The sequence below is a fragment of the Struthio camelus genome, chromosome 7, assembly GCF_040807025.1.
Source record: "Struthio camelus isolate bStrCam1 chromosome 7, bStrCam1.hap1, whole genome shotgun sequence".
Lineage (NCBI taxonomy): Eukaryota > Metazoa > Chordata > Aves > Struthioniformes > Struthionidae > Struthio > Struthio camelus.
Window position 1 is genome coordinate 36,980,010 of NC_090948.1, and position 262,313 is coordinate 37,242,322.

Genomic DNA, 262,313 nt, shown 5'->3' on the forward strand with positions numbered 1-262,313 from the left:
GAACTAAGCCGTTACCAAGTAGCAAGTAGCCTATGACTGTTATCAGCTTTAGCCCACCAGACATTACTGAATAAATGGAATCCTCAAATCAGCTAAAGACAAGACATTTTGGGACAAATATATAGACTGGATGCTGATGTACTGCACAGTGCATATACAGATTAACACCACTCAACGATAATCATTAAGCACCCTTACAAAGTGCTGTTTCAGCTTAGAGATTGGTTTACAATTTCCAATCAAACACATTCTACAATCACAAACAACTTCAAAGGTTATGTTAAAAAACATGGCACCTCTGTTCTGAAAATATTTTGAAGTAGTCTTTTTTGAAGTTGCTGTAGTGTAAATATTTGCATATCTACTCTCAATTGTAACAATTATAGTCTTCTGCATTATTCACGGTAACCAATAAATGGAAATGAAATAAGTGAAATTATAACAAAAAGGGAAAGACGATATAAGGCAAATGACAAGCTTAAAATAGCTGCAGAGTCTCAACACAGGACTCCAGAACACTGCACATGTGCTTCATGTCACAATGAGTAACACTTTAGCAACTTAGTGGGCATATTCAGTGTGGTTAAAAGTGAAACACATTCATTCTCATCTGTTTCATGTCTACCTATGAGTGAAAGAATATACACAGCTTAAAGTCTGCATGTGCTTTCCTGCCTCTCCAAACAGATCCACTGATGACCTTACCCACAAAAACGGAATTTCTGAAAGAGATCCAGATTGTAGGATAACGGCCTTAGTTGCTTCTTGCCACAAAACAGGAAAATAATGACACATCTCTCTAAGTTTTCCTGAAGAGCATGTCCTTAACTTGTTTCATGAGCTGCAGCCTAAGGATTTAAATGTTTGTAAACACTTGCAAAGTCTTTATATGTTTAACAAAATACTTAAGTATGACCTCAAATCTTAGCGTCTTCAGTGGGATCTCAGAGCACGTCCTCTGCCAAACTGGGGTATACGCTTTGCGAGATTAGTTCATATGTTACCTTTGCATATTACAAAAGTAGATGGAAATATTGCCTTACATTTATTTTAATACAATTGTTTAATTTGAGGTTTATAAAGCCATGCATAAAGCATTTGTTATTCCACCTATAACAAAACTGATCCATTAACTCTGACAATATTTTTAGTACATATTTTGTTACAAAAGCATTAAGACACGTTATGAATCATTCTGGCATTATGAGAGTTAATAGAATACTATATATTCTTCAGGATTATTAATATTTAGTGTCATTCAGTAAATTAAAAAATCAAGTTTAACTGAGGTTAAAAATATCTGATGATACAGTACATAGATGATTGTAAATGTATATTAATGAAGCTTTACACAATTGACTGGTTATCTTTTCGTTAATCACTCACAAAACCATGCCAAACATATATCAAAGGCTTCAGCTCCTTTTTCATCCAATCTTCCGACATTTCATTATTACGGTTACCTGATTAATGGATGCAATAATATATGTGGCATGATATGATATGTTCACATTAAGTTTTAATCAAATATTACTAAATTCAGAAAACATTAAGTAAATCATGACTGATGAGGCAATATTGCTGTACTGTCATATTGATGGTTAGAAAAACTCACTATGGAGAGTTACAGATTAAGGAAGAGAAGTAAATCTTATGAGGAAATAGAAGTATCTCAAGTTTAACTAGTTGGTTCTTTTAAAATTGCCTTCCAGCCAAAAGCTGAATATTACATCCATCAAAAGTATTCCAGTGCCTGAACTGATATGAATGTTTTCTTCTCTTACAAGTTGTCTCAGTCTTTCAAAAGCACGGATTAACATATGCTCTGCAGCAAGGACCTTCCCCAAAAGATGATGGCATGTGTAGCAAAACAAGCATGATTCCTCACTTCAGTTGGGGAAACTTAGCTGGATTTATTTAAAATCCTGTTACGGCCTGTGAAGCTGGGTACCTGCTGCATTGAATGCTCCTGTTCTGCTCATTTTTACTCAAAGTATGCTATTACCACTTTGCAGAATATAGACAGTGAGGTACATAGGGGTTACTGTTGATAGATTCTTTAGAAGTTAAATGATGAATCCTAAATACCAGAATTGGAAGGAAGACTAGTTAAAAAAAAAAATTGTAACAAACTATTTCAAACAATAACCTGTACTAAATAAAACTTATCACAGAGAATTTAGAGTTCCTAGAAATAAATTCTTTTAGGGAGTAATTCTGAATTTGCATGACTACGTTCTGAATCCATGACTATGTTCATATCAAATCTCAATCCTATGCTACATGCTGCAGACTAAAGAGCTATTCATTTGCTCATATCTTAAAAAGTAGAAATTAAAACATTCTTTTTGTATGACTATCTTTTTTGAGAGATGTGAAGACGTCAGAGGTCATTGGCTCTTCTTTTGAGTACAGGAAGTAGCGTGCAAATCCTGCTTACCTGTTTAATCAGTTGTAGTCAACACAAGGAGGAGGGGAAAAAAAAAAAACCAAAACGTATTGCATTGGGTCTCAGGAATTTTATTCCTGATTTTTTTACTACTGACTTGCTGCAAGACCTTTCCCAAGTCAGTTTGCCTCTTCAAGTCCTGGTTTCATCTTCAGTTCTTTCTCTGTCTTGATAGATCATAACGGGTGCAAGACTGTCGTGTACTATGTGTACATGCTTGCCAGCAGGGGAACTCTCAGTACTAGGGTGCTGCAAATCAATGCTATTCAGCTACACTCTGAATAGTAAGAGTAATAAATATTTAACACGTTTAGTGGGAATGTTTTTTTTGTCTGATTTGTCTTTTGCTATAAGTCATGCAATATAAAGTATTTTAAGAGAAAGCATGCAGACAATAAAGGGAGAGAGAGAGAAGGAAATTAAAATGCTAGAATGGATACAGTGAAATGACTGACTAACTGAGATCAGCTGGGAAGGATCTCTTAGTATTGACGTATTTTGGTACCTCAATTGAGCTACTGATTTCATGCTGGTTACAACTATGGCTCAAGATTTAGTTAGACACCTTCTTGCTGTAAAAAGTGAGTCTGGGATTTTTTATGTGCAACTAGTTCATATTGTATAATGTGAACAGTTATGAGAATAATTAAAGCAAATCACTAAGTTATCTCCCTCCATACTAAGATAAGTTTTGTACAGTTACAAGATTAAAAAGCACAAAATTCCTGTGCATGTAGGACCTAATAACAATGGAAGAATGCATCCAAACCCACAGCTCTTACCTCAGGCAGACTCCCACTGGTGTTGGCACCTCATGCAATGCAGAGAAGAGTGCAGGCACTTCAAACAAAATTGCCTGGAAAGGTTTGATTCACTCTCACTTGATTAATTGAATGAGTATATTATAAGCCAGTCTTGCAGCACTTGCTTTTCTCAGGAATCGAAACACATCAGAAAAAAATACCTTGAGGTAACTCAAGGTCCTTAGCAAAGTGTAGACCGCAAAGCCTAATGTTATGGCTCAGGCCTCCAAAAAATTAGTGGCTTCCTCTTCAATCCTCTTTTAACATTAAGGCCCAGCTTTTAAAGACCCCACATTGCCTCCTACTCTAGAGGGTTGTGTTAAAGATCAGACCTTTTGACAATCGGTTAATTTGCAATGGGCCTATTCCCGTGCATTTAGTCTGAGACATGAAAAACAAAATAGAAAGAGCCAAAGTGAGTACTGAGGAAAGGCGATGTTCAATGGATTTTGAAAAGAGACATTTCGCATGGGCAAGGAAGAGCAGAATTTTCTGTCCAGCTACAGAAACACAGCTGCGGAGTTAGCACAAGAGACTCACTTTAGAAAAAGAGAAAGCAGTCAGGGCTAGCGATGTAAGAACAGACGCTTCATGACCGTTAGCAAAGTAAAGCTATTAAACAAACCTACCTTCCTAGGTATTACCTTTTCTTACCTCCCATCCCTGAAAGACTTTCTAAAATTTCCACTTTTGTCTAACCTTTTTACACCCCCGAAATCAGAGATGAGGGTTTTTTGTTTTGTTTTGTTTTTAATTTTTGTGGATAGAAGCAGCTGAGACAAGCGTTGCTCAGCTGCCCATAGCAGGATATAGGAAGGCAATAACAGAAGCAGCGGGGCAGCACTGGCACTTTCAAAGATGGGCATAAACAGAGCTGGAGATCTGAGCTGGGGAAACAGGAGCAGGATTGTGGGTTATAGGTGAGTGGGGCTTTGTGGCAAGGGTGGGAAAGTGATGAAAGGGAGGGTAGTGGTTTTATAGTAGAGGTGTAGGAAGGGGTTGTGTATTAAGAAACGTTAGGAAGAAAGTTGGGGCAACTGAACAGGATAAGAGAGAAACACGGCCATCCTCACACACCCAAGGCCGATCCCCTAACACCCCACAAGACTTTCAAACTCTTAATCTCTTCCTGGTCCTCTTTTTTGCCGGCAGAAATATGGCAACCTGAGCGAAAGTAAACTGAAAAGTCATTATATCAACTATTCATTATCATGCTCTGACAAAATACTGAAAATAGGAAATTTCTGCTCAGTTTCATATTGAAAGTCTGTGAATACTGAGGGTTTTTCTGATATCTTGCCCCTGGCTGGACAAGTGAAATAAAGGCACACTACTCAGCCCTTCACCATTCCCACCAACTCCTTTCCCTAAATTAGTCATACTAAGCAAAGAAATCACACTAAGCAAAGAAATAGATATAATTAGTTACTTGGAACCTGATCTAAAGCCTAATGAAATCAGCAGAAAACTTACAGAGAGAATGAGCTATAAAGAAAATATTAGTTCGACTGCTGTGGGCAAAACCGTACTTTCAGATCCAAGCAGAGGATTTAGCTATTTTATTCTGCAAGCAATATCTTCTTGATTCTAAAGCTAAAACAAGAGACCTAATTAATTCTAAAGCACCACAGTCATATGCATTCTTAGTATGCAGGAATTCAATAGTTTCTTTTTTAAACAGTAATATTTAAGAAAAGCATTTAATTTAAATGGTTGTGGTTCTTCTTTCCAGTAAACACATGTGAAGGCATACATTGCGTTTAAACATAATAAATTCAGCTAAAATCATGCATCTGGGTCAATCCTCTGCATGTAATCAGGATTATGAAAATTTACTTTTTTTTCCCTCCTTATCTTTCTCAATAAATGGTCTATGTACAGATGACTAGAAATTTATTCAGACATGGTCTTCCTGGTGTTCTTGTGTTTTAACTTACCAATTCTTTCTTCCCTGAAAATCTGACTAGGTGTCTAATTCTGTCAGTTGCTCTTGTAGCTAAGGGAAGTGCCAAATTTCTAAGCTGCACTGACGTTCTGAAAATAAAATTTTCATGCCAATGTGTTTCAGCTGCAAGTTTTCCGCCCATTTTAGTGACTCTCTCTTTCGGTTTTTGGTTCCGGCCGCTCACAGAAGAGCTGGAGAAGCCAAAATCCACATAGGCTCAAAGGAAGGGAAAAGGCTTCAGGAAAAAACTTTCATGTAGTTTACATTTCCTCCAACATTTCACTCTCCTGCATCTTCCCAGCACTTTGAAGCAAGTTTCTTCAATGCCAGTTGTCAAAGCCCTCCCTCACGGAGGGTCTTGCCCACCGCCCCTCTAAGGCATTCCCCAGAGGCAACCTGAAGAGATGTTGCAGATCTAGGGGAGATCCTGAAATCTAGTTTCTCAGAAAATCTGACAAATGAAAGCAGGCCCATCAGCCTGATGGCTTTGGTCATGTGTGGTGGGAAATAAATTGTCAAAGACATAGGGGAATCCCTTTTGTTTCAAAAGTGCTTCTTCAAAGAAACAGACATCCCAATCTCTCTTTCAGGAAGACACTGTGTGGGAGGCTCTGTGGGCCCTCCTACAATGCCACGACTGAGGAGCCTGTCTTTAACTGTAGCTTAACTGAAAATGCACAGTCCAGATAAAATGCAAAGGCACAAAGAGTAAATAAAGAAGTAGTCAACGCTAAGCAAAGTGTGGGCTGAGGAATTCTGCCTCCTAAGGAGGTGACAGTCAAATGAAGCTGGCTCATCATGCGTGTCAAAGGCAGCATCAGACAGGTAAATAGCAATTCTACACTTCCCTCCTACTCTAAAATTCCCCTCTTAAAACACAGGGTATTTTAGGAAGCTTCCTGCTGACAGGCACATCCTGCCTAGAATTACATTTTAGTAGTTCCTCTTTTAGACAAATATTTAATTTATACTTATACTGTCAGCATGATATTCCCATGCAGTCCCTAGGAAGAGCAAAACAGGCAAAATAGAAAGGGTGGTAATTAAAAGAAATAACAATCCTGTTTTCATTGATAAGTTTACAGATAATGCAGTAAGATGTATTTACTATGATGCTGTTTTCTCTGTAGGGCAACTTTAAATCTTTTAGAACAACTCTCTAGACAAGTAGCCATTTTCAGTTCAATGAGGTTAATAGAGATGATCTGGAAGGAACATGTGACATCCGGCACTCCAGGTTCTTGAAATTTTGGGTAACAGTTTATGAAGTGTCTCAAGATGATTCTTTAAACGAAGCAGAACTTCCACATTAATTTAGATTTTGGATTAGCAATAATATCACTATATCACATCATAACTCATGTTACACAGATGACTTGTTGGCCTTACTTGCTTTCCATAGGATCTCCAGGAATCGCTCATGTGATGCTTCTTGAAAAATCAAGGCGCAAAGATAGTTTCATTTTACCAAAGCCAAGAAGTACTACCTACCTATCAGAAAAAAAAAAAAAAGACAACAGAAACAACTAAAGCTGGATACAGCGTCACAAACAGCAACATGGATGGTTCTGAAGTAAACCCTGCGAATCACCAGTGGCATTTAAAACAGGAGATTTTAAAAAGTAATTATGTTAGGATTCTTTTTATTTGCCTTCAGCTTTTTCAGCTGTCTAAAACTGTGATAGCTAAGTAGAAAATAACACACTGATTTAGAAGTTCAAGAAAACCATCCAACTTAAGCATCTGTTAACTGCCCTCGGCTGACAAGGGTCGCGGCCAGTTTTCCAAAGGGGTCTACAGTCACTGCCACTTTGCTGGAAGTACAGTAACGACCACTGCAGGCTGCATGAACAACAGGCATGCCAAAACATGATGGCTTGACACAGCAACATGGCTCCTACAACCTTTATTCTGTTGTTACAATTTTCTTCACTCCTTTAGCTCCCCTTCCTTAAGGGGTAAATTAGCCCAGCATCTTTCTTCCATTTCCATTGATGACAATGTCTCTTGAAGGGGACACTGACTGTATCTAGAAACTCAATACATTTTATTAATTTGTCTTTCCTGAAAGGAAAGCATTTCTCAGAACTATTTTGTTGTTTAGTTTAGTGGATAGAAATGTTAACTGCTAAGTAGCAGCTTGATACTATGCAATTTGGCTGCAAGTGTGTCTAAAATCTCATCCTACAAAATATTTAGAAAGATCATTAAAATTCACTGCTGGACTAATGCAGCATGAAAAAGGACCATCAAAACACGGAGTTAACCAGCTAAAGTGTAAACATGGCACATTACTCAGTATAACTCCATAAACAATTCAACAATTGAACATCTCAGAGATTTGTGCTCAGATGTAAAGATCTTTGGAAGACTTTTTCATATTGTAGCACTACTGGCAAGAGAGAGAAAAAGGCCAGGCTGCAGAAGGATAAGGGTTACTGAAGGACTTGTCATTACCAAGAGGAACAGTGAACAAATGGGATGGTCAAGATGGGCTTTGTATTCCTACAGATAATTGTTATCTCCGCATGAATGCATGTGTGTGCATGAGCTACGAGGAAGAAGGGAAATATGGAGGTTTGGTACAGCAAATGCAATTAAACTGTATCATCTCATAGGTCAGCGTAGTAAGTCCCAGCAGCGAAGCGCCAAGCAGCCTTTCTTCTCTCCATCCTAGCTGACCTAACACTTCAGCGACCGCTGTGGGGCAACTTCACCCATCTACTACCTAATCAGTGGGCTTAACATCAAAACCACTGTGGACTACACAAGGTCTTACTTGGTGATATATAATTAACCCAACTGATAAAGTCTTGCAAATGAAAATAGCAACTAGTAAAGCATTTTCTAGAAGCTCCTGGCCTGAAGATACTATCTTGTCTAACCACATAAGCTGAAGAAAAACTCCCCCTAGCATTCCCGTGTTGCAAAGCCAGTCCCCGCGGCATAGGAGAGGTTGAGAGCTAAAGCATATCAGAGGATTTAGGATCATTCAGAGGCCACAGACACCAGTGATGTCTGAGGCTCACATCTACAAAGCAAACAAAGGGAATCACGGGTTTTCTTTACCTGTTGATAATTTGCTTTTCTGCTTCTTGTTTTCTAAGTGCCTCATTTTCCCCTCTATCCTCTCCTCCTTCCACTGCTTTTTTCTCCTCGTTACCCTTTTATTCTTTTACTGCTGTGCTCCTATGAACTCGTGCCATCCTTAGTCCCATCTAAGCACGTAACACAGAATTCCTTTATGGCAGTTTTCTTCTCTACAGTCTTAATTAAACTCAGTGTTATCAGATGAGGGGGGTCTTGACACTCAGTAACTTAATGAGCAGCTCAGGGCTGTGCCTAGCTTATCTTGTTGCCTCTCTCAAGAGAACTTATTTGGAACAAGACTGCCAACGTGTTAGCAGGTAACTAGTCATATGGCAATTCTGGTATCACTGTCATTGTCACCTGTATTTATATGCTGTGGTAAAGACCCACAAAAAGCTGCGTTATTAGAACAGTACAACTATTCCAGGAGTTTTTCCTTCTCCCTTTCATGGTGGGGCTTAACCACTCATCCTCACAACCACCTTCACATTAGGGGCTGAGGTTACAGTTCAGACCCCGCCGCCTTTAAGCTGTACTTGGTGATACACCTCTAGGGTATTCTGCCTTAGAACAAAGCCAAACTTTTCAAGGCTGATGTTGTTTTCATATTTGTGTCACGCTCTGAAGCCAAAAGAAGCGTTTCCGTATCACTAGCGGTATAACTAGCGTTTGTAGCTTATGGTGTAAGCTCTGAAACACCAGCACCTAGCTTTCCTACAACACTTGACACCAGCGTTACGTGGGGTTTTTTTATCCCCTTCACAGGAACGTCACGCACTTACAAACCACCGGGCTGCGTCACAAAATAAACTACCAAAAAAAAAAAAAGTCACAAGAAGTCACAGCTGTGGACTCCCACCAGAAGTCCTCCTCTCGCTACGGGCGCTTTCCAGGCTGCTTACCAGAGGCGAGGCCGAGCTCCGCGCTCCGCGCACCCCGGCAGCGCCTCGGCCTCACACCGCCCCGGAGGCGGCGCCGGCGCCGGCCGTTAGGGCCTGGGCGGGGCCGGGGCCGCGGCCGTTACCGCGGCGACGCTTCCCCCCTTCCCGCCCTATCCCCTTCTCGCGCGATTTGTGACGCGACGGCGGGGCGGGGCGAGCCGCCTCTCGCGAGGCGCCCGCGCGGCGACGTCACAGCGGGCGTGCGCGGAAGCGGCCGCCGTGTTTACCGGCCGCCGGGGCGGGGCGGGGCCGGGGTGGGGGGAGGGGCGGAGCAGGGCAGGACGAGGGTCGCCGGCGGCCGGACGGGGCGGTGGGGGCCGGCGGCACCGGGAGCGGCGAGCAACCCGCCTCCGCGCCCATGTGCCCGCAGCCCCCGCCGTCCATGGAAGTGATGGAGGGGCCCCTCAACCTGGTGAGCGCGCGCGCGGCCGGGGGGGGGGGGGGCGGAGCGGGATCGGGACCCGGCGCGAGGCGCGACCGTTTTGGGGGGGGGGTTGGGGAGAGGAAGGGGAAAGGAAGACGCGACCGTTAGTGAGGAGGTGCGACCGTTAGGGGAGGGGGAAACGCGGGGTGCCGGGTCCCCGCGGGACCTGCCCGGCGCCCTGGGGCGCAGGAAGGGTCCCGCTCGCCCGGGGAGGGGGAGACGGCGGCCCGGGTGCCGCCGCGGTACTACGGCCTGCCTTGCGCGGCGCATCAGAGGAACCGAACCAGAAAGGAAGGTGGGGGAGGGGAAAAAAGAAAGAGTAAGAATAACTCTTTTCCCTTTGGGTTCCTCGGTGTCTAGTAGCAATTGGGAGAAGCCTAGAGATAACGCATAAGCGTGCGTGATGGTGTATTTAGATAGGGGTTGAGCCTGGTTCTAGATGCAAACACCAAGGGCACGGGGAGTGTTGGAAGGAGACGCTGGAGATCACCCAGGACTTAACCTGGGCAAGTTTAGAGGTTTTTCCTGGTACCGCTGTTGACTAGATACTTTTTTGATTTGAAAGGTAAGATGCTTTAAAACCTTAAATAGGTAGTGACTCTGCTTAAACTAAATCCGTAAGGAGCTCTGACTGAAACACAAACTCCTAAACAATGAATCTTCACAGAGACTAACCAGATTTTAAAACAGACTGAAGCAGCAGGGTCCTGTCACACAGACAAGGTCTAGGCACAAGAACACTTGAACCTGAGCTAGCTGGTGGGTCTGTCAAAGCTGTCTGTTGACAAAGGCCACCGAGGCAGGGATAGACAGAACATTCCCTTGAAGGGCCGTCTTGGGTCCACCAGGAGCCACACAACCAGGTGGCGGCTGCAGTGCTTCCAGGAGCACTTTTGATCCAGAAGTGGGTTAGCCACTGCCACGCAGACCTCAGAGGCTGCTGTCACTTCTGTTTTACCATTTGTAAAATGGTAAACATTTGGTTCTACCATTTGCTCCCGCTTGGTGTCAGCCTTGCCAACCCCTCACCTGCTCCACGTAGAGCCAGTCAGGTATTCCTGAATTGTTCTCTCTAGTTTCCAGAAAGGCTCATAAAAGACCACCCATGGAATTTGTTCTGCCAGTAGAACAGCAAGGCTGCCTAGATCTGAACTGATGGTGCAAAACCACTTCCGGTGCATCTGCAGCATGCTGTCTCAGACTCCCTTCACGTTGTATATTGGGGAGTTGAATGAAGCCAGCAGCAGCAGGAAGTAGATAACCCTTGAAACTTGGTGACCCCATGGGTTTGAAGTTAACCTTGCAGAATGATCATGCAGAAGGAATAAGCTGCAGCTATTTACAGACATTCTAGAAATGTTTTTTTTAAGAAGTAGATCGTTAGAGGAAAGATTTAGTGTAATTGAGGATTCACTGGTAAATGGCGGAAATCTGCACTGCCCCAATGTTGCTAATTATCACCAGTTAGCTGTGTTTCTTACCAAGACCACTTACTAAGGATTGTAGGAGCAACAAGAGTGTGACTAAAGCCTGGCTTCAGTCCTAGGAAGATGAGTCTCTGACCACAATAGGTGTGCAGTTACGATACCTGTCTAGCACCGGGCTAGAAATAAGATTAACACGCTTCTATGCAACAAATGATAGAGGAAAAAGTTACTTTATATAACCCTATACAGAAAAATCATGAAATTGCCTGTGCATATGTTTATATTGCATTTTTCTGGAGTTATATCCTAAAGCACAAAAACATTGTTTCCAGAACTCTTGCACAGTACAGTTATGAATCTTCTCATACTGAGAAATTCACTGTCTTTTCAGTTTGTACCAAGCACCATGAAAGCTATTCCACAGCAAGAGTTTGAATGGGCACAATACCTTGGTTAGAACACTCCTACCTTTTTGCAGATGTAAATAGGAGTAATTTCCAGCAGTTTTCTCAAGGTCTTCTATTCACGTTCCCTCTCTGTAATTGAGTTTGTCAGGTTTGCAACATTCAGGGAAGGTGCCAATCTCTTATAATAGGAGTGTTCATTTAAGTTATTGATGCTATTCAGTATCATTTACTTCTGTTCCTTCTCCTAAAGGGATCTCTTAGCTCAATCTAGTTCATGTGAATTGAAAAAAGCATGAGTTCTACAAATGGTTTGGCACTTCTGGAAAAGTAAAAAACCACCACACACCCCACACCGCCCCAGCACAGAACCACCTATTAGGGGGTGGGGGTGTGTACAATAAGTTAGGGCTCATTTATCTGGTATCTGTGACTAAGTACAAGGTGTTTTCCTTATTTCAGTATATCACTGCTTGCTAATTTTAGTGAAATTGGCTTTTTTAGTTGAGGCTTTTCATTAGCATTTGCTATAGTTCTTGGTTGCTGCTCCTCTTATCCTCTGGAATTTGTTCTTTAGTTGCATATTTCAGCATCTAATCTTACTTACTCAAAGGCATGGATACTTCATTTTTCTGGGGGAGGTGAACTGAAGAAAAATAGAAAACGTTAACAATTCTGCAGTATCCTAATGTCTATGTTCATCTATCTACATGTAGCAGAACCCCTGCAGTTATTTATTTGTATTAGTGGCTTTCAGTTTCAGTTATTGTTTATGTATTTGATTATTTGCTTAGCCTTCCTAATTACAGATGGCCTGCAATACCTGCTATATTCTGCTGACATTTAGTTACACTAGATTTCTATCTTCTGAAAGATGTTTATCTCAAGATAATATTTTATCTTTATGTATCTGGGCGTAAGTTAAGGCCCTGAACTATCAATGATATTTCTTTTCCTTAAGCTAATAATCTTCTAGTATCCCTAATTTACTGCTTTACTTTTATAGATGACAAATACTGATTTGCTTTCCAGTTTTTTTTTGTTATAAAAATCTGGATCTAAACAGTGGGTACAATTTACCTGTAATCTTAATAGTTGACCTCCAGGTCTTACTACTTCAGTGAGAAATTTAACTTTTTTGATTTAGTCCTTCAATCACACTTCCCCCTTTTAAAATTACTCCTGTGCTTATGTATACCTTCTTTGCTGTTGTTGTATACTGAAAGGGTTAGACTCAAAATGATTAATTTCCTTCTTTTAAGCTTTCTTGGGCTTGGTGCTACAGGACTAACTGCTGATTTGATTTTTCCACTGAACTGTCTTCAAGGTATCCATTGCACACAGAAATAATTCATTTAGGAATGAATTAAAACAACTTTTCCAAACTTGCCATCATCTGAATTACTAGAGCCTGGGAAAGCATTTTAGGGAAGCTTTGGTACTCAAGCATTCGTTTTAGCACTTCTTCTTCCTGCATAGTATACTATACACTTTGCAGACAAGAATCATCATCTAACCCCAAAAGAGTGGGTTAAAGCTCTGATCCTTATCCTGTTACTAATAAGGAAACCAGTTCAACACTACAAATGCCATAATTAGGTTATGCCTTGGAACTTAAAACTGGTATGGACCAAGTCCAGGCCCTGTGATTGCAGACAGCCACATAGTGAATATCTAGTCCAGCTGAACACTTGTTTCACACATACTCCAGTGTCATAAACCAAGACAGCTCAATATTCTTCAAATTAATCTTAAGACAGTTAGTGCAAAAGCATGAAGAGAAGTATCACAAGAAGAGATGGTCTATAAAAGATGACATTAAAAGCTTTTCTGTTTTGGCTACTATATAGGTGAGTCTCTGCTTTACTTCTGCCATCTGGTTTAGAGAAAGAATTCTGATCTCTGATTCAACAACTATTTTAACCTTAGGTTTAGAAACTAGAGAGGTCAGCCAGACACTTGTGAAGCTTTTCCATCCTTGTAAAGTACAACCACACACAGATGACCACTAGGAGCTTGGAAATAACACAGTAAAAATAAGGCAAATAGTGCAACAAGCAAGTTCCTTTTTAATCTCTTCTTGAGGTTAATACCGAGTCCAGCACCCAGAACTTCATAGCTTTGGAAGTTCTACACCTTAGCATTCCTTTACTCCATCTATTTCCATAGGGTATTATGTTCTGTGGAAACATACCACCTCTGCCTTGCATTCTGCCTACAAAGTCATAGCAATTAATATGGTTCACAAGATAACAGTCAAAGACTGGTGAATGTGTATTGCCTGTAACTTCTTGAAACGCAAGGTATCCAGCTTGAAGAGCTGTTGTTTTGCTTGATGAAAAATAAAGGACAGACTGGGGCAGGCACAAGAAAAAACACAACAAAATATATATTGCAGGAATCTCATATAATGAATGTTTTCAATATTAATGGTGTGAAACATTGGTAGTAACTATTCCAGTACGAGCTGGCCTACTGTCTGCTTTAAGACAAAGCTTAGAAGTGAGGTAAATACCATAGCTACTTGAGGGGAGAATAATGAGCAGAATAAATATGCAATATGGAAGAGTAGGGGAAAGCAGAAAGCATCTATGAAATACTTCACCAGAGACTGAAATATTTAGATCACTTTCACCAGTAAGTTTGAGACTTAATGCCAGCCTGTACCTCTGCTATTTTGATTGGAAAAGCAGGATTATCACATTAATTTGTGCAACAGAAATATCCACTGAATCCTGTTTTCGTGTTTTCCCCTGATTCTCCCCCCCTCCCCCACCACCACCAATAAAGCTCACTTGAAAGCTGCTATATTTGCTCTTCCTATCTGAAATCAAAAGAAAAAACAGATGCACTCAATTCCAAGCTCAAGCTAGAAGAAACAAGCTTCTTAGGTAGCAGAAGTGGAAGAACTTCATGATATAGAAAGTTGTTCCTAACACAGAGTCTTTTACACCAGGGCGGTAGGAGCCTTGGCTTTCCATATAGCAACGTAATCTGTAATAGGGCCATTCATTTCCGTTAAGGGAAACGCAAGGTATGAATCCATAGTGGCAGCAATGCATCTGCCTGGGTAAAGTTGATGGCAATACTGAGGTGATGCATTGGATATTCAGCTGAACAGCCTGATCAATAGTAGACTCAGAATAGCTCAACAGTGTTGTAGTTAGTCGTGTAACTACTATTTGAGCACAATTCCGAGCTATTTGTGTTGTGTGTATAGCAATTTACAGAAGCTCTGAGTCAAGAGTGTAGTTAAGTAAGCTCTGTGTGGTTGACAGAAGAGTTATTTCATCACTAGTATTTATGCTGTTTGAGTAACTAGCAGCAGTGCCCTTCTGCTGTGTCATGATGGTATTACAGATAGGTACACACATATCGAGACACAAAGTTCAGTTCTGAGTAGGCATATGTAGTACCATTTAAAGAGCAGAATGAAGCAGTCTCACAGAGGCCTGATGAAGCAGCAGAGTGAAATCACAGCTGAAGCTATTCTGATCCACCTCATTGAAATTATTGGCCCCGGGATAGTCTGTTTACTGGACCATTTGTTGTGATAGTTCTATTGTCCCTACGAAGGAGTTGATCACTTGCTACAACAGTTTGAGCCATACAGTTTAGAACTAAGCATACCTATAGGATCCCAGATTGATTTTGTTTATTGTCAGGGCAGTGAGACTGTTCTCATTTAGCCTATAACCTCCAGTTAGCAAGGCTTGTGTAGTACCAGCTGCAGCACTGTATATGAGCAGAGGAAACACGTTACTGAAATGGTTGAGAACTGTAGGTACATGAAACAGCTCTAAAAAGCCATTTGCAACTTTAGTGCTTTTATCATACTAGGTCAATCTCACTCTCTTCATCCACTTGACTATGCATTGAGTAAAAGGATCCCAACACCTTAATGAAACTGCAGGTGAACAGGGGGAGAGCTGCAGCTGTATGAAGTTTGTAGACTCCACCTAGCTTACACAGTGTGAATGTGAGTTGGTTTTGTTTCAGATCTCTTAATTGCATTTGCATGGTGAGGAACTCTGATTAGCAGATTTTGTTTTAAAATTGCAATAGGCTGGAACACAAGTGTAGTCAGAGTTATTCAGTGAAATAATGCTGGTTGGCTAAGTCACAATATTTTGGTTGCTCTTCTACCTATATATTTAGATTCCAGTGCTATTGCTTACAAGAGAGTTGAACTTTAACATCTTTACAGTTCAATACAAAGTGACTAAGAAGTCTGTTGAAATTGAGAATACCTTTTTGTGAGAGCATCATGTGCTTATTTTGCTTTATAGTTACACTAATCTGTAATTTGTAGTTGAATCATTGTTCTGTAACTTAGCTAAGTACAGGCTTTCAAAGACAGAAATTTCAGCTTACCTGTAGCTAGTGGTATTGGTTGAACAGCTGCAATGATTCTCCCGTTTTTGTAATTGTTCATCTGATCAAAATACTTTTCCCCAAGTACAGGGAATATTTTTAGAGGGTCTTGCTTTTGTTAATAAAGCTAGATATTAACTCTTTAAGTTTCATGGCAAATATGCTCCTTTTTTAGGATTTTTTTTTATGTAACTTCATTATTTTTTAATGTAACTACATGTAAATACAAGCATTTTCCATGATCCTTCTGAGTTTTGTTTATTATGATTACACTACAGTTCTAGAGCGGGCCACAGTTTATTCTTGGACTTCTCAGGTCAAGTTTTCCTACTTGTATTCTCTCTTCATTCCATTTTCTGATGCATGTGTATGCATACACATTCAAATCTTTCCAAGTTCACTATTTCCTGATAAGAAGGGATTTGAAAGATACTTCTATATGTGTAGAAGTGATGGGGGAGTGGAAAGAAAGCAATGGTAACACCTCTTTTTCATCCTTTCTTACCTACTGCTGTAAAAATCCATACAGAAGATATTCAGCACTCTTCTATGTAATACTGAAGCTATACAATGCCCTTCACTTTCTGAATCCCTTCCCTTCAAACATGTTCTCGGAGAAAACAACCTTATGTTCACAAACAAAACAGACCCCAAAAATAGATCCCTTACCTCTTAGGAAAAATCCCCTCATCTTTGCTTTCAGTAGTAAGAGAGCCTAGTTATTGAGTCTTTCTGGCAAAAATAACCAGCATCCACAGCCACTAGCGTAAAGTAGCTGATGCTAGCAGCAAACACTGGTTGTACTTGAAACAAGTATGGACTGTTATATTATACAGAACTTCCTTTACAGTCAGCTTTCCTCAGGCCCCTTCATTTTAAATTTTATCAGTAAGCAAACCACTGCAATTTGCTTCATAATCATATTAAAAAAAAAGTTTCTAGAGAGCCCCCTGCAATTTACAAAGGGGACAACAAGCTTAAGATCTTATGCAAGGCTTTGTCCAATAAGGAGCTGTACCAAACATACACAAGAGGACTGTTGTAAATTATTGCTCTTAGGAGAGGGTAGTAGAGTTGCTGTGTTTGAAAATACATAGTTAATACATCTACATCTTAAAAATACTGTGGGATTGAGCAGATTTTCCCCCCCCCCCCCGTTAATCTTCTTTCTATTATAACTAGTAATCAATTGAAGTTATATTAGAGAAGCAGCCTTTTTACAACCTAAGCTAGGATCACATGGTGGTAATCCTTTAAGTTGTAATACTTTGTCTTCTCCAGAAGGAAAACTAGTATGGCTTTTTATAGCTTAAGGGAGCAGTAAGAAGTGTGACAAATGGGCCTTGTAGCTTCCCTTCATATGGCCTGCAGTTCCATGATTATCTTCTTTTTATTGCATGAAAATTAGTTGAGTGTTAGTTTTTGACCTGTTAAAGAAAGCTTTAGGCAAAGAAGATATCTGCATTGCTGCTTTAGATGGTTGTTTGATTAATTTTTGATTCTCTTACTCAAAGATTACACAGGTAAAAAGCTTGGGTTAGTTGGGTAGAGAACCAAGTAGGAGTGTTCCTCTGGAACATCAGCACCAATTTAAAAATAAGAATACCATCTCTTAACATTTTAGCTACAGTTAGAAAGTTTGAGGAAAAACTTTATCTTACCTGCTTCTCTAGTTCATCCAGAGTGAGTCAAGTGATGGAGCAAGACATGCATGAACCCATTGAGAACTAAATATATTAGAGGAACTTCAGGAAGCTTTTTACCTTGGTCATCCTTCACTCACACCTGCTTCCTCTTATGAAAGTCGAGTTGTTACAGCTGTCAGTTTGCCTACTGGGAATTCCTGCTTGTCTGGATTGGGAGGGACATCTGGAAGTAGTTGTCAAACTACTTCCCCCTCCTCTCTATTTCCATAGCTTGTTAATAAATTGTAATTATTCTTACAACATATCCTACAGAGATTTCCAATACTGCAACTGAGAAAGGAAGGAGAAATCAGATATATGGACCAACTGCAGTTATGCAGCAGCTGTTTCTGTAATCATCGCAGTAGCAAGACCAAAATCAGAGCAGTCCTGCTTGAATCTGTTAGGAACCAGCATAGCAGCTCCAGAATTGTTGTAACCATCCTCTTTTAGCATTGCATCAATTCAGGAATAAACTTAAAAGCCACTTTTTCACTCTGTGATAGTACTAATTCTTCTGTTGCCAGGTTTTATAGTGGGATACAGTGTGCTCTGAGTTCAGAATAGATTTTCTAACAATGGTTTGGATGCTGTGTGTGCCTAAATGTAATGGAGCACTAAGAATACACGCACTGACTAGACAGACTGGAGAAGTTTGTCCGTGATACGTGGCATATTAAGCATCCAAGTACTTCTGTTACAGATTCATCACTTGCTGCTAGGAAACCAGCACCATAATTTTCTTCAAACTGCTGGTGATGAATGTGCTACCATTAAAATGGGAGAAATTCCTTGGTCTTTGCACAGTCAACTAATTGGAACAACCACTTGCAGGGTGGAATAAATGAGTAACTATTTCCTTGTCAAGCTGGCAGAAGCATGTACAAAATGAGGAATTTTCCCATTATCATTAACTGCAAAACACCAACTTTCTCAAATGCAGCTGTGCTGAAACGCTGCTGTTTTTCTCTGCTGCTGTTCCTGTTGTTTCCACTGGTGAAGTTTGTTACTCTGCATCAGAATAAGCCTGACATCTATGTATTTTAATGTAATAGCAAGAAAGGAATTTTGTCCTTATAATCAAAGAATCCTAACTTGTCTTTTTGTTAGCATCTCTGGGTTGTTGTTTTCCTATTTGTTTATTTATATTCTAGCCCAGCTGCGTTAGACACCCTTCAACTTCACTGGGAGTTAATTGAGAATGGAAATAATTTAATTGCTCAATCAAATAACAGATTGGCCTCAAATGTTTTGCCTATGCTTCAGTGATTTGAGTAAGACCATGCTGCAACAGTTTAAAACATATGAAAAACAACCTTTGAAAGTAACCAGTTTCAAATTCTTATCTGTAGAAACTAATAAGTGGAACCAAGCCTCTGGCTTGCTGAATTGCTTTATTAGATCATCTGTCTCTAGATACACTGTTTCCTCTTTCAGATTCCCTGGTTTCTTAGACCTGCCTGTGCAGCTTGCAGAAGATACAAATTTATTGAAAAATTGTTTTGCGAGGAACCAGTTCAGGTGTTTTTATGTCTGTGACATAGCTAATTTGTAAATGGATGAGCTGCCATGAATAACTTGACGAATTGGCTCTATATGAGTTGATACTCGTTTGTTCATGCTCATGGGAAATAAATTTATCTTCCTGGCATATGTCATTTGTAGCAGTCCATAGACAGAGGCCATAAAGTAGATGATGTTCCAATAGCAAACCACTTCCTCTGCTGAGATTATTTAACCTCAAGGCAGAAGAAATAGAGAATGTTAACAATGCCATGAGGATAAACACCACTGAAGTATTTGCTCTGAAGAATCAAGGAGATGTCTTTTGGAACACTCAGTATTAACATATTAAAATCAGTTTTTAGCAAAGTCAAATGCCCAAATCCAGTGCTATAACTGCTAGGGGATTGCTTAAGAACAAACGTTGCCCAAAAGAGTGCTTTTGGTAGAAACCGTACTCTTCTCCGTTAAAAATTCTCCACTTGTTCTTATATCAAATCCCAATCTATTCCCCGATTTGTGGTGTCAGAGCTGCTAAAATTCTAGCAGAAAATTGAATTTACTGCAATACTGTAGATATTATGTTGATTTGGAGGCAAATGAAAACAAAGAAACTGATCTGAATTTTGAAACTTTTTTTAATGGATGTTAGTATAAGTATCATATCAGTCCTGATAGAATTGTATTACAGTCTTTTTTCTTTTTCTTTTTTGTCATGCCTTTGATGCTTCTGCCAAGACTGAGGGAGACAGAGAAAAGTGCAATTCCATGAACAAGGCCTGTAGAGATCCAGTTGTTCTGACATCTTAGGACATGGACAAATGCTCTCATTTTTATGTAGATTGTGGAATATGCTTAAGGGAAGTCACAAGGGTGACTCTTGTATTAACCAAACGTCTGAAAGCTGATACATTATGCCTTTTTTTGGGGTGAAGGGAAGGAACAAGAGTATTTTTATGGGTCAGAGCCATACAGAGATACAGAATTCAGGCTTTCACTACCTATTTCCCCTAAAAGTTAAGCCAGTGTAGGTCCAGCATGGGGAAGCAGTAATTTAAAAAAAATAAAGCAGCAAAAACTTTTTCAGTTTCATAAGTGTCTTGTCTTGTTTTGCAGAGCTGGTGCTTGGCTCCTGATATCTGATTACTTGAAATTCAAGATGTAGTAAAGCAATGTTGGATAGCATGTGTTACTGAGAGTCTTGCCACTTAGTAGCTGCAGTCATTCATATTGCATAGCTTGTCTAGGAGGAAGGACCATAAAAAATCATATCTTGTAGTAATGATGAAAAGACTTGCTTTCATGAATGTTGCAGTGGTGGTTATGCACTCTTGTTCCTAACTGAGCATATGCAAACACTGGTTACTTACATCCTTAATCTACCCTAGTGGTTTATATTAGTGGCTTGCAAATGCTAGTATAGCCTGAACTGTTGTACAGCAATAATGTGGCTTTGATACTTTTAACTATGGATTCGCTTATTCCATTAAAATTGATGCATGCTGTGAAGAAAAAAAAAAAGCAAGGTCTTTTCCAATTTGCCTCTTTGCAAGAGGCAAAACCTTCTGGACATGGGGCAGCAGAAATATCAGACTAGCTATAATCTGAAATGTTTCTTTTCGTTTTCCAGCTACATGGTTCAGATATCTTGCATTCTGCCACCTAAATTGTTCCTAAATACTTAAAGCTTCTCTTAGCTTCTGTGGGCTATTAGTCTTTTACACAAATACAGTGAATACCTACAAAGGCAAAGATGTACTTGCTGAGGAAGAGCTTCAAACAGATTTCATGGTGTTGTACACACTATCTTTGCTACATTAGCAAACTTCATTTCTTACCTGTACAATATGGGTTCTTGTAAGATGAATATTAAAGATAGTATTCAAAAAGAAACTACATTAAAACCTCTGAAAGGACTGAGAGATCTGAACCTAAAAGCCTGAGAATGGAAATCAGTGCAGGATACTTAGATGAGTGAGTAACTTTTAAAATGGGAGAAACTATTTGTGGGTTAACCCTCACTGATGTAATGCTCTTTTTATTTTAAGGCTCATCAGCAGAGCAGAAAAGCAGACCGTTTGTTGGCAGCAGGAAAATATGAAGAAGCAATTTCTTGTCACAAAAAAGCTGCTGGTGAGTAGGTATTTCTCACATTCCAGCTTTTCAGATCAGTTTCTAGATTCACCTGCTTCATGTAATTAGAATATCTAGTAACTTACAGAGTATTATTTTTATTCTTCAAATGTGAATTTATTTTTTCAGTCCAGATCAAGGTCTCTTTTGGAAACTTGTTCTCTTAACCTGAGCAGCTGCAGCCAGAAGTTTCCAAAGTTGTTTTTCTGGGGATAGTTATCACGGTTAAGGTAGTTCTTGACTCATGATGAAGCCAACACCTTGTGTCGTACATGGACTGCAGATGGAAACCTGCTGTAAGCTGGTTTAACTTTACACTTCATCTTTTCTTCACTTCTTTCATAGCTGTAGTAACTTGCTTTCTCTGTTGATGAAGAAAATACTTACACACAACCTTTTTTAAAATAAAAACTAAAAGACTAGTTTATTTACTTCCATTTTCTAATGTCTCAATGAAGAAAACAGCTCTTGAAGGGCGGTGAGCTCAGCTCCCCTAGAACTCAAGCAAAACAGCAGATTACACTGGAGGCCTTGGTGCTGCAGTTGACAGATCCCTGTTAAGTGAGATTTTGTTCATCTACGTGTCCATTTAACTAGTCACGCTTAATTATTTGTGTTGGAGTCCATCGGGTGACTGACAAAGAGCAGGAACCCCTTGGCAGAAGAAGAAAGAGGAAGTTTTAATTGGTGCAACAGATAGGACGTTTCCAGTGACAGGGCTTGTGTAGAGACAAAGTAAGCGGTTACTCTGAACATCCTAACCTAGATACCAGGCATTCTTGCTTCCCATTCATAAATACTAGAAAACCCCATAGAGTGAGAAACTGATAATTTCTTTGGTATTTATGAATACTCTGAGCAATGAGGGATGGCACTTAAGTTCTCATATAGAGACTTTTCTTTTTTGTTCCTTCATGTCACATACTAAGACAAAACCTAAAAATATATGGAACGTTTCTTGTTTTTCTTCAGCTGATGATTCTGCACCGTTATCTTACATCCTTCTGAATTTGATTTAGAAGTTCTTATGCCTCATTTGTCATTTTCAGTACTAGCAAGATATGCACAAAGACTTCAGTGCTGCTCTGGGCACCTTTCCTGGTTTGGAGGGGAAGTTGATGAAAAAAGTGGGGAACTGTGGACTGTAGTTCTTCATCAAGAGCATAACTAAAAAGCATTGCTTCAGAATATTGGCATATAATGAGAGGGGATTTTTACTTAATGCATTTTAAGGAAAAACATTGCATCTCGATCCTGACTTGTGTTGCTTCTCATCATGGGGAAGTTGTTCTTCCTGGCATTTTCTGGAAATGGCTGCCATGATACTAGGCTGGTGTCCTCCTCTGAAGGACAAATTGGAACAATCTGAGCTGACAAGATGCCATGGCAAGGGTGTAACCTGTATTAGATAATCTCATGCTAACTTTTTCAGACTCTTGAAAAACAGAATGTGTTTCCAGCCACTGTAATTTGGTGAATACTTTGGCTCTCTACCGCTTCTTTTATGTAGGGGTTCAGAACGTGTAAGGTTTGAAGCTTTTTCTTAGCTTTTAAGGAAATATTCAGGTTTTGTAATCCTACCCTAAGTGTTTTTCAATTTTCTCTTCTGCAGCCTACCTTACAGAAGCCATGAAACTGACCCAGTCGGAGCAGGTGAGAGCTAAGCGCAGCGGATGCCAGAATCAGCCATAGCTCTGTTGTTTGCCTGTGTGTATATTGTGCTCTGACTGATCATAACCCTCCTCTACGGCAACCTCTGCCTTGTTTTCGGAGATCCGCGGCAACTGCACCAGGCGTTTTAGAAGTGCTGAGAGGCTCTTCTTCCGTGAGATTTTTGCCAACTTTACGTGGAGTGGGGATATGAGAAGTAGTAACCCATCCAGAGGTTCCCAAGCAAGAGTTTCTAGTCTGTAAGGCCAGCCTTCAAGTAGGTGATAATTAGGAAACTAGTTCTCACTTTTGCTGTTAGGTACTTGAGCTGTTTTGCTGAGACACAATAGCTGGGCATCTCATCTACAGCGTATGATTTTGGTTACGTTTATCCCGAGCGGGGAATCTCGAGGACAACAGTCCTCTACCGTGCTCCTTCGTTGCACAAATCTGTCTATGGATGCAGTAATGTAGTCTCCTCAGCACTTTTGTAGCAGCAGGCTTTGAGTTCAGCCAATATTAAAACAGTCCCTGGAGATCTGACATCTGTCTTTCCTCCCAAGGGCCATTCTGATAGAAAAATGGTAACCTCTTTCCCAGGTGGTTCCTGTGAGTTATTAATGCCTCCCCCCTCCCCCGCCCCTTTAAATATGGCCAAATCATTTTGGACCATATCAGGCCTTGGAGCACTTTTCTGCTTCGTGTTGGTGTTATTAATATGTTAAAACCCAGAAGTTCTATGCATGCGTCATCATAGAAGCATATAAATATTTTGTAGTATTTGGCTATAGATAAAAGTGTGGTTGTGCATTCCAAGCACATATCTTCCTTGCTAGTGTCGCTCACACATCAGTTAAACTCTTAGTGTCTCTGCTCAAAGGTGTTACCATAGCCTGAGTCAGTGACTTAAAAACAAAAACAGATGTTAACTCAGTCCTTAATAATACCACTAGTTATGTTAAATTTGGGTGACGTCTTTGAATCTGTTGTATTGTACAAGAAGGGAGAACTCCTGATTGGATTTAGTAACTGAATAACAAAAGGCTCCTCCCCTCCCTGTGGCATGTTGTGATGCTGGTTCTGTAAACTTAACTTGCATGAATATTCAGGTAGGATTAGGGACCACCTGTTAATTTGTTTAATTTTGTTCTTACACAGGCTCAGCTATCACTGGAATTACAAAGGGATAGTCACATGAAACAGTTACTGCTCATCCAGGAGAGGTGGAAAAGGGCAAAGAGAGAGGAAAGGCTGAAAGCCCAACAGCATGCTGACAAGGACATAGCTGCACATCTTCAGACTTCTTGTAAGCTATCTGCTGAAGAATCTGATGATCAAAATGTATTAGTTCCTATTACTCAGAAATACAGCCCTTCGGCAGAGAAACATCTACAGGATGTTCAGGGTGTCTTTGACAGGGACCCGGATACACTGTTATTTCTGCTTCAGAAAAAAAAGGAGCCATTGGAAGCATGTATTGGGAGTAAAGCTCCAAAAGATGACAAAACAATAATAGAAGAGCAGGCAACCAAAATTGCAGATTTGAAACGGCATATAGAATTTCTTGTAGCTGAAAATGAGAGATTAAGGAGAGAGAACAAGCAGTTAAAAGCAGAAAGAGCTAGACTCCAAAAATCTCCAGTAGAGAAGGAGTTGGATGTAGATGCTGACTTTGTAGAGAAGTCAGAGTTATGGGGTCTGCAGCAACATTCAGAAACTACTTCAGCTGCAAGTTGGCAGAAGTTTGCAACAACTGCTGGGAAGGCAAAGGACATTCCCATACCCAACCTTCCTCCTCTGGACATCCCGTCCCCCGAACTGCCTCTGCTGGAACTCTCTGAAGATATACTGAAAGGACTGATGAATAGTTAAAAACCATGACAAGTGCTCAATGTAGTTATCCAAACTGAGAAAAGGGAAAACCACCAGGACAATGATGATCTGAGAGCAGAAACATCTAACACAATCCTACTGTTGGAGAACAGGCATTAAAGCAACGTTGTTACTGTGAAATACACATCATATCTGATCTACTTCATAAAATTTAAAGGTACCATAATCGGTATAAGATGACAAGCTCTTTAGTCTTTCTCCCAATGTTTCAAACCAAATGACTGCCTGGAGAATGTTTCAAATAACACAATCCTTCAGGGTTTTAAAGTATGCTATATGTAATAGTTATCTATAATGCCATAAATGATGGTGCAGAACTTAACTGTTATGGTTGCCAGTTGGCTGCCACTTCATATTGAAAAATGCTTTCTAGCATGAATTTAAACTGTGCATTTCATTATGCATAACTCTGTTAATTCAGATACGGTGCAATTTATACACCTCCTAGATGGATTAATGTGCCACACTCTACACTCCTGACCATGCTAACCTCAAGTCAGGAGAGATTTAAGTTTCCATTCTATGAAGGAACCAACTTACTAGTTTTGTTGACAAGGTTTTTTTTGGGGTTCTCTGTTTACATAACTAATCAGGGTGCATTGCATTGAATCTAGCTATTGGTTTCTGTATAAAGTGACATGTTAAAAAAAAAAATCAATACTTAGGGAAAAATACCCTTTTTGTTTTCAGTGATGCATGAATGGAAGTAATTCGAGCTGGCAGTATTTGATTGAAAAAAAAATTGTTTACAGCTTAACCTGATTCAAAAAGGATATGAAAATAAAAACCAAGGTGTTCTGACACTAAACGTGTGTTAAATCTCTATGAATGTTGCAGAGTATAAAAAAATAAATTAAGATTTATACTTGCTGTTTTAGTGCACATATACAGCTGAACTTCGGTGTGTTCATCCTTCAGCAAATACTGGAAAGCTGCGTTGAATTCACAGGACTTTCCTGATACATGAAGTGATTTTGCTAACAGCTTGCTTCTAACACTTACAGAGAGCTGAAGAACAGAGGAGATAGCAAGGTGCATTTACGACAGTCTGCCTTGAGCTGAATGAATCCCACTGGGGGAGGTGCGCGCATGCAATCCATATTTCCTTTTTTGAGGGGGGCGATCAGCCCTCCTGAGCGCTCGGCCTCGTTCAGTGCTGCTCAGCCAGTGCCCTGCCCGAGAGGCACTCCAGTGTTGCCTGAACCAAGCTTTCCTTCGGTCTGCGTGGGGTTGCAACACCCTGTGGAGTCATTAGCTAACTTTAGATGTTACGGTTCGTGAAACTTGTGAATTTCTGCAAGCTTCTCCAGTCTAACTTATTCTTGTATTGTTACAAGGTAAGTTTGCTCTTTTTGGGTGCATTTTTCTTCCCGAATACTCTAGAACAAGAACACCTTACTACTGTGCAGCCTCTCCCCTTACCTTTGTATACCTGGTCTGTCCCCTGTGCTTGCTAGGAAAGGATGAGGGACTGAAGGCAAGAAAAAGTCTATGGAAATGAAACCACGACAAGTATTAGAGGAGCTCCTTCCTACTGAATTGTTGCAGGAAACTAATCTTTCTGGGAGAAAAAAAGGTTATTTTTTTCTGTTGGAGTAGTTTAGCACATGACCACGCAGGACAGCTGTGATGACCTAATCTAGTCCAAGTCAGTCTCAGTTTCTCATATACAGACAAGATATTTTGTCCACTATCATCCGCCTAGCTGGCTTTTACAGCTAGTAAGTCAGTGGAGTGTAGTATTTCTACTCATTCAAGTAAAACAGAGAAAACAGGATGTGCTCATGAGCAGGAAATAAAATTATTTAACCACCTATCTCATTTCACTGCCAGGGATGTTAGCACAGTGCTGTTAGATATAGACAGCCATTTCAGCTGCCTCTACAAACAGCAGCTACAGAAGTTATATTCTCCTGGCCCATTACAGGAAGCAATTTTGAGCCTGGCTATCTCTGCTGAAGAATCAGGATTCTACATAGAGGGTAGGGGGATTACAAGCTGTAGCTTCTGTTTTTTAGCTATAAGCTATTTGTCCCTTAATAGTTGCCGCAGCAAAATACTAGCTCCAAAAGAAGCCACTTCTGTGTAGGAGCATGTCCAAGTAGGGACAAACTCTGTGCTGCTACTTTTGAGAATGTTCTTAAAGCTTTTCGCTCTCCTGCAATTTAAATGTTTGTTTACTCTGTTCTTGCAGTCTATCTACTAAATACAATGCTGCTGCTGAAATCATACTGAAGGGAACATGGCTTAGGACTGAGAGCAGCAGATAGTTCTGTTTCCGTTCCCATGAGTGATGCAGCATAGAAAGTGGATGCAACGTTCTCTTTTATAGGATGGGAGTTCCTAGGCTGAAGTATAAGCACTGCTGTGAGCCAGTTCAAAAAGAGGTGGAAAGCTGAGTATTTCTGTAATACCCAGTTCGTCCTAGGCCTAGGCCTGGTGCTACTAGTAAAAAGTCAGATCTAATCTGTCTGACTGAAGTCACTCATAGCCTAATGAACAACGCGCACGCTCCTGCCGAAGGGAGGGCCCTAGCGCTGCTCATCTCTTCTCCCTTCCCTTGCAGGGCATGGTCAGCCAGCTGCCAAGCCTACAGAGAAAAAGACATTATGGGAGCAGGTGGGGTCATCACCCCTTTTGGCAGCAGCACAGGATATTTATAAAACAACATCTTACCACTGAGAATCTCTGTAACATTGAATAATTATATTTGCTTCTGAAGTGCTTTAAATTCCAGGGGAAATGTTACGTATATGAAGTTAAGATGAAGTATTTTGATTTTATCAAGTAAGAAACTCTTCAATATGTGTTTAGAACTAAGCAATTACAGTCAGTCTACAGAATGACAAAAATTCTCATAGAGAATATTCACCAGTATAAGACAAGTTTTATATATATATATATATATATATATATTTTATACAATGCCATTTTATATATATTTTATATATATATAAAATATATATATATATAATGTTTAAGAAAACACTTTCCCAAAGTCTGTCGGTATTTAGTTTATGCCCTAATAATTTCAAATTGTTTTAAATTACTTTTGCTTTTCAGCTTGAGTTCTTGCATTGTGAAACGATAAAAAGAAGAACCTGATTTATCTTCCCTACACCTCTGGATTGGTTTGCATTACTGTTTACATACCTCCTCCCATGGATAGCTTTACCTTTTTCTTTTTTATTTCCCTTCCTCATTTTCCCTTTTTTTCTACCACTTCCTCCACAAGATGGAGTTAGTGGACTTGTGCTTAGAGGAGCAACCATTAAGCTGCAGAAGGACAGTAAGTATGTTCTCTCTTGCTAATATATACTTGTTTTTTGACGCTGCTCCAGGCTGATTTTTTCCACGCCTGGAACAGCCCAGATCAAGTTGACCACTTTTAAAGTTTTTCTTTGCCACAGACTGCCATCTAGTGGATATCTAGCATCTTGCTTGGTTCGTATCAAAACATAGAGCCCCCGTTTTCTGATACAGAACATGGTCTTCCTTTTCCTTACTATCACCATTTTAGCAGGCTTGTTCTGAAAGTCTTTCAGGAATAAAGAAAAGGTATAGTATGTGAATACTATACATAACGTAAGCAATTTAGTCATTTATCTTTGTGCATGAACTATAGAAGCAACAGCAATGTGATAAGTTATATGTGGTATACAATGTGTAATCCAAAGCCTATTACTGTAAGTGGAAAGATTCCCATAGGCTTTGAGTGTGATCTGTGGTGTTCTATACTGGACATAATTAAAAACTTCTGTGGTTGATTATTTCAAAGTGTCTCACCAAGAACCAATTTTAAACATGTGTCCAGACACTGACTTCTATTCATAGACTTTGCTTTACCACAGAAACCACTGTTGTCTTGGAATACAGAAATATTATCCCTGTTGAATATAGCCAACATATGTTTTGCAAAAAGAAATGTAATTACACAATCTCTGACTATATCCCCACAGAAGGGGAAACCAGAGAAAGGCAGCTGGGAAGCAACGTGGAATCTCTTGAGAATAAAATGTGCAGACTACACCACCAGTTGCTACTTAAAATGACAGCTAAAACCAAAATACAGAAGTGTGGGGTTTTACATTTTGGTTTTACATAAAGGGAAAAGAGGATCTTATGACCTCTTCCTCTGAGAGCATTTCAATTTTCAGGAACTCTTTGGACTTGAATTCCTTCCTACTCTCATGTCAACAGCAGCTCTTTTGCCATCTGCAATCCCCATTGACCTGCTTCCAGCGATGGGGATTACCGTATCAGAAATCCATGTGCAATTTGAATAATATAGAAAATGATGTCTCTGGGGGCAGTCATGCATATACAACAGCTCTTCCACTCACAGCTAAATGCAAGTTTATTCTCACGTTTATCCTCCCTGTTTTAAGAGAACACACATTAAGGAAGGATAGTTCTTTGAAGAAATGAAAGCAAGCTAGCAAAATAGATGGAAAAAGGCAGGAAAATTCACAATAGCTATTAAAATCCCTTACTGAACAGGACTAAAAATATGGAAGAAAACAAAAAGTCCATCTAGTAGAACTATCTAAAAGTAATCAGAATGGTATTGGTGGCTGCTACAAATCAGTCTAAGGCTGGACAATACTTGCCAGACTTTTCTGCCTGAATATGTGGCACGTGAAGTTTAACTGTATACAAAGGAATTCATTGCTCCCTAAAGATGGGGAGCTATGGCCATCTTTTCTCCCACCTCCTATTTCCCCTCATGTTTGTTTTACAGTCTAGAATTAACCTAAACTTACCCAAGCTTTCTGTCCGGTAATCATTTGAAATACTCCCTCAGGCCCATTTGCTGCAGGAGTTAAGGTATTACTGAGATCAAACAATATAAAATCCTTAGAGCTGTAAAAATACAGGATTTCCTGCCTCAGAGCTACTAAAATCTACTCTAATTCCACTGAGGAAGCACAGAGCTACAATAAAACCACATGCCCTGGGACTGGAAAATGAAACAGGCGTCTATGTCAAGAATATATGGTATTAACATGGTTGGAAGGTACCAGGAATGTTCACTTTGTAACATAACAGTAAAAATCTTCCTCTCCATCACTGCAGCTTCAGAAAGGTCCGAGTTTAAAATGCAACTGCCTGCGCACAACACATCAGGTAAAACATGTCTTCAATTAGCCCTGAGACAACATTTTCCTACTAGCTAAATTTAGATTCTAACTTCCTCTTCAAAACCTGCTAAAACAAATGAAAAAAAATACAGAATTAGTTTGTGTGTGCTTCTAACTCTACAAATCATTTATTACCCCTTGCTCAGAGTCTCCTTGGTCGCCCTGCTGAGGTGGAATAAAGGATTCAGCTGTGGACACTGCATCAGAGGAGCCCCCTCGCCACTGCCTGCTCCCCTGCCCTGCCTGGGGCACGTATCATGAGAACAGAAAAGGGAGAAAAGGAAAGGTGGCAGTCCCGCTAACAAAGAGTAAGTCAAGAGGTGGAAAGCAGGAGCGCAGTGGAGAGCTGGTGGTGTTCTTTGAGAGGCAGAATTTAGGGGGGAGCAGGGGGCGTAGGGCAAAGGCTGAGTCTAGGAGTCACAAGGGGAGCGGGCCTGGCGACAGTGAGGTCTGAAGCCTGTAGGGGAAAGCAGCAAAACGTGGCGGCGATGACGAGCCGCGGAAGGGTGGACTGTCTGCAGCAAGAGCGGGAGAGGGTTTGACAGGATGTCAAGGGAGAGAGCATGAACAAAATACCACCTACCAGAAAGGTCAGAGCGTGTGAGAGCGTAGTACTGATCAGACGGAGGACACACACAGATCTGAGCAATTTCCATGGAGCTGGAAAGGTAGAATAAATTGATTTTAAAATCATAACCACATTTCTCTGACATTATAACCACATTTCTCTGACCTATGCAACATGGACCATAGAGTTTCACAGTCAGCAATTCCATCAATCCAGTAATGTCTGTTTTGAGCTAAAACATGTCACAGGCAACCAACTATGCTGAAAGAGTTCAGGCTGTAGCACCCCCACTTTATTCATTAATTACTCACTATTAACAACATCTACGGTTAAAATAGGGAGACTGTGGTCTTGCTCGTTTCACATGCGGCAGTAAAGTGGACAAGGACCGTGAGGCGGCCTTGGAAAGGGGGGAGGGAAGGTGTATGTGGGGGAAAGGAGGGTTTGCAGGTTTGTTGGGTTTCTTGAGCTTTCAAACAGGAGAACAGAGCCAGAGAGGAAGAGTTTTGTGAAGAGCAAAGTAGATCAAGAAAGAGCTTAGTCTGAAGAGGAAGGTGGTAAGAGGACATGATACTTCATGTTCTTGCTCCAGAAGCAGCTGACAGTGCTCCTGCGCTCAAAAAGCTCCAGCTGATGCCAAGAAATGCTTTTTAGCTATCTTAAAATAGTTAAGATCCTAGATCAGAAAAACTCATGAAGAATTTTCAGGAAAAGAGCAGGGCAAGAACATTCCCAGTGCAGCCTGTCAGGCCATGGAAGTGGTCAACAGGGAGAGCAGCCCCTGAAAACAAAACAAAGTGCCCCTTCCCCTGTGCACACTGCCACAGCCTCAGCTTTCGACTTCTGAAATTCCCCTTAAGGCCTCGCTTCCTGCTCCCCTCTGCTGCATCTGAGCAGTGAGCTTGAGCCCAGTGCCAAGGGGCCAGAAATCTTAAGACACTGCATAAACTGCATTTGGTATATTAAGTATTAGACAGAACAGGATTTTGGCCCCCTTTCTTGGTATTTGGAGTTAGCTGTCAACCTAATTTTTTGTGGTCTACTAATCGATGCAGCATGTGACTCAAGAGTCTTCCCAAGCTGATGGCAACAAAAGGCTGACAGCACTCCCCCATCCTGTTTCTGCCACGTTTTCCTTGTTCACTCATTTTTGGCTTCTCAGTTCTCTTCTCCTCCCATTAGTTACTGGGGAAACACTGTCAATGTTGTGGGCAGTTCACTGCAACAGCTGCAAGCTCAGGACAAAGTCAACTTACAAAGTGATTTGCAAAATGCAGCAAGTTATGTTTTTACACACTGCGAATGCATCAGATATACCCATTAACCATGATTTTTTTAAACTATACATCTAGCCTAACTACAATATAAATTTACTACATATAAACTCTACTAAACAAATGGATAGTTAATTATTGACTCTATAGTGAAATCATTATTTCTATACTTCCAACTGATTTTTAAAACTTATCAATTTATTTTTGCTGCTAAGGAAGCAGAGGAGATCTACTTACCCCAATGATTACGCAGCACTTCGTGTAACACTGAAGCTTCATCCTATCAGCTTTGTCTCTCCAAAATGAGATCTTTAAAACCTGTCAAAATATCAGCCTTTTTTTCCCAGAGTGTTCTTGCTGTTTCTCCATCAGTTTCACCCACGTGTGTTTTGGAAGATTATCCTCTTTATCATAAACTTAAGGATTAGTCAGCAAAAAAATTTTGGAACAGGAAAAAAAAAAGTCATAAAGGAAGGAACTTTAATAGTCATACTTTGAAATAAAAATTAGCCTCCTTTCAGTGATTCGCTTGGTTATCATTTGAGGAGTTAAGAACTTATTTCTTCAATCGCGCAGGTAACGTGGGGACCCTTCCCCAAGTCAGTAAGGCCCATGAGGTGAGAAGGCCGTATTTAATTCGCTGCGGGGGCCCCACGGGACATAACAAAGCTCAGCTCTTCAGAGGTACCTGGCTGCTCTCCGCTGTGAAATTAGTGACAGAAAACACCTAGATACCGTTGAGAAGAGGCAGACCACGGAGTCTGAGGCTTTCACCAGGACGGACACAGTAACAAGGTGACACTTTCGGCTATTAAGTTAAGAGAAACCAATTGCTTCAGTTCAACCCAGCTACAAAGACAGTCACAGCAGGAGCGAGCGAGCTCTGGTGACAGCTCATGCCCCAACAACTGCTCTTTGTTTAGAAAGAAGTAAAACGGCAGCGGGGGGAAGGGGATCAGACTCGGCAGCAATAATGCAAATTTGAGTAGCCTCAAAAAATTTCCCCAATGCTAGAACTCAATTCAGGGGAAAAAATATTTAGGCTTATGACTAAAATTAGCCTATTTAGACATCCTGAACTTTAAAAAAGTAACTTCCGCTGAAGTTCACTTGTCATTAAGGAAACATATGTTGTTGGCAGGTTTTGCATTTTGACCTAACAGTCTAGTTCTGTGCTATATACAGAATTAAGGAAGATGTTACATATAACTGGGTATGAACTTGAGAATTGGCTGCAAAGCCCAGCAAAATTCACAGCTTCAACGAATCCCAAGATTTCAAACCAGGTAATGAAAAAAAACCCTAAAAAATAAAAAAGGACTTTTTAGCTAAAAGGAACCAGAAATTGCTTTGGTGTTTCACCTACTTCTTAATATAACTTGCATACAACTTTTTTCAGATTTTGTTACATACCTTGCCTCAGAGCTGGCAAAAGGATACTTACTATCCACTTTTGGACCTACAAGCTAGCCAACAGTTCTATCTAAAATTGAACATTTGAATAGTTTCAATAATTTGAAAAGCCTATGTACGGTTTAACTTTTCAGACCAACTCAATGAGCTGGAATTCTGCTAATTGTCCAACAAACGTTATCATTATTAAATACACATATACATCTTTATAAAAAAAATGCTTACTATTTTGCTGTATTTCTTGAACTGTAGAGCTAAGATGCTATTAAAAAAAAAATCTTGTTCTATGAAAATTCCTTTTCCCCTTCACCCAAAGTAAGTGTTGGATTATTAAAGACAGAACATAAACAATGTTTAAATTGTTTTATTCTTAACGAGAGGCTCTTTTTGGCTCAGCCATTTGAACTGTGCTCCGCACGTCCCTTAGCAGTTTTGTATTAAACCCGGAGAGGGCAGAATGGTGCACATTAACCAAGGCAGAACATTTCAAGCATTACAATAAGCGACACTACAGCAGAGATGCATTCGCAGTTACTGTGAATGAACAACGCAGGCTATCACAAATGTGCCACAAACATAAAAAACGAACACAATGAGACAACATTTGATAAAGTCATTTTAATGGAAAATGTAAAACCCCTTTCAACTTCAATGTACAAAGCATGTGTAACACTTGCACTTTTAACAAATTAAAGCAAGCCAATGTTTTAAAAAAATACATCATTGAATGTATATATGTATATATTTACATAGCATATTAAGTTTAATATTTAGCTTTAAAAGTTCACATAAATTTTACCAAAATGAGACCATTTTTAAATAAATTACACCTTTTGAAAACGTTTAATTGTACACTGAATAGCTTCAATAAAATACTGAAGTGTCTGTATTTAATATCTACTTTATATACTTTATATTGTACAAAGTTTACAGTTATTTGGCAGTAATTTTCAGATTATGACATGACTGCTGTGCGGACTCAGCAAGATCCCAAATGCAGGCAATAGCTGGTGTTTGTGTCCTACTCTCACAGTAACTGTCTCAATGTAGTGAAAAATATCTGAATTATTTTAGCAAACTGTACAAGTCACATTTACATTTGATCAACAATATAGCATAGAATTTTGTGGGTTTTTTTCCAAAAATAAATACATCATCTTAAATCTTTTGACATTTCACAAACTTCATATACATTATAATACAGGACAGCAGAATGCTGCTTAATTGTTTGCAAGTCTAACATGTAATCACAGTGGCTGTGATATGAAGCTCTACCGTTGCAGTGTCATTAACAAGTAAATATGATGACTATTTTCTTGGCACTGATGGTTTGTGAAGCTTAAATTAGTGTGCATACTGCTCATATATTAGAAAAAATAACCTCCATTTGATGTTAACACAAAAAAGCAGAGAGCACTTAGTTTTCTTCCATATCTTCCATTTCGCCTTCATGAATCTTCAAAGCTCTCACCATTTCTTTAACCGCATGATACAAGATATTTTTAACCTGCAAAAATATCAGACACATTTTCAGTAAGGCCTACTATTAAAGAACTGTGAAAGTAACTTTGTTTAAGACTGCACCCTAAGCTTGGCGGATAGAAAAAAAGGCAGACTAAAACAAGTCACTCCAAAAAGAAACACCTTTTTACACGTTTTAAAACGTAATATGAAATAAAAACACCAGGAACTCAGTGGCGAGTCATTTACCCCCTTGGCATTCACGCTGCTGCTCATTGTTATTCTGTGTGAACAGCGGGGAGGAAGTAACTCCACGCACTGCTACGCATCTCAATGAGCTGAGCACGCCGGGCCTTCAGAACAGGTTCTGGAGGAGCGAGAATTCATTTCATACCTGCAGTTTATCATCATAATTGATTTCTTCCTTTGACAGCCTCAGTTCCTGCGTTAAGTGAAATGACTGTACAAGATGTTCTGGAGACACAAAGTCTTCAGTTACTTGAACACAGCTGTGAAAATTTTGCACCTACGCAGAACAAAATTAAGAAAAGACTGATAATTAGTACTTGGGCATTATTCTTTGTCAGAGAAACTTGCGAAGAGTGGACCTCAGCATCTTTTAAACCACACGCTTATCGGACTAAAGGAGACTTTATACATTTTACGGAAAAGCAAAACATGACATACATCGGTTTTTCTTCTGGTGAAAGGCACAGATGTTTGCCTGCGCTCTCACACTTCCTGCACTCAGCTCTGACATTTACTCAGCATGTTCTGATGTGTTACTCAATACTTTTTTCAGGGGTACGGGCATTGCTACCGTGTACTGCTACTGCACAACAGTTTCACCACACAGCGCAGGACCTGGAGGCCGCAGGCAGCTCCCTCGCAAGACGAGTCCTCAGGCTGCGACAGCAAGCGGTAAGCTCCCACCCAGACTCTGCCAGGCAAAACTCGCCACGTTCACTGAAAAGTAATTGCCAGTTCAAACCCTTAAAAGAATAAAGCCTTTCAACAAAGCAGCAGGCTCAGAAGGAAAAAGCGTTTCTATTTCCCAAACACTTCTTCCACTGACTGAAGAGGTAGCTAGTGAGAAAAACGGACACCGTGTTCTGCCAGCCAGGTTGTCGGTGCAGGGCAGGAGAAAGGAGCAAACGCGCTTCTTGGTTGTGACTTTCTGACGGTCAACTCCTGTTTATGGTCATTAGAAACCTACACTACTACGTTTTCACTAAACCTTTACAAATTATAAATTTTCTTCAGCATGGTGCTTAAAACCTTTCCCCAAACTCTAAGAACTGCTTGAAGTTGTGCAGTCCCAATTCTGCAAACTGACCAAAGCTCCTGGGGGGAGGAGGGGGTGCCGTTACCATCTTAACGAACAAAACAGTCCCTCCGCGCTTGGTACTTATGAAGTTCTGCGTATTTAGGCTGGTGCTTAGCAAAAATCTAGAGTGTTTTGATGCATGGTCTAAAATTTCCACTGTGGTACTCGAGGCTCAATAGACTTTTTGTTCTTACACACAGTTGAGGACACAGCACTTGATTTAAAAAGTGATTTTCTCCTCCAAAAACACTGCTTAACCGAGTCTGATGTTATAAGGTAGCTTGCCCCTTTGCAAGTAGAAATCGTCGATATTCATTAAGGTATCAGAAAACAATCATTAAGAAGGGGGACAAAGCAGTACGATTTCCCTCTGTGGATTCACTGAAACAGAGGATAAACTACGGGGAGGGAGATGGCTTGTTGATGCTGCACAGCCTGACCGTGTAGACTGCAGAAAGCCACAAGTGAGGGAACAGCCGCCAAAGTGCCTCCGCGAGGTTCCCACTGGCATGCAGGGCATTTCCTAGAGTTTTAACCTAAGTGTGTCTGCTCTGTGCGAACTGGCTGCTGGCTCCAATCCTCTCTCCTCCCTCGCCCGCTTTTCACCTGTTTCAAGTCTATACCTGCCCGTTTTCGCCCCATGCAAATCCCACACAACTCTTTCAATTTCTCCCCACTCAGACAAGATTCTACTGGCTCCCTTTCCCTGTCTGCTTCCATCGCAGACCTGTCAACGTTGAACGCCGTCAGATCTTTCATTCTGTCATGCCTTCCACTTTTTAGTGTGCAAGTCTTCTGGGGTAGACAGGGGTACCCTGCCTGTCTGATGCTTCACATGGGAATGCCCCACTGACAGCCCTGAGGCAGTTCTCAGATATACGTATTAATAATACAAATTGATAAAATGATATGCAAAAATAAATATGTTTAGCAATAACTTTCCTGAGATTCATGGGGAGAGGACTACAAGGTTCTCACTGCTGTGCCAATTCCAGCTGAACAGAGAGCACGGCCTCTCCCTCAGCCCAGGTCAAGTGGAGATTTTCCAGCACAGTCCATAAGTTGGGCAGCGTGTTGGAAAGCCGCAGACCTCCGGGACGGGGTCAGGGCGGGAAGTGGCACAGAGAGGAGAGGACCTTGCAGCCACCTGGCCCCGCAGCTCCCTCCCTCCTGCCCCTGCACCACAAATCGCTTGTTTCCTGCACGGCTAAGCCCCCAGCCAGCCGGGACACACAGAACCTCACCATAGCTGTGAATATTCAACTCCCAGACATTGATTATATGCACTTATCATAACATATCTAGGAGGACACATTAGCTATAGTAGGTTATTTTATGATACATAATCATGCTGTTCAATCGAGAAAATACATTTATTAAAAAAAAAAAAATTATAATAACCAGTTCTGCTATGAACAAGTCTTGCATTTAGCCTGAGCAGCACATGTCAATCACTGACTCAAGTATTTCAGTCTTTTAACTTATCAATGAAATATTTTTAGAATTTGGATGAGACCTAATCACTGAATTAAAATCACAGAGGGCTCTCTATGCACTTTATAGTGTAGCATAGTAAACTCCAAGATATAACACACACATGGAATAAAAATTTAAAGAGGCTCTATTTTTTATGTTTTGTAATTCCTAATATTTAAACTACTGAAGTAATGGGAACTGCTGAGGACACAGACCAAGACCCAGATGTTAGCTAAGCACAGGACAACTATGAGCTCACCTCACCTAGTGGTACAGCCAAGAAGAAAAGAGATGCAAAGCTACAACGTGTCATTCAAGACACGTTCAGGGAAGCATCTGTACAAGATACTGAACTGAACGCTCTGTATGTGTGTATGTAAGACACACACACACACACACACACACACACACACACACACACACAGACACACGCACATCTGGGTTCCCACACAGAGAGAACAGTTCTCTCTGCACAAGGTGCAGGCAAAGGCTGCTGTGACCACCGCAAGGCAGAGGAGCCTCTCTTACGAGCTTGGCCTGGACAGCTTGACTTATTTAGCCTTGTAAAATGAACACGAGGGGAATGTGATGGCTGTCTATAAATACCTTGGGGAGGAAGAGAAAACCAAGGAAGCAAAAACAATGGTTTATGCTACAGGGAAATATTAACCCAAGAGAAGCTGCTTTAAACTAGACATGAATACATAGAAGCTAGAAAGGAAAAAAAAAGAATATATATATGAAAAACCCAACCTCTCCAGTGTTAGAGCACTAAAATTCTAGACCAGCATGTCAAAAGCAACAGGAGGCAACAAACTACCTGGTTTCAGGAAGAAAGCTGCTCAGGTGCATTACTTAATGATCACCAGCAACCGGACTCCCTAATTCTGCACAGCGGCCTGATTTCCTGTGCTCCAGAACATTATCAATGAGCAAATAAAATTGTTATTTTATCACCAAAATTTAGTATTAATAATCCAGTTTTAATTTTTTAAGATTCATAATGTGCATATAAAACTGAAATGCCTAACCTGCAAACCTAAGCTGGCATGTATTCTTGTTCAGACTTATTTTAAAGTGTTTAAATGTGTTTTGTACATATAAAGGGTTGGTGCTCATCCCTAAGGTCAATACTTATGCATCTCTATATAAAGAGTACTGTACATGTACATGAAAGAACATGATGCTTTCATTTCCTCCTACATGGCAAATTCACAGGAACTTCTTACTAAAGATGAAAAGGTTTTCAGCTTCACCCACTAAGGTTTAAAAGCACTGTTATTAACTCCTTGGTGCCAGAAACTAGAGCATTACCACTTCAAAAGCAATTTGGAGTTTAAAGCCAATGAGATAAAGATAACAGTGGTCTTGTCTTATTTTTGGTCCCCAAACCTATGAATTGCAGAGAGGCCTACAGATCTGGAGCACTCACACTACTTCATGTTTTATAGCCTACAGTTTTATATAACACCTCATGCTACATAAAACCATTTTCCCAGTATGTTTGTAGTTTTTTGTGGGTTCCCTTTTCACTCTTCTATCTTGGATGATCTCCCTTGTTCTAAGAGATCAGAGTGAGGCTAATGGAGAATGCAATACAAATCTGATCCACTCTGGGAATACTAATTGCTTAAGCTTGGCAAGAGCTGAGAATATAATCAATGCAAGATATTCCTTCACCTTTTTATAGGGAAAGGGCCAAACCCCAGAGACACGATATGAGGAAAGGCAACCTACAACAACCCTAGACTTGGTTAGCTGCTTTTTTTTGTTTTCTTTTGCTGAAAACAAACCTGCACAGATCATTCAGGGTTAACATACTATCAAGTGAAACTCGTCTCAAGAAACATGGGAATGACAAAGAGGTCTAGTTTGGGTAAGGTTAGGATAAAGTAGGACAAAGTATTTGTTGCTGTGAGCGTCCAAGCAACTGAAAGAGCCAGACGACACATAAGGGACATTACACTTGTCATCAGAACAACCCAGTCACGTTTATTCCCTACTGCTCCGGTCAGTGTGACATGGTAAGTTATGGCTTCCTCTGCCCAGAAGAGGTGGTGTTTGGAAGCTGATCTGGCAGATCATAGACCAAACAGTGGTCTTATTTGGAAAACTCTTGCCTCACTTGAACCCGAGTAGAGATCGGTGATAAATATTTAATAGCAAGATGGTTTACAATCCCTGCTGCCGGGTGGAGATGCTCCTCATTCCTTGATAGTCAGCTCCCTAATTAGCGGTGCTAGACAGCTGGCAAGACTACAAGAAAGCAGGCTCCATTTCCTGTTTCTACAGGAAAAAATCACCATACCATACAGAACTGTCCAAAAATCTTGTCTAAACAATTATGCTTTCTACCAAGAAAAAGCAATTTGTAGACCGGGAGGTAACAAAACCCAAAACGAAATAACAAAACCTACATGCTAAGAAAGGACTAAAGCTTGCTACACAGTTCATACTCTTTCTCCAGAGCTGCTTTTCCTTACATAACTGTGAACAGAACAAGCCTGGCTGCAGCAGAGGTGCAACCGCTCTCTCTGGGATGGAAAGGAAAGTGGCTGCAGGGACAATGCTGTCTCCTGGTGATTGATGTACTTTCCATGTAAAAAGAAATATAGTTTTTCTTTCCAGGAAAAAAATCTGCAAAATTCTGTTAAAGAAACATCTTGCTAATTAATGCCAAACTTTCTCCACAATTCTCCTATGGCTAAAGGCAAAAAACATGACGATACCTGACATCTAATTATTTCTCTCTTTCGTGCCCTCCCGTCCCTGTAAGTTAAGTCTGCGTTTAGAAGAAAAAGTGCAAGTGCAACTTTGTCCTAACTAATACCAGTTTGTTTAGAAATTTGCTAATATGCAAAGTAAGAAAAAAATGGTTTAGTTGTCTGATTATTTTCCATTTTAAAGGAAAAAAGGAACAGCGTTATTTCAAGTGTTTGAACTGCTGTATGTTAGTACCGGGTAGTCATTTTTACAAGCCAATGTACATCATAATGTATTCCTACACACTAATAGCAACCACTAAGAAAATCAAATCTAATTTGAGCACAGATGTGATACGTCCTTCAAGAAAGTTATTTTACAATATTTATGTTATTTTATCCTGTATAGCTTTGAATAGATGTCTTTTACCTGATGAAGTGCTCCTGCTGGTAGAATAATAGCATCACCAAGAAACTGAATAACCGTACAGGTTTTTACTCCATATTCTTCAAAAAGTCTTTGGCGAAGTTTTTTGTTCACATACCAACTCTGATCACGTATTGGATCATGCTCTGGTAAAACTTCTAGGCCTTGTTCTTTTGCTATCTGTAAGTACAGGAAAGATCCCAAGTTACTTTTAAAAGTAGAAAATCCCTTGCTGGTAAATTAAATGTATACCTGAGTTAAAAAAAACAAAGTACTTCGTTTCTAATACCCAAATTAGAATTTTTGTTAGGAATTCAAAAGGACCTCAAAGGAATCAGGAAGTCCCACTGAACTGAAGAGATGTGCAGGACTTCCACACCAAAAAAGTAGCAACGTCTTTGAAGATTTTAGCACGACAGTCTATTAGGAGGCAACGCGCTCTCTCTACGTGACTTCTCTCAACAGAAAGCAGAATCTCCTCGCAGAGTTCCTATGCAGCCAGTTCCTTGAGCTTACAACTGCCAGCTTTGACACAGACTTAACACTGCAACTCAGGAAAAAAGGCAGTGGATAAAAGTAAACTTTGACGTTATTTTGCTACCCATGTGGCAAGGAATTCAGAAAACATGATGGACAACTAAAAATACTTCCCAAGAGAGCAACTGACTTAACTGCAACAACCATTCTTCATTAAGTTAACCACAAGGGAACAAATACTAGTCCTAATCAATTGCTAATTACTGAATCATAGTGACTAAAGGAGAAAAATCAACATATATCAAACCATCTGTTGTGACTCAGGAGACAATTATCTCATTAAAGACATAGATTTTTCTTCACATCGATGTTAAATATACTTAACTATCTGACGAAGAGCTTGAAACTGTTCTTGTGTATTAATTACTTTTCCAAAACCTTCTGTACTAGAGGAAATACTGGGATTTTATCTATCGGGAGGTAAAGTGGGACCCTGTGTCTACAGAAGCCGTAAGCATGTATTTCAAGTCTAGCCACTGTTTAATCTCCATTTCAGTATTTCAAAAATACCACCACACCAAAAATAAAAGATGGCACATAACTCAGTTTTAGCTAGCGCAGCAAGCTGTGGCAGCAAATGCAAAAACTAATTACAGAGAATCTTAAAGGGCTTATTTTTGTTTTAAACCTGCTGCCCTGAGTCTCACAATGTGTCTTAACTGCTGTGAAAGAAGAAACTCTGAATAATGTCCCTTGCCCGTCTGCTCCCTTGCAGTCTTGATTTCGTCCGTCATAACTCTCCACAGTTGTCTCTTTTCCAAGCTGAAGAGCCCTAATCCACTCTGTGAGCTTCTGCTCTTTAAATAAGCAGAAAAGCCCAGAGGTACACATATTCATAATCTCCTGGAATTAGCTGTCTTTTGTTCACTACCGCTCATATTTCTCAAAGTTTAGCTTGCCAAAGGGCAAATGCTTGAGTCACCAGGCTACATACCTCTTTGGGCTGCTGCCCTGGGACCAAAACCTACAGAGCCGCTGTCCAGGAGAACCCCGACTGCCGCATTTCTTATGCTTTTCCTGCTTGCAGGAGACACTCTGGCCTCCAGCTTGTTTATGGATCATTTTTGTTTCGCCAGTTAAAGCTCATCTAAAATATTCCCGCAGTAGAAGACACTGAAGACATCTTTTGTAGACTTTTCCTCAAACAACTTCAGTGGCATTTTGGGTATTTCTAGGTAATCTGTCAAGACTGCTTTCTAGAACATGAAAAAGTGCTAAACACAGGACACGGAAAACTAAAGCAGAAATGCTATCTCTAAAATTTAATGTCATCGATCACTGTCAATGGCCCAGAGGAGGACATTCCCCCTACTTGACAAGTGGTGAACTGAGAAGTCCTGATGTGACTCTAACTTGTGAATCACAGGCCGTGCAAGAAAGACGCGCACAGTAGCCGATGTTGACTTTTGCCATTGATGCATTATCCCCACTGCTTTCATCTTCACTAAGAGACAAAGCGTGTTCTTCATTTAAGCTAACTGACATGACACAAAGTCTTTATGAAGATTGGTGGTTGCTGGGTTTTTTTGCATGTGACTAAAAAGCCACAAGTATTTCAGCATCTGATAACACAAGCATGGATCTGGAGACCAAAGACTACAGGGACACACAAATCCATGTCTTGAATAAATTGTGTCAGTGAAGCCACTCCTCAACAATGACAGAACAGCATTATCCTTTAAACTCAAATATTAAAAAAATTAAAATAATCCTTTGCATTAGGAAAGGACAAGAGGAGATCTCCATGCCCTCCTGAACCTTTAGAATTTGGAGACTACCTGTAGCTCTTATAGATGAGCACATGAAAGATTTTATTTGTTGATTGACATGCCATGGTCTTCAGAGAGGAAGAAGAAAACCATCTGCCAGAGTATCACACATTACCATACATCCATACTCACCAGTGTCCAGGATTGTAATAATGTGCATTTTCCACAAAAATAGTAAATTCAGTAGCCTTCCATCACTTAGCCTATGCTTAGATAACCAAGAATTAACATCCACTGGCATTTTTAAACAATTCTGGAATAAACCTAATACCTTTTTCAGGATAGATCCTTTATGACCCATCTACAGTGCTAGTTTTCCAAGTTTGTATCTTCTGAGCATAAGGGAACTTCCCTTCAGTATATTTTAGATCAGAACTAAGTATGCAGTGTGGAAGTTCTCTACCCATTCAAAAAAATTCTTCTGACTTAAAGGACTGCAAAGAAAAAAGGCCTCCTGCCTACTTTTTTGGCAACAGTACTGTCCACAAAACATAGAAGTCACAAATTTCATCTCATAAAACATGCCCATTTGCACAGGAAAGGTGGCTGACCCCAACAACTGGCAAGTCTAATTTTTCAATGTCCAGAGAAATCTTAAGATTCTTCCGCCAGCTACAAATTACAAAGACCACCTATTCCACATTAATTACAGCATTTTATAGCAGCTTGCACTTACAGATCACTTTTTTCAAGGACTTTCATAAATAGGATCACGAAAAGCTTTTCCCACAGGAAGAGTCGTCTTTGCTAACCCAAATATATCCATCCCTCAGATTCTGCTCTATCATTTTAATGCCAAGAGAGAAACAAGTTTCTCAGGGAGAATGCAGCGTTTCACATTAATCTTTTACTGGAAAAAGACATGGAAAGAAGTACTGACAGGACTCATCAAGAGAATGAAATCCTGCTAGGTTCTTTTTGAAACTCAGAGATATCTGCTATTCTCTCTAAACATGGGGCAGCGTTATTCCTTAAATATGCAATTAGTGGTCATCTGAGCTCAAGGGTCTAGAGGAATATACTGCAGCTCTAACCTCTCCAGAGCCTCCCCTTGGAGATGCTGTTCTGGAGGAAATCTGTGGAGTATGCAAGGTATTCACCTCGCTACTTAAGTCTTCTTTTACTCTAAAATAAGGCCAAAATTCCGGAGAGGGTAAAAGTTGGTTTCTCTTCATGGAATTTACTAACCATGTTAAGATGTTATGAGTAAGGCTTCCCTCTCAAACTCAACTGTCCTAGCATTTTAGGGTATCAGCACTAAGCTGGATGAACTTGGCAATAACTGAAGACTGATCTTCACACCATGTGTGCATGTGTGTCACAATGAAGTTTGTAGCAGCGACTGGTCCATTATAATTTAATTTATGGGCTACAAAGGAAAGAATTTTGCTTCTCTCATGCCCCAAGCCTAAGCCTTGCAACCAGAACTAGAGTCATGGCCATCAGAACACAATGGTTTATGTAGGGAGAAGGGACTTTTTGGGTTCCCCCGCCCCCCTTTTTAAAGTTACTTAAATTGTATCTACAAAAGATCTATTATAAATCTAACCTTTTGCAGAAACTCCCTTATCTTGTCAGCATCTTTGCCAGCATAAATGTGCCACAAAGCACCAGGTAATTCACTTGAATCTTTCAATCTCTTCCTTAAAAGATCATCCAAATCTTCTTCTTCAAACTTCTTCAATACTCCTAAGATTTGACAAAAATATTTTTAGGAAGCGATATCGAGAAAAAAACCTGTAATAATGCACCTTCTTTTCAAACTTTTTGTGGGACACTAAGCAGATAAATGTTTACTAAATAAAACTAAAGCCCCTCAGATGATCTTTTTGTTCAGTTTTTGTAATTAGAAAGTTAACAGAACACGAATGCTGTAAGTATTTTTAAAACACTGTTCAATTTTTAAACTGTTCTTTACGTTTCTTGAATTTGACAGAATGCATTCTCTTGGCCGAAATAAACAAGTAGGGCTGCCAACAAAAAATTAAGAGAGAAAAAAGGTATTTTTCTGCAGTCAACAAAAGCAACATTCTGCTTGCTGTTCTGCAGCAGCTAGTCAAGACACTTTAGAGCTCTCCTGATACGCTGCAGTTTCGCCGGTATATACTCTGAGCACGCACAAGTGAAAACAAAGCAAATAGAAGGTGGCACTGGAGCTGTATTAGACACACACAAAAATCCATATGTGCTGATTATGGAACCCAAGGAGACACAGATAAGGAAAAAGAAACAAAACAATTTCAGTGATTTAAAGATTTTTTCACATAAGCAATCAACTTTATACTGAGGACTAGCATACACCAGTTTACGCTCTCCAGCACTGAAAAATTACACTGCGGTCCAAATTCAATAGAACAAACACAGCGCGCATCCAGAGGCAGCAGACTAAACAGAGGGTTTGGCAAATACATCATCCTGACATAACTGTTGGACCTAGCACAGCTTCCGGAGAAGATCCTTCATCTTGCACTTTCATTCGCTCTGCCAGCACCAACATAGCAATGGTATATTAATTACAAGTAATAGCAACAAAAGAGTCAAGAGTTTGAAATACAATTGCGTAACTCCTGAACTGCAGTGCATTTTACACAGAATTAATTTGCTGTGTTAAGTTTCTCTAGTGAAACGAGGAATCTTGGAGGTGTAAGCAAGTACTTAAGGACATCTTTCACGCATGCATTTCAAACGAACTGTACCCATTTTAAAAGTGACATGCCATTCAGTATTTATATCCCACACAATGAGCTTCCCTCTACCTGATTTGGAAAGTACTCCATTTCCTTTTGCTATGCCAACATAAACAAGGATGTTCACTACATCGGAAACTTCAATATGGAGATTTGTAGTTCCTATATCATGATCTTTAGTAGCAGCCACACCTATGTTACGAGATAAAAATTTGGAGTAAAATTAAGATTCATGACATCACATATTTGCCTTCCAATAAAAATGCGCTACAGCTGAATTTCTGAAAGTTCACCAAGCATTATAGAGAAGTGTTTTATGTACAGGCATGCTTTAATGTGGAAATACTGATATACACAAAGTAAGATGTGATTTGCTGTACCTGCTAACAAAAGAAAACGTTACTTTTAACAAAGATCTCAAGATATCTCTTTGTCCAGACAACTGTTCCTACATAGCTGTTGTATCAAAATAAAACACATTTCAGCAGAATAACCAAAGACATTTCCTGATAACGGCTTTCCCTCTGAACTTTTCAACCTTTCACGTTGCTTGGGGCAGAATATAAGTAAAATGAATAAATAAGTAAATCAAATCAAATCTGTCATTTTATTCCTGACTACAAACCGAGTTTTTAACTAAAAGAAATCCCCAAGCAAAGAGGAACACATGGTAATTTTAGTTCTAACATGAAAAAAAGCACAAGCTTAAGTCAAAAAGACATTTCAGAACACTAACTCTTACAGCAGCATCACATATAAAGGTCATGAACGATTCAGTTTCTCAGACCCACGACTTACGATTACTATCTTTAATATGTTTATTTCAGAAGACACCTGGAAAACTTTTTAAATCAAAGCCATCACACCACAAATTACAACTCCTTTCTTGTGCTATTAAGACAATTTGTAAAACATAACTGAACAAATTTGTTTGCAAAAGGAGGCGCCGCTGGAAAAGGTCTGAGTCTAAACAAGATTTTGAACATGGACTCCACCAGTGCAGACAAAAATTACAAGAAAAATGCTGAGATTTTATTACCAAAATTATAAACACACTACTACTCATTAAATATTTTGTCAGATATTACTAAGACAGGAACTATGTGTAAAAAAACCTACCATTTACATGCTTCAGAAGAATGTAACAGCACTAGAAAAGATGAAAAGAAACGCAGAAGTAGATAAAGTCTCATGCTTTAGGGACATGTACTGTTAACAGTGAAGTCAGAAAAGGATTTCTCCTACGTTCGGTCACTAATAATCCTCCAAACCAGCTCAGTTTTCTATCAAGCATTAACATATGACACAGTACACCTCCAAGGGAAGAGGTAACTGCTCTACTTCTAAGGCACACTCACCATATGCACTGCATAGTCTGGGTCCCAAATCTGGACGGACAAAAAATCCTGGCAGATGAGAAGCCAAGTTTAATTTTCCTTCTGGACTACAATATTCAGGCAAGGGTAAACTTTTTAATAAGTCTTCATATCTAGAGGACAAAAGGAAGGAGACTAAAACTGAATTTGTGCCATTATGAAGAGAGAAGAAAAAACAGCATGGAGATGACCTTAAGAATAATTAATTTTAAATGCAAATACCTTGCTGGCATCATAGCCTTGAAATCTTCACCAGAAGGCCAATCTTTCAATTTTAGTAGAGCTGTTTCCCCATTTTTTATTTTCTGCCGTTCTGCAAGAAACATACAAATTACTAAAAACTAATACACTCTAGATGTTTTACTTAGGTTCAACTAAAACGTGTAACTGAACTCTAAGCTCTCTATAAAGACTTCATACATAGAAGAAAGATGATTAATTTAAAGAGATTCGATTAGGAGACAAAACAAACTCAACTAGTTAAGGAACAATGACATCCATTTGGTTTATAAGTCTGAGCTAACTTAGAAAAGGGTGTATTAGTGTAGCCTTATTTCTGCAGAGGTACAAAATGCAAGTTTTCGGCACGTTCTCTTGAAACAGATTATACAGAGCTTTCTTTTTAAAATTTCTTCAAAGTCTCAAGATCTATTAAGAATAATTTTAATTGCAGTTTCTGACATTGACTGTGTTTAGAATGAATGGAATAATACATTCAAAGTAACCTACTTGAAACATCTTCAAAACCATCCCAGAATTCCTTGACATTGGTGTTTGAAATAATGCTGTCTTTGCAATTCAAGATATCAGCTTGCTGGTTTCCAAAATCTAGACTAATTGACTCTGCTTTCCACAAGCTGAAGTTCATTTTCTTATGCATACCGGACACTAATACAGGCTTAAAAAAACATAAAAATAAAAATTAATACTCATCCTTTCCGAATGAAAGGCCTGCTTCAATTAAATTGGAGTGTAAGATGTATTTGAAACATGCAGAGAAGGCCTTGGCTCTCCTTAGCTGGTATGAACACTTCCAGTGACAGCAACCATACCCAAGACGCCACATAACTTTTTAGCGGTTTAATCTCTAACAGTCATTTCTTATTCATTATTAGCATTTAACTAAAATTTCATCTCCACAAAGTTCATATGTAGGATATACCCGATACGTTTTTACCCACAGTAATAAAATGCACTAATAATACATTTTCAAACATGAAGTCAGGCAAACTTTGTCCTGTTGCAATAACTCCTCCAGAGTTCATACTGAGGTCACCTTTCAGACAGAACTAGTCTTGGATACCTACCCTCCCTTGTTTCCAGCACTCTTTGAAGAGCTTCCAGTTGTTGTTGTTTTTATGGTCTCTGAGCCACAAAACATGCTTATCACAGATCCAAGAATACTGAATATCATTGTACAATTTACTGCAGTCATCTAGAATACATTTTCTATCGTCCTTTGGCTCATCTTTTATTTCAGATTTTACATTTGTCTTTGGTGTTCTATTTGGTGGAATCTTGTTTTCTACCACTGAAGCAATTATGTCATCGAGAATGTTTGGCATAGTCCTTCCACTTTTGCCACTCTATTAGAAAACAAACAAATTTATGTTTAAATAATGTAAATGCAAATAAAGTTAATGGGATACTTTATTCAACAGAATATCAACAATATTGCATTATCAGTTTTTAGTTATCTACTTCCTTTGTACAAAACTGCATGCAGTCTTAAGCAGAACAAATTAGAAAAATATAGTTAGAATAAAACTCAGGATACTGGAATTTTCCTTTATGTTGCCAAGGGAATGGTTTCTCTAACTTAAGGACATAGTCTTCATAGTATGTATCAATTATCATTAAATATATATAAATATACGTGTGTGTGTGTGTGTGTGTACACACATACACCTCCATATTAATGTATATATGTGTGCACGTGTGTGTGCAAGCATGTATATATATGTTAAATCTTTCAAGGAAGCTGTAGCGAGGTTTTGCTTCTAAATTAGTATTTAATGCAACATATTTATCAGACTACTCTAAAACGTACAAAAACGCATGATACAGATTTTCAAATCCCAATATGAAAATCATGCATCTTGTAAACACTCACTGGTGTTCCTGTGGAGTAAACTGGAGCAAAAGCAATACCCGCATCTGTAGAACCTAGACGCAGTTTGCCTGCTGTTGTAGTTAGTAAATCTCGTAAGGTTGAACCCTGTTCGTTGTTCTGGGATGCAGGAGGGGAGGTTTTACAGTTTTGGGACTCTGAATTATCCTGGTCTTTTTCTTCCTTTGAATGCTTTCCAGAAGGACATTCTTTATTCTCTAAAATAAAAATAATTATTGCAAGTTTACATTGTTGTATCATGATGTAGACATAGGAACAGCACTTGGTATCCTGCATTTTACAGTGGTGGTAATATACTGTAGCACTAGCGCTTTATTCACCTGAAAACACACCAGAGGATGAACTAGATCCTTCAAAATGCAGTCAAACAGTGTGACCATGAAAAGGCCTTCCTCAGCATCTCAGACATGCAGCTGAGTGAGTACCTGTCACAAATGAGAGATGCTCTAGCTGGAAACACTGCCACATTACACATGCATTCTACTAGTGGCTTTTCTGGTAACTGATTTTGATGCCACCAGGAAAAGGCATTGAAGTTTCAAAATTAAAATTGGGGGGGGGGGGGGGGCATTTTATTTTCTTTTTGCTAAACAGAAAATAACATGGATTTTTCCTAAGAATTCATTTACGTATTACTGGTGGCCCCAAAATCACGTATATGGTACGTGAGTATCAAACATATACCTTTCTTTTCTTCTCTGGCTTTCTGCTCTGCAAGATCAGCTAACCAATGCAGTGGCGACTGCGATTCAGGTGGTGTTAACTTGCTGTCTGTGCTTACATCACTCCTTGGACTTGTATTACCATTTGTCTCCGACTTTGGGGGGGTATTCTGCTGTTGAGACTCAGGCATGCACAGAGAAATTTTATTACTGTGATTAAGGACATTCTGTAAAACCTGTAAAGGACAAATTCAGTTTTTAAGTATGTAATTTTGCTTTAACAAAAGACAAAGATAGCACTTAATCACTGTATATGCTAATTAAAATGTGACTGATACTGTTCACATGTAAAAATCTCTAAGTATCAGAAGATTTGAATAAAAATTACAATCTACACACATATTTTAAACTCACCTGAGACACACCATTCATTGCAGGGAGCTTGCCGGATTGCATGCTCTGTTTGGTGGCACACTGACAATGGGATTTAATTTCAAATTTCTCTCTAATATTGTGCATAGCATCTAGAAGATCTGTCAAAACTAGAAGACAATTAAGAAGAAATCGTCAGTGATCCTCTTGTCAATCACTTTTTGGCTTTCTTGACAATATGAATACTGTGGTGCTAAAAAGCTATTTGTAAGCCTTTTTGAAATTTCAACTATTAATAATGCTTAATTTAACATGCAAAAATACCAAAGACTGTCTGCTTTACCTTAAAGCCTGTGCAGAAAGAGATGCTAAGTCCTTAATTAAATAACTGCAGACTAAGCCTCTGAATAATCTAAGCTTTACTCTGCATCCCCATTTTATGGCACACAACAAGCAAGCCAGTTATTCATTATTTACTTTATGCCTCATTGTTTGATGGGTGCATCATTGCCTCATTTAATAACACCATCAAGCTACAGACTGAAGTGAGCCATGGCTTGACAAAAAAAATTAGTACCTGATCATGTAATTTAAGACTCTTTGGCAATGGATATGAACAAAAGAACAAAACGGAGGTTACGCAGGGGCAGTCTTCACTGCACTGTTTCCAGCTGAGTGGTTCATTTCACAGTTTAAAATTAAGAACAGTTTCAGTAGGGAACCTGTTCTGTGGAAATCACAATCTGAATTTACTATGGAATCTAACTAACCTTCATTTCTACCTGAAGTAACATGAAACAAACCATAAAATAGTGACTGTGTCTGTATTTCCAGATTAAAATAACGTGAAAATTCTTTAAATAAAATGAAAGACACATTCAGGTTTTCTTTCTCTGCCCTGCATCAGTGCTATTAGAGACCACAAGTAAGGTTGTGCTAATGGAAAGAACACAACAGCACTTCTTCATGTAACATGTTTGGCTACAAGCAAAATTTTGAATTTTACTGGGTCCAGTTTTTGATGAACTGGAATCTTCTTTACTGCCTTTTGCCTTCAAGTGGTCAATCAGATGTCCAACCAAAACCACACTTGGTGGGGGGGAGGAAGAGGACACAGCACAGAAAATAAACTTCATAGTACTGATCTACATGCGCAGTGAACAACAAACCCCCACAAAACAGCTACCACGTAATGCTCCTCTGCAGAACCATTCCAAAATTTTCTTTTAATTTAATGGTTATGGTCAGCTTTGTTAGTACATTCTGGCTGTTTTATTCTGCTCTGGAACAGTAAAAAACAATCACAACAAATACCCGGAAGTATAAGTCAACTGCTTATTGCTCTCAGCCGCCCTGAGCCCCTGTGGCCATCTACCAGCGTACACCTCTTTCTCCCCTCATCACCTCTACCCCGTGCTGTTCGACTGCCCAGAACCACTTGCCTTCCCGAGATGATTCGACACAATGTGCAGGGCCGTTTTTTAAATTGGAAACTGAAAAGTTGCAAGAAACAACTCTGGTCTCTTCACAGAAAAGATGAATGGGGGTGGGGGGGGGGGCCACAGACACACCACGCGCACATCCTGCTTGTTTGTAGGTGGTCTTACCAGAGCCAGGAATAATTTGAGTTGGCATCAAGTGTTTGTGATCATGAGGCTGTCCCTTCACACACTTCATCCAGGCATACAGCTCCTTATCTGCAAAATGACATTGCCAGTTGTTTTACCTTTCACTAAGGCTTTATTACTTACAATGATACAGAGCTAACTAACATTTTTTGATTATCTTTAGTTGAGAAAGGTCTTCTACACATACCAAAAGCTTTTTGTACTGGTATCCTGTGTAACAAATATTTGCGTTTAACAGCCACTTTTCACAATAGGGAAAGGAATAAAGAGTAGAGTTTCAGTAACACTGGTCTCCAGAACAGCAGCATCCGTAACGCAGACCCTTGCCAGTAACAGTTTCAAAGTATATTCACTTTATTACAGTTAAAGAGCTGCTAATTTAGCATAAACCAAAATCATATCCAGTTGCTATTTAGGCAGTGAGACCTCCTTGACCAATTTAACATGGAAAAGACACAACCAGACTGTGATTGTAAGACCACTTTAATCTGACACAATGCACACTCCTCCCAGAAGCGGCTGTCCTTCAACCCGAGAGGGCCAAATGGGCCAAGGGGACCAGTATTCAGCGCTCGCTTAGGCCTGCCCCACAGCGGCACTGAAGCCATGGTGGCGCAGAGGAGAGGGAAGTTGCATCACGGCGGCCTCACGTCAGATTAAAGCAGCCATGAAACCACAAGCCCGTACGTATGGGTTGAAAATCTGCTGTGGCAGCACACAGAGGGCCTAACTGGTTAAGAGAGAGGCTCTGCACAAAATTGCAAGGCCGTCCCTGGCAGAAGAACGTGCAGCGTAAGGCAGACAGAACAAGACTGCGAAATGCCTGGCCAAGCAACTGGTCACCAACCTGCTGTGGGATTTTGGGCAGAAACAGGAATGCAATTGCGCTCTCGTATCCCAGGCTTACATACTATCCACTGAACTCTAGTGCCACTTTTAAGAGACTCTTCAAATCTTTTTACCGATTTGCTCAGCTCTAGCAACGTAAACTAAAAAAAGTAGACTAACAGCAGCGTTCAGCACATTTAAAGCACTACTTCCTTGCACCGTAACATACACACAACGTACCAAATGTTCCTCTCAAATATTAGATTTGTTAGCCGTTTCCTAGCTTTTGTAATTCATAAGACATTAAACATACAATGGAATGTAAGCATAAATCAAAATAAAAATAACAGTAGGGATGCATATATCTACTTAACGTGTTTTACCACTAAAATGCCATAAAATGGCACTCCACTTGATGGTGCCAAAAGCTGCCTGAAAGTAGCAATGGAGGGAGTAATAAGAAAAATCAATGATAAATATCTGAATATTGTATATTTAAACCTCTAACATTCCTTCTGAACCAGTGGGATACCAATACATTCTCCATTACATTTAGCAACTGTAAAAACAACCACCAGTTCCAGGAAAAATGGTGTAATGTAAAATGTATTATATAGCAACGGGTGGGTGGTTCTGAAATTGTTTTACAGAGTTTCAAAGTAGAAGAGCAGCGCCTAAGAATCCTCCGGCAGCGCTAGAAAGGAAGCTGCAAAGAAGGAAGCTGTCATACTTCTGCCTTCGCATATAATCCTGCAATAAACAGTAAGGAGAAAGTCCTCTCTGCTAGAAGACTGAAAAGAAGCCTGCTTCTGTATACTGCCTTTCTCAACTTTGAAGACATTTTACTAAAATTTTCCTGGCAGGTTAACACACACACTATAAAAAGCCTCTGACTGCATATTCCCACTAGGGTAAATAACGTTCGGAGTATATCCCCAGCCACGTCAGACAGATGCACACACATGCGCGTATGCAGACTCAAGCCGGTTAAGAGCGGCTGAAGCAGCCTCCAGCACTAAAGCATTAATGCCTGTTCTTAGAGTTGGAAAACACCATCGCTTCTTTCCCAGGAACTTGGGCTTGGATGAAAGACTCGGGGAACGTCTCATAACCACAGAGTAGGAGGCCTCTCACTCCAAGCCAAGGGACAAAGTGGGTTAGAGTTTCTCCATTTATTCAAGATCTGCCATCTTCCAGTTACTTTATTTTACTAACACTTCACGTAAGTGACACCGTATGTTGCTATGACAAACATGGAAATGCTTTTCAAACAGCATTAGAGTTGAATGCGTTCCTGGCACAGCATTTCACCGCAGGGCTCTGCCAGGGCACAAAGCCCGCCACCCAGGGGCGGGCAGCCCGAGAGCCACTGTCACAGCGGAGAGCTAATCCATCTTCCAACCATGTCCCGTTTCAGCTGCAACCAGGCTGGCTCACCGAAAAATCACAGGTATGCAAGTTAACCCTGTTATACTTCCTTACAGCCTAAGTTAGACATTTCTATTAAAGTACAGGGATTAGACTAAACTAAGTGTGTGCACAGACTGTGGGATTTTAAAGCCTTCACCAACATGCATTTTAAATACTATGTAAAGTATTTTTCTCTGTCTTATTCTTTTACAATAAAAAAGTCGGCTGTTAGGTCAGTCTCACAAACCACGTATTTCTGAAGGGAGGATTCCAGGAGGTCCTCAGCTCTAGGCAGGCCTGAACAGCAGCGCGCTACCATGAAAGAGGGAGGTGCAGCGGAGCGGCAGGCTCACAGGGGAAGAGCAGCCAGATTTCACCGCGAGGGAGATGGGGCACAAGGAATCTGCGACAACCCACACAGCAAGGCTGAAAAGCGGACAAAGACCTAAAGTAGCCCCTTAACCATAGCAGCTGCTTTCTGAATGACTGATGCTGTGTTTACTGACTGAAAAAAGTCTATGACATTTCAAAACACACCAGTAATAATTTAACACTGGGAGAAAGTCAGTTACACTTGGGGACGAGCAGTTCCACACAAGCTGCAGCAAACCGCATACAGACTAGGCGAGCTCGCACAGAACTGACCTCTAGAGCTTTTTCTTTCCTTTGCCTTGTAACAATCCAGGCAGACCACAAATCCACATTTTTGGCAGACCCAGTGAATGTTAAATAACGTGGCTTCGCATGCATCACACATCTCGCGGACTCCTCTCACTGCTCTTTTCCACGCGATTTTGGCTGAAATACAAAATAAGCAGAATAAAAAGACTGAAATTTCAATGCAAAGCACAGAACGAATGGTCTGTATAGATGAAGCATTCATAATTTTCCCCTCCGAAGCAAACATGGGGAGGCGGAAAGGAAAGTGATCCTTCACAAACAGACCCTCAACATTTACCACCTTAGCTACACCATTCAGCAACCCCACCAAGGTCAATACCAATACACTGTAGAGATTAAAGTGTTCACAAGCCTAGCATAAAGTAATACAGAAGAAACACTCCCACTCAATATTATGTGTTACGAGTGCAGAGAAACCCTCCTGCACCGCACACTGCCCGCTCCGTGCAGTAGGGAGAGCCGGCCTCTCCTGCTGCCTGCCTGGGAGCCGCATTCAGCCTGAGGACCGCTGCGGTGCTGGCCAGGGGCCCAGGACCACAGGCCACTACATGTGAGAGCCCAAGAATAAAACCGCACAACGTTGCAACATTTAAGATCCTCTTACCATCTTTTTTCACCCAGGACATGGCTGTTTTCTCAGATGTTACTAACTGACAGAACTTATCACCTATGATATCTAAAATGTATTTAGAAGTTTCTAGGTCCAGTTCATCATCTTCGTAGTTTTCATGTGTCCATAAACTCAGTGCTTCATCATCATATTGATCAGGAGAGGAGAAACCGTCTATCCTAACCACTCCGTTCTTACTAAAAGATAACCTAAAAATGAAAACAAACAGTTTAACTGCATGTATCACTATATTCTGTGACTTACAGTATACTTAGTAATTAGCCTGTTTAACCTTCTGCCACAAGTAGACTTTCCCTACTTGCTTCAGCATGCTGCCTTGTCTATTTTGTATTTAAAAACAGATTCTATTGCCAAAAATGATTTTTAAACCAACAGTGAAGAAACATGAAAGCTAAAATTAACTTTTTAGGCAGATCACCTTTTGGATTCGGTTTACTCATCACACTCTTTCTGTAATATTTCTTATTTCTTTAAAATGGCAGACGAAACAGCAGGTCTTTCGTTTGTTTGTTTGTTTGTTTGTTTTTGCCAAAGCTTGGGTCCACTTATCCCTCATCTCTCATTTTTGGAGCTGTGGCAGCAGTCACTCAGTCTGCCTCAAACTTGTTAGCTCCTTTGACTCTGCTGCTCTCAGAGAACCGGAGTTAGGACACTATATTTAAATCTCTCTAGGCAGCACAAATCACTAATATAACATAACATTTTCTTAACAGCTATTTTCTCACCTTTAAAATAGCTAAAGGTTTTCCTGCAACCCTACAGGACACCATTCTGTTAACCTCTCCTCCCTACAGTTAGCCTGCTTTTAAGGAGTAGCAATTAATTATTCCATCTTGCAGAATGCACGGATACACTAAAGTTTTAGTATCCTGAATTCAGGACTAGGAAGTACCAAAATGATATACACATGTATCACATATCTCACAAACAAGTAGAAGAAAGAAATTATAAGTCTTCAAAGAAGGACTTACAAGAACGCAAACCTCATTTCCAATTCAAGCCCTATTCTCTAAACACGATGAAAATAATTACAACTCTATAACATTTAGCACAATAACTCTGAAACATTCCCAATTTTAAATTCCATCATTGTGTTTAAAATCTTGGCAGAACTTTATCACTGACGTTATCTCTTTCACACAGGAGAAAAGCCTAAAAATCTAACATTGCTGCACTGCTACTTTAGGAAGCAATTATTTCTACACAGGAAGCGCTCCGAGTCCAGCCTTGAAAGGATTCCTGTAAGACTGCAGAGTTTTATAACTGAAGCTTCGTTTTAAAAAATGAAACTCAATCAGGGGAACAGCAATTTCCTGTCCAAACTGTGTTGAATGTGTACTGGCAACACAGCACATGGAAAAACTAGGGTCATTTTGTTCCGTGTCCACAACTGCGCTGCATGCTCCGCTCAGGCTGTGTTGCATTCTGGGATACTTTTTTTTTTTTTAATCAAAATTTCCTTGATTGGCCGTAATTGTGAAAAAGGAGGTCAGAACTCCTCTGTCCTCAGAAAACTCCCATCGAACCTCGAGCAGCGTTCCCACAACACGCTGGCATCGGAACAACCACGAATTAGCGCAGCTCTGCGGTTGTACAACTTGTCCAGAGTAACGGCAGCTTGCCTTTGGAAAATCCCACTTCGGATGTCAGACACCTGGGTAACGGTGATGCAGGGTGTTTTCTGCTTGCCTAAGGTACACTGCGCAGCCGTTCTGATGCCTTTACTTTTAAGCTTCAAACAGCAATAAAGTCAATCCACAAAAGCATTAAGAAATAAAATTGAAATACTATTAAATTAGGCACTACCTTTTATCAGACTGACTCAGCTAGAAAAATCAGACAAGCTTTGAGGCATGTAAGTCCTTTGTCAGTACTATTTTTAAAAGTTAAAACATTACGTATCAGGAAATAGCTGTACTTACCGCCGAAAGTAATAAAATCTACAAAATACTGGTGAGTGAGTTGGTTCTTCACCTTTCTTACTTCTTATTAACCTACATTCTCTGCATTTTTGCAAATTCGGTCCTATTTCAGAGCAAGAATCATCCTGCAAAAAGGACTCTCCTGTTTGCTTCAGCTTCTTTACTTTGCGCCAATCTTTTAATACTGAGCGAGGTATACCAGCTGCAAAAGTAACAAGAGTTTCAGAGGAGGTACTAGGAGACCCTTATATTTAGCCCCAGTTAGATCAGGAAGCATCCAACACTTCTCAAAGTCATTCTACTCCCATTCGTTCACCTTTCAGCACCAAAGTTTAAAAACTGTAGCTACCCAATAAGAGTCACACAGGCAAGAGCACTTAACTAAACTACCTGCCAAGCTCCAAGAATACTTAGGACACATTATTTTCTCTTACATGAAGAGTACCATTTCACTAGATATCCCACTAAAACCACCTTAAAAGTATCAGTCTTACAAACAAGTAAAGAAATTCAATACTCCAAGAAAGAAATGTCTGAATTTTGTTTCAAGTGAAAACGTATGCAAACGGGCAACGACTGAACGAATGAAAGCAAAGGGAGGGGGGGAATTCACGCTTCTTCAAAATTTATTTTTGCTGAGGGTTACACAGGTACAATTACAGAAGAGCAGTTCTAGTCACACACAACTCATTTGAGCTTAATGTAGAATATGAGCGATAAGAAAGAAGAGAACCCATCTACTCCCCTTCAAGCGTGCCAGCTTTGCAAGACTAAGCAGCAAATTCTATTTTTGATATTAAAGTCAGCAGATCTGGCACTGAGTAACACAAGGAGCAGATCTACTGAGTAATACATGCAATTGTTGCATATGCATTTCAAAACTGAGCCATGCTGTTATTAAGCCAGGCTCTCATTTTAGTGACTTTTATAAGTGGCATCAGTGGCACTGCAGAGAGGTAGGACTATCTGTCATTTAAACTCTCTCTCCTCTGGGAAGTTTGCGTCCTGTACACCCGGCAGGACACGCGTACCTGACGCAGGATGATCCAGAGGGCAGGGTGCTAACTTTGGACTCGGGTACGTGGGTCCAGTGCTGTGTTTTGCCACAACGCCTTGTGCAAGCTCACAGGTGACAGACTCGCTCACAACCTCAGGAACGGGCCCCACCACGCTCCCAACTCACCCAGGCAGCGCAAGGCCAGCTGCATTCAAACTTGAGAGCAGAAAAGGCCAACGTTCAGCTTTTCTAGTCCAATAAATGTACTCTGCCTTGGAACCAGAGCTCCTGGCAGCCACCGCAGAGCTGCCAGAGCTCGAGTCCGGCAGGCAGGACTTGGATGCCCCTGTGCTCGCGGGCTGGGGACATTCCTGGCCTTGCAGGAGGGCGCCAGCAGCTCCAAGCGCTCTGGCGAGCGCCCAGGCTCCCCGGGGCTTCCCGCAACGGCACTGGGACAAAGCAGCTTTCAACCCTGCCAGATACCACCCACACACTGAGATCACCACCGGGCCCAGCCCCTGGAGCTGGGCTAACTTCAGCCACCTACGGAGAGCCCAGGCAGCGACTCCCCAGAGCTCTGCCTTTTCTTTCCTGAACACTCTTCAAAGTTGAGTGTGTGTTTTGGAGCGATCTTTGTGGAAAGTCTTTTTCGTAAGAAAATCTCTGACCAGCTCTCTCTCAGAAACTACTGTAACGAAGCTCACCCAAGATAAACAGAAATGAATATCAGAAATAGGAGTCCATTAAAAGAGTCAAGTAGGAGAAATAAAGAACCCAGGTCTATTATGATTTCAAGAGAGGAAGGCCAGCCCAAGGAGCTGCTCCCCCGGGGCAGGCCCATCTCCTGAGGTACAATACCTGCTCTGTGCTACTTAAAACACAACAGGACACCTGAAGCCCATTTTTGGACCTAATCCCGTCAAACTAAACCATAAAGCAACATCACATATTGCTCTTACGCTCAGGTAACACTAGACAAAACAAGAGACTGCCCTTCCTTATGTTATCTTATCAATCCTTCTAAAACAAACCCATAAAAAATATTCTGCGACAATACAAAGGTCATGCAGAGCCAGCACATCACATATACGTACTTACAGTTCACTTGAAAAATGTGAAGCTGAGTAAGACTCAGAGAAATTTTAAAGCATTGTTCTCTTTGATCTTCCCTTTGGTTTACGCAAATAACAGTAAATAAATAAAAAACAAAAACAAAAAAACTCAGTAATAATACTGCCACTGGGCCAAGGCCAAAATACCTCAGACAGACTGCAACACTGCCAGTACAACTTAGGCATCAAGTATCCTACGATACTAGCAGAGTAACTTTATATAGTAGGGAGTGCAATGCCAAAGAATATAATTACAGGGAGCACTACTCATTCTCTTACCAACTTAAAAGCTCTTACAAAAAGTAATTCAATGGTTGACTTTCTCATACTGAACCACAATAAATACCAAAGAATACTCCTTAGAGAAGAGTAAGTTAGGATAAAAAGTAAGGTAAGCTCTTAAATAAAATCCCTCACGTTGCCAGACCAGTTTCTTTTCAGATAAGCACCTCCAACAGCATTACAATATTTAAACTGAAATTTGTACTTCCCTGAACGGCTTTGTTCCCTAAAACGAGAGGGATGTTAACAGCATGGAATACACATGCTAGCTAGGAGCGTGAAATGACCCTCCCTCCACCCTTTCACTAATTTAATCCAATCATGACAGAGCGGCATCAGGCCCTCAAGGAACTGCTCCTGGTCTTTTGAATAAAGCAGGAGTTAAACCTCAACAATAGAGAACCTCTCCCTCAAAGTCAATACAAGTGGCACATCTACATGCCTACTGCCATGCTGCATTACGATGGACAGCGTAAATCAGTTCATTCATTGCTTACGTTTAGGCTAAGAAACAGTTTGTTAACACTTAAGCAAAACCAGAAAACTGCATTTCTTAAACCGGAATATTGTGGATAGCCTCAAGACTGACAAGCCCAATACCTACTCATTTTCACAAAGCATGCTTTTACCCTTCTCATTCCCCAGCTCTTATGCATGACAAACCCTCCAGGATTAACACGGTGAGAGTTCACGTTAGTTTATCATCTTTCGCAAATCAAATGAATATACTCACTGCTATTACTGCTGCTCTGTAACTTCAGCTTGCTTTTTTCTTTGGCACTCCTGCTAAGAACACCATTCGGTTTTACTTCTTCCTCTGTATCACCCTTTCTTTTCTGCAAATCATTTTGTTTCTTTTTGTAAGTTGGCTTGGGCTGCCGTTTAGTCCTTTGCTCTGACTTGCTCTCGCTTTCATCAGAGTCTCCGCTTTCAGAGCCAGACTCATAAGTCCTTTTTGCTTTTCTCCTAGGGTGCTTATCTTCTTTCACAAACTTATCTGCCAGGATTTTACTATCTATGTTATTTTGCAAATCATTTGATGTAGAAGCTATTAAATTGACAGTACATGGCTTAATAATTTCTGAAACACTGTTCCCTGAATTCTCTTTTTTATTAATGTTTTTATCTTCCTCCGAATGTCTTGTTAGCCAAGCCTTTTTCAGCTTAGTGTGGTAGTTTGGCTGACTTGTCTGGGAAGCCTGCCCACTGCCTACAGAGTTTGCTTTGTTTATTGTACTACAGACGATAGCACTGTCTAGGGAGAGAGAGGTTGAAAATGTCTGATTTTTCACAGAGTTGGACTCGGTCTCACTGGCGTTACTACTTTTAAACTGAGCTGCGGCCAACGCTGCCTTGTGCTTTTTCAAATGGACAAAATCGGTCGAGGTGGAGAACCCCGAGCTGGGCTGTGTGGCGCTCCCGGCCTTGCCACTGCCTGGCGTAACTGGAGCCGCAGTGCTGGCCTTGCACGCCTGGGCCTGCGCCGCTGCCTGACTTGTGGCTCTCGAGGCAGCACACTCCAGCGGCGCGCAGGCCAGGACCGTGTTTGATAAGGAGCAAGTCACTTCTGAACTACTCCAGCTTGATACACTGGTAGTTGTAGCTGCTGATGTGGTTACATCCGTTTTGGTACTACAGATCATAGTTGTGGTGGGGGTGACAGAGCTAGGAAGGCTGCCTTGCGAGACAGCTGGAAATTTCTTTTCATAGTGTGTGCGAGTACTGTCTGAGTTCATATTTGGCAGAATGACTCTTCCAGTCTCTCTGGCTTCCGCTATTTTCAGGCAATCTGTTTGATTTGTCACAGCTGAAGATCTCTCGCTAACTCGATCTTTGGAAGCCGACTGCATCACTGGTACGCTATCGTATTTCGTACTAGAAGGAGGACGTACAATAACAGACGCTGTAGCCGACTGTGACTTTCCGCTCATTCTTTCAACATGCCATTCCATTTTTTCATTACTTGGGGCATTATTAGGCTTCCATATTTCTGACAAATTTTGTTCAGAAATGCCCTTGTAAACCGTCTGAGCTTCCTTCGGTTCAGGTACTAAAGTTGGTGGCTTTTGCAATTCCTGTATTTTGCTGCCACCAGCGTTAACAGGTTGAACAGGAGTCAGAGTCGGAGGTGACAGGCTGCTGTAGCTGCTTTCCTTCTTCTCCAGGTTCTGGTGAACCGGAGGGTGAAACACTGGGGCTCTGTGCAAGGCAGGCATGCTCCGGAGTGTATTCGAAGATGAGACTGACAGATGAGTAGGGCTCCTGCTGTCACTTCTAAAAGAAGTTACTGAGTGAGACTGCACTGACTGTGAAAGCTGCTCAGTTATCTTGCTTGCAGAGCCTTCGCTCTCTGGCTGGTGCTTTATTAAAGGGGGAGGTTTGGAAAGAGAAGAAATGTAAGAAGGGAGAGACTGGGGACTAGCTGCTGTCGAAGGACAATTAGTCTGCTTATCAACATAGACATTTGAAGCTTCCTTGGACGGGTATGATCTTGGTGGTTCATTTACTACACTGTTAGACAGCGTGGTGAAATAGTTACTCTGCGGCAAACTCTGCGGAACCGAATGCTTCATTTTATACAGTTCTGATACAGAACGCTCTGCATCTTTCTCATATTTTACTGAATGGCTTTTGGGACTTGAAGATAACGATGTTACCCTAGAATAGTTCTCTCGCTCCCCCTCCAGCGCCTTTATCTTAGCTGTAAAAGGAGCAACTTCAATACTTTCTTGGAGTATTCGCCTGTGTTCTTCTTTGTATTTGCTTAGTCGCTCCCCAGTCTCCTGAGGTGGCCTTGGCAGCTGGTTCAACATTGGATCTGCAAAATGTCTGTGCATATGGCCCTCTTTTGTGGTCTGTGTTCTGCTTTGCTCTAGCTCAGTCTTTATGGGGGCAGTTGTAACGGAACGCAAAGGTTCGATAAATGCTTTCCTCTCCAGTTCTCTGTTTGGAAAAGGTTAAGCAGACACAGCTTAGTCCGAATGTATTGCAACAAGCTAAACAGGACCTTTCTTACCATGCTTCAAAGTTATCTATTAACACAAAATAAACTTTCCCTTGTAGTAGGTACTATTTTCATAAGTTTTCAGACAACCTGGGAATCCAAGTACTACTGAAATTTAACAGAGTAAAGTCTGTTTTGTGGCACGCTGACAAGCTTTCCTACATCGCAGGCATCCACATTTACAAATACACTACAACCAAGCGAAAAGACAACATCAGCTGCTGAAATTTACAGTCTCATATTGCACTCTATTTACACCCTGCACACAGACTTAAGCGACAGCGAACTTACTCTTTGTGATGCTCTACTATACTTTTGGACAAGGGCGGACTAGAATGCGTTGTCAGCTTGAGAGGCCGAAGGGGGTCTGCGCTGGATGGTCTCACAGGAATGTGACTCAGTAAACCGAGACTGTCGGCTGAGGTCACAGGGGTGGGCTGGTGCAACCACGGGCTCGGAGTATTCTGTCAACAGCAACCAAACCAAACAAAAAAAAACAAACAAACAAACCTATTTCAAAACAATCATGCGATCTTCAGCAGAGCATCACAAGAGATACTGTATTTCAAATCCTACCAATGAGCAGAATGAAGTAATATATTTCAGCATCAAATCACATACAGTAAATAAAATGCAACTTCTAAAGTCACTTTTTGAACAACTGGGACATCTCATACTTCTCTCTAGATGTACAGCATACAAAATAGTTAATATAATCCACAAGCGTTCTTCAAACAGTTTAAGTATTTGGCAGGAACATGCCATTACTAGACCTGCACCTTAGGGTCTTTCATGAAAATTACCAAAGCAATGACAGCTCGAGAGCACTTAACTTCAGTTACTAGTAAACAGACCATTCATTAGTTGTTCAATGAACTGCAAGAACTATTTATTTTAAAAGACACGTATAGCTGAGTACTTCTTGAAAACAATCTCATCTGAAACTACATAACAAACCCGAATATAACGGGTATAAACAGCTCCTTCCTAGTTGCTTCCTCCCTCCCCCTCCTAGGACACATGATTAAGTATGATGATATTAATTAATCACTTCATTCGTCCAAATAATTTTATAGGACATAATTTCATAGTCAACATACTATTAAACCATAAACTATGTTATGGCATCTTTGCACTGCATACCTAAGTACTCGATAGTCAGGCAATACCAATTATTAGCCAAGTCCTAACCTCCTCATTTATACACACCACGATTGCCTTAAGAAATTTTTTTTTCGAATAAAGTTGACTACTTGGGTAAGCTTCTATTTGCATATCTTCTCTGAAATTTGAGAAACAGATCAACAGCAGTTCTCAGTCTCTATTCTCCTTTCATCCGCCAAGTCGAGGCCTGCTTACGAGAAATACGAACTGACTAGTGGGCTAGGAAGAAAGAAGCAGCGCATCGCTGGGGAGCGGTGGTCCCCAACCCGTGCTGGGGATAGGGAATAGCAGAGCTCCCGCGTACATCCCGAAGCCTCTGAGCCCTGCTCCACCCCAGCTCCCACCGCCAGCACCTCGGCCCCTCCTCTGCTCCCAGGAGCCTGCCCAGCTGACCGCCCTCTTGGCTCCCCAGTCTGTGTGGCTCCCATTTCAGAACTGCTGTAGTAGAAGAGCAGCACAGAAAGCTCTCATGACACATGCACACGCTACAGAACAGATCTGCAGGTGCTCTAACTCTGAAGTTCTCATTGCTAAACTTCTGAATATTTAAACTAACCTCCTGGGGTTTTCACCAACAGTTTTAGCACACACATTTCCTATGCCAGGAGTTCCCACGCTGTGGTGAGTTCCCACAAATACCCTGTAAGCTGCATTAAAGTATTACGCAAAAGAGGCCCATCACCTCTCCTTAGAAGAAAGGGGGAACATCTGCTCCGGCAGCAAAGATTGCCCAAGCAGCCTCATGACTCCACCGGTAGCCATGGAGGTCGAGCCCACAGACAGGAGCTGCCACTGCCACCCGGAAGTGCTAGAAGATGCGGGCTCGGGGACTCACTCCCTTCCTCTGGCACGTTTGTGCAGCTCGGCCCCGAGCCGAGGGGGCTGCTGCCGCCATTACTGCTGAAATACAGATCCCTCTCTACGAGAAGGGCAATCAGGCAAACTGCTTTTGGGAACACCCATTCTGAGGTTCTAAGATATATTCAAAAAAGGCCTTCAGCGCTAGAGCCAGAAGACAAGTCACCACAAGACAATTGCCACATATCAACATAATTAAAAAGCTACATGCCTCAGTATGCATGGGTGCATACTTCAGGCAGTCAAAGCAAAAACAGTCTATCGTAACATCTTCAAAATGGACTTCAGTATGGGGTGGAGTAGGTAGCAACATAAAAAGATAAATCCACCTATAGTTTTCTCTTAGGCTTTTTCTCCCTGCTGCATTGGACTTGATCTCATTTTAGACGAGAGTGACTTCAATTACAAGGCCAGCTCAAACTGAATGTTTGGGAAGACTCAGCCACAATGGTTTGGCTATTCCCAAGAATGAGGTTGGGGAAGAATAGTTTTCTGCATAATATATAAAAAAAACCCCAAAACTCCCCAAAACTTTATAAACATTCAAAAGCTCCAAGCCTTGACGCAAAGGCTTTCAATTTGGCAGAAGGACCAGTGTCAGCGACATGCCTTTTGTGGCCCCTGTGAAAATCTGCCCAAATTAGGCCAAGTTGCAAGCCTCTAAAAACCAGTATGCACATGCTCAGTGGAGGTTTGAGTGAAGCTGGCAGCAACGCTCTCCAAAGCTTCTGTCTGCACTGCACATGCCTTATTTTACACTGTTCCTGTAAGGTGTCTGCGATGAGCATGTTGTCTCCAAGCCTGCAGGGGCTGAGAAAATTTTTCCTGTAGTTTCTGTGTCTGCCTGCCAACCACCACCGCAGCACTGGGAACTAAGCTGAAAAGCACAAATGATTTCTCCTGAGACTTCAGTGGTTATACTCAGCACAGAGACAGAGGAATCACCCTGACCTGAATACAGAGGAGCAGGAAGCAGATATGAAGGAAGGGATGTGTGCAAAGCGGAGCAGAAGGGGAGAAAAAGATAAGCCAAGAGAAGGTACATAGACAGGTGTAAAGTCAGGAGGCAGAGGGGGCAAGAAAGATTTATCGATGCTACAGGATATTTCTCTTCGTAACTTCTAACTGAATTTAGGATTCCTTCAGTGTCAGCCTCTCCCCGTTATCCAGTAAGCATACAGGAAATTTCACTAGGAAAATAAATGACTGTCCTACTTCTTCCAGTATTTAACCCATCTGATATTTTTCACAGCTTTAAATAACAAATATTCACCCTGTGGACTTAAGGTCTCAAACCAGCTGGTTGACCTCACTTGGTCATAAGTTTAAAACCTAAACATTCCATCTTACTTTAAAATATTCAGGAAATCAAGGTGCTGAAGAACTCCCTACTCTTGTTGCAAAACAACAGTATTACCGGATTTCCATTTCTAGTTCTCTGTCTGTGCAAAAACCCAATCTTACTGCATCCTCTGTGACACAATTAGAGGACTACCAAGTTTGTACCTAGAAAACTATTATCGAGGAGACACCACCCTCAACTAAAAATGTAATTAAATCAGCACAACTTACCCTTCTCAAGGAAGCCTCTGTGTTAACAGGAGTTTCGGGGTGGACCCATTTCGAGGAGGGCAGACCAAGTCCTGAGTAAGCATGTGTTCCGTTTGGGTACTGCCAAATAATTGGATAAAGCCCTAGCTGATTATAGGAAGCAGAAGGATGAGCTTGTCCAAGAAGATGTGGAGACTGGTGTTGTAACATCTGTTGCTGCTGCTGGTGGGCTAATGCCAAATGGCTTAAGCTGCTAGCATGAGCAGTCTCTAGTCGTGGATGGCCACCCAGCAAGGAGGCAGCAGGCACTCCAGGTAACACTGCAGGAAGTAGATGAGGGTGATGAACAGAATGGTGAGATGCGGTACTAAGAGGATGAGTGCTAATAGCGGACAATGGAGTCTGAGTTGAAGACCCGGCTAACAGATGGGATGAACCAGTTAATGCAGGATGATGAGCATTTGGATTTAAACAGGTTCGGTGGGATGAGGAATGCAGTGGATAATTATGCTGATGCAAATAAGGTGAAATATGATTAGCTCCTGTTTCTTGTCCAATCAGAGTGGGGTCCCTGTATACTGTAAAATGTTCGTTCTTGTCAATGATAAGAGGACTTTTAGTAGCTTCTAGAGCACTAACTCTAGCTGGAACTGGATGGAAACTAGACCTTGGCAAATCATGCTCAGTTTTACTGGCTGACCTTGTTAATCCAGTAGCATGGCTGTTTTGCGAACTAACCTTAGACTTCACAGTATCAGAAGACTGGGTGAATTTAGGCTTAACATCAGGTGACTTTGTTTTAGGATGATCAACTGAAGCACTAGGTTTTGACTTCACAGAATCAGGGACTGGGCTTTGTTTATGTAGTTTGCTTTCTTCCGCTAGAGAAGCTACATTTAACGAAGATATAAATGAGCCATACGGCACTTTTTCTTTTTCAGGAATTAAATGTTCAGTTATCGATAACGCTTTCACAACCCCAGGTTGCATCAAATCTGTCTTGTTAACAACAACACTGCTAACCCAACTTTGATCAGTTTCCTGTTTTCTTGTTTCAAGGAAATTTGCATTTGCAAACTTCTGTTTTAAATCACTGCTGTGAGATTCTGTTTTCTGAACCGTTTGCAAACCAAAGGTACTTGCAGCGTTATCCTGGCTCTCCTTTTCAGAGTTGTTTTCATTAGTTATATCAACAACACATTTTGGAGTAGGAGGTCTGGGTACACACTGCTCATTTTTTAATTCCGTGGTATGATGTTTTTCTGCACTGCACTCTTGAACATGTGGATCCTTGGTGTTCTGCTCATAAGGTGTTGGCTGCTCTGCTGCATGGAGTGAAGACTTTTCCTGCAGATCTAAGACAGATGACTTCAGTCTTTCTGTCTCTTCATGTTTTTTATCCTCCTGTATTTCATCCCATGGAGACTGCCTATCTGTTAGTGTCTGTTCTTCTAATCCCTCTATAGTTTGGGATTTTCCTTCTTCCCCATTTATCTTTGAAGTGTTCTTGCTTTTTAACTCATTTTCTGAATTTTGCTCTGAGGATGAATCTGTTAATCTTTTATTTGAAATTTCTGAGTCACTGCTCTCAGAGTAATCTGAGATATTGTCTGTCCGCAGCCTCTTCATATTTAATTTCTTTTCGTCCTCTTCAGGTTTTCTTCTTTTACTAAGGAAGTGTTTATTTTTGTTTTTGGGATTTTCTGTAAAAGAGAAAAAACACATCTATTACATTTTCAGTCTAATAGAGTTTGAAGACTCTCTCCCTCGCTTTCCAGTAATTGCTCTTACCTCCTCGACCAATATAATCGTATCTCTCTTCTTTCATTTTCTCTTCATCAGGCATGCTGCTGTCGGAGCCTTTCCTTTTGTTTGGCCGAGTGTTGCGCTGCTGCTGGTGCTGGTGAGAATTCTGTTTTGGTGCTGCAGTTTGGGAATTCATTGCTGGTCTGGGACTATTTGCTTGCGCACGTGTATAATGACCCTAAAAATAATTTTGTAATTAATGACTTAACACAATTTTGATTAGTGACTTCAAACATGTTTATGTAGTATTTGCAACAGACAGTGATACTTAGGTAAAAAGAGAAATATAGCTACATGAACTGTGTTGCTGTTCTGGTTGGAACGAGACCTTCGGCGTGAAGTGATGCCAATATTTTCACCTTTCAACAAAGAGTGAACAACATCATCTAGAAAGGTCATCTGAACCATAGAAGGATCAACATTTTGAGGTTCTAACACCTGGATATTAAAAAAGAAAAACTATAATCAGCAGTTGCTCAGACACTGTCCAATTTATATTTTCTGTATCAGTGTTACCTAGCCTACTCCGGTACCTAGCCTAATCACCGATAGCTAGCCTACTTTGCGTGCTAAAGACTAATCAGATAAAAGCCTACTTAATCTTGACAAGGAGGATTGAGGTAGAACTTCTCAAAGGCTAGGAAGAGAGTAAAATCAAGGCATTATCATTTCATGGCAAAGATAATTCCCCTCCCCTTTTTTAAGTTACCACCATCACATCACTGCTCCTTCCATTTCACTGAAATGCAAATTTCAAATTAAAAGACACTAAAGTCTTCAAAGAGGATAATCCTTAATAGCAATTAAAATATATAAATTACACGAAACATCGATATTTCATATATTAGACAATGTATTGCAGAGACATATTACAATATGCTTCCAACAGAAGCAAAACTATTGAAAGACAGGAAACAAAACGACCAGAGAAAAGAACTCTTTAAGACTTTAAGAGTGTTACTAGTGATGGGAGATATTTCAGAAAGAAATATTAAACAGCTCTTTAATTAATGCTTTACAAAGCAAAGAGCTGATATTTGGGAAAAATAATTAGAGCAAGTGAAGGGGAAAGAACGGACCTGAACATTAGACTAGACTTAAACTTATATTGTTACATATGATTTTGTCAGTCATTTCAAGGCAGACGAGTCATTTATTGTATTAACATTGCGTCATTACTCGGGTGTCCTGAAATAGGATTCATTACTGCCACTAAAAATACCAGTGCTAATGCTTTTCATAAAACTAACTTCAGAAATACAACTAAAATCCACCACAGCAAACGTAAAATAAGGCTGTAGTAAATGCTTGATGCAGTAAATTGTGGAATGCGGATACTTCAACTGTTCGAGAAAGGTAGTTGTTACCAGAGTGCTACAAGATTTTAGCATTGAGAAAAGAAATTCTAAACAGAGCCAACAGGGAAGACCAGTTCTTAAAATTAGATTGCTTCCCTTCAAAGACTTAGCTAGTCAAATAACGACAACAAAACAAAGCAAAACTGTGGGACTGGAATTAATCATATAGTTGCACAAGTATTCAGCGTCAGTATCAACTGCTAGTCCAAGACATGCTGCACTTCCAGCGCAATAAGCAACAGATTTTCCCTGCTGGAAGTGAGCAGTTTGGTGCATTTCAGAGTACCATAAAAAATATTAAAGATCCCAGGACGCAGTTTATTTGGGGCTTGTTTTCTGAGTATTACGTATCAAACTCACCTGGTCATTCATAACAACCATAGTGCGAGTGAAGAGATCATGATGAGTAATTATACCAGTAAACCACTGGGTGGCAGAATCCTGTCTGTATACTCTCACCCTATAACCATTTAAGGAGTATGGACCTTGAGAAGAGGAAGAAATAAAAAAGCCGTTGAGGAATCCAGCCAAAAAAAAAAAGAGGTTTAAATAATTTCTACTTGATTTTAAGCTTCATAGCACAACATATAATGTGAATGACACTGACAGCAAATTGCAAGTGCTTCTGGCACAGCACTGCCTGTGAATTTTACTTTTATTCAGAAAGCCATTTTGAAATGCAAATGGAACATTTTCAGTATGCTTTAAGGTCAATTAGGCTAATATTTTCAACGTGCAACTTTCTTATCTAACTAAATCTTTTTATATCCATAATGACAAATGATGGGAAAATTCCTGCCTACAAATAGTAACCATAGAGAAGTAATCTGAAAGGCTAGAAAGTGGCAGCAGCAGGTTATATGGAAGCTATTTAATAGCCTAGTCACATGCCCATTGCTTTGCTGGCAAAACAATTTAGATCTTGGTGTTCAGGCTCTGCATCTGCCAAGTCTTTTCCATAAGTAACCACAGAGTTTCTCTTCTCTGTTGCAGCAGTTCAGAAAGGCAGCTGAGTGATCCAATCCCTACTCACGGCCCCACAAAACATTCAAAAATACATACACCAGTAAGACCTTAGCTCCTGCTTAAGATGCATCAAGCGCAAAGAAAACTTGTGCACTGTCCTTTCACCAAGTATCAATTTAAACTCATCTCCACAAGCCCACTTTTGGAGGCAGATGGGAAGACTGTATAATACAGTACTCATTTTACAGCTTCAAGATCCAGAAATTGAGGTTCAACAGTTTTATTCATACTCAGTGTCTGTCTTGATCATCAGGATTATAAGTCTCCTTGCATGTATTGTTGCTGTAGCATGTATACACCCAGTCAACGCTGCCACTGAGTTCAGGTTTAACTGTGCGGGTTTCACTGCCGTCACAACCAAACTCCAGGTCCCAGAGCCAGCGCAGAGGAAATGAAGCAAAGCCAACTAGTGACAACCTATGAAAAGCCCAGTTCAAATGATTGCTTAAGACTTGCTGTTGAGCAACTGCACAAGTCAACTTCCGTGGCTCTCCTGGAGATCATGCTTTCTGACCTCTGCCTCATACATTAAGCAAGCTCAAATGTCTGCAACAACAGGCCAGGATCTTACAGCTGACAGCTTTCTCCACTAAAATACTCATATTTACACCAAACTGGGTCCATCATGCACTCTGCATGAGGAAACAGTGAATGGTCGTAAAGAGTATTTTGAATGCCAACATCTAAGAGAGCAATCAGAAGTGCAAAAGCAACAGTAATTTAGACTTTTCCAAGTGGTCTTAGAGTATAATTTTGCAATGTTAGCAAGACCTTTAAAAATACCTTTTGCACATGATTATCTACATTTTAAAACGGACAGCTGAGAAACACAAACTCCATCCTCCTCTCTGTCACATCCACATCATTCACTGCGCAGCTGGGACCTGGTGGCCCACTCGCCCACCGCCACCCTGAGCTGCAGGAGCAGCTCATCCAGGACCACATCCAGGCTGCACAGGCAAGGACCACAGCAGACGAGCGTGGCCAGCACGCCCCGCAGATGTGCAGGGACAGGAATAGAACAAGCCACACGCTGAGGTCTTGCATTCCTGGCCTTGGACCAGACTGGGTCCCAGGAGGACACACTTCCTAATGGCTTCTCTCCAACCCTTCCTCCTTACGCCCCTGCAAAGTGCCTTTCAGCTTTCACCCTGCTGGCTTCTCTGACCCAACTACATTCTCCATGTCTCCAGCTTTTCACGGCAGTCCCAAAGCTCCTCCTCATTCACCCAGTTTCAGTTTATTAACTTTTGTCCGTGTCTTTATGTCCAGCATTCCCTTTCTTCCTCTCCTATCCCAGCTCCTCCTCTCTTCCATCCTTCTGTTATCTCCACAATGATTTTCAGTCTCCATTTTTTGCATAACCAGCTTCTGGTCTCACTTTAGCATTTTCAGCTCCAGGCCCCCAGCTCCCAAGCCCTTCCCCAGTCTCCTCAGCTTGCAAGCTCCATCCTTCCTCGCCCACGAGCTCCTGGCTTCTCACGTGTTCCTCTGTTCTGACTCAGTGCCAACTCCTTTCCTCTTACTCCTTGTTCTAATCTCTGTCTGTCCTTCATTTCAGCTCTTATCCTACTTACTTTTAAATTAGACTTTAGCTACCTGTAAAGACCATTTTTTTCTTTCATGCTGCTGGGGTGTCCAGAAGAGGGAGAAAGATTAAACTGCGGTCACACGACAGTTCAGCTCCAGCCCAGCCCAGCCACAAGCAGCCATTACAGGAAAAGCCTGGCTTTGTCTCTAGTCCCTGGCTGAATCATACTCAGCTTCACAATGTTGAAACAGCATGTGCAGCACTATCAGGAAATATCTTGGGGGATGAAGCATACTCAGTGTTTCAAGAGCTTATTATATATGCAGCCTCAAAGACTGTACTGATGATAAATCTAATAATTTAATAAAATTTCAAAGATGTTAATTGCTTAAAAAAAAAAATAAAAAAAAATCAGATGCTTTACTGAGTAAGTTCCTTGAACTGTTTTTATTTTTTCCCAAAAGCTTTCAACTTGGCCAAATTTAGGAGCTGCTTTTTTAGCAAGGAGGAAACTACTTTCCTGCCAAACCTACAATCTCTACTGCAAAGCAGGCTGCTATGACTGCCACCCGAAATAAAAGGTCACCAGGGCCAATTCTTTTCTTTAGTCTCATTCTTGTAAGTAATTCAACAATTTTGACTAAAATTCCCCCTCCTAAAACTGATGTGTTCCTTTTCAAACATTTGGGACTGGATTTCAACGTTCTCTGTGATTCTGCTCTTTCTTCAGCAAAACTGTGTTTTAGCTGCGACAGTCAAAATAGAATTCTAATAGTAAGATGTGAGATGATGACTTTAGCATCATAGACAAAAAGGAAAAGGCTGCATCCTAAAAACACTCTGGAGGATGAAGAGAACATTATATCAACCTTAACAGATGCGTCTGGACAGGACAGAAGTGAAAACATTGCCCATGCTAAAGGGAACAAGAGAATGGTAATAGGGAGGAGGTTTTAAAAAAAAAACCCAAAAAACCACCACAACACACAGAGAATGAAGGGGAGGTAAAAGGAAGGCTTACACTATCAGCTTACAGTAGCTACTACTACTAGAGGGCTACCTTTAAGCCACTGAAGACTTGTGCAAAATGCAAAATCTCATTTCCTGGGAGCAGAACGCAGCCCTGAGCGCACAGGACAGCAGTGCCTGCTGGCTGACCCCGTCCCACAGGGCCAAGCGGTGTCACCGCAGCAGCCCTCAGCCACGGCTCGGCACAGCGCGCTCCCCGCGGGGCTCCTGTACCACTTGCTGTGAGCAAGCACATCTGAGCCGCAGTCTCACGTGAGACAAGGAGGGAGGGAAGGGTGCCAGGCTGCAAGGACGCTGACATTGGCTTCACCTCTTCATCTGATATACTCCTAATTTGGTGAGCCTCTAAGCATCCAAACAACCGTTTGATAAACTATATAATTCATGTATGTTTTTAAACAAAGATGCGCCTCCTGGAATGACGAGATATAAACGAGTTTTGTGGATGATATGCTGACAGTTTCATTTAGATGACTATTTTGATGTTGCTGGGGCTTTGTTAGAGTATTGATTCTTTACCAGAGTATACAGAGCCTTTTATAATTGTCTTTTTATTGTTACTCTAATGAAATACATTAAACAAGCTCAATTCTAGTTTCCTTTTTATGCGGCCCTAACTTGATTTCTCATCACCTCTCAAACTCATTTTGGCTGCAAATTTCATCAACAGACTATTGACTCATGCTGTATCTGATGATATAATGATAAAACCTAAAATGACTAATACGGACACACCAACTACTACCTCCACAAGTGAGCACATTGCTTTTTTCAGCACCCTTTCTCTGTGGCCCATAAGAACAACTATATCTAGGCAAATTAAAAACCCCACAAAAGGAAATACAAAGTATTCTACTGTAACTTCACTATTACACTTACCATATTCCTTTGGTCTACTAAGCTTAGTTTTATGAAAGAAAGTAAACAACGAGTAAACCTCAGTCCCAACTTTAAAACATCAGATTATTTACTGCTCCCATCCCAATCCTAATTTACAGAATAACTGCTTCAGCATTTCAGTCCCAAAGTTGCTTTACTGTTTAGCTAGGGATTTTAGCCCAGACCCACAGAAGTTAGTTTCTGCCTCCCACTGTTAGGCACCTAAATACCTCTCTAGAGATGGCTGTCAGTTCTGCAAAAAGTTAATGAACACACTGCCATGTATATAATACTAAAAGTATTAGCAAGGTTAAAATAATTTAATCTATTTCATGCTAGTTTTCACAAAACTTGCTATCTGCAGTGTAAAAAAAAAGACAACTGTATGGGTTGGCTGCAACCTTGCAGTGTTAGAACTGAGTTACAAACTCTTAACTGATTTAAAAGGCACTTTTCTATCTTGGAGGGGGACAAATCTCAAAGTATTCTTCATCTGTGACCTAAGTGCAAAGAACCACAAGCACAAACAACTGCATGCTACCTCTCCTGCTCCAGGAAGCCACCACACGCAATCGTAACAATAGCAGAGCACATCACAGTTTTAAACAGGCTAAAAAGGGTGTAGTTGCCATTCATTTACTAGTTTCAAGAACCAATTTTAGTAAAATAGCTACAGACTAATGATTTTCAGCTTTTGCTGTAATCACTGAGACATGAGACAAGTTAAGAGCAGTCTGAAGAAGTTATGCACAGCTTCTTACATGGTCTTGTTGCCTTGTTTTTAACGCTTCCAAAGCACCAAGTTAGAAATATATTCTCCGCTATACCACACACGCTATGGGACAAATGCCATGCAACTAATGGCCTTAAGCTAGCTAACACAGAATAAAAATAGCACAATTTCCCAAATAATTACCTTGCATAAAAATCTCCTGAACCTTTTGTTCCTTTACCCAGGCTTTTACCTCCTCATGTAACTGCGGGTTATCCCTGAGAACTGGGTTTAGACTGTCTACGTCGTCCTAAAGTAGAGATTAAAAAAAGAACCATATGTTATGTTTATTTGCAACATTTCTGTTTACTTTCCTAAATATTTTTTAGAGTACAGTATTAAGTAGTTTGATGCAATTTTACTGATTCCTTACAAATCCCTGCGTTACTTTTAGAAAAATCTTACAAGTGCAAGATACTGCTAAGAGTTATTTCGTGAGTTCACAGTATGTCAGACCCTGTATGTGGCCAGACTTACAAGCTATTAATAGGATCACGCTTTCATAAATACTGTCTTACTACAAGCTACGGTTACCCTTTGCAGAATTCAATGTTTACAAGTATGCAGCAAGAACTGTTTAAGTTGCAACAAAAAGAATCAAGAAAAAGTTCTGTTTCGCATATTTGTAAAATTTAATATGGACATGCATATTGAACATAAACACACATATATACAGGTTTAAAAAACACAAAGATAATTCATAAAACATATCTGTATAATAAAAGAAACAAACCTCATTACTAATTTTCAAATTAGTTAATTCTTCATTAACTGGGTAATTTAAACATTAAAACACATCTTACTTGACTTCAATTCTGTTAGAAAATATTATTTACGATTTGAATTAGAGAGACAACATCCGGGTAATTAAGACATGCTTGGTGCCACTGTCCTCATAGCAAGGAAACGCAACACACAAAAACTGTTTTGTACCTTTGAAAGCATGGCTTAAATCAGCATTCATCTCTGGACTCTTATAAATCTCTTTCTCTATTTCAGAGCACACCTGCTATTTCTGCCTTGAGATTTGTCAGAGAAATAAAGCTGCTCTGCAGGTTGGTGACTCCTAGTGCAGAAAGTAGCCCTGGAAATCCAGGAACTGAAGGAACATTCATTTGTGTGGAGAGAACTTCAGACAGAGCTAAAACACTCAGAGGGAGTCTCGACATACAAAATGTAAAATGTTTTATCAGTACTGCAACCAAGATCAAGTAATTTCTTCCCTCGATCTCAAACAAGTTCTTTGATGTCTCACAATTTTTTATGAAGACCTTCAGCCATATAACGTAAGATAACAACCAACACTCAGGGAATCATTCATTGCTGCCAGGCCCTCAAGAGACATTAGTGATCTCTCTCTATTCATCTGGATGAGATTCTTCCTATTAACTCACTGTATCATAGGGTCTTCTATTTCAAACTCTAAAGTCACTTTCTTAAAGATTTGCTGTTCTCCATTATGGAGAACGCATCAACGCTTCATCTATTAGAGAAAATCACTGCTACCTGTCCTAACGTTTTCAGAAAGGATACAGCATCAAATCCAAAAACAATGGTCACAATGACCATTATAATACACGTGACGCGGAACCAAGTAAAAGTGAAGAGGAAGACCACCAAGACCTCTACCACCAGGTTACAAATACCAATATGGCAAATACACTGCTAACATTATCAGAGGCACAAAAGAGTCTATAATTGCATTCATTCAAGATTGGCACAGTAGCAAAATGCTTCCTTTCCTGAGGCAGACTAAAATAGGTATTAGCTGTTTTGCTTTTATTTGCAAATCTACCCTTGGATTTGATCCCAAAGACACATACAATAACACTGGAAAGAGGGAATGATCTCCCAGGGAACCCAACAAACTCTTCGGCACTGGAGTTGTGCAATGGACATTCATCCGTCCTCCTCTCCACACACCCTCCTTCAGAGCAGCTGCAGGAGGAGAGCAAAGCATAGGAGAGATTTCCTTCCCAGGCATCTCCCCTCTCACATCCATAAACATTACTTCTAAGCAATGGACGGAGGTGTTGCAATACTGGAAAGTCTAGCTGACTTAAAAATGCAATTGGCATGCATATATTGTACAATTCCTTCAGTCCGGTTGAAGACGTTAGTATCTTGATTCTAAGACTATACACATTGATCAGATACCCAGAAATCAGATCTGTTACTCTAAAGTTATTTTGCTCAGGTGATGAGTTCTTTACGCAAAGTTCTCAAGCCTTTACTTTGCCCTGAAATACACTATTTATAAATTAGCCTGTTTCTGGAGACAATACGCATGGGTGTTCTTCCTTCATTAGATTTCACATCCTTCTTAAGCATCTTTGCCTTCTTTGAATTTGATACTGAAGATAATGGTGAATCTGCAGACAGAACATTAGAACCCTTTTTGTTCTATCTCCTCTTCAGATGCATCAGGCTTATCCATATCTTAGATCAAAAATGTTTAGTGTAAACGCTTCTTGAAAAGGAGACTACAAAGTCCATCCTGGCTTTCCTCACTTTTGGAGGAAAATACGGTCAGAGAAGAACCTTAGAGAATATTATTCCTTCCCTGAGGCTGCATGAAGAGAGTGGCTCAAGTTTGGAAAGAGGGGAGACAGCGGTAGAAATCAATAAATGTGTCCCATCTCCCTCATCAAACTGAATCAATGCATCAAGGCAGCTATCCTACTTCAATACTAACAAATACATTAAGCAGGTATTACTATGTACAATATTAGTACCTCTCTACAGTTTTAATAAAAAAGACAGCTGGACAACACACAGTAAGAGACTACTTGTGCTCCATTATCCAGTTCCTGCTCAATCCCTGCTTTCATACAGACATAGCTAAGACTACTTGCATGCCAGATTTGTTTTAACAGTTCACCCTGTACTATTCATCAACACAGAGGAGATGAGCTGGAAAAGGCGTAAGAGGGGTGGGTCAAAGATCCATTACACAAACTGCACCCAGGTATGACTGGGATTATGCAGAGGATACCAAAGAGATGCTAAGGTCTCTGAAAAAATATGTCTATACATACATAAATACACATGCACACACACACACACAAAACACACACATTTAATATATCATCAACAACTATGGTAAAAGAAATATTCTGCTTCTAGACGTGAATTTGGTTTAATATAGTCGATGGAAATCAGTATGGCAAAGCAAAATTGTAACCGACAACTGAAGCTCAATGTCAAGAAATTAAAAAATGGTTCCTGAAATCTCAACAATTCTATTATTTTTGGTATGTACTACACGTACCTATGGACAAAGGTATGCATAACATGATGGACTTTGTTCTGCTGTTAAATCTGAAAATCAGGATATTCATTAGATCATGTGTTAAACTATAAGGTAAAACCCCTAAGCAAACTGTTTTAGTGCAAACTACAAACTGGGGCAAGGTAAAAAAAAAAAAAAAAAAAAAAAAAAAAAAAGGACAGACTGGGCACTGAGCAAAAGGCTGAAGACTTGCAATCTCTTAGTGCTGAAGATGAGCAGATGATTCAGCAGTACCCGATCTTTTTCTTTACCCTGCATTTTTACTGTTCAAGAAAAAATAACGCTGTCAAAAGTTCTTCTTGAACCGTGGCAATTCAGATCTTCATTTTTCCCTCCTTCTTGGTTGAAGCAGCATGATTGACAGATTAAGCTACTCAAGGATTAAATGCCCTGTAGGATTTTCCTCTAATATGTTCCTCATTTAAAGTAGTTTTACTTGCAAAAAAAAGGTCCCTCTCCTAGTTTTTCCACAAGTCTTGGAATATTTCCTCCAGGAGGATGTTAATGTTGGTTTGAAACCCTTTTGAAAAGCAAATCAAAAAGCAAATTAAAAAAAAACAGATTGCAATTTTCTTTCTTTCTTTCTTTCTTTTTCTTTTTTTTAAATCTGCCATATGAAGCTTTTTATACAATTGATACAGTAGTGGCCCTTGCTCCAAGAAGGAATGACTATATGCAATACTGAGAATAAGACGAAGAGCCTCTGGGTCAGGAAGATGAGATAGGCACAACCCCTCCTCCCTTCTGCAAGACAGTCACATGAAGCAGCATGACTATGAGAAGCTTCTCAACACATGGCCAGTTCTACAGATCTTTCCTGCTGTTCTTCAGTTTTTCCACACTAAAAGAGGAAATCACTTCTGGTGGAGTGGGCTTTCCGCTTAACTGTCCAAATAACATTTCACTCAGTTGTGTGTCTTTTTACATGAGAATCCAGACCTGCTGGTGATGTACTAGACTCCTAGGATGCCCTGAGAAGCACAGAGAATGAAATCATTTCCCCAAATAATGAAATGATCCAGGTTTTCTCTGAGTATATCTATTTTTTTTCTTCTGGTGCAAAATGACAGAGCAGGTTGCTAAATGCAGAGCACACCATCAGGTTAAGATACCACCCCGCTTTAACCAGACCCAGCGCTGCCTCTTCCAGTGCCCCTTCCCAGAAGCAGGGAATTTTTGTTCAGAGCAACATTTTCAAATAGCTTATTCAGACAAAAATAATTCATCATTCAAAGCCACGGCTGAACAAGTGCTGATCACTTACAAAACGTCTACATTCCTTTGAGTCATGAATCAAACAGGAATTTCAAAGAGTGCATCCTCAGAAACACAAGTCAAAATTACATACAGTATTCTCCTTCAAGCCCCGACCACAAACAAAATACTATTCAAGATACTAAAAGGCATCCCTGTACGTTACAGAATCTGCATGTTGCCCCAAAACCAGAGTGCGTTCTGAAAGGTTCAAGTAACTGCAAGCTCCTTTTCTGTTTTGGACGGTAGGCTATGTCTGTGGCAGGAATACTAGCACATTTCCACAGCACTCTAATTTTCCAACAAGACTTGTGATAGCAAAATAAGATGTTTCCTCAACATTTTAAAATACTTTGAAGTAATTCTTCACAGAAGAGGGCAGAAACAGAGGGCAGAAACAAGTTCATTTTAAATTAAGAGATGAAAGCCTTGAACACAAAACAGAAACTCAAAAATGGATTCAGGTAGGCCCCCCCCCCACCTCCTACAGAAATCACACATTTCATGTGCTGCTTAGGAGGGTGCGGAAGCTCCAATGTCAGCTGTCAACTCTTACTTTTCAACGAAGGAAAAGAGAAGAAACAATGATATGTATTATAGGAAAACCAGTACTGGGAAAACAGTAGCTTTGGGCATTTGGAACGCTTATATTAAAGCCTTGAGGACCAAGCCTCAATACACTCCATGCATTAGAACCTGCAAACGCTTGGGAAAGAGCCTGCCTTGGCCACAGCACCTCTGCATTCGGCTTCAATGCATAAAGGACGTCTTTTTTGTATCGGCAGAAACTCATTTCAGCCAGTGTTTTACAGAAAAAGACTAAGCAGATTTTGCAGTCCTTAGAAAGGTCAACACCACATTAGTCCTCGCCATCTGTGGTTTAATTAACTATAGCTTCCTCTGGCCGCTTAGAGGTTTTCTGATGATTTAAGACATGAATTAAATGAAAAGTAGCACATAACCAACTCAGACATCTTTATAATGTTTACACGCTAAAAACTGCACATGAAAATAAGCCTTTTGTTAAGTATTTTAATGGTACAGGGACCACATTTAAACTCAAATAATGAATCCAGAGATCAATGCAGCAGAGGGTTGAACCTTCAGTTTTCTGAAGGCGCACATTTTTACACAGCTCAAATTATTTGCTATCCAAATTTCCCTTTGCTTCCAGTAACACAACTATCAACACTGCATTTCAGCCTACTGCATTTTAAGAACTATGTTAGTTTGGCGCTCTGTTCCTCCTTCACCTTATCCATATACACCTTGCTCCAAATACACAGTGATGAAGGATGCCTCAAAATATTCAAAACCCGTCTGGATGTGATCCTGGGCAATATGCTCTAGGTGACCCTGCTTGAACAGGGAGGTTGGACTAGATGATCTCCAGAGGTCCCATCCAACCTAAATGATTCTGTGATTCTGTGAAAATCACTCTCGTTTCACCACAAATGTTTGTCAAATGCATATTCATAAAATACGTGTATTTTTTCCTCGAGTAGCAAAATCTTTTTTCTTCTTGTTTCATCAGTGAACACCTTGAGATCAGTTTGTATAAAATAAGCTACATTTTTCTTCTTTTGGCACAGAATCTTTTTGAAAAATTCACAAGGAACAGGATGACTGCAACAGCAGCCTGCTGCTGATTCAGACTGCTGATATCTTATACTATTCCCCTAAAATACAAACGTCATGATTTTCTCCCATAAAAAAATTAAATGCACTACCTTCACCTAGCCTCAAATGCACCCAAATCTATGCATCTTTTTACTACTCCTCTTTTTTGAAACGTCTGCATGGTTCTCATTATTTTAATTCCTTGATAACTAGTCTTTTTTAACCTCTTCCTTTCTCTTTTTTCTATTTCACTGATTATATCACTGATCTATAATGATCTCTTTCACTGATTACAACCTTTTTGGTTTTAACAGACTTTATACTCTTAATATGTTTGTCTTTTTAATATCACCCTGTCTCACATCAGAGACTGAGCAGGGAAAAAAAGGAAAGTAAAACAGTGACATGAAATCTGGATGGGCAGAATACCAAACATCTCAACAGAACATCACCTGTTAACTGGTAACGTCCCTTTGCCACGCTGCAACTTTTTCCCAGCGGCAAAAAATGCGAATCCACCTGAACTGCAGAGGAACTGGCCGAAACCGACACCCCGAAAGGCATCCGCAGGAGCAGGGGCTGCCAAGGGCAAGTGGGCCACACCAAAACCCTACAAGCAAATACATCTGACTAGGCCTCATCCTCTGTTGTTTCACACATCTTTCTGCCCATATACACATGCATAAGTCATTGGTGAACAGCATCTGTTTTTTAAAGAAGCTGTTTCCTGAGTTGCTTTCATTTCTGACAAGTCAAAGGCTACCAAAACCAGAAGTGGTCAGAGGTTAAAAAAAAAGGGGGGGGGGGAGCTCATCATACTGCAGCAGTTGGTGAAGGAACAGGCGACTGCAAGCGGCAGGGCTGCACCGGCCCTCTCGGAAATGGGACAAACTCCCCCTCGCAAGGGACCGCTCCAGGAAGAACCGAGTCATCCAGCCCCCTGCCCACCCTGGAAATACTGCCACCTTCCTCCCAAGTGAGGCTTTAAAGGAAGGGAGACGTTAACCAGAAACATCACGACCACAGAACACCAGAAAGTTTTTCGGAGAGATCATAACGTCAAGGTTTCCCTTGAACGGCTTTGTCTGAGCGCAGAGCTGTCTGAGCGCAGAGAAGAGGCTTAGGCTGAGCCGGCGCCGTTAGCGCATGTCACCCCAGCCCACACTTGACCTATTTTCTGCTGTTCCTCTGTGCACAGTCACAATTTGCCTCATTCAAAGCCAGCAGCTGCTGGGCTACGGCAGAGCTGCGGAAGGCACAATCCTGCTTGTGCGCTCAGAAAGCAGTCGCGCGCAGGTCAGCCGCGCGTGCGCGCCAGGGCAGGGGCCCGGCGCGGCCCCAGCACTCGCCCTGCGCACTGGCCACCTGAGGCAACACCAGCCACTCATGATTTTACAGAGAGACTCCACATGCACTGGTAAGAAACAGACAGGCTCTTATTTACAGATATTTTGGACCACAAACATTGAAGATTACAGGTTATTTTCAGTATATAATGGTAACACCTGTGTTTCTATAAACAGAAAGTTAATACAACAGAAAAAAAGATAAAGACTAAAAATTCCATAATTTTTCAACTGGCATTAAGCTTTGCAACACTCAGGAATAATCATCAACAATTACTTTACTTTTTCTTTTGCTCCCTACTCCTCTCTATACCTAATACTACTCCTACTTCCTTTCTAATTTCATCTGTTCAGTAATTAAGTAGTTGATACAGATTTTAAATTAATTATCAGGCTTGAGAATCAGGGGGAATAGGGATGCACACACTTCTCAGAGTCACTGTTTCAGGACTGAAAAAGCATCACTACACTGATTAGTTTGCGTTTGGAAGAATAATTCACAACCCTTAACAATATCAGATAATGTTATATTAAGAATATGAAAGATTACGCTATGCAAAACGTATTGAAGTTAGGGATACAAATGCAATGGAAAAACCTGGCTCACAGTCAAGATTTTTCCTCAAATTTAATTCACAAATACAGAAAACAAACAGAGATATTTGCCTTCCTGTAAGACTACCAACGTCTCAGGTGAACCATGCACACTGGAAAACTTGCTTGTTACAAGCCAGCTCGCTCTTCCTCCCTCTGCAGACGAGCACACAGCGGGACAAGACCGAAGGAAGACGAGAGCAGAGCACAGCATGAGAACCCAGCGGGGAAGGAAGCAGCTATCCGTGGGTAAGGGGAACTGGACCCGTAAAAGCTGGGCAAGGCAGATGTTGTCTTAAACAACTTGAAAACTGCTCTAAAAATTCTTACTATAGTTTTGCATTTGAAAATAACAAATTAAAAAGAACAAATAATGACCTTTCTGCTCACTGCTATGTCACCCTCACTTTGAACAGCTGGGACAAAAGTGCTGTTACCATAATGCCTATATGGGTCCTGTCTGATTTACAAATTAGGAAGAAAACAGGAAAACTATTTTTTCAACTAACTAGGAAGGAAAATACAATCTCCTGTTAAGTATAACATATCTTTTAGCATCTTATCTAAAGATTGCCACAAACAAGTGGCTCCTACCCACTAAAGCAGAGGACTGTGAGCCTCCATCTGGAAAGCTTTGGTAAGGATTCGACACTCAACTCTTTCTCCGTCTACAAATGACTGATCACTCAAGTGAAAAGCAGCCTTCCAGTTCCGTCTGCTCCCTCATTTTGATGAGGGAACTATACATTTGCAGAGCATGAGTATTAGTCCTGCCTTGCTAAGTTAGTAAATCTGAAGTCATGTGGATTTGAACAAGCCTCTGAGCCACTTACCAAGCAACCCAGTGCCACTAGCACTGGTTATCTATGGAAAAAGAAACCTCAAAGTGCAGACATTTCCCCGAAGCAAGCAATTAGCAGAAAGAAGTTTAGGCCAACAAGGAAAGTGGCTAAGTGAGCAGATTGGGGAAAATACTTTTGTATGTTGATGTTAAAATTTAAACCAAGACCCAGACACCCTGTGAATCGTGAAACAGCTTTCAGAACGTATCTAACAATTCTCCAAATCGTATCACTTAAAGGACAGGCTGTAGGAATGGAGGCGTCTTTAAGCAAAAAACATAAAAGGAAATATATTCTTTTGATCACCAGTTGTCTGGACTAGCGGGCTGCTAGGAGGGCAGTCTAACGTTCTCAGAAATCAAGCCAAAAGCTTAGAGGCTGACAATTTTATGGAAAGCACAACTGCCTTGCATCAGGGATAGCAGGAGTTATTTGCAGCAGCTTGAACCAGCAGAGCAGGAAAGCTGGAGGCAGCCGCTGCAGACTCTGGCAGGCTGGGTGGTATGTAGCATCTCATGGTACTTACCTCCATCGCACCTTCGACCAGCTATATTACTCAGCAACATGTGATTCTTTGACCAGACTACTGATAACTAGAAGTTTACTGCATTACAAAACAAAGGTCTCAACATTCACTCTGTAGAAAAAAAACGTAAAAAGCTACCCAATACATGGTATATTGATGACAGCTTTTGCCACCACCTCCTTGAAGCACTCATCCCAGCATGCTACTCCTGTGTCTGACTCTCTGGCCTGTCATCTTCAGTATCGCCAACCCAGATTATCAGCAGTCACAAAGCTACCACTCTTCAGTAAACTTCCTCAACTATTTTGACTAAATCCTCAACTTCTCAGGAGCTTTGGGAACACGCAACTTCCAACTCCCTTGCTCAAAACTTACGACGATTATAAGCAGAATACAACCCCTTCCTGCCTCCCCAAATCCTAACCGTTTTTCTGTCAAGAGGAAAGAATGCATTAAATAGCTTCAAAAAATCCTTGAAAGTCAGCTATAACACTTTCCATACTTCAGTGGAGCTTGGTCCATTTTACTACTGCTGTATTTACTACTGCTGTATATTTTATTTTCAAACGGTTTTCAGGAATTTGTTTGCAAATGTATTTCTTAAAATAGTGCTACACAACAGTGTCGGCCAACATCCTGATAATATCAACGTAGTTGGGATGAAAAACTATTTGTCTCATGTTGCAAATGACTACCACTGTATTAGGACTGAACTTGAAGTCAGAATTTATTAATTTTCTTGCAGCATTTCATTCAAAAGAACATACCTTCCCAGTAGCATGGGGAACTGCATGGAGCACAGCATGGAGACTGCAGCAACCTGGCTGAGCGCACAAGAACAAACTAATCCCCGTGCAAACGTGGAAATGCTGCTTCTGCTGCCAGACAGTATTAAAAGCAGCGCTGCCATATGCATGTGCTCTCTCATGCTAAGAGCTCTGTTCTGACCTGCTGGAGCCATTTTAGGTATTTTCCCTATAAATAACAGAGGTCTGACCAGCTGGGATGTATATCATATTTGGATTAACATTGCAGCTCTCTGCAACTCTGGAGAAAGCAGTGGCTCTGCCTTTTATAGCACAGATGAATAAACGTCCTGCAAAGAGGAAAGATTAAATTGCTAATCAGAAAACACGGACATTTTGGTTGTTGCTGCAATAAACTCCTTGGGGTACACTTGGGAAAGTCTGTGTAAAATAAATACAACGCTTGTCTATTTCACAATATTTTTCCATAAATAAATGTTAGCCCACAGAACAAAAACACTATTAAAAAAAATGAATTCAAGATTGAGCTATATTACTTTTTTTAAAAAGTCTATCAAGCACTGTACTTTAGCCAAAGTTTAATGTGTCCTGAAATCTGCTTTAATCTCATTTTGTTTGTTGTTCACCAAAGTGGTGAGAAGCGCCAAAGACATGATGACAAAAGGGAGGCAAACGGCAGAAACACAGCCTCTATATTTGAAATATAATTTCTATAGTGTATGTTTAAAATTCACTACTAAAATCATAAAATGCATAACAATTAGTGAGAAGAACATAGTTTAATGTGCTTCAAACGCTCTCTTGCTTTGCAAAAGCATACTGAAGTACTATTCCTACTAATGCTGGCAGACACGCACAAGAAGAGGGGGTGCAGGGAAAAACAGGAATAGTTAATTTTAATTCTATTCAAAAGACAGGAAACGTTTGCTAGATTGAATAGGACAAAAAAAATAGTATTTACAAACAATGTTGTTAAAAAAACAATTTAGAACTATATTTAATTATGTAGTATACCATTAAAAGGGAATGAAGTTTGATCAGGAAATGCACCAAGTCCTCTGCACCAAAACAAATACTACGCTTTGTTTTGTTAGTGAAGTTATTCCAATGTCTAAGGAGGTAAAAAGATCCATACTTGCTTTTTTTTTTTTTTTTTAAAAATGTCAAGTTTGGGTAAAACTGCTCGAGTTTCTTAACAGCTGTCTGGCCTGAAAAAAAGAATTCCATATACGTGTTTAGATCATTTCATCTGGAACTACACCACCTTCTCAATTTCTCCTTATTGCAACTTGCTGAAGACTGGGGAGTTCTCATGTAGCACTCATCCTAGAGTACAAATTAGCACTTCTAGTAGGTGTAATTTCAAACATATATTTTAGAGGAATAAGTTCTAGAGTAAGATGCGTATAAGGATTGCAATTAGTTGGGGTTTGCAATTAGTTTCCCCTCCTACCATACCTCTGGAGAAGTTGATTAACTATGCTACTTCACAGAACTTTTAATGATAGTTATTCAAACCCGAATGAACCTCAAGAAAATCAAAGTCTGACTTTCCTTTTAAAGTAATTCACACACCTCTACATAAATGAAGTATTCAACATATGCACCTCCCCTAAGAGAAATGTAATAAGCCTGTCAATCACAAATCTGTACAAGTTGAGGGAAAAGGATATTGATTTTTTTTCATAAAAAGTTGTTCCAAATTACAGTATTTTTCCCCCTTTAAAAGATGTTCTAAATAAAGCTATAGGTTTCTGCACTACTTTGATGCAGTTACCTCAATAAAAAAAAAATTGCATCAAGTGAAGGAACAAAAACAAACAAGACCATGAACATTTCATCTAATAAACTATCACATAGATCAAGTCAAGTTTAATTTAAAACTTCTTTCTTGTAAAAATGCATTGCAATAAAACACAAGCTTTACAGAAAATTTCCCTACTACCTGAACTGCAGGAAAGACTTTTTTTTTTCTTTCTGGTTAAGTATACCTACATAACAACTGCAGTATTCTGCCGTCAATCAAGGTTCAGAGTTCCCCCAAAGTGGTAAGTCCAAATTCCAACATACAGCAACTATTTGGGAAAATGAGATCATACTGGCAAAGAGCTAGCTATTAATAAAATCTGAAGCAGATCAGTCTATTTTCATAAGCCAGACAAAAAGTCGGTTCGTAGTGTTGGTTAAGATATCACATCAGAACATTCTTAACTTTCATTTTCAATAAATCAGCGTGAAGATAGGAGGTATTTACGGACAGAGAAGCGAGAATAAGGAGCCCTTTTCTTACTACTGAGAGATATTTTCCATGAGTTTTTACTGTTGAAAGAAAAAAATATCCTCTGTGACCAAAGACAGGAAGCTCCTTAACCAAAAACTTTAGATGGATTTGTAACTCAACAATCCAAAGACTATGCTTGAGAAGTACTAAGATACTTTTGATGTTCGCTTTCAAAAAAAAAATTTGTTCTTCTCTGTTCTGAATTCCTCATTTATAGTTATTTATTTCAATGCCACCTCCTGGAGAAGAACTAATGAAGTCAAACTAACTGAGCATGATTTTTGAAAAAATGTGCAAAGAGTAAAGCAATTTTTCTATGACAGTGGAAATAATGAAAATTTTCCTATGGATTTGTAACCTACCTCCACCCTGTAGTAACCTCAGCTTACCCCAGGCACCTTATAACTCCTCTTGCCTCCACTCCTTCCCAATGCCTTCAATTAAACCAAAATCCCCTACTCCCACGGCATTATCCCCAGCCCCTCCCATGCGAGCCACGCCGTTTGGGGCAGCTCAACCACGTGCACGCGGATGGCTGCCCCTGTCGCGCTGCTGCCTTCCGCAGAGCTCGTCAGAGCTCCAGGAACTCTAGTCTCACAACAGGCGAGGAAAAAAAAGAACCTTTCTGTTTTTATCCTAGCTCTTAAAAATGGGCCTTTTTAGTCACACGCTTCCCTTCACCGTTCCCCAGATTTTGCTGAGATTCAACATAGGAGTAAAGACCGATAAAGTACTCAGAGAAGCAGCTCTTTTTAAACCAGTAATTTACGCTTGCTTTAGAATAGAGACGATATATGTATATATACATCTCTCTCTCTCTCTCTATATTGCTGATTCTACAAACTGCAGATGTAAATCCCTCCCTTGTTCTTCTCTTCTTGTGAACGCTAGGATGAAACTTTTCTGTCTCACAGTCGTAATAGGGAACGAAGACTGCTATGAGTCATCTGACCCACTTCTAGTTGGATTTAGCCTTTTGCTTTCCTTCACATTGGAAACATACACTTAAACAGAGCTGGTGTTAGTAACAAGCTGTTTAGACCATCACTCTTTCAGATGCTGCCAGAGAAGCCAGCTGGACTGCTTATGGGTGGTCCAGACATCAGAGCCATGGAAAAGGATAGAGACAGCTTTTAAAGAAGACATTGAGAAGAGTTAAAGATTCAGAAACTTGTGTGCTTCTCTGTCATCCATGGAGGAAATGCAACTGGGAGCCGAGCACATGACAGCCCCGACTGCCAGCTGGCCTCCGCTGCGCACTCCTCGAGCTGTCTCGGTCAACCTCAAAGGGTGGGACAAACCCAAAAGCTCCGACTGCCTGGCCAGTGGAGGTACGAGTTTATGGGAAAGGCAATTTTCAGTTGCAGTAGCTATTTTTAGGTCTAAAGTTTGCAAATAAGTCTGAAAGGAGTCTACACCGTATGATTCTGGGGTGCTTAAAATACATACAGAAAAATATCTTATTTTATCCCTGTTTCAAGACATTTAAAGAAAGTTTTTTTTTTTATTTGTACATGTTACTGCCACCCAAGCCAGGCTACGTTATTCGCTTGGTCTTATGAGCAAACAAGTTACTGAAAACCTAAAGTGTTCAGGCCTCAAACACCCAACATATGCTCATAATAAACAGAGAAGAAGAATTTAGAAGAGTTGCACAATACCCCATCACCCTATCTTAGGGCATACAGAACTTGAATTTGTAATAGATCAAGCGAGATTTCAGCAGTTTTTAAATTCTGAATCTGAGGGATTCCTTTCATAATTAGTAAGAAAGTTTATTACTGTTACTACTACAATCTGTAAGGAACGTCAGATATTTGACCTGTCAGCTCTGCAAAATGTAACGTGTATCTAAAAAAGAGCCTATGTAAATACATATTTACACCTACTCTTCTGCATATAACGGCTCCCACAGGGGACTTCCCAGTGCCTTATCTTAGTATCCGGAACCATCAGTACAGAGGTAGACAGACTGACTGTACCGTTTTGAAATATTGAGGAAATCAGTCTTGGCTTAAAAAGCCCCACCAAACAAAACAGGGAAACACCTCCTCTTATTTTGTCCTGTAGTAGAATTCGAATAAGCCGGCTGGATCAAAGAGAGACTGCAACACACAGAAGAACTGAAGTGTGTTTTCAATTCATTCTTAGCTTTTTTGCCCCCCCCCCCAACCTTTGAAAGCCCCATATGCAGGAGAGCTTTTTGAAGACGGCTGTGTGCACACCCTTCCACTTCCTTCCTCAAGTGGTGAAATACCCCTTGCAGGAAGTTTAACGATTGTGAAGGAACTTCATTTGAATTTTTGCCCTGTCTCAGCTGTACAGCCAGCCCTTGTTTCTTGCAGTGCTGTGCGCTCACAAATCCTTTTGAAATATTTAACCTATAGCAACCCAGTGATGGAGCAGCGCCTGCAGGCTTCGCACGACCACATGAGCTGCCCCAGGAACGGCAGAGCCTCCAACACTGGCGCTGGGAAGCACGAGAGCAATCCCTGAGCCTACATCCACCTCTGGCAGAAAGAAGAAACACACTGACTGCCTGGGCAATGCACACTCTGTGCTCTCCAGGTCTTTCTGCATGTGTATTTTATTATGGAAAAAAATGGTGTAAAGTGATTTGTTGTTCTTCATTTGCTTGTCCAAAATATAATGCAATTGACTCCAGCTAAAAACCTAGAGCTCAGCTTCAGTCAAAATCAGCAGATTATACACTTTGGCCTGTGACTGACACTGCCAAACATCACGCAGATAAAACCACCAAACTGATGAGATCGCACATATTGAGCTTTTATTCTTCATATCCCCATCTGTAGTTTTTCAAGTAAACTACAATCCTTAAACAAATTAAGACAAGATCAGCTCTGGTGCTGCTTAACTTTCTAGGTATACCATAAATAATAGACATGCAGCTGGTCACAGAATATCACAGGTAAATGGGTATTCAGTTATTACTATAGAAAATAATTTTAATTATTTGATTTGAATTATATCTGCATTTGTATAAGTTTATTGCAGTTTCACTTAAAATATTTTAACAACAAACATTTTAAAGTGTGTTAATTTTCAATCTATAACAAAAGTCACTGAAAAACAGCAAGTTTGAAAGTTTTTACTTAATCAACAATCACGAAATATACATGATATATAGTGAATGCAAAATAGAAAAACATTAAGGATCTGGATTTGCATATCACATTTCAAGATGATGTTTCTTATAGCTATTAGTTTAACATAAAAATAGTTTTTTTTTTAATCTACCACTTACTGCAAAGGAACATCATTTTCATTTTAACGCTAAGCAAAGTATCACAGCAAATACGTTTACATCGGCTCTGTCCTCAAGATCCTCTTGTCACCACCATAAAAAGAAATACATGACTAAATGGTCTGACCATGCCAGATTAATGAATGAGTCATTCTCAGTTGCACACCAGTTTCACGTAGACAGTAATACCGTTTATATCCTCTATGAAGCAGCTGAGATAAAAGGCACAGGAAACAAACTGTAGGTTGGTGTTGAAGGCCCCATGCGTACAGAGCCCTGGGAATGCTCCTGGAGAAGGGACTGCCTTCAAGGCAGGACCCTCGCATGGGAAAAGACAAACCAGTAACGTGTTTGGATGTAATGAACACATTCCCTAACAAGTGCAATACTTGTCAGGTACAAGATGGTGAAGATGGGGGAAAAAACGGGAAACAGCTAAAGAGCAAGGTGCGTGCTCTGCTTTTAGGAACTATATTAGTCTAGTGCTTATGTAGGCTGCTGAATCTGTAACAACTGAAATATGTTTATTTATGCAAAGAACAGACATGGCATGGGAATCTGTGGTTCATGACTCCTTAGTGAGTCCTGCCAAAGCGTCTTTACTCTTGTTCTGAAAGAACCACTTCTGGTAACGAGAGTAATTTAGTTTCTTTGCCTAGTCAAACTTTGTTTTTTCCTGCCAAGACAGACTGAAACGATGCCAAGTGTGCTATTCTCTTTGCCTTGGGCAATTGTCATCTTTCAACTGGACACCATCACCTTATTCAGAAAACTCTTTAGTCCAATAGTTACATTAAATAGCACTGTGTTTCGAACAAAATTGATCTAAGCAAAATTCATACCAAATGGTTGTGTGCTGCCCATTATTAATATTCTGAGTATACGCAATGATGGGAAAAATTACTCAGTAGTTAAGAATTGTATCCGAAGTGAAATGGAGTCTTCCCACACAGCTTCAAACTCTGTTTGTTTTGGCAGTGAGGTACTGGAACTTTAGGCACTTACAGCAATATGCAATAAAAAAATGTTTAGATCACCATGGTCTCTAAGGACTCCATACTGAAAATGCACAGCTATAAGAGTTTTAACCAAAAACTAGATATACTTAGAAACACTCAGTGTTAACTGATCTTTACAAAGGATGGCTCTTAAGTTCTGTCTTCTGCTCAAAAGCCGGTTAATAGTATTCTGGATCAAACAAAGGAACAAGAGGACCATTATTTCATAGAAAAGTAGATTTTCAGAAATCAGAACGTTTACTGAAGATTTATCTGGCAACTGTTTTTCGGGGGGTGGGGACGGACAGGTGAAGGCCTTCTAACTTAAAAAAAAAAAAAAAAAAAAGCTTAAGAAAGAACTACTTTACATTAAGTGACTTAAGACCAAGAACGTGCCATTTGTGACTTCCAGCGTTAAGTACAGAACAGTACTCAAAAACTAACAAGCAAAATGAATAAATGCAAACAATCTTCCCATTTCAGATATGTTTCAGGATAGTCTCATGATGATCAATTTATTATTTCTGTCTAATACACTGCTAGTACATAATTCAGTTACTGCATTTAAAAGAATTATTTTTCCCTTAAAGACATTATTGTTCACTGAAGTTCTTATCTGTATGTTTTACATGTAAGACTTGGTAACGAGACCCTGCTAGCCCTTCAAAGAGTGACACGCCTATGAATGTAATTTCCAAAACTTAATATCATCAGTTAAATAAAGAAATTGTCACATTGTTAATCAGTGAGCACAATGTTTCTTTATAAATCTACATTCAGTATCTGAGCAATATCTAGTTAAGATGCTTTAATACCTTAAAGGAATCTCTGTTAGCAACCTTCTTGCAATGTTAAAACGAGCAGGTAATTTAGGTTTCTGTTGTCACCAAACTGTTTATAATGGATACAGATCAGTATCCTCCATCTCTGCCTCTAATAGGTAACGGCATGCTCCACAAGACAGGAAAGCAACCTGAGCTCTCACACAGAAGTAGCCCTCTACACGCCAAAAACAAAGGCCAGTACTGAGGAAGACCAAGTTTACATTTCAAATTATTTTTCACAAGCTATTGCTTGTAGCACAGTTTTTGGTGAAAATCTCTTTTGAAATTCAAGTTGTTACTACTGTTAATTATTGTATTATCTATCAAGATAGAATAAGGACAGTTTTCCATATGACAAGATCATCTTTTCAGGAATAACACCTTCACTTCAATTTGTATGCACCTTCCCAAATGAAACTGGAACTTCCCTGTGTCTAAGACCTTGTCAGCAAATGTTCTCTGAAACGGAAGGACCTAAAAACGCATATGCCATTGCTATGTTACTGCCAGCTGGGCTTGGCGGTGAGATTGTTTTACAAAAGACAGTCCTTCTCATATATTCGATTTGTTTTGCTCAGCTCATCTTGTGAAAAATGATCTGCTGCCAAAAGGAGATTGATTACTGTTACTGGAACGAACGCTATCAGAGACAACAATCTTGATAGGTTTCACGCAAAGAATAGAGGCTAGCACAAGTATTCTCTTTGTAAAATGAATCTGGAAGATTGCAGTTGGGCTCCGAGGGTGAATTTACACTTCATGGCTCAGCTGATTTAAGAGGCTGCTGCTGCTGCTGCTGCCAGGATATCCTACTCTGCATTGCATCATCCTGCCCCCTCCCTCGAGGAGGGGATGGTGCTTGCTGTACCCTCTGCCAAGCCACTTCAGCTCACGGATATCAGACCTTTTTTTGGTAAGTGTATGTGGGGGGCGGGGGGAGGGGGGGGAGAGGTTCAGGGATCTGCTGGTTTAGAAAGCTAAACTAGCTAGTGTGGGGTATGGCAGCAGGACTTTTCCCTCTCAGCAAAGCCAAGCTTTAGAGCAACTTGAGTCATAACATGTAACTTCATCCTGACAAGAAACGTTGAACTCATTTAGCTTCCCCAGCACTGACAAACCAAAGCACCAACCGCTCCGTGAGCTGAACCTCTTTCTCCTTTCCCTGCAGTTCTACCTCAATTGCTTTTCTTTTTCTAGCTCTGTACTTGCTGTTGGGGGGGGGGGAAGTCTTGGAGAAGGAGGAGGAGGGAAGAAGGGGTGTCAGGACAAAATTACATAGTATTTATTCAGGGCCATCTGTTAGTCTCAACGTACTATTTTTGTATCCCCACAGTGTACAATCGCAGTCATAAGAAAATTTATGGCTATTCTAATTGTAATCAGTCCAGCACAAGCTGAAGTATCAAAAGCTTTGTGTTGATCATAGAAGAGCTTTTTAGACCCTTTTCTTAAAGAGAAAAAAGTCACTGTTTCTCTTGTTCTCTAAATACATGCACATTAATAAACAAATGGACAGTACTTGTACACTAGCCAGGTTTCTTACCTGATAGGGCTGAAAGGCACTATCTTCAGTTATAAAATCCAGCTGTTTGTCCACAAGGAATTCTACTGCAGTAATTGAATTGTACACACTTTTTCCAACCAAGGGTTTGAATGTCTATTAAAAAAATGAAAAAAGAAAATTAACGAATTAAAAAAGTTCAGCACATTGAACCCCCCAGGACTGTCTAAGTACTGACATATCAGTTCTTCCATCAAAACAAGTCAGAACAGAATAACAATAACTAATTATATAAGAAATAAGAATTTTGTACTTTTAGTTTTTCCTTTGTGCAGGTGGTGGAAAACTAGCAAGAAAAGGGAACTACAGCATACACTGTTCCTTTTCCTCATTGTTCTTGAGCAAGAGCACTTACCACAGAAGCTCAAAGTACAGGAGCATGATTATATTTTAAACATACAGCTGAACACGCAGATCCTCTCTGCCTGCCTGCAGGACTAGTTAGCACAGTGGTGATTATACTAAGGACACTGAAGTGGAAACAACTGCAGACATGAAAGCGCTGCCTTCCTGTTCTGAAACCATTCACCTTGCCTGAAGTCAACCACCTCATTTCCCCCGCTCTGCAGCTTTGCTTTCCTCCCCCGCAGGAAGGGCTGCCGGGCCCAGCGCCGGCCCCAACCATCCCAGCCCCAGCTCCTCTCCACCCCGCCGGATGCACAAACCCTCCTGATCTGCTCTGCAAAGAAAGGGGAAGGAGAAAAGGGAGACGAACGAGGGAAACAACAGCCTCCAAACAAGGCAGTAGGGACGGTCTAGGCATGAACAGAGCCCCCAGCACCCTGCCTCCTCTACCCTACAAGCGCGTCCAAATCCCCCACCCTGCGTAGCGAGGCATGCCGAGTCCTACGCAGAAAAGGAGTGGGAAGAGAGCACAACGGTGGAAAAAGCTCTGCTGAAGAGGGAGCGGGTAGTCCCTCTGGTGCTGGCGCTGGCAGGGTTTCCTGGAACAGAAGCCGAGTGAGAGTGTGACTGAGTGGGGATGTACCAAAAGGAGATGAGTCAGGTGGAAAGGAAATCCCAGTGGATAGAGGAGAGAGAAAATGCAATTCTGAGGACAGATAGAGAGTAGGAAGAGGAAGTCACTAAAGAAACAAAGAAAAAAGCAGACAAGAATTATTAGGAAAAACTGTGCAGGATACAAGGGAAAAAAAAACCCAGAGCGATAGGAAAAGGAGAAGAAAGTTATTGCATAGGACAGAAAACAGGAACGAAGGGAAAAGTCAAAAGAAAAAAACGGTTTGAGACCAACTCTAAGATTACAGTTCAGCAGGAAAAGATGAGAAGGAGACACCAACACAGGTTACAGCCAATGAAGCACTGTGCAAATGCGGCAGTAACATCTGTAAGATTTTACTATTGCAGCACAACATCGCTAGCTCACGTGCAGCATCCTGCAGCAGCAGATCCCCAGTATGCACAAAAGGAGGCCAGGATCACCTCCGCCTTCTTCACAGATGGGGAAACCGAGGCAGAAAGCAATTACTTAACTTGACAGAAGTCATCTAAGCAGGCTAGCGGCAGTCAGTGACCTGCCTTCAGTCCCTCAGCACATCAGTGAATAAAGCAGAGGACGTAACAAATACACTGAACAGCTAATCAAACTCTGTTACCTACTTTGTAAGGTGTTGCCTTGTGACTGCTCTAATTAAAAGCTCAGCCTCTATAGAGCTTAAGTCCTAGCACCTACTAAACAATGAGAAACTATTTTGTAGGAGATATGTAATATTTTCTAATACACATATCCAACTCTCTATAAAAGTTCAGACGGAATGTTCTCCATTCTTGTTTCTATTCTATTTAAGGCTTTGTTTCAGTTATTAGCCCTTCTTGTATGACCCAGGAAAAACCCATCAGCCAATCAGCCATTTCCACAACAAGGTGCCTAGATGAAAGGGCTGGAAGGGCAGAAGAACATGGTAATGTACTAACTGCAGCCTCTTGAATAGCAAATAATTATTTAACCTCTAATGGCTAAGAAAAGGCATTTGCTCTTGCATCACTTTTCTATAATGGACCTTGTATTGTTAATACTTTAAGATGAGGTGGAGTTCACATCATATAATTGCAAAGCATGAGTGTATAAGCTCATGACTAGCAAGTAGATAATTTTTTAAACGTTGATGCGTCTTTCCGTTGTTAATTTGTATCTGCATCTTAACATATGTTGAAAAAGAATCAATTTGAAAAAGCAGAGCAACTTTTCAGACAATTATTGAGGTCAACAAATAAATTTCTGAGGACACACCGCATCATTAGCTGAAATGAAACCATGTGGAATGTGGCTTGCAGTTATCATTCAGGGATTTAGACAACACTAGAGATTAAGGTATGTGTGAGCCACTGGTTTATCTTACTGCTGGTATTAAAAGAACTAGTTCCAAATATAGATCTGTGAACGTGATTATTCTCAGAAGAGAAACGTAATCCCTTCTCATTTGCTTTCATAGCTCTAAGTCTCTAGACAGGCCAACGCCCCCGCAAGATGCATGTGAAGGATGCAGGCTAGCCTACAAGCACTGAGTAAAAATATGTAAATAAATAAAGCAAAACTGTGCCATGTCACACAGCTCCTCATAGGCAGATAACTACTCAGCTGAAAAAAAACTTACTTGACGTTTTTCAAGAGCTATTAGAAAACATTCCCACTATCAAAGAACAACAAAACCCCACCCTTTCAAAAGAAGTAGGCCTTAGGAAAGCAAAGTCCAGACTCCACCAGCTCAATGAGATATGCAGGCCACCAATGAGATAGCCAAACGGGTACAGATTTGAAAAAGTCTTTACACTAAAGGCACGACCACACTTTATACCATATGTAAGAAAAATAGACTAAGACTACAGCAGGCAAGAGTCAGCTACTAGAAACAAGCATGCGAGACATGTAATGACACGAAAAACAGATTTAAGAAGGTCTAACAGGCTTCTTGCAAACTTCCATAGAAAGATGCTCCCTCTTTGAGTTCCCAAGGTAGAGGACAAATCTCTGGAGAATCACACATATTGGCTGAAACCACTAAAAGCTGAACATCTTCAAACAAAAATCTCTGTTCTGAACTTGCAGAAAGCGTCCTTTATCGTCTACATTAACCCAACTCCCCAAAGACCACAAGTAAACAAAAGAAGGGCTTGAGCACACGCTCAATTTTAAGCGACATCTAACTTCACTATTCTTCTAAGTTGTTGTTTTAAAAAAAAACTCATTGCCTTTCACCAAATGAGAATCAATACTTGGCTAAAGGGTGCTCCATGAACGCACACACACACTGTGGTTTCTTTACCAGCACATTCACCGCTCCTGGACTGCACAGTTCTCACCTGCCTCCTCCTCGTTGCTGGTTCTGCCCCCAAACACACACGAAATAAGCCGCCTACCTACCAGAGACACCTGGCAGAGCTGTGAGACTGACAATAAAAGCGGTTTTTAAACTTTCTGAATTCCAAATAGATTTTTTTTTTAAAAAGAAAACATGAAGTATCATCACTTTGCAGTAAGGAATCTCAAACTTTTTGATGGCTTTCATCAAATATTCATAAATACGCAAGACTCACTGACTGCTTTTTCTAACACGTATAACAATAAAAATCACGCATTCATCATCTCGGCAACCCCATGGCAACCACAGGCCCTGCTTACCCTAAGAAGCAGTACTGCAAAAGCACAGAAAGCGTTTTTATCTCTGCTTAATGCAATTAAGCAGCTGGAAACATGGTAAGCCAACACCATGTGACCAGCCAGCGCTCCACACTCGCCAGCGTTGACTAGGGGTCCAAAACGTCTGAGAACTGCTGACTACAGGGTGTTACCTTAACATTTTTAGGTTGTTACACCAGAAAATTTTCATTCCAATAAACGCTCAGGTTACAGCTGAACTAACAGCTGTGTGCCCAGTTCATTAGTGCATGCAAAAATACTTCATTTGCATTACTATAGTTTAAACCTTGTTTAGCTGGGCACTGAACTCATGTGCCTGAAAGCCACTCTTCAGATCACAAAAGCACATTTTTGAATGTATATGTAGTGTATCTGCTTTTTAAAATTATCTGTCTAGAGGAACTTACGCTGCAAAGAAAATAACTTTTAAAACTAAGAATTTATTCAAGAAAGCCTTTCTTACTCTAAAACTTGTTAATACAACAGGACTCGTATTCTTTGGCAAAGACTGAAGCAATTTTATATGCTTTCCTCTTTAAACCCTCTTAAAAATCGAAAAGATCATATAAACTTAATTTATATGTACTGTTAAGCAAACTTTTCCATATACTGTTTTTTAGTGTGGCTGTTTAGTCTGCAATAGCGCAAACACTGGCACCTTTTCATCATGACACTTAATCATTAAACTTTGAAATAGCTGTAATTCTCTTCCAAAAGCTGTTTGTTGCCATGGTTTGTACTCAAAGGCAAATCACCAAGTGGAAAAGAATAGAAGATAAATAAAATAGATCTGAAATAAAAATCAAGCATCAAGTTCATTTCTCACAGCACAAAACCTCATTTATGCATTAACACAATGCATAAATGCACATGCACAAAATGTTTGTATTTCCTGTGACAGAAACGATTTCTAATTAAAAAAAAACCCATGTTACTTAGGACGCAAGTCTCTTCCCTACCTTTCAAGACAGGATATAAGAGCCTGTGAGTAAAATTAAGTAACTGGTAAAACGCAAGCTTAAACCGCTGACGCATAAGCGGTAACTAGTACTCGCTTCATACAAACTGACCGGAGGGGGTTGCAGCGGGAAGCCGTGACGTACGCAGAATGCTTTAACTATTATTTCAACTATTTTATAACGCTGTGACTCCTTACGGCTAAGGTCTGAATTGCGAGCATGACGTTAACATCAGAATTTCAACCTTGGTATTAAAAAAAAAAAAGTTATCATTTTTTAATTACGTCCTCAGACGCACAAGCACCGGTTAAATGCCCTTCCAGGCACCAAGCGCGGCTCTGCTACTCACCGGCTCCCCGGCGCATTCTGGAGCCCGCGCGCTGCCCGCGGTGCGCGCCCGTCCCCGCGCACAAAGCCGCGCCGCGCTGCGGCTGCCTGCAGCCAGGGGCGGCCCCGCCGCCTGCGCGCCCCGCCCGCGCCGCCCCGGCTCCGGCCCTGCGCGCTCCTGCGGCTCCCGGCGACACGCACGGCGTAGGGGCCGCGCGCAGGCCCCGCGCACCGGGGCTGGGGCTGCCCCCCCCGCCCCGCGGAGCGCGTCCCCGCGCAAACCACGCGGCGCTCAACACAAAGACAGGCGCGCGCCCCCGCGCACGGGCCAAGGCCGGCGCACGCCGCTCCCCAAGTTCAAAATTCGGGGGAAGGGGGGCGCGGAGCCCCCGCGGCCGCGCAGCCGGCCCCACTGCGGAGGCCCCCCCCTTCCCCCGGCCCCGCGGGGGCCTCCCCGGCCCCCGCCGGGCAGCGCGCGGCCCCCGCGGCCCCCCACGCGGCGCGGCCCCTTCGGGAGGAGGTCGGCCCCGCGGTACGCACCTGGCTCAGCGCCCCGCGCCGCCCCGCAGCATGGCCCTCCGCGCCGCGGGACCTCCGCCAGGCCCGCGCCCGCCTCCGCCTTTGAAACCAAAAGGAAAATGGTTCTCGGCGCGCCGCTTCCGGGTCGGCCCGCCCGCGCGCCGGGGGCGGGCGGCGGCGGCGGCGCGGCGGAAAGGGCGGGGCGCGCCGCGCCGCGGAGGGGCCAGCGCGCCCCCGCTCCCGCCCCGCCCCGCCGCTTACATAAGGGCGCGGGGAGGGGGCTCCGCCGGGGCGGGCAGCCGCGGCCGGGGCGCGGACAGGCTACGCGGGGCGAGCGGCCTCCCCTCCCCTCCCCTCCCCGCAGCGCCTTTAGCACCAAGCGCCCGGGGAGGGGAGGGGAGGGGGGGGAGGGGGGGGGATGCGCACGGCCACAGCGGAGCCCCCGCCGGGCCGGGGCTGCAGCCGCGCCCGCCGGCTCTGGCATGGGAGAGCCCTCCCGAAACGCTGTACGGCACCCGGGCCGGCAGCCAGCTAGAGCCTACCAACTGATGCGAAATATTTTAAAGCATAATCTGCTCATTTTCAACATACAACTAACTTATTTTCCCCTTGCTGATAAAAATTGATAAAACACAGGTTTTGCTACTGTTGTACAGAAGTTAGTGGTCCTAACCAACTAGCTGTTTACATGAAAACATCAAAGCATCTGAACAGCCCAAGAGAAAAAAGCGCACAGAGCTTTATCTAATAAGAAAACGGGTTCCAAACGGAAATTTAGCAATAACGCTTGTAATGCGTTCTTTGGTTTAGGCTCACATACACAAGTATGGATAGATTAAAAAAAAATCACAAGGGAGGCTGAGATACAGGCATTTATTTCCTCCAAACCCTTAAAACATGTACAGCTGTTTATGTTTAATTTCATGGAAAAATATAAAGCATGTATAAAGCATGTGCCAAGCAAGTATGAGAATAAGGGGAAATCAATTCATGACTACCCCTCTGTTCTCATCTTGAATTATTCCAAATGAGGTAAGCTTAAAGGTGCACTGGAATGCTATAAAACTGAGGTCTGAAATAACAAAATACTTAAGTACAGCTAAAAATTAAAGTTGAAACTGAATAGCTTTCTACCCACCAAGGACCCTTCTCAGGTAACTGCATTTCTTCCATCACGGTCTGGACACCTTGCGCACACAGCCAGGAAGGGAACCAGGCTACCTGTACGCAGTGCTTGGGACAGTATCCAGCCTCTGCTAAAACCATGCAACTGCAAAACCGGGCTTTGCTTTAAAGGCACATTTATCATAGGCAGTTTATTGTATTGATTTTTCCTTTTAAGTGGTCTTCCATGGAGGCTTGCCTAGCTCTAAGCGACAAAAATCAGCCCCACTCTGCTTAACTGCCTTATATGGCAGGGAGCTCCTGGGAGGGCGCGGGGCCTGACCCCGCTCCTCCTTTCCTGACAGTTGCTGCCTTGTCCCGCTGCTGAGGGCAGGGGCTCGCAGGCCCCGCGAGAGGCCCGTGCGGCCCTGAGGAGCCAGAGCAGGAGAGCGAGGCCTTCGCCCACCACCGCCGCGACCGGGCGCGGGAGCCACGGCCACTGCGGCCAAGGAGCACCCTAACCCAGCCCGCCAGCCTTGGCCCCGCACCACCCTGTCTCTAGGGAAAGGCTTTATAGCAAGCCCTTCAGAAATAACATTTCAACCTCAAATTTTCCTTCCCCTAAGGGCTGGGGGGAATACTGCCTCAACAGTTTTCACTTGTACCACGACAGATCACAGAAAACAATAAGACACATCCTTATTTCATGTATGGAGACTCAGTTGACGCCACCTTTGCATCTTTTGTTCCAAAGCCTGCCCACTCTCTGCCCCAGAACACAGCCATGAGCTCATCAAGTGAACGTGCAAATCCTTCACCTCTGAAAAGCAAAACTTCAGCTCTTAGTAATAGCTGACACAACGGAAAAGCCCTGAATTCAGATTTTGCCAAGTAGTCAACAAAAAGTATTTTTCAAACTTACCGTTTAATGCTATATTTCTATGATCTTCAATTTTAGCTTTTAAAAATGCATTCTAGATTACCTCCAAGTAGTACTAAACATCCCAAAGACATACTACTACTACTTTCACTAAATTCTTACCCCTCTCATGATAAAACAAACCCCTGAAACCTTATACCTCTAAAGTAAGAGCTTCAACACTGCTATTCATTTCAGTAAGTGCAAACAAATGAATTACGCCTACTAGAGAGCGCAAGCTGCTTCATGATACTATCAAACTAATCACGTTCTGATAGCTGTGCGCTCTGTACTATGACTGTCAAAGCAGGCAGTCCTTAATAGTACCCAAGACAGACACAGTGAAAATACACATCACAAGACTGTCTGGAGGACAGGCAAGTCTGAGTGTTTGGACAAAGCTTTATTAATAGACTGCAACTTAGTAACAAAGAGTATTAATACCCAGTGTAGCACCACTAATTCATAGCCACAAAAGTATTTTGCTAAAAATTCTAAACTGGCATCACTTATGCACAGAATGCTATCAAAACACACATATTCGAGTATTTTGCTTGAAGATGATCTCAGTGAAAATCCACTAAATGGGAAAACAGCAAAGAAAAGTATAACAAATGATGACGTTATTACTGGTGCAATTGCTCACATTCAGTACGCTATATCAACATAAAAACATTTACATCATTATGGCTTACTAAGTTTTCTGCAATATATGTATTTTTACAAAACAAAGATTTGTCATGTAAAAGCACTAGTGCTGGCTTTCAAATAATAATTTTTAAAATAAGCATTCTTTTAGAGTCCTAAAGCCCACAGAAAGTATTTGCATCCAAGTTTGCTAATGACATATGCAAAATACTACACTTGAGAGCAGCTTATTTAATAGCCACGTTATTTTAGCACTAGTTTCAACTACCGTTTGCTACATCTCCCAGCGAGGCATGAACTCTGTCAAGCAACGGGTCCTGTGAGGCTGCCCAACAGAGCTGCCTTTGTTCGGTGGCACTGCCAGCCCCCTGAGCCAGAGCAGCATCCAGCGCTGCACTTCGCAAACAAGCCGTGACCTTCAATTACTGTCTTGGCGCACTGCCACAGGATACATGTATTGCTGCTAACACTGTGCCCTATTTTGCAGATAATCGCTAGAGCTACAGATAATCATTAAAATCTACAGAAAACCACAAACATTCCTTTCTTAAAATTGTAATTGTAACTTCAACTACTGCAAGACATTCCTCTGGTACGCTGCAGGAACACACCCCGCGCCTCGCCTGAAGCCTAGGAGAATGGTAATACTGCAGTTCTGTATTTGTAGGTGGTGCACCATTGCACACGCTTCTGCTGGAGGTTTTAGGTCTGTTGTTGTTGTTTGTTGTGAGGAGGAAAGCCCATGGATTGTATTGGCACAGTTTTGTTGCGGTTGATCTTTTTTCCAGAAGCCTTTAACACACTTGCAGATTTTTCACTTGAGCACATCAACACACAAGAGTTTCCTCTTCAATTCGTGTCCAGTCATGTTTGCTCATCGAGGCGCTGTACGATTCGAACGTGCTCGGCAGCCCTGCGCGGGACGCTGCTTGCTGGCAGCGCAGCGCGGCATGCAGCTCCTTTGTTGGAGCAGAGGAGCCAGGGCTTCTCCGGGGCCAGCTGGAGCCCTTTTATTTGCAGGCTGGCCGCCAGCCAGCTCTGCAAATGTGAGTCATTGGCCTTCTGGTAGGCTACTGGCACAGCGCAGCCAGAAACACAAGGACATTGGGAAATTAAAGTGCACACAGACCAAGGGGGTTCTGGTTTAACCCTATTTTAGTTACGTGAATGCAGGGTGCAGTAAACAGATTTAACTATAAAACACAGTCCTTACCCGCACGTAACCCAAGAAACACATGTATGTGATACTAACTGTTGGCCACAAAAAAACACATGCAAGTGTAGTGAATGAATAAATATTTTAAAATAACTATTCAAAACAAATGAAAGTCATTTCAACCGGCCTTCATAATTTAAAAAGTGTTTTCTTAATCATCTTCCTGTGATTAAAGCCCTACATTTGCTTAGCAAGCACGATTGTTTTATGTTGTTACTACTGCAGAAATAGTACAGTGCAGGAGCAGAGCTATGGACAGTCTCATGTCAACAGAAAAATAACATTTCCACTAGACAATCAACTACTTTTGATTACATACCTGTGCAAACCAAGTGAGTTCAAATGGCGTACATAAGTGCAGAAACCAAAGTCCAAAGGGCAAATTAATGCGTGTGAAAAAATCATTACTACAAAGGCTGCAACACATGAAACAACTGACATTTAGATCCTGGTTCAGTTGGCAGATTCTTAGTCAGAGAATTTTTTTGGTATGGAGGTAGGCAAACCTTACAGGGAGACGTCTAATCAGGCAAAAACTTTACCAGGCTTTTTTTTTTTTTTTTTTTTTTTTTTTAGTAATTTTTCAGAATTGAGCAGCAGAGGACAACTGTGTACATGGAGAAACATGGGTTACAAACAGTGAATCACTTCTGCTGTAAATCAGTTAGCGCTGATACATATCTCAGATTGAGCCAACTGAAAATTTGGTTTCCATCTTTAATATTTTCAGTCATCTAGAATCCCTTTTGTCCTTGCACTGGCAAGCGTCATGGGTTTTTAAGACTGCATGCATCAACATGACTGTGCAACTTTCCCCATTACTTCATCTGACACCAGCACTGTAATCACAGCTCTGAGAATAAGCTCTGTTAGTAAACTTTTGCTCCTTTCCTGGCTGGATTGGTTGTCCCTGCTGCAACAGACCAGTAATCTTGGTAAAGGAAAATGCAGAAGACTGGCACTGAAAAGAAATCATTGCCGACAACAGTACTGCATGACTTTTCTTACTTGCTGCAGCTTGCTTACGAGCAAACTTCAGAAACTAGGTGTTTTGAATGTTTATGAGTAACTTCAGACTAAGCTGCTTTTGTTTTTCCCATTTTAAAATAGCAGTCCTTTGTACAAATTCAAGTTGCTGTTTCAGGTCTAAGCTAACTAAATAGTCTTTTCTACAATTGCTGTCTCTGGTTTCTTTTCTTCCCAGTCCGTTCTACACTTTCACTAATTCAGCTTCTGTCAACAGCCTCTCACTAACATTTCTCTCTTGCCTAGCCTCAGGATTACACCATTTACAGACACAAATCTTCCTATGAAAACCTATGGAAGAAGTGCTCTAACTCCAGACTTACGATTTATGCCCCCTGTCCAAACACAAAACATTGAGCCGTCTCTCAGGCATCACTTTGTGGATGGTTGTCATCTCAAGCCCAGCGCCGCTGTAACAGCCCTGTGCTTCCCTGGGCCCTCTCCCCGGGTCAGCTGAGCACAAATGCCGTGCCCCTGCCACTCGCTCCAGCTCAGTGACATCGGTGGCAGCCTCGAGCGTGCCCTCTCCCTCAGCTCTGGGTCCAGCTAACATGCAACTCTCGCAGCTTGTTCTGACAAAGCCTATAATGTACAAGTTTTTCTACCCGTTCCCATAGTTAAGAGCATCAGTCTACGCTCATCTTGCATTTTGATTACTTAAGCCTCCTTTTCTCTGGCCTTAATACATGCGTATGCGCCCAGCTCAGGTCCATTCAGGCTGCTGTTACAACTAACACTTCTTTAACCCACCAAGCGCTCTATTCGCACTCCTCCCCCCAGCAGTCTCATCACATCAAACTGTACTTTCAAAAACAGTGTCTCCCAATCCTACTGTCTTTCATTTATCAATTTCAGGAATAGCTTACTGGCAATGCTCGCAAAGCTGACTCATAAACATCTTTCAATTTGCTCCTTAAAATTCTTCTATTCCGCAATGACCTCAGAAACCTTGATACTGGTTTGGCCACTACTACCTTGATTTCCTGTGCTAGAGCAATGCCTCCTATTTCCCATCTGCCTGCCTGTTTGTGTCTGCTACCCTTGACTTATTGTCAATTTTTTAACTCCTTGGGAAAAAAGCAGTTCATGTTACATTGTGTAACTCATTGCACAATGAAAACCCGGTCATTAACATGGGCTGCCAAGGGCCATGATACTGTGCCACAACAGCAATTAACCTTGGGACTAGCTTCCATCTTCCACAAAACAAGCACAACAGCTTCAAGTTCACAATGTTCTTACCCACATTCCTCTTCCAATATTCATCAACCCTTTTTAACCCAGATGCTAGCAGTGTTTTTCACTATTCATGCTTCTTCAACCGTCTTGCCTCCCTTGCAATACTGCTGAACTCCCAACTCATTTATTGGCTTTATTCTCTTCTTCCAATCCTATCACCAATGTTCACCACACTCTTGCATCCTCTTCCCCCCAAACTTACTGGGCACAACATTCATTTTCCCCACCTCCTTCCTGCTTCACCTCCAAAAAAACAATCTCAAACATCAGCTTTGAGCTTCTTATATTCATTGAATCACTGCCCTCCTTCTGATTCAGCAGCTGTCACTGCCTGCTCGCTCATACTTCCCACAAACTGAAGTCCATTACAGAGTAAGTCTCCACCTTTCATCCTCCTACTATTTCCTGCCTCCGCTCATACTACATTCCCTATTGCTTCTTTGAAGTACATCTCACTTCCTTAGAGTCACCAGATCTACCATTTGTGAGCTCCCTTTCTCCCTTTTCTCCCCAGAGCTTAAATACCTGCCTCACCTCTTTCCATCTCACCTCCCATGTCCTCGTTAGCTTCAATTTTCAGAGCAATAATTTTTTCAGTTCTACGGTTTTTCAGTTCTTCTGCCTGGCCCCTCCCTATCTCTGCCTTTCATCTAAGGCATCTTATTCATCAGCTTACTCAGCTTCCTCTCTCTTCAGTGGACTGCATTTTATTTTGCATTTCTCTACTTGCTCTTCTGTAGCAGAACTGGGGGTGCCTCCTCCCCACCAAGAGCTGTGCTTCCTGCTGCAGCACTGCCTCCTGATTGCTCAGACAGCCCTTCGGTTTGGGGATCTCCCTCGGGACCAGCCCCCGGATCCATCCAAGGCAAAGCCAGGGTGTGGTTCAGAGGATGGCTCACCCCAAGCATCACTTCCTCTCTTCAGCAGTGATGACAACGCGCCCACACCGATGTTTTCCGTTTCCACAGTCCCACAACAGTATCCAAGCAACTCCTGTAGTGTCAAATGCTCCCTGCGTGCCTGATGCCACACCCAGGGCATGCAGCACGTTCTTGACATCATGCTGTCAAATAGCCATTCGGGTGGGCTCTAACAACTAACTCAGTTACAGAGTCGCTACAAGGGCTGAAATAGCCTCCTGAGAGAGATCTGACATCAGAAGACAAGATCTGATGGACAGGTTGAGCTGGAGCTATCCGGAATAAGAAAAGCCTCAAGAGCACCTAGAGCCTGAAGTATGAGAATCTCAAAAAAACCCCAAACAAAAAAAAACTCACCACACACAAGAACACACAGCAGTATTTTGGAAAAACATGTCCAAAAGCAGCTAAAAGAGGGAAACGCCATTTCTTCAGTCCTCATATTTATTCCTTTTAACTGACATCAGTGTGCTTCACTGTTTGTTAGGCTGAAAAAGAGCTGTGGAATAATTGCATCACGCTTGCAATACGTTCAGTTGTTTTTTTAAGTGAATACTTAAATGCATACAACTTATTTCTTCCTTCCCTGCTTCCATCATCTCCAAAAAATTAGGATTCACATTTTCTAGTTGTGCACGCTTTCTATCTAGCTATCTCAGGGAGCTATCTAGCTCCCTTAATAGGGAACGGTCATTTGAAAACAGAGGGGACTACTCCGTTCTTTTCAATTCAGTGCCTATACGCTCTCCTGCGGTTCTAACTTGTTGGGAGTAGGGTTACAGTTAAACATTTCTCTGTTTTGCGATTCATTATTTTTTGCCCTTTAATATCCTAAATTCATACATTACTTTAAGCATAACAAAATATCTTCTTTTCGCAGTATATTTTCATATTTCTAAACATTAAGATTTAACTATCAAGCTACATCAATATTTTACCTATGTAAACAGCTCTACCTTACTGAAACATTTTACAATATAGTCCTCAAAAATATTAGATTATCTCACCTTCATGTGTCACGTAAGCAGGGAGGGATAAAATCTAGTTTCTTAAAAGTCAAACTATGATCAGAAATATTTAATCTTGAGCAGTATTTTTTTCCTACCATGATTGTTTTATAATCGTACTGTGACTGTGTTGGACTTCCTGCACTGAGATGTGCAGTTAATGACACACTTGTTTGCCATGAGCAAGGGGCGTCATTCCTATAGCATAAAAGGTTTGGGAGAACCTCTCAAAGACAAAAACTTTTATTACAGGACTAATTACAGGCATAAATTATCAAGAAGTTGAGGTTAAAGTTTACACTTAATACAAAGCCTGAAGGAACAGACAAGATTTTAGTCAATAAATCCCTGCTTCAGAGTAATGTTGAAATACTGTTGACACACCATCAATCCATCTATCTAGCACACAGATTGGAAAATAACCTAGATATCATAACGGATCTCCCTTAACCTTATTTTTAGATTCTTGCATCTGCTCTCCCACACCCTTGTCCAGCAGCAACCCTGATGGACCAACACAATTTTTTTCCTTTCAGGAAAACAGAGGACAGATGGTGTTGAAACTATTTCTCTCAAATAAACAAGTTTTCCACTTTTTATAAATTCACTCATCTTCACACTGCGACAGCTGTGAGTTTAAAGATAAAATTAAAGTGATCCAGATCTTGCTCATCTCCTTTCTCTAAGGTCTCTGAAAGGTCACACAAACATGTCTCACTTAAGTTTGCCACTACATGCAAAATGCATTTCTTTTCTGAATTCAAGCGCACCGGTATATTAGAAAGCAACTATCTACATGCCCTTCTGATTCTTTCAGATGTGTGTCTCAAGCCTGGATTGTGAACTCAGGAACTTCTGGATTCATCTCTATACTATATTAGACAGTATTTACCTCCAAGACCTATTTATAGAACTAATTACATTCCCTCATTCCTTCCGTACTAGCCCACATTACAACATTACTGGCCTACACTTGCTACACCCACCTGGTCTCTCTTGTTAGAGGGTACTTCTACACCCTGGTTATCCGCCTAATCCTCCTGGGCATCCTGTCCAGTTTGAATGTCTCTCTCTCGAGCACAGCTGGCTAGAATTACACATGCTAGTCTAAAGACACTCTCCACAGGTGTTTTTGGGGGCTGCTAGCATGCCTCGCTATTGCAGAAATACTGCTTGTGCTTCCCCGCGTCGCAGCTGCGCTCCTCTCTGCGTCACACCACAGGTTCAGAGCTGTCCCGCGAGCATCGGGAAGCCCCAGACAGTCTTCCTGTCAGGGCTTCCAGGGGGTAAGCGCTCGAGTATGTTTGCCATCTGCTCCTAAATCCACAACTTTGTGCTTTATGAAGTTACATTTCATTCCACTTCTATTACTTCATTTCTCAAGGACGTTCAATTGCACCTGTACTAAAACCTCATCCTCTGTGTTAAGGGCTGTGTTTAGGGCTCCTCCTACTTCATATCATCTGCAGATTTAAGCAACTTCACTCAAATATTTCAGAGAAAGCACTAAGCAAGTCATTCTCAAAACGTGTGAGAAACTATTGGCAACCAGACCTACCTCACCACTACATAGCTCCACCTATTTCAACACCACATAGCTAATGTCTTATAAGCCAATTCCTTATCTAACTTACTGTTCACGCTACTAATCCTCATCTTCCTCTGACTGTTCGTCACTTGACATAATACGGACGGCATTACAGGAGGCAGGATGAATGACATGATTGCATTTGCTTGACCTAGAACAAAGCCGACCAGTCTTTTTTGACTGGTCCCTGATCAAGCGGGTCCCTGATCTTGCCTTTCAAGGCACTGATGGCAAGAAAAGCCCATAATTAAGGGGAAGGGGAGTAGGCACAGAGCAGCTATAATCAGTCTATTTGTAAATACTTAAAACAAGAAGATGAGTGAAAGCTAGCTAGAATTTGAAATGGGTAAATTATGTCAAAGCTAATTTCCTTCTCAATTAGAACAGCAGACTTGAGAACCAGACCTATATCCTAATTTAAATATGGTTTTCGACACTGTCTCCTATATTTTTGTAAGCAAGCTAAAGAGATTAGGCCCAAATGAAACTGCTGTAACATGGATGCATATCGAGAAAAAACAGATCAGATATCGCTACTTCACTGCCAAAATATGGATCTAGAATGGAGTTCCAAAGTCACCTACTCTGTGCCTGCTTTTATTCGCTGTTTTCATTAATGACCCAGATGATGGCACAGAGACTACATTTATTAAATTGACAGACGATATCCAGCTTAATGAGACTGCAAATTATACTGGAGGACAAAAAGACAAACTGGAAAAACAGTCTGAGGAAAAAAGATGAAATGCAAAGCATTACACAAGCAGGTAATCGACTGCAGAAACACTGAACAGGGAACCACTGGCTAAGTAACATTTCCCCTTCCCCCCCAAAAAAGAGAGAGAGAGATTATGTTCAATTTATGAAGTTCTATGAGTTAACAATATCATGTTGTAAAAATGCGAACACGATACCTGGATTTATGAACTTTAGTACAACCTGAACTCCATTCAGCCTTCATAAAGCCGCAGTTGGAGCACTATAAAAGGAGCGCAGTTTTGGACACCATCCTTCAAGATGGTGTGTACTCAAAAGAGAGCAATAAAGTGATCAGAGCTTTGGAAAATACTGTGGATGAGTAGAGACTGAAAAAACTGGGAGGGGAAGATAGAGTGGGGTGTGTCTTCAAGTATGAAAACAGGATGCTGCAAGGAATAATTTCTTCATCTCTACAGCAGACAGAACAAGTTTTAAACAGCCTTAATTTAGATTAGATGATCTCAAAGTCTTTTTCAGTCTTATGATTCTAGACTAGCTGCAGGGTCACTTCCCTCTCCCAAAGAGAATAGCATTTAGAAACACAGTCCAAATTAATGCTATATTTAAGTCACTTTTCACTGGACCATGTCCCTCCACGCCCAGCTTCTCTGACCATCACTAACTTCAAGCCTGTGCCCTTTGGCAGTGATATTCTGCCACTTGCAAGAGTTTTGAGCTGCCACCTTCTCCCTCCTGCGCTTCCCAATCCATAGACGGAGCGGCAAAGGGAGATGTACCTCAAACGTGGGAAAGGTTCTGGCAGATCACCTCCAACCTGAAGGCCACAGGCTGACCCTCCTTCTCTAGAAAATTAATTCTAATCAAAAAAAGCTATTGGGTCACTGAAATACTACCTTTGAAACAGGTGTATTTTACTTTACTCTGTTTTCTTTGATCTCTAGGTAAGTCCTCGATTATTCTTCCAAAGCGTGCTCTAAACCTTTGCATACTGTGCAGGCTGACTGACAGGCTTTTAATTGCTTGCACAACTCTCCCTCTCCCCCTCTTTAAGAGGCACAGCTTTCTCCAGTCATCAGTACCACCCTGAAGGAAAGATTAGCCAAAATACTTACAATAAGCACTAATTCTTTCCCAATTCCGAGATGGAAATTTCTCTTGGTTTGAGTATTTTACGATCCTTAAGTTGCTTCTGGTTGTAGTAATTTCCATTCTCTTACTATCCTTATACATCTTGCCTTTTTCTCTGTAGTTATCATCCTTATTGAAAACTGAGCTAAAGCTATGTAATGTCTTAGCTCTGTATTACTGCTATTCTCTACCTCTCTCACTACACAAGAACTTATTTTTCTTTTGTTTTCATGTTTTCATGAAGACCAAAGTCACTTTCTAGAGACAAACCAGAAATATTGCGACAGACGTTTTGCCACCCAGTCTTTTTCCCCTTTGCTCACAGGCTCCCTGCATTAGTCTTATTCTATATCTTCAACCCGGCTATTCATTCCTTTTGGTCTGCAGACCACTAGAACCGATCCTTACTCAGGATACAGTTTCCAGATAAAATTTAAGGACTTCCGACTTCAAAGAAATTGAGTCCTCAGGCTCCCTATGCTTTTGATCACTTTGGCTTATTTAAATTTGCCAGGAAGACACAAAAACCTAAATTCCAAACCAAGTCTCATATGTTTTTTCGTGTGTTTTAAACTGAATCAACTCATGACAACTCCGGCTGCAATTCTGAGTTCCACGTAATCTGATTATCTGACTGCCCCGAACGGGAGAGTGCTGCTCCACCGCCCTCGCCCAGGTGCTCACTGCACGGCCTCTGGCAGCCTGATTCGGCAGCACTCCTTCCCCCGGCCTGGCCCATTCCCTTCCTCTGGCATCAGCTGGCTGATCCAGCTCGCGCCTTGGCCGCGGGACTGCTGGGAGCAGCTAGGCAGGGGCAGGAACAGGAGTGAAGCCAGCCCTTTCAGCAGCTGATTAAGCATAAAGTGAAACTGAATGCCGAGTCCAAAATCATTTTCTAGAATATCTTAATAGCTTTTCAAACTGAAGTCTAAAATAAGCAAGATTCCCTGTTGGTTCAGTGACTAGTTTAAAGAAGAAACTTGCCAGCAATCACATGCAGGAATACCTGGGCCCTCTCATTTCTTCTCTAATCGGAACCTGTGAAAGTAAACCATCTCACAACAAGCAGTATTTATCTAAAAACACTACAGAGATCACTATTTGGATTCAAGTCAGACCCTGGGGCTAACAACAAGGCTTTTTTCACTCTATCATCTTTCTCCAAAGTGGTTTGGAGCCAAACTGATTTTGGTCTGTCCTTTTTACACCAAGATGTTTTTTCTAGTCTACTATATAATTACTACTGCACGACTTTTCTTTTCTTTGTTTTAGCTATTTCTGAACAGCACAAAGTCCTTCAATACAGATATTCCAGTTAGCAGCATTCTACCATGCCTCTGATACTCAGATGATATTTTTTTATCCCAACCTCTCTCAGAAGCTCAAATTTCTCCATTTTGCTGTCTAGGCTCTCAATATGTATACAAAACATTTCAGTTGTTTCTTAGTAACCACATATTTATTCAGTTGAGATCTTTCCCTAGATGCAATGCCTGACTATCATTTTCCTTAATCTTGGAGCACTTTTCCTTCTCAATTAGTACTCGTTTTCTACCCACTGGCACTCCTCCATATGCTGAGATAGGAACAAGGGTTTACCCAATAGCTCTCTGCTGTGAGCTAAAGCCTGAATGGAGGCTGCATATGTCAGTCACAGCTTTTTTCCTTACATGGAAGTTCTCAGCCATTGCACTAGCCACCTTCTCTGAAGGCAATTTCTCCAGGTCCTGGGGTAGAGCCTATCTGTAAGAGCAATCTCTCCTCACGGCTCTGTCCTCTTCCAGGGACTATAACAGTTCCACCTGAGATCACCAGAACACCCAGCCTAAGTGTCTCCTCCAGTACAGCATACACATCCACTGTGGTGGAAAATTTGCTGTCATTTAGCCTATCATGAAGGCTAACTATGGAGCCTTTCCTTCCTGCTCCCCTCCCGCTCCAGTCTCTTCAGGATCTTTCTCTGCTTTCTTATTCTTCCTTATTTTCCCATTCAACAGTATAAAATGGTAACACCAAGAAGTCTGCAGTTCTTCAGCCACATAAGCATGCTCTTCATCCCAGGATCTTGGTAAAATTCCAGCATCATTTCCAGTTGCTTCTTGAGCCTCCCCCTTCTTTTTCATGATTTTGAGCCCTATTAGATTTTCATGCATATACAGCCTGTATGAGGCATTCACTTAAAGACAATATACATCTCAATTTCTGTATCTAGTCATATTTATTAAATCTGCCATTTTTCAAGTTCCTGCACTGCTCCCTTGATTATAACTGTCATCCTCGCTTTCAAAAAGGGATGCACGCTAATCTGCCTTGATAAACTCACAAGTTACATGTCAACCACTTATCAGCTGCTTGACTTTTGAAACCTTTTGCCTAAACGAGTTTCATCCCTTCCTTTAGTTTAGCTGCAATTAGCAGCAGGAATCAGTGTCAAACGCAAGTTCAAATCCTGCCTGCAAATTACATCCAAATCAACCACCAGTCAGAAGACGCACAAATTTCACTGATCCTCAAGAAACAAGGTTTGCTCCCCTCCCCCCCCCCTTTTTTTTTTTTTAAAACCAGGGCAAGGGTCCTATACTGGCTTCGTTGATCTTTATTAAAACTTCAGTGCTTTATAACAATACTAGATGTGTCAAAGATGTCTGTTTTGGCTATTCCCATGGAAGTCTATCCAAATTTGGCAGTTAGATGCCGCTGGGGGGGGGTGGGGTGGGGGGGTGGATCAACGTTCACAGATGTTTAACTGAGCCGTGTTAGCAAGAGGCTGTTTCCTTTCCTTCCCTTACAGTTTCTGCTCTTGACTAGTGCAGGCTGTTGTCGGACATTAGAACCAGACACGTCCCCCACTGCTGGGGCCCAGCCACCAAGAGGGGAAAGGGAAAAGGAGCAGGGGACAGGTAAACAACTGTGAGAAGGGTGAGGAAGAAAAATAGGGACAACAGCTAGTAGTGGGTTAACGAGAAGAGAAACGCCTGTGTAGTGCCACGGCACGTCCCCTCTGGAACTTGGGAACGCACCTAGAAATCCCATGCTACGTTCCTCTACTTTCTAGCAAAATGACTTAGTGCTTTTGTTTTTGTACCTGGGCCACAAAAACAACCAACCTACTGGTGTGAACAAACGGCTTAACTCTGTTAAATGCTCAAGTACTAAATGATGTACTGAGGATTTAAACTTCTCTCTACCTCATTAACTTCTCTCCGCCATTGAAAATGGACCTCTGCAGGGACTCTCCAGCATAAAATACATTAGGAAGGAGCAATATTTTATTTCTAAAAAGTAGTATGTTCTTGACGTAAACAAACAGAAATCACACGTGCACTCGCCACACTCTCCTGATACACTTTCCCGTTTGACAGCTTCCACTCTTTTCAAGCTCATATGACTTCTGAAAACTTTTGCCATTTCTAAGATATGGTAATACTTCAGTGGTGATGAGAAATACTGGCAATTTTTGCCTTTCAATTTAGTATAGCTACTGTAAATTAATTATTGAATATTCCTTATTCTCCTGAAAATCATGTTCAATTTTTTGTAACATTTTGTAACAACATTCCAATTGAATTTTTAAATTAGATTCTTTTTTGTGGCTTAACAAGCCAAGCATAACTGCTACAAAATAATAAATCAGGTAACAGATTTATTTTTCCTTTCAAGATATAATTAACAGCACTTATTCAAAAAATAAAGCAAGCAATGAGTAGAACTTGAAATAGTGAAGCCTGCCTTTGCTCTTTGTACACTAATTTCTGTAAAATGATTTTAAGAACTTACTCCCTTCCTCACCGCCAAAACATCAAGAGCGAGCTTTATGTTATTTAGGTATTGAGGGAACAAAAGCGCAACTCAGACTGACAGATTTGTATTTTCCTGTGAAAGAGGCCTCTTTCAGAACAAGACCCAGAAATGTATCTAGATGATAGGGCAAGCACTAAATCTTTAGGACACTTTTTTCCCCACTATGTTATAGCTATATAACATTGTACAATAAATTACTTCCGGAGAATCCATAAACTGCATGACCCATTTCTAGTCAAAAATCCCAGCTGTGACTCACATAGCCCTTTTGCCTCTAAAAAGCTGACAATCATCAACCATTTTTTCAAAAGTTGTGCTGGTATAGCAAAGAAGAGGGGATATGTTTTCTGATGTATATAAAAGATAGCTGTGCTTCTTTTTCAAAAAGTAATGTTCAAAACTGTTTTTCTTTCTGAAAAATCACTTGGGCATGCCTGCATAAGAATGTTTCATTTCTGGCTCCATCTCTGAAACAAGAAAAATCTACCTTAGTTTACCTATAAATTTTCCCAGGTCTGCTAATTTTAAAAGGGAAGGGGTTGAAGAAAAGCCAATTCAATGTTTTGAGTTCATTTCAGCAGAAATAGAGATGTGCTACTAAGCACCTATAATAGTGGGGTTTTTTTTTATAATATAAGAAAGAATTTATCCAACTCAGGGAGATAGAACAGAATTATATAGGCTATGGAAGATCTCATATTCAAATGTGTTTTATAAAAATTGTGCTTCCCCTCTATTGGCAAATTTTTCTTTGCCTTTAAGCTAAAAGATGACTTAAATAACATATCAATGGACTTCAGAAATAAATACTTTATCACTGTAATGAAGAAGAAATGGACCACTGGTTGCCACAGCAGAATCTAAATTAAGTTTCTATATTTAGAAGCGCCACCTTTCTTTTGAGGATAGTAATGTGCTACAGTTGAAGGGCAAGAGAATTAAGTCTTACAAAGTTGGTATATCAGCTCCTTAACTTAAGTATGGGTGGCAAAAGAGAGAAGTGAAAGAAATTCATATGTAATGATGATAAATGCCAAACGTGATGATAAATGCCAAATGTAATTATTATGCCAAATTAATGCTCCTCTTGTAGAAGATGGGAGGCATGTACATTTGAAAGTAAAGTTTAATGAGTTATGTTATAGATCTTTAAAGAAATTAAAAGGGCAAAACTATTCATTCCATTAGGAGCTCTATATTTATGACCTTTCAAACATAAATCAATTAAAGCATTATAATAATGACCCCAGATATCTCTGTTATAGTAGTAGTATTGTATTTAGTAAGGTCTAAGGGTGAAGACCGCTGCTTCTATTTCAGAACTGAAGACAAATTTGCATTATTAAAGCTTAGCTGTTTAATTCCTTCTGTATCTGTCAGACCAATAAAATATATTAGCTCTTCCACAAGCATTACTTGCACATTCCTTTTACAAAAATAAAACACAGATTTTTTTCCACTGCATGTTTATTTTTTGCTACCTGTGGTACCTCAGTTACACTTTTGCTTTTGGTCATTGACCCAGATTTTTAGAAAACTGATTCTCTGTCACAGAGAAACAATTTTTTAAAGTAGACCCTATGAGCAATAGTCACTCGTACTTCATTTCTGCCTTTGAGTTTGCCTCATTTTAACCACTGAAACATTCCTAGTTTGCAGTTATTAAAAATAGTCAGAGTGACCCTAACTCATTTATTTAGTTTCTAAAACATTCAGCATCTCCATGTTCCATTCCAAATATGAACTATTTATTTCCATTTCAATTGTAACTAGATACTCTAGGACAGATTAGTAGAAAATACAAATTGTTGAGCTAAGCTGTAGCATTCAGAAAAGCTGCACTACCTCAGGAACAATGGACTTCATATCGGAAGCTACTTTCACTCACATGCACACAGAAGAAGGGGAAAAAGGAGCAATATAAAAGACCTTGAATTAACCACAAGACTGGCATATAACTAATTAGTCTGGAAAAAAAGGTAATTCTCATACTATGTAAAATTACAGCCTTAACATTCAACTATGTACCCATGTAGAGGAACTGACCTGCTTTACCTAGGTGTTTAAACATTTAGCAGAACATTGGCAAGTCATTGAAATACTTTCCCAGCTTCTTAAATCATCCTGCCAACTCAAATATAAGTAGACTTTCCTTCAGCTATGACTATTTTAACGAAAAAGTGAAACCTGTTCTAATATATAGTTTTTTCTTCTCCAATCTAGTAATATCTTGCAATTCTACTTCACATATATGAACATTTAGACTTTTATATATATAATATATATATAAAAATAAAGGACAAAAATGTTTTCTCTGAGATGCCTGAGCACATCTCCCTGATCTCTAGATTATAATAAACTAATTTTAATAATATAAGTGAAATGTATACTTTAATGGGGTCAGCATTCTGCTGTATAGGCTAGCTTTTCCAAGCAGAGAACTCTCACATAGGGCTAAAAATTATGACTTAGGGGCTAGAGTACCTTGATGAGGATTGGAAAGAAAAGAAAACACTTATTGTAAAAATTTAGCTAAGGAGGTATTGTGCAGCAGAAGGTGGACTACAATCTGACTTTTAGCAGGAGATTGGCAGGAAGCCCAAGGCAGAAGCACAGCCCCTCTCTTCCACATGCCATTTTGCAGCACCGTGGCTAGAAAGCAGAAGCCAGCAAGACCACAGTAACCCTGCGGTGCCAGCAGCCCACTTACCACTGCTCCTGACAACAGTGCCCGACAGATCCTTACTGGCTACGTTTAATGCAGCTGTGCAGAAAGTGCAATAATTAAGCTCCCCCCATCCCTCCTTTTTCTCCCCGCCAATGTTTTCAAAACACGTCTTTCAATCACAAAGACAGCACTTACTACAAAATGTTGATGTCTACAAATGCTTCCTAAGAGAAGTAGCTCCAACAAATATACATATTTTAATTGCCTATTATTTTAAGAACTAAAAGGCATGGACAAGAATTGAATTTCAGTTTGCTAATAAATGAATTCAGAGATTATTAGGAGCACTCAAGGTTCTGCACTATTTGTAAAAAGCCATTTAAGCTTTTGTTCTGAAGCCCACCCCAATGACAGCTGAAGTCATAGCATACAATGCCATCCATTTCTTCTTCTTGCCTTCTTTTTTTTTTTTTTTTAAATTTGTTGCAAAATCTTGAGAAGGGAAAAATGCAAGTGAACAAATGAGAATATGCAGAGACAAAACACGCAAATTTCCTGTTACTGGTAAGTAACATCTCCCTTTCTCAATTCAGCAACCATTATACTCTTGAGATAGCAATACCATGTTACACCTCTAACAGTATAGATTATTTGTCCTTTAGTTTAAGAAGGAATGTTTTAATAGTAAGAGGTCCATAACTCTGTATTCTTGGACATTTATACGGTCTGGATTCCTTCAGGTTTTTATGCGCTAGCGGAACATACCTGTTAACTTACTGAACCTAACTGCTGCCTGAAAATGAATGCCATTTCATGACAACTTCTGAGGTTTTAATATTTATTTAATCACTTGTTAATTCTTCTGCCTGTCATGAAGAACGGTAGTGCAGTACCTCAACAGGGTAGTGGAGTACTGAGATTTGAAAAGGAAAGCCCCATTTCAAGATCCTTTTATGTCTAATTCCAAGCAGATTTTTGTAATTCATTGCTCTGAACTAGGAGCCTGAATTTTTCTCCCCCACACTTCAAGCCAGCACCCAAACCACTCTCCAGCAGAAAGCCACCACTTGACCAAACATCCTCCCAGAGAAGCTCTCCATGAGATTTCTGTATGTTTTAGAAACTGTTTATTTTGCCAGAAGTGCATTTCTGTGGCTATTTCAACCAGCTAACAATGGCTGATGATCCAATCCAGTTTTGTTTACCTACTTTAAATGGACTTCTCAGTTGAAAAACTAGTGTTATTTCTAGCCCTACTGTATTATCACAGCTGCCTGAAAATAAATTTCTATTAGAACAATGAGTATGATTCTCCACAGCCGAAAGTACTGAATTTTACAGGGTATCAACTATCAAATCTGAAGATTGTACAGCTGCCAGTCAAAGCCAGCATTTAATCCAGGGAAGAGAGGTCTTACACAAAGTTTTGCAAAAGGATTTCCAGTGGATAGTCTGTTCTGATAACAGTTACCACATTGTTGACATCTGAAATTACTTTTTTCCCCCCACACTAAAACATAGATGACAATCACTTTTGGAGGTCTGGATGCATTCTTTAATTAAATGCTTCAAATCTCATATTTGCAAAGAAAGGGGTTGAAATATGACCAATAAAAACTTATTAAACTTCTAAAAACATTGATTTTATATTTAAAAATAAAAATTATCCCATATCTTTTCTCTTTGGTACCAAGTTACTCCAGCAAGTATTAACGTTTTAATGGTTAATATAAAATAAGAAATAAATTACGCAGAAGATCCTTGTATGTATACCATTAAAACAGAAGGCCTATTGGGTTAAAACGAAAGACCTAGTGTGCTATCATGTCAATTTAGCTAACTAAAACTGGTGTATGTGAATGAGTAGCTTTTTTTTTTTAATTGATTAAGAAAAAAAGACCAGTTGTGTTGAATAGCATTAAATAAGTTTAGATGCTTCTCTGAAATCCAGGCCTAGAAAAAGATCAGTTTCTATACTTTAAAAAAAAAAAGTCAACTAAGATTTGAGAGTGACCAATTTTTTTTTTATTTTTATTTTTGCATATACTGATTAAATAAGGTTACTGAAGCCCATATAAATGTATTTGTACACTAAGCAGTTAGGAAGAAGCTAACTTTTGCTTCAGGCTACTTTCCTTAACTGTAGGTCACCCACTTCCTTGCTCTTAGCACAGAGATTTAAAACACTTGCAGTTAATCAGCAGAAGTCTCTTCCACAGAATGGATCTATCGACATTGGAGTTGCCCATAACACAAAGGTAACGCAAGCAGCAGCCAGACGCAGCCCCTGCGCTTCCAGGTGCCTGGCGCCAAGGGAGGTGCTGCAGCTGGGCCTGCCTTCGCCGCAGCAGCAGGGCAGGAGGCGGCTGGGGTCTGAGGGGTACCTCGGCGAGCTGCTCCTAGCCTGCGGTGGGAGGGAGTCTTGGAGCACAGGCAGAGCTCAGGTCCCCAGGCTAACAAGCTGCTCTTGGTCCCTAAATCTGCATTAGCACTTGTTTCTCTCCTGCAGAAGCTGAGAGCACATCAAGGCACTGCTATGTTCAAGCACACCAGCAGCCATTCTCTGTGACTTTAGTAGCAGAAATTCACATCCTTTTCACTAGCAAGCTTTTTTGGAAATCTTAACTCTATCACAGAGGCCAAGAAGCACTGGGCTAGGCTGCTAAGGAACCACCCGCTCGTCCTGGGAGAAGTCTCCTGTTGGACTGGTGCTGGCAAGGCTCCCTGACAAGTCATGTGCTTTGGCTGTTGCAAGATATGGTTCCCTTTTATAACTTCCCCCTTTACTGCTTCTCTGAAGAATCAAGCAGATGTCCCTGCACTTGATATATTCATGTTACACTTCAGAATTTCATTTCCAAACATGAGTTTTGGAACAAATTAAAAAAAAAAAAGTTTCTGCCTTTCTCAAACCTGCAGGTGTGAGGCAACAAACCACAGAGAAACCTGCACCATCCTTGATGTTTCCGTAAGTTCAGAGAAATCTTTTCCAGCCCCACGAAGATAATCACCCAGGCTGGGAAACCTCAAAAGGAGAAACGCTCTGACTGACAAAAGTAACCTGAGGCGGGGCTGTACAAAGGCAGCTTTTACTAACAGGTCTCAACAGGTACAGTTGCTATCAAAACATCCACACTACTATCAGAAAACACAAAACATGCCAGGTGGCATGTTTACTCATTGTACACAAGAAAGTAACTGCCTTAAGGAGTTTATCAACTGATGGCTGCTCAGCCCAGACGCTGCAGTAGCACGTCGAACCACACAGGGTTTCCACAACCCAGCTTCTGGCAACTGAGAAAGCCTGGAGCTCTGCTGAAAATCTCCACCAAGAAGTTTCTAGATTTGCATGTTTAGCCACCTGAGAAGGTGAAAATTTGTTTACCTCCTACATAACATATGTAAAATCAAATCAGTGAAAGCATGGCATGTTTGAGAGATAACATCTATATTTAACTGAAGAGTCAAGGTTTAGGCGCTGTGTATTCCTTCAACAAGGACGCTCAAATTTATGTGGGAATTTCTGAAGCACGGAAGCGTAACTGAGGACTGCGTTTGTCATATCTGCTTCAATCTCAGCTTGTGTTGTCTTTGAATATCTAAGAACTCCAAAGTATTCTCCTACAGTGTGAAGGTTTAATCCCTATTCCTGTTGTTTGAGGATATTCAGGCAGGTAGATGAAGACTAGAGAAAACTGCCAACAGTTACATTTGGGAAGATCATATCCTAACATTTGTTGAAAACAGCTTACAAAAGGCTTTGCTCAGGGAGTTGTGGCAGTATCACATTACTGTGCTACCCTGATTTTTTCTTTTTTTTTGTGCAATTAAAAATTACTTCCTCATATCAATTCTATCAGTACCTGAGATTTCCTGATCTTTGGTCAAGCTCTCTTTTGGCATGGCTTTGTTTCAGCTAATGTAGCAATGGGGTTAGTTAATGTCTAGTAATGTTCATCTGCCATCCTCACTATTTCTTTCACTTTTCTGATGGTTTCAGCAACAGCTGATTGCATGAGTTTGTTAATACAGACTGATGACAGGAAGTTGTCTTCAAGTAGCTGCATTTTCCTCTTCAAGAGGCACAGAGGAGTACTGGATAATTGTACATTTAAACCAAAGGCTCTTTCACATGAAGTGCCCAAGGTTCTACTTTATAAGCTATGTGTACTAGGCCATCCGGGAGCTGATGAAACAGTGGTTTTATCTTCATGCCTCACAGACATGTAATTGGTAGCCCTTAACACAGGCTGAGATAGGAGGACTTTGAAGTTCAACCTCAGTAAGGGCTTCTTTGTTTCTCTCCCCCCCCCCGTTTTTAAAGAGGCTAATACAGGCTAGAAAAAGCTACTTTGCATTTCCAAAGACAAAAACCTTAGCCAAATTTAGTGATTATCTGGATTTACCCACAAAATCACAAAACTCATGAACTAAAAATTATGGATTATTTCGTCCTGCTGCATGCATTCATTTTTCTGACAAACTATATTTCTAAACTGGTCACAGAAGATTTTGATGAAACTTTTATTTGTTAGAAAGCCACTCTCAAATAAATGCTATACTTTGAAGTCTGAGGTAAGAAATCCTTTAGACGGACAAATACCCATGGGAGCGCACTGAAGTTAATACTGTAGAATTAAAACCGATGATCAGGGAAGGGAAAAAAAGTGAACGGAATTAAACAAGCCAGCCAGCAAAGCAATGGTAATAAGCTTTCGATGCTATTAAGAGGAAGGAAAGAAAATCGACAAAGCTCAGAAATTTGACTTTACAGATTAATTTCTTTCTGCCATTGACATTGTCTATCTCATCTTCATTAAGAAGGTTGAAATCACTAGAGAGGGTTCTTCATTTTCATGCAGGGGCACAAGAGGGCATAAAGAGAAACTTCCAGGAGAGATGGGAAAAAAAAAAAGACTTGAAAAAGGCATGTCAAAATGGAACAGCATAATTCCCTCTCTTGACCACGCATACAGCTCCCTAAACCACAAAGGATGTTAAGAGAACAAAACAAAAAAATCCCCACAAAAACAAACAAAAACCTTTAAAAAAGCATTTCCTAAAAACGTTAGCTGGCAAAATCTTGTACAAGTGGTATGTAACAGCAGAAAGAACTTCTAACTACTTTTGTTCCTATCTCTTTCTTCATAAGAATAAGAGCAGTCATATTAGGTCAGACTAAGTCACTATGCAGTTTCAGAGTTGCCCACCATGCCGCTTTTCCCCTGAAAAGGGGCAAGGGGCACGCAGACTGACCTCCAGCTCGGCCAGCGGCGGTTGACACCCTGCCTTCCTGAGCCAGAGCCTGCATCCTATTTCACAGCCTCCTCTGTGAATCAGCCTAACTGCTGCTTGAATCCATGTACATTTTTTACTACCGTAGCACAGCATTCTATGGCAATGGCAACGGGGCAATAATTTTCTTATTCAAGTACTTCCTGTTGCTTGTTCTATACCTGCTGTTCACACGTTTCACTGGGCATCCACTGGTTCCTGTACTTCAAAATAATGTTCTGCAATTTGCTGTCTCAATAGCGTTCATTACCACAGGCAGGTCTGCCCCCATTGCCGGCTCTTTTCCCCAAGCTAAAGAACGCAAGTCCATTTCAGACTCCTGAAGAGGAGCTATTACCTACTCACCATTTTCTTTTCACCCTCTCTTTACTTCTGCAGATCTGTATGATCCTTGAGATGACCAGACTACATCCTCTAAGCCAGACAGACATGCACTATTGGTTTCTGCAGCAACATAATTACAGTTTTTGCTTTGTTCCTTATTCTTCTTCTATCATTTGCTACTCTTGAACTGATCACTACAGCCTAAAACCAAGACTGAAATAGCAGGCCATAGTTAAGGTCAATTAAGGGCACGTGACAATTATCTGCTCTCCAGAACAATGCTACAATCCTTGGTAAACAATCACATGTGCACTTAGACTTAATTATTTTTAGACAGCTAGTAGTATTCCACTACTGAAGTAATTTTAAAAAAGCAATCAAAGGATTTCTGAATGAGGGGCTTCACAGACTGCTTTACATCCATGTAGATAACTAGACACATGAAATTCTTAGTTTTATGGAATTCTGAGTTCAGGAAAACATGAAAACAGAAACAATGTTATTCCAGATTAACAGCTGATCTACCAGAACATCATGTTTCCATAGTACTTGACACAATCAACAGTTGTATGAAATCAGTGCGTGCCTCATTCGGAAGACGAGTACAAGCTAAAATAACAAAACATTAAGTTGTATGATGCTATTAATCTAGCATCCTGAAACAAGCTTGCATCTGTAAAAATTTACATTATTTGAGAAATAATTCTCTAGTAACTGTATTAATTCTCCTGTTAATGTCAGAGGATGACTACTTAGGGGAACACGTAAAATTATTTTGTGCTTTTGAAGAAACCTGAAATAAATTCTTCTGTAGAAGAACTTTATTACTAAACGTAGCATGTGCAAAATTTTGATCTTATTACTGATGAAAGATTAGAAGAAAACATTAGAAAGACAAGGCTTATAAGGAGAGGAGAAATATAAGGAGAAAAATATATAAGGAGAAAATCCATAAGAATGCAATATCTTCAGATCATCACAAATCCACTGCTATTGTTATCAGGAAAAAATCCATCCTTTTTCCAGTTCCATTATTTTGCATGTTTCACAAAAACATTTTCATGTCAATAATCTCACCGTCATGTTCTGCACAAACACCAAAACAGCACCATGAATCATTATCTTGGGTTTCAAGAAAATACTTCCTGGGGCTCTTCAACAGGATGCTTGCCAATAAAGCAGCTTGCAAAAACGCACAGAGAGCAAGGGGAAAGAGACAAATTTGCTATTTTCAAGCTCATACAAGAGACCCCTTACACTTCAGCTGAGGAAGAGAAAAATGCCTTTAAATGTCTCTTGCCAGTTTAAAGACAGCATCTAGAAGATTCTAGATTGTAACAGTGCGTTCTGAATGGCAGCGACAGCCCATTAAGCATCCACCAACAGACCCGTTGAGACAAAGGAGGAAAACGTATGTTTCGTAGTTTATTTTCCAGCAATGGCTTTCCGTATAAATAGAAATATTTCTTCACAGAAGTGTACTTTGTTATACTGGCTTAATCAATCGATCAGAATTCAAATTCATTTGAACACACAGCATTATTTATATGAATTTTTATACAAAAAATGTATAGTCTCTCTCCATAATTAATGCATTTAACTGGAAAACTATTCCAGGCACTCAAAAGCGGTGAAGAAATTACGTCTGAGGAATGCTAGAAATAAGCTCAATTTACAAAACAAAAATAAGTAAACAAAACCCCCAAATACCCCACTCTTCACCTGAAGCAAGCATAAAAATTTTCATACTTTTTAAAGAACTCAAGTGATGTTATATCTGTATTAAAATATACCTGACCGTTTCTTTTTTTTTTTTTTTACAGCATCACTGATAGAATACAACAACTAAATTTGATTAACATTTAATATACTATGTACCAAGATACTACCTGCTCATCTTTTTTCAAGTTCAACAAAAATGCAGTAAAAAAATAATGTATTTGGAGTATTCATTTTACAACAATCACAAATAGTTTACATTTGTCCACAGGACAAAACACACTCATTTCAGTGAGCAAAAGCAATATAAATCAAGGACTGCATTTCAGCATTAGGATTATAATCAGAAAGATTAAACACAGATCTCTATCAGTCAGAACAAGTCGTTGACATCACAATACAACTCAATTTTTCAAACATAACTGTTCTCACCAATGATGCGCATACTTAAAGCGTTTTTAATGCAAAGTAACTAAAACATACTCCAGGGTATTTCATGTTGTTGTAGGATAAAATTTCATCAATTATATCTCATGATACACTTAAAGTAGACCTCATACAATGCTCTCTGCCATATTCCATCACTGTGTTTTGTAGAACTCTATACAAATTTTATTTTTCATCTGTCTTATCTCCATTCTAGCTATTTTATAATGGCTGCATTTTAAGTACACTTCCCAGGTTTTTAGAATAAGCATATTCTGGGCAATTTCCTGCACTAGTCCCAGAGTAAGAGGTAGAAAGGAGAAGCAGGATTCATCTTCTACATTATTTAAAAGTGAAGAATAGTCAAGAGTTTCAGAATGATGGAAAACGCATAGCGAATCGCTGCAGTCCAGCTAAGGAGCATCTAACATCGCTGACAGAAAAACTGGTGGATAATCTAGTTGGATTTTGAAAGATGACTGAGAAAGAATATTAAACATGGATACTGGTATCCTTTCATGATGTACATAACTTTTAACAAATACTTCATTTGGTTAAAAGCAAAAAAAAAACCCAAAAACTGAAGTTCAGAAATCCAGGAGTGAAAATTCACACAAGTAACTTAACCCTCCTAATCTACAAACAGGAAAACAAGATGTTTTCCAATTTGTCAATGGTTGGCACTTGAATAATGATTTTAAGAGTTTTGTCCATGATGTCCTGAACTCAAAATGGAAACAGACATTACAGAAACTTCAGGACATGGAAGTATACTGACCCCCACAGGGGTTACTAGTATAATTTGAACTTCTATGTTTCACTGGCCTATCAAGTTAAGTGAACGCAGAGTGGTAGGCATGGGGGCTTGTCTAGAATGAGATGAATTCTCCGACTCTAAATAAAATCCTCTCTTCTAAAGCAAATCAAGACTTAGATTTCACGACCTCCTTGAGCTTCCAAAGTTTAACACCAAATGTTTCTGCTGCCCAGAAGCCAAGCAACTACGTTCCTCCAGGTAACTGAGAAACCAGGAACGCTGGCAAGTTGCCACAAACACAAATTCCAGGAGACCTTGCTCAAAAACAACCTACCTCGGCGCTGCCTTTGAGCTAGGGAGCCTAAAAACCTGTGCTGCAAGGCAACCACAGAAGCTGGAACAGTTTTTAAACAGAAGACTGTTCAGACCAGTCCCTAGAAGGAGATGAAAGACTATGTAAATTAGTTTCATAATTATTTGGAAGACAAGTTCTGGTACTCAGCATTCATAGGTTTTATTTTTAGTCCTGATCGGAAGTATGCTTTTTTAGACACATAACCTTTTGTCAATCCCAGCAGGCCTCTTTCTGCTTTCACTGCTCTTACCGCTTTAGTGAGAGGAATTACTGTACTTCTCCCTTCAGCTGCCCATAGGTTTTTCCCATTATGGTTGTATGAAACTGGGAACTTGATACTCATGTTGTTATTCATAGACTTCTATATAACAGAGGTAGCAGGAACCTGAATTAATGCTTAATTAATTTTATACTTACACTTCTCAAAAAATTCTAGGCTTACCATTTGAGCTGAGTGGATAGATTTTAAATATTAAGTTCGTACAAAGTGTTACAGATATATTAGGCAGATTTGTTTTTATATAAAGAGTGTGCAAGTCCTATATAAATGGAATAGCTGGGCACATTAAGGACATCTTTGCACCTTTAAATGAGTGCCTCACTACCTTGAAATGACACACTCATATTACGGGGATTTTTCCCCCCCTCTTATAACCATTAGTCTTTTGCATTTGAAATAATCGCACTACTCTGTTTTCATTTAAAATTAATTTTTAAGAGCAAAAGAATATAGATTTGTGCTAAAGATGCGTGCCATCCTGTAGACTAATAATCAGAGAAGGCACTAAGATGACTCACAGTACCCTCAAATAACCTCCAGCCTGTTCCACCGAGAGTTACAGCCGAACACACTAGGTGCTGACTCAAACAGATGCAATATGCAATGGCTTCATTCTCGCACAAAGCGCGTTGCCTTCTCTGTGCCATTAAATATGATTCATATGCATCACATTGCCAAAATCAAAAGAACAGATCAACATTAGCAGACAGGAGATTCTAAGTCTGCTGCTCTTCAAATATAACATGCAAATAACCTCTAATATAATTCTGCATATAGCAACTTGCCTTTCAACCTCCATAAGCATATTACAAATTTACCACCTTCAGTTTGTCAAAACACACATCCGTTTTGACCATTTAAGCACCCAAAAGAAGCATTACAGAGATGCCTGACACCAAAGTAGGGTAAACGGATGTTAACGTTTTGCATCAACTGTTTATTACCAGCTGACATCAAAAGTTCTGGCAACTCCCTGTCCAAAGAACACCTTCAGATTTCATAGAATCCGATATTCATTTTGACCCCCCAAAAGGGGCATGCACCTTTGGCAGAAAGGAGGCCACCTCACAAAAGAGCTTTGAGCAATGCTGTCAGAGCATGGCATTAAGTAGTGCCAGTCTCAACAAAAAAAGTCAGGGGAGACAGACTTGGCTAATAATCCTGTGCCTTTTCAGGCAGACAGGATGCGGTTCTACAATAAACAGACAATACCAACTCCGTGGCCCTACAGTGCTGGAAATAAGTCATGAAAAAAGTATTAATTTGCTCTTCTCATTACCATCCCCCAAATAGCTGCTACTTGCAGATGCATCACTTGCAGTACTTTTCAAGAAAATTACTGTTGTCGAGAACAGTAATTCCTTACTGAAATATTTCTCTTTCTTAGAGAAAAAATAAATTCATAAAATAAAGTCTTTTTATCCTGTTAATTTTTTTTATATGATGAATTAGTCCCTTCCTATAGTATAAAGCAAAGAACAAAGAAGATTCAAGGTTGCTACCCAGAATTTAAAGGTTTCACTAGCTAGCAAGACCTTTCATGTCAATTTTCAGTGACTTAAGCTGCCTCTTTTCTCTTGGTGAAGCAATAAATAACTAGGGCAGAAAAAATATTTTTAGATTGGTATGAGTGTGAAGATCAGCAAAAGTGTGTATACATTACATGTAACAACCACAATTTTCTCTAGTGATATTTGAGATCTGGACAGTAATCGGTAATAAATTTGGAACTGACCCTCCCCACATCTCCCCAAAAAGTTACAATTAAAGGATGATGTGAGCTGCATGACCAGTACATATAGGTCTTTAGTACCTTGTTGATAAACAGCAAAATATCCATATATTTACTTATATATTTATCTATCTTTTTATCTCCTTCCTCCCAACTTCTCCATAAATTCAACATGTGGTTAAGTCATCATGCTATTTCAATACTCAGCTTACCAACTCTTTTCTTGCCTTTTTCTGCTTTTACAAGGAATAAGAATTCTGTCAAATTAAGACCATCAGCCTACTCTAATACCAATTTACAAAGCTTCTGCCATTTCAAACACACAGAGAAACTATCAAAATGTAGGACAGATAACTACAGTATAAAAGATTAATATTTTAGAAAGGTATCAGAGAGGTTTATACTCATTGAGTAACTTATTCTCCTACCAACCAAAATAATAGTCCTCCCTCTGTGAAACTGAGGATGAACAAGAGGCTTAAATACTGTCTTTGGTGTCACAGGACCATGACAGACTTTGCATTCACATTCAAATTCTTCAGAAACGTCAGTGAATGTTCCTCCCAGAGCGGCAATTCATTCATGCTACGTGTTGGAGTGTAGCACTTTATTACTGGTATACCAACAACCCTCTGTGGGATTTTGTGATGAGCCAGCTCCTGTTCTGCGATACTAAGAGAAGAGGCGATGCAAATCACCTCCTGGCCTGCCTAACACCATTCACACCGGGCCTCTGCAGTGGCACTAAGCTGTGGAGAGGAGCAGTGAACCGGACCAGCAGCAGCACTGCGCAAGCTTCGCACCCACGCAGCGACCCAGCGCAGATCAGGGGAACAGCGCAGGCAGCTCCACAACCCACTTCCCTTCACGGATGGCCCCACAGCAGTGTTATTCCCTGCCAGGCACCACGCAGGCATACGTGGAGCCATGGGAGAGACCTGCATTTTGGCCAAAGAGACTGTGCCCTTGTCAGATGACTGAACACACAATTGTCCAATGTACATGCGCATTTACCATTTTGGCAAAGCATTTTGTGGAGGCAGCTGCATACAGCGTGTGCAGTAAAGTCGTACGACTGACCATGTACAGGGAATACTGGAACATGGTATCCAACTCTGAACAAGCAGCTATGGAGAGTAACTGCACAACTGAAAAACCCTGTCCTTAGGGGACAACGAGGCTACTTAGATGAAATATTCACTGTTAACAATTCCGTAGTGCACAGAAAACGGGAAGCTGTGGTTCCACTCTCCCTGGACTGACTCATATTAAAAACAGCCCTTCTCTTACACAGCTGTAAAAGGGGCACGCACCCTATGCGTTAGGCAGATACCAGCACCATGGAAAGACAGCTGAACAGCACAAGAGGGGATGAAGGATCCAGAACACTGGAGAAATACCAAATGGCTCTCAGGAATTGTGAGGAAAGTGAGAAAGAACAAACAGCGCACTGGTGTCTTGTGTCTACATTTGTATTATTTGCCTTTTTCTTTTTTGTTGTTGTTTTTAGTCTAGACTAGTATGCTTTCAAGTTTCTTTGCAGAATTAATGTTACAGAAGCTGAATTCTTAGCAGACTATGGAACTGGAGTTCCCATAAGGGAAGAGCTTTGTGATGGGAGATTTGAAACAAATGTGGAATCTTTAAGGTATTGGAGAAGAGGTTTTAAGAAGCACTGGCTTTAGGACAAAGCTCTAGCAGTCATGAAGGGACAGAAGATAAGGTTTCCAGACTCGCAGCCCTGGACCTGAGAAAGTGACTTCAAAGAGCGCTTAAGGAGAGGAAGTGCAGCCCACTGCTCAGTTGCAATTGCATTAGGAAATGCCAGAAGTGAAAAAACTTTCTCTGTACTAGAAGAACGTTTCCAATCTGGCAGAGATGACCTTCCAACAGCCAGCAGGCTCACGAAAGGAATCCTTGCACAAGGACTGGCAAAACGGTGAAGAGAACTGGGGATGAAGAAGAGAACGGGACTGAAGCATGCATCCCTTCAGCATCATGTTTGTGTGAAGTGAGAGATTCCCAGGTGTCACAGAAAAGGGATCAGTGATCCCTGAAGAGTAGAATATATTTCAAAGCAATTGTGAAACAGCAACATTGCTCTGCTTGTGACCATCACCATAGTTTAAGTCTTTGTTATAGAGAAACAGTAAGCATTCTTTTCTGCTTTTAGTTTTCCTACTCTGACAGCTCTGCTATAGCTGTACAGCTATGACACTAGTAATCGGGGACTCCAAGCAAACAAACATACACACTCCTTTCAGTAGCCACGCTTGTAATCAACACCCCACCTGGAATCAATGCGAGGGATTCTCTCCCATCCTTTCCTCCAAGAATGGCAAAAATGACAGCATGAAAACAGCACCACAAAGTAGCAAAAGGAAAAACCCTCGGGACTCCATTCTCTTCTGATCAGCAATCTTCTGTGGCAGCAATAATCCTCCTTTCAAAGGTAAAACGGAGACAATAGTTACCACCAACAGTATTTATCTCAGCAGATAGGACCTACCTGCTTTGGTGAAAGAGCAGAGTAATTTGAACCAACTTCAGTCTCTTCTCACTGATGTGAGAACATAGACTCCCCCTTTCGACACCAGTGAGCTCCTACATCAGTTCCCTGAATTCTGAAGAAAGATAACCTTATACTCTAGCAATCACTTGCCTGAAAAAGCTATGCTTCTAGTGTTTACCTCATTCTGGCTACAGGGAAGAAAAAGGGGAGCAGCAAATGCTGGAAACTGATTCTTATGCGCTAACAAATTCAATCTAGACAGATTAAAGCTGATACTGAAACAGTCAAAAAAAAAAACAAAACAACCAGAAAAAATGGTGACCAGCACAACTTCACTGCTGCATTTGCATTTTCCCCCCTCCAATTCCCCTCACATCCAAGCTCTTCCAGCTTTTTGCAGATGAACTCCCAATTCCCTCCTTTTCCTGCCAGCAACCTCCCTCCAACACAAGCCCCTCAGAGAGCTCTAGAAGTTCTAATGCTCCTTGCAGTCTTGCCAAAAAGCAGAAGAGAATTAAACTAGGCACCAGTCAACCTGGAACCAAATATGAGCAGTTCAAGCCAACAACTACACAACTCTAATGCCTACCTGTTACAGACAACATCTCCTTCCAAACAGTGAGATATAACCTCCTATCTCAAGGCAACGAGCGCATCCTGGAGGCGAGGGAAAAATCAGCTGAATCCTCCTTTCCCAGTGGAGTAGCAATACACACCCAGAAGTAGACAAAATAAATTATGTTATAATCTATAGCCAAATTTTTGGATGTCTGCTTAGATCTTAAAGTAAGAACTCATCCAAGATGAGAGGAAAGTCCTCATTCCTATTTCTATGCCTAGGGATCCTAAGAAATGACAATGAAATTCATCTTTTACCACTACTCTTGGGAGAGTCACTTTTCAATAATAAGGCTGTGCAATCCAGCCTTCACGATTGGAAGCAGAACCTAGAACCATGAGCAGTTTGCAAATCACTGTTTGTTTGAGTCTGGAGTAGTGACTCGGACCTGAAAACTGCCATGTTATTCTCGAAGCAGAGCACTACTGAGTCCATGCCCAAGTGGTAGAAAAACAAAACAAAGCAATACAAAACAAAAAAACTGTCCTTCCTCTATGTACTACAGAGAGATGATTTTTTTGCTATGGAATTTGATCACTTAGTTGCAGTCAGGAACTGTTTCATTTCCCCCATTCTACAACTGTTACCCAGTTGCAAGCTGGGCTCACAAAGAGTGACCATCTTGCCAGAGTGTCCCCTGAGCAGGGACAGGCAAAGGACAAACAGATCACATGTTTCCTCTACAAGGCAGAAGCGCCAGAAATATGGTCTGTTGAACTGATTAAAGCCACAGAGGAAAGGGGTGAAAGGAGGAAGGGGTCGGGGGGAGGAAAAAAAAAAAAAAGTGAAGCTGGATCCCTCTTACAGTCTGACATTGGACACCCAAAACATTGCAGATGACTAAGTCTGTGCAAAACAAATGACTTAAACATCCTAATGACAAAAATACTGGTCAAAAATTATAGCCATTGAAAACATACAGAATTAAAATTGTTTTACATGTGCTTCCTCAGCATTCTCTAGACATGGGAGAACAGAAGTGATAGATATTTAACACATGTACAATAAATTGGCTTACAGAAGACTTTGGACATTCTTGCTACATGTTTTCTCAGAGCCAAGGTACACAGAATTCTGATACAGGCAGAGATACTGAAAGCTGCTCTAGAAAGCCTCTTACGCTATTTGAACATGGAGACTATACTTGATGACCAAGGCTCCATACAGTACTTTTAGAAATTTATCATTTATCTTGCATCAAGATTTCTTTTAATTTCTTGTCTCCACTACTCTGAAAGCCTGTTTTAAGATATTACTGCTTTAAAAAAAAAAAAAATTAGCCTTACTTATTACAATAATTCGTGGCCTATTCAAACCCATGCTCTTATGTCTAGCTTTGAAACTCGGAAAATAAATCTCAGTTTCTGATAAATTAAAATGGCTTGTTTTTACCTGCACTCATGGTTACCGACATTCTTTGGCTCGTCACAGTTTTGGATCATGGCTGAAAATAGAATTTCAAGCAAGAAGTAACTCTCTGCTTTGGCATAATGGTTTATTTTCCATAAGAAATTTAAGAAATTTGATATAAACAGTTACTGGTTTTTCTTCATTATTTTTTATAGTCAAGTTGTTGTTGCTGGCCAACTTAACAACAATTTTCAAAATTTATTTCGTTTTATAAATCTTGCAATGACTTTCCTGTTATCTCCCATCTTCATCTTTCATTTATGAAAATAAACAGATCTTTTTGTCCATTTCAGAGATGAAATCCTTACAGGCAACTACCAAAAGTCGGGATTAAGTTACATAGTAAATCTAAACTGAAACAGCACTAAGAAAATAAGATGTAGCTAGCGCTTTAAATTCACAAATGGCTTACCGTGTATACGCTCAGATCCTGGTTAGAACCAATAAAAAACATAAATATACCTTTAAAGAAAAAAAACCCTACAGAAAATAATTCTAACTCCCTCTGATAATCTCACTATACCAAAAACATCCATAGCTAAGCAACAGTCCTATGTTTTCTTTAAATCTTTAAACTACTTAGATGGATCAAAAAAAAAAAAAAAATCAGTGACACACTGTAAAGATGTATACTGAAACATATGTCAAAATGCCTGAAAATATAAAAGGAGGTGTCAAGAATCCTATAAAAACAGGGAGAGGGGAAAAAAGCCAAGTTGTCTCTTCTACTATCCAAAATTTGCTAAAAATAACAAACAAAGACCTAGCAGAGGGGGTTATGGAGAAAACAAAAAGAGATGGTAGTACCTGCTATCATTATAGCTTTCTAATTCTCTTGAGAGCTAAGGATTTCATATGTTATATTATAAAGAGGCAGAGTTCACTTTTGTTTGGCCATATGGAGCAGCCACAGGTTCTACTTTCATTCATACTCTGTACGTGTATTTGTATAGTTTAAAGAGCTGGGGCTGGTCATTTTCCCACTTCAAAAAGAAGGTGAGTTTAGATATTCAGAGGAGAGTTTAAAAGGACCAGTGAAAGGTGCAGTGGTTATTCTAATAAATAATCCAGCATACAATCTCCTGAGTGCCAGTAATGTCATTTGTATTGAAGGAACTCCAAGTACGTCTATCATTAGAAGATTGTGCAACCACAGCAGCCCAAGATGTTGAAATCAACATTCTACAGCAATGGCAGTAATTTCAGAGTCATGCGCCAAAATACGATTAATCACAGTTCACTGGGTATTTTGATAACAACACAGGAAAATAGCTGGTTGTAGAAAAAAAAAAAAACATACAATCAATTAAGAATGCCATCAAGCCCTGTCAACAAGCATAACATCCTCATATAGCACAGATAGCACAGTGCTTATAGGTACCTGCCAAAACATAGATTTTTATTTGTGTGTGTGTGTGTGTGTATATATGTATATAACAACAGAAGATCAAAACCGTTAATAAGATTGTATTCCGAGAACTACGCGAACTTACTGTCTTTGCTAAGAAAAGCTCATCTGAGATTACGGATGTCTGAAGCAGACATGAATTGGTGCACATTCAGATTGATAGCAGAGATGCATTTCTATCTGACCACACTTCAGAGGGGGAGGAAAAGAAAGGAAGATTCACAGCAGATTCTCTGTGGACTACACATTCTGGTCAGACTTGCAGAAGTCATCCATTATCCCTTCAACTGCAAATCAAGCCAGGTCAAACACATTATCCTGCTAGGATGGCACCAGTCCTGACTGGTCAAATACTCCCACAGACCATCTGCAGCTTCACAAGCAAACCTGATGGCCCCCAGGTTGAGGTTCACATAATTCTAGTCTTTCTAGATGATGCCTGACAGAGGTCACCATTTGCTACAAACCAATTTTGATTCTGCTTTTCTTCCACAGGACAGAAGCTAATATCTTGGTAGGAAGCACGTAAAAGTCCATAAAGTGCTAAGTGCTTAATAAATAAATGCACACAGTGATTCCATTTTATTTCCAACATGACACAGTTCCAAAAAGATTCCCTGTATTAATTTAACACCCTCTTCAGTAAATTTCCCAAAATATTATTCACTCTCACAGCATGGATTGCACCCTCCATCTTAAAGACAACTCTGCATAGCTCCATTTGCTGTCCCCGACAATAAAGGCTCAACAGCACATTCTACACCAGCCCTAAGATTACCTTGTAAATGCTTCTTACCCGAGAAGTAAAACAGTACTGATCAGTTCTGCCTTAAGTAACCTATGAGAGGATGCCCTCTGAAAGCTGAAGGTACCATCCAGTCTTGAGAACTAAAACTATTACCAACACACCTCAAAATGCGGTAAGGATCCAACTCTGCCAAATTTGTAGCTTCTGTTTACAGAGGTACCAAAGACATCTTCATGTATACACACTTCATGAACCACTACAAATGAGGTTCCTAAAAGGGAATGTGTTCTTGTGCATCTTCAAACTATCCTTCTTGTAAGCTATAAAGATATGTCCTGACATTCCTGAAATACTTCAGATAATCAAGATATGAAAGCGAGCAACAAAAATTTAAATTTAAGAGCAACAAAACATGAATGTTTTATGAATCATTTAAAATACTAAAACTGCTGACAGTACTAAAAGCACTGTAATTTAGAATAGTAAAAGTATGATCACCAAAATCATACCCCAAAGAGAAATATTGGAAATAAAACCAACAGGCTTTAACATGATGACCAGGTCTCACTAAATTATTGGTTTGAATAAATGTAAGCTACTCCAGTCAGATATACCAAAACGCATGTGAACTCTATTCTCTAAAAAGCTAGTTACAAATAAGTTGATGTAAAATAATTGTATAAAGCACAAATGAATTTTGGTTGTGCTCATATTAAAAAATAAGTTAATCATTATACTTCCAAATATAGCTACATTCATCAACTATTAGAAGCACTGTTTGACTCATTTCAGGATTCAGCTAGATGTTACAGTAATCCCTGCTGCATCCAGTCAGCCCTACAAAACAGTGTTTTATGGTGGTAAGTACCTATTGTGGTGGTACTAATTTAGTTTGTAGCCATTCAACATATGCATTTAAAAATCACAACAAAGCACTTCAATGAAATAAATAAGAATTTACCAAAGCCACCTCAAATTATTTCCCTAAACAGAAGTATAAATCTGCATGATTTGTTACAAGAAATGAGGTACTTACCCTATGTCTTAGTCTCAAAACTAAAAGGAAAGCTCAAATTAAAATACTTGGTCAAAAAGTTTTCAGAACACCGCATGATACATAAAAAGGTTAATTTTTTTCTTAAAACAGTTCTCACTAAAAATTAAATTCCATGTAGATTTCTGACAGTTGCTTAGCTAATGGACCAAGTCTTTTTCATAAAACAATCAAAATGGAACACGAAAGCAACTAAAGATCAAAAAGCTTAATAAAAAAAAATTTTTTTTTTCCAAATACTCATGACTGGTGTAGACACTATGACAGTCAGTAGACAGAAAATAAACACTGTATCATGAATTGTGTTAATAATTCACCTCTCCATAAATAAGAAGTCTTAAGTACTCTGGGTTAGTTGAGGTCAGCCATGTTTCTCTAGTAAAACATTAATCAGTGCTAAAAGATATCATTTTCAAACAAAGATCCATTCCCTAGTCCGTAGAATAAAATCATGAGAACTTAAGGCCAATGGACTATTTTGATTGCTTACAAAGTCAGTCAAATGAATATTTTTCTGGAATTATTTTGATTCCTAAAGATGTAGGTAGCTCTAAATTTACAGTTTAGTATTACGTTGATCCAGTTTCAGGTATCAAAAGATATCATTCTAGGTAATATATTTTAAACCTACAATGCACACCAAAAAACTTAAGAGAAAAGAGTTATTAATACTACTGTTGAAGCAACCCTTATGCTTTAGAGCAAAAAAGAGCAGATACAATAAAAAAACCACACACACAAAAAGTATGCTTCCCCCATGTATGTGTACGTCATCCCCCCCATTTATGTGGATACTCCATGCAGTTCAAGGTAGAAAAGCAGATTATTGTAAAAGCTTTCAAAACTGCAGGAAAAAAGTCTGAATTTCACATTTTTCAAAGAAAACAGTGTCTTGCCTCTCATCCCAAGTGGAACAACCTGCAGTCACACTTTCTCTGCTCCTGTCCGGGTACAGCACATGCAGATCTCCCTAAATCTGAAAGGGCTTCAGAAACACTGATAATCCACGTTGACATAAATACTCCAACATGGGATTCAGAAAATAACATGTACTCCTATATAAACAGGCACCTGAACAGAACTGGTGAATACTTCAGAAGAGTGCTATTCCCAGTTTCAGTGTCATAATAGAAGACATACTGGTTTTACTACTAAGAGTATGTTTTTCAGAAAATAAGAATGATAGTCACTTTGTGAAAAGGTAAAGATGAGAGAAATTTTAGGGTACTAAAGATATAAAATAAAAACTTCATCCCAGCTAGCTTCCTTGTGCAGTTTAAATACCTGTAACTGACAGGCAGTTCCTGGACTTCTTTCCTATGGCCAGTTTTCTCCAGAAGTTAAGATAAATTTCAAAAATGAAAATATTATCTAGTTTAGCCTTACATGTTTGCTAGAAAAATGTGATCAGTAAGCAAGGTTGCTGTGGAAACTTTGACTCTTGTGCTCCACAAGGAACTGGCATATATGATGAAAAAACCCAAAGAACTGTTCATGATAAACGCATCATGCAGAACCAATTTATAATGTTTTAGCATCAGTGACAAAGGAGAAACAAAAAAAGACTACCTTTTGCTGCAAGTACATGGTTAGTCTTTTTTACTGTAACCAAAGGCCTGCAACACCCACCAGCAAAAAAAAGTTTCTATAAATGGTAGCTAACTAGTGAGATCTCTTTGTTTTAAGATCTTTTTTCAAATGCAGAGCCCTGAGAGCACAGAATGACACAATGGAACCAAAATATATAACGGAAACAATCAATACTATGCAAGTACAGACAATGTGCAACAGAAGTCAACAGCAGCACTTCATTCTCACCTACATCCCCACTTAGTTCACAAGAGCTTAATATAACCTATTAACATAGTATATTTTTGCATAGTGGCAGAGAGCGCGTGTGTATACACACTAGGGAACAGAGCTTGCTGATCTAGCTGACACTACTGTTTTTTTAAGCACAAGTAGGGAAACAGGGGAGGTGGCAGCACCGTCCCTTGTAGCATTGGTGAAATTGAAGAGTAAATGAGTTAAACTCATTGTCAAACCACAGCCATAACAGATTGAGCTGAAAGGGAGTTATTTACCTGTTTGCAAACAGAAACAGTTTACAAGTTAATATCATAGCACTACAGCGGTGAAATTTTTTCCAAGCTGTGTCATGGTTACATAAAGGAGAAAACCTCCCTTCCCTCCCAACAACCAACCTACTGACACAAGTTAAGTTACTCATGAAGTATAGAGACTACCCTTTTCTCAACTTCAATTTCCATCTTATCCCAAATATTAACACCTCAAGGCTCAACGGATTAAAGTTTTCACCTGTGCCTTTCTCCCAATCTACGTTATCAAGTCTCCTTTTGAATCTAGCAACACAAAGGCCAAAGTAACTACCTCCCCCCACCACTTAACTCGGGTTATCTAAACTTCTGAAGGAACATACCCAGTTACAAGATCTGCTGCTCCTGCGGTAAAAAGAAGTAAAAGTGCTAAGAGAAATCCCCACAAAGAGAATATTATTGTTTCATGGGGACCTGTTCTATGGCAGGTTGAAGAGAAGCTAAATTATGGCCAGATAAAATCATAATGTGACAAAAACGCCCTTTCACGGAGTCACTCCATAGAAAAGATGACCTTAGAGGAAACAGTTGCCTTGCTTCGCTGTCAATAACCAAAATTCAGGTGGAAGTGAAGGATTTGCTCTCTTGGTACTGTAGAAAACTTTCCTTTAAATTCCTGATGCTTTATAAAATGCAAAACTTTCACCCTAGTAAAAGGAAGCATTTGAGCCTGACTGGGACATTCTGACTTCATCCAGACAGAACTAACTCAACACTTAAGCTTCTGTGTCTCAACTACAGTGGAACAGAATTCCATTCCCTGTGGCAAAACATATCCAAACAGTAATGTGCAAACAGCAGAAATACTTTTTCAGAAAGCGTGCTTAGGTTTTTAGGTGGGTACTCCATGCTGCTGAAAGCTGAAGGCAGATATTGAGCCTTCATACAGCAGCACATCATGGGATTCATGATAAAACCCAGCAGAAGTAACTGGAATTCTGGGAAATGAGAACAAAAAACTCATAAAACTCTAATTATGCCTTCCATAACTCATCTTATTCAAGTCAGCATGAAGAGAGCAGTGCTTCAGTATTGCACAGCTGACAAGTCATTAATGCACAGAAGCAGCAGCGGAGATTTTAACAGTGGGTGGCTTTGGAAATTAGCTGCCAAGTGGATTTGACAGGTGTAAAACCCAGCTGCTCCTCCTTGCTATCACAAGAAAAACCTTGAGCAGTGGCTCATGGATGGAGTTCTTGTGACACAGCCTCGCTCACTCTGTCCAGCAACCACTCATCTAGCAGAGGCCCATGCTGACATCCTTCCCTCAACCTACCCACTCAACAGCTACAGCTCAAGATTTTATATATATAAATATATACGTGTGTGTGTGTGTGTGTGTGCATGTGTATAAGTTGTGACTTTTATAAATAATTTATATAAATATCAACAAAGACCCTGAGCATCTGCACTGATGGAGGGGTGCAAAAAGCACTGACAGGGCAGATCAAATCCAGTCAATTCCCCCAAAATCCAAGCTTTGGGAGTTGAATTTCCAAGATCGTGTGCTGAAACCATCAACAGCATCCACATGCCTATATTTTAACTCATCTCCATTACACCTCCAGAATTCAGCTGATCATGCTAGTTCACCAAGGAAGTACAGATGATATAGAAAGCTAGAGTGATATATATAGATACATTTTTTTGTGTAAATGAAAAACATCTATCATACGCACTATGAAAAATCAAATACCTTAAGGCTTCCCAGTCCAATCCAGCAGATCCAGCGTAACTCTTTGCTTCTGATGAAGCTGTAGAATAGGTCTACGCTGAAGCTAGAAGTATGAATGCAGTTCAGATACACCTACACTAACTGGTTGATTTGGGTATCAATAGGAGTATAACTATTGCAGTACAGGATTCAGCACCAGTTATAAAACTCCATGTACAAGCAGTAATCCTGGCACAGAGCTTGCTGCAACTGTGGCTCTCCTACTAGTGCTACTCAAACTGGTTAGGCTGAAGACGGAACCTCAAGAAACTGTATTCATATCTTTTATCGAAATACATAAAAATTACCACCAGCGTTACATTGCCATTTTCTATCTTCTGAACAGGTGCAAATGATAACAATGCATTCAGCTGGGAGTGCTGCTTAATGTTGCAGTTGAAGGATGCTAAACAATATTTAGTTAGTTATTTTGTGCAATCCTTGGAGGACAAGGAAAAGCGCCTTACTAGCGAGAAAGACTCTGACGCATTGAGAGCTTCAGGATGCTGTGACATACTGAAGAGGCTTTCTCTAGAGGAACTGCCAAAATAGCAACTCCCAGGGCCATATAATCAAAATGACTTGTGCTACTGTTATTTTAATGCTAAAGTCTGAAAAATATTCCCTTTTATTTGGTATGCTAGCAATCCTGTTGGCATACACAACTCCTGTAAATGAATTTGGCATTAAAAAAACAATTATATTCACTGATTAGAAATGCAAGTTCAAAAAAATTAAAGTAGCTGTCCACTTCACCGCTCTTTCCCAGAGCGGAAAGCCACAGGACAACACCTGTATTTCACAATGGAGCATTTGAGGAGACGGATTTCAGTTTATTGCTGTTCATCTGGGGCATGTCCTGGGATGGTAATGGCCTCTGCTTAGAAGGCTGTGTGGAAAGCAGTGACTCCTCGCAGTAAGCAGTAGTTTTTAAAAGCAAGTGCCAAAGTACACAGGCGGGATGTCGTACTGCTCGAGACATTTGTGTTCAGTGGGAATATTACAGTAACACATTCTCCAAAGTAATCTTTGAACCATCTCCAACTGCTGTTCCTGCATGTTACCGTCTTTCACAATGCACCAAAATCAGGTCACTCATGCTCTGCTGAGTCTGGTACTTAAATTCACTCTTTCCCGAGTTCTAAACGGTCTTAAATCTTTCCCAAGAAGCTGACAGTTTCCGAGCATTCTCTCCACCACTGTATACATCTTGTCATTACCCCAATTGAGCAAGGTATACAAATACTGGACTTCAGATATAGGGAAAGAAGCTAAAATACCCCCACATATTAGTTTTTGATCAATTTTCTTAGAAGCAAGATTTCTTTCCCTCAAATCCGAAATATCCTCAAAGCTTTTACTTGTTCTAAGGACTCGAGACAGTCTTTTCTCTCTGTCTTGCCTTCTATATACCTAGCATTCCTGCTTTTTTTTTTTTTTTTTTGGGGGGGGGGGGGAACTACTAGAATATTTCCAGTGTCTGCTGAGGATTTAATTGTACTTCAGTATCTAGGAATGTATACCTTTATTCTCCAATTTGCAGGGGGTATTAGGAGGAAGGAGAGTAGGCTGTAGTGAAATTGCTAACACGCAGGGGCAAGTTAACAGTATCTACAGGAACTCCTTACTTTGCAGGCAGATCAGTCTGATGCATGGAACCAACATCTAAAAGAGAAACTTACTCAAAAATGCTAAAACTAGACCATTAAGGCAAGAAAGGAAACAAGACAGATTGAAAAAGTAGCAGTACCTCATGATATATGCAGTTATGAACAAACAGAACCTCTTCTACTTTCAGTAATCATGCCAAAGTAAATCATTTGATTCATCTCAGGATTATCTGCAAGCTCCATAGAAGGCCACTGTTCAAATTCTACACTTTCTTTTAACTGTGACACAAAAGTCAGTAAATATGCCCTTTATATGCCTTTGTTTTATAACCCAAAACCACAAAGCTAGCTGAAGCAGAACGTGGTCAAGCGAAAGGATCTGACAACTGACAGCTGGGGCAGGGGAAGGAAGGGGAAAAGGCTGCATAAGGTTGGAGAAGAGCCTATCCTAGACAAGCCCACAAACCCTTCTACTTTTATACTTTATCACCAAGCACTCTAACACACAGTCAGCACCTGACCGCAGGGGGTCATTCACATCTGACCAGAACAAACGCATCCACTACCATCCAGAACAATCCTAATCCCATCCATCCCCGAGATCACCTCCTCATTAGTATGATGGTCAGACTAAAAACCCCCCTCATAGGTGTCAGTGGCACTATCCACTGTAAATTAACTCCGGATTCGCAGTGGAAAAGAGTTACTGTTTGCTAGTGAGGGTCCAGTCTTGGTCCTGGTTTTGTTATAAGCTTGTCTACAGCACTATTCTTGCAGAGCCCTGGACAGAGTCCCAGCAAAGATTCTTCTCAAGTCACTGATTTAGCAATGACTTCACTTATTCCAAGAACAAGAAGACAGGCAGACAGACATGCACACTTTTTTTTTTTTTTTGATAGAGTTGCTTCTGCAATCATCTTCCCTTAGAAGACAAACATATTTAGGATCTTCTCATGAAGCTTGTCTTTAATTTAATATGTATACACTCTCTTCAAAAATGTACAAAAGAACCAGCTCTTGCTGTATGCCAGCACTGAAACTGGGAGTAATACAGTATCATAGGACTTTATAGTAATGGAGGTCACAGGCCAAACCTGGTGTCGTGCAAACATAGTTTGGTTTGACAAGATGAGCGCTGTAACACTACTGTAAATCTAGAGACAAACAGTCTCCATATTGAAACCATGAGACAATTAGCATGGTTTCTTCTGATTTATTATTACCTATGAATTCACACTGAATTCACATGCAAACTCAGGAGGCAGTACTATATTATTTATAGGTTTAACAATAGGCATCATATGCTTTACAAAACAGACTGTAGCCAGCAGAACACACAAACACTGCCCGATTATCGTCAGTGCCTGTAACCTTCCTAGATATCCAGCTCTGCCCTTCCAAGTGAACAGCCCGTTCCCCAATCCCACTTTTCAGCATGTTTGACTACAATCCTTCTCCTCCATGGCTTCTACTCTGCACAAGACCGCCAGTTCCTGCCAAAAGGAAGCTGCCAGAGTAAAATATTTTCTCTTCCTCTGCTCTACAGTAGTCTCCCTCCTTTCCTGTTGTAAGCGCAAAAGGTTTCTCAGGGGCTCTCCTACTCAGTACATTCACTTTCCCTTATCTCCAACCCTTTTCTTTCTAACCTTTTGCATTCTCCTGGCTCTTCTTTACCTTAAAGTATAAACTTGCTGTAATCTATCTTAAATTCCTTTAATCTTAATAGCATTTTCAATCATACTCTTATTCCCTTATTTTTCTTCCAAGTTGATAGAGCATGCCCCCAGAGCAGCTGCATTAAATTCTTTTTTTTTTTAATCTGTAGACTTTCATTTCAGCACGTTACTGAAGTTTCCAATATAGCGTCCCATCCCCTTCCCCCCCCAAAAAAATCAACACTCAGTCCATACCTTCCTATACCTTGAACACACAAAGTTGATGCTGCTAAAAATAAAAAAGTGGTGGCTTCCACAATGGTCTCCTCTCCTAATTGGTCTATCATCTTATATTGCTTTTTCACATTACTCTACTACTCTTTTTAAGATGTCTCTAGAGACTTCTCTCCTTATTCCTCTCTTTTTCTCCATCTACATGATATTACTAGGTATTTTTATGTGCAATTAGAGAGCTAGTAATTAAATTCAAATTGACAGCTCAAGTAGTATACTATTTTGTCCACGTTAAAAATCTGGGCTACAATTTGTCACCCTGCCCACACACTTGCTTCTGTCTCCCTTGTTGACTGCTGAGGAGATACCATCATACTGCTAAACCTTCAGTGTGAACTGTATCTTAGGCATGATTTTATCGCTGATATCTAACATCCTAATACTCAGACTATTTCTAAGACTGGGAGATTAATTTTCTGCCCCTAAAATATAACTGTTCTTATCCTCCCACAGATCTAAAATTCTTATCATCTGAACTGCTTCAAAGTTTTCTGAGGAATTCAAAAGCAGTTCTGCCTCATTTATAAGATACTGATAATACTCCTAGCCCATCATTTTCACCAGTACACTACCCTTTATTTATTTTTTTAAAATCTTTTATCTACACCCTCCCTTGTTAAGTAAACCAAGGCACTTGCTTACAGCTTCAAGACCTTTTATAGGCAGCTTTTCTTAATTCCTTAATGGGGAAAGACCCACCACTCTCACTTCCATTACCCCCTTGTTAGGTTTTCAAAATTCATACTTTCATTTTTTTCCTATGCTTACCCCTTTGGCCAAGAAGTTTCCTTCTCCGCTGACATCTGCATAGCTACCTGCAAATACACTTTTTCCCTAATATCTTAGGCCACATACAGGCTGACATCACTTCTTGTCATTGCCATTTCTTTTTGCTTCTTTATCTGCATTCACTTGCATCTGTTATATAGCCTGTAAACCCTCTAAAATAGGGACAAGTCTTTTCTTTTACGCTTGTAAAGTACCCACCACAGCTGAGCATGGTCTCAACTCAGAAACACTGTAATTAATGCTGCCTACATTCTTCTAAAGCTATTCATGAGCCAGAGCCATTAAAACTTCACTTGTGTGAGCATTCACAGACTGTGTAAAGAATCTCCTCTGTCCCTAGCTCCAGTTGCATTTACATACGGTGCAATTTCCAATTACAACAGTCAACTAAGCAGCCAAGAAGTTCTCCTCCACTGTCCAAAAAAATCATCTCACAAGAAGGAAAATCATTTGATTACAGTGTGAAAGGGCAGCAGCACATCTCCTCTCTTTCACGCACACACTTGCAAAGGAGATCAGAAATCAGTATCTAAACCAACATTATCAGAATGACCTTGATATGCTTCTTCATATCCTTCTTCATATCCAGCAGGACTCCAGGCTCATTTACTATCAAGTCATTAATACTCTTCTCATGATGTGGCAACCAAAATTTTCACCACCTCTTCCATTGCTTCCTCATCATTAATGAGCTTTGTTGTGACTAAGAAAAGACCCCGTCAGAGAGGTCATTCACTCCACTACATCAGATCGTTCAGATGTTCTGGAAACAAAGAGCCAAGTATGCCAACATGAGTATCTTCCCTGTTCCCCAAGGCCTTGGGTGTTCAGTGCAGTGATCCTCACCTTCAGGACAAGCTACAGAGCAGAATTTTGGGAGGTACGTACAGAAGGACTCTGCTCTAACTCACAAGTTTATATTCTGTATCTGTATTTTCCATCAAATGTGGATTTTCTGGAGGGGACATGACTAGAGGGTTTGACTCAGAGAGAACAATTGTTAGCACATTTGTAGGCAGGCCAAGTAGAAATGCTGAGAACCTGTCATTTCTACCATCTGGAAACTGTGACCTAACAAGCTATTTGAGCCCCACTTTCAAATATATGATTTTATTTTGTATAAACATAGAAGCAGGAGGTGATCTCTTGCAAACCTTCCTTCTCCAGTCCATCAGCTACCTCAAGAACAATAATATTAGAGCAAAAAAAAATTTCTGCCTTCATCTCTATTTCAACTAGACCAGACCAAATTTGAAAAAAGTCTCTAGGGAGAAGAAGGTGCGACTGAAACAACATGTTCACACATTAGCAAAGTCATACTTTTGTCTTTGGGATAGGAACAGCAGCCAGACTAGAAGAGAAGACATTCTAGAAATACGCTCCTAAGTCCAAGAAGGATCTCTATACCCTAGAGGGTGAAATTAAAGGCATGTAAAATGATCAAAGTATATAGATAAATTCTAACATGCTAACTGATTTTAAAATACTCATCTCAATCCAGCAGACATTGGGTGGTTTCAAAGAGCAAGCAACATGATTCCCTAAAAGTGAAAATTCTTGCTCAATGATATACTAACATGAAACAGAAATTTGCCTGTAGATGCAAGCGTATGCAACACCTTGCCCATCCAGAATGTTAGGTTGTTTTACTTGAGCGCATTCACATACAAGGCGAGTCAAGCATGAATATTAACTGAAGAGGAGGCAAGCCCATCCTAAACAATCTATGCATTTCTTCCATCACTAAGCTTCCTTGAACAGCCTGCTTTGTGGCCTTCAAAATGATGGTTCCAACCACAAAAATCAGAAAAATAAGCATGCAGTAGCATTTCAGAAAGTCCATCGAGTCCTCAAAGACAAGAACATGAAAGGAATGTTTTAAATGAAATACAGACAGCTAAAATCAGAAAGGAGAAAAAAATATCATCTAAATTATTACAACTACGAATTTCTAAAAACTCCAGAACTAAATTACAGATATTAAGACTCGTATCAAATATATCTAATAACAAACCATCTTCATCATTCTGACAAACTTATTGGAGCTCCTTTTTCACCTTCCAGCCTGGGAGACCCCTCCCTCAATTCTCTACAAAGGAAAAACATCCAATGCAATAGGTCCCTAAAGTCTTACAAGTATTTGGATCTTCTGAAGAATTTGAAAGTAATACTTGTTTCTTTGGAGAAGAGAGAAATACATGCTTAGTCCTTGTTAGATGACCTCAGAAATGTAGTATTCCCCAGATCTACCTAAATGCCTGTCAAACATGGGCACAACTTCCTAGCAATTCTCTCAGCAGCTTAAAGGTTTGGGCATCAGTCCAGAAATAGAAAGTCACAAGTATCACCTCATAATCCAGGCAAGCAATTATATCGCTTACTTGTTTGATCATTGCTCAGTTTTCTCATCTTTCTAAATTTTGACCCACATTCTAGATAAGCTCGACTCCCCTAAACAAGGTGCCACAAGCTTAAGGGTTTGTTTTTCACCCTAAATTCAACCCTCCATAGAGCAGTGCAATGTGTTGCTGGTAAGTTAGTATTTGTAAGACGCTTTGGCCACAGAAAGTGCTATTAGTTCTATCAACACCACTCAAGGAGACTAGTTTTGCAGTACTCTAAGTTGTTTCAAAAATGAAGATGAGTGACTATCACACATTGCTCCCACCCTTTCAACACAAACATGCTTGATTAATATTTTCTAATCCTTTTCTTCCCCTCCTCCCCTTATGCTCACCAGTTCCCATCACCGCAGCTATTAAAGTAAACTAGACAGTTTCCTAAGGAGGACAGTATTAAACAGAGTAAAATAGTTTTAATAAATGCTATTGCTCAAGTATCTTACCAATGCAGGCCATTGAATTTGTTTGATCTTTGATCCCTGAGTCTGGCTTGGGTCCTTCCTTTTCGCCCAGACCAGCTGGTACTCCACCAAGAAGGTTGCAAAATCTTCATAAACTTTAACCCATTCTCGTTTTTCCCATTCAAGGTCATCAAATTCCACATATACCTAGGGAAATTTAAAAACAGGAAGAGATATACATTATTGCCTATACAAGCATGTGTATATCCACATGCACTTTTGAAAGCATATATTTAAAGTTTAATTTAATATTACCCCTTTTACTTTCATGGTATTGAAATGACATAATCAATCAGTTCCAGTAGCATAGAAGAAATTTTTCTTGGCAGTGTATTTGTGCTAAAGAGTGCTAAGTGTAGCTGTTGTGAGGCAGCTAGATTTGTTAAAACATTAGTATTAACCTTGGGTATCTTAGCTAGTGAATGAAAAGTGTTAACACTAAATATTTACTAGTATCATTCAAATAACAGCTATTTACATATCAGTAAAGCAGTTTTGAGAATACTTCTCATTCTCAGTTCAAACATTTGTCCTTCTTAAAGTAATGAATGAAAAAAAAAAAAAAATTCATGGAGAGGAAAAAAAGGCATTTGGAACAGAGAACTAGAAAGGATATCCTGAGTCTGCGGTTCCTGCTACTATGGGCAACCTTAACAAACCACCCCTTTCACAGCTCCAAGCTCCACCAACAAGACCCACTAGGTTTCTCGCCATTTCTGTCCTTCACAGGAAGCTCTTCTAGAATCCCATTCCTTTGAAAAAAACAAAAAAAAACCGAAAAAAAAACAAAAAAACCAAACACTGTTTCCAGCTAAATTAATCTGGAGCCAGTGTGCACCCATTTGATCTTGTGCCATCACTATCCTACAGTTTATACAGTTCTCCCCTGACACATTCTTAGAGAAGAACCATACCCTCCCCTTAGTTGCACTGACTAAGCTAAATACGGCAAGCCTTTTGTCTCCTCTCGTAAAAGGAGGCGGCAACTCAAAACCAAAAAGTTCTCAGTGTTACCTGCATTAGCAAACTTTTCTAAATGCAATACGTTTCAGTTACAGGGGAAAAACAAACAAACAAACAACTAAAAAAACCACACACACACACACACAATCAATCGTTTCCTTTTACAAATAATAAGAAACATAGTACAATGTTGGTAAGAAGAAACATCTGGCATTATGAAAACCGTAACTGCTTGTCACACAAACTGGAGGACAAGTGAAGATGCTTTGCCGCTCCCCTGAATTTCAGCTCTCAGCCACACCCAAGGGCACTTCTGAAACTCAAGTTTCTTCCTCCCTCTTAAATCACTGTCCCAGAAAAATTCTGTCGACTTTTTAACTTCAGTTAATTTTAGGGCTGTAACATACTTCCTTGTCTAGACTTCGTCTCACGCTCTTTCAAAATGTGAACTGTGCAGTGCTCTTTCCCGTCTTGTCCTTCTCCCTTCTGCGTATAGAACTAATTGACACCAACCCTCTGCTCGCTCCTGTATCAACATTCATCACCCCAATTTTTGCCCCTATTTATTCTTTTTCCTACTCATATTACTTCCAGTTCTGCTCCTACATGCTTCTTTGCTTTCTCTATTTGAAAAATGTCAGTCAGACTAAGAAAACAAGAGCACTGCAGTTCCTTTGTTTTACGGCAGCCCATTATTGCGTCTCCACTTATAATTTGTCCAAATAAAAAAGAAGAAACTATTTAGTCTAGTTTCTTCTCCTCCTGTCAAGCCATCCTCAGTCTCTCTACCTATGTCATTCTTTCTCTCCTCGTAACCTCTACGAGCCCTTCGCTGCTCAGATGAAGGGCAGCTATCTCTGCTCGGACGGCTCCTTCTCCCACCCTCCACCAGGTACCAGCCCCAACCGCTGCAGCACTCATCGTCACCAACATCATGCTCGCAGGTGACTGATCTTTTCGCTTCTCATCTCACATCTCATCTTACTTCCCATCAGCTTTCCTGCTTGCTTTTAAACTCTGGATCAAGGGGAGAGTGTGAATGGGACAATTCTCTGCACTGCATATTGCTCCTTCTGTATTTCCCAAGAGCAGAGTTTTCCCCTCAGGATTCTCTCTCACATTCTGGATTTTCTGCCATTTGTCTACTGCAACGTCTTCAACATTTCAGTTACGCTGACTGTTCGCAGTCACGTGCCATCTCTATGTCACCTTGTTCATCAAGGCAACTACTCTTTTTACCTCTTTATCCTTTGCCAGTTTCATTCACTGCAACTAGCAGAAAAATACTGTTTGCCTTTGCAGTGGTATTAGCAGCAGATTTATAAGAACAATTTTTATAGAAAATTATCATTTCAATTCAATTTGTTCATTATTATAACCATCACCAGCTACTCTATCAAAACAAGAAGATAACAACAGTTTACAATTTTTAATTCTGAAGTTTTACTGACACCTTTCATAAAGGCACTTTTTCAGTTAATTTATAGAAATCAAGTTATGAAACGGATAAGTTATAGAATACTAATTTTCCAAAGCATATTGACAATAAATACAGTAAATCTTTAAAACATCAGTAGAAAAAGTGTGCACACCTCAACTCATCTTAGTAACAATATCTTGTATTTGCAACTGCTTTGAATCCTTCTAAAAAGGAATTTTCGCAATTGGTCAAATGGCAAAATTTAAAGACAACATTCAGCGACAGCACATCCAAAATCATTCTATAAAATCATCTTTCTCCTGTCCCCTTCTCCTGCAAATTCCACTCAATTATTCTTGGCTGGTCAATTTTTTTTTTTTTTTTAAATCTGGAAAGAAATTTTACTTTGATAGTCTATAATAGGGTGTAGGAGGTTAAGTGCAAGACTTTGCACAGCAGCAAGTTTAAAAATAGAAGGCAAAGAGAGTTAAGTCTATAAACGTTTTTGAAAAACAAAGCTAAGTCTAACTGGAGTTAGCAGTCTCTAACTCCAGTATCTTCTGGTGTATCTTCTGAATACTGGCCAAAACTTGTGGATAACTGTGATATCATCTAATGTTTGTGTGCAAGTTTTGCATCCCAAATAAACTGAAATCCGGTGCAACGACAGTGGGAGTTATTGCTGCGCTATCTGCAGATTCTCCTGGCACCATATAATTAGAGCTTCAAAGGAACAGTTCCAAGAAAAGCAGAGAAAGGAGCGTGGCACTGCGCCAGGCTGCCATTGCCCAGGGCCACCATATTCCTCCCCGCTCATATGCAACACACGACCTTACTTGGGAATTGCTGCTGCCAGCTTCCACCGCAAAGAGCTTCATGCCAAAGCTATTAACTAGCTACTGGCTTCTTAAAGTGCGTTTCTGAAAGGCAGAAGCAGCACAGCACAGGCCAAACGCAGAATGCAATCCTTCACCAATTCACTTGCCTACTAGCAAAGACTTGCTTAGAACAGAAAAGGCCAGTATGATTTTTTTTCCCTGAGGTAACAGTCAAGCCTCTGAAGCAAAGAGGCTTCCTCTTTTGGTGGACACTGATACACCCCATGGAGAAGAGCAGTATCCCAAGCAGCACAATTCATGAAAAGAAAAAGAAAAAAGAAAGACAAAAGAAAAAAAAAAAAAAGAAAAAAGCAATACAGCAACCTGTGCCAGCAAAATAAAATGCGGAGCCAAAGTAAGATCCCCTAACGAGCACCAAGGCTGAAAATAATTAATCCTTCTCATTTCACTCATGGAACACTCTATAGCAAGAAACTCTACAACATCTGTCTTCCTAAGAACAAATGTTGATTTTAACATTTTTGAGCCAAATTTTGCTTCCTTGCCTTGTCAGCGATGCAAAAGCTTGTTTTGCCAGAGTGGCTGAAGATTCCTCACCACGTATGCATGGACTTGCATACAAAAGAGAAATTTCCACTGGGATTATATTGTATTTATAATTGGCATTAATGTGCTAATTCTGTAACTCACTACTATTTTCCAACAGGAAGTGGCATAAGCCTTTAGCATTTCATTCCAAGTAAAGCAAGACAACAAATTAATTTCCAAACAGAGCCAGCCAAACAACTGCAACAAAATATTGTTGTTTCAAAGCCAAAACACAACAGTTGTGGTGAAATTTTCAACACACAGCTGTGTGATCCACAGTTTTCCAGTCACTTCTGCTCCAAAGGAATCTGCCTGATGAACAAATTCTGAATCTTTTCAAACTGTTGTGAAATCGATATTAACCTCCAGTAAATTTTACTCGTAACACTAAAAAGCATAGTCCATGTACAATCTGCTTCCTTGACCGGCCAGGCCAGCAGGACGCCGTCTCCAGCGCCCCGGTGATAGCACTCCCCATCGTGGCTCACAGCCCGTTCTTTCGGTGGACAACCGTGCTGTTACCCAGCCAAAGGCTGACTTTAACTGCTATTTGGCCTGGCAACAGCTCCAGGCAATACAGCTAGAAGAATCACTAAAAACTTTTATTTTAACAATTACAGACAAAGTAACCTCTAATAATAAGCAAATAGTGCGGTACGACATTCATTTAGCAGGCTTCTAATGTGATGTGCTAAAAGGATTCATGAGCCTAACTGATTTGTATTTCACAGACTACAAGCTCTGCCCTCCTTCTGAAGGGAGGACAGACCTACAAGATAGGCTCTGCACTTCTATCATGTTGTACTAAAGCCTTCGTTATGAGACACGATGTTCAATTTCCCCTTTGTCACTAGAGGATTATCATGAAAAAAACTTATTTCTGACATAATCACACACTTTTTAAAGTTGCATTTAATACGGCAAATAAAACGTTTCTGCTGTTGTGACACATTGAATGGTCTTGATTCATCAGCAGAAATGTGGTTACTAGTTCAAGGTGAGTCCCAGTGCACATCCCATTGAGTTGTATTCTTAACATTTTTACATTTAAAAAACAAACAGAAGAATGTTGCACCACATACAATTATAATGCATAAACACTTTATATAGCATTAGTAAGAGTTGAAAACTCAAAACTCAAGTGCCAAAAATTTCTCTGAAATTCAAAAAAAACCCCTTAGTTACACGATTGAAGAGATGTATCCAAACAATCTTACCATTCAATCAGCGCATCCACAATTAATGGCCAGTAGTCAATTTTCCAAACTTATGATGTATGATCAGGTAAATATAAAAATGTAACCCTTCTATTTAATATGCAATGTATTACAAGCTTACTAGAAAATGCACAAATCTAAAACAATTGCTTTCAACAGCACTAACTAAAATCTCTTATAAGAAATGTAAAACACATAAAACTACCATCAGAGGGAAAAATAAAAAAAAAAAAGAAAAAACAAAAAACCACACGCTTTCCTGTTTGAGCCCTCTAACTTACACATAGTAACTAAGAGAATCAGAACATATATTACAGGAAGCCAGGACAACATTCCCAAATTTTCTAATTAATTGCAAGTCTAAATTACATCCTTCCTTCCCATGCCCTCCTCTATTAACTGTAACCTGTAAAATATATTTGCCCCAAAATTAAGTTTATGGGATGTTTAATAACAACTTTGTTTTGGCCCAGTAAAGAGTGTGCTGGGAGTTTTCTGTATTTTAAAGTACCTATCTTCAGGAAAACAAAAAAAAAGGGGGGGGGAGGGGAAGAAAAAAAAATCCTGTGAACCAGTCGGTGTCACCCCCTACTGACCACAAACACAGATGGAAGGACGGAAGATCGAAACGCCATTTAGGGCTATACAGGTCTAAAATTGATAGCGAAATTTCTCGAGGTATGAATACCACACAACCCCGACAACTTTTGCTTAGTTCTAGTGGTCTACTTTAGCATTTTATGTAATTGAAAATTAAACTACAGTAGACTCTGAGAAATTTCTCTATCTACATACTAAAATAGATGCTATTGCCAAGTATCTAACTGGCATAAATGAAAGCTAGCTGTAAGGACACAAGGAACTGAGCCAATGAAAGAGTGTTTCACAAAACGTACTCTTCCCATCCTGTTCCCGGCATCCATGCCTTCTCAGGCTTTTTTACAGATTATTTCTTTGAAGGAAATAGCATTATACAGCAGCCAAGTCTTTCTAAATATATCTTTAACTAATCAAACCCAATCAAAGCACAATCTACTATAAAGCAAAACAGCTCAACACAGTAAAATTATTACATACACCATCATTTCTGCTTAGAAAAGCAGCAAAATGGCAACTAAAGACAGCATTTTTTTAATAAAAAGCCTACAATGGAGTCATATATTACCAAAATTCCCACAATTCTTCACATTAGCATTGCAATTTTCAGTTACAAACACATTATAAAGAACTCATAAAAGAATGATCTTACTCCTGTGTTTTATACATTAAAATGCTATGTATTTGCATTTTTTAAACTCTTCAAGCAAACTGGTATGGGAAGAAAAAGGTCAGTATTGGAAACCATATCCACATCAGGCCATATTGCCTAAAAGACTCTAAACAATAAAACAGAGATTGTCACATTTTAGCGAAAGCCAGTACTAACTGCAAAATTAAATAGTAATTGCTAATACTGTAAGCAGAAAGACAACAGTTACATGGAAGTACAGTCTCCCAACAGCTTCACAACTTTTCTCTCAGTTGAAACAATGGAAATAGATTGATCTTAACCTATCAAACTCTTTAGGATTAAAAGATGATTTTTATTGCCTCTGTATAGTCTTAAAAAAAACACCCAGTATTTTAATTTTCACTGAAAATCTGAGATACATTCTTTCTGAAGTACAAAAATCTTGCTTATGTTTGTAGAGCAGAATGGTATGTGCCTCTAATGAGCAAAGCAATACCAAATGTATTTTGTATTTTTAACAGTGGTGAGTGAACACCCACAAAGCCACGCTAAGTCTTCAGAATATCTGAAAAATTTCATGGTAAGATTGGCATAAATGCATTAATCATACTTCTGCCATTCTTCCACCATTTCAGGAATATTATACTTTTTTCTTGAAAATTCAAGAGCTCCTCATTAACTCTTGAGCACTACAATAAAGCTTTAGAATAAGATACTGTTTTACAGAAAAGAAAACCCAGAACTTAGAAAATGAGACAAAATATTAGTAATTGGTTATTTTATGCTATTGCATAGTTTAAAAAACAAACCAAAAAAATTTCCCTTGAAATTGTTTGGAAAAATATTCAAACCTGCAAGTCTGTTTTGATTATTTTTGCAACTTGCAAATAATAACAAAAATAAAATGGCAGCTCCTGCTCCTGTGAACTCAATAAGCATCATCCAAGAAAACCGTCAAACATTTTCTCTCAAATACAAAGAGAAACTCCTGCTCCTGATTTACTTAGAGAGAGGCATCTTTCGGTTGCACTATGGAAGCTGAAAGAACAACTTCTCAGAGCTGAAATCCCCTTTGACACACTCTACTACCAAGAAACATCAAATTAGTTATTCCAAAGACTTAAATTTGTTGTTTATCCAACGCAAAATAGTACAGGCATACCACCCTGAAAGCAGTACTCAGTTACACTCTGAGAAGTTGAAATATACAATTAAGAGAATAGTTCATTATCTGTAGACTTAAATCTTTGCTGTTCCAGAACTCCCAAGAATTCCCATTTTTGGGATGGTGATGGCTCCGGGTCCCCCCCGGCAAGAACAGAGCCTACCCCTTATTCCTTGTAAGGCGCTGAAGGATAGTGCATAGCAGCATTCGGCTACAGTGCTTCTGAAATCCAGAGAGACGAGTCTTCCAAAATCACTACTGCGTCATTACCAAGAAGAAAATTAAAAAACACATAATTAAGAGATGCCTCCTCCTCCACCTCACACACTCCAACATATTGTTGGGTGACGCTGGGACCTTGGGAGCAAGACCCAAGCTGCCCCGCTCTGCAGAGCCACTGCAGCTCTGCTTTCTTACTCCCCAAGGAAGACTATTTTTACATCCCAGAACAAAGGTTGCCCCCCTTTTGCCATTTAAGGGGGGAAGGGGGCACAAATGCACAGCCCCAGGATGATTTGCTCAAAATATGGGGGGGGGGGGGAAAGACGAACCTAATCCTTGCTGTTGAGACATCCAGTGACAGACTCATTAAGGTGAGGTCAAACCTTTACCACCAACATGCCTCAAATAAACTGCATACATAGAAGAATAAGGAAAACAACATAGCTCTCCTGAATAGGCTTCTAAATAAGCCAGAGATGTTCACTTGCTGGAAAACATATCAGACAAAGGTAACGTGCAGAAGGGAACAGCACCAGATGTAGCAGGAAATGCATGCTTCAATAAGCATGAATTTTCAAGGCAGCTTCCCTGTATCAAGCTTTAAAACATAAAATCCTACAACCTGAATACATAAGGGCCTTCAAAGAAAAACAGTGGTTTATTTCAAACAAATCAAAGTGTCAAGATATATTAAGGGGAAATAAGCATAGAAATGATCAACTTATTATGTAATTTACAGTTAGCTTTGGAACCCTCATTTTGCATTCCCTGAAATGCATGCCCTTACCACTGATGATAAAGCAGTTCTTGCAGAAAAGATGAGGAGAAAAATGGCTGCACAACTGAAGAAAAATCCCAGTGCTATTCCAACAGCCTGCCACAATCTGTGGCTTGGATTGCTAAGCAACCAGCAGATCACCGAGAGCAGAAAGGAAGATTCCCAAGAACATGACACAACAGCATCCTACTTGTATGTCCCAATACCATCTTTAAAAAATAAAGGAAAACATTTGAAAGGTGCATGTGTCTTTTACACATCAATTTAAAATGAATGTTCCAAGGAGGAAGCTGAAAGAAAAAAAAAAAATACGAACTATAGTGAATCATAAGGAAAAAAAGATACTCCCTATGTGCTATTTAGAGTTTTAAATGAGCTTCTCAGAAATGACTTGTCCCTGATTAAAAAGTAAAAGTCCCACAGGAGTATGAAATTTTATTTTGAAAGCTGTTTCGATCACCTAGATACATCAAATATTTTAAGTATCTATTTTGCCACCTTTTTCCAAATCCATATTTCAACAGCAAAGCGAAATGACAAGCATACCGAGCATTAAATCAGGCCTGTATTTGGCTCACAAGCAAAACCAAGCCAAGTAGCACCATTTCCAAAATGCTTTAGATGCCAGAAATACACTGAATTACTCATCTGAAATGAGAAATAAAAGTGACATGAAATTTTAAGAAAACATTAACTATTAAATCTTAGCAACACCTAGTTAAAACAGACCCATTACACAAAAACTGTGGTTGCTCAAGCTTAAAAAATATTTCTAATTATGCAGGGCAAGAAATTTTTCTCTTACTGTATTTAAATATTTGTATGTTAATTTCTAAAAACACCTCAGGAAACATACATATCATCAAACCTACATATTCAATTAAAAAACAATGGAAATAGCGTTTGAATCGCACGTATTTTTAAATATGGTGAACAAAAAATCCTTTTTAAAATTAACACATCTATGTAATGACTATTTAGATGACTAATTAGAACCAATTTATGGATGTGCATATATGCATGTTGTTAATGTCACACTAAAAGATCAACTTAACCCCTGTCATTCAATAAATTATATGAAATATAGCAATAATGATTTCTTAGACAATGCTGTCTGCACTGTTTTTGATCTATATCTCATATTTCAAGATCTGACTAAAAAGAGTAACTGAATGGAGATAAGGCCATTAAAAAAAATAATTATTATTTGTTAAATATTAAGGACTTTCAGTCAATTTTGCCAGTGCTATGGCTTGTAAATGAAGATTAAGTTAAAGTTTGTATAGCAGGTTGTAAGGGGATGCAAAGCACTGCGAGAGGCTAGACTGAAGTGCACAGTGAAAGGAAGACATTACCTCCTAGTCAGGATTCATGATTTGTCATGCTTCTTTACTCATAAAATCCAACCTAGTCGCACCCCGTTTCTGAGGTGGGGCACTTAGCATGGTGCCTCACTGCAGCCCCAGCTGCCACTGGAGAGCTGCAGAGCGGCCGGCGGGCAGCACGGCCAGCCAGAGCGGCAGCCAGAGCATTGTGTGGGCTCTTCGGCTGCCTGACGCCACCTGAAGAGCCTAAAATTGAGCCACTGTTAGGTGAAATCAATAGAAGTGATGAAAGCACGGGGCTTTCCTCATTTCTACCATGAAAATCCAATTAACTTTCTTCAAAAGGTGAGGAGTCAAATCAGCAATCTTTCCAAGGTTTCAAACTCCTAGGTTAGACTTGGACCTAGTACTATTTATCAGTATCTATCTTGGCCGAGGTTCAGCTCATTTGGTATGAAAAGGGATGTCATCCCAAAACTACAGTGCAGAGCCTGAATAAAAACTGTACTTGTCGATAGTACATCTTTGTTTGAGGTCCAACAAAAGAGGGAGAGCAGAAGAAAAGTAAGATTTTGGAATGTATTTTTGGTTCCTGTACGTTCAAACCCAGACTAGAAAGAGAGCGAGTGCCTCAGCTGTTCTCAGGACACCAGTAATGGGCTCCCAAACAATTCACTTTTGGTCAGATAAAGCCAGGAATACCCAAAGGACACCAGCACAACTTTAACACAGGGAAAGACCACATCAAAGAAAGCCAGCCAGCAGATTTTGTTGGTACCAGAGGCACTCTTTCAAGGCCAAGTTCAAATCAACAGCAGGAAGACGTTCAGACAACCTCACAGAATTCAGTGGTACTCTTCAGTCAGCTTACAGAAGTTAACAGAATTTTACAGACATATTAAAAAAGTAATTTGGAAACCAACAGAAAAGTTCATCTAGCAAAAAAAGCAGTATATTGTATTTCATGTAAATTATATTATCAGCTAAGAAGTTTTCTCCATTAGTTTTGTGATTCTGTTTCTATTCAGTTCTGGTCTACATGCACAGTTCTTTCCTTACTGTTAGTCTGAGGTTGCTTCTCATTACCCTTCCAGCATCTGAGTTTCAAAGCTCCTTTGCAAATCACTTTTCAAAACCAAAGGTCTATTTCCTTCATATTGTCAATCTCTGTCTACCCCTTCCTACTAAGGAGACACCACTCATTCAAAAATAAACACATATAATCTTTCTGATGTATCTGAAAAACTTGAAGACACTCAGTAACACAGGATTCATAGCCAAAATTACACAAGTTACTTCCTTCATATGGATTGACAGCAGTATTAGAGTAGAAAAATAAAATCTGTACACACAGGCTGAAGCTTGAAAGGATTAAGATTTTTCAGGTGTACTTTTTTTTTCCCCTTTATTTTTGTCTGATCCCAAATCCCAAGGCTAGACTTACACAAAGAAGTCGGTCATTACAGTTCATACTATATCAGTGCATAAAGGTTCACGAGCTGGCATCAAGGTTCATTCTAGCTCTGAATCAAGCTATCTCCTAAGTACTACTAAATGGCCAATGGAGATTAAGTTGGGGGGGGGGGGGGTGAGGAACCCACAAACAAACCAGATAAAAGGAAACATCCTGCCAAAATTAAGCAGCATTTTGGAGGAAAACAAGCAAAGTCCATTTCCTGTGTTTCTGTACGGTTTCCACTTCCTTGATCTCTGCTTTGCCATAACAGCCATTACTCAGTTATAGATAGCTAAACTTTCTGACCATATATAACAAGTCTGTACGCTATTTGTAAACTATAAATACATACAGCAGTATCCTAATTCATTTAGGCAATCATCTTTTCCAATTCACAATCCTTAGGAGACTTTTTAAACATTAGAACGAAGATTCATTAGTAATGCACACAGACAGTTTGGTCTCAACTTAACCAAATATTTCACTTTTGTCAACGTATTTCAAAAGTCTAACAGAAAGTTTGTTTAAAAAAACAACTAATTTCAGACACATCTTTGAATTGGGAATTTCTGCACTCACTTCATGACACTGGGCAAGTCACAGTCTCTGTGCTTTGGTATCCAAGTTGTAAAACAGAAATATCAATTCAACTCAACGTTATCTGTTTTGACCACAAACTCTTTGGAGGTGGAGATTATACATTTATATAATACCAAATGTAACACAGACCTAAAGTCAGCATGTGTTCAGGTTCTACAACAAATCACTTCAAAGTGATTGTAGCAGTTGTAGTCATTGGTTCAACTGCATTTGTTGAACTTAAAAAACAAACAAACAAAACCTACAGCATAAAAAAAGACTACTTCGACTAAATAGAATTTTTGATACATAAAGGCTTGAGGAATGTAGGGATAGAAAGTACTTCTCCTTAAGATGACAGAAACCATTTACAATACAAACATGAATCTCTCTCAACAATGTTTGCCTACTACTATTTTTAGAAAAAGATAGTTTAATCTCTCTCATCCTACATTATTTTTCATGTCCTGCAAATAAATTTTTCAAATATGTGAGGAAGGTGTTCAACTTTCTTACATCCTATCCAATCCCCAATCATTCACAAGTGTTAATCAACCCACCTCAGTACTATAAAAAAAATGGTTATTTGGAGAATTACCTTAGTTGTATGAAAAAAAAATAGTTGGGGGAGAGGGGAATCAGCTTACAATAGACCTTATTTTTTTAAGTCTAGAAATTGTCCTGGAAGTCTTGAATGGACTGCAGCTTAAACAAAGAAACAACAAAAACGTAACAGCTTAGGCATTTTCTACTCTCCTATAAATTTTGGAAAAGATATTTTTAAGGAAGAACAATAGATCGAATAACACCATGAAACTCCTAATGCTTTAGCCAAGGAGTAAAAGACTTACCACCACCACACTGGCAATGAGTATACCTAAAGAGCTGTTTAATGAACCACATGAATAACCTTAATTACTGCATTACCCATCTCTAGCTAACTTACTAGTTAAGAACTCAAATCACAGACACTCCCTGTAACAACGGCAGGCAAAATATTTTCAAGTAACTGGCATTTTAATAATGATGACAATAAGGTCAAATCAAAGGAAGTTCAGACTTGCAGGACAATTTTATAGTCTGCAACTCTGAGTATAAGGGCTGTGCGCAGAGACAGAGAAAGAAAAAAAAAACAGAACTCCCTTCAATTCAAAATGCACTCTGCAGAGAAGAGAATAAAAAGGCATTAATTTACAACTGTACATAATTTGCTCACCATCTGTGCAAGTTTCTGGAACAACAACAACAAGTTTTGCTTTCTATCCACGGTAGATTTTAAATGCTAGACATGATATATATGATAAAGGTACCTACTGTGTTGATTCTGTGTATATTATGGAAGTTAGTTAATCTTTTACAGAATTGAACAATTAAAATATGAAGCCTGAAATATGAAGACTGGTAATTTTCACCTCTCTTTCTCCCTTTTATTTCCTCCCTAACATCTTGCTGGTCCAAAATTAAGATGTGGTTCTAGGCTTCCCCTTGATTCAGCCTTTGTTACATAGAGGAAACGCAGAATAATTTTCCCCAATTTTATAGCACTTATTTTGCATTTATAAGTGTATTTTTTGAGGAGCTCCTTGTAATTCTGATAATCGCTTTATGTTTTAAACTCAGATATGAATCAGATTCTTTAGAGAGATGCATCATCATTACCAAGGTTTAAAACACCACAGCTACTTCAAGTCTTCTGAACAATTAAACATCACCGAAATGTTGTGTACAAGTCACTTGAAAAAAATCAAACTGCAACTAGATTGTGCAGCTAGTGATACAATTATACAGAATACAGAAAAGATTTCCATTAAAGAAAAAGAAATCCAAACAACTCCACAGTAGGGCCTTTATGCCTTCCAAGGACAACTAGAGCAACCACGGCCTTCCCTGAATGAATTAAATGCATTTGACAATTCTACTGGATTATGAGAAATCAGTGCTAGAAAAGATACTTGCATCATACTTATTCCCATTCATTTATTCTCTTGTGACTCAGCCATAAAACTACCATTCAAATTAAAGAAATTCCAGGAAAATTAACACTCTATAGGAAGATCTTTCTGACAGAGGAGTCTCCAGCTGTATAGTTCCTAGCGATGTAAGACAACAAAACTATTTACTGATAATGAAAAAACGTGAATCTGTTTTCAAAATATATCAGGGAATGACAGTAAAGGTTTCTACCCTGCTTTACCGAATGCCTTCCACTTCACTGTGTGGACTACTTAAAATCTAGATGTTATTTCTAACAACCAGTCTCATCTCCTTCTAGATTATATGTATAGTACACCTGGCGTTGCAGTGAACCCAGTATGCATGAGAAAGCAACGATTCTTACTCATGTGGAACTTTACTTAAGTATCCAAGACAAATTTGCAAGACATCTAGATGTCTGTCCTCTACTGTCAATGAACATATTAACACTGTATTAAATGAAAAGAACATGCAATAAATATTTTTTGGAAGCACTGTTCATTATAACCTTTATTACAAATTTTGATAAGCTCATTTCACAGTAATACAAGTATCCCATGTTTCATAATCTACCGGAGAATTAAGTATAGCCAAGCCTGCAATCATGCAACTGCAGTACACTTCAAACAGAACACACACGGTTCTTAGCCTAGCAGACAAACGTGCACCAGTATTTTTATTCAGTACATGCATGAAACTTCATGAAAAAGCAAGCTACATTTTTCTCCCACACATTTCACTTCCCATAAAAATCTACGGGGCCAAGATGCCTTACTCCCCAGTTACGGTACAGGAGAGAAAGAAAAGGAGGGAGGACACCACAGCTAAAAACCATTCCTATCTTTGTTTCAGAGGGGAAGGGAGAGACCACTGATGAGCCAATCAGACAACAGGAACAATCAAGTAACCCACTGAGGCAATCAATAAAGAGCTGCTACTGCCTCTCACCATCTCATGATTATTTAACATGAGAGGGAGCTTGTATGAACAAGATTCAAAAGTAATATTAAATTTAGAAAAGCTCTCCCATTTGTGTTCATTAGCTCTGCTCATAAAAAGGGATCAGAATACTGCACATATCCAAAAGAAAGAGCTTAGTATGATTTGGTACAAAGTTTATTAGATACCGAAATAAGCTGCCAAAGAATTTTCGGATCTCCTCATTATAGTTTTCATTAGCAACAAAACTATAAGTCTCTCTCAGGCTTTTTTCCTCTTGTGTACATGACATAAATTAATGGGAATCAAAAATAAACATATCTGACAAACTCCGTAACATTGGAAAAATTAGTGTTCTTGAGTATTGGGAGCAAAGGGCAAAGACTTCCACACTTTCTAACATGTAGCTTCTCTTACCATTGCATACCTTCCTTTCTACCTTTAATTAATAAATATATATATATAGAGAGAGATGTAAATATATATTATACACACACATAAATATTCACAGGATACATTTTGTTGGGGGGGGGAAATGGTAGAATTGGTTGTTGGATTAAGAACTAGCTTTCAGTAGTGGCTGCTATCATAGCATGTTTTCTGCACTCTAGATGTTAAAAAAAACAAACAAAAAAATCACACAAGTATGCAAGATGTCTAATGCCAAGACAAGATCAATCCTTTTGCAATTACTTGACTTTTTAATTTAAAACTAGAAATAAATGTTTTGTCAATATCTTTTTTCATATTAAATCTCTAATCCTTTAAATAACTTCTCTTCCCACATGTAACACACTGAAAAACAATTGCAAACCTCTAAGGAAAGCCACCACCTGCAGGAAAGGGTTTAATCTGGCAACTGCTGGTGTTGTTGAGTTATTCATCACATAAATCTCATATTAAGTCCCACCTCTTTCCTGTAGTTCTAACTGTTGGAGTTTGAGAAAACAGACCTCGTTTCACGCTAAACTCCCACAACTAAGCAGCTAAATCTCCTACGTTACTTGGAATACTGTTCGTGAGAGCAGACTTCACATGGAGTCATGCAACATCCTGTTCCACGCCAAGCACTCCAGATGGGATATGTTTCACTGCTGCCTCCCCCTCCCCAGCCTCTTTCAGCCTGTTCTTTTTTCTTTGAAAGCATTTACCCCAAACTGATGCTGTAACAGCATGATAAACCTGACCTTTAAAAAAAACAAACAAACAAAAAACCAAAAACAAAATGGACAAATCAAAACAGACTTAAAATCTAAATGACTTCACTAAGGAAAGTTTTAAAATACACTTAAAATATAAAAATATTTTTATCAGCTAATCGATTATCAAAACCATCCACACAAGAAAAATTACTTGATGTGACCCTACAACGCAGGAAGATCTGCCTTGTTTCAGAAAGTTTAGCAGTCATTTAAAAGCTTGAACATTGTCACGCATGGTACTAATCTAATGGAAGTTCTCATCGACATAACAAGGAAAAAACTGTCTAGTCTGCTGATCACTCTGATGTTGGCAATTTCTCAAACATCTGCTAAAGGTCAGATTTCCCCTGCATGGAACCAATCAATGAGGCTACACAGCACTCCCACAGCACTCCATTAGAAGTGCCAAACAAAGACCACTGTTTTACATAAGCAAAGAAACTTAGCCCAAAATTTTCTAAAACACTATTAACTAATTCTTCTCCTCTGTCGCCACACAACGTTCATCTACCTGGTAATGCACGTTAGAATTATGCTAGTTTTGCTTTTTATAGCAGAAACCAGTGCTAACCAATTTTCCCCATTGTTAAACAGTCTGTAGTTGATGCGCAATACAGAGAAATGATCACAGAGGAAAAAATGAACACGCCCTTATTTATATGCAAAGGTTTTTTATATAAATGCTAATCATCATACAAACAAGTATTTTAGATAACTGAATATTCACGTTTGGTGCCTTTCAGTTTCAACTCTATGTCTCCAAAACAAACAGAAAGCCTGCTCAGTTCTACAAAGAGATCTCAGGGTTAAAAAACAGTCAGATATCATAAAATTCCTCCCCCAAAATCCTTATTAAGCAGCCTCAGAAATATAATCCCAATATCCCAACAGATTAAAGAATTGTTGGCTCCTGATAAAAACAACATGCTCTGTATCTCAGCAATCACAGGCCATAAATCTAGTGCTTTTGTAAGAGCCTATGGAGGAGAAATAAATGATCGATTCCAATGCTGATGAAAAGCTGAGCCCATTCTATTTTTACAAATAAAACTCTATTTTATGTATGAGTAATCTGGTATTGATTTAAAAGAAAAGCCTTCCTACTTGCTGGATGGAAGGGCCAATAATGAAACAATTAGATGGAATTCAGAGATTTGTTTTTTATTCTTTTGTGTATTGCTAAATGATCTTCCAATTAGAATTTTTGGCTTTTTTTTTTTTTTTTTTAAAAAAGGAAAATCCATTTTAACTCCAGAGCCAACATGGGATAAAGACAGGTAGCAGAAGTCACTAGTCATTCCAATAAATTCAGTGAAAGTATTCTCTTGCATTCCTTCTAGCTCAACAGTTAATACAGCAATAGTATGGTCATTCTACAATTCTAAATGAAGGCAATATCCAGTTTAAAAAAAACCCACAGTATTACTAGGCAGTGATGTCATCACATGGCTGCAAGCTTGCACCCCTGCACCTGCTGCACTGCAGGGCAGTCCCAGCCCTGCAGTGGTCCAGGCTCTGCTCCCACCCCACTCCTCCTTGCCCCACTGGTGCAGAGCTCCTGACAGCTGCGCTTGTGACCTGGCATGAGAGTGGATAGAGGTCACCCACGCTCCCTCTTGTAGCTGTCATCCCTATGAGCAAGGTCAAACCTAAGCATAACTACCATGTGAGAAGTCACTATTATCCATGGGTCACACAAGACTGCGTGCAAAGGAGAAGACTGTACTGGGCTGAAGATACCCTGTGACAGGGCTCTGGAGGAGAAGGCAATATAGTCCCCCAGCAAGGTCAGGCTGACTGAAAAGTGGGGTTTTGTGAGGGCAAGAGTGAGATTAGAAAGCACAGGCTGCTGAACTTCTACTAATACCTACTCCACAGTTTTAATAGTATGATAAAACTCAGTATTATCTGTGAGACACAAAAATAAAGCCACTACAGCTGTGCTTAAATACTTCTACTTCTCTCTCCCCGCCTCCAAAAGTCTTCAGATCTTTCATTTGTTAAAGTTAAATAACAAATAATAGCACCATGGGATATTTCAGGAGATAATTATTTTTATGTACTAGTTTCACTTAATCTTTGGAAGAATGCTTTCAGCTCCTCTGAGTGATTTTTTTCACGATTAAGTTTGTTTCTTACCTCATCTAGCTGTCAGTATTTGGGTTGATCCCAGTTTTGTGGGATAGTTATGGATATGGAGTTTTGTCACACTTAAAAATAAAAGGCAGCCTGCAGAAAGGCCCCTGCATCCAGCTGCCTCCTAACTGTTCAGTCATTCAGCCACCTCTCCATTCAAGACAAGCCACAAACATTAATATGATATGCTTCAGGCAACAGTGCAACGGCCAATAAAAGTTTCTATCACTTTTTATGTCTCTTTCAACAAGTCTGTACAATTCGCCATTACAAAGGGGTTTCTTTGAAATACGTTTTGAAGCAGCCCATCACCATAAGGGAAGAAGCCTAACAATATACACTGCACTGGCAATTCAATATACCAATCATAGACCAGTAACATCCTATAACCACAGCAGCTTGCAGAATTTAGATACTTTTATATTCAAACACTACTGACCGCATTCACATATTTGAGTATACTTTTCATTTAAACAAATATCATACCCAAGAAGCATATTCAGGCCTAAAGGGAACACAGACTAGTATCGAACCCTTTTTCCAGGGTTCCGAGTTGAGTTCGGGAGGCAGCCTGTGCACCCACATCATAAAAGACTCCAGATTACTAATGTTATTTCACATCTCCATACATACGGGGGGGGGGGGGGGGGGGGGGAGAGAGAATATTGGTCTGTCTGTCTTCCTGTTACTTACATTTTGCCCATGGGGAAGACAAAGGCATGCCTAATTATCTCTCAGTATTGAAATGGAACTGTATTATAAAAGGTCAGCAGAACTTTTAGAAAAGATACCCAACAGGGAGTTAAGTTTCCAGCTTTGTAGTGCATGTAGAAGCACCTCTACATTAGAAAGGTTTTAAGTCATTAATGCTGGTTTGCAGAGATCTTTTGATGAAATAATATTAAACCCATAAAGTAATACATTAAAACAGTAAGCGTGTATGCTGCCTGATAAATTTTAACTGTACTAACTCACAAAACATGTAGTGCACCTAGATTACCTTTATTGATTTAGTGCATGGCTTGGATGTTAGCCAACAAATGAGGAAGAGATGTTAAAAGTGAGCTAGAGGACCCGTAAAGACCAGTTTTATGAGCACAGGCCAACCGCCAAAGCATTTACTTTGAGCTCCATGTTACCGTAGCTACAATAGCTTAAACTCAGGTCAAGTACATCTGCTCTATGCTGCAACGTATATCCAGAGAGCTGTCAACTTGCTCTGTTTTACTAATGTAAATCACTTAGTCTGCTTTCAGGGAATCCCCTGAGAAGCAGATGATTGAACTCATCAGTAATAACCTTCAGTAACATGCCTGAGTTGTGATGTCCTGCTGCCTCACCTTGTACTGGCTAGTGACCTGTACTAGGTAAGTCAGAACTTCACTCATTAAGCAGGGAACAGGGAGACAGGAAACCTCCTAAATGCTGCTGCCAAGAAAGCTGTACAACGAATGACTAATCCAAGGCAGGTGCACAGATAGGTCACCATTAAATTGATGTTACCCCAAGTTCAAATATTTGGGGAGAAGTTCAGTACTTAAACCTAAGATTTAAAGCTTCTAGTCATGCATAACTATACTTTTCCCCTGCAGAATTATAGCACTTAACTCATTCCATCCTGAATGGAAAATATTTTTTTCTTAAAGAATTCTCAAAAATCCACTAGTTCAAAGCATGTAAAATGTTCTTTAAAATGCAACTAGCAGAATTATCCCCCAGATCATCTCTGTGCATTTAGTATTTGCATGTACGTTTAAGATGAATATCTGACACTTCATGTAGTGCAATGGAGTGACTATGAGAAGGCATTCAGATTTAGCAGCTATTTTCTCCCATGGCTCTTAAGAGAATGAAAACTAGTGTTCTCCAGAGAAACTCTCAAAAGGATCGCCCTTTTTCCACAACAGCTGCCATTTACTTATACTCTCACAAGGACTGAAGCCACAGGCTGCCTCTAAGCAAAGAAAAACTGTTACCTCGCTTTCATCCTCTCTCAAAGTCATCATCTATGTCCTCACAGATAGGAAGCCACTTTCTTCCCTGAGGGCAATTGGCTTCACTCCCAGCAGTGAAAACAGAAGGCAGGCACTGGCCATCTTTAAGGCAGTTGTGGCTTCAACCAAACCGAAAAATGAAATGTGGCAGGCACAACGAAGGGAGAAACACTTTTTTCTAACAATTAATCTTAGGCCTAAACATCTTAAAACTTGCTGCATCTCAATTAGCAAGATGGATACAATTAGCAAGAAGGAAATAGATACATATTTGAAATATGAACAAAAATGGAAAGGAGAAAATTCAGGCATTCACAAACCATGACAAAGAATGAAAATAATATGCAGGTTCTGCTGCCCTAAGTCAGAGAGGCAAAGCAGCTGTAAATATGATTACACTGGCTTTACATTCTCCAGTTGCTTTGCAGTACCCCAGGCGGCATAAAACAGAGTAAACACCACTGAACCTAACCCCTTAAATTGTTAAAATTATATTTTACTTAACACTTTCAAATCATCAGAAATGCATGGATTCACTTCTTCAGGACTTTCTTTTGTATGAGCTGTGTAAGAACACTGGCAATACAGAGTGTAAAGGATGGCTCAAACCAAAGGAATCGCCAGAAAAGAAATATATAAAGACTGAATCAGATTGTAAATTTAGAATCAAAAGGAGTATTTTCCTGGGGGAAGAAGGGAAAATTGAGAAAATAATCTTCATAAGTTTAAAAGATGTTATTAATTATGCTGATTGTAATTAATCACAAAAGCTAGGTAAACACTAGCTTGAAGAACAGACATGGCTGATTCTATTTTCCCTGGAAATTTCTGTTAAAAAATTGCTATGTAATAGTCTTTAAATATTATTCTGAAATTTCTGGTTTTATTACTTCAGTTGTTTGAGTGATGATTGATGATTGCATTCTCCCCCCCACCCTAAATTACTGATAAAATTCTCTACCTTAATTTAGCAGTTTTGAAGATGTTGCTGCAATGCATTAAAATTAGAAAGCATAGCAGGTAGAAATATTCAGCTGGGCTGATAACATTACCATTTCCTAGCTTTTTAGTGCTTCATTTTGCAATCTTTATCTTTAATTACATTTTGCACTGGAATAACAAAGGATACCAGACAATATGAAATGACATAAACGATACTCTTAACTATAGCTGCCAAGATCCTTTTATCTTAGAGACGCCTGTAGGTTTTTTGCGCTTCAGTTTCATACCTTGTTCAACACTTAAAAAGCATACTAGACAGCCAGATAATTTGATGGGTTTTGTTTCATTAAATATTCTTGTTATGTATTCTTGCATATAGCACTTCTGATCCTCCCCACTTGCAAGGAAGTGAATACTTGGTTATAAAAAAAGTTTAATTGAAGTATCAAAAACCAAATCAATTTACAAAACATAACCATACTGCAGTCCATGAGTCTACAGGTAATTAGACCTATAATTAAACTACCGGCAAACAAAGAAGGCAGTCTGTAAAGTTAATCAAGCATATCATGCTATGTAATTTAACAGTTTATTCCTCTAGAAGTTAAAAAAAAAAAAAAACAGAACCAAACAATCAAAAAAAACCACACCACACACAGAATAGGACAGAAGAACAAAACAAGAAATAGCAAAACAAAACGGTACCAAGAGAATTGGAAAAAAGTCAATATTGCATGCTTAACAGTAGGGCAGAATCCAGACAGAACACACCTTCACAGTCTTAATGTTAACAGGCATGGCCAAAATTGCCATCATGCACATGGTGCCTCTTATTTCACTGGAGATATACTAGGATTGATGTAACATATTCTGCTTGTGCAGATCAGGAAAGGAAATCAGTTTGTACACTTCACACTGTACAAAGGACATACCCTATTCTTACAACAAATGCACAAGCACAATGAGCCCAGAAATGGGAGGAAAAAAATTTCACCCTACCAAGGTTGCAAATACCAGATCTCACTGCTGCTGCAGCATCATTTACCTGGCCAATAATTCGCTTAATACTTAAGACCTTATTCCATTTGAATTAGCTGACCCTGCAGAGCCAACTAATAGTACCTCACGCAGATGACAGTTCTAGCAATGGCTTCAGTAAAACTGGACAACGTTAGTATCATAACACCATTTCTAACTCATAGCCTATCAGTAATCAAGTCCAAAAATTTGAAACCTATCACTTGCAACCCAGTGGTTGAAGTGACTTGTGGGTATCAAACCACAAACTTGCAGCACTCTGATAAAGCAAACTTCCAGCTGGCAACAGCTACTTACTTTTATAGCTATGTAGTTTCTTTTACTCAAGTACTTTCTCACTAGAAAATTGAGGGAAACACTCATACAGCCCCAATTCACTGCTGTTCATCCCATATCTGTGAAATATCTCACTTATTTTAGCGTTGTGACAATTCTCTTATTCAAGAAATGCAACTATAGTCAGGGTGGCTTGAGAGGCAGGCAATAGTATTGCAATTACCAAATCTGACACGGAATGCTCACTTTATCCTTACCTCCCAGAATTAGCACCTTTCTGTATTTCATTAAGTACCCAGACAGCATTCAATTATCTCTCAAAGTAGCAGTACGTAAACACCCTACAAACTGCAATCATCAACTTATTTAATTCATCTATCAGCTGGCCTGCCAGTACAATTTCACAGAATAAACAAGTTGAAACAAAACAGCATCATATGGTCAGCTACATCTGAACATAGGGAATAAAATAAATAAAAAAAGAAGATGGAAAAAAGAAACAAGTCCTGAAAACTTGTACTTCAAGCTATTTTCTAGGAAGGTTCTACTCTGATGTTTCAAAATCTATATTTCAAAATTTTTAGCACTCAATACTTAACAGAAATAAAGGTACAGACGCAAATAATAAGGCATAACATAAGACAATAAATGCTGCATCGACAGGTTTGTTTGGCTTGTGTTTGTGCATAGCTCAAGCCTAACAAGCAGTATGGACATATTCTGAGTCATTAATTCTTACAGAAATCCAGTGAAACATTTGAAAATTTTATTCTCCTACCTGCAACAGAATGAGGCCAAGACTTAACAAAAACAGTACTCTCTGTAGTGGACTCCACACTCATTTAGTAACTGTTTAGCCTCCAATTTCAGTCTATGCTGCTGTAATTTGAAAGGTGATTTAGTTATCACTTGACAGCTGACACTTCATGAAGGATGAGCAGATTTCCCAAAGTCTACAATTCTAATATCTTATTATATATTCTGAAGCCTCTCATGATATTTCAACAGTAAAACCTGATCTTCTAAGATGTTTTCATGCCTTTATAGAGAAAACTTGGAACAGTTCAACTTTGAACTATATATCCTGGGTGCGTATACTCAAAAAAAAAAATCTCACTGTCCTCCAAGTCACATGCATAAGCAAACTGCTTTAGGAAATTACATCTTGCCTCATTATTTACACCGATTGGCAGCAGCTCATATAGGACTAACCTTGCATATCAGTCATTGCTTTATTGGAACATTTAAGACTTTTTTTTTCCACAAGCAGAAGTCCTATTGAAGTGTGGTTTCTTATATTCCCAATTATATTCTCGTCACACTTTACAGTCCTCTTTACAACCTCAATATTTTTGAGTTCCCTCCCACAATACCCTCCAACCTCTTACTACAGCCCCAAAGCATCCTCCTCTCTCTCCCTGTGAGCTTACTTCCATAACACTCTACCCTGTACTTTTATTCAGCCTGGACTGCTGAGGAAGTGACAGCACATGCTGTAGCTTAAGTACATACATAACTCTGGAAAACTGGTTTGCCAGCCAAATTTAATGATCATCTGCTGAGCTCCCTCCTCTGCCTTTGGGTGAGGTGTTAATTTGGATTTTCATCCACTTAACAAACATTGGTTTTCACTGAATTCTCTACAAATAAAGTTCCACACACCATATATTTCACTGAAAATGGTCAAGAGATTCAAAAAATCATCATGAAGGAACACAGAGACAAAAGCAAGGAAATGCATAAATTTCATTTCCATAGGAAACCAAGTTCAAAAACCAAAAAAAAATCCCCATGACAGTCCCAATTTTCTTTGCATCTCTCCTAACACTAGGCTGGAAGTAAAAAGGACACAGACCTGGAAAGACTGTACTGAGAGGCTGCTGGAGAGCTGAGCTCAGAGAGTAGGGGCAGGCACCACCACCCAGGCAACGCTCCAGACCTGCCAGCAGGAGAACCTGGCAGCCCTGCAGGAGAGGGGCAAAAAAGGGAGCCTAAATAATACAGAGAAGAGGAAATACTTATCTAGGACAATAGGTGCACAGACAATGAGCTTCTCTAAGTATGTATATACTTTTTCTTTTCAATGAATTCTATAAACTTTCCCAAGGTTCTAAGTTAATTATGGGGGTGGGGTGGGGTGGGGTGGTTATTATTTTAAAGCTTTAATAGACTTCGAAGAACTGATATCAAAATGAGTACTCTACAGACATCCAGTTACCTGTCACACAATACTTGTTATTACAAATTGATATTCCCCTCTCCCCAAAAAGAAGAGAAAAAGAAGGGGAGACACCCCCCATCAGTACAATAGGTCCAGATCTTATCATTTACCATAAAATCATTTTCTATTCCACAAAAGTTTATCTGCTTCCTAGTAACTGCCTCCTACCTATGATAACATTTATAGAGCAGGAGGGAACAGAGTTCTTCTGCATTCTTGACAAACTCTTGGCCAGACACCCAAATATTTGCAAAGAACAGACCTTTAAAATTATTTTTCTACCAACTGAAGGAAAAAAAAAATAAAACCCACTCCTCTTCTTCTCAGGATCACTGTGGATACAGTTTATCATTTTAAGGAGGATGTCTAAGCAGCAGTAACACATGAAAATAATTCGGCAAAACAGAATCAGAAGTTCCTGTGTAGATGATTGCACTTGGCAGGAGAGGCACATAAAGTCACTTTACAGGACATAAACAAACCACTGTAAAACACCAAAACTATTTCCTATATAAAAGCATACACACAGACAACATTTAGAGCATTGTATCAGAGTCTCTCCCCCAGCCTCTCACAGGCTCCTATAACCAATAAAATTCAACTATAACCTTTCAAACAGGCAAAAGGCCCTGTCAGCCAACAGCAGTGGTGATCCTGCAAAGTCCGGGAACCCTCTATCCACACTAGGACAGCATTTAGAGTTGACAGCAGCAGGGAGCCAGTGGGAATCAACAGGCCCTACGCGCCACACTGTCACTGAAGCAGTAATAAAAGGGATCCAGGTAGTTTTGAAGTGATCATAGTCAGTTGTTCTGACATACTGCCAAGAAAAAGTATGGGAGACAATGAAAGTAATGACTTAAACACTTTCGGGGGGGGTGGAGGGCTTCTACAGCAAGAGGGCCTTCTACAGCCTATCAGAAAAAAAAAGCATCTTGTAGCGTTTAAAACACATTTCCCCCTTATCAAAAGGGTCATGTAACCAGTTACTATCAGATCACCTCAAAAACCATACACACACAGAAAAGTCAAGTCATTCCTCCTTAAGATACACCAGCCTAAAACACGCTGAAATAGATTAGTTTATTGCTTGAGGAAGGCAGAAAGTCAGGCTGTAAGAAAAACTAGCAATATGCTTGTAATAGCCTTGCAAGTTCTTTTTTTCCCCAAAAGGACTAAGTGTTCTTTATCTAGAAATATGGTACCTACCTAGCAGTATGAATCCCCAAGTATTGCAGTAGCTTGCTGATTTATCTGCTTAAAGAGATAATTTCATCCATCTAGCAAGCTAGGACTTGCAAGATAATTTAGCCCTTTTGTGAGGCTGCCAGAACAGCAAGAGTCAGGTATCAGATTTCTTCCAACAATTAAATAGGCCAGACAGAAACTGCTGATCAACTTTCTTCCAGAGAACAAAAATATCCAGAATAGCAATAGGTTTATGACTAAGAAACTGAATTTATTATTAGGTGAAGTTCAACATTTTAAAGTTGGACATATCACTACATTAGTCTACAAACTACCTTATTTGAGAGCTGAAAGAAAGTAATCAAATGAAAAGTTTCCTAAAAGCTTGATTTTCCTGCAACTAGGAACAAACGCAGACATGTAGTTACAGTAGGTGGAAATAAAATGTAAACCTACAGGACTAGGAGAAAGTCTCTGAAGTTTCCTCTTGAGTGAAAAGGGTTAAACATATTTTGGAAAGACCATGCTAGAAAGACAGAGTAAGCAACCAGTGAACATGCATAGTTTCCACAAGTAAAATGAAAGATCCATTTGAAATCAGTGAAACAAATAAGATCTACTCTATTTAAAAGATATATCTTGTAACACTATATCCACACACAATTGGAGAGAGAAGGATAATGCAGACTTGATCAAAAAAAGGACTCAATACAACAAAATTATTTTCTTTTGAAAATGTTTGCTAACATTGAGAAGGTGGGAAAAGGGTCATCTAGAAACAGATAGCAATAAAATATAACTATACTATGGAGTTGGTTTGCTTTTTAAAGTTCCTTGCCGATAGATATTTCTGAGCGTTTGCCATATGAACTTGTGAACAGAATGGTCTACCCCATCTACCAAAAAACCCCCAGGGATCAGACCATATTTCCTTATCAGAGTGAACTTAAACCTCTTAAACAACATAACCTGAAGCAAACATCATTCTTTAACCGGACTAAAGAATATCAATTGCAAGAGTCCTCCTCCAGTACACTTGTATTTAATTCATATTCTATTATGAAAAAAAGATTATGAAAGCAAAACAAAGATTCTGCAGTTTGAATAAATCTACTGAAACAGTGAAATGAAAATTTGTATCTTCATCTCTGCCAAAAGCATTTACACCACGGTAAAACCACTTTAAAGTTATGATGAAGCAGCAATTACTATTCAGGTTATTTTATAGGTGCAGATCCTACTCATGGTAGGTGTATGCACTCGACATAAGCTCAGGAAATTCTCTTCAGCAACATCCATTAAGGGGTCACACATGCACTCTGCATGCCCTCACCCTCCCCTCTCAAGCAGAGAGGGGTCAAGGCAACTCACACTGCCACAAAGGCCACTGAGCAAATAAAACTGAGTGTCTGCGTGAACAGAGGGCAAGCTGCCAGATCAACAAGTACAGAACATTTCTAAGTACAATAGTTATATTAAGTAGCAGCTTTTTGCTCAAGTATCCACACATGTGGCTCTCACTTAGCACAGCTTGGTGGTGTAGGAGATGGAAGCTGGAAATTCAGCTGAAAGATCAGAGTTAACTCTCACTGCATCTGCTCTCAGTGCTTCCATCAGCACATTGTTTGGTTAGTGTATGCACGAAGACCACATAGCCTCCATGCAACCCCTTATTCCAGGGACCTCACTGAAATAAGCTATGAAGACAGCCTGAGACTTAGCTGAACAACCTCCAGTATACAGTGGAGGATTTTATGATACCACTTGTTGTTATGCCTCAATCTGTAACCCACCTTAGTAGTATGCACCAAAAATTGCTCTTCCTACAGTTAAAAAGAACAAAATAACCTAGGCATTCAGCAAACAGATCTTGTTCTATACACATAAGGTATTTCTAACAACCAAAGTACGCAATGTTGCTTCACTCTGACACAAGCAAAAGGAGCAGCGTGGGCTGAAGAAAAAGAGATTCTCAGGCAACTTCTGAAATAAGTCTGAACTGAGGTTTCATTGCTACTCTGTCGGAAGAAATACTGTCATAACCATAGAAGTAAGGGTGCAATTTCATGTCACGCTTAATTCAGTGGTAATTACAGGTTGCTTCCCTTGCATCAGACCTACTGATTATGGACTTGCACCTTTAAGTTGATCCAACATAAAACTTAAGCCACTGAGGAAAAAGAAAAAGCTTCACTGGGCCAGCTCGTAGAATCAATGCATCATATGGCCACGCTGCAGGTCAATTCAAGGAAGAAAGAAAACAGATATGCGGGAAGGGCCCAAGCACCATTACTTTCAAAATAACCACAAATTTCATTATGTATTTAATGTAACTGCATTGTAATACTAGGAAAGGTAGGTCTGACTCCAAAAACCTAAGTACTCACCTTTACAAATCTCCCTTGTTGATAAATGGCAAACAACATTATGATTTAAACACAATGTCACAGATTTTGAGCTGTTAACATCAGAAGCAAAACAATTTCCAAATCCTCTTTGACTAGAAGATCCACATAAACTAAATCTTGCTGTAGAAAATCTGAACAGAACCAGTGAAGCCATTCCAGAACTAGTAAGATTACCTGAGCTGTAAACAGTCACATAAGAGACACGATATATCAGCTGGGAGCACTGAATTGCATCCAGTCTGTACCGGGCTTTTTCTCCTGTCAGGATACCGATCCCTGTAAAGGAAAGAGATCTACCTAAGGGATTACCCATTTGCAGGGCATTTGGGCCAGCAGGATTGTCTTAGAGACCATTCTGTGAGTCAGAGGTACTACTGCAAAGATGGTCTGCTAATTTGTTGGTCCCCCAAGGTCATGAAATGTTGGATATACAGTGAATGATTCCCATGCCTGACCTGCTTTTGACAAGTTATTTATTTCTCCTTTGCCGAACATTCAGCTATCTAGCTGCTCCTGAGAACTTGTCCATTTTCCACAGGCAATCAGAAAGACAGATGTTCACGCCTGCAACTGTTTAAAAAAGGCCACGTGAAATTTCATAATCATTCATCAAAACAGTGGCAGGCAATGAAAGAGCACTATTACAAGATAAAGCTTTCTCTTCAGTTTGCTCACCACTGAAAACACAGTCTTGCCAAAACTTTCAAAAAAGTAGCTGATGCACTGATGCAACCCTTCTAGGTAGTATCATGTATTATCACGTATGTACACATCTTACTGCACGCAATGACACCTATTTATTACTGGTGGTGGGTGGCTTGTAAGCGTAATAACAAACAGCTTAACATTTGAAATTTGTCTTGATGGAATCCTTCATACGCTGGAATCCAAGACCACTGCAGAAAACTGCACTGAGACAGCCAGGTTTAACCGTTAACACTGACCTGAAGGTCTCCAGGGAAAACAAATCACAAATGACTCTGCTTTCTGACAACATAATTCAGGCATCTTCACATCAATGGATAACTACATCTGACCACCAATAGGCAACCCACCAAATTTTGTGAAACGCGTCTCTGCAAAGAGCTACAATGAGTGAAGTATTTGAATCTTTTAAGACTTACAAAAGTTTTACCTGGTTTTGCACTGTGTAAAGTTCTGTTCAAAGCAGAGTTACTGCATTATCACCTATACCTCCTTGGGAATACCAAAATATTGCTAATCAGGAATCCATCTTTATAGTAATGCCAGTACCTGCTACATCAAGAGATTGAAATGAGGTTCTGGCAATTAACTGCCACCCAGAACAATCTGGCAAAGTTTGCTACCAAAATCCCTACTGCTTTGAAAGAGGAATCACAGCTATCCTTTGCCCAGTGATTATGATCCTATTTTGATAGCACAGCTTAATAAGATATTCTACCTGGCAGATAAAGAAAGAAAATGCATATAGACATCCATCTGCCTAAGAGATCAAGATTCTCTTCTGAATTGTTATTTTCATTTTTAATTGCCACGACTACTAGAAAGAGAGTTGCAGAATATCATAAAGATAATCCAAACTCTTGGGAAGTATCCAGATTTAGCTGGTTAGCATGACGTGATGACGTGGAAACAGAAGGAAACGTGGCCCACAGACCTTTAGCAAGCTTTAAAATAACTTCTTTCATGGTAAAACTGTTCTATTTTAAGCAGTTGATTGAAAAGCACTAATAAGGCATATAGGCTGCTGTCTACTAGGGTGGGGTGGGTTGCACCATTTACAAAAGAATTTCAAGGCTCTCAGCTCTTTCTAATAGCTCTTGAAAGTCCTCTATTTAAAGTTATCCAGCACAGAGGGCATTAACATATGGAAATCTCTATCAGGAGAGGATTACAAAAATATTTTTGGTGGAAATGGATCAACTTCATCCATTTTTCTTCACTGACCTTACTCCTCTTGTTGGAACCTTTGCTGAAAACAAAGGAACAGAAAGTCTTGGTTTACCAGTCAGCTTTGAGAGAATCATAAGAAACTGCTTTGGCAGCTACAGATAGAAACCTGGTCTAAGACTCAGATACAAGCATTTAAAGACCCTCCTCTCCTGAAAGAACATCAAAAGAAGAAACAGATCAAGCAAAGAATATTCTAAGTTGAGTCACTCAACTCAGCTGCAATAGTTCTTAATACAGTATTGCATCAAGGCACTGCATTTCACTCTTAAAAGTTAGCAGCAGCTCCCCCGCCCCCCATTTCTTCCAAAACCATCTGTCTTTCGTGCAAAGAGATAAAGCTTTCCTCCCATCTTATCAGTCTTATACTATAACCGCCTGAATGTCAACTGCCTTAGACTTTCCACTACTGCATGTTCCCCCTAGTCACAAAACCTCAATGGGCAAATACCATTAGCCTCATACTCTCTGCTATACCACAAAGCTATCAAAAGCACTGCTATTGGCATAGTAAAAGCTAGAAAAACAGCATCAGACAGTACTGTTTTGGCGCACCTCGAAATATGAAGTATTGACAGCCATGGTACTGATTAAAGCTGCTCAAACTAAAAAGCAGCTGCATGTCTTGTTGCTGAACGAAGTGGTTTTTTTTACATATAGGGTGTGTCACAAGATAACGCACTGCAAACACATATGAAGTACCGGCAATTCCAAATACACAGCGATTGTAAAACTGAGGGCTGCAGTGTCAAAGCATATGCCAACACTCACGAGAGGATCAGGTTCTCATCATCTCAGCCAGCTCAAGCTGCGCCTTGCAGTCAATAGGTCTTTACTCCCTTGGTCCTTGGGAACAAGTTCATAATTTTGAGGAACATTTCTGTCTCCTCAAAACAAACTGAGTCAGTGTTCATGAACAACTGATCCCAAACGGCATCCATTTAAGCCATCAAATCACTGATCGTGGCATCCATTCTACAGACCATCTCCATGCTTTTTAAAGCCTCTCCGATCCACCAAGCTAGAATGAACATGCTGGTTATAAAACATTTCAGTTTAAGTTGAATATGCTTTCTAGGACTCTCTGAATCAGAATTTTTTCATTTTCATTCCCCCTTCAGGTATCTTTTTATACAAGACTTTGCCTTCTACATGCATTCCCTGAACAAATTAAATTCGGCATCTGAAATCTGAGCAATTTAAAATATGGGCAGAACCTTGCTCTACCAGAGAGGCAAATCTTGCTGGATGATCAGCTGTACCCTATTACTGGGGGGTTAGCTATGCCTTATCATTGACCATCTATTTTAAGTGGCTCCCAAACAGTTTGGGATACTGACAGCATTCAGAATTTCTTCCACAGAGCACCTTAAACAAACTTCAATTATTTTTCAGAGAGGCAATGAAGTTTCGCAGACAGCTTGTCACTTTTTTGGGGTCCACCAGTGACACGCAGATCTGTTCTAAAACCATATACTAGAAAGACATTTCTTTTTAGGTCTTCACATAAAAATACACAAAGAAACAATACTCACTGTAGCTACATCATTTACAGTGACAAACCTGCCTGGTGCAACCAACAGTGAGCCCATTCCAGCGCTCTTGTCAAAGCACAGTAGACCATACTGAGAGTTTAAAATGCCCTTTATATTCTTATGAAGGGCATGACGACGTGAAGAGTCCGCATACAAAACTTCATGGATTTTGTGGGTGAAAACTTGCCAAACCTATGCAAAAATATGCCTGCCAACAGTGACTCTGACTTAAATTAGTTACATTCAGTAATAGCAAATCTTTCGCAGAAATTAATTCAGCTTTTGAAAACTTAAAATTTGTCTTTTTAGGCATGAAAATACATTGAAAAAATATTCAAAGTATCAAATACATTTCCACTGAAATAAGTTTTCAAAATGCAAATAAGGAACATCAGGTGTCTGGACACTAACATGAAAGTTATTCAATTCAACAGGAAAGAAAACCTTATAACCAACGGCTTATAAATGAAGTTTTAAAAAGTCCTTCTCTTCCATGTTAACTTTAAAGTTTTTAGTAGGAAAAATCTCCTGAAAATACAAATTAATTGAACTCGTAGGATTATTGTAATGGAAAACAATGTTTTCTTTTGTCCCGTCCGTCGTCTCCCCTCCCCCTCCCCCCCCCCTCCGTTTGCAGCACAAACTATGAATAGTCATTTCTAGAGTCTTACTGATGGCTCAATTATAGTTTATGTTGTCATGCACTTGGCATGACAATATCACCCATTCACTGCTACTTAAGAGTTCATGCCTTTTCTCCCCTAGGCCTTGAAAGAGATTGCTTGCCAGTAAAATCAGCAGCAAAGCTGAAATAAATTGAAGCTGAAGAGATACAGGCAAGCGCAAAGGTAAAGAAAAAAGAACGCATCAGCCAAACAGTTTTGGTGACGTTATTCAATCAGCAAGGAAGAAAAACTCTGGGCAAAATAAAGTGCTTTTTGCTATTTTGGGGGGGGGAGAGGGGGGAAGTGTTTCTGAAGTACAAGACATTAAAATTATTTTTTTCCAGGGAAGTAGTCTCTCATATCATCTTTGAAACAAAAACACACCAATATGGCAATGTTCCTTTAGCAAAGAAATAAAAAGGAAGAAACAAAAATGCAGTTTCAAATTTTGCATTATTTTTGTTTTGAGTTTGAGACAAAAATTCCATTAGAAATTCAGATTTCTTCCCCGAAAGATGCTTTTGAATGACTTCTCTAAGTTACACAATTTTTCCCCTGCTTTCTCCTCCCCCCGCTGTCTCTTGAGAACAGCCTGAAGGCAAATATAATTGGAACCTTGCACTCGCTGCAGACATGTCATGAGCAAGAACATAATCCAGGGTCAGCAGCAGGCTAAAGCCAGCGTGCAGCACTGCCAGGCAAGCAGAGCAACATAGGGATGATAAGCATGCCTACAGGCCAGCAGCACAGCTGAGGCAATCTAACAGACCGGAGAGACTGTGGCTCACATTGTTCAAGCAAAATCAGTTCAGACTATCTACAAAACCACTCTGATGGCTCTGAAAGCAATTGCATCTATTTCTTCCCCTCAGTCAAGAGGACAAAACATAAGTCCTAAGGATTGGTGTGGGGGGAGGTGGTGAATGCAAGGATCTCCTTACAGCCAGAGAAGAATATCATTAACTATTAATAACAAAAAGGCTGCAATGCAGACAGCTTGAAATCTGGTATAGCTTACTAAATCACAACTGCATATGAGACCATTATACTACAATATACCCATAATAGCTCCACAGTTCACATAGTCCTTACCCTAAAAGCTCACTTTGAGTAAGAAATTCATACATTTACATGAAGACCACATAGCACTTCTTTCCAGCCTTGCAGCACTTACTTTGAAAATTGTTTGAAAATGCATAAAAAAATACTCTTCTAATTAAGAATTTATTTTAAGAACAGGTCCTTCTGAAACAGCATGTTGTACCTCAAACAACTTACAGACATTCAATAAGGCATAAATGCAGATCTCGGGCTGCAGTAACATTTTGGGGAAAAAAAGGCTAATCATGAATACATAACTGAAAATTTCTTCACTAGGAGGAACTGTAAAATAATTTTATTCTGGGAAAAGTCCCGTGAAAGCCAGTCTATATGCTAAAACAGTGGTTTCAACTTCTTTCAACCTCACTTGAGAAAACTGGCAATCTTCCTCATCTTATCAGTAAGCGGTAAACTAATAAGTGAGGCATGGCAGAGCATTTCACTCAGTGCCAAATGGTTGTGGGTTTTTTTGTTTTTTTTTTGTTTGTTTTTTTTAAATGTTCAGCATGCTTGTGGTCTAGCTGGAACTCTCTTCTTACCTAAGTAAATCAATTTAGCTGATCCCACTTTCTTCCCATTCCCTGGACAGACATTTTGAAGTGTATTGATCAGGCTTTCAGGTGCATTCTTCCTTGGTGAGATAGAGAATAACTCCTATCTGTTTTCCAGAATGACGGGAACACAAAGGGCTAAAGGAAAACAGGGCAGCCAGTCCTGGGGGGAAGGGCTGGATCACAGTGGTGCTGGTGCTATCATAAGAATATGAGATGGATAATGTCAGGGCTTTCGAGCTGTGAGAAGACAGAGAGAAGAGCAAAGCAAGACGAGACCACCAGGGCCATAGTAAAGTAGGGACCCTATCTTCAAGCTGAGCTTCTCACTGGGCTTTCACAAGGAAGGAGAGCTGCAGCTCTTTCAGGCTGCACTTACCCCTCTTTCCTCACCAAATCCTGGTCGCAGTTGTGTTCGCTGAGCTGGAGTTGTAGACCTCTGTTCCCCTGCTGTCACCACATTCCCAAGCCCTGTGAACAAAAAGGGGCTAGAGTCCTTAGTGCTGGGCCTCGCCACTTATGTGCGCTCCTGTCTTAAGTGAGGTGGGCCTCATAGTTTGCAATGTATTTTAAAAGAATGGCATATTTGATCACAGCTGGTCCAGCTTCTCAAAGAGTAGAAAACCATGTCCGTGCAAATGCTTGTTACATAAAGAAAGAAAACAAAAAGGTAAAGATCAGTTAACAGAAGATTTTCAGTGGCAAGCTCAGAGTAGCAAATAATTTAAGTTAACACCAGAGTTTCAGAGTAATCCATAAAATAAGTATGCTGGAGATAAAGAAAAGAATACAAATGCAAAGAAAACAGCATGATCCACATCAAGAAATATCAGAGTATAAAGCCAATCAAGACAGTTCTACAATAAAAACCGCAGTTGGTAAGAGGGTGGTCCACTTACTGAAACAGAAGTGAAACAAGGAAGGTGATAAATCTCGGGTCATAACTAGATCAGCAAAAATGTTGCATTCACTAAAATATTAACTCGTTTCTTTCTGATGTTCTGTTTTGAGATTTGAATGTAGCAATTCACTACTGCTAGGAGTAAAAAAAAAAAAAAAGAAAAAGAAAAAAGAAAGAAAAATAAAAATTTGAAATTTTCATAAGTCTTAACAAAAAAACAAAATAACTTAAAAAGAACAAATAACAAAAAAAATCCTTTTCTTTCTCAGGCATGAGAAATCAGCACAGCTATTCTATTCCTTTTTCTAGGACAGAAGCTGGCAACTTCTTAAAGTGTTTGGGATGGTATTATTTTTTCCCTTACTCTTGAAGTTAAGCATGCTGGTAAAATTTTTCCTCTCACCTTTAAATTCCCACTGAGTTTGGAACTCAGCAGGAGCCAGCAGCTGAACTTTCAGAGACACAGGACAGCAATGATTTACAGTATCTTGCCTTTCTGGGAGACAGTGGGTACCTTTTATTTGCCCTGAGCTTTGCAGGTTTGGAATTCGGCAGAAGCTAGAAGCCTGCTTTTTGTAGTCTGACTAGCAGTGAGTGCGCGGACACTTTAAAAAAGCCTCAGTGCACATCAGGATCCAAGAGCTGTTTCCGCTAAAAGATATGACCTGCTGCATGCAAGCCAGTGTTTGCTGAAACACTGAATTTGCCGTGTCAGACCTTGCCGAATCCCTCTGGCAAGACCAAATTTGAGGTCGTGGTCTTCACATTCAGAGGCTGTCAGAACTTTAACATCCCCAGTAGAGAAGTGCAGTCACGCACCCCAAAAAAAAAAGACAGGTTATATTTAGAGCATTGGAGACTATTATGGAAAAAGGCAAACAGTAAAAGATTTAATGCTGGAGCGGATAAACAGCTGATCATAAACAATACTGATCATAAGCAATGCAGCCAACTGCAGCAGAGCATTGCTACTATGAGTAATGCAATGCCAAATGAATGAAAATGTGGGGAATATCTGAAGAAGGAAACAACACAATATTTTACCCAGCATATGTTTTGAGATGGATGCTTAAGTACTGCATCCATTTCTGATGTCCAGATTTTAAAAATGATGCTAAAAAAATTGGAGAAGGATGCAGAGGAGTGCCAAAGAAGTTACTGAAAATAAAAGGGAAAAAAGCCTTATAGCGCCATATGCTCACACTACCAACAAAGAGAGAGAAACTTGACTATAACTTGCAAGTATTATCAGGAAATACTTCATAGGAGAGCCCTAGATAGTAAAAGGCTATTACGACACAGTCATGACTGGGGTCTCTTCCAAATTACTTTTCTTACTTATGTTTATCCTCTGTCTAAAACCAGGAGTAAGCTTTATTTCTTAACAGCATTAAAATGTCTGCATAGGAAGTAGTTTCAGTTATACGTGTCTATACACGTAAGTTTTACAGAAAATTGAAACATCATTCATCTCTTTTTTGCTGTTTGTCAAGGCATGATCTAAACAAATCATCTATTGAGAAGATAAGCGATAACGCTGTCTGAGCCACCAGGATCACAGACTTTTCAAAAAAGCATCTTTGCATGACAAAAGCTAATGCTACAACAGAGAGCTTTTCATTAGCAGGAAGCTAATAAATTGATATCCTCAAGTAATTAATTACAAGGACTCCGGGCAACAGGAAGTCTCAAGGCAAATATGTACATTCAATTTTCATAAAGATGCTTTACCCCAGTATGAGTTCCAATGGAAGACAGTGCCAGATGAACTGTCTGAGGAACTGAGCTTCTTTCTAACAGGCTGCAAATCTGTTCCATTTCTCAGCTGCACTAAACACAGTTGACTCTGAAAATCAAGCCAAGCACTAAAAGTGATCATTGATGCTTTGTGTCTTTCAAGAAGCTTTGTACTTTAACAAAAGAATACTCATTTTAAAATTCAGCTACATCTCTTTTGGTATGGAAAGCCTGCTTCCAGAAAGCACTAGAGCTTTCTAGGATCCAAGGGATTTTTCCATCTGTTAGTCAAAATTTTAGCTTAGATACTAAAACTGAGACTCAGTAATTTAAGCAGAGACCCTGTAGCACACAGAAGAGCAGTGAGAAGGGACCACAGGCCTTGAAATTCACCTCGTGCCTCTCAACAGAAAATACAACGCTGTTTTAACAGCAACAATTAAAAACTAACAATGGAAAAAGCATTCGCTATTCAGAAGCGAATCAAGCTTGAATGTCTTTTCTGGAAAAATATGCTTTTATTAAACATAATTTGGAAACACAGCAAGACAAACTAGAATAAAGCCTCACAGCCTCTGTCACTCAAGAGATTATTCCTAGGTCATCTAGATGAATTGCTTATATTACCAGTGTTGAACACTAATTATGGTTCAGGACTTCACTATCCTATATGCTGTATTGGAAAGTAAATAGATATTTCTGACATTAAAAAACCTAATCTTCAATGTTTATGATTAGTTTCATCCATAAACCAGAACAGAATATATCAGCAAGCGCCAGTTACACTGTCTCTGTAGCTGCCTTCCATTTGCAGTGCAGCAGCTCATCTGCCTAAGCAAACTCAAGAGTTTTGGTTCTTAACTGGCAATAGATTTAGCAGTCTAGAGTGCCATACTAGCAAAACCAGTGCTGGAGGAAAGGTAGGCAAAGATCAGCTAAGAAAATACCAGAAAGAAATTGGACACAGTGAACAAGAATATGACAGGCAACCGAGCATTCAAACCAGCAAGTTACTGCAGCCTGAGGTTTGTCAAAATTCTCAGTCAAATGCATGACAACTGGTTATATCGTGAGCAGGACTGCTGGTCAATAAACAGATCACCTTTCAACACAAAAGACCATAAATCAGTTTGCTTTTTTTTTTTTTCTCCTCCATTTTATAAGAATCTCTTCTGCACAAAATACTAAGCTGGCTCCTATCCCAAAGCTTAGCAGCTACATTAGCACCAGACAATGACTTGCCAATACATCTAATACCACTACAATGTAAACATTCTGCAACAGAGACATCAAAATCCTTGGATCTTACTCCCACGCTTCACCCAACATACTAAGTGCCTAATGGAAGTTAAGCAGTTACTGTGCTGGTGGAGCTCATGAAGGTGAAGTTTACAAAGGACAGAAATATCCAGCTGCCAGTGAAGGACCTCTCTCAGCAAATAACCACCATCTCTGCTCTCTACCTATGAAATATGCTCCAAAAACGAGCCTGGGAACTAACTGCATTGATTACCGAAACCCACAAACTCAGAAGATGTAAGGTGTCAGTAATTTTAGCCCCCTCCATTAACCTCTTCATGTTCCAAATGTCAAACTACATTTTTCCTTCCGTAGAAGATAAAATTACTTGATCACTTCTTTCACTCTCTCTTATGATCCTGTCATAACATCCCCTCTACTCCACTGCTCCCATTCCAAATGGGCAAGCCAAAAAGCTTGTCTCACTACTACTAAAAACTTGTCTAACTACACCAAATCATCTAATAATAGCTCCTCTACTTTCAAAGTTTGATTTGTCTATACTCTGATAAGGTAACACAGTAATGTTTATCTTCCAAGGTACACTGCTTTGCCTCACATTTTTGCCAATTCTAGATGATCTCACATCTCCATTAGCCCTTTTAATTGACAGTCAACTGTATATACACTATTAGCAGAGGATAAAAAAAGCTTCCATCAATCCATTTCATTTAGACTTTTCCTTATAAGGGCAGATTCTCTTCCATCATAGTAGATAAGCTGGAAAATCTTCATCCAATTTTGTGAGCAGTGAATTGAAGGAAAGTAAAATTTGATTTCAGTTCCCAAATCAGCTTTCTCACCCACCGATGTTTTAGCATATTCCTCTCTGAGGACCTGGTCACTGTGGTGGAACCTATTCATATAGGCAACTCCTCTGATCATCCTCTTGGACAAAACCCCACCATATCCTTCATTATTGTCCCTGTTCACCTAGTGGGTCTATCTTGTTTACCTAGTTTGATACTGTAGCTCTTTTTTTTTGGACCTGCGACCAAACTGCTTTCTTATTTTTATTTAAGTACAGAAAAGAGAGAGAGATTGAAAAATAAGTCTACAGAACATCTATTTTAATATCTCCTGATGATAATTAAGGCTATCTTGATTTTTCAGACACACCCATCAGGACTCCTACATCTCAGTCTGAATCCTTGAATTATTGCAACCCACTCTTGAGAGTGGGAGTTGAAAACTGAAAAAAATTTTTTTTTCTTTTACATACCCAACTTCAGTTTTTTTGAACACTACCAGTCCTGTAGGCTTAATTAAAAACAAAAAAGTCAAAAAAAAAAAAGCAAAAAAAACCCAAGGGATGACAGAGTCACTGGCTTAACAGCACTCAAATTCTCTGCCAAGACACAAAATTCTTTCTGTTCCTGCCTATTTTCCCCAGACACCTCCACCTCCTCTTCCCCATTAAACTAAACCAATATGTTCACACAGTTAAGTGTTCCAATATCTTGGTCAATATAAAATATGCGTAATAGCTCCAAATCCATCAAATTCAGATAATTCTTCCCTTCTAATTCAAGAGGCACGAAACACCGGAGAACTGCAAGCACACCAACACTTCTGGCTCCCCTGGCAACTCCATAAGGTCACCCCCCTGTGGGGCAATTAAGAACTAAATCATGAGGGCATTTACTGATCTAGATTCCAGCATGTTTTTTTCAGTTTCACAGGTTGGAGATGCTAAAATGAGAAGGTGTCACAAACCCTAGTTAACACTTAAAATTTTGTTAGTCAAAACTGAATGAATACAAGTCAGAACATACGGAGCATTTCTTCCATCTTTCTCGATACATCCCACAGAAGTGATTAGCTTGGCTTGTGACCAATCTGACATCTTGACAAGTTAGTCAGTTCCTCACAGCAAAAGTATCTCAACTATTACATGCTTAGGCAATCCAGGTTAATTTGACTATAACTCTTCTGCCACTCCCAATTATTCAAACCTCTAAAACAAAATGAAAACCAAGAGGTCTTTGCTATATCTATAGCACAAAATACATAACTCACGTCACAAGTGATATCCCAAAAGGACTGCTGGGAACTGAAGTTGCCACCAACCCACGTCATCAAGATGCTAATGACTGTGGGCCTACTAAATTATCAGTAAAACATTCAAATGAAGTGATTGCAAAGCTTCTAGTACTAAAAGCTATTGTTAGCATTCAAACTGAGATGGGTATTCACTGAAACTTTCACAAGAAATACTGTAAAGGCACCCTGGTTACACTCACCACTCAGCTTCCCTGACCTCAAATGGTCTGCACGCATCAGTTGAAAAAACACTAATTTAACTCATTTCAAGAACCATTTCCCAAATTCATACCACAGAAGCAGAAGAGGTATGGAACTTAACATGGAAGATGTACAACATACAATCTCTACCCTGGGAAAAAAATCCATACTGTACCTAAATATAGTAGCGAAATCAGACTAGCTAGCACAATCCTATGGTTAGGCATACCAATACCATTTAAAGTCATTCACTGACACTAACTTGCATATTTTTCACCTTCAAGTGCAACTTGGCTAAGACAGAGCCAAGAACCTCTGTCCTGTTACTGTTTCTGTCAACTCTTCCTAGGTCCTTACACTCGGACCTATATTTTAGGCCTATCTACGTTCTTACCTTAATTGTTACATCATTCTTTCCTTTGACTTCACAGAATTCTGCTCCACATGCATCCTTCCACAACGCTGCTGCACAAGTAATCATTCTACTCTGTCACAATGACAACAGTCTTCTCTACATCATTCTGTCTCCTTTCTATACTGACATAATTTACTTGCCTTTGTTTTCAAAGCCGTCAGAGGCTCAACTACAAAATGCCAAGTCCTGTTTCTAATCCATCCTTAGTGAAAAACTGTCATCTCCTGCTTAAAAAAAAAAAAAAAAAGTTTAATTTACCACCTTTGAGTTTTATCCCTGGCTATCTTTCATGTTTTACACAAATACCTTAGAAACACCAGCCCAACTACTTCATTATACTCCTTTAGAAATCTGTCCTACCTCTCCTCTGTCACAAGTTTTCCCAAAGGTTGGGCTGCTGCACACAAACATCACATCATTATATCCTCATTTCAGCTCCTTCTCCTTGCAGATTTTGTAAACCCTGAGGTACAGACAATTTTGGTTCTGTGTTTGCAAAGCATCTACCACAGTAAGGTCTTGAGCAAAGAGAGTCATACAAAGTAAAGAGTTGCACGGACACAAAAACAGTAATCTCAGCAATTCCAGTACCGTCACCTGGCACGAGATCATCTCTCTCAGTCTATTTACCCTATAACATTGTAGCCTTACCTTCAGACAAACAAAATCACAAAACCATTTTTAAGGTTACACACCCCACACCTTTGAGATCATCCCCAAAAAATAGGAATTAAAAAAAAAAAAAAGTTGTTACATAACTCTCTCCTAAATCATTGCTCCCATTTATTATCTACAGAACCAAATAGCCAACTGATCCATGTGCCATCTACTGATAAATAAGGTATCAAGGCCACTTCTGTTATGATGAGTGACTAACAGTTTTATTAACTTTGTGTTTCACATTAAAAACGGATGTTATTAGACAGCAAACAATATCTGGAGTCTTATTGCCTGAGGGAAGGGAGGTTACCTGGAAGTCTTCCAACTGCAAGGACAGAGTAAGATGTTTGTGAAAAGTCTGAAATGCTTTTACCATAGAAAGATGCCAGAAAGACTGATCTAAGGAGGCAATTTAAATCGTGCTCATCGATGAGGGAGGTAGGGAACAGGAAATGGAGGTCTAGGACAACGTATCAGTTGAAGGGCTTTGCATGAGATAAGATTAAAAGCAGTGTCAAAAATTCTGACTCATGCATCCAGAAAGAACAGTCTGATCTTCTATTTATACCTAAGTGATGGTAAAACATCCTTTTCCCTGCACAATGCTGGCCCTTGCCAGTATTATTATGCTGGCTACCTTGGTAGTTTGATATTTCTAACATTAGAAGGGAAGAAAAACACAGAATGCAGCAAGGTACATGGAGATGTTATTTTAAGGCACTCGTTAACAAAGCATCTTCACAATTCCTTTTTAGTCGGAAAGGTGATTACATTAATTTTGTGAAAGTGTTTTTAAATTTTTTCTGTACTTTATTTGTATACATTACAATCTGTAGAACAATTATTGTCATATTCTTTTCATACTATATTTCCCATAATGCACACACACTTCAATTTTAAGTTATAAACCACTGCAAGTTTGATCTAGTGCTACAGGCTTACCACTTTTCAAACTGTTAGCCCCTTGGGCACAGCTCTGCTGAAGTATTTTATTTTATTCCAGAATGTAAGTAAAACCTTTTATAAGAGTATTTGGGTAAGCATTTTCTACTTTCAATAATGTTAACAAAGTGTTCTGAAACAGTTAAAAAGTCCATATGCAAACAACCAATACAGAAATAGAAAAAATATTTCAAAGTGTGACTTACCAGCATCTACTGTCCCAACTCTATCGTTACTGCTCACCGTAACAGCCTTTACCACTACTACAATTGCTGTACACCACAGAATACATACCCTAATTCTATTCTGCCAACAATACTAACAAAATGTAGCAGAGGTAAAGTCCTGCCTTACTCAACAGCATGAGTACTACTGCAGTAGTTAAAAAAAATTCTGTAGCAAAGTGGGTATATTTATTTTCCTATGAAATACCTCTAATTTTTATCACCATAAATGCCAATACTAGCAGAAAATATCTCATTACCATATCATCTTTTGGTTTTTTTTTTTTTTTTTTTAAAACTAGTTTCTAGGTGTAGATTTTTTCAAGCCTGTTTTCAAATTGGGACTTCTGTATTAACTTTAAGCTGTTGGACAAATAGAGTTCTGTCCTCCCAAACCTCAGCAGAGACATGCAGACCACCAGCGTCCCTGGCTCACCCCACAAGGGCAGCCTGGGCCCCAAGAGCCAAGTCCCATCCTCACCTTGGAGAGCCCTCCATCTCCCCATCCCAGCAGGGCTCCCCACGCACAGCACTGCTGTCTCCAGCCACCTCCTCCTACGGGGAACACCAGGACACTGGGGCTACCACCCGGCCCCACAGCTGTGACACGTCTACCGCCCGCTGTGACACGCCGCCCGCCCGCTGTGACACCTCACAGAGGATATCCAGCCAACACGGACACCCAGGGGACATGACCAGATGTGACAGCAGCCAGGGCACACCCAAGGGCCCCAAAACACACAAAGACCAACTGTCCAGCCCTTCAATTTGCTTCTGTTCCCCCAAGGGCTTGGAACAGGGATGTCCTCTGAACATCCAGTCACAGCCCTGGTCATGCTCAGTGCCCACCTCGAGGAAGCAGCGAGGAAGCGCTCTCACCAGGGCTCTTCAGGCCACTTCTTGCCTCTCTTTACCTCACTTCCCTCAAGGCAGCAACCCAAGGGGCCTCCCTACTGAAGTGCCCTTTTGGACTTCAAGGGAGGAGACTAAGTCCCTTTGACACTACTTGCCCTCTCTCAGGACTTGCTCAAGGGGCTCACAAATTATCACATTGGGGCAGGCACAATGACCAGCATGGACGAGGCCAGTGCACAAGTCTTAAAACGAGCAGGCTTCAAAAGAGGAAAATGGGCAAAGGCTTCCACTGGGCTCAAGGATTTGGATTCCACTGTCTCACAAAGGGCTGAGATTTCTCTCGCAAGCAAAACCTTGAGCCAAGCCAAGAGGTTTCAGCACTGCACATGCCACATAGGAAATCCAGCAAAGGCTCTGCCTCCAGGGCCTCAAATTGCATAGCACAGGGACAGTCTAAGGAGCACCAACAGAGTGACTCAGTGGAGGACCTTGGAGCATGGGAGATTGAAGTTTCCATCCACACATTAATTTCTTACAGGAGGCTTGCAAACACATGTGACTTCCAAATCCGTACACACACGGATGGTGAGCTAGCTGCTGCCTATCAGCACACGTGTCGTTCCAAACCATGTGCTGCCCACTGTCCAGCTGACAGCCAAATAGAGAAAGATATGGCATGTGGGGGAAGCCAACAGTGGACAAAGCACCTTGAATTAATTAAAAGTAGCATTCAGTGACTCTCTCACATATTTAAGTTGGGCACCACTGTCTTCTAAGCACTGTTAACAACAACAACAAAGGCCAACCAACCAAAAAAACAACAAAAAAATCTTTTCCACATAGAAGGAAACAGTTAACTAACTCCATGAGTTCAGACAATAAGCTCACATTCTAGAGATACTCTGAATAGCCTGAGGGTGGATAAAGCTTCAGTCGGAGTTTGCTTTTACCTAGACACCTGATAAACTAACCCACATTAAGGCTAGCTGCCGGTTTGAACTCTCATAACTGATAAAGGAAGAGTTCAACAGCAATCTTGGTCAAAATTCAGTTAAAAGGGTAACCAACCAAGAAGCACAAATCCAGAGGCAACTTGACTGCGTTAGCACAGATGCTCTCAGGACTGCTTTTGTGATCCCCAGGCAGTCCAACTCTATAATGGTATCAGGCAACTCCTCTCTCCACCACATACCTTAGAAAAGCTGGGAAGTAACATTCAGTTTGTAAGACCCAACTTCCAAACTCCCAGAACTAAGCTGCTGTGTTACTCTCCAAGGGACCTCAGTTTCCAGCCCACAATTCTCTATTCCAACTACAGAGCTGTAAAGTAAGGCTCCAGATCAGGATCTCCCTTGTGTATCCAGTCCCATGAAAAAGAGTAGCACGCTATAGTACAAATTATTCCCCTTCATGGTGAAAACCTGACAGTAGCAAGCAGATACAGGCAAATCCTGGGAAGAGAAGAAAACAAAGCAATAAGAACATCAGCAAAAAAGCCGAGTTCTACAATCGCCTTGAAAAATGCCAAATTGACAGCCTAAGAAACAAGGCATGCACATGGCTCAAATTATGATCAATGAGACAGCAATACCACAGTTTCATTCTGGATGTCATTAAGTTTCAATTACATAAAAATCTATAGGTAGCAAGAGGAACAGCCTAATGTAGACTAAGAAAATTTCCAAAGGAAAAATATGGTACTAAGTGACAAAGCACTCAAAACACTTTCCATTTATACAAATACATTGAGATTTCTTTCAGCGAGTCAAAATTGATTATTCCTTTACAAAGACAAACAGAAGGAGAAGTAACCCATCAAATTAAGAAACGGTCATGAACACTGTCTGAAAATATTCACATACGACATATGACATTCTGACCTATATAGAAATATTAAAATATGAAAGGATACAGAAAGATCAAGTATATTTAGGATAGTCCATCCAGATTACTAGTTAGGAATCTGGAAGTATTTCAACCTATCCTTTTTTCCCTTTGTAAGCTTTACTCACTGTTTAACTGCTACCAAACAGACCACCACGAAGCTTTGACCACCTTTTCTGGGTATGCTAAAATATAAATGAACTCACAATGCATAGTTTGTTTACCATAACTGAAAAATTAATCTTCACAATTTAGAATTCATTTAAAATGTTACTTTATTTCCTGAAAAATTAAACAATACTTGACAACGTTATGCTTCTCTTTCAATTCTTGGTGGCATCCGAAATTAAATCGATGAGGAACAACTTGTAAAAGCAAACAACACCAAGTTGCAGGTTTCCGTGTATACAGCCATTTAAGACACACAAACTCCACACACTTTGGGAAAAATTTGGTTCAGCTGTTTAGCTGTTGATTTGGAGGGGGTCATTGAAGGATTCCAGATACAAGACTAGATCTCTCCAAGTCTTTCTGGTTAACAAATAGTAAAGGGAAACTGGAACCAGAACATGCCTGAAAAAAAAAAAAAAAAAGTGATACTGCATACCTCACAGTTAAACTTTGACCCTTCTTTGTCTCAAGATGTTGAAAAGTTCACAGGGATTCAAAAAGGGTTCCTACAAACTCATTTAGGAAAAATCCAGCAAGGGCTATTAAACACAAAGACCTCTGTTGGATGAAGATCCTGAGCTACAAATAGCTAGAGGAAAAACACCGAGGAAGCATAGCTGTATGCCAAAATTTTACAGGTATTATAGCCACATATCACAACTAGACTTCTTAAGACTACGGTACGTGGTTCACATTTAGTCTTCAAATACATCAGCTCCCCTATTTTTGTCTCAAATGTTAATGAACTCATGGTGATCCACAAAGTATTAGAAGCCAGTAGCAATCTATAGCCCAAAAAGTCACTAACCTCTCTCCTAGAGACCGTTTGTACCATGCCTTTCTTGCATGCCTTCACTCCCTTCTTTGATGACCTACTCGTTATTGAGGATGATCAAAGATGTGAAACTGAAATCCAGGAGTTCTGCTTAAGAAAAAACTAGGATATAACAAAAACCTAGATGTTAATAGCAAGCCCCAAGCTAAAAGTTCACTGCTATCCTGTTACCCTCTCCAAGATTATCTATAACTACTAAGCAGTTTTATCAATCATGTATTTCCTATGGTTATCCCAACAGGTTTTTCTGTCTGTCTGTTTGATATTGGCTTTTGCATTGCTTGTTTGTGGAGTGTTCCCCCCACCCCATCCCCACAGGTAGTAAATGCACATTCTCCATTTCAGGAAAGGAAAAAGAAAAGAAGTAAGTTGGAGGACTGTATCAAAATGAATCACCTTTGCCAATGCTCCCCCCAAAATACAACTTTCTATTCACTCCTCAACCAACATGCAGAACTTAGATCTGATTTGGGCCACCTGGCAACGACTCAGCAAGTGATCTCTTTTTTCACAGAAAAATTATACTCTAGATTTTAAGCTTCCATTTTATTAAAGAACCCTGTCCCCCTGCAAAAAAAATAAAACTCTGATGAGTTAACCTAACATGAACTAATTCAGTAGCATCTACTTGAGTTATCATACATAGTAATAAGCTACTTGCTGTGGAGCCTAACTGCAGTCATTTAAACGTCTACAGTAATTTCAGTGCTATTCAGAACAGGCAAAAAGATAATCATATTTATGCACAAATACTCTATGCAACATTTTATTGAGGCATCGGAAGTGTATAGATTTTAACATCTAGATCCCTAGAGTTTCCCCTCAAACAGTTTTATTTCGTATCTATTCTTCCAAAATTTGCCTTTGCAAGTAGGTTCAGCATCAACAGACACTGAATGATCATATTACAGGTTATTCTGAACATATTATGTCCTTATTAAAAGGAAAGAAGAATTTATTCATACTGAGTGAATACATGCTTTTAATGGTTTAGAATACATCTAAAAGTTACAGTGACTGCAATTCATCGAAGGATATTTAAGCTAGTTTTAAACAGCTTCATTCAGGCCGTGGTCCCACAGACATTTCTCTTGGAAATGGTGCCAGCTTAAGCTGAGTGCCCTCAGCCATTTGCCTCTGATCCCTTACCACCTCCTTAGCCTCAGTACAACTGCTTGAAGTGCCATATGGTGAAATGATCAGGAAACTGTTCAGGGTTAAAAAATTAAGCCAGCAGTGCCACCAAGAGAAATGTCTGTGGAACCACAGTCTCCAAAACTTCTAAAGTTGATGCCATGGTAGAGTGAAGCTAAAGGCCTTGCTGTTTACCCTGCATTTTGTGTGCCCACAAAGCTCTGCACAGAGTACACGAACTAGTTCAAAGCCCGCTTCTGTGTGTTAACATCAGAGGCAACTCCTCCCTCATAAGTAAGTCTCTCCATTCCAGTTAATGAAAAACAGTAACAGCTGTTTAAAGTAAAATATTTTATGAAATCAATAAAAATATTTTTAGAAAATGGCTAGAAAGCAAAACACAGCAAAACCTCCAAGGTTCTTCTGGTTCCCCTGCTCTCATTCTACCGTATTAAGTAAAAGCATCACATGGGAATAGCACAAATCAACCAGAGAGAATTGTTTTCTGAATACCTCAATACGATTAAGCAACATAGTATTAGTTTACCCATGAATGAAAGCATCTCGAGAAGAGTTGGAATATTAACTCTTTTTCCACTGGCTTCAAAGAATTGGCTGATTATGTGTGCCCATGAAAAGTAGGCCTTAGTCCCTACCTACCATGGCTAGGAGGGGACTCATTCCTAGGGCAACCCTGAAAGCCTGATACAAAGCTAAGCTCCAAGAAATTCTCTCTCAGGTATGGCGCTCTACATTATAGGGGATGAACAGGTAATAGCATGTCATAACGGTATGTCTCTCCTAAGAGAACAGCCTCGTTGCCAACATCCAGTAAATTTTTAAATGATTACTACCAGCTTTCCTCCAGAAAAAGCAGAAGCAGCTCACTGAGCCCCACAGGAAGGGAAAGCTTGATCCAAGCAGAGCTTAAAGATCACCAACGAAATCTAACATCTCTACAGTTTACTGAGAGTAGGATCAGAAGAAAGTTGAGCTTAGTTTTGGACAAATTTTAGAAGTACCACTTTCTCCTCCTAATATTCAATATGACACAGAAGAACAGTTCCACTATTCTCAAATAGAAGGCTCTGACATCTTGGCATCTGCACCAAAAGAACGGCTTCTTATAAAATTGCTAGGCATTTTGAAAAACGCTTTAACATGTTGATGGCCCAGCTTTTGAGAGACAAACTGCCACAGATTCACATGAAGTTCTAGGACGAGAAAGACCTGATGTAACATGAACGTGGACTAATACGTTGTTTGCACGTGCAGCATATAAAAGGCAAGAGTGAATGCTTTTTTGATTAAAAATACCTGATACACCTTTCTAAATGCTTAGCAAAGGGTTTAAATAAATGATGAAACCTTCCATTTTCCATTTACCACTGAGTATTTTGACATGTGTGTAGCAAATTAATCAAATTGATTAATCCCTAGCCCAGGATACAGAAATTCTGTTTGTACTCTTGATATTCAAATAAACCTTTCCTCACAATCCCCTAGCGTATTTATGTTTTGATATACACGTTCAGGTTTCTATCTGTACAAAAGCAAAGAGAAGAGAAAGGCACAAGTATACAGCATTGAATCCTTGCAGTCAATTTCATAGGAATACTCCTGTGTTTGACCTTTTTGTCAAATTACTGGGAAAAAATACTCTTTTTTTTAAAACAGTAACTGAACTAACTCTGGAGGACAGATGAGGTGATGTTAACAGACACAGGATGACAGGCTCAATCTTATTAGAAACACAGAAAGGAAATAGGAAGTTTTCTTTACCACTGAGCCAAGAAGAAATCATCCAGCTGACACGCACTAAAACTTAAAAGATTCTTGTTGGCTTCGATACTGATACAAAACAGTATAAACAACTGAAAATTGCCTAAATCCCTGTTGCTTTTTGAGTTTCCCCCACTCCTTTCAAATCAACTTCAACACACACACACAAAATGTATCTCACAACATTAGCCCTTGTTTGGATCCCAAGGGAGCAGCGATGTGCTAAACACTGGCATGTTTAGTATTATCTCCAAAAGCTGGAGTAAATAATAAGATGGGCTTCTCATCAGCAACTTGCTCTTCATCTTTAATCCAGATGCTGCTAGAGAAATATATAGTATTTTTAAGTTCCACTAACCACCACCAAGTTATGTGCAACTAGTTTAAAGTATATTTCATTATTTACTTTAGAAAACGGTTATATTGAAGAATTTTCCGTGTTTTTGAGTTTATCTTAAGGCTAATAAGTAAGAGCTGCTGGGCACGTAATTCTAAAATAAGGAATGAATGAAGAGTTTCATTTTTAAATAAGTTAGCTCGAATGCATTTTAAAAATTTAACACAGTTAATTTCTCCTTAAATACTAGCTTAGTGAAAGGAACATACAGGATAACACCCAAAATATTGCACTAAAATCAATATATGGCAGAAAGCAATGTAACATACAGAAGTGCCATTCTGCGACAGCGGAATAAGGCTATATTGCATTCAGGAAGTTTCAGGAGGGAGAAAGTAGGGAGATTAGATCAAATTCAGGCCATAAAAAATCTGGGTGAAGAACTGGTCCATACTCAGTGGAAGCAAATTTAACTTCGTCTTTCAGTGAGAAACTCTCAGCATATGGAGTACTTCTCTAAAATATTTTATTTTCAAATTATCTGTAATTATTTCAAATTATTTTCATGCTGGCTGTAACTGTGTACCAATAAGTTTCCATTGCTTTGTAAATTTATATTTTACTGTTAGGTGATGGCAAATCCAGTTAACACACACACATGATGTCTACTGTTATTCTCTTCAAATTATTTTAATAGGATATGGTGAACTTTAAATAATTCTTTTTTTGTCCAAAGATAGAATACATTAATGATTTTGGTAATGTTACTGTTTTAGTATACTTTCCCCTAGTACAGCTTATCCATTTTACTGTAAATAAAAATGAAACAACTTCTTAAAACTATCACTAGCATTCTGAATGTACCTCCTTCATAAAAGCCTATTTAACACATTGTGATTTATTGCCATAATATATTTCCCCACGCACAATTACTAAATGTTACATCTGCCTATCATAAGACATTTAAGACTCTCAGAGTACTCAGTTCTTGATTTTGTCATCCAACTCTGCCATAACGACATGACAGCAAAATTCACACATTAATAAAAGTATACTTGATTACAAATCACTGCAACTTATAAATATACTTTCTATTAAGAGTTGCACATTACTTTTCTAAAGCCCAATTTCTATTTTCTCTCTCATGTAGACAAAATACACAACACAATATATCACTATATTCAATATACGGCAGGAAAATTGTAAAAACATTACAGAACACAGAAGTAATTCCAGTAAGCTAAATAAGTAAAAAAAAAAAAAAAAAATCCAGCAGACATCCAATAGATAAGAATCCCAGTAAATAATCGCTTTTTAGCATGATATAGGAAAGAGACATCCTTTCGCTCTGCCATCACCATGTACAATCTTGGCAATAGTGATTAAACAGGCATTTTGCAAATTGTGGCCCAGAAAGCAATTGTTATGGGACAGCAGAGACCAGGGAGATCATATGGTGTCGACTCCATCTCTTTCCTCCTGGCTGTTTCTTTAGATGCCCAGACTTATCACTGCAATCAGAGCAGCACACAGGCTTTTCTAGACAGTTAGCAATAAGGAGAAAGAGAGTTCCCAGCTACCTCTAATAATACCCACTGTTAATTAAGGAGAAAGGAGGTTATAAATTCTCTCAACGACTAGCGAAACAAACAGAACAAATCAGCTAAGTTGCTTGCATTTCTATCTGTAAATAAATGCTGTTTATGCAATAGGAATGCTCAAGATTGAGAGACCAAGAGGTCTAACTACAAGTTGTGACTCAGACCATAGAAGTCATCCAGAAAACTCCTGGATTCAATTGTATACAGTTATACCTGTATAGCAAGTGTTATTAAATGTCTCTAAACATTGCATCATGAATTAGTAGGAGACAAGGGTTCCAAACTCTGGCAAGAAGGATCTGCATGTACCGCAAGAGCAACATACCTTCCAGAAGGCCAACAGTACATGCAACAGTGCCAATTATTCTCACCATATTCCCTACCAGCGATACATTAACAGCAAAGCAGAAGGTAGCAAAATTTCCATGAAGCAGTGGAAGAAAAGACACTTCAATAATTTTCTTTCTCTGTAAGATGGGTTTTTTTTGTTTTTTTGTTTTTTTTAAAACAAGAGACTACTTTTTAGCTACATTACAATCATGAAAATATAAGGAAATGGACTTAGTTATTTAACATATTGTCAGGCGGTAGGAGAGACCTAATATTATCAAGGTGATGATATGGGATATCAGAGTTCTTTACCACTGAACATTTTAAAACATCACTATTATTTTTCCATTTCATCTCCTTATGCGGATGGTAATTTCAACTATGAAAAAATTAAAGAATTTAGTTAGGAAGATACAATCATGAAACAAAGTAGTGTATCAAAACGGGAACGTTTGTTTGCCTGCTTCTCAGAGGAGAGCACGTAGCCTAGCATTCCACGGCTGAAGTTTCTGATTCAAGAGGTGTTCCGTTTACAGCAGGACTAACAGAGATTGGTTTCCTATGGATTTGCTCCTACAAATAGAGCTTGGTTTCCTACGGATTTGCTCTGTCAAGCCCTTGGGTCAGCTGTCATTAATTACATCAGCTGCCTCCAAGCTTGCCCACATCTCCCTGAGATCCTTTACCTCATAAAATTCTCAAGTTGTCCCTATTTTCCCAATTCCAAACCCTCACACTTATCCTCATACTTCTGCTAACTCTCAGCTCCTTCTCATGCCCTTAAACCCACTTTCACAATACCATCAGCTCCATCACTTACCCATGTTGATACAGGGCTAAGCAAGAGGCAGCATATGCTATATCTGATTTGAAGCTATGTACATGCTGGATGGCCAGCTGGAAATGGCCTCTTAGCTTTCAGGAGGGGCACACAAAATGCATGACCTCCTTCCCTTTATGGCTTTTTTGGGGGGGGGGGGGTGGAGGGAGAGGGAGTGGCCCTCCCCTCTCCTCAGATGTCAACTCACAGACTTGGGGGAGGTAATTTTCTTCAGACCTCTCCCCACTCTTAAGCTGTCTGAAACTGCCTGAGGGGTTCACACTTATTAAGGGAGAAAAGACACAAAGGCAACGTAAATGATATTTCCTTGCAAAGCCAGGATTAAAAGGTAAGTTGGCTCCATATGGGTGCAACGAATTTTGAAAATGCCTGTTGATGACCTCTTCTCTTCTACAGCGGTGGGCATCTTCCCTTTCTGCAAAGTCCATCCCCTACACAGGGACCAGGAATACACAAAATTGACAAAAAGTCAATTTCAACATTTTTACGTTGCACCCTGTGGGCATCAATGAAACTGTTAAAAAGCATTACAATTTCACTCTGCTGATAAGTAACAGAAGGGTCTGGAGTTATTCATGAGGATAACCACCTGAAAACCAAAGCTGTGCAAGGATGAAAAGAACACTCACTCCATCTGTGATAGTATATGTGGAACCAGGACCAACAAAAAAGCTGTTGTCCTTCACTGCAGGGGGGTGGGGGGAAACATACAGAAGAGGACACTCATATCAGCTACCAACTAATGAGATGTTAAGGTTCGCTGCAAATGCAAAAGAGTCTAACCCATAGAAACTACCTGTTGTTAACATAAACTTCATTGTTTCTTCCCCTACCCACTCCCTTTGTTATTTACACTTGTTCCTGCCTTGGGGACAGAGAACAGGTAACATGAAAACCATATATAGCTCACAGAGAGGACAATGATGCTCCAGTAGTTAAGATACCAGTCTGGAACTCACTAGACCTAGAAAACACTTCCAAAACCTTCACAGGCTTCCTGCACTCTCAAGTCACTAGGAGAATATGTACACAGCATAATGCAGTGATGGGTAGCTAGCTCAAATACCAGAAGGAATATAGCCATGTTAGCACTGCACTGGATCCAGGCTAAATATTTGCTTCTCCACTGGTTTATATCTATCTCAATGACGCTCCACTGTAACACATTGACATACCCTTAGTCATGCTGTCTCAGGACCCCATCCATAAAACAGAGAAAATAATTTGTCTTTAGATCACTAAGAATTGTAACGGGAGAGAACCTGAAGAGCACTTGGATACTAAAGTAACAAGAAAGGCAAGTACTTACAATAGGCAGCATACATAACACAAAAGCATACTTAACACAAAAGATACAACCCCTGAAGAGCCTCGTTTTAGCACCTTTCCTCTTTTATGTCAGTTCAGCCCCTAGAGTTTATAAGTTATGGCTCTAACTAGCAAATGTTAGTAAACATCTCCCTAAACGTTACTCAGTGTTTTCATAATACTGTAGACAGAATCCACAACACCACCCTGTAAGAATAACACTTGAAATAGATTTTAAAAATATTCTAGACTATTCTCATATATGACCAAAGGCTGAAAACGCAGACGATTTCAGTACAGAAGGGCATGAAGAGCACCCTGCTCAAACTATGCCTGGACAATGAAAAACTACGATACAGTAACAAAGTACTGTTTCAAGGGTCACGTGTGTTCTGTTTCTAAAATAAAACTTAAAGCCTGGGATGTACAAAAGCAGGAGTTTTCAGATTAATTTTGCCAATCATAGTTTTTGCACCATCGCGAGCAATCAACGATCTCTAAAATCACATAATCGCTTGCTTGACGATTCTGTAAAAAAGACTACATTGCACTGGGAACGCGGCTGAAATGCGGATCACTCCACCTCACCAGCAGCAGTGTGGAAAGCCCTGGGCACTCCAGTGATTCTTTTCCAGCCTACGTAATGCAGATTTGCATAGTCGTGATATTTTTCAATGTGATTTCAAAAGCAACAAATAACATAAAAACATGGAACGAGACAATCACAGCAGGAGCGTAACGCCCATTCGGCCACAGAATTTACAAATCAAATAACGACGAAGTCTAGCGAGCACAATAAAACTCCATTTTACAGATTATGTATTCAAAGCACTAACCCAAGGAAATCCTGGTCGTGTCCCCCCTCCCCAGCGAGAACGCGCCTGGACACAACAGCATATATCCTGGCTCATTCGCCAGCCTCCGCGCGCATTCCTACACCCCTTAGGAAAACAGTGACAGCAGACATAAAAGGGAAAGAAACAATGACATTCTTTTAATAATTTTCACCGTCACGTCAAGTACGGCTGACCCCGGCAGCTCATGCTGAACAACGGCAGCTCCCACACTCCGCGGAAACGCGCATATTTACCCGCAGCGCACAACGCGTCGGGCAGCTCCGCGGAAGAGCGGCACTGCCGCGCTCGCCCACCGCCGCGGCCGTTGGGCGACCGTTACGCGGCCGTTGGGCGACCGTTACGCGGCGGCCGCCGCGCGGGCAGCGAGCGCGCGCCGGCCGGGCCCCGCGGCCACCCTGGGGGGCCGGGGGTGGGGGAGGGAAGGGGGACACCGGCACCGCCCCGCCGCCGGCACCTCCGCGCTAACCGGGAGGGGAATTTAGGGGCAGAGGGAGGGGGACGGCGGCCGCTGCCCGCCCGGCGCCCCGCGGGCGGGAAGGAGGCGAAAGGCTGTGTCATCCCCCGCCGCCGCCGCCGCAGCCCCCGCCTCAGCGCGGGACGGGGGGCGCCGCCGCCGCGGGGGCTCTTACCGCCAGGTCGGGGCTGTGCGAGTCCCGCTGGGACACGGCGCGGATGACCCCGGCCCGCCAGCGCCCGCTCTCCGGCGGCTCCTCGCTGCCGCCGCCGCCGACGCACAGGAACCGCTTCCCCACCAGCTCCGGCCGCGTCTCCACCGCCACCGCCATGGCCGCCGCCGCCGCCGCGCAGGCACCGCACCGCCGCCGAGCCCGCGCCTCTACGGGCCGCCCATGGCGGCAGCGCAGCGCAGCGGGGCGGGGGGGAGGCGCGCGGCTCTTCGCCTGGGCGGCGGGCCGGGCCGGGCCGGGGCCGAGCCGCGCCGCGCCGGGCGGGCGGGCGCCGCGGGCAGCTCCGCCGCGGCGAGCAGGCTGACACAAACAGCGAGGGGCGGGCGGGGGGCGGAGGGGGGGGGGCGCGCGCTCGCTGGCGCGCTCACCGCCGCGCTGCGGCCCCGACCACTCCGCCCACGCAGCCCGCTGCCATGGCGACCGGCACCACGCGCCGTCTCCCTCCGCCGGGCCGCGCGCGCGGAGGGGCCTCGCGCGCGCCAAAGAGTCCGGCCGCCGCGCGGGACGGCAGCGGGGCGGGGCCGTAGGTCCCCCCCCCTCCCCTCCCCTCACACACACACCGGGGGCGGCCGGCGCGGGGGCGCCCACGGGGAAGGGGGGGGTTGGCCCCGGCGCGGCCCCACGCGCGGCGCGGCCGTTTGGCACCTGCGGCGGGCTCCCCGCCGGCGCCGGAGAGCGGCGCGCTCGCGAGAAGCCGGCTGACGAGGCCGGAGCAGCGACCCGAGCGCGGCAGCTCTGCGCCGCTTCGGGGGCGAGAGGGGTCATCTAGCAGCCCGCCTCGGCCTGAGGCTGCGGCTGACCCCCCCCCCCCCCCCCGGCACGGTCTTGCAGGAGGAGCAGGAATTACCCAGCGACAGAGCCGTTACTCACGAGGGGTACGGAAAGCAGCCGGAAGCACAGCTAAATAAGTATTAATCGCATCAAAACTCTTTACAGTTTTATTAGATTCCCTCTCGTTTAGCCAAAGCGTAATTTGAGATTATCGCTGAATTATATACACTTAAATAGATTACGTTAGCGCGTAGCAAACCATGAAATACATCCAGAAAGCTGTCACCTGATTCCAACAGACCAAACATGCAGATTTATCAGGGAGTACTAAAATATTAAGAATCACATATCTTTAATTTGTTCCAAAAATGTGTTGATTTTACCAGAGTTATGTTCTAACACAGATTGGAATTTACTACCAAGATGAAAAGGCGATCGTTCAACACTGTATCACTCTGCGATTACCACCTGCTGACATATCCCTAAGGGTGAGTAACATCAAGGTTGAGGTGCGATTTCCTGCAGTCAGTGACCAGTTTCTCGATGCGGAGCGAGAAAGGCAGGACCCGCGCTCACGCCGCTCTGCCGTTGTCAGGACAGCCGCGGTCCGGCCACCCCACATCTCAGCTCGTCGCTCTTTTTCAAGCAGTTCTTCAGCTCTGAACAGCTTTCATTACCCATACGTGCTTTAGGAGCGTCAAAGCGACCACGCTGACATGAATCGTGCCAGTGACCCGTGTGCACACCTTCGCCACCGTCAGTAACGTCTTTTCTTGCCTGCTGTTCGCTCCTCATTTCTTTATTGCTTCCTCCTTTTCTACTCTTTCTTAGCTCTAGGAGAGAGCTCAATGCTCACAATAGGGATAAAACAACTCAAGAGTCCCCTGCTGCAACAGAGGATGAAGCAGCGATGCCGTGCCCTTCCCCAAGGTAGCGCGGAGACAGACCTAACCCGTGGGCAGTCCTGTGCTCCACCACACTTCCTCCGTGCTTGGCTGGAGACTTTCAGACAAAACCAAAGTGAAGGCGCAGGTTCCTGGGCACTAGTTTAAGGAACCATGACAAAAGGCAAAGATACTTCTGGACAAGATTATCAATATGCCACAGAACAAAATGACATCATTTTTTTCCTTAATTACAGGGCGTTGGTGCCTTGAGAAGCAGTAAAGGGCTCCACCAACCCAGTGAACCCAATCCTAGCACAGTTGCAGGTTTGGCAGCAAACACAGTGACTGATCAACTCAGTTATCGAGATTTAAAGGAAGAGGAAAAACGTTCGGCCATCCCGACCAAGAAAAAAACCCAACAGTGACACTATGTGTGACTTGTTGGATCAATCCTTCTTCACGCAAATCCCACATCAAACCACTATGAACCACCTGAGCCTCACACAAAAGAGTCAACTTTGTCCTGCCACAAAGGGACAAGGACAGAAAGGTGGGAGGAAACAAGACTCCATTTTCTATCCCTTCAAGCAATAGAAAACCGATTTTCATAACTTCTCAAATCACAGCATCTTCCATCTTTTGCTATAATTGGAAAAATATTGATGGTGCTGCTTACTTCTTCAACAAATGGCTTCTATGGTTAATGCCTTCCACTTCGGTTGGGCGTTTTATCACCCCAAAAAGGCTGTCATGCATATACTGCATTAACGGTATCCTTTAAATGGCACAGAGTAGGTAACTTATTTTTTCCTAAATATTTTCAGTCCTGCTTCCCTGAAAGTATACACAGCAGTCGGTTACAAAATTAAGATCTTTACTGAGAGCGATTTCTAACTTCCAAGCTGAAGCCTGTGCTGGCAGTAATTGCACCTTCCACATACGGAAAATACTACATTTGGAAATTGTTATTTCCACTTTGAAGTTGAGAAAATTGAGGGAGGAAGGCAGAGTGACTTGTCACAGGGCACTCTTAAGCAGAATGAACATTGAACCAGCTCTCCCTAAAAATCTATGCTATAAACTTTTACATCTGTTTTACCTTTCTTTGGAAGACAGTAAACATCAGTTTTCTTTGAATTCCTAATTTCTCAGAAGCTTGGAAAGTCACATTTAATGTTTCCCAGGGCTCAGCCTCAGAAAATTAAGATTCTATAATTAATAACTTGGATCATTTGGTTTAAAAGTTTCCCAGCTTGAAAATTCATAGCCAGGAGAAAACCTAGTTTTCTCAAAGAGTCATTTTTACCACAAAATTAACTTTTTATTTCCAATTACCTTAAATTATCCTCTATATAGAGTCTAAGGGCTTTTTTTTTTTTTTTTAATACAGCCTACCAAAAGTGTCTGCCTTGAAAACAAAATTAATTGAGCAGTGAGGCAGCCCTTGAGCACTGAATAAGACACAGGTTTGGTTGAAAAATATGATTATTTAATTAAAGACAGCCACTTAATGCAGGTGCAAAGGCTGTAGAATTAGCCTTGTGCATTCAACATTAATTGTGTACTTTTCTGCCTGTGATTCTGTGCTTTTTCTCCACTTGTTCCTCTGTTGTCTTGTTATATGTAAACTGCAAGTTTTCTAGGGCAGGGACTGTTTTTTTGTTCCTCTTGCCCTGTGCCCGTACCATGCCGCGGCAAAACCCAATCTTGCACCGCGGCATCCCCTTGGAGCACAGCTGATGCTGCTGCATGTTATCACAATGCAGACGAGCCATAACAAAATAACTCCAGTTCCAGCATAGCATCGCAGGGAGTGTTGGGAGTCAGGGGATTATATTCCTAGCTCTACTACTAACATCTTGCCTGGTGATTTATTACTTATGTCACTGACTACCTACTGCTACTTGGTGCCTGTCGGAGCGGCCGTAGCCCCCTTCCTGATCTTTGCTCGGGAGCCGCAAGGGCCGGCTGCTCCCTGATATTTGAATATTGGCCCTGTGGCAGCATCAGGCTCACACTCAGCACCTCGCTGCACCCGGGTATGGCCTTCGGGACTTCCCCGAGATCATCCTAGCCCTTGCTACCGCACACAGAAAAGAAAGACGGAAGTTGATCGCGTCTGCGAATCGCCCTGGCCACATCTGTGTTCGCAGAGGTAATTCACCCAGTGCCGCTCCATCATTGCTGACAACAGCAAAGGCTGCTGCCGAGTCCCTGTATGATACTTTACGGTCCACTGGTAACCTAGAACGGCCGAATCACGATACTTTCTGACACTAATTTTTTTTTTTTTTTGCTGCAGTTAATGAGGTATCACCAAAACATGGCTGAATAAATTAAATAAATATGGCTGTAAATGCATCCCATTCCTCAAAAGCTTTCAGAGAGTTCAAGATATTAACCCATCCGTGTCTCCCTTTTGCTTCTTACCGCCTTCAAACATCTGTTGCTGCCCCACAGCTGAGCCAGCAAAACAGACCGTAGGAGCTCTCTGCATCGATTTTATGGACGGAGGCAGGCAGCCCCGCCAGGAAAGCAGCAGCAGCGGTTTGTGCCAAGCCCCGATTTTTGCCCCAAAGTCCTTGAGCTGTGCTCACATCATGGCCTCCGCAGAGGAACGGCAATATCTTAAATTGCTGTCACCACTTTCTGCAGTAATTATTTAACTGCAGCCCAAGGGCAGAGTATCACTAGACAAGTGCTATACCCTGGTAAGAGGCAGTCGCTCCCCTGATGGGTTTACAGCCAACAGAGACAAAAGGGGAAGGATGGACAGAGACAACACTGTTGTCAGCTGGTCTCCACTCTTCCCTGAATATCTCCAGGGTTAACTTCTAAGCTGAAACTTCAGGGCCCTGCTTGGCCCCTGGTTGAGGCCGGATCATCAGATAACGTCTCTGTCTAGAAAGACCTTGTTGAATTTGCTCGGAGGGCAACGTGCAGAGGTTGCAAACATTGCTCGTTTCTTCACGCAGAGCTCTAAGCATTGCCGTTTCCCAGCTGCCTAATTGCAAGTCAACGCAGGCGCAAGTTTTGAAGCAAGGAAAACGCACAGGCTGCAGCAGTATAAAACACAGGGCTATTTGGTGGACGCTGTAATAACATTGCAGCTCCATTCAAATTTCTTTCCTACCTGCCAGCAAGCATCTAATGCCAGCTTAAGATTTGGGCACTTACTAGAAGACCATCCGAGCTTTAGACATAGCAAACCTTAGACACAGCACAGAAGCATTTGGATCTGCCAGGCCCAGCACAGCTCTCCGGTAACACCCTCCCAGGACCACGCGCACCCATGACACCTGCAGCAAAGCGTGAGATCTGAGAAGGAGTTCTTTTTGGCTGAAGGACCTCTGCCCCCAGAACAAAACTGCAGGCGAGCTCAGGCACGCTGAGAGCCTGGGCGGCATCGTTAGCAGCAGCACTGCCGCTGCTTGTCCCCAAAAGGGCCACCGCTCTCAGGCGCTCCCAGCAATGACTCCTTTCTCTTGCCAATCACTCACATAAAAAAACCTGAAACCAATCGCCCAACGAATGAATCACATGCCTAAAACCCTTCACCTCTAGTTATGTTTCCTCCCCATCCTGTGTGATGCCCATCAGTATATCCCTCCTGCCAGGGAGTGGAGGTAAACATGTCCCTCCATACTGAGAATATGCCTGTGTTGCATAGGAGGGGACCCGGAGCACCCACACTGTGAGTTATTTAGAGCCTGGGGATCTTTATTTATTTTTACCTAAGACTGAATTATTGCTATCAATGTATTTTTAAAATTAGTAGTTAGGCAGCAGTACAAGCACGTGAAGACAGTTGTTATTTACATGGTTAATTTTCACCTCAGTTTTAAGATGCGTTGAAGTCTCCCAGCATCTCTGTACAGTTGTGTGAAACCAGCAGAGGAATTTGTTTCTGTGACGAATAAAATATGTTTAAGTAGATTTTTTATGAATAGATGCTACTACTGATGAGAAGGTTGTGATACATTTCCTACTGAAATAAATGCATGGCTCCCTTTTGACTTAACTCGGAGGTGGATCAGCCTTTTTTTCCTGATTGGAAAACAGCACTACATTGCATAAGACTATGATTAAAAAAACTAATGGAAGGGAAAATAAGCAATAATAGTTAAACAGAACCTTCTAGTCCAACTACTTCAATCTGCTGCTCATATAAAATGCCATGAGCACCTTTAACAACTGTAATTTAACTTATTCATGAGACAAAAGTTTTGTAATTTAATTAGCTTTCTGTGCATGCAGTTTTCTTAATGTCCACCTCACATACAGCTTTTTATGCATCTTTAAAAAAAATTAATATTAAGAACTGCATTGTCTCTCTCATGCAGGTAACTTCTAGTCTGCTAAATTTCCCTGGTATGTGTGCGCATTGTGTTGGGGTTTGACCTTTCCAGCAGCAGGGGCTCTTGCTGCAGGCAGCTTTAGTTTGGGACATCGCCTAGATGTTGCTATTTCTTATGCTGATGTAAGTAGAGCAGGTGCTGGTGAGGGTAAGGAAATGGCTTCGTGCGGGACTACATGACACGCTCAACAGAAAGCCAGCAAGGAGCCTGGGGGGGCTATGAAAGGCTATGGCGAGAGGAGAAGTGGCTAGGTTTAACTATAATGAAGTTAAGCATTAGGTAGGGAAGGAGACTTGAAAATGTTATTTATGGCTACTTATTGTCTGGGAAAGAAGTAGAAACAAAGTGAGGTCTTTCTGAAACTGGTGTGGAAAGAAAAGCTTTCATTTGGGGGGGGGGAACCCTCTTTTAGCTAACTCCTTTAGGTTCTGTAATGTCCTTTCTCCTTTTTTTTTTATTTTTATTTTTACTCATTTTAGCCTCAATCTCTTATTATGTTGCTATCCAAATTCTTTTGCGTTTTTAATGTAACTATCGTGCTTGCCCTATCTCATATCTATATATTATTAGGCACAACTGTTTGATATCAGCTTTCTCAAACCAGTAACTACCTTTTAACAAACTTTTCTGTCTGATATATTTATTTGCGTGATGCAAACTCTCTTTCCTTCTGCCAGCAAACTAGCTCTAAATTACACTAAAATGAACACACAGGTTCCTTCTTATATTTCAGCTACTACCCTCTGGAATTTCTGTGTCAGTAAAGGCTAACGCGTTACTGTTAACAGTGTTCTGAAACTTAGGAATAGCCATTATTTAACAATATCTACCTCTTCAGTAAATAAGGAATTTCTTAATCGTTTATAGTGTTTGGCACAAGATATAAACAAATGATACTACTGATTCCGTCGTAATGAAGCAGCAGGACTACCCTATTTTTCCTGGCACTGTTACTAAAATTAAAACTATCATAAATTTTCTACTGAGCCGATAACTTTTACAATTAACTTACTGTTCTCATTAGGAGTGTCCTAGGGTCTGTCTGTCACATTTGTTCAGGCTATACTTAAAACTAAGGTTTATTCCTGGAAAGGTAATTGATTTTAGTTGATCCTTACTGCAAGAACTGTAATGAAACATTACAGCTTATAAAGACAACCTGAAAAGGCAGACCTACGTAAGCGCAGAGATGAGAAGGGACTTGCTCGTCTTCCGGGCCTTAAGAGCACATTGTGTTTGCTTGCTGATGCGTCATTTAATTGAGTGAAGAGATTGTCTCATAGAGTCACAGAATCGCTGAGGCTGGCGGGCACCTCTGGGCATCGTCTAGTCTAGCCCCTGCTCGAGCCGGGTCGCCTTCAGGACACAGCTGTGGGCAGCATGCTGTCAATTTTTGCATATCTTCAAGGACGGAGGCTCCACAGCCTCTCTGGGCAACCTGTCCCACTGCTCATTCACCCTCAGAGCAAGAACATTTTTTCTTATATTCAGACAGAATTTCCTATGTTTTGATTTGTGCCCATTGCATGTTGTCTTGCCACTCAACACCATGGTGAAGAGTTCAGCTCTATCTTCTTTACGCCCTCTTCTTTACTCCAATTTACTTTGTCCGCAAAAAAGATCTCAGCAATCACCCTTATTTGTGTTATCATCTCCAAGTATACGTTCTTTACTGATGCTGTGATGCCAGAGGCATCCACTTCCCTGAGGTCTCCTCCCTGAATTCTTACCCCAGCAGCACCACCTGCTCTCCTTGTTTCTGTTCTCACTCCTGCTTGGGTCACTTCTTATGTTCCCGTTGACTCTGTGACTCTCTAGGCTGGACAACGTCAAAGCCGAAGCAGGCTCTCGCTCTCTAGTTTGCCGAAGTTCAGCTGGCAGCTACCTCTCCCATCTTCAGCGAGTTGGTTCGGTGGATGCAAGCACAAACCAGTTGCCACAAACAGGGGAGCTCCTTCTGTCCGTGAGGTAAGTCCTGACTACAGCAAAAGGTCTAAAATCTAGAAAAGTGCATACTCTGTAGCAGAAACAGTAAACATGACTGAATTAGGAAAAAAGTTCTTGGAAAGGAGGATTAGAGGAGAAAAGATACCCTCAGTCCTCTGTAGTTTCAGGTATCTGCATAATTGTCGCTTTTCCCAGCATAACAGAGACAAAATCATACTTCTCTGTCTGAATGTTTTCCTGTTGCATATGACTTTTTGGACCTGAAGTTTCTGTTGTTTTTAAGAAGGCAAGTCTCTTCAAATTAGTATCGATACAAACTCTTAGGTGGCCCTGCCCTGTGCTATTTTATAGGACAATATGCAGAAATCCTAAGGAACAATCCGCTTTAGGGTGCACAGGTTTGTAACACTTTGAAAACACCCTCAATACAAGGTCTGACAAAGACATTTTAGTAAGAAACGTGCAGGCAGTTGCATTCAGGACACAAACTTGGACGCAGACTGCACAAACCCGCGTGAGATGGACTGCCCTTCTGGGGCGGGCTGGAGCTGGGCCTGCGGCTCACGTGCTAAGTCCTAAACCCCAGAGCCTCGGGGTGCCTTGGGATGATATTTACCTCAGTCAGAATTTAAACGACTGCCCTGAGCTTTATTTGAGATGATTCAGAAAATGAAAAGGTCTAAGAGGGTGGTGAACCACCTTGCATGGCTACTCTGACGTTATGGATTGGATGGGGACGTTGCCCTTGCAGAAAGAGACCTCAAACAGCCCTTATTAAGCCCATAATTTGGGACTCTCATTTGCCCTAGTCTAATGCAGATCTGCTTGGTTTTTTCCTCTTCTGAAATTACTGACAACAGAAAAACAAAATGAAAGTTCAAGGAAATAATAAACATCTTGCATAGGCCTCAGTCTCGTGCTAACTCTAGTTTCCTCATGTTTTAGTCTGCTTTGAACCCTGTGCCTAAGTAGCGTCCTAGCAGTTAAAGACTTCTGTTCCTCATGCTGTGCAAGTGAACCTCATTATGCAAACCGAGGCTAAAAGCATACATGTTTCACAGTAACTGCTTATCCATTGATGACTGAAGTCATTAATACAAGAGATTTGAGTGATGTTTACAGTTGTGATGGAACTCCTCTGCAGGGAAATAAGGTGAGGAAAAATATTAATATATCCCTTCCAATTTCTGTGTTACCTACAAAAACAAACCTTGTTTCATGACAAGGTTCAGCTCACTTGGATACCTGATTGGTGTCTGAGAACCAAACGGGCCAACAATTCAACCAAACTTTACAGTCATTCAAAACCATAAAAGTGATTGCATGTTTCTTAGATCAGTGATCAAGATACTGAATGGTTAAACATCCATAATACTTCAGAGAGAACTGCGGAGGTTCCTAAGTTTTGAGCTGCGTTTTGATTCTTTTTGTGTGTTATTCCTGCTTTCACATCTCTTGGTGAATTGTTCCTCAAGCTTGGGGGAGAGGATGAAAAAAGAAAGAGCATGTGAAAGAACTGTATCTGCACAAGAATTTGGTGAAAAGGAAGCCACACCAAAACAGCTCCTGATTCCCAGCTTTGAATTGTTGGACTGTGACTGACTTCTAATGTGAATTTTTGATGGCTCACCGTTCTTTCTAGCAACTTATGGGTGAAAATGGGCACACAGAAAAGAGTGGACCTCTGTGGTAAGTGGTGCTAACGTGTCTAGTTGGAGCTTTCTTGACATACCTTAGGTAGCTGCTCCTTAGCCTGTTGCAGAGCGTGAGGAAGGAGCAGCTACCACAGCAGTGCATTTATGCCTGTGAAACCAGCAGTTCTGCCTATTGCTTTTCCTGCCTGCATCACTTTCCGCTGCTCCAGTCCAGCTATGTTACACCAGGACGTGAAACACTCAGCAGCATCCAGACTGTCTAGACAGGCTCAAGGGCTGTCTGCACACTGTTTCTCACGGTGGGACACAGCGAACTTTCCCGAGAGCTTAAAGACTATTTAAGACTATTTGGAAAGAGCCGGTGGCAGAGTTCCTAGCACGAGGCATATCCCCAAACCGCCTCCTGAAGCAAACACAGCGCAACGTGTTCTGGCGGAGATGTCTAGCACTGCACAAAACGCCCGTGCAAGCTTCCCCCTACCCCCTAGAGAGGCTTCAAACCTTTGACAATTATTGCAAATGTTTCAAATAGCTTGTGGTTGTATTCGAGGCATACAAGGCTATATAGTAACTTGCCTTGTTAACTGGTCATGTCACGTTAAAATAACAGGGAAGGGACTAAAGGGTGATTCTTGTTTCTTGCTGCAGAGGAGGGCAGAGACCTTTCTGATGTAGAATCAAATTGTTCCTATTTAAACTGTTTTCCGCTGCATTAACACCTGCGGCACCAACAGACACATCTTGCTGTGCACATCTGTTGGTTTTAGCAACTCTAAACAAGCAAAAAACCCAAACAATTTTCTTTCCATATAAACACGGTGAATTAAGCTGCACTAATCTTAGTCACCCTCTGTACAGGAAGAAGCAAGGGCTTATTTCCTGCCAGCTGGAAATGGACATTGTCCCTAGAAGTTTTGCAAGCTTAGAAAGCTAAGGGGCTGTTGCGGGGCTGAGGGGAGGCAGCCTGTACAGCACCGGCTGCTGAGTCCCCACACCACTGGCGGGAGCGGGAACACAACGAGGCTGATCCCCCCCGCAAGCTCCCTCCTTCCTGAGCTGCTAAAGGTTCATGAGGAGCTTCATGCTAATCCTCTTAATTGCCAGCACTGGGTAACTGCTTAGTGATCTGGGCTCCTTCAAGCAATGTAAACCTTGCCACGTTAAAGGAAGGTAATGCCTCTAAGCCCGGGGAGTATCGGCAATGCCTTCGCAACAGTCACCTGGGCTTGGAGAAGCTGCATGCAAGAAAGATGCCCAGGTCAAAAAGGACAAATAGTTGAATGTGAGTGCCTGATATGATGGAGTGGTGAAAAGCAATACAATTTTGTTAGATCTACTAATGAGAATAAAAGATAGGTGGTGGATTTATTAGCTCATGTCATGTTAAGTCATATAGAGTTAACAGAAACCTAGTTACAATGTCAGCACAGAAAAGCGCTGGAAAAAAATTTGGGATGGAGTTAGAAACCCACCACAAAGTATTTAGGGACTAGAAAAAAAGTTGTACAAAGATATTTGGAGTTTACTTTGTCAAAAGACTAAAAGTGACTTAAGCATGCATAAACCCTTGCAGAGAGAAAATAACAGACGCAAAAGAGACCTTAATCGGTCACTTAAAGCATAGCAAGAACCAACGGCTGGAAACTAAAACTAAAAAATTTAACTTTGATACTAGGAAAAGCTTCCTGACAGGGTCCTGAAGGACTGGTATAAATAGCCTAGAAAAGGTGTGCAATCTCCATTGCTGAAAGGCCTCAAGAGCAGGTAAGACGTACAGATGCCAAAATGACATGGGATGATCCTGGTTTTCTTATCCAGCAGATAAAACCAGAAAGGACCCCCACTTTAAGATTTCTTTTTTCTCTTTTTGCGCTGATGGCCACAGGCTGGTGCACCACTTAGCTGGAGGCCGTAACTTTAAACAAATGGATATTGTACTGAACAAGGTTCTAAATGTTGCCAAAGAATGTATATCTCATCTTCATTTTCAATAAAATCTATCAGCTAGTTCAGAAGGGAAACATTGCTCCTTGATAAAATGCAGCTGGTGTGCGTATGAGCTTAGTCAGCGGACTATAAAGTAGCATAAGCTTTCCATAGTGATCAGAAACATCAAAAGTAGAAGTGTATTTAAAAAAAAAATCTAACAGATTGCTGTAATTATTAAATGTGATACATCACAACTAGCAATGGAGTATAGCTGAGATGATATGACCCAGACAGGAAGGAATAATATGGCTTTGATTTGCTGCTCAATATACAGATTTCAAAATGCAGAGAGAGGGCGGTTTGTCCGATACCGGAGTATGTGTCTCCCGTTATTTAAAATGGGTTTGCTCTCATGAGGCACATATTTACTATGGTGTTCAACTGCAGCTTTTGAACAAGTTAACAGCTCTGATGTCACTGAGCTTGGAGACGAGGGAAAAATAAACTACACAAATCTGCCTAGTGGGACTGGCCCACTGAGATGCGCTCATTTATAACTCTGGTGTGTGGTTATGCTTATCTAAGGGGTAATGTTTGCAGGTCCAGGCACAACAGATTGCAAAATACTTTCTGTCTGTGGCTTACCCATATGGAAGCAGGGGAGCGATAGGTACAGTGCCGCTGCCGCACGAGCGTTTCCCAGTGCTACCGGCAGGCTGGGAAGGCAGCTGCTCCCACAGGGCGCTTCCGCTCACTCTCGCCGGGCTGCGTCTCCTGGATTTTCCACTCCCAAGGGACGCAATAAGCTGGGACGGAAGTCTGGCTGCGGCCGGGGCTGCGAGGCTCTAGGGGAGCCACTCTGAACTTTCCCCTTCCTCTTTGGATCACGTTTCCTTTGAGGGGGAAAATAATCCGAAGGGGGGGCTCTTATGTTTCTGCTCAGAAACAAGGAACACAGGTGTTTAACCCATTACAACCGCAACAGCAATGACTCCTTAAAAAACATAGTATGATTAATCAAAAGTTGTGTGAAAAGCCTCTTAACAGCTTAGTGCATTTTTCTTCAAGAAGAGTAAGCAGATAATATTAGTATTTGTACTTCTGATCAGATCAGATTCTGCTTGAAGTGCCTGATTGCGTTCTGTTACGCTGCAATCGAAACGGGCTCGTGCTGGAATGATGGAAACGCTTTGGGTTTATACTGACAGGAAGGGGGGTTGGATTTCTTTCAGTGAGCTATAGGTTAGAGAAAGAAGATGAGGCTAAGATACAGCACTAACAATTAAGAGTGCTAAACCTCATTCTTTTATATGCTTGGTGGAGGCGGGGGGGAAACTTGAGGCCTGTTCTTGCATTTATTAACTTCTCTCTGCTGGCAAAAGTTTTTCTCTGCAAGGAGTTCAGTCGCCCTATATCCTCAGTTTAAAAACAACAACAAAAAAGGATTTCAAGTCCAAATTCTGTATTGTTGAAAATTCAGTACTGATTTAAATTGTCAGACCTCCCCAAATTCAGGAGATTGACTTTAAAAACACAAAACATGAATTTAACATCTTGAGCTTTCAGGCTTTGCAGCTGCAGGTATATATACAAACAAAAGGGGAACAAATTGGACAAAAGCCAAGAATTTTACTCATGAGTTTAGAGGCAAAAACTTTAAAAGGAATGTTATACAGTGAAAGTTACAATAAAACTGGGAGAACAGCAGTTTACTTTCTGGTTAAACTTACCAGATGAAAAACGAAGAATGCTTCTTTTTTTTTTTTTTCCTTCTCCTTCTCCTTCCTCCCACTTTGGATGCTTCACCTTCCTAATTTGGAATAGTAATAAATTTCACATTAAACACTTATTTCCGGGGGTGGGGGGGGGAAACAACCTAATGGCCGCTTGGAACACTGTCTATGTCTCTGTATTGTAAAATTAATTTAAAAGGCACAGTTGTGCTAGATACCAGCTAGCTTTGCCCTCTTCCTTAGCGATCTGTTGCAGGGTGAGAATGCAATATATGCTAGCAAGAAATGCCATGTCCAGAATCTGGTGCAAAAGCTTCAGCTGCTTTAATAAAATGTCTGAAGCGTTGCCCAACGACCACAGGAAAAAGGGAAATCCCATTAAGGCAGTAGGACTATGGGGCTGTTCAGCTGGTGATCACAGACTACGCTTAATGTCATTTCATACATAGAAAAAATACATGAGAACAGTAAGTATTTAAAGGTAGCATAATGCATACCTTTCAAACTAATTTTTCATTAATCATCAGCTACGAAAATCAGGCCTGCCTAGAGTTTTGTGTTGTTTTTTTGAGAAATAGTAATCTTCACCCATTCTGTTTTCTGTTGTCTTAAGAAATGAAGCGGTATCCTCTTATCCTCTCTTCCATGTTCTGGCTCCAAAATAACGAGCACCTCAGGTATGAATCAGCTAACTGAGAAGTCATGTTGTTCTTAGGCCTAACTGACAACTTTGAACTGTTCTGCGCTTGGAGCTCTTTTAGAATCTGGTTGTATAAAAAAAGCAATCAAAGTGGGAAAACTGGCACTGTGACTATTGCGTGAAAGCGTTGCTCTTTTTGGGGAGCTCAGCGCAGTTGTGCAGTGCCTGACACCCTGCCGCACCCTGATTCCCCAGTGAGCAGCTAAAGCTTTGTCAGAAACCAGTTTCTGTTGTCTTAAGCGTGTCTTAAGCGTTGCTCAATTCCTTATTCCACAGCTGCAAAGTAGGGGGAAATGCTTGTTTACCTGTAAAGATGGTGAAAGCCAAACACTAATGTTTGCATACATAAATTGGATTACATGAAAGGGCTTCAAAGAAAACAGAGGGCAATTGACCTCTACAAGTGAGTCTCCAAACACTGTTAAAACTATTTGAAACCACTTTTAACTATATTAAGTGGCTTTTGCGGGGGGGCCTTAAAAATATCCTATAATGAGATAGCCACAAGTCTTTTCCTTACATAAAAAAAGCCAGACGCGATACTAGGAAGGCATCCTAGGTTTGCGCAAGTGCAGCGCGTGGATTTAATTGCCACGGTGCTCCCTGTGCTCTCGCTGGGCAGGGGCACAGACTACTGTACCCTGCCAAGTGCAGTTCGGGGAGGTCCACGTGGCGTCCTTGCGTCCGTCTGCCATGGGATCAGTACAAATCACCCAGCTCGTCGCAATGAATAAAATCTCAAAACATTCTACGCAATAAAGCGTAATCTCCTTAGCAAGATAAGTTGCTCTTAGGAGCCATCTGCCTTTACCTTTTAAAAAATGCCTCTTTAAATGTAAATTTAGCTTTCCACCCGGGACAGCATTGCCATGGCGACAAAAGCAAGAAAAATAAATAAATGTCTTCACACAGAGCAGAGAGTGGTTTTCTCCCAAACATGCTCCATACGAAATAAAATACGCAGCTATGGAATTCATGTATATGCTTATCCCAGACAGCAAAAAAAAGAGAATCGGCCTCTTCCCGGAAAGGTTCTCTGAGATACCACCAAAGACGTGACTGCTTGCAGGGAGGAAAGCTGTTGCGTACCTGCTCAACGCGACAAGCGCGCGCCGCCAGCCCCCGGGTTGCGCTGGGCGGCCGGGAGCGCAGCAGGATCTGCCGCCGCACAGAGCCTGCAGGCCCGGGGCCTACAACGTCCTCCTCCCAAGCTAACTTGTGCTTTGACCGCTTTGCTGCTCGAGTTCGTCTCGGGCGCTTCAACGCCGGAGAAGCCTGTTGTCCAAGGGGCACCTGCGGAGGGTTCGGGTTTCTGCTTCGACTGACCCCAGCGCAGCGCCCGCTGGGACCGAGCGCCAACCGGACGGACGACGGTGGCGGGCCCAGCCAGGAACCCCTTCCTCCCCGCCTCCTGCGTGACCCAACACAGCCACGGTCCGTACCCCCGAGACCCAAGTCCCTGCCCGTTAAAAACACCCTTCACGTCTGCTCCTTTCGCGGCTCCAGCTGCAATGAAACCTTCCAAACGCCGCTGTTACTGCCGGGTTCACGGGTGCGTTCACTTCCTCCCCCCCCCGAACCGCTCCCAGCCGTCCGAAGGCTGCGGCGGCCGCAGCAGCCCCGAGGGCAGCGGACCACCACACGGCCGGCGGCGACGCCCCGTCCCTTCCCGCCCAGCCCGCCTCCCTGCCCCCAACGGCGCCGCCGCGCACGCGCGCCCCGCCCCGCCCCCGCCGGGCCAATCAGCGCAGGCGGAGGGCGTGGCCCGACCCGCTGCGAGGCGGCGGGGCCATTTGGCGTCGCGCTCGCTACGGGGAAGGGCCGCGCCGCGCCGCCGCGGCTGCCGCCGCCGCTATGGTCTCCTGGATGATCTCGCGGGCCGTCGTGTGAGTGCCGGGGGCGGAGGGGTCGCGCTCTCGGTCGGGTACCCCGAGGGGGACGGGGGCGCGCCGCCTGGGGCGTGGGCGGCGCTGGGGCTGCCGCCGGCGAGCCCCTCCCCCCCGCGGCGGCCGTTAGGGCGGCCGTTGGGGCGGCCGTTGGGGCGGGCCGCGCTTCCGCGCGCGGGGCTCGGGAGCTGGCGTGCTGCAGCGCTGCGCTCTTGTCTTGTTTTTTTTCCCTTCCCCTTAAAAAGCGCGGGTTGGTAGGAGCTGGGGTTTTAGCCGGGGGGCGATGGTCGTACGGCAGCGGTTGTGGTGTCTGACGCCTCGGAGGGGCGCAGGGCTCGCAGGAGCGCCCACGAAAGCGGCGCCGGGCGACTGAGCAGCGCGGCTTGTCTCTGCCAGTTGCGCTGAACGGCTCCGGACAGGAGTGCATGTTTCCGGTAGCTGGAGAGCGAGTCAAGAAGTGCAGGCTGGTAGAGCTTGTCCCCCATAAACGGTGAGCGTTGCTATTAAATTGTTGCAAATTAACCTGTAAAACCTGGTGGCTAACTGTTTTCCTCTTTATCTTGTAGCAGAGCTCAAGGGGCTGGAAGAACGTTTAGGAGCGTGAAGTGGGAAGCTGTAGCGAGCGTAGGGCATCAGTAGATGAAAAAATAAAATGACCATGTTACCGCATAGATTAGTCTCTAAAGTTGAGACCTTGGCAACCAAAGAGGCAAAGTTCTTAGGCATCAAGTATCATCTTAGATGTCTGTCCTTCAGTTAAGAAAGAATAAGGTCCTGTGTGACTGCCAGTCTTTTTCTTAAACGTTGTACCATTTCTTCATGAAACGGGAGGGTCATTTTTCCACTGTGGAAAGTGAACAATATTCCCCAAAATAAATACTGAATAACATGTGAGCAGCTGAGTCTTCCTCACACTCCTTAACTGCATAGTTCTGTGCCCTTGCTGGCCCTAGTGCTCACTGGGTCTTTTGAGTTGATTTGCTGAGTGTGACTTTTTGCCAGGCTAATGAAATGAATCTGCTCACAAAGCAGTCCAACATATGTCTGAATGGGTGCAAAGCACGTAGCAGGACAAACATGCCCCTTAAATGGCCTAGTGTGGCTTCACCTGAAAACTAAATTTGTTGTCAGGAAGCCTTTTTGTATGGTCAAATACAGCTTCTTGCTGTGATCTTGTCACCTAGATAAGGTTCTAATAGTCCTTCTGCCTTTCTACCAAACTCCCTGCGCCTTTTCATGTAATTAAAACTTACTAAATAGAACATCATTGTCCTGGATTGGCAAAGGAGAACATTAGTTTATGAAAACAAGGCTGTAGGGGAAAAAATTGCTGCTGTGCAGTCTGTTAATATGGGCTTCCCATGAATGGCCCTCAGTATTAGAGGGAAGCTGAGTATGCAGACTTCCAGTATGTCCAATGTAACTGCTATTTCCACCTTTGTTACGTAAAAACACAAACCAAATAATTTTTATTTTAAACAACTTAAAACCTGTCAGCAATGAAATTCTTCTTACTCTACTAAAAGAACAACAGCTGGAGCTGAGCACCTCAATTTCTAATGACCGAATCCTTGTTAGGTTAGTTGTTATTCCACGGAATGAACTGCTGAGGGTTTTGTTGGTGTTTTGAGGGTTGGGTCCTCTATGGGCCTAACTGACAGTACAGGGAATTAAGAGAATGGCTATTCCCATCAGCAGATTTATTGCAGGAGGCAATAAAGGGCGGTGTATTGTGCAGCTTGGCTTTCTGGTTGTTGCTGATAACTCATATTTGTGTGTTAATTCTTTTTACTAAAAGAGTATACCTAATACTCTTTATAATATAAACTCCTCTACCTTCTTGTGTCCCCATTCCCTAGTTATGGGGCTTCACCAATTTGCCAGGGTGCAGTTCCCCAAGGGGATGGTAGTGTACAGTGCATCCAGAAGGGAATTCAGACAGTTTGACTTTGCTTGACAGTGAATATTCATGTTGAAAGGGAAGTTGAGGAGTAGCACGTAAATAGGTTTAGTATGATTGCAAGAGTCCTTCATTTACATGGTTTTGAGTATGTCTTCCTTGTCCTCTTTTCTCCGTACCCGTTATGTTGCCTTCCTTAATTTGATGCTCCGTTTTCCTTCCTGGTCTCTTTCCAGACGTACTTGTTCCATTGACCTTGTTTCTTCGACTTTTGCGTTGTGAGTTGGGAAAGAATATCCTACTTCTTCTTTTAACCTCATGAGAAGATGAAAATATTCTTAACCACAAAAGTGGTTATATTCTTAAGTAGCTGCTGAGACCTGATGTTATCTGTTAGCCATGTAGTGTGTTAGTTGTGGTGTGGTGACTTCCTGATGTGTAGGAGAGCCATGGATATGCTAAACTGTCCACAGACAAGTCCAGAAAGCCCCATTCTAGTATTTAGGTAGTCAGCAGGAATCCCTGTTGTCTTGATTGGTGATTGGAAGGGGACAGCAATTGTTCTAGCTGTCACACAGTCCTCTTCTGGCTGACCCTCTCCTCTTTTTTTCAGAGCAGCAAAATCCTCTTTTGTAGGTATGTCACAGTGCTCTCTGACTTCCTCCTATGGAGGGATTTGTTCTGACATTTATGTTTGTTCCCAGCAAACTGACACTTGGTTCAGTTTGAGAGTTTGTAACTTGGGGTTAATCAACCCTATTAAAAATAGTTTGGCTAAAGCTTTAAAGAACTAGAAAATGGAGCTAGTAGGGAATGTATGTGTATTGTCTTGAAGAGTCACACACAGACTAGGGAGTGGTTACAGTTTACTGTTCCACATAATAATTGGCAAAACTATGCTTTAATGAAATCTTTTTTTTTTCCTTTGCTGTCAGAATGCTGCTCACTCACGCATCTAAATATGAGAGATACTTGGTACTAACTGTATCTCCTCCTTACTGTGGATGTGCAGAAGACTTAAAACACGTGACTTGTATATATTTTCATTTTGAAGTTTTTGTGTTTGTGGGCTGTTGGTTTATTAAATATTGGTACTTAGCAATTCTAAAACACACTGGCCATTGCAACAGTTCTCGCAATGATTACTGCTGGGGTTTTTTTCCATTCTTCATTTCCAAAACCACCAAAAAGATAATGACTTGTCTGATACCCCCTGAAGACATCTTAGTGGTACACCTTGCCAAGTCTGCAGTCCTTAATGGCGGGAATAGCTTTTAACCTTGTGGCTGCTGGTCTTGCTATCTTCTAATATAGCCTTCTAATATATGTCTGACTTAGTCTGCTTTGATTGCTCATTCTTCTCATTCTTAGGGCCTGAGCAATTGTGTACGCATCAGTTGCTCAGACAGGGTATTTAATAGTAAACACACACTGAGTACTTGTCAGTCACAGCCTGGTATGGATGAGATCAGACTATCCTTTTGTGCCAAACAAAGATGTGAAGCTTCCTAAATACAAAGTAGATGGCCATTTTGTTCTTACAATCTGTTAAAGCAGTCTGCCTGCTGTAGTCTGTTAACTTTTTTTTTTTTTTCCCCTTCTTTACTTAAAAATGAAAGTTTTCCCATCTGGTGTCCCTTTGCAACACTCTTTCCCCTTGTATTTGTAAGTACCTGTTTTCTTTTTGGTTAAGTCTCTTAGTTGGTCAGCAGCTTTCCCTGTGCTGGAAGGGAGAGTTGCAGTGGTTCACAGGAGAATGTGTTTTTCTTAGCTACAGGTGCCTTTTTTTTTTTTTTTTTTTTTGTCTTCTTGTACTTCTAATGCTTATCTCCTTCTCTCCCACCTATTTAAGAGCCTTGGAAGAAGCGGAGAACGTAAAACTAAAAGACTCAGCAAGCAGTCCTCAGTTCTGGAATTAAGCTCCTACTGCAACTACGTTAAACTGGACAAAGATTGGTAGAAATGGGAGGTGGCCTAGAGGTAGAGTTAGACTTTTTCAGCTTTTACTACATTTCAGACTAGAACTGCTTCCTTCATGATAGTTTCCGTGATGTTCTTTTACTTTACTTTTTTTTTTTAATTGTTTGAAATTTCTAGATATCCAACTGCACCTAGAATTTGCAGCCTATTCTCAGATGTCCCATAAAGACATAGCTTCTGTGTTGATTGGGTAAACTGGATGCTGTTAGATGCTGAATGCTTTCTAGTATCCTTCCAGTTTTAAGGAAGGTTCCAGTTTTAAGATCTATAAATTGCTGCTGTACGTGTGCGGGGCAGGAGGGGGGGGGGAGGAATTGCTGTCACAGCGTGAGTGACAGAGGTGGAGAGATGTGCTGAAATGGCAGTCTCCTCACAGAACTGAGTGTTCAGTCACCATATATTACTTACCCTTGACGCTTCCCGATTAAACAGATTTAACTGGCGTGCTGCGGGGAGGGGCGGTCCTGCCCTTTACCCTTGCCTCATCCTCTGCTCTCCGCTGGGTCCAAAAGTTGTGTGGCCGTAGGGTTGTTTTGTCAACCCAGCTGAAAATTAGCATGCTTGTGCCAAATTTTAGTCTCTTATTAGTGTCCGTGGACTGAACTAGCTCACGCTACTGTCATGTAGTTGCTAGATCCTGTGCAAGTGATGTGTTGAGAATAAAAAGCTGCAGGAAGAAAGCAGCGTTGTTGGGTTTTTTTTGGCGTCAGCTAATTGCCAAAGTGGTTAAAACGTACTCTGAAACTACATTCTTCACCTGCACGTTGCTGCTTATTCTCTAGTTCCAGTAACAATGGCACACTATTCCAACTCAAAAAACCAAAAAACTCACCCCAACAACCACAAAAACGCCCCAAAATCTGACCTCTTGTTTGAAGGGTTCTAAGTACAAGTCTAGGGATTGAGTGTGTTGTCTTGCAAATAATTTTAAATTATTGAGCAGTGAAATCATCAAGGCACTTTCCATAGTTCAGCTTCCCGGTTTTGTAGCCTGTATGTAGAGCAAAGGTTGTCTGCTCACTAAACTGGACTGGTAATACCTAGTCTGTAAGTTAGTACTTGTCGAAAAGACTAGCTCTGACGTCTTGTTAGAGATGTGTGTCTCCACTGCCTGCCTGGCACGCTTTTCCTTAAATCAGTGTTTGCTGTGCGGTCTAGCTGCTCTTTTCTCCTGTCTTTATGGGATTCTGTAGCCGGAGAGCATGTATGGTCAGTGTTCACAGCCTATAGCACGCTGGTGGACTAAAGCTTGCTTGAAACTGCACAACTAGAGGCATGCTGTAGAGACTGACATTCTTTCTTAATGATCTTGGCATGTACTCTACTGTAAAACGTGCTGAAATTCACATCTGTGTCCTATGCCTTTAGATAAAGGAATACCATGAGCTGCATGGCCTGGCATAAAAGAACATTCCTAATTAAAACAACCTCTGCTCTCAAAGCTTGTTTTTAGGCTCTTGGGCATTTCTGCAGCCTAAATAGACTTCTCTTTCTTGGTCATTTTGTATGAAGAGTTAGCTCCTGATATGTTCATATAAGGCCATCTCTGGGGAAGGTCTTAAGACAAATTTGGATAAATAAATTTCTTTTTTTAAAGAGGCTTTTAAAAAAAAAAAAAAAGCTTTGAGTGCTTTTAATCCTTGTCCTCGATAAGAAATTGTTCAAAAAACGCACAGAAAACGTGTCTGGGCAAACACACACGTTCTGGGGTTTGATGTGTAAAGAAGCTTTCTCTAAGCTTTTCAACCTTCCCCATTCCCCCTCCCCCCATTTAAAATCAGTTTATCACTCATTTCAAAACTTAGTATTATGTGAAACTATTTTACTTCAGGCTGTAGGTTTTGAGAGAGGGAAAACAGCAGAAAATATTACAGATGAAAACATAAAATCTTTGTGGATCTTTCAAATTTTAAAGACCAGCAAAATTGGATTGTAGCAATTTCCTGCCGGCCAAGTGAAGTTAGGTTTACTGGAATCTAAGTATGAAAGATGTATTGCAGGTTTTGCTGACCAGACTGACTTTAAACTTGACTAGCCCAGGAGGGACAGAATGGCTAACTGATGAAATGCTTTGGTATGGGGGGGGGGGGGGGAGGAGGTAAAACACCCCATAGTGGTTAGCTCTGTACTGAGCCTTTCGTCAGCCAGCACGCTTAGCTTCTAGTTCGGTTTACTGCTAACACAATAGGGCACTACTTTTGTTCCTCTTGTGTTTTATAGATCATCTACGAGCATCAGCATGGAAGTGGGTTTAAATAGATGGATTTTTTTCCCCAGTGTTAATAACTTTTAAAATATTGCTCCCATATCCTGAACACAGTTGGAGCTTGCATTTGAGGCTGAAAACTGAAACTGCAATTTCTTCTTCTAAAAGCACCTAGGATTTAAATGCAAGGATTCACAAAGAGAATAACTTTTCCTGAAGTGAAAAGTCTGACATAATGCTTTGCTTTCTTTAGCTAATAAAGCTGTTGGAACTTGTCCTGCTGGAAGGGAGAAGTAGGAAACAGTTTGTTCTTGTGCCTTCCAACCACTATCTGTTTTTATTCCCCCCCACGCATGCTTTTTTTTTTTTGGGTGCAACTCATTGATCAAGACTACAGAAAGGAGAATGAGCAAAACGGTCACCAGCTTAGAGCTCTCTTGACTAGCTTTGATAGTAACATTAAGTTAAACTGTAACGTTGAGAAAAGTTATTTCTCTGGCTTTGTGCTTTCTCCATTTTGTCTGCTAATTCTTTTTTCCAAACTTGGACTCAGTCTGTTGCAGAACACATGATTTTCTTTATGTCAAAAAAGCATGTCTAGTGTTACTGAATTTAAGCATATTTATTATTAGACTATTTTAGAAGCCATAGAGATGTTGACTTATTTACACATGAACAAGTTAAAGTTTATTTGGAAGACAATCTATCCACAGAAACAAAATATGTATATTTTAGATGATTGCTTTAGCTATTGTTGTGACATTAGTTTGTCATAGATGCAATAAACGCAAGTATTGGTTTTACTATGCTATTATACAACTTCTAGTGGTAGTTTTTCTTGAATAAAAGTTCATCTTGAACGCTTGAGACCAACTGCAATTTGTGTTTGTATAAAGAGGATAATGTGAAGTCAGGCAAACATTAACCTTCCTTCACGTTTGGAAAAAGACACTTCTGAAAAGCCACACTTACGTACACTCTTTATCGTCTGGGTTCTTAGCCTGTTTCTGTATCACTAATGAAGTGAAACTTGTATTTGTGTTAATTGAATTCGCCTTTGAAAAATGAGCCTTTGGTTGGTTAGTGTTGTATGCGTTACTAGTGTTTAAGAACAAAGCCTGCCCCTCAAACTACTTTATTAAAATGCTGGTCTCTCGAGAGACATAAGTAGTTGGGGGAAAGGAAGAAATACGAAGGTAACTTTCAGCATGATACCCCTCATGTTAAGTTACTAATGCAGCTGCCTGAGGCAGTCCAGTAGAGCTTCTACTTGCTGCTTATTCTCTGTTCTTGACTTTTGGTGCCTAACAGTGTATTCACAGTGCTTCTTCAAGCACACGTTACAATTGAGGAAACTTGCATATTTTGGAATGACAGATCCAGATGTTGTTTTAATGGTATCTGCCAAACACGTACCTCATGGAAGAAGCCCCTTCCTGCACACAATGGGGAAGTTTGTGCCTTTTTTTTTTTTTTAAATGCTCTGAGAGTTTCAGAAATATTGTTTCTTTTCTCATGATATGCCTAACAGAATTGTTTGGAAACCTGGAACCTTAAGGCAAATCTGAGAGATGATATCTTCTGATGATTAAAGGCAAACGAATCACTGTCTAGGGAAGCGATAAGACTCGTTCATTTTAGATCACGAGTTGGTGTTGTGTGGTTGCACCTTCTTCTTTGCCCAAACCATTGTCTTTTTTGTAGGATTTTTCTTGGGAGAGGCAGGACCTTGAGGCTGGACTGTGACAGCATCCTTAGGTTCTGAGGATTATGACTGAAGCAAGAGCTCTCTGGGCCTTCAGGGTATGAACTTCATTTCCCTCTTTTAAGTCAAACAGTGAGATTCATGTTCCACGTGTTGTGTGGCCTATAGCCATGTTGGACACTTCATTTAGAAAAAAATCCATAATGATAAATGTATGGCTACACGCAGTGTGGTTTGTCTTTCATTTACAAATGGCTTGGAAATGAAATGCGGTTTTCCTTGGAACAAGCAAAAGCAATCCTTACTTAGGTCCACTCCTAGTTTAAATGTTGTTTTTCTGTAGCCAGCTATTTTGATGTTGACATTGCTCCAAAAATGTTAAATGAGAGTAGATACTCTCTTACAGCTGCAAGTAATGGTGTTACTGTGGACTTTAATGAGATTCTCCAAAGTCTCTAGCAGACCAGTGTAAGGTGAAAAGCAAAGTTGGCAAGGTAAGAAACAAACTGGGAGTCCATTTCTTAAGTATATGGCATTCTGGGGTATTAGAGGGAATGAGTCTAGATTGCAAGTGATCTTCAGGCAGAGGCCAGGACGGGGAAACTCCAGTGCAGTAGGTAGCTGAAAACTGAAGAAAGCATTAGATCACACAAATGGCATGAATGAACATGATTTCATAGTCTAACTTGAGAGAGTATCAACTGCCCCTCCCTTTTTTTTTCTTTCTTACAAAAAAAAAAAAAAAATATATATATATAAATAGTTCTGCGTTATTAAACTTTCACAGATCAAGTTTTGGATATGTTGGGTCACTTCCTTATGCAGCTCCTGAGACGATAAAGAAAATATGCTTAAATGCTTAACTACAAATAATTTCATCCCACCTGATGCAGTTGGGCCTTGGACATCTGTATTGTGTGATTAAGTGGTAACCGCACAGTTCCCATGCGAACTTCCATAGCTTGATCTTGGAGCTAATGTAACTTAGGGAAAGCGAGACTAAGGTAGTGCTAAAAATCGAAAACCTGACCTTGGATTCTTTCAGATGACAAAGAATCTGATTCTCTTGGCAATGAGAGAGATTATTGCCACTGTAAAACACTGAGTTATCTTGCTTTGGGACTTAGATATGTTATATGAGGCAATTTTAAATGTCAGGTAGAATCACTTTAATGAGAATGTAGTGAGGGTTTTCATTCTTCTACAGTTGGCATTTATTTTTTTTGGTGGTGCTTGTTTTAGTTTGTTTCTGTCAACTGCAGCCCTTGGATTGCTTGCATTAGTATTGCTATACTAATGCTATCTTGCTTCAGTTCCAATTTTCGCACTGGAGCAAAGCAAGCGTCTTCATTAAGGACATCTGATTCTTAGCTCGTCATTTGACTCTTAAGAGCTGGAGCTTTAAGAATATGAAATGTAAAAGGCAGGAATCGGCAGTGCTCATATGATAGTATTCCTGTTATCCTTTTATATTAGCCTTGGCTCTTCAAACATCTTTCTTTGCTTGCTCCAAAATTTCTCATGGTATGGAACAGAGAAACCTTTGAAAAGTGGTCACTGGCTTTATATGAATTAGTGAAAGTTATTGTAATGAACAGTTCTGCAGTGTGCAATTTAGATCGAAATGGGAGGTGTTTGCAAGGTCTCTTCTGGGTTCTTGAACAGTGTCCTTGATATGAAGAATGTTGTATTCTTATGCAGTGTTTAAGACTTAATAATTGTAGGGCCTTCAAAAATTATTTAAAAGGCAGTGTGGAAACAACTAGCAGTAGTAAGAGGGTAAATGACAGAGCCGGTTGTTTTTAATTTTAATTTACTAGGATCAAGCAACTAAATATCAAGTACATATGCAATTTTAAATCCCATGACAAAATTAAATGCCTCATACTTGGGTGTAATGTTCCTATTAATCTTGTTCAGCACTTCATCTGTATTAAATCAATAATGCCTTTTAGGATGTCATTGGAAGTATGCTAAACTGGCAGGATTACATTGCTCATGAAAACCGTACGTTTGGATTTTAGAGCCTCCAAGGATACAAAATGTAAAGACCCCCTTCAAAAACAAGGAGGTTCTTAAGTGTGTTTCTTTGGCAGCCTTATCTTTATTAAATAAAATTTTCTGAAGCATAATCTCATAAAATAGAGCTCATGCTATTGGACGGCTTCTTTGAACATCAATATTAGTATCAGCTTTCATCTTTAAAAATAATTGCAGTCTTAACTGTCTGTTTTTGGCCACCTGCTGCATGGAGTGGTCAGAGCATGTGCTGAATAGCATGGAAAATATCAGTTGAAAACGTTGAAGTTGTTAAATAACTCTAGAGTTGATGGCTTGACTCTTTGAAAATGAAAGAAAACAGAGTAGTAGGTTGCTTTTAACTGATGTCTACTATCTTGCTGTCCTTCCTGGTCATCTAAAAGCACAGCTCGGTAGAAGGATACACCCTCACTATGAGCAAAGTCGCCCTAGGTTCTGTGAAGAACTGGGTGAAAAGTAAGTGTAATCTTTCATAACTGTTGGCTAGTTTTCCTTGTGCAGTCTTGCTCCTCACTGATGTCATAGCTGGTTGTGGCAAAGTCATAAATGTTGGATGTGGAGTGATTAACAGTCATAACAACAGGTGAGTTCAGGGAGTCGGTCCTAGGGCAGCTGTCTGTTTCTTTTTCATATGCACACGAGGATAAGATATTAAGAAAGAGAGCTTATTTGAACTTTCAGTAAGTGTCAGTGGCTTTGGAAATTAATACTTCACCAAAGTGAATGAAATTCTGATACTAAACTTGAGGTGAGAGCTAGATGAACGACCTAAGTTACCTGATAAAGGTTACTCTGTTTTGAAGGCCTTCACTGCCTGTTCTTTATCACGTCAGTGTTACAGATGCCTTCCTGTTTCAGTTCCTCTGTGTGGCTGCTTAGAAGTTGTGAGATCACGCAGAGTGAGGGAATCACCTGATGACTGTTTTGTACATCATTGTTGATCTTAATAAGTAAACAGGAAATAGTACAAGGATATTCAGGATGCTATTGCAGTACTCAAGACTCACAGATGCGTTTGTTACAATAAATCAAGTAATAGGTAAGTGTGCGGAAAAGTGACTTTCATAGCAATTACTATTATTACTATGTTTTCTATTTGATTTCCGGTACTAACTTTTGGTTTTTTCCTTGATGTTGCATTTGTTGGGCTTTCTGACTGTATATTTTGAGCAAGATATGAGAGCTGTTTATTATTTTGGTATCATGATGGTATTTTTAGATTTATGCCTTCTGTTGAAGTACATTTAGGTTATCCAACAACACAAGACATTGGTTGGTCATTCAGTCCTGGATGCAAGTTTTGGACTCCTTTTCCTGCATTGCACTATGCCACATTTCCCCTCGGTATGGGCACAATGGCAGCCTGTGTGACTCAGTGCTGGTGCTGACCTCTGCATCTTAGGGAAGCTGTAGGACTGGCAGAATTGGTCTGTGGCCTGTAAGGCTGGGAATGGTCGGCCTGTCTGTCTAGGCAGGCTGCCTACCTAGATTGTTCTAGGGAGACTGACATGCAGTAGCTTCCCGCAGATACTTCTGCGGTGTAACGTGATCTGTACATGAACAGGAGGAGTGTTGTTTCACATGGTATGCATATAGGTAATGCCTATCAACTTTGAGAAGGGAGAGTGGTTGGGAGAGCTGCATTGTCAGAGCAGTTGTGCATCTTTTGTGTGTGAACGTCAGAGTCCAGGCTGAGTCGGTGAAGGAGGGTAGCCTAGACTTTGCTTTGAGTGTTCTTTTTAAGAATACCTTACTCCAAACTGCCATAGGTCCCCAAGAGAGGGCCGTTGTAACACCTGCAGTTGGTTCACTGCTGAGAGAGTGGGACTTGGGAACATGGGTCTGGCGTAGATTGCTGGCTGACTGAATTGGCTTAGTGGACAGAAAGCCGTTTGTAGGCTGAGTTGGAAAACCAAAGTTAATTAGCCCAAAAATAGGTTAGGGCATCTACTCTGTATAGGTATCAACTTCACTGTTAATTAAGACCTGTCTCCAGCCTTTACTGTGTTACCTAAGGTTTTGTAGCAGCAAGTAGAATGTGTAACAGGTAACCGAGAAAATATTACAAAAGTTTCCTGTGCTTACAACTCTTCTTGAGCGTGTGGAAAAATTGAGAGTTCTTAGGAGGATGTATTTATAGGGGAATTTTGATTGAGGCAATGCTAACAGATGTTGTCCACTTCGTGCTGCAAGCAGATGAGTCCTCCTTTGAATTTGCAAACAAGTTTCTTTACAGAGTTAACGAGTTAACTGAAGGTCTGAGTGTTCTCTTGGCATCTAAAACTTATTTTCTCTGACAGAAACCAGTTAGTCTATGCAAATAAGCAATCGGTCTTACTGATGTATCTTATGTGAGTTCCAGAATAACACTTACAGAGAACCTTTTCCAATTTTCTGTGTGTGTGTGCACGCACACACAGCTTTAGACTTCTTTCAAGGTTCAGGCGGGGCTGTTTTCCTTGTTGAGAGAACCTGAAGAATATTTGTCAATAGATCTCTTACTTTTGGGTAAATCAATAAAATAGTATTTCATCCCTGTTTATGGAATACATTTAACAGGGCCTAGAGCTCTGTATTGGAAAAATATGTAATCCCCTATCAGATTGCTTGTAATTACTTTACTTAGGACTTATTAAACAAATGTTCCTGATGTAGGAAATGCTCCCCTTCTAGTGGGACTGTTAGGAAAGTCAGTTTTCGTATTAAAATTCAAGGTGATTTCTGACTGCTCAAATAATTGTGCAAGTTTTGGTTATGGTGTGCTATGGAAAAAATCTTGCAGCTGCTTTGGAGAATTCCAGCTTTCTAAGCTGGAACATTAGTAGCCTGCTTGCTCTGCTCAAGAATGTGCAACTCGAGAAAAATTTTTTTTATTCTGAATCTGTCAGTGTTGTTTGGGTGTATTATTTAACTGTTTAAACTTTTTCTGTGGATTTTTGGGGGAATAAAGATTGCTATGGAGGTTTTAAGAGATCTGTTTCTGATCAGTTTCCTGCCTTTTGGTAAATATAACCTACTGATGGAGTTACTTCCTTAAAGGTTTGCTACTGTTAGTGGACATGTTCATTTCATAGGATTCATGTGATTCTCCACAAATTCTTCTCCTCCCCCCTACCCCAAGATGTAATTTGGTGTGAACTTCAGGAGTTTCTCACCATATTCCCCTGTCCTTGTAACAGACTAAATTTCTGTCCTAGTATGTTCTGTATAGGTTACTCTGATACATACTTCTGCCTGGTGTTGGGGAGAGAGCCTTTTGAAAACATTCAGGACAAATGTCAGACTGAGCTTTGTTTGTTTTTTAGCATGTAAAAATCTGGGAAATGGCTGGCTTAGACTAGAGCTCCATGCCCATTTGTAACCCTTTAAGGCGGGCGTGACTCAGGGTCTTGCTTGTTCCTTTAAATTCTAGAGTTCCGCCCCGATAGGATTTTTATAAATACCCTGTCTGTATTATTTTGAGCATGCGATCACTATACAGATGTGGTTAACGGGTATAACTTGGTTCATAACAGATAGTTTACCACGTTATAGCCGAACTGACTTTTTTTTTTTTTAAAGAATTTTGCTCATATCTTCTATATTAAGGCCAAGAACAGCCACCTGAAGTTTCACGCATTCCTCTTGAGACTAGATTTCATCTAGCTATTTAGTTTCCATTGGAAGAGTTCTTTAAAAAAGAATCTTGCTTAAAGTAAACACACTAAGCATAATGTGGAATAGTAATTGTAATTCATATAGAAGCGAAGTAATACCAGCAAGAGTAGACCTTAGTTCATGCATGGATATTACAGTACAGTTAAGACTTTGATACCACATGCACAGCTGGAAGTCATCTGCAATAGTTCCAGTATTTGTGTATTGTCTTACCAGCGCTTATAAAACTCAGTACGTGCACGTAACTGGAACAGAAGATGCTTCTGTCATAACTTCAAGGTAAACACCCCCATTGAGAAGGGGAACTGGGCTTAGTCAGTGTAAGGAAGTATGTCAGCTGTTTATATTCACTTCTACAGTTTTGTGGAGATGGAAAGGGAAACTTAATTCTCCAACTTTACATCCTGCAGAATCACTTCACACCCTCTGTTGGAGCATACTTCCTGTGCAGATGCACACATCAGCAGATGTTTATCGGCGTGTGTCAAGATCTTCAGTCTGTCAGTGGGTGGCCAAATCGGTGTCATCTCTATCAGCAGGCTCCTTAAGGAAAGGGAGCTTAGCAAATAACACTATCTCTAAAGAATCTTATACTGAATGATTTTCCTTAATAGCTTTTTATTATTGAGGAGCGCTTGTGGCTCTTGTTGTCTTGCATCGAAGAGGAACAAAAGAATAAAGTTTCAGACAGTATTCTTTTCTGATGGCAATTCTTTACCAATGTGAACAGACTGAGGTCTTAAATGCAGTATTGGTTTAATGGCTTAGCATTTTGGGAGTCTGGATGCAGGCAGTCATTTTGAGAGACTTGGAGGGTTTTATTTGACCCCCCCCCCCCAAGCTTTAGAGTTGTTTACTATCCAGTTTAAGTCTGTTCAGTGCTAGAGCATGGGTGTACAGGTGATTGGCTGATTTTCAGTTATCAGTCAAATTGCTTCTGATATGAGTGTTTTAGTCATGCACTTCAAAGCAGTTTAAACTGTAAGACTGGATTATGTGACAATGCAGGCAGCAAGTTATGTTTGTTTTATTACAACTACATGGATAAACAAATACGTTGTTCAGATATCAAGGCCTCTTGCTTATGGTTTTTTCTTTGCCTTTTGATTTTCATCCTCTAGTATATTTGAGAAACACTTCTTCAAATGAGCAGGATGCCTTCAAAGAAAGTGGCATTCCAAAAAAGGAATGCTCTGTTAGTTGCTGAATACAACTGAAAAACTGAAATATCTATGTGTACAACTGACAGTAAAATTACATTGGTAAGCAGGATTACCCGTATATCTACGAGTGAAATAATGCAAGTGATATCACACTCGGCTGAAATCTGTTTCTGTTTGTGGAAGCTGGCTTTGTGTGCTGATATCCGCTGCGAAATACAAACTGCATTTTAAAAAAAAAAAACCCAACCAAACAAAACCCTGACATTCTTAAATTTGCAAAGTCTTGGGATAATCAGGCACGCTCTTGAAGCATACTGTATGGTTGCTGAGAAATACCCAGAAAGAGGATGCGCGTACCTGTGGCAGTAGGTATTGCCGAAAACTTGGAGGGTTTTTTGGTTATCTATCTGAACAGGAAAACTATTTGAAGATATCATGGTGTGTTAGCTGTGACAGTGGCACTGATTGTGCCAAGGCTTCCTGCTGCTGCTGTTCTGTGTCTTTCTGCCTTCAGTCAGCTACAGTGAACTCTCTTACTCTATTGTCCGTATACTGATCTGTGACATGCAGCTTGAGGGCAAAACTGAATTTGCCAGTGAGTGCAGCTTAAGGTCAGCAAAGAGTAGGCTATTTATATATAGACAGATAAACTATCTGGTATCCTTAACTGAGATTGGGTGATTTTTGCCCATGCAGAGGAGGTAGTGATGCCAAAGTTGGCAGCAGAGTTGTGCTGCACTTGGTGTCAATTCTAGCCATAAGGAAATAAAAACTTTATGGTACTTGTTCCTGTTATTACTGGCTGAATGTGCTGATATGTTTTGTTCTTATCCCTTTTTGGGGGAGAGAGAGAGGAGGAGGTAAGAAATCTAGCTTCACCCCATCGCTGGGCAAGTGATAACATTCTAATAACTTTTCCATGTTACAGCAATGTTGAACACTAATAAATAACAGCGTATTGTGTTACTTAAGTTCTTGTTCTTTGGTTTTAATAAAGAATTCTAGAAGTATACTAAAAATCAAGTAGTAAAAGCTGATGACTTTGCAGTTTTTCCTCACATTAATTCATTAGATATCAGGTCTTAGCGGAGCACATGAACTAACGTGATGTTGGCTACTGGAAGCTAATGTTATTTAAGATGCTACCTTTTTTTTTAATCTGTGTGTGTGAAGGTTTAAGGAAAAAAAAAAAAGCCACTTTCCAAACAGAGCTTTTCAATTTGAGGCTTTCATCATGACACCTGTAATAGTCTCAGGCATGAACAAGTCATTTATGCATGGAGTAGGAAGTAACTGGGATTTTTCGAACTCTTGATTTGACCAATATTGAATAATGTTTTTCTCCAACTAGCAAATCCTTTCTACCAACTTAATTTATGATGTTTTCTTGTGCTAGTGCTCTCTTAACTTGTGAGGACTTCTTTAGTTTAGCTTAAAGATCCTCTTACTGTTACTGTAATAAGCTTCCTGCTTGAAGATTAGTTATTTCAGAAGTAGTGTTCTCAAGATAATTCCATGCTGTTCCAATTCTTGTTTCTTCCAGATCTTAGCGAATGTCACATTTGGGGCATAAGTGATGTTTAAAGTCAAAAACCTAACTCTTTTATTAAAGCAATATTACTCAAGGATAATGTGAATGGAAAAGTATAGACCAGAAAAAGAAAATCTGTTAAATTAAAAAAAAAAAAAATTGAAACTGCTTCTATTTCATATGCCTCATAGGAAAAAGACTTATGTATGCAGTCAGCTACTAGCTATATGAATAATGTCAGACTATCTCTGAGAATTTGGGTGGGGTGCATACTTGGCCAGTAACTTTTGGCATATAGTTACACAGCCTTCTGACTTAATAATGGTTATGATATTCAGGAACCTCTTTTGTGTCTTTTCTCTGTTCAAAGAAATTTCACCATCAAAGTCTGTGTTACGTTATTAGGATTAATGAGGCTTTCCTTATCTCTAATATTTCATGGTTGTAATTTCAGCCAGAAGAACAAGGAAAGGTGAAAGCCATTAAAGCTGGGTTACTGAACAGGATATTCCACAGGGACAGAGAAGAGAGGAAGAGCTCTTGTCTACAGAATTTCATCCAAATTATGGGTGTTTGATCTAGTTTTCCTTCAGTTTCCAGATGCTGTGTTATTTGGGAGTAGTGAAGTCTTTAATATGCATTGTCAGGATTGTGTTCTAGTTGGGCAGAATAAAACCATTCAGGGTTTTTAAATGGTGCTTCCCTTGGCTTTAGGATGAAAGGTCTCTGGATTGTAATAAATTGTTGTGTTTGGATAGGCCTCTGCAGATTACTACACTGAATTGGAATTCAAATAGGCAGGGCTTTTTCAAGAGGTGTTTCAACATGTGAAACTTGTAGGTAAACTATGCTGCAGTGAAGTGGCAGCTTATCCTGGACTTATTTAAGTGCTTGAGGAACCATCTCCTTTTAACTCAGTTTAGCATTGACTGTGAAATTCTGAACATGCATTTCCAGATTATAAACCCATACCATTAATTCATGCCTTAATTGTTTATGTGTATCATGCTCCTGAACAAAACTGCCACTATGCCATGTCAGTTATGTTCTTCTATATGCATTGTTGTAAGAGTTGTGCAGTACACTAACCCTTCCCGTCTGGATGTGATCCTGGGCACTATGCTCTGGAGGACCCTGCTTGAGCAGAGGGGGTTGGACTAGATGATCTCCAGAGGTCCCTTCCAACCTAAACGATTCTGTGATTCTGTGTGATTCCCACTACAGAGGAATCCTATCACATGAATGCTTTCAAGTGCTTTTCAGCTCCTTTGCTGCTGTCAAGACTTTAATGGTTTTTTTTTTTTTTTTTTTTTTTGTATGAGGACAGGCCCAAAGTAGGAACAGGTTGTACCCCAGAAGCTTTGTTCAGGTCTAGTCTTGTTTTCAAAACTATTGTATTCTGGAACAGGGCTATACGTGATTAACTAGCTTTTAATCTTACTTATAATCAGGTAGTAGTTCTTTTTTTAAATTGAATTTGGGACACTGGAAAAACAGTTGTGTTTTTTTAAACACTACTTTGTTGTTGAAAGATAAGAAAATACAAGCTCTGCTCTTTGAGAATAGTTTCGAGTTCTATAATTTTTATACTAAGTGATGAGGAAAATATGTATTTCCTTGGAATAACTGATAATTCAGGAGGGGATAGAAGCTAGATGTAGGATTTAAACATGGGACTGCGTCTAATTTTGGACTTCTCAGTGCAAGAAAGATGTTAGTTAACTTGAAAAAGTTTAGTAGAGGCCACCAAGGCGGTCACAGGGCTGGAGCGCATGACTTTTATGAACAGTGTCTGGATTAACAAGGCTCGTTCAGCCTGGAGAAAAGGCTTTGGGGGACCTAATAAATAGCCTCCTTCCCATACCTGCAAGGAGGTAGGTTACTGGAAAGACTGAACAAGGCTTTTTCTCTTGCTGTGCAACTTGGTCAAGAGACACAATGGTCATAAACTTGAGTTGGAGGTTCTGACTGGGTACAAGGAAAAAGTTTGCACTATGAGGTCGCCCAGAGAGGTTGTGAAGTTTCCAAGACCTGATTGGACAAAGCTCTAGGTAGCATGGTCCAAATCTGATATCAGCCTTGCTTTGAGCAGGAGATTGGACTAGATGAGTTCACAAGGCCCTTCCAAGCCTGAATGATTCAGTGGGTGTCTCGCCATAATCTCTCCTTCCCCCTGTCACTTTTTGCATTTATAGCTTAACATTAGTACTTCCATCTTTTTAAAGCGATGGAAACCCCCCACCCCAACAGCTTTCCTTCTCTGAGCCCTCAGGCATCCATTTCTTACATGGAAGATGGAGAAACATTCCCCATGGTATCAGTGATGTTGGAAAGTCTCACCATTGCTGTTAACGATTTTCATACTTTATTTTCATGTATGTACTATATGTTTACTGTTGGAGGAGATTGATAGTATTCAAAACAGACTTCCTGACAAGCAGAGGTCTGTTGCCTACACTGCAGAGAGGTGTTTGGAAGACAGGATATATCAAATTGGTTGAACCTTCAAACTTCATTACATGCCTTGTATATTAGGAAAGCTCTTTAGTAGTCTTTGCAAATGATATCCTGTAGAAGATGAAGGCTCTTGGAGTAGTGTGAGTGAAAAAAATAGGCTACAGCTTCTTGGAATTCTTTACTGGGCCTAACGACAAAATAAAATTGGGTGGCATCATACAGTGTTCTGTAGGTGAGACAGGTAGAACGACATATTTAAAGCCACCTGACACAACTATAAAACCTTAATTTTTAGTTAGTTACTAACCATGGGGAACTCTAGCCATTTGGGTTGAAATTTTACATTCCAGATCTGCCCCAGCTGGACTCTTCTCGAAAACATGATGTAATGCATTTTCCTTAGCGTAACATGAGAAAACAAATTACTTCAAGTTATGAATTCTCTTAGAAGATATCTGGAGATCCCTAGATGTATGAACTACTCCCACATAACCATCCTGAGCATGTTGGAAGTGATGCTATAGGGGACATAGCCAGACCTCTCTAACTGCTGCTTTGGGCCAGTTAGGGCTAAGGGCAGGTAACTGCCTGACTTCTACAAAGTTTAGCTACCTAGTGAAAGGAGATGGCAACTATTGCTGTTCACTTTATCATAAAGAACTGTTCCACTGCTCTGTGGCCAAGATTTTTAGTTGAAAATACTGTGGAGTAACAAACTCATTAGAGCAGATCTGTCTGGTCCTGTTCTCAGTGTGGATTGCTTGGCATCCTCTCACCCTGCTCTGCACCATATGTTTGATGAATTTTAAGCAGAAATTGTCTGTCTGAGCAAAACTGGTTTAGTTCCCTCTTGCCTTCATTTTCATGTGCTGCTGTTAGAGTTCTAGCAAAAGGAACTGATATCTCATAACACTCATGCTGTTTTTGTGTTTTTTAATCTCACTTAAATCTTCTTGAAGGGGATTTGAAAGAGATATGCTAGATGACAGTATAGTGATAGTTGTTAGAGGGCTCTCTAAGGGCAATAGTACTACTTTTTGTGGAAGCAGTCTTTTGATATGGACAAGCTGCAGGGCTGGCTTTGCATGTAGCTGAACCAGAAGGGCTACTGGTTTTACACTACTTCATCTGTCAGAGGCAGACTTAGGTAACTGTGCATGGTCTGTAGGGATATATAGCCTTGTCTGCTGGTTATGCTTTATTTTTGTGTATTGCCAAATTTACTCAAAGCAGCCTATAATGTTGTAAATTTCTTCAAGCCATGGAACAGATATATAGCACGCGCGCGCTCTCTCTCTCTCTCTCCTCTCTCTCTCTCTCTCTCTATATATATATATATATATTCAAATTGAGTTGGTTGGGTCTATGTAATGATGTGTTGCCACTACTTTGTCATGTACAACATAACAGATTGTAAAAGCTCTCTTTATTTTACAATAGGCTGGTGTTTGGGATGCTGTATCCTGCGTATTACTCATACAAAGCTGTGAAGACAAAAAATGTGAAGGAATATGTAAGTTGTATTCTTCTTAATTGCTTAATTAAAATGCTTCTGCTGAGATGCAACTGTGAAATTTTCATTATGCAGTGCAATGAATCATATGAAAGCTTGATATGACTTTCTCAGTATTAGATACAAAAACTGTGCAAGTGCAGTGGCAATCCTAAGCTTTGTGTTTGAAATGCTACAGTTAAGGTTTCTCAGACTTGTTATATACTTTATTGAAATGTGTCCAATATGTTATGCCTCGTTAAATACTACAGTTAAGATTTTTAGTTTTTTTCCAACATATATACCTTAAATAGTGTTGTTTGCATTTCACAGCACACAAAGTAATGCCCTATTGGGGAACAAGAGGGTCCCCAGTTCTATCAATGCCTGTCATGTAAACAATGAGAAATTGGTTCTCAGTGAACACTTGAGCAGGAGCAGCAGTTTAGCTATCATTATAAAGAGGGGATACAAAAAATACCTGAGAAAAGGATAACTCTGCTTAATCTATCCTTCTTTGAAGAGGAGGAAAAATCTGACCTGAGAAGGGAAAGATTTGTGTATGAAGATGTGGAAGAAAGAAGCAGAAAAAACAGAAGAGTAAGATGGAAAAAAAAGAACTACAGCAGTTCAAAATTAATGTGTTAATTTGCTTACTTTTCAATGTGAGCAATGATTATTGCCCCAAGAACAATATGCAGTGGCAGTCGCAAGGAGCTTTGGTCACTGAATTGCTTCTTTGTCTTAAGAGGTAGCCTGACTTGATTTTTTTGGCAACTAACCTATACTTCTTCCTGAATCTCATTCTGAATTTGGCTATCTGACTCAGGACAGAGATTCAATACCATCAGTTATGTTAACTAAGCAGCTGTAGCTGTTGCCTAATGTTGCTGCCCTGATGTGTAATGGCTTTGCTCTGTACTTGCTTGTAGTAATAGAATGCAGGAGCTGCTGTTGCTCTGTGTATATCTTGCACTTAGTCTGGTTGCTCGATATAGGCTCCAGAGTGGGCATCCTGTTTTTTTTCTGCTTTTGGTTTCTGTACTTGGTTGATGAGAGCTTATTTATGTGCATACAGTTAGTGCCTGCCAGAGTGAAGCTTCTGGGGGAAAAATTACTCAAAAATAAGAGGAGAATTTCCTCTATCTCATAATTACTTCACTCTATCTGGAAAATATATAATATGAAGAATTTAAGATCTACTTCCTCCCTCTGCCTTGGTCCCTCAAGAGATCTATAGGGTCAATAAGAGGATAGTGGTTTTGAACTTCATATATGAAGTCACTTCTAACTTAAGAGTATCATTGCCTCTTAAAGTCTGTTTTCTAGAAAGTTAAAAGTAATATTGTTCCTAGAATGCTGAGATTTTGACACTTACATGAAGTGTCTGGTTAGCTATGACTTGGCTGATATTCTTGGATACCTTTTAGAGATGCCACTAATGCAAGACCCTTAATAGGGCTTGTAATTGTATTTTACAATTGTGTATTTTCATTCAGTCACCTGTGGTCCTTGACCAGTCCCTGAATCTGCAGTGGCATACAAAATGTTCATGGGGCTGAGATGAATGAGATGCATCACATTGTTCTTACACCCTCTTTAGCTGTTAGAGCATGACTCTTCCAAAGGCAGGGAATAGCAGTGATTGCTCAGTGAATTACCAGTCCATTGCTGATTGGTGTAGAGTGTCCCGTGAGATCTTAGACTCCCATCATGGATCTTCCCTGGTGTTCCCAGCTGGGTCACTTTCTTTTGCAGCAAGGGTGCAGTTTACAGCAGCCTTCGAAATGGCACATTCTACTGTCAGTCACCTTGTGGCTCAAGCACAACTTTCTTTCCAGGGCTACATGTGGCTCACAGCCATCTTTTTTGTTTGCCTCATTTCAAATGTTCTATAGCGGCTGAAGTTCTGGACTTAGCCACTGCTTCCATCAGTGGAAGAAAATGTACAGACACCTTGACTTTCTGTGTAGGTCATGACACAGCATTAAAGATTGTTTCTGAAAAGTAGTAGTTCTGTGTGTGGGTGTTTGTGGGTGTTTTTTTCCTGCTGGTTTTGTTAGTTTAGGAGACTTACAGATTTGGGATCTAGAAGTTAGGATCTGTGCCTTTGAGGATGCTTATTTGTTCCTGTAGTTATCCTGGTTCTAGCAGAGTAGACTCAGATCTTTGAGGAGAAGGGTTTTTCCAGATTATAGATTCCTCCTCCCCACCTCTGTATTAAACTAAAGTGCCTATAAGAAGCATCTGAAACAAAATTCAGAAGTCTGAACAACCAGTCTTCCCAAATCTTGGGTTCAGAATCCTGACGGGAAAGGATGCGCTTCGGCCAAAACCAACAAAGAGAGGAGCTTATTAGCACTTGTTTTGTTGGGCTATTTTTCTGTCATCCAAATCTGTAATCACCCTTTTCAACATAAAAAGCAAAGCCTAATCGAAGCTTCTTGTAATTCTGTCTCTGAGAGTTGAGTTGATGAGGGTCTTCAGCGCAATGATTAAATATTTAATTTTTTTTTTCCTGGTCTACAAACCACTGTAAATTACTCAAGTTCACTTGTAAAGGATACTTTGGTGCCTAACGTATTGCTCATACTAAATATGACTTGGACCTGTTCTTTGAGAATCTTTGCCCAGGCCTTTAGCAAGGTTCCTGGCAGATGTCAGCTGCCCTTCTGCTGGATGTCCTTCTGCAGAGCGTTTTCCCCTAGCAGTCTGAGGGGAAACTGCTGTGTTCTACTCTTGCTCTGAACTGGATAAGTAGATGACTAAAGAATGAGTAGCGTGGCTGTAATATTGAAGGTATTAATTATTACATGAGTACATAATGCATAACATGATGGGACAAGGGTGGTTGTTAGCTTTATTTTTATTCAGGTCTGGGATCTGGTTCACAGAAAGGTCACCAGCCTAAATGTCACATGGCCTGTCAGGGATGACTTCAGCTGTTGTATACGTTTGTTTTAGCTTATTCAAGCCTAAAATATCTAAATCCTCTGAAAGACTGAAGTGAAGAATGTCATCACATGACTGAGTTTCTTTTCAAATGGAAATGCAGAAAACTATTTAAGATAAATGGGTTTCAAGTTGTGACAAAGGAAGTGGTTTTAAAGCATAAAGCACAGCTATGAAATGGACAGCAGAACAGCATGAGGTTTTGAGTACTTACGCAAGTCCACTTCAAAGAAAGATTGCCCTAAAAGTGTAGGCTAAATTTGAGCAATGTTCTATGTAGAAAACTATGTATAGTTGACCTTTTGAAAGAGAGTAATATGAAATTAGGACATGAATTCATGTCTAGCGAATGCAATGTTTAACACTTTGAATATAGGCCAAAAGAATTAGTAATCTGTATATTGCAAATGAAACGAAGTTATTGCATCTGGTTGCAGGTGACATCTTTTTTTGTGTTTTGCTTTTTTCGTACTGATAGCATTGGAATTTTTAAAAGATGTTATTTCAATGCATAATAACGGAAAAACAAAGAGGTGGTTTGCACTGACCTGTTTTGGAAATACACTGCTTTTGACCACTGGTCTTCTAGAGAAAATAAACGCATGGAACTACTTCTGCAATCTTTATTCTAAAAGACCTAATCAGTTTAGGAAACCAAATTTGAACAGAAGTTCAAGAAAAAGGATTTAGAAAATAGGACTAAATAGTTGGTTAATTAAAGAGCATCATCTGACCTCAAAATAGTGATGCACGGTATAAATCTTAATGCCTTTGGGGGTGGGTGGGTGGGTGTCCATCTCCAAGATGCTTAGATGTGAAGTTTTTTTATTAACAAGAATGTAATGGTTCTTGGCATACGAACAGAATTACAAAGTTCCATGAAAATGCTTTTATCTTGCCTTGCCCCAGTGCCAATGTCAAAATGCCAAGCATGCATGTAGAACTTCACTGCAAAATATAGCTGAATAATGTATGTTGTGAAAGCGAAGGCTACCTGGCTTTAGTAATGCTGAATATTTGAGTATGCTGTAGATGAACGAATGGGTGTGCAAGAGTGTGAAATATCCTTTAGTACTACAGTGGGAATTACACTTCATACAGAGCAACAACAGTCAGTAGATTATCTTAAGTGTGTGGTGTTTTTTTTCTCCTTATCACTAAAGCTTTCTAGAGGTAGCATCACATCTGTGAAGACAGACTAGGTGAGGTTGTGACCGTGATGACCCAGCTATTTTGCTTAGCTTGTTGCAGCTGCCACCAGTTCTTCTCACCACCAAAAAATACCCTTTGGGATCTTTATATAATTTCACTTGAAAGCCACTTGATACAGACTGAGATATTGGTGAATATCTTTGACAGCTATCCACTGATGGACCGTAAAGTGTATTGTGTATCCTATAAAAAGGTGAAATCAAAGCTCTTTACTGAAGACGGTGTTTTCATTTTCAGGTTCGCTGGATGATGTATTGGATTGTGTTTGCTCTTTATACAGTTACTGAAACAATAACTGACCTAACAGTATCTTGGTAAGTCTGCTTTTTAATTAACTTTGGATGTAACTATATTTGTTTCTGATGTTCTTCATGAAAATTAAATCAGTACAAATCAAAGAAGATGCACTTGTAGATAGCTTTTCTAAGGTAAAGCTCTCAAGAGTGTACGTGAAGAACAGCACCTGTTTTCATAATTGCTGTATACTAATTCTCTGGAAGTAGGGACTACGAAACTGCTGCCTTTGCGATAGAATCTGAATAGAAGAATTGAATTCTTAAATGGATAGATTATGCTTTTTTGTGCAGAATTGTATCAAGCAAAGCAGGTTTGTTACCCATTTCCATTTTTTAGGTGACATTAAATTCAAAAATTAATTTTGTAGACAGCTTGCATAATTTTTGCCTTATGTAACTTCTGGTAAGTGAAGAACTCTGTGCTAACGTTTGATTGTCTTTTTTTGCAAAGGCCTCTTCTTGCTGGTGAATTAGGGTTTTTTGTTGTTGTTTTTTATTGCAGTTGTTGACTCTGTGCAACCTAACTTTTCCGTAGGTTTCCACTGTATTATGAATTGAAGATTGCTTTTGTCATTTGGCTCCTTTCCCCATATACCAGAGGGGCAAGTTTAATCTACAGGAAACTTCTCCATCCTCTTCTTTCCTCTAAAGAAAGGGTAAGAAATAACTGCTCCTATATTTTAATGCCTAATGTGGAAGTACTGTATGCTGGTAAGCTTAACCTAGTAATAAAACTTTTCAAGATGAATGATGTCGATGACCCTTCTGGTGTGCCAACTGAAAAGAGATGAGGGGAGACTTTTTTTCTGAGGTATAAGGGAGGACCAGTCAATAACAGAAAACAGCAAAAGTAGCTTTAGCTTTGGCCAGAGGATGACAGGGCCACAGGCTTGCTTAGCTGTTTTTCATTGTTCTGTTTGGATTTATGGGACTAGTGATTAGCAAAAGTGTGACGGCTACACTAAAGAACCTCACAGTACAGAGAGTGGTATTCATACCAGTCAGTGCTGGGCCTGGTCTTTATTAGGCAAATGATGCAGTTGATGTGATTATGTCCATATCAGTAGTAAGGTCATCTTGATCTTATGACTGTTGAATTGCAAACAGTTTGTGACTTCATAAGCTAAAGGATTTTTTTTCTCCGTAGTCTGCTAGCTGTTGTGAACTATCTTGAAGCTTTTATCTCCAGCTCCAGGCATTCAGTGCAGCAGGAGATAAATGTCATGACTATATTGCCCTTGATACTGAACTATGTCAAAGCTCTGGCTTCGGTGAGCCAACTCCATCTTTTCAAGAAACTCTTCAGTTTTATCTTGAGCGTATTCGTTCTTGAACAATTTTTGTCTGGCAAGTTAAGTTTATTCTCAATGAAGGACTTTTTATGTTGCTGTAATGTTTGAGTCAGACACAAGTGATTTACAATCAAATTTATCTTCTCATTTGACCAGACTTGACAAATGGTAGGGTATATATGAATTAAATACTATATCAGCATACAAAGGCGAGAGTAGTTATCCTTTTACATATTTTTCTTAAAGGTTTCTTCTATCTTCCCAGTATTTTTTTTCTATCAATAAGGGAGGGTAATATGATTCTCATAGACAGAGCCCTTTCAAACTTGAGTTTGTTCTGCTTTTGCTTCTAGGAGATTGATGAGTATATTGTGCAAGCCAAAGAAAGAGGCTATGAGACCATGGTGAATTTCGGAAGGCAAGGGTTGAATTTGGCAGCAACTGCTGCAGTGACAGCAGCTGTGAAGGTAACTCTTTGCTTGCCTTAACTGCTTTTATCCTTGATATACTTACTGAGCAGTGCAATGGAATCGAGGATTTGCCCTTCGTGAATGAAGAGATTAATTCTGCAAGTATATTGAAAACGTGGAACGCAATTTGTTGACTTCATTTGTTTAAAGTGGCTTGTACTTATTTATTGGATGATGGGGACCAGTTTACTGTAATTCAGAAGATATCATACAGTTTTCTATGCAGGCTGTTAGTAAAGATGACCATTGTTTCTCTTCTGTCTCTGTTGTGCTTTCCTGTTGGTAAACAAAGTATTTATAGGATTTCTGGCTTCTTTCTGCTGTTTTCCTCCAATCAACTTGAGGTAACTGCATATATGAAGTAAGGCATGAAAAATTACTACCACAGATAAGTTATATTGACACGATTAACTTGTTTGCAACTTATTGATTGAAACATTTAAATTAATGCACTGAGCGTAAGCTTGCATATTGCTGTTTAGCAACTCTTGCTCTGTCTTTGTATTGTATCTTCCCTTAAACCCCAAAGTAAAGTAATCTTTGGTTCTTCCTGATTTGAGTTCCCTTCAGAACTCATGATCTGCAGTTGAATTTCAGGTGGTTCTAGAGCAAGGGAAAAAATTGTAAGTTCAAAACTAAAGCTTTTAAGCAACTAGTGACCTGCCCAAAGGAGTAGAACTGACCAGCATAATGACTCCTTTGTAATGTGTATCCTACCTAATACTCCATTTAAACACAAACAAGTAGTGTGGGTAGAAGGAAGTTTATGTTCTAGCTAAATGATCATTTCAAGGCTATCGGGACTAATTTTCTCCTGGAAATATATGGAAGTGTTGCGTTCATAGTAACAGGACTGAAAACTTGAAAGCTGTTAATGGATGTCATGAAGCAATGTAGAGATCTAGGTTGTCTAAGTTAAGTACAGTTAGCGTTTAACTTAAAAATGCCTTTGATTTCTCAAACAAAAAGCTCATATACAAACACAGGAATTTCTTAAGAACTGCATTTTCAAATGCTACTTCAAAGGAAAGCTTTGGAAAAGATTAGGTATTCTGTTTGTGCATGTTCTCTCTCTTTAAAGATGTACGTGGGTAGTACTTTAAAAATAACAGTTCTGTGTAAAATGAGCATAATGAGCTTGAAATATTGAAAATGTGCTTCAGTTTGGTCACTGGTTCTATTATTATTATTTCACGTTCTGAGTATTGCCTTAAGGCATGAAATAATTTAGAATTCAATAGAGTATACCTCCAGAGGAATAATGGTATCCAGCATGAAAATGGGTCATTTAAAAAAAAAAAAAAAAAAAAAAAACCTCTAAAACTCAGTGTGTTGCTGGGAAAAACTGAGCTGTGCTATTCTAAATGCTAAAAGTGCTAATTTTTTTGCCAAACAGCAATAGTAACATACCACAGTATGCACCTGTAATGATACTTATGTTGTGTTTTTTCCTCATGTCTGGCTGGCTAAGGATGGATGTTTCCCTGTTAATCCTTATAGTGCTACAGAAATATTGTAAAACAAATAACATGCATACCTCCTCCCACTTTCTTCCCAAGTAACAAATAACTTTTGCCCAAATGTCCATGTTTGGATTTCATTGCTATTCGGCTGTGACTGGCAAGATGCCTGCTCTGTTTGTTAAAACTTGTTAAACATGCTCATGAATATTTGTACAGAATTAGTTCAGTGCAGATGAGACACTTGGGCAAAACATCCACCACAATACCAAATACCTAAAATAGACATGATTTCTAAAGAGTATTAAACAGGAGACTCTCAGGAAAATCTTTATTTTGGCATGTTAAACCTCTCTGCAGTTTGTCATTCCAAAAAGCTGAGTGTGACTGCTCTGTGCAAGCAAATGGAGACAATGCATGTGTTCTTGATTTTGTTCCCTATTTTTCAAGAGCTGACTGCTGCCTCCAGCAGGTGAAAAGATTATCCCTTCAGCATGAGGTGGTGGAGTATGCTATAGGATTTCAGGAATGGAATCCTCTTAGTGGAAACAGTTCTGATGGGAAAGAGACACCCTTTCATCACTTTTTTTTTTTTTTTTTTTTAAATAGAGCTGGCGTGCTTATTCTGATATGGTGGATCTCAAATTAGGAGCTGAGACTGGAAGGCCAAGTGTGAGAGGAGGTCTAAAGAAAGCTTCTACTCACTAAAGTGCCCAAGCAAAGGACACTAGGATCTCTGCCTAAGCTGACTTTAGAGGGGTGGTAAAATTGCCTGGAAACTCTCTGGAATATTTACAAGATGAAAAGTGGGAAAGAACAGTGTTCTCCAAGGGCTGTCAGAGGAATGTGGGATTAGTGCTGAAAGGCTAGTTGGCTGAGTAGGGGAGGCTGGAGCAGACAGACACGCCCTAGGTCCGTCTACTGAAATTTGTCATAGATTTAAACCTGCTTTACTGTAGTTAAGTTGAAGTGTAATTGGCAAAAGTAATGGCTTCTGGTTTACATTCGTATACTGACGTTTTTGGCTGGTATTAGCCACTCTTCACGTAAAATGCATCTCCAAACAATACCTTTTCAATCAAAGTTGCTTTTTCCTTAAGCAGTTGACAAGAAAGTGTGTTTACCCAGTTTGCCTCCGTTGACTGTATTGGTTGACCTGTACCACTTGAAACTATTTCAAAATCTGCTAAACAGCATACATTAGAAAAAAATTGTGTTGCTGTCATGTTAATTAAGAAAACGTCTTTCTAAGATCCTAAATTCAGGATACTTAAGAGATGAAGTATACTCTAGGTTGACCTTTACGGTTTGTTAATTAAAAAACCAAAACTTTCTTTAGGGTATAAAAGACTCATTAAAGGGATTTTGTTGCTAATGTGAAATTTGTTGGAGCTCTTCCAGTTCAACTGTATATGGATTTTTGGAACTTATGCCCACAATGCAAAGTTGCACAAATATGTCTTATATTTTGATGCGTTTGCTTTCTAGATCCTTGGAGACATGAGTTGCCTGTACATTCCAATTTTTGTCAGCACTTACGTTCTGACTTCTCAGGCTACTAGAGAAAACGAGTTTCAACACTTGTGGGAAAGGTAGCTAATTAAGCTGTGAAATACGTTATCCTCTTATGCAAGGTCACATAACTATTGTTCATTTAAAAATATTTTTTAAAAACTACTTTTTTGAGGGCATATGTTTCTGTATGCCTTCTCTACATCCCAAGTCTGCTACCTCTTGGCTGATTAAGGTTGTTCTAAAGGCCTTGCTCAGTCTGCCCCTTCTTCCAGCTTGGTGCGTGATTTTGCAGCCAACTGTGGCCTATAGCCAGTATTACTGTTAGCAGCTCACTTCAACAGCTATATTGCTTTCATCCCTCCCTGCGGCATGGTGCGGAGGTCATTCATGGGACAGCCATCCCCTCTCTAGGCTGCAAGGGAGCAGGAGTGGCCCCCCTGTCAGCCACAGATCCGGGGAGAACAGCTGGGAATGTGGGCACTGCACGCGGCAGCTTAGGGGCCAGGAGGTCCCCAGCGGCTCTGTGTGCATGGAGGCTGTGCAGAGCTTGTTCCACTGAAGGCAGGCAGCTTTGGTCAGTGATCCAGGCAACTGAAGGGGACCAAGTCCAATTTCAACAAAGCTGAGTCCCTGAGGCAGATGCAGTGTGTGGTGTCTGTTTACAACAACCATGGGTTAAGTACATAGTCTGTAAAAATACCCAAGCTAGCAGAATAGAGAAGGGTGTTCCATATATGAGGGTCAGCTGAAGAGACTGCATGCTAATAACTTTCTAGTGTCTGAGTAGTCTCAAAGCAGTCCATTTAAGTAGGCTATATCTACTTAAAACTAGATCTAAAACCTGTTAACAGCTTACAAACTGGTACTCCAGACTGCTCACTGGTCATGAATGTGGTCTCTGAAGAATATTTAATGTGTTTCAGGAAATACTAATGAAAAAATAAGCAGACTCATTCTTTAATAGTTAAGCTTTCTTTGTCTTAAACAGAACACCACAATTCATTACTCTTCAATGTTTGTTTACATTCAAACATGAGCCACTGAAGTTGTTCTATACATCTTTGCCTGTGCTGTAACTGTAAATATCTGGTTCAGTGTGCTCTTATGATATGGTCTAGTTGGCAATCTCTGGGCTGGATCTAGCCCACAGTATCTCTTCCTTACTGATAGGAATTGTAGAGTAATTGGATACCAGTGCAGGCATGTAGCCTGGCATGGAGCCAGAGGGGAGCTGCAACTGTTGCTGCTCTTGTGGAGGGGGCCGGACCTCAGGTGGCTGTGTGCGTGGCCAGGGCAGGGCTGATGGCTACTGCCATGCCCCTGGGGTGAGGGTGGGAGCAGAAGAATCCCCCTTCAGCCCCTCCTGCGCATGGACTGTTGTCTTCCATTTTGCAGGCAAACATCTTGCTTTCAAGCTGTGGCCAGAGAGTTACTCTCTTCCTATTTCCTAAATAAGATAGGAAAACTCCTAATACATAATCTTCTAAATGTGAACATTGTTCTTAGGTTTCCTTTAGCAGATGATGTTTAATATTTTTCAGATGGGCTTTCATTTTGAGCTGCAGGTAATCCAGATCTTCATGAAAAGCTTACTTTCAATACAAAGCAATTACCTGTTTCTTCAGGGCTTTGGTGGTGAAATAATCTTCCTAAAAGGAGGAGGAGGAGACTATGGGAGACTGTAGGGAGTATCTGCATAAGACTGTACAATATGTGACACTGGTTATGCAGTACAGCAGTGGATGTAAAGCCCCCATTCCTATTGTGACTGTCAGGCATATATGCTGCATCTAATATATGTGGGTTTTTTCAAACTTCTTAATATTTGTTGCATGCATAACTTGAGTGAAACTTTCCATCTTGGCAAGTACTCTTGGAATGAAGGCGCCATCTATTATGTCCTCGTTGAATGAGGCAGTGTTCCACGAGAGCTCTCGCCTCGGAGCTGGGCAGTTTGGTTAAGGGCACAGTGTTATTCTATGGCACATAATTTGACTTTTTTCCTTTGGAACCGAAATTCGGTATGCAAAAGCTGCCTTGTGAAAGAAGGCTGAAAATTGCCAACCAGGACCTAATCCCTGGCCCCTCCAGTGAGGAACAGTGAATATAGGCTTGTAACTTGAATTCTTCCTAGTACATTATTTATTATAATCCTAATTGTGTTATGCTATACAGTTTCCATATGATTATTACATCACCTGATGAACAAACTCATTATGCGGCTATTAAGCAAGTGTGTTCTTTCTGTACCTTGCTTAGGGCCAAATCCAGCTTCTGTCACTATGCTATAGTAGACGCTCTCTAGTTTTAAGGCTAGAGAGTTGGGCTGAATTTATATGGATTCTGCTGAGAACTGAATGGGTCTGTTTCATGTATTGATCAATGTTCAGTGACTGAGACTGGGCTCCACTTGCATCTCTTCCAGGAGTGTGTGCAGACTGACTGACAGACTGTGCATTGCAACAAATACTTTAAGCTGGTATTTGCTGTCAAAGGAAGCAGTCCTGTCTCTTTGTGTTTTCTTGTGTCCTCACAGCTGGGTGTTAGTCCTCAGTATAGCTGGTTCCTGATACAGTTTAAAATGCAAATGTGTTTTCATGCAAGAACAGGAGTAGCAAAAGGGCAGGATGCCTGTTGTAGTGACAGACAAATGAACTTAAGAACTTATTTGAAGTGTTTGTGGAGCAGCAGTCAGCTCCAAAGCAGGGAGTGGCTAAGCAAGCCATTTAACTTCAGAATTTCTAGCATATTTTACACACAGACTTTGCAGTGTCAATAATGTGTTGTAACTCAAAGCCAAAAACTGCAGTTGTGTTCTTGAACTGTTACTCTTCCTACATGTATGTAGGAAGAACTGGAAAAATGGAGGCTTCTGCTTCCCTCATGAGGAACTCTTTCTTAATTGTTTAATTGCGATGTATGACTGATGCTGTAAGAATTGGATTATGTGGTTCTTGCCTGTGTAGAATGCTCTCTTAATTTTACATGTGGGGTTAATGACTAGTCATTAGCCCAACAGAGTATTTGGTTTCAGCCACTCCCTCCCCCACCCCTTGTGCAAGCTTGAGGACTGTCACTCCACTCTGTGCTTTACGTGGCTTTTTTTAACAGGGATGAATTTAGTGTGCTGGCCTACCATCTGCAAACAGTTGTTGGCACAAGAATGGTAACAAATGGTTGGGGCCAGTGGTGCAAGAACTGCCTTAGGCTGATGCTGCTGCCAAGAAAGGTGTGGCCCGAGCACACTTCTGCTACTGTTAGGTAGTGTTCATATGAGGAATTTTACTCAAATACTTAATTTCTAAGAATGAAATCAAATCTTGAAGCCTTGTTCAAGATGGGATTCATGCACAACAGCAGTCAACCTTCCTCTGAAGTTGTGCAATTTTTGCTTCGTATGTCCAAGAGGGAAGAATTAAATGTTGTTTTAACATGACATTGAGTAATGTATTTGTTCTTCAGGTTGCCTAGTACAGTAAGTTGCATCTGATCTTACTGTACAGTATTAAAGATTAAGATGCTTGACAAAACTTCTCCCCAAAGGGAGACTTTCTACATCTGTCATGTAGAAGAGATGTAGACAAAGACTATAAGGAATGCTAATGTTCAAATATGATTAACTGTCATTGCATGTAGTGTTAATTTTTGGGTTTGTATTATCTTACTTAAAGATGCCCTAGTAAGAGCACCTGCTAGGCTGTAGTCCAGACAGAACCTCTTTGGTTTATGGTTTCAAGTTTCTGTCAACTAGAGCTTTTGTAGTGCTGGTGGTTTTCCAGTCATTTGGGTTAATGTTGCATTGTATTTTCACTGCTATTTTCCTTTCTTCCATGTATTCACATTTGTGGAAGGTAAAATGTAAAATTTATATTTATCTTCAACGACATCTTTTTTTTTTAGATGAAAGTGTTAAAACCACTGCCATGCTACCTAGCACTGCTTCAGAAATATGGCGTTCAAAGTGGATTGAGCATATCTGATGGATTTTGTAGTTCTAAATTTCCCCCCCACCCACCCAGAAAGCCATTATTTGCTCAGATTGAGAGAAATGAGACATTAGTGATGAAACTCTGAACAATCCTTAACCTCTTTCCCCTGAGTAACATGTGGCTAAGCTTGGGTAAAAGCAATACGTAACAGCAAATGTAAATTTACTGCATGCCTATGTTCAATGAGTTTTGTAATACAGTAAGAAAGCTTGGGCTTAACCGTCTTAACCCAGCTTGAAAGGTGAAGTCAAAAACCTCTCTGTTTTCAGAGATACTCCTCTTGTATTTCAGAGTCAAGGTGCAATAACTGAGAAACTGAGAAGTTTTAGTATGCATGACTTGACTACTATACAAGGAGATGAGCCAGTGGGACAGAGACCTTATCAAACACTTCCAGAAACAAAAAAGAAAATCAGAGCGTCTGCAAGTGAATCTTCAGGTAAGTATCTGTATAAAACTAAAGGATTTTGGTTTTGGCTATAAAACAGCGCATGAAAGACAAAAGCGGGGAAGAATAGGAGTACGTTTTCCATCTAGAAATGGTAAAGGCTCCAAAGGATTCCTGCACGTTTGAACAGAGTTGATTTGAGCAGGATACATTGCATCAGTTAAATACCTCCAAAACTACTTTCTTCTCACAGCCAGTAACAGTGTAGTCAACATGCTCATTACTCCTATCTTTGGCACTTAGCAACAAGAGTTACTAGCCATGGTAAAACTTAATGAGGGGAAGATAATAGTAAGAATGAGAACATTAAGTTGTCGTAGTAGGCTGCACATCAACACTGAAAAGATGGTGTGTAGTGACCAATGTGTTTCTGCGGAAGACTTCCTTTATTAATGCACTGTTCTCTTCAGCTTCTGCTGCTTAAAGAGACTTCAGCAGATATGTCGTTTGTGCCTTTCTAAATTGAGAGGCTAAAATGTAAAGTGGATGGTATTACAAAAGCTTTGTTCATTTGGTTGGTTTTGCTCCCTTGCTTCCACCCCCCCACACACCTTATTTTAATTAAGCCTCTCTTTCCTTTACACCTCTCCATTTTGGGGGAGCAGTGGTGGTTGTGGAGTATAAAGAATTCCGAGAATCAAATGGTATCCCACAGTACCTCTGAGGAATAAATAGCTGCATGAATGGCCTGAAGCTCAATTGTTTATTGAGCCCAGGTGGTGGGTGTCCTGTGCAGGTCAGTGTAAAGACAGGGGTACTGGCCAGAGGAAAGGCCTATGAATTTGCTGAGCTGCATTACAGATGATGTCACTGCAGCTGTTGTGCAGGGCCTATTCCTCTGTAACAGAGCATTAGTTATTTACCTGAACTAACTTGAAAATGCTCAAAATTCAAATTTTCAATAGAAATTATTTAGCTACAGATTATGGTACATAAATAACCAGTAATTATGAGATTCAGTCTCATGTTAAAACAATTTGTTAGAACTAGTTTAACTTTCTGAATTGTTTCTACTTCTGGACTGAAATCTACTATTCTGGACCAAAATCTACTAGGCTTTTCTGTGTATGTGCTTTTATATTTCTGTTTATATATATATATATATATATATATATATATAAATACACACACACACAAAAAACACGGGAAAGAGTTGCAAGGACTATGAAGCAAGGTTTTGTTGCGTTTAGCAGACTGAAATCTGAGCTGGAAGTTCCTACACAAGCCAGTTGGAAAGACCTAGCTGTTGTGAAAAAGGCAAATGTGATCTTGATGCTTCAGAAGAGATGTATCAGTACAGATAAGGAAGTAAGTGTAAGTCTCCCTCCATGCATTCCTAATGAGATACTGTTTGGAATACAGCATATGATGCAAATCTTCCATGTTCAATAAGAGTGAATTAAAGCTGTATTAGAGGCATAGACAGGTTGCTGCTAGAATGGCAAAGGAGGCAAGTCTGCCTCGAATAGATGTGAAGTAGATGAGCTTGATCCTAAACTTAGGAAAAGAAAAGCTGAAAAGGGGAGGTTGAGGGAGTAAAAAAGGATCAAGAGAAAGTCTACTTAAGCCTAAATAAACTGCTGACTAAAGTTGTCTTAATGGACACTTATCATAAATAAGACTAGTTTTGGGGTCTGAAAGATTGTCTGTAAGTGTTAGAGCCTGTAGGTTCTGGAATGGTTTTCTAAATGGAGGCCTGGGTACAAAAAAGACCCCTTTTGAGGGCCTTATGATATGTCTGTGATGGGAGACTGGGCTTTCATGACCCTAAAGATCTTTCCAGCACTTGTTTTTAAGCAGTTTGCACCCTCTAGTGAGAGTCCCTAGTAATAATCTTGGTCCTAGTTTGCAGGGTTTAAATACCTTAAAAATAACACTTCAACATTGTATCTATCTGAAATGAACTTTGATATTAAATATGTACAGAGGTACATGAATATGAGGAAAGATAATCATAGATTTAAAAACCCTAGTTCTAGATCCTAAGTTATAAGTGTGAACAACTCTGGCAGTAAACTGGAGAAATGAAGTAGAAAGGTTAGGACTCCTTCCTAGAGGAGGAGGAGGAGGAGGGCAGTCAAGTAGGTTGGGAGAAGAAACATCATCAGTTGATGTTAATTAAGCTTACATGGAATTGGAAAGTAAATCATGAAGAACATTGTTCTTTTTCTTGCTTTTAGACTTCCTAGTTTTCATCTGGCATTTAATCTAATGTCTCTTCTGGGACTCAAGGCATGCTACTAAAAAAAAAAAAGCACAGATATATTATAATTCCTAAGTGAGAAATAACATGAAACTTGGAACTATTTTATTATTAAGGCTGCTGTGAACTTGTCATGAATACAGTATTTTGCGTTAATCCTAAACTGCAGTAACTTAAACTCTTCCAAGTAAACATGAAGCTGCGTTCTAGTTGCTAGAATGTGTCAGTGAACTTTTTCATTTGGAGGGAATCCTCTGTGGATGGAAGACCAATGTAGAATTTTTAATGGGAACAGTAAAGGCAGTGGTGATGGGAAGGGAGGAGGAAACTAAACTTGGGCAACTAGAAACCTTCTGATTTGCTTTTAATTCTGAGATAGTAAAACCAGCAAGTCTAGTGTAAAATATGAAGCGATGCACAGACACTTCTCTGACTTTTTGATGCTAAGGTTTTAAAGTATGTAGTAAGTTCAGAATTTACAATAGGGATGGTGGAAGGTAAGTCTCCCATGTAGTAGCTTTTATCTGTAAAGGCAGAACTTTCAGCATAATATATTGTAAGTTGTCAGGATGTGAAGAGGTAGTTACTGTTCAGATGACTGGTCTCAGTGCCAGTGTTAATGCATTTATTAGTGACTGTGGAAGACGAGAGGATACACATAAAATGTAGGCGAGAGATCAGAATGAGGATTTTCATCCACCTGTGCACAGTAGTGTTTTTTTCCTAAAATAGCCTTCAAACAGCATTGTGGCAAAGAACTTAAGTACGTCTCAATGACCAATATGGCTTTTCCAGTTCAATGCAAAGCAAAAAATAACAATTGATGGTTTAATTTTAGACAGTTTGATAACAGATTGGTTTAATTTTTAACAGTTTAAGGGACCGTTGCATTACATACCTGTGGAATTAAGTGGCTTGTACTCTACAAATTGCAGAATGCATTGCTCCTGGTAGACTAGATGCCTTTTTTCCCCCCCCTCCAAACAGCTGGCAGACTAATATATCCTTTAGATAAATAAAGGATGTGTGTTAAAGATGAAGCTCGTAGCTTTTATTAGAAATCTAAGAGTTTCAGCTATGTCCTATCAGACCCTTTTACACACCTATTTTTTTAAAGGTTACAAAATTCCTTTGGAAAAAAATCCTGGAGATGATAAAACAGATGAAGAGATGGAGGGGACCCATTCAGAAGATGAGATGTTTGCTGAGAGAGGCCTTCGAAGGTCTCAGAGCATGAAATCTGTGAAAACTATTAAAGGCCGTAAAGATGCAAGTATAATTTTACTTAAGTACTGAATTTGTTTAACAATGTACCTTGATGCTTTTAATGCAGGAATTTAAAGTATTTTTTTCTTAATCTTAGAGGGGTTATCAATAATAACTGGGTTGTAGAATGTCATATGGAAAAGGAAGTATATGATAACAATATCAAAGCTTGGAGCTCTTGTACTTTGGGGTGCTTAAGTGGAATGTGTGTGTGGGGGGGGAACTATGTAGAATTAAAAGGGAGGAGGAGATGGAAATAGATATGTGCTTGTGACGTTAGTACTGGCACCTCCAAGCCCAGATTCCAGAAACTGCTTGCCTTGGGAGGGGGTGTAGATAATGTTGTCACCTGCATTTGAGCGTCCTAGTTGTGAGCGCTTACATGTCTGCTGTTTAATGGATGAAAGAAGATTCAGATTTTTTGGTTCCCATGGATATTTTGAGCAATCACATATTGCCTGCTTTCACTTGTCACCCCACTTTTGTAACCACAAAGAGAAGTTTCTGTGTAGGATTCAAAGTCCTTTGTATATATGTGTGTCACAGAATTAAAGATTCTTCAGAATAAATGTCTATGGAATCTCACAAGAGCTCTTAAGTAATTCTGAGGAAACAGTTGACTCTCCCTTCTTGTCTCGTTTTATTGAAAAGGCAACTCTGCCATAGCTAGATTAACTTACTGAATACACGGAGTGCCTGAAGTGCATTAAAAGACATTTTACTGAATTGCAGTAGTAGAAAGTTTATTTTTATTAAATATTATTCACATAATATTTCTGTGTGTAGTGATTGTAACTTTTTGTTAAGTTTTGATTTTTTTTTCTCCTCAGATACGATACGGATCACTGAAATACAGAGTGAAGAAGAGACCTACAGTGTATTTTTGAGTGTACTGCACAAAGCCTGCAAGACAAACTGCTGTAGTATTACTTGACTTCAGTACATCAAGTGTTTAAGATCTGTCTGTATAATTCATATAACAAATATGTATGAATAGATATGGGAGGACTTGGTTTTATGAGCCCGTTGGATAAAGTATTCCTTTGCTTTTCTGTAATTGCTTATTGGTCAGACATAAATCTGGCCAAGTTCTAGTATGAATTTCAGCACTCCTTAGATAAGAATTAAATGAGTGACAGAAAATAGCATGGCTTTTTCCAGGGGTACTAACAGACCCAAATAATTGAAGTCCAATTGAAGTAGCAGAAGCTGTAAGTATTTGGAACTCATGCTGTCAAACCTAGTATCCCCTAGATTACAGGGAAAGATAGGAATACTTTGAATATTTTTCTGAGCTACAGTTCCTGAGAAGGCCTCTATGTAACTTAAAAAGGTACTGTTTAAAGGGCAGTGAATGAAGGTGGGGAAGGAAAAGGAAAGACCAGATAGATCTAGTATATTCTTAAGATCTTCTCTCATCGTATTTCCAAGCTTGAGAAACTTACATAATACTAATGGGTGCAAACTGAGGGTACGTGTAGCACTTTATGCAAAACTACATAGTTTTGCACACTACTAACTTACAGCTGTACATGTCATTTTAGTGACTTTTTAGGTAGGTTAGATTTTATCTTTTGAACGCCAGCAATTCATGTATTTCATAGTCCTTAAAGTTATCCTGATTTGCTGAAGTACACCTAAGATGCTGTAGATAACATTAAGTGTTAGAAGCAGTTATCATGTGCCTTTCTGTATGTTACAGGGCTGTAGGGTATTTTGTCTGTGGTGTTCCCCTCCCTGCCCCCTCCTCAGCTAGAGAGAGGTAAGGCTATGGCTAGGTATGGCTTTACAAAGTCAGTTTTTGGTTTAAATTGTGGTAAGTGAAACTTGTAGCAATTCCAGTGATAGGCTGCTCAAATCCCTGAGGTCTATCAGCTGTGTAATAGAAGTCATGCTGACATGAAGGCATGTATTATAGACTATTCGGGCCATAGGTTGTTTTTGCTCTGGATTACTTTAAGAATATATATATATATATATGTGTGTGTGTGTATATATATATTTATAGTGTGTATATTTCATATCATACATGGATTCTAAAATTGGCTGTGTAGTATTTTCTACTGCTGCTGGAGTTACTACTAAAATATTTACATATAAATAGCTTTTTCTAACTGTCTTCTAACTGATTGAGTCAGTCATGCCACAAGCTAGTGTCCCATGTCATAAATATTTGCACGGTAAGATTAACTTTGGAATCTCATTCAAGGCAGGGACTTGTCAAAAATGACCTTTCGAGGTCCCTTTTGGTTCTATTTTCTGTAACTTTCAGAGGTAGACTGATTTTAAATTTTCTATGTGACCATTGCTACTGTGGATCGGGGGGAGAAAAGCCCCTACTCCTTGTAGATAGTATTTTACTACTTGGCATTGGCAGACATGGTGTTACTTTTCTTTACAGGAAAGTGGTATGTGTTCCCTCTTATCCTTGGATCTTGGACGCTGATCCTTACACCTTCCCCCAGATATGGCAGTCAGCCGCAAGTCTGAGCGCTTTTTAAACTTTTTCTTGAGGCTTGGGTCTGCTGCAGTTCTTTTTGTTTGTATTTTTATAGCTATAACTTCACTGCTGGTCAGCTCTTAATGGCCTGTGACTATGGACTGGCATCTGAAATAGTCTTCTGCAGCCTCTCTTGGGCCAGGGTTTGAATGGCATGGATGAAAATACAGCTGGTCTGCATTGGCATCACACTACTGACTTGCTATAGTAGACATTTGTAAGTCAAGTGCAGAGTCCGGGACAAACTTAACAGTATTGATGATACAGTGCTTTTAGTGTGCCAAGGGAATTAAATGCTTTAGTAAGACGTCGTAACGTTCCATATGTGACTAAAAGGCCAAAGGTTCTATTCTTTTTCTACGAGATGGAGTAACATACCGGAAGATAGAAAGACTGCTTTCTCCCAAACGACTATGGCACAGAAATGGTACCCTCTAACCAAAACTGTGGTTTGATCTAGCTTTGTAAGGAGCTGGTGCCCATTTGTATTTGGGAATTGGTACCTGCTGCTCTTACTTACTTTGCTAGTCTTACTGTCTGGTATTGGAAGACACTGGGCAGGACCCAGTGTGCTTTTGTAGCCCAGTAGACTTTTACAGCACTGCATTTCTGATTTCTCTGTCCCTCTGCATTGTGTACTGAGTTTTATCCCTTCTTTGGTAGTAAAGCCGACTTGTGACAGAAATCTTTGGGCTTTGGTGGAGGAGATGTTGATGGGGAAGGCAGCCTCCATGGGGTGTGGTTCATCACTTGCACTCCAGGAATGAATGCTTGTGCTTCCCATGTGATTCTCTGACTGTAAGAAACCTGTAGGTAGGGTAAGGCTGTGTCTGGGTGCTTTGGTGTGTAGGAAGCTAAGGAAGAAACAAGGCTTTTGTATTTGCATATACTGCCTCCTTGAAATTTAGAATAATCTAGGTTTTGGATGGAATCTCTTAATTCCTTATTCTCTACTTGAGCATTCTTCTCGAGCACTTGCTGGTGCATCTTGCAGTAACTCATAATATTTGGCTTTTTTTGGTAAGCATGGCAATAAAATTGTCATCTCTTTATAAGTCAGAATCCTGTATGAAGGAGCAGGGTAAGACCTTCTTTCAGAATTACATTCCTGTTACAGGTTCATGTAGATGCTGTTCCAGGGGCTGTATTCCTTGCACACCTCAAGGACTCGAGATCATTTGGAGAGTTTAGGCTCCAGCACAACTGTGATCATTAAGTTGGAGTACATCGGAGGCTGTTGCCTCTGACAAATGTGACTTACTAATTAAGTAGTGACAAAGGCTAAGTTAACACTTTTCTGTCATGATGCAAGCTTTAAAATTCATGGTTAACTCCACAATTAAGGCTTTCCGAGGCAGTACAATCACAGCAGTACAAGGTATTTAACCACATCTCTCAACTGAGTAGTAGCAGGCCAGTTTCATGAGCCAGCTAGCAACTTTGTCAGTAATATTATTTTGTTGTGAAGACAAAATGCAAGAGGTCAAAACATTAGTCTAAAAATATTTCAACCCTTAAACCACCTTTTTCTATCACTCATCTTTTTTTAGTGTATTGTATATAGCTTATTTCTCCAGATCTGCTCCTTTGCTTTTCCTGTTCTAAGGCCACATTGCGCATCAGAACTACCATATTATGGTAGGACATGACTGACTTGGTTTGGATTTATTGCACAGGAAATGTTACTGGATGTGGCTTGCTGTAAATTCACTGCACTAATGAATAGATTCTAATTTGTTTCCCCTCCCCCCTGCCCAAGGGCTCAACTTCTGGAAAGATAAACTCTTCTTTTTCCTGAAACATGCATGAAACTGAGAATGCTGGCAGTATTATTCATTATAATTACTGCTTGTGTATAAATGTACTCATGTGTTCTCAGCTGATACTGTCTTAAGTGATAAAACTTTGTTTTCTTAGCTCAGTTTAATTTCAGTTTAATGTCCTACTGTAAAGCTTTTCCCTGACGGTTTGATTTTTTTGTTGTTGTTGTTTGTTTTCCCTGTAACTGGTTCACTCTTATCTCAATTTTTTTCCTTGCTGTTCATTGTCAGCGGATGTTTGACAGGGCACAATGGCATGACTTGCTTTCATGCAAATGGTATATATTTCTCTCTGCTTGTTGGATTTTAGTTGACTTTGTTTTTAAAATATTATGCACTCTTTTAAACTTTGTCTGTAGGCAATACGCAAAATTTTTTGCCTTAGCAACTGCAGAAGTGATTTATGTAACTCTTGCCAGTAAACTTTTCAGAAAAATGTTAGGTCAAATTTTGATTTTTGTTTAACTTTATTTTGGTTTTTGGAAGTTAAAAATACATAGTTCGTGTCAAATTATGTAATCTTATGAGTGAAGCATTTCCTGAGAACTGACTGACTGCCACCGACAGAACTGGTAATACAGTCAGAGAATAAAAACTTACATAGAGGTTACATGTACTTAAAAGTAGAACGTGCATTTCTTCCTAAATCATGTGATGGTTTCAAGCCTTTCCAAAAAGTGTCTGAAAAGACTCTTAATTTCTCAGCAAGCGCCTGCTGTACACATCAAAATATACAGTTTGCATTAAATTGATGGTCTTGACTGCAAGTAAAGGCCAGACTCTGATTACAAAGTAATTGCCAATATTAGCTACTTAATGCTAATTATTTTCCTACCTGAAAGTAACTGAATATTATGCCAGATATTTTTTGTGAATTATGATGAATTTTAAAATGAGCAGAAGGCAATTAGGTTAAAGAGAATGAAGTAAATACTAGATGTGGTTAACGTTTATTGTTCATGACAAAAGATGCATTTTATTTTTTGGTGTTGCTTTTATCAATGGGAAGCTGGTATTTTTAAGTTTTTTTTTTTTTTTTTTACAGAAATGTGTGTGTGTAAAGGCAGTACTTTTAACACTTTTCAAGGACTCCTGTTTTTAAATACTACAGACCAGAGACTGTCTGTGTTGAGACTAAAATTAGCTTTAAAAAAAATGCAATGTGAGCTTTAATTTTTATATTGTAACAATAACTTGCTGTCAACTTGTTTACATATTTGTAGGAGGGAAAGCTTCATTATGCATTGACTTATCTTGATTCTGTCTTTAATAAATGCTGCTTTGAGCAGAATGCAGTGGATATTTGATTACCTGAATTATGACTTACAAACTAGTTACTCCCTGTAAACTTGTATTTTATTATGACTCCTGGTACTGAAGCAGTCTATCTGAATTTTGAAGAGACCTTTAAAATTGTTTAAAGCATGACTAAACTGTCATTGAGGTTTTGTCATGGAGCCTGACGTTGATTTAGACTTAAATGAAACCTACCCTGCTAAAGGTAACTTAAATGCAGTAGTTTTACCTGTTTGATTAGATGTTTTGGTGAGAGTAAAATCAAAGAAAGATGCTTAATCCCCCAAAAGAACGAAGGCTCTTGTGGAATCCTTGGAATTCTTTCTAAAAAACAATGAGAAAAATGACTTTGTGTTCTCAGATAAGCCAGAGAAGGGTGGTAGATGGGTAAACTCAGGCCTTCTCTTTCAAATCTCACTTCAAGTATGCCGCTAACATCCTCATCAAGAACCCAAGCAACAAAAAAAGGGCTAACCTAGTTTTCCAGACCTTTTTTGTTAGGCTTTATTAACTATTTATAGCTGCCTGTATCCTATGCACTGTGACAATATTATCCTGGAAATGTAGGCTATTCATAAAGGAACTTGCAACAACTCAATTCTTTCATGTCAGAACAGTTCATACAGTACAAAAATACCACCTACTAAAGAAACTGTGGATGTCAGAAAATAATGCTGATCTTCCTCCCTCTTCGTTCTACAAATGTTTAGTGTGTGTGTGTTTTTTTTGAACTTTTCAGTTTCTACCTTAAGTTGAGAAAACAGATCATTGAGCAGGCGAGCGACCTTAATAGGTCCCATAAAATTAGTAGGTTTTCAAAATTGTTTTCATGCTTTCTGTAGATCTGTTCAGGAACAAAATGGGAGCTTGTCTTGTGTGAAAGTCTACCTGCCTTTGTCAAGGTTTGACAACAGACTGCCATAGTTGAACTAGAGTAGGAATGATGAGAACTGCTGAAGAGAGACTATTAGGACTTTGCATGAAACCTAGAGTTTCTGTCTGCTAATCTACAGTGATTACATGTATGAGGAAACTCAAGGATCAGTTGAAGTCCCTGGCATCCATGTTGTCACTGTTCCCAGGTAACTTATTTTTCCCTGGGCAACAATACCAGCTATGTCACGTGGTGCTATTTTCTGAGTGAGCTGTAGCATCCTATTCAATCTTTCCACTAATTTTAGTTCTCCTGGACTGAGAATGCTAAGGGGAAGTCATCCTGGCTTACTACCTCCACGGAAAGAATTTGTTGCAATGGCTAATTGAGGAGAAAGACTTGTGAAAGTTTCTTTTTCTTTAGAAGAAAACCCTTTATAAAGCTAGTGCAATGTTAAAGCTGTATTTTCAAACTCTCTTCTTATATACCTGTGTTCTTCTTAGCCTACTGTGTGTATTGGAGGAATTCACCACCCTGGAGGCGGCCATTTACCTTGCTTTTGTGCCAGACCCTTTTACCTCAGGTCTACTTGGTAAGAACTAACCTCGCTGTTCTTTGTGCCAAAATTGCCAACTTAACCAGTTTCCCCTGTCCATTGGACAGAGACTTCCTTAGGTGCTGCTCTCTGCAAATCAGATGAAAAGCCACAGGGTGAACAGAGCCCTTCTCGTGGCTTCATTTGGTTTCTTTACTGAGGCGGCAAGCTGAACTGGCTTGTTCTGCAGGTGCCCAGTTATGAGGGCAGACCAGAGAAGAGGCCTGGGGAGAAGCGGGCAGAGCAAAAATGCCCCTCGGTAGCAGTCTGCAATTACCTAGACTAGATTAAATCCTGAGGGAAAAATCCTGCTCCTCACAAAACTGAGGTCATAGAGGGAGAGCTGCTCCCCTTTCCAAACACCTTCGGAGCTGAGCGCTGAGCGCGTTTTG

General features: G+C 40.3%; 3 protein-coding genes and 2 long non-coding RNA genes across 17 annotated transcripts; 2 read left to right on the top strand and 3 right to left on the bottom strand.

Annotated features, from left to right (window-relative positions):
- Positions 1 to 9,394: 9,394 nt before the first annotated feature.
- NRBF2 (nuclear receptor binding factor 2) lies at positions 9,395 to 32,418 on the top strand. Its single transcript, XM_068950829.1, has 6 exons — positions 9,395 to 9,640; positions 21,094 to 21,178; positions 22,791 to 22,831; positions 23,987 to 26,058; positions 27,785 to 30,170; positions 32,281 to 32,418. The coding sequence occupies exons 1-4, from the start codon at positions 9,587 to 9,589 to the stop codon at positions 24,698 to 24,700; spliced, it is 894 nt and encodes a 297-aa protein (XP_068806930.1). The 5' UTR covers positions 9,395 to 9,586; the 3' UTR covers positions 24,701 to 26,058; positions 27,785 to 30,170; positions 32,281 to 32,418.
- LOC138067840 (uncharacterized) lies at positions 21,189 to 32,287 on the bottom strand. The gene is made up of 3 exons (XR_011142261.1): positions 31,942 to 32,287; positions 30,446 to 30,522; positions 21,189 to 21,832 (listed from the first exon to the last, which is right to left on the bottom strand). It is a non-coding gene; the product is annotated as an uncharacterized lncRNA (long non-coding RNA).
- Positions 32,419 to 33,465: 1,047 nt separating the features above from the next.
- On the bottom strand, positions 33,466 to 201,847 carry JMJD1C (jumonji domain containing 1C). Of its 8 annotated transcripts, XR_011142260.1 has the most exons (27): positions 201,680 to 201,847; positions 146,791 to 146,955; positions 93,666 to 93,779; positions 74,658 to 74,763; positions 69,637 to 69,761; positions 68,213 to 68,356; positions 67,904 to 68,096; positions 66,134 to 67,815; positions 62,831 to 63,003; positions 60,269 to 62,478; positions 57,145 to 57,346; positions 55,196 to 55,410; positions 54,556 to 54,708; positions 51,652 to 51,741; positions 50,087 to 50,214; positions 49,695 to 49,908; positions 49,331 to 49,435; positions 48,993 to 49,207; positions 48,187 to 48,465; positions 47,609 to 47,777; positions 47,102 to 47,192; positions 46,862 to 46,992; positions 45,573 to 45,695; positions 44,366 to 44,505; positions 40,514 to 40,690; positions 34,973 to 35,104; positions 33,466 to 34,624 (listed from the first exon to the last, which is right to left on the bottom strand). XR_011142260.1 is itself a non-coding variant. In XM_068950822.1 (26 exons), exons 1-26 carry the CDS (start codon positions 201,833 to 201,835, stop codon positions 34,535 to 34,537), a joined length of 7,617 nt encoding a protein of 2,538 aa, XP_068806923.1. In that variant the 5' UTR covers positions 201,836 to 201,847; the 3' UTR covers positions 33,466 to 34,534. The 8 variants fall into 8 exon arrangements, 7 of the variants coding, with proteins under 7 accessions (XP_068806923.1, XP_068806925.1, XP_068806926.1 ...); XM_068950822.1 differs by lacking the exon at positions 49,331 to 49,435; XM_068950824.1 differs by lacking the exons at positions 49,331 to 49,435; positions 201,680 to 201,847 and adding an exon at positions 130,307 to 130,458 and having other exon boundaries at positions 146,791 to 146,950.
- Positions 201,848 to 208,143: 6,296 nt separating this feature from the next.
- On the bottom strand, positions 208,144 to 217,387 carry LOC138067841 (uncharacterized). Its single transcript, XR_011142262.1, has 4 exons — positions 216,806 to 217,387; positions 215,014 to 215,093; positions 213,929 to 214,218; positions 208,144 to 209,769 (listed from the first exon to the last, which is right to left on the bottom strand). It is a non-coding gene; the product is annotated as an uncharacterized lncRNA (long non-coding RNA).
- Positions 217,388 to 217,451: 64 nt separating this feature from the next.
- REEP3 (receptor accessory protein 3) lies at positions 217,452 to 256,947 on the top strand. 6 transcript variants are annotated; one of them, XM_068950834.1, is made up of 10 exons: positions 217,497 to 217,602; positions 221,355 to 221,482; positions 225,393 to 225,491; positions 237,682 to 237,754; positions 242,135 to 242,211; positions 242,729 to 242,849; positions 243,839 to 243,952; positions 251,211 to 251,358; positions 254,688 to 254,839; positions 255,667 to 256,813. In XM_068950834.1, exons 4-10 carry the CDS (start codon positions 237,695 to 237,697, stop codon positions 255,721 to 255,723), a joined length of 729 nt encoding a protein of 242 aa, XP_068806935.1. In that variant the 5' UTR covers positions 217,497 to 217,602; positions 221,355 to 221,482; positions 225,393 to 225,491; positions 237,682 to 237,694; the 3' UTR covers positions 255,724 to 256,813. The 6 variants fall into 6 exon arrangements, with proteins under 6 accessions (XP_068806932.1, XP_068806933.1, XP_068806931.1 ...); XM_068950835.1 differs by lacking the exon at positions 221,355 to 221,482 and adding an exon at positions 217,999 to 218,092 and having other exon boundaries at positions 217,527 to 217,602; XM_068950832.1 differs by lacking the exon at positions 221,355 to 221,482 and having other exon boundaries at positions 217,457 to 217,602; positions 255,667 to 256,814.
- Positions 256,948 to 262,313: the final 5,366 nt, after the last annotated feature.

Bases quoted from the DNA above. Each gene is read 5' to 3' on its own strand.
- JMJD1C (XM_068950822.1), bottom strand. From the start codon at position 201,835: ATGGCGGTGGCGGTGGAGACGCGGCCGGAGCTGGTGGGGAAGCGGTTC. The intron at 57,347-60,268 runs GTGAGTATATTC...TTACTTTTGCAG, and splicing joins ACAGAGCAGCAGTAATAGCA to CTGGTATACCTCGCTCAGTA. The intron at 50,215-51,651 runs GTAAGACCACCT...ATTGTCTTCTAG, and splicing joins TCAAATTATTCCTGGCTCTG to TTTTGACAGATCTTCTAGAT.
- NRBF2 (XM_068950829.1), top strand. From the start codon at position 9,587: ATGTGCCCGCAGCCCCCGCCGTCCATGGAAGTGATGGAGGGGCCCCTC. The intron at 9,641-21,093 runs GTGAGCGCGCGC...TTTTATTTTAAG, and splicing joins TGGAGGGGCCCCTCAACCTG to GCTCATCAGCAGAGCAGAAA. The intron at 21,179-22,790 runs GTGAGTAGGTAT...TCTCTTCTGCAG, and splicing joins TTGTCACAAAAAAGCTGCTG to CCTACCTTACAGAAGCCATG.
- REEP3 (XM_068950830.1), top strand. From the start codon at position 218,028: ATGTTTCCGGTAGCTGGAGAGCGAGTCAAGAAGTGCAGGCTGGTAGAG. The intron at 242,212-242,728 runs GTAAGTCTGCTT...ACTTTTCCGTAG, and splicing joins ACTGACCTAACAGTATCTTG to GTTTCCACTGTATTATGAAT. The intron at 251,359-254,687 runs GTAAGTATCTGT...ATTTTTTTAAAG, and splicing joins GTCTGCAAGTGAATCTTCAG to GTTACAAAATTCCTTTGGAA.